This window comes from Drosophila serrata, unplaced genomic scaffold (assembly GCF_035046125.1).
Source record: "Drosophila serrata isolate PLE 108 unplaced genomic scaffold, ASM3504612v1 contig_275, whole genome shotgun sequence".
Lineage (NCBI taxonomy): Eukaryota > Metazoa > Arthropoda > Insecta > Diptera > Drosophilidae > Drosophila > Drosophila serrata.
Genome location: NW_028257173.1, coordinates 476248 through 764605, shown reverse-complemented (window position 1 = coordinate 764605; position 288358 = coordinate 476248). Strand labels below are relative to the sequence as shown.

The 288358-nt window shown below is 37.1% G+C and overlaps 3 protein-coding genes and 2 long non-coding RNA genes across 12 annotated transcripts in view; all 5 read left to right on the top strand.

The window, feature by feature from the left end:
* LOC147643383 (uncharacterized) overlaps positions 1–14248 on the top strand; it is a 27817-nt gene extending 13569 nt beyond the window's left edge. The window contains exon 2 of the long non-coding RNA XR_015272169.1: positions 5724–14248. This is a non-coding gene — a long non-coding RNA (uncharacterized LOC147643383). The remainder of the gene's footprint in view (positions 1–5723) is intronic.
* Positions 14249–20159: 5911 nt separating this feature from the next.
* On the top strand, positions 20160–119251 carry CadN2 (Cadherin-N2). Of its 3 annotated transcripts, XM_086834923.1 has the most exons (14): positions 20160–20206; positions 33328–34044; positions 85724–85867; positions 90655–90770; positions 92796–92960; positions 95577–95714; positions 98951–99371; positions 99864–100772; positions 104056–106381; positions 106724–106894; positions 108933–109174; positions 115629–115850; positions 115917–116090; positions 117577–119251. In XM_086834923.1, exons 2-14 carry the CDS (start codon positions 33990–33992, stop codon positions 117948–117950), a joined length of 5457 nt encoding a protein of 1818 aa, XP_086691049.1. In that variant the 5' UTR covers positions 20160–20206; positions 33328–33989; the 3' UTR covers positions 117951–119251. The 3 variants fall into 3 exon arrangements, with proteins under 3 accessions (XP_086691049.1, XP_086691051.1, XP_086691050.1); XM_086834924.1 differs by lacking the exons at positions 20160–20206; positions 33328–34044 and adding an exon at positions 75931–77338; XM_086834925.1 differs by lacking the exons at positions 20160–20206; positions 90655–90770 and having other exon boundaries at positions 33687–34044.
* On the top strand, positions 86172–89604 carry LOC110180004 (uncharacterized). The gene has a single exon (XM_086834926.1). The coding sequence runs from the start codon at positions 88968–88970 to the stop codon at positions 89445–89447; it is 480 nt and encodes a 159-aa protein (XP_086691052.1). The 5' UTR covers positions 86172–88967; the 3' UTR covers positions 89448–89604.
* A 15556-nt stretch (positions 119252–134807) lies between the features above and the next one.
* LOC147643382 (uncharacterized) lies at positions 134808–154018 on the top strand. The gene is made up of 3 exons (XR_015272168.1): positions 134808–134940; positions 135416–135860; positions 153955–154018. It is a non-coding gene; the product is annotated as an uncharacterized LOC147643382 (long non-coding RNA).
* Positions 154019–161339: 7321 nt separating this feature from the next.
* CadN (neural cadherin) lies at positions 161340–278396 on the top strand. 6 transcript variants are annotated; one of them, XM_086834919.1, is made up of 22 exons: positions 161340–164108; positions 180049–181798; positions 198644–199094; positions 200081–200297; positions 200512–201297; positions 201817–202050; positions 202111–202302; positions 205647–205837; positions 208709–208898; positions 210571–210753; positions 211915–212101; positions 256277–256420; positions 256556–256671; positions 257500–257664; positions 260382–260519; positions 262600–263923; positions 265432–267733; positions 267837–268007; positions 272259–272497; positions 273848–274060; positions 274237–274407; positions 274806–278396. In XM_086834919.1, the coding sequence occupies exons 2-22, from the start codon at positions 180241–180243 to the stop codon at positions 274925–274927; spliced, it is 9294 nt and encodes a 3097-aa protein (XP_086691045.1). In that variant the 5' UTR covers positions 161340–164108; positions 180049–180240; the 3' UTR covers positions 274928–278396. The 6 variants fall into 6 exon arrangements, with proteins under 6 accessions (XP_086691045.1, XP_086691043.1, XP_086691046.1 ...); XM_086834917.1 differs by lacking the exon at positions 272259–272497 and adding an exon at positions 269171–269412; XM_086834920.1 differs by lacking the exon at positions 205647–205837 and adding an exon at positions 204163–204353.
* The last annotated feature ends 9962 nt before the right edge of the window (positions 278397–288358 follow it).

Below are 288358 nucleotides of genomic sequence, written 5' to 3'. Positions count from 1 at the left end.
GCCTTACATCTTCCCTTGGCAACAATAAAAAGAATGAAATGAGAAATATGCGCCTGTTAACTTGTTCATTACCCTAATGGAGCGTTTTTCCCATGCATTCGCCTCCTTAATATTCCCATTCCCCACTCGCAGGATCCTCGGTATCCCTTTTGGCCTTTTTTTTAACATTGTACCGCCCACTTGAAGGTCGACTTTTCTCGAGATGTTGTCCTTTGGTTCGTTACTCCGGTGTGTCCTTTTTGTCCCATCTTGCGGGGTATAAAAAAATACAACAAGGAAAGCGGAATGACGGCGGCTGTTTACTACGTCCCGCCTTAATAGAGTGAAATTCCGCAGTGTTATATATATTTCATTTAAATGACATTTTAATTAATGTCAACAATTTTGCCATTGCGGCAAGTCAACGCTCTCATTATGTTGTCCCCAGAATTTTGCTCTCGTTTAGCATCTCACTTTCAACATATTTTTTGCTGTCTGGCGCTTTAATGTGATTATTTCTAATTAGATATTTTAATTATGCATAAGTCGTTGAGGGACTTCTCAATGTTCCCCAGAATATACCCTATTTCCCTGTTAAATAATTTTCCCTAAAAAACTCTCTCGTTCGTTGCTTGGTAGCAAAGTCAGCTTTAAAGGAATTTCCGTCACTGAAAAACTGGTCATATTTTATTTAAGAGGCTTAAACCAGCTATTTGAATGACACTTAATTCATAAGCTTCGATCTTTTCAAGTGGCAATTCACAACTCGGAAAGTGCCACAATGGAAAAAAATATAAATAAACCCGAGCAGAAAAAAGTCAGGTACTAATCACAGCTTAATGTCGGTTTTAATCCCAACCAAAGTCACTGCTAACAGTCGAATGTTTTTGCCAAAGCGAAATCTTAAGCTCACCAGAAAAATAAACATACACAAAGGCACTATAAAATTGCACACCAGAGACCCACAAAATCCAAAAGGCCAACGAAACCAAATCCCTTATTGGGGGCAGAGCAAAAAAAGCCAACTTTTAGTTACAATAAATTATATGCAACAGTTTAAAAAAAGGCCGAGCACGAAGCCAAAGAGTTAACGATGTTGTGAGCGGGTCCCTAAGCATTTCTTTGTTGTTTTTTTTTCTCGTTGCCAAATAAAGCACTTGAGGGAATTGCACATAAAACGACTGACAGATGACAGGGGAGGATGGAAAGGATGGTTTGGAATAGAAAAGGGTTAGGAGGGGCGCCGGCCATCATTGGCATGTGGCAAAAAAAATCTTCTCATTTGGGAGATGCCAAACATTTGCAGGGTTATTTATATATATATATATTATATAGTGATATTGTTATATATATATAATTTAAATAAGAGATAATTAAATACTGAGTTGTTTAGAATTTAAATAATATTATTACTAATACCAATTTTCTTTCGGTACTTTAATTTATAATATGTTTATGAAAATATACATTATTTTCTATATGACAATTAAATTGTATAGATGTACAGAAGTATCTATTTCATAAACATTTCTAGACCGGTTATCATATTTTTCTTAAACTTAATAAAAATAGCAACAATAAAAGATATGTTTTTTCTAGGATATCTCTAATACTTCAACTATATAGTGTCCCCTCTCAGTTTTATATTATTTTGGTCCCGATTTTGTTGCCTGGATGCCTTCCACTTGTGAATGCGGCAAACAAATGTGAGACTTTTCAGCGAACACTTGAAGGTGTCTCTGTGTGCGTGCCGGAATCCTTTCCTTCCCCCACGAATCCTTTCTATTTCGGCTGCTGTGTGTGTGTTGGCATGGCAAATAAAATATGGAATTACTTAACGGCCATGTCAGAGCGCACACACACATTGTGTGCGTCTGTCTATTTGCTGGCGGTTGCCTTTGTGCGGGATTTTATTTGTTCTGATGTGATTTGTTTAGCCCGACAGTCCCCATATGTCAGGTTCTCTTTAAACTCTCGTCGAGAGTTTCCTGTTGGCATTCGCCGAAAGGAGGGGATTGCAAGTAAGTGCTACATGTGTCTCTGTGTGTTTGGAGCTTTAAAAGTAATTTTCCCAGTTTGTTCAAATTGTTTTCACGCTGTCCCACGCTGCGTATGATTGATATTTACGCTTCAGCTCCCTATCCGCTTCCCATCAATATTTTTTATTCTATGAATTTAAATCAAAAGCATAAATAAAAACTTTGCATTTCAACTCGAATAAACTTTGAAGCTATCTGCGATTACTTTCGTCGTTGTGTTTGTGCTCATTAAAAGCCAGCGAAAACTTTGGCATTTCCGCGAATAAATTTTTCTATTAAGAGCGATCTTTTTTTTATTTTTGTCTGACCAAATTTTGCACGCCTCATAAAGCAGCGACGTATAAATAAAAAAAGAGAAAAATTCTCATAAGTAGGCGGTACTTTACTGAAGAAGGGTTGCCATTTTGAAGGGAAGAAAACTCATCAGAAATTCAGCATGCGTGGTCTTATGAAAACTTGATGCCTCCCCTGATGACACTCATTGTCTTGAGTGAAAAGTGTGGCAAATGACATGGGCGGGTGGCGACTGAGTCTCAGGAAATTTTTGGCATAACTGACAAAGCTTTTATAAAATTTCACCAGAGCACCCACACACATTTTAGCTGCGCCTTTTGTTCGACATTCCCCCAGCGCCTTTTTTTAAACATTTGTAACACATTTCAACTAAAGCGGCAAATGACTTTTGAGCCGTCATTTCCTCCGGATTTTCCGTTCTCGCCTCGTCAGGTGTCTCCCATGCTGACGTTGTGTCTGTTAAGCATTTCGCTCAGTGCATGAAAAGTTTTCTAATGAAAAATTCAGCTAACGGAGGAGAGGGCCCCAGCCCAAAACTAATGCTCAGTTAAAGTTTTGCTTATGAAAATGCACTTGCCAGCTGAAGCAGTGACCAGATAACTGCAAAATGGTAATGGAAATGGAAATGAAAATGGTGTATTTGAGGATAACTCCCTTGAATTGGATGCGGATGGCTTAAGCTCTAGGAAAACTACCTTGAATTGCGAAATGAAAAGTAATCAAATTCTTGTTGCTAGTTTGCGAGTGTCGTGAAAAGGCTGAGTCAAGTTTTTGCTGAACTTAAAAACTTTTGAATCGTGAAGGTGACATTTTGCAGTAAAAGGTGAACGCGAAATTGTAATAAAGTTGTACTGTTGAATGGAATTGTTGCAACTTATTTAATTAGGGCTCTGGGACTGTGCTTTTCCCCTTATTTTTCGTGGACACTTATAGTGTTTATGAAAAAGTTTGCCTTTAAATAAAGCCTTGGGAAATTGGGGTACTATGGTTTGGTTGTTTAATTTTAACTCAGGTTATAAGATCAAAGTGTATTTTGTATTATATAATGACAAGTAAATAACCTCTTGACTCTAGCGATTCCTCTTTTGGTCCAAAAATTAATTCAATTCCAGTGGAAAGAGGTGGAAATTTCATTAAAGCCCACGCCTCTGCCATCCGCATAATTTATAAAGTGTCGAGCGACTGTGGCATCAACAGGAGGAGCAGAAGGAACAGCAGAAGCAGAAGGAGGAGCAGTTTTCATCCGCCAAACGAGCGTCCAAGGATGCCTGGCTACCGACCAACCAACAAATCCGTCCATTTATCCATTGAAGGTCCGGCTGCGGCCATAACAAGGCGTGACTTACAGCGTACTTGGAGGGCCAGAATGAAGCAATTTTAATTTGCTGCTGCTCTTGGCCGGATAGTAAAACATCAGCAACAGTGGCAACAAGATGAAGATGGAAGCAGGGAAGCAGTCGAGGCTCCTTCCAAAGTTTCCCTGCAGTCAAAATGCAGTGGGTGTGGCCCAAAGTGTGGCGCTTCATAAATAAGAACCGCGGGGGTAGGGGTGGATAGACCAAAGGATGTGGCAAACTTATAGCTCTGTTGGCCAGTGTAAAAGCATATTTTCTGGTTTTAATTGCAATATATTCTTTTAGACAAAATGACTGATGATGTCCCGGGCAAGGAAACTTGCCATGGCTCGCTCTCTCTCCCTCTGCAGACTTTCGTCTTTCTTCGCACAAGCTGCAAAAATATATTGCCATGAAATTTGCAGATGGCACAGGAAACGGAAACCCAGCGGAGACAGGCATGTCTCCACACTGGCAAACTCCGTTTGACTGCTAAATGAACAAGGGAAACTCATTCCATGCTCTTTCCCTTGCAGCTTACCCAGCACTCGAGCCGGAGCCATTTTCCACTTTTCCAAGCTGCGAGGCACTCGGGGCATTGCGGTTGCCGGTCACTGCGGTCCTTGTTGTTATTTTTTAGTCGGTAAACTGTGAAAAGTCGGGGGAAATATAGTTAATATTGTACTTAATATATTATGAAAGACTCTTCCATATATACATTTAATTATTTAATTCGGTAAATTTCAAAATGGTAATAAATGTTTTATGATAATTACACTTACTTGTTAGTAAAAATATATATATCCAAGGCCCATAGTTTCTATTACAGTGTATCTTTTTCGAATCATTTCACCGCCTTGGCGATACAAATGACTCTGAGATACTGTGGAAAATGGGGCAGGGAGCCACGGGAAAGGGCACAAGAGAGGCCTTTGTCTTAGCCATCGCGACCGCCATTTTGATGATGTATAAATGAAGGCCTTTGTGTTTTTTGGACGCAACCAAGGAGAATAACCACTTTCATTTACTCGACATGCACTTCTCCGTCCCCATGGAATAATTAAAACGCTTTGCCCCCCACTCTCTTCATAATCCTTTAACCAGAATTTAAACTTAATTCAGGATAAACTTCCTCAGAGTTTATAAATTTAATATTAATTCACATTTCATATTTTGTATTTATGCCATCGCAGTTCAGCGGTCATTAGTCATGAAAGTTTTCTCCTTTCTCACTCGGTTGGTTATAAATTTCCTAATTTATTTTCCACAGACGTCCAGACGAAAAGTAGATTTTCGCTGGGCTGCAAAAATGGCAAATCGCTGAGGAAACTCATAATTTTTTTTTTTGTTCACTTTCAATCCTTCGAATTGGCCTGCTGTGAAGGCAGCGTAAATTATATTATTGGCAATGCCAACTGCAGGGGCTCCAATAACTACAACAAAGTTCCTGGATAAAGTTTTAGTTGTACTTTTTTTGTTCGATTTTATTTCTGCGCTCTATCAGCCATATTTACACTCCTGCTCAAACTGATGATTAATGAAGCCTTCGAAAGTTGAGTGCAAATTTAATCAAGCGCACAAGCAAATCGAAACATTCGATGAACAAAAAAAAAAATGTAATAATAAAAGGCAAACTTATAATAAGCTTCAAATTGGCACAATATGCCCAGGAAAAAGGGAATAGAAAATAGGGAAAATGAAATTATGCAAAGAGGGGAGGAGATACAAAAACAAAAGAGCATCAGGCTTAGAAAATAAATTATGCAATAAGTACGACTCTAACGCTCTGTGATTTATTATTCGATTTTTGACATCTATTTATTACAGAAGAGTGGAGGCGGCTGCCTGAAGTGGTGATTGATTCTCTCAGGGATAAGTCCTATTATCACAAGACTATTAAAATGGAATTTGCAAGCATAGAAAAACAAGTGCAATTTGCTTTTATTTTAATTGTGCTTGAAATGGTGAAACAATAAGCCAGGGTTTATTTATTCATAGGCATTAGAGCATAAACAAGTAATTGGGTGCATATTATTTCATCATTAACCTTTAAATTATCACTTCTTTTTTTTTGCAGTTGACTGAACTGGCTTTGGATAGGAGTGAAAAACTAAAGTGAGTACACATTAAAAACTAGTTTAAATATGTGCATTAGTAAATGTGTGGTTTAAGTTAAATAAATATTTAAAAATATGACAAATATTAATCTGCTGAATATACTAGAAGCAGACTGTAGAGGGCATACATGGCGTATACGTGATATTTGTTGGTTTAATATTAATATTAAGGAATATTAAGTATACGCCATGTTGGCATTTTATACATCCTTACTTGAAATAAATATTTAAAAATATATAAAATATGAACTAATTAGAGCCTTGAACAACCAAGAATACTAGAACCTAATTTAACTCAAATAAAATTACTTAATTCAAGTAAGTGTCTTCAAATTCCAAGAAACCATAATCTCCATTAGGAAAATCTAGGAATTAACACTCAGTTATCAAGTCCCAAAAGCACTTAATATTTCCTAGAAAGGTTTAATTATTTGGATTTAAGCCAATAAATACTGCCTCGTTTTCCTTAGTTTATGACCAGAAAACCAGCAAATATTTCCTGGAAAAATCCATGCCTTACTTATCTTTATTCAACCCTCTTCAAAGATATTATCATGACCCACTCTCGGTTAGCCAGCCAGTTGAGATATTTTTCATGAAAACCCTTTTTTTAGCTGGCACGTGTTTCAAATTCAACCAAAACCCGTCTCGAGGGTGCTTCAATCCTTAAAGACAACTTCATTCATCATGCTGTCCATTGTATATATAAATTTCATTAAACTTTCTCGAGAAGCATACAATAATCAAGTGGCCGTTTTATGCGTATTTGTTCACTGACGTATTCATGAGTGCCGACTAACGCCATCAATTTGCGAAAATTCATGCCACCTCAAGAAAATATATATATATTTTCACCCCACGGTTTTCCTCAGATGACAGGCGGGCCTAACTTTTTGGGATAGCTGACTTGACCTGAACATTTGACAGGACCAGCACAGGGGACCTGAACCCAATGTCCTGGCAATGTCCTGGTTCGTGGCCCAATTATTATCATAATGCCAAATGAAGATGACAACATTGACAGCAACTTTTAATGATGGCAGCAAACTTGAGGGCCAATTAATCACTGCTGCTCAGTGTCTCCGTTTGAGTGTCACTTAATTTTTTTATGGTCCTCGTACTCGTACTCGTACTCGTACTCAGTACGGACTTAGCGTCAAACGTTTCACGTTCAATTGTTTTATGCCGTCTGCGCTTTGAGGTTACGAGTGGTCTCTATAAAGTGTTTGATACCCAGCACCGCCGACCCTCCCTCGAGCGAATTGTTGTCGAGACTTTGGAGCCACTTTTGAGTGCCTGGCCAGAAAGTTTACTCTGTTGCCGGAGAATGAAACCGTCAATTTGCCGCAAATATACGTATATACAGAGCAAGGGGCGGAAAGGGGGGTCTTTAGCAGAGGGTTGGAGAAAATATACCAACTAGGAGAAGTTTTTAATGGCCATTGAGGCCAGTTTATGCAGCTGCCACTCCCATTTTGCCATCAACTCACCCTTCACCATCATCCAGCGTCTGCCCTAAATCTGACCTCCCTTATGGTTTGCAGCTATTATTAAATTAGTTGCGGGCGATTTGTGGTAATTAGGGTGAAATTTAATGGGTCTTTGAATTTCATTCGAAATTTCACATTCGAATGAACGATTCATACATCTATTCATTCATGATTGTACCTATTATATTATCTATATAATTGTTTATTTGTCTAAATTTTAAAGATTTAAATGTATCTTTATGGAAAATATTATATACCTGTACTGCAACTTTAATTTTCAACGTCGTTGAAGTATTATAAGACATAATTGTATTAAGGGAAGACATTGCTCACTTGTCTTGGCTATCAAAAGCATTCACTTGGGATCTAATTAGGTCGCATCGCTGCATCGATTAACTACGTCTGGGAATTGCCTTAGCTTCTCCTTGCTCCCTTTCCCTTTGCCACTCCATACAAAATTGGGATGGATACATTTCTCTGCATCCAAGAATCCCAGCAGGTGCATAATCCTTTTCCTCGACATCACCTACAGCCGCCGAGGTCGGTTCAGTCTGTTCGTGCATGATGCTGAATCTTATTTGAGGCATCAGCAGCCGTATCATCATCATTTATTTATGCGTGCCACAGCGCTGCATGGATGCATTATGGGTATGACGACATCTGCTGGATTCACGCGGTGTTAATAACACGTCGGCTGGCAGGGGCCGACGTGGCGTATACGTGATGGGTGTGCGTGTGCAGGAACATCAAGTATACGCCATGCTGGCATCTTACACAATGTTACCTGGAAGAACGTCACTGCTAAGCGCATTTAATGGCCAACGCGAACGCTGTCTGCAGTGCCTTGCAAATTGCAATTAATTAATTGAAGTGCCGGTGGTGTTGCATCCAGCCATTAATGTCTGCACAATGCCCTGCTCCTCGCCGTTTAAATGGCTGTCACGTCTGTTACATGGAGCACCACAGGGCCTGGCATCCCACTTGCACCACTTGCACCGTTTGCACCGTGTCCTTAAGCCCTTCTATCTTATTTATGTGTCTTAATAGCGAGTCAGCCTTGCGGCAGCCCACACAAGTTGGGGCATGGTTTCTTAACAGGTTAAGTAGCAGCCGCCTTGGCAAATTGAAAGGCAATTGAAAAATCTAGGTAAAAGGTGGCATCTTCATCACGCGATGCAGTTTACAATTTAAGATAGTTAACTTGGCCTTAATGAGGCCAATTCAGCTCAGCATCTGCCACTGCATCCCAGTTGTAAGTGATAATTCAGAAAATCAATGGGAGAAATCAGGATGTAAAATAAGGATTAATCAGTAATAATGAACGAAAATATATACATGAATTTAATTCATTTTCAGCTTTCATGTTTTCGTGTCGTATTGAATGAGCAAAAAAGTAAAGAATAAAATAATTGAGAAGAAAATGAGCTTAAGAAAGAAAAATTAAGGTAAAAAGAAAATGTATGAATACCAATAATGATTTTATAAATTTTTTCAATCGAAATCAGTGGGCTTGCCAATATTTTCACGCCTTCAGGCTACATTTTTAAAGTCCACATACATGCGTGTTACTTAATTAAGAACAAAAGGAAAATTTCTATAGCTCTGAGTTTCAACTTTATCCAATTTGCTTTATTCACACCCTCTGGGCGTGTTAAGCTGCCCTCAAAAACAATATTTATTGTAATTTGTTTGTAATGATAAAAATAATGGAATGGCTGTCGCGAACGGCATATAAAATAAACCGAACTGGTGAATCAAATTAAAATTGTGCACACATTTAATATTCATTGGAAACATTTTGTAATAACAATAATAATGCCGCGTGTATCATTCGAACCTGATGTCGGAATTGAATGGATATTCGAGGGCATATATATATATATAAATATATATACTATATATGCACACTCCCCGTGTGCACATATAAAATACAAATACGGGATATAGGCGTTTGATATGAAACAACAAACCAAACTGTCGTGGGTGGAATCGCAAACACATCGTGAGCCCCACCAAAAGCCTGGGTAAATTTATTGATGGAATGTGCTGTAGGACCATTAAGGTTAAACGGTTATATTGAACAAATATTAATATGAAAAGGATTTATATTTTGCAATTGCCGGTGGAAATGATTTAGAAGTTTGAGTGAAAAGTTTATAGTCAACATTAAGTGGCCGAACCAAAAGCCATAGCAAATATAAAAATCTATTATTTAAATCTGTTTGGCTTTCCAATATAAATGCAGATACAATTTAAATAGTGAATTGCTCTTTATTATGATTCCATTGACCCGGAATTTAAATTGAATTTAAGTTTAATGTTATTTACAATATAATTCAGCATATTTTCTTTAATAAAATGCATTTAATTATTCAAATAAATCCTAAGTGCAGTGTACACTTATTTTTAACTTTCTTAACATACTTAATTTAATTAATTGAAGCTCAATTAATCTTGCGACTTGTTGTATCAATTTTCCCAATAATTATCTATTGAACCGAAAATCTTAATTTAATCAGATTACTTGCTTTTGTGCTTAAGTAAGTTTTCCACTCATTTGGATGCAACAAACAGGAGCAGCTCATGATTATCCTCTTGAATTCTTGGCAGGCTCTCACACACGGAGTGGACATTTGATTAAATGCCCGTTGCCAGAACATGCTTATAAATACGCATGCATCTATCAGACATAATGAATTCAATTAATTTACTCCTGCCAAAAATGCCACACACATATCGTGTGTGTGTGCCTCGTCCCCAAGTTCATCCTCGATGTCTGAGCATCATTATGATGAGTGATTGTTGCTGCTGGGAGTGTCTGCATGTGTCGAAGATTTTCCTTTTGTCGATTCATGGCTGCACTGAAAATAAAGGTTATTATATTTCCATATAAGATTTTAAACAATATCAATCGGACATGACCATAAAGTCTTTTCAATCTCACCCTAACTTACTTTGTATTTCATTATCATTTCTTGTCCTATGACTATAAATTTTACCCTAACATGTATTGAATATCATAATAAGGTATTTTTTCCCCAGTGTATCTGATTTTTTGTTCTCATCTTTTCATTTGTTCGTCGCACGTTTCTTGCGGTTTTATTAATGTGTGCTAAATGTGCCGTCTACTTATAATATACGATCTAGTCATTCATATATACTTATGCACTCCAGACGCGAATGGCTTATTTTTGTGGACCTCAAGCCCCATGAACTTGAGGTTGCCGCCACACACACATCCCCATTGAGATTCTGGATGATTTGTGTTCCAACAATGATGCCAAGGCCATCTGTATATAAAGAAAAGAGAGTGTATATGTTTATTTATCTCAAGTGCCAGCGATTTTCATGTGATTTTTCTCTCCTATTGTTCAGGGAGGGTCAGGACAATAACCCGATGGCAATTTATTATTTGTTCTACAGGAATTGAGGTCAACTAGGGGTGCGGATATAAAGGATACATAGACAGAGAAATTTTCCAGCTAATTGCCAGCATTGCTAATTCAGGCTGAAAAATCGACCCACCTAAATCATGTCGCTCCGATTGATTTTCATTTTGATTTTCAATCGAACCAATCTAATCGAATGCATTCTAAAAGCCAGGCTTTTTTGGAAACCATTTTTGGTTTGCCCATCGCATCCTGAATTTATATTCACAAATCTGCAGCGAGCAACATTTGAAAAGCCAATTTTGTCCGCATCGCATCGCATCGCATTGGTTCGCAATTTTCCTCCTGGAGCCAAACTAATACATAATTAGTTCAATTTCCGCTCTTGTCGCTGACAGCGAGGCATTTTCAAATTTTCCCCGAACACTGCAGTGCATCCGTTTGCTCTGCATCTCTTTCTCACTTCCTGGAAAATTCAACTGATGCTGCATTTTGTTGAAAATGTTCAATAAATTGGGTAAATTCATTCAATTAAAAGTGTGTGGTCAATGCCCCTTCGACATTTATGGGCAACGTTTATATTTCTAGTGTCCTTAAAATGCGTATTTAATACAAAGCATTCGCATTGTAACTCAAAAGTTTTTTGCACAAAAGAAAAATATGCCAAAAAACCAATAAACATAATGCGTATATTTGCCACTTAATGAATTTTTGGCGAGCATAAAAACTAAAAACAAAGAAACAAAAAATGTTATAAAAAGCCGAAAGAGGGGAGAGATGGGAAATGGGAAACCTGTGTCCCATGTTTTCGGCGTCTTCATTTCTTGGCAACTTTCAGGCAACCAAGTGGCAAATAAAATATCGCCAGGACATCTTGAGGACCTTCGTGGCGCAGAGCTGCAAAATTTTTCGCTTCTGTCTGCCAAGTAAAATGTAATTGTAATTTTTAATTTTAAGTGCTCTGCCAAACGAAAGAAGGAAAAAAATATATATACAACAAAAATAATAGAATGCGGGAAAATGTTGGGTGCGCCAGCATTACAAATGTTAATTGCGCAACACATAACTCATCGCGTGGTAAAGGGAGTGGAAAACGGTGGAAAGCGGCGGCATTTTCCTATCTGCATGGCTGCTCGGAATTTCTTTTATTAAGTTAAAATTTGTTTTCCAAGCCGGTTGATATGCTGCAGGTGAATGTGAATGTTAATGCTGTGGAAATTTGTTAACAACGAAGATGAAATTACAAGTCCAGACAAATTTATTAATGCAAAGGAATTCTTTAAACATATACTCAATTTTTAAAAATCTTGCTTAATAAACTTAAACTTCTTTTAAATATTAAACAAGCTTTTAAGAAAGATGTAGAAGCTTTAAAATTAAGTATATTTTTTTGTCTGTGCACCTGCTATTGAATGGAAACGATATCTCTTGAAGGCAACTGCGTGCAAAGGGCTCTCAATTGTCTGCGCGCAATATAAACTCTCCGTTTCCTGTGTCCATAAGCCCCCATCCCTTTTCACTTCTTGTATGACCCCTGCACTTATGTCTTTTGTGCGATACTTATGGCAGGCAGTGTAACTGATAAAAGCGGGGGTGGTGTTGTCCATCGGCTGCTTGCACTTGCTGCAGGACAAAGCATAAATTCGGCATATAACGGCGCCCACATGGAAACCATGCTGTGTTTTCACAGTTTCCCTAGGTCCCATTGAAAACTCCTTCGTGACTTATTTAACCCATGTTTTTTAAGAAAAAAATAGTTATTGTGGAAAATTGTAATCAAAAAGAGATTAATTCCTTAAATAACTTGATTAATTTTTGTAGTTAGAAAGTTATAAAAGTTTACTTATATTTATATAAATACAAATACTTTAAATATAAAACGTTTCCTTAAGACAAATCTTGGATTCCAAAAGTATCAGAAAATTATAATTATTCTATATAATACATGTTAATAATTAATCCTTATATACATTTCTCTTCCCTGAATTTTAATAATTTAGAGGAATAAACATTTATTTCAGTTCTCAAATCAATTGAATGATTTCTTTTCACTATATTTACCCATTAAAGCTCTTGTTAAAACCTCAAATTGTTTGCTGACACAAGGGTTAACCTACACGGTACTTCCCCTTACCCATCTTAACCCTTCGCATTCGTTCATTGTCCAGTGTTCACATCGCGTTTCCCCCAGCAACTGCAATTGTTTTCTATGGTGCCTGCATCGATGTTACGGCCATGACTTGGAGCGCCCAGTTATCTTAGCCGTTTGCCCCGGTATTTTCCCGGCATTTTCCCCCGCTTATTTTCCCCGCCGCCGCCTCTTCTCCTGTGGCCCACCTCGAAAGCATTGTCGGTTTTAATTCCCGCCCGCTCACAGTGGAAAATGGCTCCGATTTTAATCAGCTCGATATCGTTGATTGCCGGCCAGTTGCAGTGGCAGTGGTGTATGCTTTTGGTTTCCTATTTTTTTTTTGTGCCGGCCACTTGCAGTTGATTATCGCACACGGACTGGGGCGCAGTTTCCGAAATGCGAAGTGCTTTATGACCATCTCATTAATAATCACCGTGAATGGTCAGTTATGGCGGCTTAGAGGCTTTAAGATGGCTGCCAATCTGCATAACGGAAACATAATACAAATCTTTAATTAGCCAACTATATAAATCCCAGGTAAAAGCATAGAATATTTTCAAGAGTACGTAAACAATTTTTCGTGTTTTTCAGGCATTGTTTTTATTTGCTTTAAAATCATAAAACCAATTTTGGGCTGCAACGACAAGCTGTAAGCGCCTTTGAAATCACAGCAGTGACAATATTCCATGGAAATATAATGCAAAAGCAAACACACAGGAACAGGAACGAAAAACGTGAGCAAACAGATAACAAATTAAAAATCTGGAATGTTTGTTTACATTGTGCGGCCGGAACTTTGTGAATTGTGAATGGCAAAAGGATGATGGGGCATATGCGCGGGGAATACTTTGTTGGTTACATAATTATTTCGGTTTGGCCTCTGGCGGATGTGGTCGCTTAACTGTATTTGGTCGCCATGACTTTCCCCGGGAATGGGGCGGGAAAACTGGAAAATGCATTTGATGTGGAATTTATTCCGCCCCACCTCCCACCCCTGAGAACCACACATCCGCCCCCCGTTTTTGGTAGCTGCGAAAAATTCAATAAAAGAGCCCCCCTCGGCCCATGGTATGGTCAATTTTTCTAGCTAATGATTTGGTTTCCGGTCTGGCGACTGTACGCGTGACCCACTGCGGTTTTTCGCTTACTGTATGTGCACACACACACTACGGAGTGTGTGTGTTAAATTTATGGCTTGCCAAGTGGTTAATTGTGAACGCGAATTCGCGGCTTTGACGCTGAAATGTGGATATGTGCGGGTGGCTTAAAAGTGAAATGGGTTGTGATTGAAAAGAGCACTGTAGCAGAAGGACTCTAAATCCTAGGACAAAACCACAGAAATGGGGTTGTCTAGATTTTAGTTTTTTTACTTTTATTTTATTTTTACAGAATTTTAGGTGAATTGGGTAACCAACTGAAATATATTTTGAGTTTTATAGCAATTTTTAGAGTGACTGTAAAAATTATGAGAAATACGGAAAAGAAAATCTGAAATAGTTACCTTGCCAAGTTTCCTTAAAGGAAGTTTCTTTTCTTTTATATAAAGAATATGTTTAAAAAAAATAATATAATAAACATACTATATACATTGTACAAATTTCAAATGTTTATGTTGTAATTTATCTTAAAATAAAATATCCAAAAAATGTTTATATAAAAAGCATCAAGCCACATTGACATATTTAGAGCTAAGCCTTAAGTTTATTCTTTTTTTTATTTATACAAATAAGGAAATATTAAAATTATGAAATAAATAAATAAATAAAATTAAGGAAACTCCAGTTTTAATCCTTTTAAACTTATTCGAAGTTTATGAAACAAACTAAATTACCTCAAACCAATACTGCATCTTCAAATTTAAATTAAATTTCGAACTTTACCCAAATGTATTAAACAATTTAAACTTCCCCTTGGAGAATTCGAAATACTTTAACTCTAGGTCATAACTAAAATCCACAACTAATGAGCTCAGGCGGAACACGCTGCTTTGCATACATTTCCGAACTTAGCTATCATTTCACCCCCGAGCTGTGGGTTTAGATATTTGCCTCTCCAGAAATTATTGTGAAACGGGGAATGGACTCTGCGTGTTATTTAGTGTCTGTGTGTGTAGAACAAATATTTCGGTTCGATAGTGAAATGCCACCTAATGAGAAATCCCATTAAAGTACAAATTTAATCCTCCAACTAATTTCAGAAGCACGCCGAGAGCAACACGCACATATTCAGTTTCCCCATTGGCAGCTAACCAACAAATCGCCACTGGCAATGGCTGATAGTTACTGTCGGAGATTTAGTTTCCGGCTTACAACTAACTAACTTAGACACTGATCAAAAATCTTTTTAGAAGATTGAGTTATTAAAATTAATAGTCCATTTTATGAAGTCCAGGCATAAGGGTTCCCTAAGCTAGCCCCTCATTTATACTTTCAGAATAAATCAAATGTAAGTTTTACTTAAAGTGTTTCAAAATAACCTAAACAAAAATTAAATTACAAAATATATTATTAATCTTTCCTAATTAATATTCCACTTATATTGTAATTTTTAAAACTTAATTTTGGTAATAGAATGTGACACATTTTTTAAACTGCACACAACCAAAACCAAAATTTAAGTGATCAAAAAATATGCACAGGCGATTGAATCAATTAAAAGTTTGCCACAGAGCTGTAGAGTGCATGTGGCAAGGATTTGAAGGAATCGTTGGATGTTTTTGGGGACGACGGAAGAGACCAAGAGAGTTTTTGCCAAATTTACCCAAAAAATTAACAACAAATCTATCTGAGGGAAGAGGGAAACGAACTTCAACTTCCACTTGTGTGATAGGTAAAGTGCACAACTTGTGGCAAATATTTTGAGCGTATTTTATTGACCAATATGTGTTGCAGTTCTGCAAGTGGGCCAAGACCAAAGGGGAGTTGTATGGGAAATGGGTGAAAATCCTACGGTGGGTGGCCAGTCAATTGATGTGGCTCTTGGTGATACGGCAAACTTTGCTGGGGCAAGTTTCCTTGTGGCACTGACTGACTTCAAAACGCTTCAAGTGCAGGAAATTGGCATTTTTTAATTGCTCTACAGAGTTGGCCAAGTTATTTAGTCTTTTGACAGTATAAGTTCTATGATTAATCTAGAGCTTAAGCGAGTTATGAATCCAGTTGCTCTTTTGGAATTATTTTGAAAATGTTGCAATGTTGCTTTTACACTAAGGAAAAAACTAACATTAACTTGGAGTAAGTTAGTTTTTACATAATTCTTTAATTATGGACGTTATACTTGTTATAAATATAATTGATGATTTAACGATAAAACTTTATATGAACGAGTTTTTCCCCATGGGGAAGCCATTCAAATTGATTGGGAACCGAGGCTCACATGTAAATAAAATCAAAGACAGTGCACAGTGTCAGCTTAAATGTAATTGTTTGGAATTTTAATGAAATTGAAAGACTCCATGCTGATGCAGCTGCAACATAAAATAAGAAGTAATTGGCATGTAATAAAAAATGGCTAAGAAAACCGAGAAAAACTTGGCTATGGAAGGCAGCATGGGTTGGGAGAGAGTGGGGAGAGTGAGTGAGTGGCAAGTGGAAAATGGGAAAACTCTACATGAGCGGGCGGTGCTTGAATCTATTTGCACTAAGTGTTCGTTAGAAAATGTTTGCATAGCAGCACTCAACGTCATTCAAAACACATGTAGAACCGTCTTCGAGACTTTCGAGTGGGGTTTCTTGGGCATGGAAATTGGGTGGGAAATCGGGTGGGAAATGCGGAAAATTGACGGGAGGGTGTGTATGAGTGTGTGAGTGAACAGAGTTGAGGCCGTGACTGACTGAAGGAAATCAAAGAAAATCAATAAAGGGCAAATTGTCGTAGGAAAACAGAAATGTGCATCATTTTCACTTTATGCAAATTGCGAAATGTGTGATGAAGTCGACGGGCTCCTCTACTTTCTCGCCATTTCATCCCTTTTTGCAATCTTCATGAATGGATACAAATACTGTGTGTGTGTGCCGCACACACACTTCTCCTCCTCCTCCTGTGCTTGTCATGTGTAAATGCAATGGCTGACAAAAGGCATTTGCATATTTAATGTTATTACGTTATTTTGCATGGCACACAAAAATTTATGTTTGCATGCGACAAAACTCTCAGACATTCTCATGGCCCCACACACTCGTCGCATTCGGAATGCGCATATTCGTTATATTTCCCACAAATTTTCGTAATAATTCCGTTACAACTTTTTGGAAAGCCAAGCCCCCCTTTATAGTAGAAGTACCATGTTGCTCGTACTTGTTCGCCACCGTCATCACCATAAATAACACAATTATTGTGTGCTGCCAGTTTGAATTTACGCCCATTTCGAGGCTTCTCTCTAGTGGAGTAAATATTGAAAATTCACAGCAGTAAAAGTAAAGAAAAAAACATTGAGCAGTCGGAGGAGAAATGAAAATGCCATTAAAAACACGTTTCAGATTACAATAGTTGTTGAATCTTCCTTTCCTTGCCCCGAAGTCATCAACGCAGACTTGGATAACTATGAATGCCATCATCGGATGAAAGTGTAATTCAATAAAATAAGAACCATTTTTATTCACTACTTTGGTTTGTTTATTCTTAGGAAAATATAAAACTATAATGACTGGGAGTCTTTCGTGGGAAAATCAGAAAAGCTCATTTTATTTTATTTACTTTCGTGGCATTAATTTGGACTCTATATTTTAGCAAGTCAATGATTTTAGTAAGTTAAAGGAAGTGATTGTGGTCCGAAAAGATATCTAGATTAAAATGTATTTAAATTAAATATTTTCCTTATTTTTTTTTAATTAAAAAAACTTACATGAATTTTAATAGTCTTGCAAGGTATTGTCATTTTAGTCAGAAGCTTGCAAAACATTGAAGGAGTCATTTCCGACCCTATAAATCATATATATTCTTGATCAGCATCAACAGCTGAATCGATTTAGCCTATTCCGGTAGAAAAATAAATTTTAAAAATATTTTCAAAATTTTATAAGGGGTTACTTCGTTAAAATTGTAAAAAAAATTAACAAAATTTAAAATTTTCTAAATTTAAAAACTCGGATTGCAGATTTGTTAACCTTGTAAAAACTTGCACAGCAAAGCTTTCCGAACTAAAATCAATGAATTTTTAGCTTAGTTATGATATTTGAAAAATTGTTATTTTCATAAAAATGTAGCACATAAAAATATGGATTTAACATACCTAAAATACACATTTGTTATGCTTCATTTCTTGTTATATTTAAGGACTTGTAATGATTTTAAATTATGTTTTTGAAGTACACAAATTTCCGCATATTAAAGACTCCTTGGTTATTAATAATTTAGTGTAGCATACTTTTCAGGGCAGTTTCATAAAAAATTTTTGCACATGAAATATATATATAATCTCCGCAGAGTCAGCATTTATGATTTTAAATTCCGTATCATCATGATCAATGCTCAAGACTTAATGTAGTTACACACAACCATAATAGCCATACACACGCACACACACACCCACACACATGCACCCAGGCATGCCTCAAAGGAATCAAAGGACAAGGCAAAAGGCAGCCGAAAGTGTGACTTCAGTCACTTGACTTTGCCAGCGAGCCAGGAAACCAAAGGGCAAGTCAGCAGAGCAAAGCGATGCGATGGAATCCTGGCCTACAACGGCCAGGATGTGCGAAACAAGGATACGTTTGGAGCGACCAAAGAGTGTGCGAGGGTGCCGGATGTGGATGTGGATGTGGATGCGGATGGAGATGGGAATGGGAGTGGAAGGTTTGGATGTGGTGCTGTGGATAACGGGTGTCACTGTGGGGCATAGCATCTTCTGGCCGACAATCATGGCAACCGCAAATCATCATAGATATTTCGAAAATTTCATTACATTGTTCGGCTCTGCAGAGCAACTTGCTAAAGGTGGCGGGAGGTCTTTCGTCCTTTTGCTCCCCAGCGAACCAGTGACCCGCCCTAGCTTCTCTCGTTATTTGCCACTACACAGGGAGAAAAATGATAATAAATTAAATGAGTTATAGTATTATAGTTAAGGGAAATGTAACTATAATATTTAGTATTGGTCAAGTAGGGAAGGCCATTCGACTTTCATAAATATTTACAGACAAAATGGTATATCTAAATCATAGTTAATCTTCAAAATATTTATTTTATCAGTCATACTATTTATAACATTTATTTAAATATTCTCCAAAGCCAAAAATTTTTATCTTTTTCTTTAAAATTATTTTTAATACCATTTTTTATATAAAATCTTTTTTAAAAGTATCTTAAAGTTTGTATCTCTGAGTGCATGATGTGTGCACTTGGCTGAATGTTATCTACCATGCCAAATGATGTCAATGAATGGATAGATGAGGTGTGCTTGTATATGTCTGTGTGTGTTATATAACTCTACACATATACATACACCTACACACACACCACACCCACACCCACATGTACAACCACATATACAACAGTTAATGACGGCTCTGGAAATTCCCAGGCAGGAAAAGCCCAAGTCCCCAACAGAGTCGCCTTTCATTTCCACATTTCTTCTCCTCTTCCTGCCCCCCTTGAACCTCTAGCAATTTTTTGTCGTTTTCGTTGTTTGTTTTTTTCCGGATCCCCTTACCCCTCGCTCCCCCTGGCCTTGTACAGCCTCCCAAAAAAACCCCCATCCCCATCCCCATTCCCCTTTCCGCTTGTACAAACCATTCTCGTCTATTGTCTCATTGTCTGTGCGCTCATGTATGATTTTTTATTATAAATAAGCTTGTAGGCATGTGTCAGCTAGCTGGGGAAAAAAGCTCTGGGTGCCAACTAAACTCTGGCCGTAATCTGAAATGGTAACGCAGCAACAACGACGACAACAACAAGAGCAACAACAATGTCTGGCAATCATGTTGTAACTGCCAGGAAAAGTAACAACAACAACAAAAAGATGGTATGACTAAAACGAGAAAATGTGTTGTGACATTAAAATTTAAGATTCCGAGGAAACATTGAAGGGAATTTCATTAGATGAATGCTAAAGAAAATTGGCTTTAAAAAAGGGAAGCTGTCGAAAGGAAAGAAAACATAAATGAATAAAGGTGATATTAATAATGACAGCTGCAAATGTATGTATTTTAATAAATAAGAGAATGGGTAAATAAAAAATTTAACAAAATAATTGGTATTCTAAGAAAATATTAAGAAGGGAAGCTTGTTTCGAGTTTACTTTGTAATGAAAGAAAACAAATTTTATGTTTCATATTAAAATCTAAGCTTAAGCTTATTGTTTGATTCTTATTTAGAAATTCTTGCTTATATTATATTAATTTAATATTCTTATAGGATTAAAACAAGCAATTTTTCCATTTGTTTTTGCAGATCCTTTGCTCATCGAATAGAAATGCTTTGAACACACAGATACAACGGTAAGTAAAACTCATAATGCTAATAAAAAAAAGAGAACAACTCGCTAAATAATGCCCATTCAGGCAAATGTAAATGGCAAGTACTTTTTATAATTTATTTATGAACATTTCTTGCTGCCGTTTTTACTGTTACAACAAATCGTTGTTTTTCCCTCAAGCAATTCAAATTGAGCACCCATAAATACCTTGAGCAATTGCCATTGGCCTGGCCTGGCCTGGCTGATTGTTATCTCAGCGCAAATCTGGGCAATTTAATAAAAAATAAAGACGCAATCCAAAATACAATCGCACACATATATACACTCACACATGCTGCATTTGTCTATCGGAACCAATTTGGTTTTACTTAAAAATTTTCCAAGAAGGAAGAGCGAATGCGAAAACCTCAACCTTTCACATCCATACAATTTGTATTTCTAAATCGCAAACAAATCGAAAGCCGCAGACGGTGTGTAGATGTTTGTATATCGCTGGATGAATATCTCAATTGCAAAAGGAGCCGAAGGAAAGCCAAGGCAGGGTAAAAAAGGGATGAGAACAAGGATGCGACCAAGGAGAGAAGGTGGAGTTGGAGTTCGGGGAAAGGAAAAGAATACACATTGCCGGGGGCTTATTTGCCGATTGTGCGGCAATGCAACACTTTTTACTCAATCCTCGGGCTTAAATGAATAATGGCAAGTCCCGCCACCTTTGGTTCTCCTCAATTCCTGTGCACTAAAAAAAACTTTGAGTTTTATATAAATTACTAAACTGTTCAGGTACTTTGTTATTAAATATTCAAAGAGAAATGTTAAGCAAAGTATATATTATGAAAATATGAGCATTTGTATAAATTCTTTTACTTTATATCATAGATGTTTTGAATAAATTTACCAAAAAATTTCTTGTAGTGCATACTCGCCTGCCTGCGACCAAGCCAATTTCAATTCCCTTTCGCAAGCCGGTAGAGAAATCCCACTCGAATCCTTCCTGGAAACTGTGGCTGCGTCATTTCCATCAGTTGATTGCCATTATGTTGTTAAGGTGAAAAGCGCAGTGACATTGTTGTTGTTGTTGTTGTTGTTATTGGTATTGTTGGTATTGGCAGTGTGGCAGCAATATTGTGACACTTGCAACAGTAGCAAACAACAACACCAACAACAAACAAAAGTGCAATGAATTGTGGCACCTTTGCCTGTTATTGTTCTGCTGTTGAGTGGAAAATGAGTTTACACTTAAGTAAATCACTTTTACGCTTTCATATTGACAAATGAAATTATCCCCGGGCAGGAGCAGGAGTAGCAGGAGCAGCAGGAGAAGTAGCACCAGAAGCCCCACAGAAGGGGAAAGTACAACTTTCCCCCTGAAGGCTGGCCTGTCTCACGTACCACATTGCGTATACGCAATATCTGCAAACCAGAACAACCGACTTGTGCTTGTGCATTGTTAACTTGTTTATTAGTGCGGCCTGCGTTGGACATCCCTTTTTCTTTCGACCTGATTCGAAATAAACCGAACGGTGATAAAGAAAATTTGATTTCGTATTGGGAAAATCCAAACCTCAGGATTGAGGTGGTGCCGCAAAAGGTCAAGGGTTGTGCACGAAGCATACTCAATTTGCTGGCTAATTTAATATGCAGGCTGCAGGAAAAACCTACAGAAAAAAAGTAAAAATAAGGGCATACCGAACACATTCAGTTCTCGTAATTGGATTTTGCAAAGTTATTGTCTACAGTCCGCCCCTTTTCTTTTCCGGCCTTTTTCTTCTGGTACTCGCTGCATTTGAAATATCGAAAAAGTTTTTTCCTGTATAGGAAAAAGGGTTTGAAGTTCGGAGTCCGTAGTCCGGTGTCCATAGTCCGCAGTCCTGAATCCTGAGTATGAGATATGCATGCTAAGTCATGGCTGACCAAGCATACAAAAGTTTTAAATGACTTTTGCTTACTCTTCGTACCACACACACACACACACACACATCTCTTATATATATTGTATAAAACAATAACTTTTCGCCTGTAAGTTTAGTTTAATTAAAGCTAAAAAAAAAGAAATACAACAAAATTATAAGGAGAAAGAAAATTGTCAACCCGGGCAAGTTTCGGATTGCATTTTGCGACTTGTCAACGCAACTATTTCAATTTCTATGCCATTGCACGTTCGCCACGGACAACTTTTTGAATTCTTCACTTCCTGCATTGCCCTTCGCTCTCCCTTTTTTTCTTCCTGTGTATGTGTGTTGGGAATATGTTAAACTTTTGGACAAGCTTAAAGCAGGTCAAAAAGTTACTCCTGTATGCTGTCCGTCGCTTTTGCCCGGCCAATTATTTAGTTAATTTAACTGATTTATACGCATTTTGCATTTTGGGTAAATTTTTGATAAAACAAAACTTTGACATTTTCTTTTTTTTTAGGAGATTTCGAATAGAAGTAGAAGGAATAGAGGTGGCTGCTTGTGAAAACCATATCTCGTTTCAAAGCCAAACTCTTTCCATACTTTGCATAACTTGTCATCTGCAGAAAATTACATTCACGTCAACACGACGACAATTTCCCCACCAAAAGTAATTTTCTTTTTTGTTTGCGAAACTTATTTTGTACATACCATGGAGGCACACACGGAAAATTCTTTGAGCATTTCCATCAGTCGCCTATCACTATGCGTTGGAAAACTCGTTGACTTTTCCAGCGTTGTCAGATTCTTCTTTTTATTTTTTTTTTAAATGCCGCCGGTATGCCCTAGTGTTTGCCTTCAACAAACTCATTAAAAAAATTTGAAAAAAAATTTTGCGACATTTTCTTGTTCTTAAAGACATAATTTAGGGAACTTATGGCCTCAAGCATTAGCTATATTAATTTGTGTTTATATAAGCAAATAAAGGAAATGAATTAAGAGCTTAAATGTAATTTTTAAATTCATTTTAAAATATATTTATGATTATGATTCCCGATTACGTTGCTAAGCTTTCGTTAGAGTATTTCCAACTTGCTTTTCTATCCTCGAAATTCTGTTTTAACCACACACACATGCATAATATTTTGTAATGAAAATGTGCAAAGTGCAGGCATAAGTTGCAAGTTTTTCCCAGCCCAACTCAAGTCCCTCCAGCTCCCTCCCCCCACATTTTTCCCATCCCTTAGTCATCGCTTTGAACCTGCACCTTCCTGCTGTAACTCAAAACTGTTTGTTGGCAGCTTGATACCGTGTTGTGCCAGTATGTATATTTATTTTCCGCTATCAGCTGCTTCCTGTTGCTAAGTTTTTGCCAACCAACTTGTGTGTAAAGTAGGTTAACAACTAAAAACGATGCAAATGGGAAATTTAATGCCACATAACCGGGGGAAATTGTTGAAAAAAGAAAAATCAATTCAATTTCGCAGAGCACACATTATGCTGATGTCCATTGTAATCACTTCGGTGCTTCTCCCAAGAGCCACACAATACACACAACTCCCACAACAATGCCAAGTGATAGTAAAAATCAAATGTTATAGACATACAGAGAAGGAGCAAGGAGTTGAATACTGAGGGGGAGTCAAGTCAGGGCCAAAACAATCTGGCTAACACAAAAGTCAATATGCGCCTGGCTGCTGCATTTCTCAAGTTGGATAATATTGCGGTAAGCTTTGCATGGGGGAAAATGTGGAACAACAAGCGGAGAAGAAGCAAATGCACTCGAAAAATATATTATTAATATGCATAAATTGTAAAGAACTTGTTAAGGATGCCAAGGGAAACTGTGAGAATTTGGTAGCAAAATCAAGGGAATATATAGCATATCTCACACGAAGAAGAGAGTTAAGAAAACATTATATATTTCCAAAGTCTAGAAAACATATTCTCCCAGTGCTCCCCTGCTATCCTTTTTCCCCAAGTGTAAATAAGTAAGAGGTGGCTTGGAACATCCTGCAGCGTCTTATTTTTTTTAGACTAGTGTTGCCCTCTTTTCACTGTTAATCGGCTGCAAAAACAAAATGTACTCGAGTGGCAAAAGTTCTCAGCAATGCCAGGCAGCCAACTGTGAATTCAAAAAGGAGCCAGCCGACAGAAGGAAAAGAAGCCGTAAAAGGAGCAGGATCTGCTGGCAAAACAGTTGCTCCTGGCTGGGGAAGATGTCTAATGCGGTTGCCACACATCAGTTGCCAGTTGTTGCTGCAAATTGTGGCCAAAGAGTGCCTAATAGCAATTCAATTTGTTTTTTTTTTTTTAACTCTGAGCTCCAAAGTGGCAACAGCCTGAAGCTCGAAGCGGACTGCATAGAGTCTTTGAACTTAAAACAATTTGCAATTGAATTAAAACTTTGAATATGAGTTTTTAAAGCAATAATCATTTAATTAAATAATTTGATAATAAAACTTAATGGATAAAATTCGAAATTTAAATTGATTGACTTAAAGTAAATGTTAAATATTTTACCAAAGTTGAACGCAGACAAACAAAATTCCATTTAAACCATGGGAATTTTAAAAAAAATTCGTCTTCTGTTAACCAAAAATATCAATTTACGATTTTTTGAGAATATTTCAGAGTGATTTGTTCTCATTTCCCTTTCCCCCAAATTATTCAAATTTTCTGATTTGTTCCGAAATTTATGAAGATTGCTTTAATCGAAATTACTGCCGGAATATTCTCGTTTTCAAGAGCAGCTCTTGGGAATATTTTAAAAGTGTTTCACCTGCATTGCAAATCCTCTTAGCTCAGGCAACTGCTGAGCTGTTGTGGTATAAACCGATGGAAGATGGGATAAATGAGCGAAAAGCTATTAGGACTTGCCGTAAATTCAACAGTTTATTGGCTCCTTTACCGAAAGTGCAGCCAAAATATTTTACTCTCCTTAATTGAAAATGCACTTGGTGTGGGTGGTACCTAGAAACAACCAAGAATCTAGAAGCATCAGAGTAATACCACCCGATTCCACCCAGAGCTCGTCTGTCTAGAGTATTTCTAATGAGCACTTTACAATTACATACCTCTTGAGTACGTTCGTTGGGTGACGTGGGAGTTCTTTTTCATTTCGCTTTCCTTCTCATCGGAGGAGCAGGAAAAGTTTAGCACATATACACTGTGCTCCACTTTTATTTTTCCCAATGTCCTTTTAATCAAAAGGCAACTTGACTGGGGCCATCAACAAAGTCATCCCATCGAAAAGGACTTTCGCAAGTAGCATTCAACATTGAGAATTGAACAGCAATTGACTTGCCGGAGGAATTGCGAGTCCTGTTGGACTCCTACTGGACTCCTGCTAAATTTACCTTTGTCGAGGGCCCCTCAAGATGCACTCATTTAATTGAGTGACCCAAAAATGAACGAGCTGCATGTTTAATTTCTCACTCTTGTGCCTCTCGAGCACTGATTGAGAACCCAAGCCCAACCAGGCGATTGCTCTTTAAATATTTAAAGTACTTCTTCTGTGAAAAGGACATAAGTGGTGACTGTCAGGAGTCACCAAAGGCACTTAAGTGGCAAGAGAAGGAGAGTGGGAGTTGCTTTGAAAGCCTTTGGAAAATTAGTTTTGAAACTAGAAAATAAAATAGTCATTTAAACTAAATAAAACACAGAGCTAATTGAAGTATAAATTGTGCAAAGTTTATTACAATTAAAGGATAAAAAATAAATCACTTTTTGTAGGCTCTAATTTTAAACCAATATTTCAGCTTTGGTGTCCTGAATTCATAGAATATTTTCAAAATAATTTTATGTCATCACAATTAATTGGCGTGTCTACATTTAAAAATAAATAAATAAATTGGCTTTACTTTGGAGGCACACATTTTAATAAATATGTTTTATATAAAACCCTTTTAAAAATTAATTTAATTTTGTTACTGTTGAAACCAATTAGGTAGGTAGGTAGGTTTCAGTGGTGAGGCCCACTGCTGGGGCCTCCAATTAGAGCTAAGCTCCTTTTTGTTCCACACCCTCTGTTTTTCTTGTTGTTATTCACTATCAGTACCATCCTGAGTCAGCAAGGAAGCCTTGGATCGCTGAAACTTTCAGCTTTCCTATGCTTCTCAGTGACTCCATCTGGTAGGCACCGAAGTGGCGAAACCTGATGTGGTTTAGCGCTGGGCAGAAGCAGAGCAGATGTTCCGGTGTCTCTTGCTCTGTAGGTTGCTTACAGCTTCTACAGATTGCGTTGTATGCCAGTCCCATCTTTATTGCATGCGAACCGATCGCCCAATGTCCCGTGGTGAGTGCCGTGAACCTACTGATATCCCGCTTGCTGTTGGATAGCAGTTCCCTGGTTCGCTTCCTATCGTACCTCGGCCAACATTCCCTTGACCTTCTGTGATCGCTCTTCCTTTGCCATTCTTTACTGGCTATCTGTCTAAAGTGGTCATGGATCCTTGTCTGGATCGCGTTTAGGGAGATCGGTAACTCGAAGTCAGAGCTTAGCCCCGCCGAGCCTGCACGGGCTAGTTCGTCTGCCTTCTCATTACCTGGGATCTCGTTGTGTCCCGGTACCCATGTCACTTGTACCGTGTTTTTGTCGGCAAGTCTATTAAGGGCCTTCTTGCATTCTGCCACTAGTCTTGAATTTGTTTTTACTGCAGATAGGGATTTTATAGCCGCTTGGCTATCCGAGTAGATTCGAACTCTTTTGCCCCTGAGTTCCTGCCTTAAGGAAAGTTCGACTGCTTCCCTTATGGCTAGTAACTCAGCCTGAAAGACCGTCGCTGAGTTAGAGAGATTGAAAGCCTTTTCAATTCCCCAGTTTTCAGCGAAGATCCCAGCCCCTACGCCGCAGCTCATTTTTGAGCCATCGGTGTAGAGGGACACCTCGTTCTCCACTACTACTCTGCCCCTACTCCAGTCGTCCCTTGATGGGTATGATGTCGAGAATGCGTTCCCGAAATTCATTTCCGCGAATTACCAATTACTAGTTCATTAAATTAAACATGCTATTAGTTGTGATTTCCCTAACAAAACACAGGTCGTGTTTAAATTTTCTCGATAATATTTCCGTGAAACAAAAATATATCAAACTCTTGTATATTCCAATATGTGCGATATGGCTTTAACCTTGGAAGCATCCACCCGGAAATCTCGCTGAGCAAGCAACCGAAGGACATCATACAGTTGGCACTCTGGCTAATTTCAGTTGCTTCCCGTGGCTAATATCAACATGGAGTTTTCGGCAAACAAGGCGATGTTGCATGTTGCCAGCGAATTAATAAACCAGAAGTACATGACCACCCAGGAGGCACTTCATCCAAGGGGAGTGGCGTCCGAGTCCCAAGGGCAGCCGCGCTAATGCGTGTACATAAAACCAAACTGTGATTTTCCGTCTCTCCACGGTTTCCTCTGCTCTTTTTGTTTTTGATACATCATGAATTTATGCGGCTCGCAGGTTAATGATATGGATAAAAAGAGATGGAGGAAAATTTCGATTAAGAGGGAAAGCCGTATCACAAAGTGCTTCTGCTAATTATGCGCATGTCAAGGGGAGAGGGTCATGATCCTGCCGCATTAGTTGTATTATTCTAATTAGGCAACGGACAAATTAATCGTGTAGCAAAAAAAAGGAGAGAGAAACAGAAACCCAATGAAGTGCGGGAAATACTCGTTGCGAGGAGTGTAGCAAAGAAAAGCACTTTGGAAAATGGTCAGACATTAACACCACCAGCTGGTTTCCTTCTCTCCTTCTCTTTCAGGTAATCGCCTGCAGTTTTTTTTCCCCAACACATTTCTTAGCGATTATTGCGGTTTTATTTGACCCTTAATGCTCGATTCTTGCTGCCCATGGAATGGCCATCGCTTCAATAACAATCAACCAGCAATATCCCTTTTTCCCATTGCAACCACTTAATTTTTAATAACCAGTAGTTAAATTGTTGGAAACAGAATGCATGGTGGCACTTTCACTCCATTCCGGGGCCATTACTGCTCGAGTCAACATGCAATCAATTTGATGTATTGAGACTCGGCCTGAGTGTTAAATAATGTCATGTAATTAATAAGAGGGAAGAAAACTCCCTTTTAAATGAAGCCAATTAACAATATTTGTATATCCTTAAAGGATATTAAATTTGCAGTCAAAAGTCTGCTTCATTTTCTTGTTTACAATCTGAAAGTTCTATTAGAAATGGTTTACTTAAACCTCTCTTTAATCCAAAATAATATGTATTATCTAAACATTTAAAGACAATATAAGATAAAGAGTAAATAAAATAAATCTTGACATAGTCCTTGGTAAAAACATAATTTATTCCGGTCAATGACTAGTCCTTGCTTAAGCTTGTCCGTGTGTATCTTGAGATACAAGTACCAGGACATAAATCAAATCAAATGGAAGGTTATCACGTTGATCACGTAATTGATTATATAAGCTGTGTGTGTGTGTGTGTGCGATGGGGACCAAAAAAGAGAGAGGGGAAAATGCCCGTTCTTGTTCCACCAAGTGATTTCGCAATTAACAAGGAAAAGTTAGCTGTCATTGGTGGTTCGGGGAGTATGGGGAAGAACACGCAATCCCCCAGCACGTGGGCATAAAAAGTCCGGATCCGGGAAGCGGGAACCGGGATTCGGAACTTGGAACTCCCGGACTTGGGTCCGGTCCGGTTGAATTCCCTTTCGGACTGGCCAGAGTTTGCCATTGTTGATGCTGCCGCTGTACTGGGACGTGACAATAAAGCGCCGAACCGTTAAACTATTGTGCGCCATAAGGATTAATGTCATTTACATAATTTGCCCGTGTGTAAGTGTGTGTGTGTGTGTGTGGTTGGAGGTGGGGTTTGGAGAGAGGGAAAAACCCACTCATTTCGGCATTTCAGCGTTTTCAGAGTTTTGGCCACTCGCACGAACAGCTGCTGCAACATGATTGAACTTTCAATTTGCTGAACCGTTCTGATCGGACTGTTGGCCTGGTTATCCTGGCTTAGAATGGATTGTGCACTAAGAAAAATAAGACCAGTTCTTTGATAGCAATATTTTCTATATAATTTTAAATGCATTTAAATTCAGTCTGTAAATCCTTATTGCTTGTAAGGCGTAACATAGCTCATATAACTAAATAGTTTATAAAGATTCAAAGCAAATATCATGTATTTAAATATCATGCTTAAATTAAAAATAAGCTTATCTCTTAGTTCAAAGTTTCCCAATTTACCTCAGTGCAATCATTGCCATACCAAAATGTTTTGTCAAATTTTAGCTAAAATTCCCCCATGAACGTATAGTTAGCTCTGTGTGTGTTTCTCTTTTTTGGTAGATTTGTTTAATTCGTTGTGTACTCGATGAGTTTTCCCCCTTCGTAATCAGACTCTACACCTGCTTTCCTCGCATATATATCCTCCATACCTCATGTTCATAATTATCTTTTGACTTGTGTTCGCCCAATGGGGGCGGTATCAGGACAATGGTTGGAGAATTTTCGACAATTACGAGGCCACCGCAGTGAGCATGAGTCGCATAATCGCAGAGTTGTCTATCATTCGCATGCAACTCGAGTTGGAAAATCGTTGGGGCGTTGTTCGTGGAAATTGGTGAAATCGTAAAAACTCTGCCAAGCCCATGCCACCCCCCTTGACACTGTCAAGCCACAATGGAGTCCTCTAGCAAACGCATGCCGCTGGGTTCGTTAGGATTTTCGAGGAAGAGAGTTGCATTCACCACCACGATTCTGACATATCTCAGTGACGACAATTGCATGGGAAATTGGATTAAGCACATACCAGAAAGAATCTGTGAATCATCTTCATATGGGTTACGGTATGATTTGAATATAAAACCTGGAATGTAAATAATCAAAATATTCTTTAAACATTTTATTGAAAATGAAAGTGTTTGGTTTAGCATTTTATCGATTTTTAGTTAATGATAATGTGGTAATTATATAAATGTAGTCTTATCAGGCTATTACAAATTAAAAGAGATATCAGACGCTCTTTTTTATTTATTACAAAAAAACCTTAAATATTTATTATAGCATTGTTCTTATCACATTTTTAAGTGCTTTCAAATTTTTTTTTTAAAATATTCTCTAACCAATTTTATAAATTTTTGTTGCGTTTAAATATAATGATGACATCCACGGTTAGCTCCTAAAAATCCATTTGCAATGTGCTAAGGAGACAGTGACTATTGCATTGGTCTCTGGCAGATTCCCAGAGCTGGAACCCCATCCGACCAGAAAGGGAAACAACCAGCACCACAATCATAAAGAATCATGGAGAGAAATTGTTGAACATAGTCGTCATATCTAGCCATAACTCATGCTTTGTGTGTGGCTCCCTGTTCCTTAAATCCCGTCTGGTCTTCAGCCACGCCTCCCTCGTCCTTGTGTCCGTCTCCTCCTCTTTAATCTGAACTCGCATTTGGATTTTGGTTGCGGGTTTAGTTTCGGGTTTGTGGAGCTGGTTCCGTTGACGTGACGTGACACTGGAGTTTTTGGTTTTGGCTTGGCCAATGACAATGACACCGTCATGTCTTTGGCAGCAGCATGAGATGCTGTTCCACCATTGTCTAGTCGGGTTCTTTTTTTTGTCGATTCGTGATAAAACTATACATATATACTACATATATGGATATATGTATGTGTGTGCCCCGCACTGTACGTGGAATGTTAAGAGCGCGTGCCATGGCTTACACGTGTCGTTGGTCATGTCAATTGTCCGAATGAAGTGCAAGTTTGTCCCATGTGAAAATTTGAGACACTCACCATCCGGTGATATGGGTAGTGATTTGAGTTCTGGCATTGATTTTCAAACTGTTGATGAGCTCCATCGAAAAGCTGTAGATGAGCTCAAAGCTAACGCTGTCAGACACTGAGGGAAATAAGATAATAAAGTTTAATGTAAAAATTATTTAAATTTCTTTACATATTATTTATTACAATAGAGTGAAAATAAATTTAAACTTCCTTTAATAGTTTATAGAAGTTTTTATCTACCTTCTCATAGTTCTTTTCACTGTAATCATCCACAAGTTTCGATTACATATTGCTGGTAGCAAAATTCATCAAACTTTCGCTGGCTGGCTGCTTAAATAGTGCTTCCCACTAATTAGGTGACTAAATAGATCCTGGGATGATGACACGCCAATAGGGTCACTGACGATGGTAATCAGGATGATGCAGCAGCTGCTTCTGGGAAATTGAGCGCCACGGCGGCGAACACGTTGAACATTAATAACTTGTGATTTATGGCAGGAGATTAACTTTAACCCACTGCGACCCCTGCTGCTCTTGCTTGCAAAGAATGGTGTTAAATTGGTCTCCGTTCGATGAAAGTTTTCCTATGGAAAGTGTGTGTGTTTGTGTGGGTGAGTGGAGAAGGAAAGTTTCCGCGTCTAATTTGGAAGGATGTGCAAAGTATTTGATAAATGGTCTGTATGATTGCCGAATAAATTTGCGTAAAGTAAGAGCGAAGCGTTAAGGCGGATTCATGAATTAAAATAGTCGACAAACTGGGGGAAATTAAAGGGAGTGCGAAGGTTTCTAAGGTACTTGAGAAGATCATTTACTTGCTTAAAACTAGGCATATAAATTGTGCAAAAAAACCTCATACTTTCTTTACAAATTTAAGGAATGTTGGCTACTATTAACCAGGAATAAGAAAACACTCTTCAAGGGACAAACACTTGGCATAATCACCGACAACATTTGCATCTATTCCGAAACATAATGACAATGTCGGTCCCCGACCCTTTACTGATTTCTAAACTGTCTTTTGTTGTGTCAAGCACAAAAAGATGAAAAAAAGAAGAGGAAAAATTCTGGAAAAATGCTAGGGGAAAAAAAGGGAGGAAAAACAGAGGAGCGTGCATGGAGTGCAAGATAAGTCTCTCGGCTTTATCCATGCCCCTCTCGCACTCTGCTCATTGTGGCAACGGCACAATGCACAATTTTTACGCGCTCTACTTCATAAATTAAATAGCAGTCGCTCTCGGTGTGTGTGCTTGTTGTGTCTCTCTGTGTGTTTGTGTGTCTCTCTATGTGAGTGGGCCTCACACGCATTGTCTTGTGCGGTTGTTAGAAAACAAAACGTCAAGAAAAGTAATTCATGGCACAAAAGCCACGGGCCGCGAAACAGAAAAAACGAGACGAGACTAGACTGAATTTCCAAATGCAATGTGACAAAGTTTCCAGCGAATCATTACCGACCAGCCACCCATCATTATCCCAGTATTCGAACATTGTCATTTCGACGAGAGCAACGCACTTTAGCTGGTTTGAAGTTTAAAGTTGCTTGAATTTTGGGGAAAAAGATAGCGAATGGCCTAAGTACCAAGCAACCGGAAGTACAGCACGTTTAACATAAAATGTAGCATACTCTCTAGGGTTGAAGTAACCACGAAGTAGGACTACTAGAGTTTATGTTTGATAAATGATTTGCCTTGTATATATTTACTCATAAATTTTACAATAATCACGAAATATGTTTACCAAAGTTATTTAGAAATAAAAAATCCTCAAGGCAACATTATTGCTTAAACATTTTTTAGGTCGTTAAAATTTCATTCTTAAATTGATGACATCATTTGCGGCAAAGGTGCAATGTTTGTGTCCATAAAGTAAAACCAAAATGACAGCAATAAATGCGAAATAAGCTCTGGCATTTTTTTTAAATTGGTCTGACTCTCCGGTATGCTGTGAGCAAATTTGCCAGCTTTATTTAATTTATTAATTATGCCCCGGCTTCTGTTTAACTCATTTTGTTCTTTTGCCAGTTTGCCCGTTTGCAAATATGCACACAACAAATTAAACGTGCAGCGTAAAAAATGCGTCACCCAATTATTCAATTTCACATTTTATATACATTTTCTCTTTATTTTTTTTAGCTCTCGCTTTTATTGCATTTTTAATCGCACTTAATATTTCAGTTTGTCGCGCCGCGTGTCATTGGTGGAATTTTTATTATTTTCTTCTGTTCAATATTTATTATGATAATTATTTGTGCAGGGACTCGCCTTTGACTGGTTTTATAATTAATCAATGGAATTGAGGGGAGAAAATGTAAATAACAAAGAAAAGTGTGGTCTTAATAAGCCACATTCCTGGTGCGTATTCATCCTTTTCATGTGTTTAACTTTGACAAGGATTTAACTTTTGAGTAAGGCAATAATAAGCAACTGATAAATACTTGTTTCTGTGAACGTCAACAAGAAAATCTAATCTTCTGTATTTTCTGCATACCCTTTTCAGAACTATAGCAACCATTTGAGCCGGATTCAATGGGAGATGCAAAATCGTAATAATTGCCAAATCCAGTTAAAAATTGTCCTCTAGCCAGAAGCAAGCACAAAACTGCAAACAAAAATAACTTAAAGTCCAGACGAAAAACCCAGAGCCAGAAACAAAACACAGACAGAGACCAAAAATTGCCACAGAATATTGCAAGGAACTGAGAGAATAAAAGAGATAGGAAGTGCAAAACTGACAGAGAAAGAGATACGATAACTAAGGACACAGTCAGGATAATATTCAAACGGGGTCAGTCATTTACTGCACGATTGCCAGCCTCCCCAACCAACGAACCGAAAGTTTAATTGCCTGTTTTCGAAAAAAGAAAATAAAAAACAAAAAAACCAAAGAAGAAAAGTAACAGAACAATCAGCACCGAATGCAACAATTAAAATCAAAAAGTTTCGGACAAGATGCTGCTGCCTACGCCGTGGCGACAACAAATCCCAACTGCTGAGCGCATCCATCGACAACTTTTGCGAGCCTAAGATCCTGCCGAATCCTTCGTGGGCCAAGGGAAAGTCCAAGGAAAAAGTCCAAAGGAAACAACGAGATACGGAGGAGGAAAAGCACGCTGGCGAGTGGAGTGGCGGGGCTTTTTAAATCGTCTGCTTCTAATTTGAATGGACTCAGCCGCATTCGACATTCAAATGCATATTTGGAAACTTTTGTTAATTGGTAAGTGCCAGTTCGTGTTATTTTATGCCTGATGCAGATGAGAAACTTGGCCAGTCTCTGGGTAATAAGAAAACTTATTTTTTAAATCATGCAGCTATGTTAAGGTACACTTGAAGTAAAGGAAGAGTAAAGAAGCCTTATATTTTAAATTAAAATAAAATCTATCATGATACCCAGTTAAAAAATTAAAGAAACTAGTGGTACATTTTACATTTTCTAAAAAATTTTAAATGAAAAGTCATAATATAGTTCCATGCTTTTTAGAAAATTATTTCAAGTGCATTCTCCTATGGGTAATGCGAATATTTGAATGCTGATTTCAAACTTTCAACGCATTACGCTTCTTGAATGAGGGCAGCGGAAATAAAGAATCCCTAAAAATATTTCATAACGTTGCAAAAATACTCTATTTAAATATGGGCCAACTTCAAGCTTAACTGTGTACAAATAAAACAGCCCGAAAAATGAGTTCACCCCTCGAAAGGGTTCCCAAATTTACAACTGCCTTTCAGTGAGGGTGCGGCATATAAAAAAATTACCCAGAAAGATAGCCAACTCTTTGAATAAAGGGTTAAAAGTTGCGGCTCTTACATATATACCATTTTTTCTTGGCTATTTCCTCACTTTTCTGTTGCGGGAGGGAGAGTTCTTTCCCTGGGAGTGGAATAATTTTTTTTCTGTTCTTGAGGATTTCAGCAAGGCTGTCTTAAATAGTACTTTCACCTACTTTCTTCCGAGTTAAAGTTGTTGAGGGCTAACCCTCGGGAATAGACTCAGCTCCATGCTGAAGCTGAGAGCTTTTTAATTATGAACCGGCATCTCTGAGGGGTTTGAGTCTGCGGGCGTTTAGTTAATTTGTATTTTTCAAGTTTATTAGAAAACACAAGTTGATGCCGGGAAAGTCGTAGCAGATGCTTACTTGCGTGCAGTTTTTCCAATTAAAAAACAATTAAGCTGCGTTATATGGGGTGGTTTCTGTATTTCCTAAATATGAAAATAAGGAATATATAACATTTCAGAGCCAAGACAGAAACATCACCTTTTCAATTCGGAAATTAATCCGATGCACTTGGCAGAAAGTTCTAGTTGCAATTGATACGACATATTAACAGGCAATCAACTTTGATTAATATCGAGCACAAAGCGACTGCCACACGATTGGAGTTCAATTTCAATTTGTGGCCCGCATCCTTCTGCAAGTGCAACTTCATCTTTTTTCCCCCTTTTAGCCTCTGGAGATTTCGTTCACTTTGACATGGCATCTTGGGGCACTTAATAAAGTTATTTATCTAGACCAGACTCCGAGACCAAGGAGTCGTCGTCGCATGTGCGCTGAGGTGATTGATGGCATCGATAAGTTTTTATAAAGCAGCAGACATCCTTCTAAATTCTCCTTTTTTAGTTTTCTTTTCTTATCTCTTTCGATAAGCTTTTGACATCTCTGCAGTTACTCTAAATTGCGCATACTTAAGATCTGCATACACTGGCAGGTTAAGAAAAAAATATGCTAATCTTCCTGCAGCTCATTTCAAGGCATAATTACGCCCTCTCCAACGATTTCGACCCCAATTAAAAGTCAACTGCACTTCAGACTCACTTAAGGCTCAACCGAGAACTGACCACACACACAGCTGAAGCCTAGGGAAAGGGTTTATTATTCGGTGGCGAAAATAAAAGTAAAACGGCTAAAACTTTGTGCGCCAAATACTTAATGAGTGGCTCATAAAAATTCCCATATATATGCAAGTGAAGTTCCTGCAATTTCCTCCCTCTCTCTCTGTGTGGCCGAAAAACACAAATGTCAGACGCAAACAGAAACCTCAACAATTAAACTTTGGCCGAGTCCTGCAAACTGGCAGACCAAACGGTTTTATAATGTATGAGGGTTTTTCTGGCAATTGCCAAAACAAAATCACTGCAAATTGCACAAACAACTCTGTAACGGAGTCACTCAAGTGAGCAACTGGCCAAGATCTCGCTAGAGAGGGGAGCCTTTGTGGCCCAGACGCGTGGTTAACTTGGCTAACAAGTTTTCACAAGAAACTTGAGTTCAAAGTTTTTGGTCAGGAAAAATATGAGAAAACAAAAAATAATAAACTCCAACTGATATCAAATTTACTCTGGCATAGTTTTTGAAATTAAACAGGAAGTAAAACAAAACTCTACAGATATGGATTTATAGCAAGACTGAACGAAGGATGCTGGAGAATACATTACGGCTGAAAAGCTTTTTTCCATAAAACTCTTCGAAAATGTTTATAGTTATGAGGTTGCAGCTTATCCAGTATAAGTATAAAATGTTAATATAAATTTGTAACATCCGTTGCTCACCGATTAAGTTTATGGATGAATATAAGACTACCTTAGTGCTATAAGTTTTTTACATAAATGGTATTTATGGTAACCTCCCGTTTACAATTTTAAAATACTTAATTGTTAAATGCTTTTAGGTTTCTATAAATACTAAAAATCTTTTTTTGGGGAATTTTTAACTGTGGTTCTTACTTATACAACTGATAAAAAGCTTTCCCATCCGTATTAGACATTTTCTAAATATGAAAGTCCCTTCTAACAAAAGGATATTTTACCCGAAAACCTATCACAAATTACTTCAATAATAGAGGGATATTTCATTTGTAAAATGTTGCACAAATTTACATCGAAAATAAGTTAACCAGTATTTATGGCTAAATATTCCTTTTCCCATAAAAAATGTATCCTTGCAATACATTTTTCACATTTTAAAAACTGTTATACACAAACCCTTTAAGAGAGCCAACTTAAGTCAAGCGAAGTTAAGAGAACCTCCAATTGAAATGTGATGGCTAAATATTAAATGCATTTACCGAGTAATGCGACACCTCCCCAAACCACAACATAAAATTTTCGACAATTTCAAGATGAAGACGCCTTAACTCAATTGTAAATGGATACCATTCCTACACATTCCACTTAAACAGCATTATTCAATTTAGACGTCACAAATGTCAACCGTAATAGAGACAAACTCAAAAGGCAAGAAACTCGCCTGGAACTGCGGTAATAATACAAACAAATTAGAAATTACGATGCGACGAAGATGACTTCTTTGGGGCGTGAAAGGGGAGCAAGGCGAAAGGCGACAGGCAACGAGTAAGCCAGGCCAACTAACCCGCAAGCCATTCAGAGTGTTAGCACCGAAGATAAGAGCAACTACAAGCACATCCAGGGAAAATGGGGAAGGAACTACTACTACGAGTACAAACTAGAGAAGGGGGAGCCAGCTTAAAAGTATAATTTGTAGGTTGTTGCAGTCTGTTGCAAAGCCACAAACACAAAACGCACACACATGTCTATGGGGATACACAGGGTTGAAAAATTACTATTAAAGAAGATTAATTATACTAGAAGGTATATCTAAGCTTATGATTAAATATGTATTTGATGGATTTATTAGTTTTAAATTTAATAAATTGGTATTTAAAGGAATGCCACATTTAGAACATTTAAACTTACTTAATACTTTCAAGGAATAATGTTTCATAACTTTCTTTAGAGTGACTTTAAGCGATATCTATTGGTATCTCACTAAATCTTAAGATTAGGATCAATTTTAAATACTATATTCCAGAAATTTTAAGTTCAGTTCGAATAAAATTAGATTTATAAACGTTTTTATTAACGAGGAAAAATATTATTTAACATTTTTAGTATGTAAATATTTCAGAAATTGATATAGCATTCTATGCAAGAAGGATACCTTCTATTATACCTTTCTACATAGCAATAGGAAGAAGGTATTTTATTTATAATTTAATTCTACATAGAACCAAAAAGCCAAAGTAGATCGTAATGGAAATATCTTTGTATTTATCACAGTGTACCCACAAGAGTCTAGGGTTTTTATTATTGTGGCTTCATTTGCAATGCACAAAGGCAAGCGGTTTAGAGAGCGGTTCACATAAGAGTGAGTAAGAGAGACGGAGGCCAAATGCGTGGCAAGTTAGCGACCACATCTAAAATGAAAAATCTCAAGCACACACGCACACTCACACATATACACACACACACTCGCAAGTTACACATGCCAGCAAAATATTAGGAAAAACAGGCGGGTTACGATCCCGAAAAGGGACAACACTTGTGGCTTTTCGACTCCCACACATACACACACTCGCAGTCGTTGCGGGTGTTAAAATAGCCACAGCCACAATTTGTGTTGTCACGAAGTAAATGTTGACACTTGACATAGACAAATACACAACACACACACGCATATCCTTACACATAGATACGGACACACACACACGGGGAAAGAGGGAAAGTGAAAAAAGAGTTGCTAGCTAACCCGTTAGGAGTTTGTTTTATGCTTCCGCACACTTGACATTACACTGCCATTGCACATCCGTACCCTTGCCCCACTATTTCAACCATTTTTCCACCACCCACACTTTTTCACCCCACTTTTCTTTCTCTTTTTGCCCATCTTTCTCTCTCTATTTTCCTTTTTTTTTTGTATAGGGTATAGGGTTATATGGAAAAGGGCAATGAAAACAAGACGAAAAGTAATGTAATTAATTTGGACAGTTTTTATTGGGTTATATTTAATTGCTTCCCTTCCAAACTAAACTCCTTGCCTTGGATATGGGATAAAGAAAAATTTAAGAAGAATTTAATTCTCTTATATATATATATAATTTTGTTATTTTATTTTATATATAGAACATATTATAACATGTATTTAATGCAGGCTTATTGAAATCAGTACAAATAATAATTTAAATCGTTAAGTTCTTTAAAATATACATTTAATTAATCATAGTTTACAGATTATAAGTAAAAGAAATCATAAGTTTAGTGACATAAAACTTCTCTTAAAACTGTCACGTAAAAGTTTTTGGGGAAAAGAGCAACCCTTTTTATTGCTTTTAGAAATGTATACCCCTTTTTTTTGCATATTGAAGAACCTAAATCCTGCTCGAGAGTATATCCCCGTTGACTTTCCCCATTCTCTCCTCACATTTGTTTATTTGGATAAGGACCTTCGACGAGGCGCCACCCAACGCTTTATTGTCGTTCGTGCCTTTATTCAATTTTACTTTGACTGCTAAGCTCCCTCGCAGCACCCTCTACCCCTGATGGCTCTGCGAGGCGTTTAGTTGCCACTACTTGGGTGGGGCATGGCCCACCCACTTTATACCCCCTAACAACTCCCATTCCCCCCAGTAAACACCCCCCCCCCCCCCCCCGAAATAAAAACCCCTCTCATACTCACACCCGGCGGCGTCCTGTTCGTGACACTCTCTGATAGCAAATTATTACAGTCTGATGAGTTCGTCCTCCTGATGAATGAATGCCGAGCCAATAAATTGTGCTCTGGGCCAAAGATACTGGACCCATTTTTGTTTTTTCTTTCCTTTTTTGAGGGGCGGGCGGGTGTAGGAGTGGGAATCTTGTTAGATCGAAGTATGGGGTCACATCAATTTGTTTGCTTTATTTAAGTTTTCTGTTTTGATAAAAATTGTTTGCATACTTTGGCAAGAGTCAGCTGCCTTGTCTCTCATATTCGATTGTTTGTCCATGCATTATGGCCTCTTGAGATTTTTGGGAGACAATATTTTTACAGGACTCTGAATTCAAAGTCCCCCCCTCCGGCAAAACTTTTCTATTCTCGCACGGAACTTAATTAAAACTGTCTTTAAGTTTCGGATTCAACCACGTGCATAACTCAGGTCCAAAGTCAAGCTAAAACCGAGCACCACAAGGAGAGAAGAGAAGGGAAGTGAAAGCCCTTGGTTGTGCCGAAATATTTTCAAAGAAATTAATTTCGCCGCGGGAAGGCGCACACACACACACACACACACAAGGCACATACCTGTGTATCCTTATTGGCCATATAATGCGGTAAGTGGGCAAGGCAAATGCATTCCACCGGCTGAAAGCTACAGTCCCGACCACAATCCTTGCGAAATAAACTACCTTGCGGTTCAAAGTTGATGCCCGGAAACTTTGGCGAATGCCGCCCGTCCGCAAGTTAATTAAAGTGCTTAATATCCAGCTGTGGAATCCCTGCACTTGGCAGTTTATCTTTTCGCTTGTTGATTTTTCACCCATCAAATTGTTTTACTCAACTCTTAAGCTTTTCTTTAACTTAAAAAATAAATACATTTACGATTTGATTAGATTAGAGTAACCTACAGGGGGCTCTTAAATTATTTTCATGAAAGTTTTTACAGAGATTTATTATAATTATACCATGACAAGGTATTACATTTTACTCAAAAACAAATCGAAGGAGTCATTTCCGACCCTATAAATCATATATATTCTTGATCAGCATGAACAGGTGAATCCATCTAGATTTGTCTGGCTAAAATTTAATTTTTTCAAAATTAAAAAAAAAATTAGGTGTTAAATCGTCAAAATTTGCATCTCGAAAATAGTCAAAATTTTAAATTCCTTAAAATTATAAATTTTGAATGCAGATTTATTAACCTAATAAAAACTAGCACAAAACAGCTTTTCAAATCAAAATTAATGCTTTTTTGGCTGAGTTATAACTTTTTAACATTTTGATTTGTCGAAAAAATTGTCATATAAAAATATAGACTAAAATACATATTTTAAACTTAAATTATTTAAGCTTCTTTCGATTTCCGTTTTGATACTTAAAATTAATTGCAATCTAGAAGGTTATACAAACTTTGCGTTTCCAAAATTATCTTCCTTTCTTATTTTAAATTAAATAAATACTATAAATAAATAGCTAAAATTTATTATAATGTTTTTTCCATTACTGATTTTATTTTTAATAAATACTATTCTTGATATTAATTGTACTAGTTTAATAAGCATAAAATTGCTTAATCATTAGTTGTTAAAGAGACTTCTTTCTTCATTGGCGGACTGTCAATTCATGAATTAATTATATTACGTATACGCAACGTTGCAAGCGGGCTAGACAAAAACTTTTATTAAAAAGATTTTATAAAAGTTTCTTTACAAAAATATAGATTACTTAGTTTTATGTCATCACTATTGATAAGGAGATTTATTTCTCCATTCAGATTTTCTGCCGCCTGTCAATTGATGAATTAATTCGATTACGTATACGCCACGTTGCCGGGGTGCTAGACGAAAATTTCAAAATTCACGACAAAAGGCATATTTTGTGGTAGCATTAAATTGAAATGAATTGACTTGCCGAAAATGAGGAGAAAGTGTAGCCGGCAAACAAGGCGCAAATAAAAACTTTAATGCGACAATTTGCAGCTGCCACAAAGACGCCGAGAACAAGAGAGTCATGAGAATCATGACAATCATGAGAATCGACTTGCGAAAAGCTGGGAAAACGTTATGGGGGACAGAGAAAAGTTGCATTTGTTGGGGAAGCGAGGCGGAAGCAAAAGTTGCCGGCAACTTGCTGACTCCTCTGAATGGAAATGAAGTTGGAAAAGCGGCAAGAGAACCAGAGATTTGCTGGAATAACCCATAATGATTGCAAGAGTTTTTGATTGTGACAAGGCGCACAAGGAATATCTATATGTAGATAAATATATATATAGTCGACTTCGGAGACCCTTAAACGATGATAAATGTCCAAGCAGGCGACACGAATTTGTCAGGACCCCGAAAATAGTTTCTGATTAAGATCTCGGCCTTTTATTTCTGACTGGCTGCGTGCAAAGGCATAGAAATTGTGAATTAACTGGCTTTTTCGGATGGCAACATTTGTCTTTGATATCAAAATAGCCAAGGGCCAAGAGTGTTAAAATTAAATAAATATTTATGCATGGCCCCAAATCAAAATCGGCAAATGGCAAGTAGCAGCTGTCAAAGCATCTGTGAAAGATTTTATTACCCTCGACATCTGATTTCTAGGACATTCTCTAAGCTCTCTTACCTGGCTGGTTGGCTGTCATTTGCGGCGGATGTGGCAGGTGACTTCCTCTGGCTGGACCTCATCCTGTCTTCTCCATCTTGGCCATCTTTTTCATTGTTTGCTGTAACCTTTTGTCTGTGAGCTGGGTGTTTTTTGTTGGCTCATTTACTCATGCACAGTAAAAAATATAACTTAAGCATGATTCCACTGCAAACATATTTGTATTGACAATATAATAAGATTTATTTAACAAATAATTAAATGACACTAATATGAAGTGGAAAGACTATATTTTCCTTAAAATTTTCCGATCGTTCCTATGGCAGCTATACATATATAAAATATATAAATATAATATAATATATAAGTATATAGTATCATATATATATATATACATATAGTCTACCGATTCCCCATGCCCCTACTTATGTACTAGTAAAATGATATAGAAGAATAACTCCATAGTTTCATTGAAGTTGCTTAAATTTGTTCCAAAACAAATCTCGCACATCTGTACATATGATTCCCAACTTGTTCTAACATCCCCGGAACGAAGTGACTGCTGCCAACCAGGTCTCAGAAAAGTGTTGTGTTACAAAAGTTGCAAGTCATTGTTTATTAGTGTTCAAAGTTACTTACTTGTCATATATACTTACTGCTCAGAGTTACTTAATGTTCACTGATAATTACTGATCATATTTACTTACTGGCCATAGATACTTACTGCTCAGAGTTATTTAATGTTCATTGATACTTGCTGTTCATAGTTAATCATCATAACTTATGATTCCCAACTTGTTCTAACATCCCCGGAACGAAGTGACTTCTGCCGGCCAAGTCTCAGACATGTGTTGTGTTACAAAAGTTTCTAGTCATTGTTTATTAGTGTCCTAAGTTAGTAACTGCTTATAGATAAATGTAAATAAAAAGATATATTAGAAATAACATCTTTTAAAATCACAATATCTGCTCTTTTTGTTGAAAGTTTTTCCCAAAGTGCCTCGCTTCTACCTCATTTTCTCGATGGCTTTTCCTACTTCCCTACTGGCCCTAGAGTTATTTAAGCTGGCACTTATTTAATTTTCATGTAAAGTTGATGGTTGCGTTAAAAGTTTACCCCCGTGCCTTTTGTTTAGCGAAAGTTAAAGTTAAACTGTCTTCTGCTCGCAAGGCAAACAATTTTGCAGCGTATTAGAAATTCCGGCATCCAAAGTTGCTGGTGTTTCTGGCAGCGGCTTCCTTTGACACAAGTCGGTGCTCCTTTGTGCTGCTCCACCGCTCCATACCCCGAGGGAAGTTTCCTCCACATCTCCAGTTCCTTCATTTACTTGCGGTTACCCAACCTTAAGGGCCAAGTTTTCCATTCTGCTAGCATAATTGAATTTTTTTTTTTATTTTTTTGGGAGGTCAACAAGTTGTTCAGTTGTTAAGGAATGCGAAAATTATTGAAAGAGATTATGAGATTACAGGTGATACAATTTCAATTGAATTTAATTTTGTAACGAGCATGATAATTATTTTCGAAATACCATCTTTCCTCTTTTTGGAAAGACATCTTCAAACTACTTCTGTCTAAATGTCAGTAAAATATATGCAACATTTCAAGCTCACCCACATCAAGCCGATAAATTTCGTTGTCAGAAGAATGCAAAACAAAAACATTTTATCAGTTTGCTGGTTAATTTAGCACTGCCTGGGGAACATTCTCATTGAATATTTATGCACACACTATGCGTGTCCATCAAAATATTAGCATAATCATTTTGTAACAGACATGCCTGTGCAGTTTTCACTCATGTAAAATATGAATTTTGATTTTAATTATCCACGATGCATATTTGCAGAGGGCCTTGGTCCAGAGAGATAGAGAGAGAGTTGCGGGCCTGATTATGCGTCTAATATGATATTTTTCGATCATAGATAGTGGAATTTGAGGGACGCGGCTTGTGCCAATTTATGCACCTCATTATTCTGCCCATAGTTTAGTAGAAAAAAGTGCAAAAGGCAGGCCATTTGTCACGTTCCTCCTGTGTGCGGCCTTATCAAGGCCATCGTCGTCGTCGTCTTTGGTTGCTAACGAGTGTCAGCTGCGGCGGTGAAATCTTTGAAATTCATGTTTCAGTTTCAGTATGCAAACGATGTCACAAAGCGCGCCGGCTGCCAAGATATTTGCCTTGACGGGCGTGCGTCGTCGTTGAAATGGTGAAATCCTTTGCCACTGGCAAATCGAATTTCATCTCTGACGTATTCCGCTTAAAGCTGATGACGAAATGGCTAAATTGTGACCGAGCTTCCTTGGGTTCAGTGCACTCGCACAGATGGACGGCGGGTAAATGTCCCTGAGAGGCGAGTCCTTTATTTCAATTTACTGTTGCATAAAACGCGAAGCAGTTAAATGCCTTGAAATATACAATACCAATTTGTCAGAGTGAGCGACTGTGTGTGTGTGTTGGACGAGACAAATAAACAACAATTCATTTGTAAAGGAAAAGGATAGATGTGCGAGCAGCGAAAGTGCACTTGGAAAATTAAACCCCATTTGAAAACATTTATTCAAGGAGTTTAAGAGGTATTAAATATTTAATTTACTGACTTATTTGAGTTGAAAATATCTGTGAAGGTACCTTAAATTCTGTTTAATCATATTAGATCTTTTAAAGATAATATTTTCGATGATTAAAGTTCCTAGGGGTTATTTTTCTTGGTGCCTAATGAATGTGAGAAAAGGACATTCATACAACACACTCACTCATGCAGTTAGTGTCCCATTTTGCAGATCCTTGCAACCCTAGACCCGTGCATTTTGTGTCCTACTGTACTCTCGCCATCACTCATATGTATGTGGCATGATGCCATTGGCATTTATCTTCGTTACAAACTGGGCATTGTTCAAATTTATTTGTGTGGCTCCTCTCAGCATCATCTTTTGTGGTTTCGATGAAATAGATGCCCAGACAGGGCCAGTTAATGCCTTGCACAGTTGGCTAACTTTCAGACATTTACATTTGCGTATTGACCACATCTTGGGTCAGTTCATAAAAGTGACTCTCGTCCCCACATTGTTATTAACATTCGAGTGACAAGTGCATGTCAGAAGGTTTCTCCATAAAAGGTTTCTACCATTTCCTATCATATTTCCCCGGTTTTCACTAGGCAAAGTTAATTGAAATTTAGAGCTCTCGAAATTAACTTTTCAATTATGCTTTGGCAATCGAATTCCTAGCAAAGTCCGTGCCCATGGCTGCTTTTAATGTTTGCCAGTGGACAGAGCACTGGCGAGTTTATAGCATGTTAAATGTGCTTTATGTTGCCAGTAATCGTTGACAGTGTTGTCGCTGCTCTGTACTTGTGACACTGCAAGAAAATTATAGTAAAAACATTCGAGATATATACAAAACTTAAGCGGAAGAAATGTATCAGTTGATTAGTAATTCATCTATTAGGAATTGTTTGTTAATAACTTGTTGTTAGTCATTTGAAAATAACTTAGACAAAGTATATGTTTTATTTCTTTGCAAATGATAAAGATAACACATATGTATATTATCTCCTTTGAATTTTTATAAAATAAATAATTTATAAATAGAGTAAAACGCATAGTAATAAATAAATTTTTAATTCGAATTTCGGCTTAGTGCACTCCAAGTGATCGCACCCAAACCCATTACCATCCGAGCTGGTTTCTGTGTATTCGGTGCTGTTCTGTTCTGTTCTGTCCTCTTGTTGGTGGACAGCATGTTGACAACAATAACAACGAGTGCATACATGCCTCGTTGCAGAAATTATAGACATAAAAGCTATGTGCCTGCATCCTCCTCGGCCTGAAACTCAGCCTCCCCACACATGCAGCTAAAATATCGCTCTACTCGGCCAGAGTTGACATGACAGTAACTTCAGATGCCATGGCCACGACTATAGGGAAAACCAAGGGGCAACATCACAAACTGTTGCACTGACTTTCCTGCTTCCAGAATGACATTCATAGGTGGCTCAGGCCGGCGGAAAGGGTTGCATTTTTGGGGAGGGAGGGAAAAAACTGCATTTATGCATGTGACGTGCTGCTCGCCTCGACACGCCAGTAATTTGGCACAGAAAACTAGAAAAAAAGAGGAAAAATTTCGGGGGGTAAGCCGGAAGCCGGTTGCATCGGAATTTTTGCTGCCATTGGCAGCCGCACAACACAGTCAAAGAAAGGAAAAAAAGGGGACAATTTAGCTGCAAAATGCAACTGACGTTTTGAATGCAACAGCAAGTTGCTGTCAAAATGGTTACTCCATCTACCCCAGGGATTTGAGTCATTAAAGGAACTGGGGCTCCGAAACCTGGTCATCTTCGAATTGGTCATTAAAAGCCAATTAAGTCATAGTTCTCTGTCTTTGAATTGGGTTCCCTAGACGATTTGGATGAAACCAATGGGGAATATAACTTTGAAATTGAAGAAGAGATGGATTTTTACCTAAAAGTTACGGAAAATACTTCAAACTTTATCTTTAGACGAATTTGAAATCAACAAAGTAAATGTATGTAAAGATTTCGTATTCAAAACCATTCCACTTTCCCTTTTCCCGATGTCAAGAATTTTTTCTCGAAAAGATTAAAGCACTTGCAAAAATCGTGGCCCCTTGGAAAAAGGGAAGGTGCCACTCCACTTGCAGAATCTCATCCTGCCAAGCACTTGAAGTGGACTGCATCAATGCAGGACATGTAAATCGAGCAACACACATATAAATTTCTGCACTTTTTGGGGTCAAACGGGATAATGCCGATGGGCGTGGCAGCTGGCTGTAATGCACATGTGCCAGTAATTTACATGCCTGTCTATTTGCCGGCGCTTGGAGGTCGCTGCCTGTCAGGACACTGGTGAGAAAGATGGATAGATGGATGTGGATGTGGGTATGGTGGGGCAAAAAAAAAGTACCAAAAATAGAGATAGAAAGCAGGAGAGTGAAAGAAAGAGAGAGTGCGGCAGGAAAAAATTGGACATGTAAAATTCGCCAGAAAGACGCCCATTGCCAATGCAAAGGCAACCTTCAAAACAGTTGCATGCATTTTTCAATTTTAGAATGACGAGGCAATGGTTTATATGCCGCTCCACCGCCCCCTTTTTGGGCCAGTATAACGCCCCTTTATGCCACTCTACCGCCCCCTTTTTTGTTCCTTGCCCTTGCCCTGCTGCTGCATGCATTCGTGGGTTTTTCTGCTGGCTTAAAATTTCACCGCATGACATTCATCATGGAGCAGGACCATTCTGACCCCCAGCTGTGTGGGATGGGTTAAGGCTGCCAGTGCATTTTATACCCGGCATTTAGAAGAGTTACCGGGGTCTGTTAAATTTTTATATATTGATTGGAAAATTCAAGAGGGAAATCTATAAAATATATGCAGAAAATATAAAGGAAATTCTTGGTTTAAATAAATTCTTAAATAAAAAAAATTAATGATCTATGGTAAAGTAAACATTTCAAGGGTAATAAATCATTACTTTAATAGTTTGACGAAGTTTTAATTAATTTAAATACTTTTACAAGGATTTCTTCAATTTAAAACGACATGCCCTTTTAAGTATGCTACATTAATTGTTACAGCACGGGGTACCTTAGAGTCCTGACACTGCATCATGCTGGCTGGCTTTACACTCTTCTGCGGGTACGTGTATGTGTGTGCTTTAGATATTTGGGTTTGTTTTTCTACTTGCAACACTCACACACACACGCTTACAGTCTCTGTGTGAGTGTGTGTGTGTAGCCAAAACAAACATTGCAAAATTTATGTCGTCTCATAAATTTGTAGCATAATTCTGGAACTGCTGGTGCTGGTGGTGCCACTGCAGCCGCCACTCGAAAATGTTTGGCTGCCATTCTGTGCTTTTGGCCAAGAGCAAAACCCAACACGACCCGGATTTGCCTTTTGGACCAACTTGGTTTGGCCTTTGAGCCGTTTGCCTCGCTTCTTTTCTCTGTTTGTTGGTCTAACGAACCGCGTAAATGCAATTTCTGGGTTCTTTTCCTTTTTTGTTTTATTCCTTTTACTTTGTTGCCAGAGAAATCAACTATTTTGTGGATAATATTTAAGGATTTATGGAAAAAGATTGAATAGTCAGCAGAGGAGAAAAAACCCCTGAGGAACATAAAATGTTATTGCAAAATCGAACTTGCTTAAAAATGTATAAATATTCCTTAGTAAAAATCTTAATTAATCCTTTGAGCTATAATAAAAACGAAATTTTGATGCTTTCAAAATTTTATCCATGTGTAAAATAACATCAAGCTGAGCTCCATATTTGTCACTTTCATGAAACACAAATTTTCTCTAAAATCGCATGAATAATTGCCACTCATTTGACGGTGTCAGAAACTGCAACGAGTCTAAAGTTCAATGAATTTTATGAAATATTTAAGAGTCTCCTCCAACCCCCCGGAGTGGGGAGTGTGGGAAATTGCAGTTTGCTAACCTGTCATCAAATGCCAGCTAAAGTTTCTGCATATTTATTGAAGGCACTCGACGGTAAAATTAGGGACGAGCATGGGAACGGCCGTCATCAATTATTTCCGGCAACGGGGAATTTCGGGTCCAACTTAAGTCACTCGGTGTTCAGCGTCGCATAAATCAGATATTAAATTATTTGCAATGCTGGTGGGTTAATGGCAAGAGTCACAGCTTGTGGAGTGTAATGCGCTTAGGTGGAATTAGGCTAAGACCCGGAGACTTGCTTAGCAGATTGCGCATACGCAGCGTATGCCGGCAGCAGAAGCAGCAGCAGCAGCAGTTAAACGAGTCTTTGGCCATGTCACTCAGGCCAGGACCCTCTGACTAATGCATATGCAAGCATGCGGGGCCAAGGTAAGCCAGGTAAACCTTGTAAGCCAAGGGAGAGCCAAGGAGCCAGGAGCGAGGGACCAAATCTCATGCAAGTGACAGCCAAGAAATGCAAGCGAAATCTGTCCTGGGGCTGTGCAGCAGCAAGTTCATTCGTGAATTAATAATACAAGGAGAGTGATTTCTTTTGCAGAAAGAAATTTGTGGGAAAAAGAAATATGTAGTTATAAAAAAAATCAAGAAATTAAATGATATAACTAATAGGTAGTTATTTAGATTTATCTTATAGTATAAAATAGTGTTAATTTTTCTCACTCTTACTTACTTCCTTGTGACTGCTTAAACCCACCTTAATTACCGGCTCAGACAGTATCCGATTGCGGTGGATGATGGCTTATTATTTTCAAAGCAGCCACCGACAAATTAACTCCCCCAAAAATGTTTCCAAAAATCTGACCGCAACACATTTTTGTGCTACAGTTACCCAAACTTTGGCCTAGAAAATGAACTGAACTCTGGTTTAGTTGTACATTCTATCTTAACACAAAAAAAAAAACTAGAACGGTTGCCCTGGCAATTATTTTTGCGGCTCGCTGGCAAACAAAGGAGACTCTCGCCCACAAATGGAGAAGGACTAGGCCAACTCTGTACTAGAATCACCTTCCATCCAGCTTCCAGCAGCTTCCTTCCTGAGTGACTTGCCTTTCCCGCATAGTTGACTTGCAAAATGACTGAAATTTCTGCAGGCACCCAACCGGGCCCAATTTGTCCTATATGCATGCCAAATGGGTCCCCAGGTTAGACAAGGACATTTTAATAATTCATTGAAATCATCAACGAAAACTAAAGCATTTTAATGCTCGCTTTTTTTTGTTAAGCTGCCTTTCCTTATTGAATTTGCATTTTATCTATTTGAGGTTGGGTCCCCAGCATTAATTCCCAGATTTCAAAATTACAAATCCAAAAAAAGGCAATATGTTCTGACAAATGTTGAGCAATTTGTGGTTGCCTCTTTTTTTTTTGAGGGGGAGAAGGAGGACTTAAGCTTTGTCATTAATTTGGCTTTGAGGTCGCCGGCCTGGTCAGCAGATTTTTAGTAGACCACAAAAAATGGCTTTAAATCCATTTTATGGCCATGGCCATTAAGCGAAATTTGTCTGTCATATATGTATATGTATATGAGCAGGATGTTTACGATGATTCGCATAAGGCAAATGTATGGTAACATTTTTTGGGGGGCGAAACGCTTTTAATTTTATAGCAGACTCATTCGCCTCGAGGTGAAAGTGTAACTATCGGCCATTTAAAACTTTTTTGTTGTTCGTTGGGGGAAGGAAATCACGCATACGCAGGGTTGAACATACATTTTTGGCATTGAGCTGGTAAACTTTTTATTCGGGCAGCACAACTTTGCTCATTTAAATGCTTATTAAATATGCCATGTTTAGTTTTATAAAATGTTTTTTTTTTCTGGATAAAAAAGGGACGAAGGGAATAAAGCTCGAAGCAAAAATACCTTAAGGTAATGAGTTCTTTATTTATAATAATAAACAGAATTACTTTTATTAAAACTACTAAAAATGTTTATATGTTAAAATTAAATAAATTTAGTAAAAGGTAAAAGAAACGGCTCTCTTAATTTCTTAGAATTTGGTAGAAAACAAGATGGGGAAAAAATGCTAAATTCGAGAAACCAAATCATGGAAATAGCTTAGCCAAAAATGCATTAAATTCAATTTGAAAAGCTTCTTAATATTAGTTTTTATTAATTTAACAAATGTGCATACTTTATTTAAAGTTTAGAAAAATTTAATTTTTTTTATTAAGTTTTTGAGAATTTTGACGATGTAACCCCTTATAAAATTATCAAAATTTAAAAAAAAATTACATTTTGCTTTGACATAGCTAGATCAACTCAGCTATTAATACTGATCATGAACATATATGGTTTATAGGGTCGCAAAAGACTTCTTCATTGCTTTTTAAGCTTGAGAATGAATTTATAATATTATCAGCAATAAAATACTATTTGCTCTGAGCAAATTTAAAAATTTCCTTTTATGAAAACTTTTACAAATATTTCTATATTTATAAATAAACATTTTAAATATAGAGTTACAAAGCTATTTAGATATGGAAACGTGTATACATATTCTATAAGTTTTATTTATTTTTCAACTCTGGATAATAATAATTTTTTTGAAAATAGCCCCACATTGCATGATTGATTTCACATAAATTCTGTGCAATTTCGATGGCATTGATATGCAAGAATGGTTTAATCAAACATTCCTAGTTTTCGGATTGTTCTAAAATCTCTCTAAAAAAACAAGAAAGAGAACCAATATGCCATTTAATGGCTAACGGCTGCTGGGGAGGGGAACGAACCCAAAACTACTCGGGCACAGTGGTAAAAATATTATCAAAATAGAAATTGTTGATTTTTCGTTTCGCTGCGCATACTAACGAGTATTAAAAACTTTAACCCACCAGCCAAAGCGACGCATTGCCACGCACATCCACCCACATTAGTGTTAACCCTTGGCAGCCCCATCCCCCTTGACACATTTACCCGCTGCGCATTCGATTTCATTTCGCATTTGTGGCCCTTGTCGCTGTATTTTTTCCTTTCCATTCTTTTTTTTTCGTTCCCCAACTGGCGGCTCTTGTAATTTCCGCTGTGTGTTTTTTACATTTTTTTTTTCTCGTCCTTCTCGTCCTTTTTGTCGTCGTCGTTTCCCCAAAAAGCTGTAACCCTTTTTTTACTTTCGCTCTCTACACGGGGAGCAGCCTTCTCCATAGCCATTAGGTCCTTTGAATGCGACGGTCCTTGTTGTTACCGCCGCCGCCTGCTAAACTGCTAAATGTCGCATAATTATCGTATTTCACTTGGAATTTTTCCCTGGGATTTTTCCGGCCCTCCGTCTATAGATACCTCTCATTATGCCGAATTGTCTGCTCCTGTTTTTTGTAAATCCTCTTTTGAGAATTTCGTTTATTTCTTCCTTTTTTTTTTCATATATCTCTGTGGAAAGTTGCTTTATATTTTGACAACATATTTGGCACATAAAACGAGATGGGTTTTTATTAATTTCGGGAAGCACAAATATTTCTGTTTATATTCACATGCAAGGTAGATGGGTGGATCCTTTGAAGCTAATTAGAAAGGATACCCTTTTGAAGCTTACTGGGGAGGGAAGGGAACCAGGTGAAAAGATATTGCCTTTGGCTTAATCCGCAAATGCAACCCGAATTCTATAGGGACTTTGCTCTCGTTCATAACTTTGATAAATTAGGAAAAGCTCATAATATCTTTTGAGCCATTACAACTTTTAGACGACTCAAATTAATGTTTGAGTATAACAATTAAAATCATTTAAGCCTTTGCGTATACATACATATATATACACACTCGTTCCAAGTGCAATAACCATAAACTATTTGCACAAAACTTTTCTCTTCGCGGGACATCGTTAAAAGGACAACCAAAGTGGAGCTTCAAGTGTCCCCATCTTCCGGCTCTCTCTCTCAAAAGCCGCACAAACTTTTGAAAGTCCTGCACTAATCGTTTGACACAGACACACACACACACACAGAAAAGGATATATAAAGCGGGTAGAATAGTATTCAACTTTTTAGGTGTTGTTCAACACAAAATACAACACAAGTTTTTCCAGCTGGCCGAAAATTATTTTTTGGCTCCCAAAAAAAATGCAGCAAGTAGTATTTCGTTTCCTGTGCTTTTCTTTTTGGCGCAACTCCACTTGAAAAATCCTCGAGGCCACCCCCCTCGCACAACATTTTCTTTCCGTTGTTTATGTGCTGGCATTTTTTACGAGGTTGCCCAGCGCAAGACAACATTTTATTATTTTGTAGCGTTTTATTTCCGCTTACACTTCTTGGTGTTTTTTATGTGGCCCACCACGAGGGGGGCCTAAAACTTTTTTTTTTGAAACAATTTGAAAATGATTGTTTCTTGGCCTGACATGGCTTTTCCTTATACAAAGGCTTTTCCAGGGTCCTCGTTAGCCTAAACGTTTTATTGTTTCATAAATACTTAATATGCGTTGTAATTACTTTTGAGCATCTTATCATCGTTTGTTATCCTCGGTTTATAGTTGGTCCTTTTATGTGCAAACTAAAATTGTGGCCGAATCGTGTGCGGTTTCATTAAAGGGATTCAACGTTCAGCAGGATCCACCAGGATGCGCCCATTCTTCGTTTTTCAACTTTGTGGCAGGCCACAAAACGGTCAGGCATCGAGAGAGAGAGAGTGTGTGCGGAATGCTTTTTGGGGTTGCTTAAGTGTGAATTTAATTAGAATTCAACCGATGGCAGGATTTGTGTGTGGGGCCAAGCGGCCAGACAGCTTTTGAAGTGGGTTAATGTCATTGAAAAGGATACGCAGAAATGCCCAACAATTTGGGATCAAGAAGCTCTGTGGGAGGTGACCATAATGTCTCCATTTCATGGCCAATAAACAAAACTCCATGTGTTGCCAAGTGCGAAAACATTGCAGCCATTTCTATTCGGAGTCGTATAAATAAATACGTAAGACCATACACAGAGGGAAAAAATATTTGTATTTTCTATATTTTAAAAAGATTTTCCAATCATTACCTTAGATATAAATCCCTAGAGTTGTAACTAACTTTACCATACATTAAATATTTATACAATATTTTATAATAAGCCAAGCAAATTCATTCTCAGTGCATTTATGTATACATATAAGCTGGCAGCACATAACATCACACAGTGTCTGCAATAAGCCAACAGACATACAAAAGGCGACAAATGCCAACAAGAAAAGTAAAAAGTGGCCAAATAAAATCCATAAATCGCCAGACAATGCAACAGACATGGCCAAGGAAGCGGAACAGGGCGGGGGGGAATGCGGGTGAAATGTAATAAAAATACGAGTCACAAAGCAAAAGGCCATGATGGCATCCAATGTGCCAAACATGGACTTCATTTCTGCAGTTGCAGCAGGACAAAATAAAAATATATGTATGTATATATAGTATCTAGGAGGGACTGCATCTTGTTGTGGCAATTTTCGGACTTTATGCCATCGTCCATCTCGTTTTTAATAAAATGTGCCAAGCTCAACTCAAGCCAGGTTGCTCCTGCAGGCACGGCTTAGACTCAGAATGGGCTAAGCTCACTCAACTGTAGTTATTGCCATTCTGCTTAGATCCTCGTTCCTCTCTTTTCTAACTAGGACCCAGAGCAATATCAAAAGCTGTCGAATCCTGGCCACAGTCCGGCTATAAGGACAGGACATCGCATGCACCCTCCTCTCCCAGCACTTGACCACATTTGAAAAGAGTTATGAATATTACAGCAAGGTCCCCCAGAAGAATCTTTGTATGGGGGTTCCCCCTCCATCCGAGCGTGTGTGTGTGTGTGTGGTAGAAATTGTTATTTTCCTTATTTATTTCAATTTATGAGATTTTTATATGCGCACTTTTGTGGCTTCAGTTTTCATGCAACTCGGGTCAAGTCGAGTCCCAAGTATATTGCCTTCTAAATAAAGTTTTTATTATATAAAATTTATTTGTTAGTAACAAGAAAAGGCAGGTCGGTAAATTCTCGAAACTGAAAGGAGCCTTTTGATATTAATCTAAATAAAGGCCCTAGAATGTGGCCCAGATACCGCACAAGCTTCTGGACCCACATAGGCTTTCATCTAGTCATATTTATTACTCATAAATTTAGTGGGCTTGATTAAAAACAAATTAACCAATAGTAAGGCAAAGAGAAAAGGTAAAAGGTTGTGGATAAAAGAGTCTTTTGTTGTATAAACTAATAGTACTATATTTTTTGGGAATATTTTAAAGTCATCCACTATTGGTTAGAATATATTTTTAAGAGAAGGAAAGCAGTGTGTGGAACATCACATATTAATTCTTCTCTTATAATTTTTACAAGTTATATTGAAGCTAAATCAATCCATTTTCAAAAAAAAAATAATAATATTTTAGATAATGCATCTGCTAAAGTATAAAATAGTTTAAAAATATAAGTTAAAATATAACATTCATAAATCATTCTTCTAACAATATAAAACTTAAGTCAAGTTAATTTCAATTCCAGTAACTTTTAATGAACTAAAAGCTGCAGTTCCTTCTTTCACTCCAAAGATGAACTAAAAATAAAGCCAAATGCTGTGAGAGATTCCCGAACCTTAGCAAATTATCACATCCATTACTTGGCAGCTCTCTAAAACCATTCGAAGATTAGGAAACCCAACTGCCAGTCCCACTAATTCAATTTCAGGGAACACGCGAAAAAAAAGACAAAAAGGAAAAATGGGTTGGGGAAAAACTCTATATATATGTATATATAGAAAAATAGTTTAAAGCGAGTGCAACTCGGTCACGAACTGCCATAAAAAGCGCAGCGGCAAAAACGACAAAAACGAAGGAAGGTGGCATCCAGAGGAGGGAGGGGCGATTGTAGAGTACTGAGAGTGTGTATTGGAGTTGATATTTGCGCATCAGTGCGCACATTGAACTGTCAATGACAGAAGAGGAAACTGGTAACTGGAAGCTGGTAGCTGGGAGTCGCCAGAAGAATAAGTTTCACGGAAAATGAGAGGAAAATGGGGAAACCTTCGCCATTGCCAATTTATCAATTGCAGTTGGCAATTGACAACGACGAACCCTGACGACGACGACTAATGCAGCCATTGCCGTTTGACCCGAAGGTCTAGTGTTTGAAAAGGGGTGAATGGGAGGGGAGGGGGCTTGGGAAATGTGGAAAATTCAGTGAAAAGTGAGTGGTGAGTGGGGACCATTGGCTCATCATCATGTGCGTGTTAAAAAAGTAATTACATCGCTGAATGCCAACTATAAATAACACAAGCGGAATGGCTAGAACGACACAGTTTTTATTGCAACTTTAATGTGTCATTTTGGGGCATAAATATTCCCACAGAAAAGATACTACGCCCGGTTGTCTGCCTTCTCCTGGAAAAAGGATATCCTCCTGCTCCTACTTCGCCTGCTACTTTTCTCCATCCACATCTCCAGATTCTACTCTTTTCTCAGTCAGCATAAATCAACGTAAATGAATGCTATTTAGTTGATGGCCCAGGCCAGGAAATGCACCGCTTAGCCAAACACACTCAACTGCACACGCACGCTTTTACGAATATGCACTGGGAAAAATAGTATAGGAAAATCTGGAAAATAAAAATAAGTTAAATAATAAATTCAAGAAAATAAGACGGACTTTAGTGGTGAAAAGGATACGTTGAAATACTCTAAAGGAGTTTTTAAACCTAAATATACTTTTAAATTTATCCTTCGAGCTTCAAAGTATTAGCTTTGTAATAATATTAAGTTCCTGAAAGTATATCCCTAAAATTTTCTGATATTTTCTTTGGAATTTCTTAAGTACACCATTTCTCTCAGTGTATTTAAACTCTCACCTCCGTGGGCTGTTTGTGTGAGCAGTCTCTAACTGGTTACAGTTACAAATGCAGTCAGTGGCTGGCATTTTCCACATGCATTTCTCAAATGTGTACGGAAACCGAAGCCAAGTGCAGGCAAAGCACCGAGCAACGTTGCCAACGGAAGAAGGATGGCTCGCAGAGAGTGCGAGAGAGAAAGAGAGAGCGAGAAGTCCTGGGATCTCTTGTGTACGTCTGTGTTTGGCACTTCCGTTTGATATTAGCCCGCTCTTCGGTCTCTCCTCTGCGGCGAATTTAGTCAACATCCACAAACATTGGCGAAAACTGAACACCGAATCTCCGAACGGGGGGGTAATGCATTTCTGCGGTTTTCGCCCAGACATGGGACGAAAGGATTCTGCCTGCGTCTCAACTTGCTCAAGATGTTTCGTCCTGCCAGCCAAAATGGAACTGGCTGAGAGGCATATTCAGCATAGTTCGTGGCAGAGCGCAGCTCTATGGCCATAAATCCAGTGCGGAAATGTATCAGGCCCAAAAACAGCTTTAGCCAGACATTGCCAGGATGGCCAAAATGATGCTGCTCGAAGCCAATGGTAACGCCTCAGGACTCTCAGTTATCTGTGCATGCCAGGCATTAGTTTTGCATTAAGTTTTGGCCAAAACTCTTGAGGCAAATGCTCTCGAATCGAAAACGCCTAATTGAAGCAGAGGTGGAACTTCCAAAATGGAAATTTAATAAAATGTTAGGAAATTGAAAGTTTCACATAATATTAATCGAAGAAATATGACAACAATTATAGAAATATTGAAAAGGGTTGCTTAACAATTATATTTATATATACTTTTTCATATAGTAATTATTATATATTATTTATCACATATTAACTATATTATATTAATTATCAAATATATATTCCCTGGTACTGAGGCTTATCAAGTTTTGCTCGGAAAAAAAATTTGTATTATATATTTTTAGCGATTACATTAATTATAATATTTTAATTGGCTTTTCTATACTTTTTTTTCACAGGTAAGTAAACTGAAATCATCAAACTGCCAGCACACTGTCGTAAGTAAACATTAAACCATAAATATAATCAAATATAAAGCTTTTTTTGTCATTAAACAATATAGTTTTTGCATTCAAAATATTATGTTTCTTCAAAAATAAACAAAGCAAAGTAAGAGCCTTTGGCATGTGCGATGGCATTCCGCTTTCAGCCAGATTTTTCACCTGGCAATGGCCAGAATATGGGGATAATGCCTTTGACAAGGACACTCTGGTGTGGTGTGGGTGGGGCGTTGACAACATTGTTTTATTAAATATACAAAGTAATGGCCACAGTCACCCACGCGGAAAGGGTAGTATGTGAAAAAATATAAATAAAAAAGAATGTGCAGACATGGGACACACTCTGACTCCGGAACGGCTTAAATCATTTTCCAACTTTCCACCATTATTTTTTGGTTCGTTTTCTTTTCCACACACACACATCCGTATAAATATGCTTCGGAAGGCATGAGGCACATTTTCCAAGCCAGCCTATAAAAGAATGTCAACTACAGCATTTATTGAAATATCTTCAAACTTTCTGATCATTATTCAATGGGTCCAGGTTAAAAATCAGTAATTAAAATAACTTTTTTTTGGGTTTTTTAGTATTTATGTTGTTCTTAAGGCAAGTTACAGGAAATGTTAAGCAAAGGCGCATAACAGCAAAAGAGAAGTTCCATTGTAATGGAAGCTAACAGTTAAGTTTAACAGTGAGTTTGAGAGAGATAGAAACCAGACTGCAAGCCGCTTTAACATGCATTAATGTTAGGAGTTTAAGAGAGTTATTCTGTTAAAGCAAGTTCCTAGTTTTAATATTAGTGTGTTTGAAGTCTTTTGTTTTTAATGTTAAAGAAACGTAAGTTTTTAGATATAAATACTTTACATTTACTAAAAATAAATACTCTTAAATGATAAAAGAATCTGATTATTAAGTAACCACTTTATATTTACTTAAAGAAAAACAGGAAAAATGTTAAAGAAAACAGATTTTGTACTATTCTCTCTATTTAGAAGATTTTTATTCAATGAATGAAAAATGTTAAAGAAAACAGATTTTGTACTATTCTCTCTCTTTAGAATATTTTTATTCAATGAATTTATTCTTATTCACTCTGAAAGGAAAATAATATAAAATGTATTTATTATTATTCAATTTGTTCATATATACACAATGAAAACCATCTTTTGTTAAATAATATTTGAAAAATAGCTCACTATAAACCCTTTCCAATTTTGTTGCCTACTTTTCCGGGCTCCTTAGGGAAGCCATCTTTTCAGACTTGTTGAGTTAACAGAGCCTTTGTTTGGTTAGCCCCACTGTTAACAGCTAACATAAACCGGCTGAAGAGTAAATTTCCCTCATTTGACCAGAAGCCGGTTAACATTCAACCTACTAACCTACTGAGCACACGCTCTCTCTCTTTCTCTCTCTCTCTCGGCAAACGCTTGTTATCATCACATTAGGAAAATGTCCCCTCTACGGTTAGCAGTAAGTGCCACTGTAAGTGCTACCGTACAGAGGACGCCACTGTAGAGCACAGCATCCCGAGACGGGAACAGAAACCGAATCTCCTCAAATCGTTTCAGTACATTTTCAGTTGTTGACGGCGCTGAGCGCGTTTTCCGGCATCCGAGTGGCCGCGTGTTGTATGTGTGCGTGTGCGTGTGCATTTTCCGAGCGAGCAGAGCAGAGTTGTGTATGTGAAAAGCTTGAAAAATTACACCCAAAATGTAAAAGTTTGGTGACGGCAAGGGGGAAGGAGGAGAGCACGACAACAACAACATAATGAGGAGATAAATTATTTTAATGTGATATGATAGCCGAGAATTTATTCGCGACACTGATAACACACCAATTTCCAAGGGCCATCGTTTTTAGTCGAAATAAATAAATAATGCAAGGAATTAAATTGAAATATATCCGACTGTGTGTGTGTGCGTGAGTGTGTGTGTGAGCCATTTAAGGTCCCGTTTATCATGCGTGCAAAGAGGCCTCAATTAATATAAATAAATTCGATGAAACCGCCCTCGATCCGATCCATGATTAATGGAATATGTAATCAATTAACTGCAAAAATGGTTAACGAATGGCGTCAAACTATTTCTGGAATTTACACGCAAAGTGCAAATTAATTAAGCAATGGCAAAAAAAATAGTGTGAAAAGTTTTGTAAAGGAATTTGCACAACCTTTGCGGTGCTGCGATGTGAATTAAATTTTACGCATAAATAGGAATTCAATCAAATGTACTAAATTATAAACAAGTAATTAAAAATTCCAGCCACAGGCACTAAAAAATTCATAAATAAAATCGTAAGAGTTTTTCAGCCAAATGAAATGAAAAGAAAATGCATTAAAACTAGATAGATTTGAAATTACTTGGAAACTGGAATAAATGCATAAAAACTGCATGAATATTTAAAGTTACTTGGAAAAAGTACTTCATAAGTGATTAGTTTAAATTTAGTTCAAATTATAATAAAATACTACTAAAAAATTTGTAGAGAGCTAATGTTTGTCTGTACAAAGCCAATTTAAATTCCATATACATGTTGTGCACATTTTACTATTATAAATAACCCCGATTAAACCTTCGAAAATGAGTGAGTGACCCATCAAAAAAAGCAGACTATCAATCGCCTTGCATAATGAACTCCTTAAAATAAACATATTAACCTTCGAGGGGGCAAAAAGGCAAACACATCTAAACGATTGCACTCGAGTAAATAAAAGGCAAATGGCGCGCAAAACGCAAACAATTATTACGGAAAATGCAGCAACAATGTCGTACAGTTTCCACACACCGCTAAGCGGCTTAAGTGCCACCAATGTTGTGCACACAAAGCCCTCCAAAAGAAATAATAATAAAAGGAAAACCCATCAAAAACATGATTAATCTCAATTTATGACATCAACAACGGCTGAAAATCAGAGTGCGGGGAAAAGAATCCACTCGCTAAGCGCTAACGATCAAACTAGTCGGGCAATCAATCAATTTATCAATCAACACTATGAAGGAGCTTCTTCCTCGTTCAGCCTAAGCCATAATTGACATTTATGGCTGATGGGTTTAAGCCCAACTAACAAACTAACAACTACCAACTAACAACTGACCAACTAACCCTAAAAGCACACATAAATATATGAGGCTGGGACAACAATGATTTATGCAGCAGCATAATTAGTATCCTGCCTGAATATAACCCATATCCAGAGTCCATCTCCCATCATTATTATTATCCTGTTGCCCTAATCCCATGGCGTATAGTATGCGACTTAATAAAATAATAATATTCCAGGTCCCTAAAATTATGCTTTTCCTAATTAGTTGCATAAATCAAGCTATAATCGGGATGACTCCCCTACCATATCCATTTCCTGCTCTTTGCTAATTGATTTGAGCTCTAAAGGACACGATTTTTGCATTTATCTGGTTAATTAAACGACATTACATATGCCAAGTTTATTTCGCAATAAACTCCACTACAGGGAGCAAAATCTCGGTTGTTTCACACCTCGCTTTTCCACTCGACGAGTCTCTCAGTGCCACCTGAACTTTCACTTCCGCTTCAAAGGATTCGTTGTGTGTGCAAGTGAAATGTTTGCCGCTCTTAATTTATCATCTGGGGTTCATTTGCCGTAAGTGAGTCTTGTGTGTCTGGCTGTGGTGTCATTATTTTTTGTGGCCTTCTTTGGGTTGAGGTTGATGTCGAGCTTTACATGCCATCACATAAAAAGCGATGCCTGGCATTATGATTAGGGTACGTGTGTCAGCATTGTCTGGATAATGGATACCAAAACGGGAGTCGGAGTATATACTCCGATATATACAAATATATATGTATAAATGTTAAGCCAGGTTAAGAAAGCAATTGTGCGGGGCAAATGTTGTCTTCAGCAAAATCATACAGTAATCCAAAGCGAACAGCAATAAATCCCTGCCAATCTCAGCGAGGGTCCTTGAAATCGCTCAAATTGCTACATTTGCTGAAGTTGTTCAACGAAAAAATAGTTGGTAATCATTTTGATGATAAATTAAAGTGATGCATGAACTAAAAAGAAAATATATACTATCCTTTCTATATCATTTTTATTTACACTTGCATTGTTTAGAGTATATAAAAGTGTCTAGACTGTATGTATCCTAGACTTAAGTTTAAGAGCTTTCCATTTTTATTTCGCCCCCTCAAATTTATGTACCCCGAGTGAGTGGCAATAAAATAAAATTGTTATATTTGTGCGACAGATAAAATAGTTGCAACTCTCACCGCTGTGCCAACAATTGGCCATATATCCTGGGGGGGATCCTGGCGCCGCACCATTACCCAAGCCAAAAGCCGCGGGTCTGCAATTCCGCCAAAATGTCCCAATATATGTATATATATATACTATGGAGAGAGAGGAAAAGAGGAATGTGTATACATGAGGGTGTGGTGAGGAAAAGGCAGCCATGTGAGCAATTTGAGGCCCTGGGCCTGCCAAGGATAGAGGTTCCGCCGACTCGGAGTCAGGGGAAATCGAATCAGGGACCCGCAGCTCACAGCCAGATAAGCAGCAGTGATTTATTGCATCTAATTGCTCACGAGCGATCCGCGAACGTGCCCCAATAACATTTTCGAGGGGGATTCACACCTCGGCAGATTGGCGAAAATGCCCCCAAATGGCCGCGGTATCCATTGGCAAACATCCTGCGGTCGGCGGTTCCTGCCAATCAATTTAAACTGGAGTGGCCGCGCTTCATTAAAACCAGTTTCAATGGACATTTGGCACAGACCAATATCGCCATATCGCCGATATCCGTTTGTCAAATTTCAAAAAACGGCGGCGTTAGCAAATATATAAGCGAAAACTGACAAACGAGAGCTAAGTAAATACCAAATTTGTCTATGCCAAAGTTTCCATTAGACAATAAAATATTTAAATTAGTTGGAAGAAATGTTTGACTCGAATTATCTTTTTAATGAATCTTTGCAATTTTTTCTATAAATGTTTTTGTGTATATATTTCTTCGTATTTTTAATGCATATATAATAAGAAAATTTCAAAACAAATGAAGGATTTTAAATAATATAAAACAGGAAAGAAACAGCTGGAGAAATTGTTTATTTTTTTATAACCTTTCAGGTTATTGTTATTTTAATCAGAAGCTTGTAAAACATTGAAGGAGTCATTTCCGACCCCATAAGTCATATATATTCTTGATCAATATGAAAAACTGAATCAATTTAGCTACCTAAGGTAAAAATTAATTTTTTTTTTTTTAATTTGGATAATTTTATAAAGGGTAAAATAAAAGGAAAAAATGTAAAAAACTTTAATTTTTTTAGTTTTTAATCTGAGTATGTAGATTTATTAACCTAATAAAAACTAACATAAGACAGCTTTCCGATTTGAAATTAATGCCGTTTTGGCCTACTTATGAATTTTTTAAACTTTGGTTTGTCGTTAAAATTGAAATGCCAAAACATTTATAAATATTGATTTAGAAAATGGGAAAATTTTAGGATTAGTTATGATCTGCAATGTTACAAAAGCTTCGGATTCCCGAACTTTGTTTCCTTTTTTGTTAAAAAAAATAAAATACTAATATTAAAAAAATAAAATTCAGTGTAACCCAAAATTAAAACAGTATGCCTCAGTTCAAATAAATAAATCCCTTATTTTCTTATGCTTTTTAACTTTAAGAAACCAAGAAAATCTCACGAACTTTCTCTTAAGTAGCTAACAACAAAGGAAACTATTAACAATCACCTCAAAAATAAGTTTTTAAGTTAAAAGCTTCGAACTAAGCCGTAATGCGAACAAAGAGCAACATTTCGGAGAAAATATTCATGCAATTTTAAACGAAGGCAGCACAAAAAAAAAAAAATATATATATATATATATAAGGCACAAAATGAGTAGGCAACCTCGAAAGTATCTCCTTTTTGGTATTGCCGCCATCAAGGGACCTAAAAAAATAAAAGAACTTGAAAGAAGAGTCCGCTGAGAGCCGTCGAGTTCGGTCGAAAAAAAGGAAAAAATATGGCTCGAATCGTGCAATTTGAATGCACCAAGCAGCAGCTTCAACTCCTCAACAATGGAAACGAAATAACCCAAATTCTTGTTTCATTAAATTTCTATTAGACACACATGGTGTGAGGTTTTCTTTACACTCCGGAGACAAGCTAATTTATTCAGAAATGTTTGCGTGGCGCAAATAAACGAAGCGACGACTACATGACAACAGTTTAATGAAATTCACCGTGGTGGCACCAGTAGCAAGAGAGCAGCCTAATTAAATAACCACGCCCACTTCGAGCACACTTCAAGCGTTACATTTACCAGGCCACGCCCCCCTACCTTTTCCACGCCCACAGTCCCACCCCTCCTGGGTTTTTCCACCCAGAGAATGGATAACTTTATAACTCGGGGTAACTTATTTTTTGCCACTCGAACGCTTTGCTTTGGCTTCGAGCACCTGTCAGGCGAAAAAAAGTACAAAATTACTACTTGAATTTTGAAATTTTTCAGCGCATATTGGGAAGTGACCATAATATGAGATTAGTTTAGAGTAAAAAATGGGGCTTTAAACTGTATTAAAGTACTTAAAAATGTAATGTAAATTAGGTCATGAATGGAAGAACATTTTAGTTTAAGTTCTTTGTGCATCACTTGATATTTAAAAAATCATATTCAACATTTAAAACTATACTTAAAATACAAAGTTCTTGCTGATAATTTAATTATACATACAGATAGAAAAATAAATATTAAACCTTTTCAAAGTAACTTAACTAAATCATAACTTGAACCCCAACTTCATATTTTCTATAATCCTCCTGCCAATCAAAAATCTTCCTGTCTGTTACCATTAGCAACCTTTTCACTTTACCAAATTTTTAATTAACTCACTTACTCACCACAAAAACCCGAGAAGCAAATGAAAAAACACCAAGCCAAAACCAGATCAGTTCAGTTCAGATTTAAAGCTATTCAAATAGCAATTGTTACATTGAAACTAACAAAAATATCAAACTTTAAGATTTTAAAAGTTGCTTAACTTTTCGTTGTTGGGGAAACTTTGTCGCTGAACTTTACTCAAACAGCTATGGCAAATATTACATGAAAAAAGCAAACAAAAAAAAATGCAACAATAAGGAAGGGGACTGAAAGTTTTTCGGTGTAACCCACGCAGAAATTGCTTACTTTGTTTTCCGGTGAACCCAAAAATAAAGTTGCTAAAATAAAATTTAATTTCCACATTTTACTCGTTGTCGTCCTTGCAATACAAAGAGAGAAAGAGGGAGAAAGAATAATGGAAAGCGACAGAGAGAACTGGGTCAATAAAATGCAAGTAATGCATAAATTTGTTACGGAACGTCCAAACTGGCACTCTCTACGCTGTGTGAAAACCGGGAAAAGCTTGCAACAAACCAGGCTATGCCCCCAAGGAAAACGGGCGGCATTAAAATAAATAAAAATTAATTGGTATGTTACCAGCCCGAGGGGAGCAAGGGTTCACGGGTTCACAGGTTATTCAGTGCAGTCCAGGACCCCACCTGGACACAGCTGAGTTGACTCAGGCCCTCCCCTGGAATGTGGGCTATGCATATGCACAGGTGAGGGGGCGTGGCAAACAGATATGTACACACATGAGAGCCTGCAAGTGAAAAGCTACAGCTCAAGTTTATTAACACGGTAAATAACGAAAATATTACACGAAAATAAAGCGAGGCAAACAAGTCCTTTTTTCCCACACTCAAAGGAATATTTTTCCCCTTTCCACAATAATCCTCAAGACCGCTCAGAGGGGCAAATAAAACGTGACGGGCTTTGTTATGTTTCATAAGCAAAGTAAAACGTGATGAGATTTCATCGAATTTCATAGGCCGAAATGTTAATTGAGTGAAAGCCAGTGGGGAAAAGTGCCTTTCCTAAGAAGTGTAGCAGAGTGTATCATATAGGTATTCAGAGACTTAAGGGTGCTTAGGCATTGCCATAAGAAAGGTATCTATAAATAGAATTGATTTAATGACAGCAACTCATTATGAAATATTCCAGAAAATTCAAGAGGATTGATATCAGTTAAAAATATAACCCTACTATCATAGAATTTCAATTACTTAACAGATTTATTCTTAAAATCACAATAAGTATATAAGAATTTTGTATCTATAACCAAACCAAATAACTCCTATTTATTTTTATTTATTTTCCCAAAACCTAGACCCAAAATGCAATCAATTACACTACATATTTTCCATCCATCCTTTTCTCCTGGCCTTTAAGTTTGTGCACAAACCCGTTGAACTTTGACCAACTTCTTACCAATAATCTGGTGTACTTATGGGCCCAGTTAGACAAAGTTCTCTGTTCCACAAAACTTAGAGCTTGCTTTAAACCTGCTAAGAATGAAATTTTCCAACTTATGACTTTGCAACTTTACCAAACACACACACAACACACACAGAGTGAAAGCCTTGAGGCAATCTCAAATTGTGCACAGAACTCGTTCATCAAATCATTTTATGGTAACTACGAACCAGATTTTTTGTTATTCTAGGTAAGGTAAAAAGGGGAGTAAAAGTGAAATGCATCCCCGGGAAATATCAGGAAAACGGGAAAATGCAACGGCAACAAGAGACCAGTTGCAGCTCATTTTTTTCCGGCACAAGTTGGGAAAAGTGGGTGGAAAAGGGGGGGAAATGGGTCACACGGCTGAGTGCATTTTTGGCGCGTCAAAGATGTCGATGTGCAGGCAGATTTCCACCGACTTGACAGGCAAAAGGAAATGCGAAAAAGGTTTCCTTCGGCAAATACGGAGAAAATTGTGGCGGCGTTGGCCGTGTTTAGGCGTGCCTGCCTATGAAATATGCTAATGATCATCTTGAGACATGTTCAAATTATTGTCACAGCTCCGGGGTCTCTCCCTTTAAAACTGCAAACTTTGCTGGGGTTTTTCCCATTTTTATTTGTTTTTTTTTTTCTATGGAAGTTGGAGAAGAAAAACTGTGGCGGGAGAACCGGAAGAGGACCCCAGACGCAGCTCTCTGCTAATTAAGTCAACTTTATTACTGGCTTCATTTATATTTTTCACCATTTCATCTTCAATCTTTTCTTTTTATTATTATGTTTTTTTATTCCATTGTTGACGGTTGCCGTTGGCAATGTTTCGCCACTTTTGTCTCGCTGCGCAAATTGCTGCCAAATTAATTCTTATAAATTTAATTAGCTCTGCATTCTGGATAAATTGTCCTCTGGCAATTAGATATACTCACAGACTAACAAAGGATGTATAAATTAGTCTGGTTTGAGTTTAAACAATTTCAATAAATACTATTTGGCATTAGTAATTTCCACTAGTTTCATATAACAACTACATGTGACACTTCACTAACTGGTACCTTTCCAGATCTTTTATTTCTCGCTTTAACTGCGACTATTTTTACGCTGTCACTGTGTTGTTCTTCAGTGGCTAACTAAGGCGCAAGAGCGGAATGGACTTTTCCCACATAGACACATACACGTCCTCCGGGGGAAGAGCCATAGCAATAGCAGGAGAAAAAAGGAATGCAACAGGAATAAACTGGGAGAAATTCGCATAGAAAACAGGATATTTGGATTTAAAAACATGTTATAAACAAACCATTTAAATGATTTAAGAAAAGATATACTTTAGACATTTCTAATTCTAAAAGTAGAATAAATTCCTTGGAAATTGTGGCAGCAACTAGCTAATTTCTCTTAGTGTTTGCTTTTCCAAGCAGGGAACCGAGTTTCCCCCGAACTGTAAGCGGCGAATGTGTGATTGTAGCCAATGCAAGGACGAGAACCCTGGATCCTGCATTAGTTTCCCGCACGGTTCAGTGCTTCAAACTTAATCCTTGCTCTGTTGGCGCCTGTTTTTCCCTGCAGCCCGCTTTTCCGGGACCTTTTCCTCCTCCGCCGAGTATCTCTCTCTCTCTGTGTGTGTGGATCGTTAGTGTATAATTTTAAAGTTGGATTAAGCAAAGGAGCAGGACCTGGGAGCAACAAGGATGCTGTGGCAAAATCAGGTCAACTGTATGTGTCACTTTTACAGCTTATTATGGCAAACGAAATGGTCCCGCCCCCCATGCCCTGAACTATCTGTTTGTCACCCTGCAGCCTTTTATGGAGCTACATTATCGCATAATGTAATCATTGGCCCAAATGATGGCATGTCCTCAAGACAAATTCTTTGTTATATTAGCCTTGGCAGGCCGCACTGAAAGCACGTCCTTGTAGTCCTTGCTCTGGACTCCATAAAACGAGGCAAAAGGAACGGCAAGCGATGGTGACTGCGAGTCCAATAAAATAATAAAAGTAAGTTTAGTTAAAAGCAATGAAAATAACAACACCTCCGTGGCAACAGCTTGTATCTCTGGGCTATAAAAGTGCCATTAATTGGCTTTTGCTTAGTGGAAAGTTCTGTGGAAAATAAGTGGAAAATAAGAGCAAAGTAAGCGGAATTTATTCTGCCATCTTTAATGCACTTAAACTGCAGTGGATTAATTTTCAATCGATTTGCGGATCCACCAACTGGATGCGAAGCCTCGGCTGCTGGCAAAGTTTTCCTCTCTCACTTAAAAACTGAAACAATGAAAATCATTCTCGGCTCAGATGGTTGTGGGAAATTTAGCGGGAAATAAAAAGAGGAAAATGGCAAGTGAAACTAATGAGTTTCCGCTACAGTTTAAGTGATTTGCGGTCAGTCTTAGTTGCTGCTGTACCTTCGCTTAGTTCTGTGATTCGTGCTCTTCAAAGCACTTCTTCCTTTGCGCCACTTTATCTCGCTCTCAAGTGTCCAATAATGCAGTTTTATGAGTTCTCAGTCCTTTATTTATTTACATACTTTTGACAACCTCTTTGCCCCGTTTTCCTTTTTTGTTCTGTTTTGTCTCCTGGAGAATTATTTTTGTAGATTTCTTTTTAGGAAGGAAAAGCGCAGAAATTTGCATATTTATGGGACAGTTTTGTAAAGCGAAAATCGAGGCAAATAAATCTGCGGGCCATAATGCAGGAGGAGGTGAAGGAAGGTCCGGTCGTAAAAAGCCCTTCTGGCAAAAGTGAGAGCCAAAGAGTTACAACCACCACTTGTATCTGGCTTATTGATCTCTTTTCCGCTCTGATATCTGCGAAATATATTAAAAAATTTGTTTACATTTTTGCGACGGCAATTTGATGCTTCCTCTCAGATTATGCTGAAAGTGTGTGTGTGTGTGTGCCAAGAAATTTATTGTGTTTTTCACAATCCTTTTGTGGCTCCGGCAACTTTTTAATGATCCAAATGCTCGATTGCCCGGGTAACAAACAGCAATTTGTCAGAGCAATATAATGTGAAACTTTTGTTCCACAATAATTGATTTACTTGGAGAGTAAGCAACCCCCCTTTGCTGATTTCCACCATTTTCCCGGCTCATGTCGTCAATCAATTGACGTTGCCAGAGCACAGCACTCATACGCCACGTGGTCCCAGCTCCAATCCCAGCTAAAGCGCTGATATAACGAGCAAACAACAGCAAACTCGCAATGGCATCGGCATTACATGCTCTGCTGCAGATAACGGGAAATCAGGAGAGTATATGGGTGGGTGTGTGAGAGAGAGTGTGTGTGTGCCTGAGTGTGTTTGTGAACGCATTAGGGGCGTGGCGCCGGGCGCCTTGATTGATGTCACTTTAGCTGTCGAGCCAACTCGCGATGCCATCGATGATGATGGAAGTCCCCGAGTTCAAGCTGAAGGAGTACAACGATCCCCAAATTGAGTGATGGCTTACCAAAATTGCCATGAGTGGCCAATAAAGAGTTTTACACTTAGTTCTTAAAGTTCTAAATATTACTATAATTTGCTTAATTAGGAAAATATGTCAACAATGAATCTGACAGGAAAGAAGTTTCAAGAGGTATATATTTATAACCCATTGTGAAAGCTAAGATTGATACCAAGAAATAAATTCTAAAGACAATTCCCTTTATATTCTGGGAATATATTATATATAGTTTTTGTATTCTTTCCTTTATAAGAATATAATCAATATACTACACAATAATGTAAAATTGCAACACATACTTTTATTCTATCTTCCCCATCCTCAATTACCAGTATACGATATTTAAAAATATTCTTTAACCAATTTCACATGTAAATTAGAATCTAAATTTGTTGTAAACAATTTCCATTACTTTATTTGGATGAATACGCACTTCCCTTAACTTATTTTCCGCTTGATTACCCCTCCATCACTGTGACATTTCTAAGTAGAAAATAATAATTCCACATGAGACTCCGCGCCATTTAGATGGGTTCCGGAGTCAAGGAGGTTCGTTGCCTCGTCGCTTCCTTGTGAGAGAGATCCTGTGTGGTATACTATACAAAAGTTTTTTCGGGACGTGACAAAGGGCTGCGAATCGAGGGCGTAGCTGGTGGAGGCGTCGTCTTTAGCAATGGCGGCCGCAAAAATGGCAGCCAGAAATAATGACGCTTATATTTATGAAATTTATGCGTGACACCCACTTGAATGCGAAAGCGAGAATGAGCTTGTCTTTGCTCTGGCAGAGTGTCTTTGACGCTTATCAGCAGGCCAACAAGGAGCCAAGGAGCATGAACTCCCCTTTCTAATATTGCGCTTTTGTCATTTTTAATCTTAATAAAAGAAAGTTTTTTTCGGACAAAAGTGCCGGGCGAGGCAGTTTTATTGCGCCCATTGCCGACAAGTCGCAGAAAATTGCGGCAACTAACCGAAAGTCGTGAGAACAAAATGTTTATGTCACATGACAGAATGCCCCTGTCCTGGCATCCTGGCACATCCTTGTATCCTTAGAAGGGGCGCGTCATTATTATCAATGCAGGACTGGTGGTTCGCCGGGGTGTGTGCGTGTGTTTTGTGAACGACAAAACTTTCGGGGCAAACTTCGTATGAAATAAAATCAAAATATCATAAACACTTGAGCCGAGGGCGCGCGTCTGGTCGGACCAGATATATATTTATTTATTTTTATGCCCGACGACAAATGCCATTAGATAAATAATACCAAATAGAATTGCCTTCCTTTGGGGAAACAGAAGAAAAAAGTTTACTTTTCCCGTCATTTCAAGTTTTTTCAGCAAAAGAAAAGCAAATAAATAGACCCAATAAATGGCTAAAAAAAATTGATGAGGTTTTTCATTGAAACTTGTGTCCGACCCGTTGGCCTTGAAAGTTTTAAAAAAATCATTTGATATTCCCATAGAAAGAAAATACAATTTAAACAACAAAAAATATACCACCAATTAGAGATTTGTGCAGAGTTTACTTTCGATTTGCTGACACCAAAATTGTTTTCTAATATATAGCACCGCACACTCAAAGAGTTATTGGCATGCTTTTTTAATCCATTTTCAATTTGGTTCATGTATATGCATAAATTTCATTGCCGCCGTCAATCTAATCCTGTTGCCAAAAAAAAAGAAGGAAAATGCAGATGCCACAGAATGTGCGAGAAGGCGGATATAAAATAAAGTGAATGGGATAGTATATACACTGCAATTTTTATTGACTGTCGCAACGAAAATGAAACTGCAAAAAAGAAAAAAAAAAAATGCCAGCGAAATCAAATAAACATTCCGCATAAAATAAATTCTGGGACATATCAAAGAGCGTCAACCAAAAGCGAGTCTGAGCAAATACAATACAATTTTCATGTGCGAAGGGTGGCAATGGAATGGATTTTTTTTTTTTGGATGGAGAGTGGCAGCGATTGCTGCAGCAAATGCTGAAAATCAAATAAATCAAATGCTCGTAAATAAATCATTTGAATTTATTTTCATTTGGCCAAAAACGAAATGTTGACAAAATAAAAGCACGATAAATACTCCACGCCCAGCAAACACGTCGCATTCCACCGAGAGGAAATACATGTATATATACATTTATATATATATATATATATACCAGGCAGGAGCAACAAGAGTCCTAGTGACTGACATCGGACAGGCGGTTGAAAGAAGGAGCCACTGCTGAGGGTTGGGTTGGGGGTGGGTGTTGCGTCGTGTCCCCTGCCGAAGGGACCTCGAGATCCTGAATCCCGTGAGCCTGTCACGAGCCAGCGAAAGCTAAAATGTTATTTTCTCACTTACAGCTTTGCAGCTGGTGTCCTGGCTGCTGCTCCTCCAGTGTCCTGTTTCTGTTTGTATGTGACTTCCACTTGCGGTTAGTTATTTGGTCGTTGGCAAACCGTCTCTCAACAGCCCAGCATTTGTGTGTTTCCGCCCCATCCCCAAACCCCCTTACACATAAATACATTTCTATTTTATTTTATTAGTGAATGTGCCGCAATCGCCGTCTGTCGATTGTTGGACTGTACAATATATCCATGACAACCCTGACACGTCTGCCGCAGTGGAGTATCTCTATAATAAGGCGATTATGGGTCACTGTGGCAACCTGAAGAGGTATAATATTTTGTGACTTAAATGGGTCAGATTTGAGCTTAAATGGAATTAAATTTCTTGGAAATACAAATAACGAAAAGGCATTGAAAATGTCTAGAATGGTTGTGCTTAAATAAGGCAAGGAATTTATGAAACTGTCTAGTAAATCTAGTTATAACATACCTTGTAATTAATTGAATTACATGAAGTTTGTATGTTTTAAAAAATATTACATTTTAATAATATAATTTTATTCAGAAACTTAAATCACAGTGAAGGAATCATTTCCGACGCTATGAATCATTATAATATTTAAAAAAAAAAAACATTTTAAAGGAAGGATATTCAAAAGAGTTTGTGATTTTTATAAATTTTACCGAAAAATTTCCAGTCAAAAAATCTTTTATTTCTTTTATTATAACCGAGAATATATAAGTAAATAACATGGTTTCACCATTTATTTTCCTTCCTCTCACTAAAATCTGTTGTTGGTCTGATCTCAAATCAAAGAGTCAAGTATTCGTTAGTCAAAACTCATTTAATATCGACTTTTGGGAAAAGTTTTAGTCAAATTAACAAGGTAAGCTCTTGGCTCCAGAGCCAAATTGCAGCTTTCAGCAGGATAGTCTGACGCAAGGTGCTCCTCCTGCTCCTTTGGCAATCCTTTAAGCCCGAGAATTGCTTATGCCAAATGCCTGGGCTGAGAACAATTTCAACAAGAGTTTCTGCTCCAGAATCGGCTTCCTGTTCCTTCCCTGCGGTCGGATGTCTTGGGCTCTGCAGCTCTACATTCCAAATGAATGCTGAGCTGCGCTGCAAATTACTTCTGGCTGAAAAGTTTCCCTTAGCCCAGCCATCCTGTAATTAATTACATTTTATTTAAGTTCCCGGTGGCCGGAGGACGACGATTGATTATTTTGTGTGCGCATATTTGGCGCTTCATTTGTTTGCCAGCCCGCAGAACTTAAGTTGGAGTTCCACTTCTAGCGGTAATCCGATGCCAAAAAGCTGCAGACTTACAAGCACGGCACGTACTTTCCATCTATCCTTCCAACAATGTCTCGCTAATTGAATTGTTAAGCGCATTTGATGCGTTTGCTAAGTTGCTGTTAGGATGCAATTTTGTAGAGGATTTCGCTGGGAGCGTACACACAAACATTTCGCGCTGAACGCTGAGTGGGATAGCTGCTTGTCTGCAACAGGCAATCTGTTGGGTTTTTCCGGAAATGCGGGTTATAATTGTTACCCCCACCCCCTCTCCACGAACACTGTGGGGAAAATTGTGTTCATATAAAGTATTAGTACAGAGAAATCCATAGAATAAGCTAACAGTCTTAGGTCTTAAGCTCTTCAGGTATCCTTAAGTACGGATTAGTGGTTTCTTCCTCCTCAAAAGTAGCTTCAGTTTATTAAGTAATATATTAATTTCAGATTTTTTTAATAAATCACATTTTATGGTTCTTCTTTCTTTTGCTTAGTGCATTTACTTTACCGACTCCTGCCGCCTTTATTCACTTTGTTGTTCTGCAACTGTGAACAGCATCAACAACACAATAAGGACATACATATGTTGCCTGCTTGTTCTGGCTTCTCTGTTTTTACAACTTCAAGTTTTTTCATGTTTTTTCCATATACATTTACTTGTTTTTTTTTTTCTTCCGCTTTTATAGCTTTTTATTTTTTATTATTCCTGGAATTTTTTTTCTCTTTTTGGTTTGGTTTGCCAGATGTTGGCTTTGGCGGACTATGTGGGTCACTCACTTTTTGCGTTGTTAACTCATTTGAATTGCACGTCAACAATTGTGAAAACAAAGCGAAAACTTTTGCCATTTGTTCGGGCAACAACAAACAGCATTCGACAACAGCAATAAAAGCAGGGAAAAATTGTTAGCCAGATGACAGAGAAAGAGAGGGGTTTGTTAGCCAGAATGCACGAGTGCTTAGGGACTTGAGGCTTATCTGCTAATTCCTTAGATCATCCGCAAAACAGAAAATAGATATATTTAATTGTCTAGAAAAGTTTAAGGCAAGTGGGAGAAACAAATGCACTTCTGTTTGGGGCTTCGAAATAATTTAATTGTTTTACTTACGTATACGTAATATTACGTATACGCAATTTTATAAACAATCTAGTCTTCTGGATTTAGCAAACTTTTTTGTAGACTCTTTATCTTTTTTTCCCGGACTTTAGTATGTCTCACTTAACTCAAGTTCAGCTGTCAGGCATTTTAGCCAAGTCCGCAGGTGGCCAAGTACTTGTGCCATAAATAAACGAGTTGATTTCCTGTGGCTCTCATAAACTTGTCATTTTTGTTCCATTCGCTGGCTATCACATTTCTTTCGTTGCTACTCGCGCTGCCGCTTTTCTTGCAAGTGAACTTGGCTAATTTACTTGGCTTATTTCCCTCCACCCTGGCAAGTTTATATTCATTAAACTTCCGCCACATTTTGCGCTTTATATTTTGGCGCTTTCAAATGTCGGACCGGGACACTCGACTGAAGGAGGGGGATTCCCCCTTCCATCCTTGCGGTTAGTTCTGGCCGGAAAGTTTATGCTTTTGTATTTCCGCCGGAGCTGGGCAACAGTTTTTCCCACTTCCTGTTCACTTTTTTTTGTTTGCTTTTTTCCAGGACTTCATCTTGTGCCGGAAAAGTGCAATTTCAAAATTTGTGCTGCATTGAGGCTTTCTTTCTTTCATTTTTTTATTCCGGGTTCTTTGGCCCGGCTCAAAGTAAAGTTAAGAAATGAGCATGTTTAACTTTTTGGCAGGCAAAAGAACCGGCAGACAGACTGACTGAAAAACAGGAAAAAATTCTTGTTTGCCGACTTAAATTTCGTTTCTCTGGCTCCGAGTTACTCCAGTGCAAGGCAGCAGCTGCCGTTTGAGCAGAAGCTTGCATAAATTTGCATAAATTGCGTAAAGGAGGATTATGGAGCTGGCAAAATGACTTAAAGCTGGCAAGCCTGACGCTAATTTCCCTGACCTCAATTCGACTTCGTTCTCCTCCCACCCTCTGGGAAGCACTGCGATGAAAATTGACTTGTTATTGAGATGAGATTTATTTTTTGTGTTACTAGTAATTCAATTGAGGGATTAATATTAAAACAAGAGAAAGCAACTAGCCTTAGGAAGATGAAGATTATATATCATTGCAGTTTGGAAATGAATTATGGGATGGAATTGGAAAACGATCATCAAGATTTTTTTTAAAAGATGACAATGACATTCTAACGTCAATTTCAATCAGCAAATTCAAACTTTAAATTTTCACAACTTAGCCAAAAATGAATCAATTGAATTTAAAAAACCATTCATATACTAGTTTTTATTAGGTTTATAAATCTGCATACTAAATTTAAAATTTAATTTAAATTTAATTCAATTTAAATTTTTTCCAATTTTTTAAATAAATTTTAATGATGTAAACCCTTATAAAATGTTCAAAATTTTGAAAAAATTAAAATTGATTCAAACGGAGCTAGTTCAACTCCTTTTTTCATGCTGGTCAAGAAAATATGTGATTTATGGGGTCGGAAATGACTCCTTCACAAAATTATAGCTTCTGACTAAACTTAGGGTTTTAATTTATACAACTTAAATTGTTGAATTATTAGACTTTTTAAGTAATTTCTAGTTGAACAATTTTACTTATTAATAATTCATTAAAATATAGAATAAAATATTAATATGTAGCTAAAAGAACAGTCATTAAATAGTTTTATTAAAAACTAGTTAATGAAAGCGCACCTACTTAACAATAGTTTTCTATATATTTATACCTACTTTGCAGTCTGACAAACAAAATAACAAAAATGTTAAATTCATAGCATTTTCCCCAGTGACCTTCCACAATTTTTATTCATATTTAAGCACACCAGTTGGCTGGCAATTGATTTGGCCAGCTTGCCGCTGTCGGCTTACGGGTTTATGACAAAACCACCAATAACCCATCAAAGTCCAGAGCAGGCCATTTGTATGCGGCACTCAGCGCCAGAGCGAAGCAATTGAGTCACTAATTACTTTGCCTCGGCTTTAATCGTTCCAAGCTCGCTCCTCCTTACGGCCAGCTGTCCATTAAAAGTCTCTTCCCAAGTGGGCCAAATTGTTAAGGAACATTTTTTGGGGCAGGGGGGAGAGATTGGGAGGGGAGAGTCGAGGCTTTGCCATTACCCCCTTATAGCATAAACAATTAAATATTTAGGAGCTTGTCCACGCCCCAGGATAAAGGTCAAGGCTGTGGCCAGGACTGAAAAACCTCCCCCCGGCGGACTTTGCTCGGTTTTAGCCGCGTTAATTGGCCCGCCTTGGACGGCCTTTTGTTTGGCCTGGGCCCAGGGACCAGGGACCAGGCTCAAGTTAGCTAATGGCCAACACGATGGCCAACTGTTTGAGCAACGTTTGAGAATTTCCAAGGCAAGTTTAGCATCTAATTGCTAAGATTTCGGCGCTGCTACCTTGCCCGGAGCTCACTCAAAACTGGAGCAGAGCCTTGGCAAATGCTTAGCCAACTAAATAACAAATCCCTTCAAGTGCAGCAGTTAATCAGAGGAATATAAACAGTGTTGCGAAGGCAAATGGTAGAGATGTACCATCTGGTTTCTAGACTGAAAGAAAATACTCAAATTTATTTGATGTATTAATGATCCAATTAATATAATTCATTTCCTGTTCAAACCTATACCTGTGTCAATCACTCAGAGATGTTTCTGACACACACAAGATAATGCTATCAAAACCATCAACTCTGTTTCGATAACTCTATTAATAGTTAACTCCACGTAATCCTGTCAATCATTCAAAAGTTCGGCTTTCATATTTTTTGGGAACAAGTAAACTTTATGCGAACAAAACCCAATTAAGTGGCCACAAAACCGACCAAAAATGGCGAGAAATGCTTGCTTAGAGTTTTCGACATTGTCATAAGTTTTTAATAGCTGCAGATTACGATGGTGAATGGGGATAATGGTAAATGGGTGTGTGTATTTTGGGCGACATTGTTGCTGACATAAATAAAGGCAAAATTTATAATTACCATGCCACAAACTGGCACAAGGACGTAATTATAAATATTTTAATTACCAAAACTTCGACGCAAAAAAAAAACAGTCAAACTCAAAGAGAAACTGAAAGTGTATTTACCTAATTATGCGTTCAAGGCCGCGAAAAGAACCTTCAATGGTGTAAATATAAAATATTTGTATTATTTTTTGGTGGCTCCAGTGGAAAATTATAGCTCGAGTTCTCCGAAGAAATATTAATGCAACAACAACTACTATGAAAAGCGAGCAGCGTTTTGATTTATGTGAACGCCATAAAAGTGCAGCGTGCAAATTGCAAAAGTACCTCAAAGGCAAAACCGACAGCAACGACCACCGCAGCAGTAGCAGCAGCAGCAGCAACTCATTAAAAATAGTGCAAATCAACAAAGCCAGAAGGTAGACAGCAGCAGGTGGAGCAACTGCAGAGAGAGAGAGTCCGCCAAACTTATCACTTTAATCACTCAACGGAGGCGACGGCGACGGCAACGGCAAAAAGGATATTTGCGGCAAGGTGTCGCGGATTCTTGGTCCTGGCACAAAAAACATCGAGGCAAATTAATTGCTCAGCGCTTTGCGACTTTCAGCAGCTTGTTCACGTACAAAACGCTGAAATTGCTGCTGCAAACTGAAACTGCGTAGTTATGGTCGATCCATTAAAAATCTTTTGGGTTCTGACAAATAGCACCTATTTGGGTAAGTGTGCCTTGGCCATTTTTTGTATACCATTCCCTGTAATCCCGTAATGCGAGTGCGTGTAATGAACTAGCCACTTAGATGTGCATATGATATCTCACCGTCGTTATGCTTATGTAAATGGTCTCGTGAAAATTTCATGAAGTGTAATTTGTGGTATATGCGGAAAAGCAACTGAAAGGAAAGCCCACAGAATCTCACAGCGTCTCTCTTCCGTCTTTCTGCACGTGTGTACGTGAGGGATCCTGGCTAACGACACCTTGGGGGCTGTGGCGTCCCTCCTTTGCTACACTTTAAATATGCATTCATATTTCCCGGTGCTTCTAGCGTAATTCTCTTAATTGATTTCTTGATGTCATAATGAATAAGACAGCCAGGCCCAGGCACTTGAGCATACATACTTACAAAGCTGGAAAAATAATAACAGCAAAGGTAGATTATAGCCATTAAGAAATACATTTAAAACAAATTATATACTATACCAATCACTCAAGTAATTATAAACTTTATAAAATAATTTCAATTGAGATTTATGTAAAAATAGGCAATTAATTCATTGCTTCACATAATTTCTACTAAATTTGTTTATTATTTTAAGTTTTGCTTATTCACCATTTTGTCTTGCTCTTTTCTACTTTATCTAAAAACTTTCTTGTCTAGACGAAAACTTTAAATTAATTCAGAATTAATTAGCGTGACTCTTAATTTGCCTGTTTTGGGTCAAAGCCATAACACCGCCCACATGGCGTATACGCAACGCAACAGAACTGGAACTGATAAAAGCGCAATTTCTACGCGAAGCAGCTTTTTAATTGCGGCTTTCGGTCTTGCAGCACAGCATCCATAGTCACCCCCCCTTAACCCCCCTTAACCCACTCTTGGGTAGCTCGAAAGCAACCCCCTTGCGGCGGATGTAGGTCGTAATTAACACGCCAGTGGACCAGTTGGTTAATGAACAGCGGCGATGAGAGCGATGAAAACGGGGTCCATAAACAAGGTCTCCGCTTCACCTTGTCTTGCCCCAGAACTCATTATGACTGACAAAATATTTGTCAACTCATCAACGCTGTCGAGGACACCAGAGAATACGGACATATTTTTTTAAATCGGTGTAAACCCCATGCACTTAAAAAAAAATAAACAAGAAATATAGCTAATTTCGGGAAGCAGAAATTTTGTTATCCCTGCAATGTAAATTGATCATAATTGAGCCAAAAATACATTTCTTTCCAATCTGAAAACATTTCTTTGCTAGTTTTTATTAGATTAATAAATCTGCATACTCTATTTAACATTTTAAAAAATTAAAATATTTTAGGAAATTTTAGACAATTTTAACGATGTAACCCCTTATAAAATTTTCAAAATTTCGAAAAAATTAAATTGTTGTCAGACATAGCTAGATCGATTCCTTTTTTGATTCTGATCAAGAATATATATGATTTATAGGGTCGGAAATGACTCCTTCACTGCATAACATGATTTTTACTACAAATATAACCCTCTAAGGGTAAAAAATACTGTATATTTTTAAGTTCTTTATTTATTTATTTTATGACAAGAAAGTTTCAACTTGTAAGAAATTAATTTTTTTTTGTAATTTTATTAAAGTAGTATTTCGAATTTTTTTTTATACCATTTAAGCAACACAAAAACAATGATAAATTAATTGGTTTTTATCATAGAATTTATGACATCAAATTTATGTTTAAGGGAATCTAATAAATGCAATTATTAACTCTGTTAAGCATTTACGAAGTTTATATTTTTCCCACAAATTTAAAGTAGTGTTTACTGCTATTTACTATAATTTTAAATAAAATTTTAAAAGACTCCTTCTTCATAAGTCCATTTATAATGAAAGCTGTATTTTTTTTTTTTAAGTTCACTTCCTTTTTTTACCCCGGATTATTTTGTTTTGTTGCTTGACGCTTTGTTTGACACTGGCCGCCGCGCACACTTTTTAATTAGTCGGGCGAAAAGGAAACTCACAGGACTTTTAATGTGCCGGTGGAATGCGCGGCGGAAAAAAACCTCTTCTAAAACATTTCATAAGTTTAATTAACAATTTTTTGTTGGTTAACTCGCACAAAGGCCCGAGGCGGGCGAGTGAAGGCATAAGGTTGAAGTGCAGGTCACTTCCGGCATCGGATGTTGGTAACGATGATCATCAGCATCATCGGGGCTGGCTAATGAATACAAATAATCCGCACACTCGGACCGGACCGGGTTTTAATTGAAATTTCAGCAGAGGACGCAGAGGAGCACAGAGGCGCAGCATCACAAGCCAAAGGCCCCGAAAAAATTCAAGCTGACCATCATCAAAGTTAATGAGCTGCACGCTACTGCGATGCGAGAAAAGAACCAAAAAAAAATGGGAATTGAATACATGACGGACCGGACCCAAAGGGTATTATTTGGATTTCGTCGGGTTCAACGAGTTCATTAAGCGGATTTAATTGTACTCCTTTCAGGGGGATGAGTCAAAGGGTTTCCCCTGTGAGATTTGGTTTTTATGCTAAATCAGCAAAGGCAGAAATTTTAGACTGATTATAATGCGTGACTTCTAAAAAGATAACTAAATCATTTACATTATTTTATTAAAAACTAATAGGAAAGAAGGACATGATTATTTAAACGAAACTCTTAGAGAGCCATTTATATATATTTAATTCTTTTGTATTTATTCTTATATGTTATAATATTTAGTACTTAAATTTTAATTCACATTTAATTTTATTTCGCCAGATTATTTTCCAAACCTTCAAATGGAGCATCATCAAAAGATTAACCACCTTTTTTTTAATTTGTATAGATCAAAGAGCATTAATATTTTATTCATAATATACAGAATACATATGTTTTTTAATAATGATTCGTGTATGAAAAAAAAGTTATAATTTATTTAAATTACCTAATGGACACCATTATTTTTGAAAAGAAAAAAAAATTAATAACTGCAGCAACTGTCAAGTGTCAAAAGCATTTGCTGGCAAGATCAAAGTGCGCAGACCGCAGTCATAAATTAATGGTGAAACTAATTATAAAAGTCACAGGCACACATATACTATACCTCACCTCAATCAATGTGTATGTGTGTGTGAGCCAGAAGTCAAATGGCCTGCCATTATACCCATACTTCCTAACCGACAAATCCACCGAAACAAAACAGAACCCTAGCTTATGAATACATCAACATAATGCTTTCAGGGGGAGAGGGGAGAGAGTGTGTGTAAAAACTGTCAGACAGTTTAAACTTTTGCCACATGACATATCACGCATACGCACTGTTAAAATCACTTCCCCTTCCGCTCATCGACACGCGGCGCATTAAACTAATAATAACTTTCACACGCACAAAAACGGGTGGGATTTTCCACCATCCTCCCACCACATCGATCCCTGTCAATATTTGTTTTACTCTGCGTAACCAACAAACTTTTTTGCATATTACACAGAAAACTAAAAGCGAGAACTTAATCCAAAATACATGAGTAAACACAACATGAGATTATCATAAACTTGCTGAAAATTTATTGCGAAATGAATTCTGTGTATGTGTGTGTGTGAGTGTGGGCACTAAGCCCCGTTGAACGCCTTGAGGATTAAATTATTGCCACAAAAACATTTCGGTTATTTATTCTCACTTTATTTTGTATGTAATTTCCACTCTAGCGCATATTTATCTATTTATTTGTTTGTTTTTGTCGTCAAACGCTTCGCCCTCAAAACTAATTAGCAAATTAAAACTTGTAATTTATTTATTTGTGGCACAACTTTGAAGGCATTTGCGTAACTAGATTTTCTGGCAAACAAAATTTATGCCACGGGGGCGAAGAGAACAGCCTGAGGTGTCTAATAAGACAATTTAGGTTTTCTTTGTTAGACAAATAATTTTGCACCTTTGAAGTTGAACTCTGAAAACTTTTAAAGTAATTAAGTAACGATTTAATGAGTTTATTTTATGACATTCCTTGTGCGAACAGGAGGTAGAATAGGTAATTTAAAATAAATGTGTGTCAAGGTTTAAATAAAATTGATTATAAGCTATAATAACTTAAAATATGAAAGGAAGAGTAGTATAACGTAAATATTACATTACAACCTAGAATAACTTTACAATAAATTTAATATTCCGAATTCTAAGAATTCATAGCAGATGTGAATTCCTTTGGAAATAAATTTTAAAATTTATGACTGCATTTGTTGACTATTAAAATTTGAAAGCCCTAATTTAAGTGCCAGCATATTTTCCTCTTCAGTCAATCGATACATTTTATCTATCAAATATTAGATATTATGACTGGTAAAACAGAAGCGTCCGAAAACTGTCACCCAATCTGGGGGGATAAGCCAAAGCCAGTGACAGCATGGGAAACCCATGAAAACCCATGGAAAAACCCTCACAGATTCCAGTTGTCAAAGGGAAAGCTCCAACAGTATTCCCGCAGTTTTTCCCCTATTTTCCCCAACCCAAACATCCTGTCAGTCTTAATGTGATGCGCTTTGTTGCCTTTTGGAAAATGTTTCTTCCTCTGCTTTTAACTAAAAAAAAAAAGGAAAAGGGGGAGGAAAAACACAAACTACTTTGACTATCTCTGGCGAGTGTAGGGTGCACGGTGCAGGGTGTCTGTCTATGTTTACCATGGCTGATTTGAACAGCTCTGACATTTGACGCCACTTTGCACACATTTTTCCCTTACCATTCCTTCCTTTTTTTTATTATTTATTTTGCTTTTCTAAACAAAAAATATAAAAAGAGAGAAAAAGAACAACAAAAAACGAATTCTAAAGCAGCATATAAAATAGAGAAATGTTTACGGGGGGTCTGCAAAAAAAAGGAGAAAAAGAAAAGAAATGAGAAGAGAAAAAAAAAGCAGTTCCAGCCGTCAGTCATTCATGGACTGACATATGGCTTATGGGTGGGCGTTGGGGCTGAAGGGGGCGTGGTCGGGCTTGTTAGTGTGCCAGTTCTGCGGCCATAAATAGCTGACGGCTCCTCACCTGGAACAGCCACTGGCCTTCACTCCCCTCTCCCTCTCCCCGGGCCATGAGCCGCCTCTTACCTGCACGTTAATAGTTTAAAGTGAGCCCTTTTGACTGGGTTGGAAAATCAAGAGGAGGGCCTGGAAAAGCCAGCAGCGAAGTTCACTTTGACGCTCAATTTAACACCAACAAAAAAATAAAAGCAGGCAGCCCACTTTAACCAAGTTAAGCAGTGAGTTTTTGGCTTTTACAAAGGGGTAAGGCAAAGGGGTTAAGGATATATATATATAAGAAGAATATTTGAGATTCACAGATTGAGGAATATATATTGTAATATTAAGATTGATTTCTAAAGTATATGATATTATTTTTAATATATTGTGATTTAGATTCTTATAAAGTTTATGCTAGAATTTAAAGGGGTTACCAGTTGATTTTTATACATTTTGATTACCGTAAAAAATTCCTATATAAACTAAAAACAACTATCATTACTTAAGCCAAAACTCTTTCATTTTCAATCATCTCTAAGAACAGTCTAAGCGAAATCCAATTCAGTTTGATTTCACTTTCCCAACTTTCATTTTCATCTTTGTTTACCAAGTCAGTATTACACCGTACATATTCCCATTCCAGTTTACCTAACCATAATGCCAGAGTGCCAAAAAATTAAGTCAAGATAGCTGAGAGTAAGGCAACACAATCCAAAAAACAAAAAAAAAAAAAACAAGGAAGTAAAACACAGGGAAATGCAATTTCAACTGCCAGCGATGTTTGCTCACCGTCCAAAATGTGTATGAGGTGTGTGTATAAGGGTGTGTAGAGTATTTGTATTTATTCAGTATATTGTACACACACTCGCACACACACATGGTGAAGGTACTTGGTACTTGGAGAATCCTGTGAGTAGGTTTTCCTAAACGCTTTTCCCTTCTTCTGGGGTCTTATTTATACGAGATTTCCGCTTGAGCTGCTGCTACCTTCGGAAACGAGTGGCCTATGTGTGTGTGTGCGAGAGTGTGTGTATTTATTTTTGCTCATTTCTCATTTTCTTTCATTTTGGCTCATTTTCTTTCATTTTCTGAGCCAAAAGAAGGACCATATTACGTGCTAGACTTACCTCCAAACTAAATAAAGCAAAGAGCTAAATTCTAAATTAGATTCTATTTGTCTTACCCTCCCTCTTCAAACACACACTCAGTTTTTGTGTGTAAAAGGACTCCGTTCATTCATTTTTTCATCTCATTTTTTAGCTGAAAGGGTTCTCAAATTTGACTTGAGCATGTTCGTGTTGCATTCAAGTGAATGTGTGATGTGTGAGCAGCAGTTGAAGTGCTGAAATTTAAGTGGCTTTTCCATAAACACTGCCCAGAAGTACTTTTGCTCTTCACCCCGCAAAAACAGGGGGCGAGTGAGCATTGCTTTTCATATATTTAATTAGTTTTTCAAACATCACTGTGCGATGTTCATGCCAGCAACTTTTTGCTAAAATTCAATCAAGTTTCTTACAAAGCAAACAAAACCGATGTTTGGTCCCAAATAGATTAAACAGTTTACCAGTTTCTTCACTGCACTCTTGTTAGACTTTTGCCCAGTAAAACATCAAAAGTTTGCTCAACACTTTCGCTTGGCTCCCACATATTGTATTTCCCATTTATGTCATCTGCCAACAACCAAGATGTGCAAAAAGCAAAAAGTAGCCAACGGACAACAAACGCATCCCATATATTGGGCTTTGACATGGCCATCTTTTGTTTATATTATGGCTAAATAAATTGCACGCTTAAGAAATACTACTACAGACATATTTGCATTCGTTAAATTAAATTTTAAAACATGCTTTGAAAGAGATTAAAGCACTAAAGGGACGAGAGTCCATTTACAAAAATGCTTTTGCAGGCGAAAGGATTTTGCCTCTTTCAATGAATATTACGTATACGCACCGAGCGCCTTCTGGCAATATTAATTCTCCCGTCACTCACTCCCCATTCGGCTTTCGGCTCTTTTATGATGTGTGACTGCCAGGTTCGGTTACTTTGCAAAAGAATATTTATTTTTGGTTGAGAATATATGTACTTTTATCAAGCACATATACATATTAATGCCAAAGTTTTGGCAGGCTTTTTGTGTCTGTTTTGTAGTACAAAATTTGTGAAAACAGATTATTGCTTCCGTCATGTGGGAAATGCTATAAAAACGAAGACGAAGGACCTTTTAAGTCATCCCCAGGCTCTTGGGAAAATTGAACGTTTTAAAACACTTTGTTAGTTACACTGACAAAAGGACGACGGACTCGTAAAAATATTCAGGCAGCCAAATGGAATGTAACTTAATTATTTAGGGAAAACTTAAGAGTCCCCGAAAAGGTTCCGAATGCTTATGGCAGGACTTTGAGGGGATTTCATATTTGAAGGGGAAAACAATTGTCAAGTTTACCCGACTTGTGCAGTAGTTTTGGTAAACTTTCTCTCGAGGGGAATTTACAAAAATCCACGCTTATTTGTGAAGTGCAATTCCGGTGTTCGCCCTGAGCTGAGCTGCTCGAATAAAACTCATTAACGCACGTTCCCTCCGAAAAACTAAACTACACAACTATTCAGAAAGTTTTGTTTGGCAAGACATTAGCAGGAAATAAGCAAATAAAGCGAGGCAAACAAACGTCCCTGCAACTGCAGGAAAAACCTTCAATTCGCTGTGCACTTTGGTAAAAACTTATTTCGCTTTCAACTGGCATCAAGGGAAGGAATAAAGTTTTCACTTTGAGTGGATTGTTTTGTGATTTTTGTTCGCTTTTAGTTTGGCAGCTTACACTTATGCGTTGAGAAAATAGTTGGGCATCTTTTTGGGCGAAGGCTTTGTCAGCATGTTAACAAATTACTTAGGATGACAATTAACGGAAGTAAAAGCCCTAAAATAATATTAGATTTGATATTTATAATTATTCTTTACCGAAATATACTCAAGACAAAATTTATTTACAAGTTCTAGACTGTTATTTTATTAACTTCACTTTAATATACTTTATTAAAAGCCTGTAAAGTTGTGTTTCAATATTATATCTTGCTGCATTATTTATATTTTAAGTTGTCTAAAATGTAATATATTTTTTATTAAGAAACTGAATATTTTTTCCAAGTAATACTAATATATAGCAATGGGTATATGTGGGGTATTTCACTCTTTATGCCTGCCACGTTTTGGGCATAAACCGACAAGTTTACGACTTCCTCGAGCGCCAAAGGAGGCACGCACACAATTTGTCAATCAATAAATTTGCGATAATTAATGCTGCTTATTGGCATTTCATACACTATAAACGCACCGCACCGAGCAATCTATATATAAGTATAAACAGTATATATATCATGGCTTTTCTTCTTTCTTTTTTCTCATTTGCAGTTACAAAATTTGTACGCATTGGTATCGCCGACAAAAACGATTCACCGCCATATTTCGATAGATTTCTGTACGAGACTGAAATCGATGAAAATGCCGATTTGCAGAGCACAGTCCTCACTGTCAACGCCAAGGATCACAATGAGTGTGAGTAAAACCCAAAACCCAAGGGGCAGACATAAGCCATAAACCATAAGCCCTCTCCCCGTATCCAATTTTATGTGATTTTCCCTTTGTCTTAAATTAGATTTCCACTCGGGCCAAGAAAATCTATCGTACTTAATCGTTCGAGCAAAAGAATATATATTGCATAAGTTGGCAATTGATTTAATTAAGTGTGTCTTTAATTGCAATTGTCTGGATGCTGTGTGCTCATGTCATGGGCAATGATTTGCATTTGAAAGATATTAGGCTGCAGACAGCTGCTTCAGGGCAAGATTTTCACGAGTCAGAGAGTTTCACAAAACATATTTGCAAAGGCTTGCAAAGCAATTAAGCATGTGCTTCGAATAATATATTAAAATAGCAGCAATACTTTACCAAATTTATCAATAATAATTAAACTTTTTAAGCATAGAAAACTTTATAAATGAAATAATAAGAATAATATGTTTACAGCTATTATTATTCTTACATAGATGTATGAATTGAAATAGAATTGATTCTCTGAACTGTGAAATCTTTTGACAAATATGTCATCAAAATATATTTATGTGCTGACGACATTTGAATAGAAAAGTAATCAAATATACAAAAATAATTAGAGCACAGATAAAAAGCTGATTATACAATGATAACCAGAAGCAGGAATTGATTTACCTTTACTCAAATCGAACTGTCATTCCTTCAAACTTATAAATGGTAGCAATAACAAAGTCATCCATAAACAATTGCTTACATGATATTTTGCTAAATCATGCGGCAGTTACATTTGCAGTCAGTTTGAGTCATGAATCCAATGACTTCCTTCCATAAAGCACCCAAAAAATTATACGAAAATGTACATATAGGATGCCATAAACATTTGGAAAAAACCAATTTGGCAATTTCCCGCATGGGGCCACAAATTTATGCATAAATATTAAAGCGCCGCTTTGAGAATATATTTTTCCAGCCCACGCTCTCAGGCTCATAATAAACATTTACAGCATTTATTTATTTTAATGCTGCGCAGCCATTGTCAAATATTATTAGACACTGGCCATGTACCGCAAATATTTGCGAAATATTAACAAATAAAGGCTCATTGAAGGCAAAGATACACAGCCTACACACAGAAGATACAGCTCGGAGTCATGCATAAATCCATAAAATACAAAGACAAACACAAATGAGGGGCAAGTGAGCATCTAATATGCGTATTTGTATATTTCTCTATTGATTCCCATGCGGAAATTATTATTGTTAATACAACAGCGAACTGTGGGGGAGTGAGTGAAGTTCTGAGACTGTGGCAGATACGATTTGCAGCACGAAAAACATTCAAAATCTCATTGAGAGCGTTTAACAACTTTTTCCCCACCGAAGGGAGACGCGCCAAGCTTGCGGGCAGAACTTTGTCTTTCCTTGGATCTGCTTCCACGACAGGAACAGCAACAGCAACAGCAACAGCTCGCAAAGGACATTTCAGCAAAAGGATGTCTGAATCCTTGTTGACGCCGACGCGACGACAGCGAAAAAAGCATTAACCCGAATTGGAAAAAGGGAACAGTCCTGGCAACACAATAACACAGTGCCACACAACAAGTATTTGTATGGAACCAATATTGTAGAGTTTTGATTTCATTAAAACACATGACATGAGGCTGAGTTAAATTCTAAATATATAAAATATAATATAAGTTCGTCTTTCCATGAAAATTATAGCAAAGACCATGCTTTTATAAAAATTGATTCAGATATTTATGTAGCTAAAAAATAATATTTTTAAGCCTTGAGCCTGTTTATGCATTTTAAAGAAAAAAAGTAATGGTAAATGTTGGCCTTGTTTCTATTCTGTTGTAGACCAGTGTAGGTCCTTTAAGGGGAAAAAAGAAAACAACGCCGACAAACGGAAGAATAAATGTGCACACGAAAAATTGAGAACTACTCGGCGAAGGGAAAAGCTTTTCCTTCTGCGGAATGGAATATGAATTGAAGGCTCCGCGTAAAAGAAAACAGGGTCAGGAGAAATCTTTTATGTGATTTCTTGCGTTGCCATGGTTTGCCTCTACTTTTCAAATACGAATATCGAATGGAGCTGTAAAACTTTTGTGCCATTCCGTGCCACATTCGAAATTTATGAGCGAAGAGATTATTTATTTGAGTGTGCGCAAGCGGTTGCCACATGTGTTGGCCAAATGTTGTCACATTCGAGCCAGTTCGAAGAACTTCTCCCACTCAAAAGCAAACGATGCTCATTTATTTTTTCCAAGACATCCCTTTAAAAACACATTTTTAAAGCCGCACAAGCTTAGGTGCTCTTCCGAAAAAAAATAACAAGAAACACTTCCACAAAAACACTTAGCTGCCACCCTCAACCTTCAAGGAAAGTAAAATAAAAAAAACCTACACACGCGAAAGCCTAGGAAGATCAAAACAAGAGCAGAAAGCAGTGAATGCTTTTCCTCCACTTTTTAAAATGACTTTTCATGCTAAATAAGTACACACAGCAGACACAACATTAGAGGAAGGACCTTGGAGATTTTTACTGCCTCGGTCTTGGTTCCGGCTGTTCCCATGTGTGCCCGAGTCCCTCGTGCCTGTATATTAATTTATTATCATTATCAGTGATTTAAAAATGGCGTCATGACATCGTAAATTGTAAACGTCATTGTGTAAGGCTGGGGACTACTTAACACGACTCGCCTGAGCTACTCCTAATGCCCCTGTTTTTGTTATTGTCTAGCATTATAAAACATTATAAAAAAAAAAGTAGAAAAGAAAAACAAGCACAAGTAGATGTTTAAACTAGAGAATATCTTATAGGTTTTCCTCAAGCGATGAGCAGTAAATTTGATTGTGAAAAAATCTTAAAACATAAATTGCTTGTGCGAGGGGTGTTGCTGAAATTGTAGATACTTTTGACTTTATTAACAATATGTAAATATATAAATATATAACTAAAGCAGGCTGACAATTGTTAAACTTCAATAGAGGAAACTCTCCTCTCCCTCAGTTCATTTTATTAACTCGAAGTGAACAGATCACATGTTCGTCAAATAATAATTCCAAATTTAAAAAGAAGAAATCTAAAAACATCTTAGTCATGTATAAAGTATCCCGCAAGCGATCTAATTCCTTGAGAAATGTTATCCAGGAGGATATCATCCCTTCGAAGCGACTGCGTCAGGATTGCTCTACAAAAATTACAGGAAATAATCCCATATCCACAAAGACTGGAAATAATAAGAAAATTGAAAAAGATGTAATGCGTTTGATTCCCAGCGATTTTATGGAAGGATTACCAGTACTTTTGGACTCAGATTCCAGTGATTTGGATACAGAAACTCAGACAACACATTGCAATACTGATAAGACAATTACCAAGGATAATCAAAATATGTTTTCCTATCAACAATTGAAAAATATGTGCTTTGACTTGATGGAACAAACTGAAGATCGTCTCCGAGAAGAATATGAAGTGCAGCTGACCAAGTCTATGGCTGAGCAATATGATACTTTCATCAAATTCACCCAAGATCAAATGTACCGGGAGTTGGGGTACAATCCAAGTTATTTATCATAGATACATAGATAATTATCTTCAATTTTTGTGAATGCCCAAGAAGGAGAAAATAATGCTCCAGCAGAAACTTATAACTGCGTCTAAATTTGTTCTTTAATTTGCGTTTCGTTACGAGAGTTTATAAAGAAATAATTAAATGAAAATGTTGCATGCAAAATTACTCTTTTATATTTAGATATCTAGTAAATATTTATAACTTTTCAAGCAGATCTCAGGGAGATTCTCTAATTGTGCAGAAAGCTGTTAAGGCCACAAACAGCAAAAGCCAAATGTGGCCAAGTTATAATGCCTCAAAACTCGAGCTTCCCGACTTCCTGTTCTGCCAACTTTTAACACATAACATCCAGCATCCAACCCTCCTCATCTCTGGCTAGCCGAGCAGGTTAAGCGATTTACGCGTCGCTAATTTACGCTAATGTTTGCCTTTCACGTTTCCGCATAAATTCACAGACAATGTGGCAACATCAGTCCCTGGTTTCCCTCCGCATTTTCCCGCATTTTCTTCGCTCACGCGCAGCTCCACTCCCCTGGTTTTTCCCCAGGTTTCCATCAGACGTGTCCCTGCTGTCACATGTGAGAGCATTTTCATATTCCGCCAGAGAAGACAACACTTTCGCAGGCTGTTTAAACATGAAATAAGTAAATTATATGGCGTCTTGTTGTTGCTGACATTCCCTTAAAACATCAGGGGCGTGTCCTTTCGCCTTTCTCCTGTGGGTGCAAAATGTTTTTAATGAACTTAATTATTTCAGCTGCCTGCGTTTTTCCTCCTTGACTTTAGCTCTTTGTTTTTGATCTCGGCAAAGCTCTTTTTCTTCATTCTTTGAAGAAAATTTATCTGTAGTGTATATATTCTTTCTTAAGTCATTTAAATAAATTAAAATTACTACGAACTTAAAGTTGAAATAGAACTACAATAAAGACAATTAGAAATAAACGATACAGATTTAAATCTAATTTACATATATGTATAGAAATTATATATAAAATATCCGTTAATGATAAGCAAAGAAGACTCCTTTATTTAATTTAAAACTCTTTTCAGCTTTCTTTTGACATCTTAATAGAATCCAATCGAATTAATTTCCATTACGTATACGCCAAGTGGGCGCCATGCCCTCGATAAACGAGCTTAATTAACCCTGTGCGCTGACGCATTAAATTTAATCTTTTTAACGCCAATTTTTTCCACGTTTTATCCTTGCAGCGACGAATATTCGATACCAGATCACAGGCGGTAACATAGGCAATGCCTTTGCCGTACAGAACACAACCGGTGTCATTTACGTGGCAAGTCCACTCGACTACGAAACGCGGCCAAGGGTAAGTAGTTGACTGCACTGGAAAATGTCTACACAACTGCTGACAGGGTCTCGGGCTCACCCACTACCCAGCACTGAAAGAAATAATCTAAATTAACAATAAATTAATTCTTAAACATGAAAGGAAAATAAAGAACACCGAAGTATAGGAGCCCTTGCGGTCTCTTTGTAATTTCAGTATTAAATAGGAACTCGATTATAACAAAGCCTTATAATATTTGAATTCTTTAAATCAATATTTATATGACATATTTTTATATATATAACTTTTATAATCTCATAACTAAGAAAAAAATATAATTTAATTTTAATTTAGAAAGCTTTCCTATGTTAGTTTTTAATAGGATAACAATTCTGCATATTCAATTTAAAATGTTAAAAAATTACACTTTTTGTCAATTTTTGAATATTTTAACGATGTAACCTCTTATAACATTTTTAAATATTTCGAAAAATTTTAATTTTTGTCAGACATAGCTAGATCAATTCTTTTTTTTGATGCTGATCAACAATATATTGGATTTATAGGGTCGGAAATGACTCTTCATATCTTTTAAGGCTTCTTCCCAAAATAATAATACCCTGCAATTAGTAACAATACAAAATTACTACGACTTTAATTCCTTTTTCTTTATATAGTGTAAAGAAAGTTCTTAAAAATATTTGTATTTGTACCGATAGTAACTCAGTCTGACTGTATATATATTTTTTATTTTAATTTCCATTTACATGATTTTTTTCTGCCAGTACAGACACTTGTCTACAAGTTGATGCACATTTTTCTTAGTCTTATTTTTGCTTCTAGGGTCTAACTTTGCGTTGCATGCATAATTTATATATTTTTCTGCCTTGGTAAAGAACAACAACAAAGACAGAAACACAAAAAAAATATAAAATAAAAATGTAAAACTATGCAAAAACTTTTTTGGGGAAAAGGAAAGGGAGTCAAACTTTCAACAAGGCAGGACGAGGAGTTAAAAAAAAATTAATCCGAAAAAGGGAAAATTCGCTTACACGCCGAAAGCATTTCCATTCCAAAGAGCCGGAGGGTTCGTGGGGATATATAGACAGCTACAGCTGTCGTTACATTTCCCAATGCGCATTTTTAACGTGATTGCTAACGCACCCATTCGGCACTGGGGAAAATAATTAACTAAAAGATTTTGTTTTTAATTTTTCACTAAGAATTTGAGTTTGCTTCTTAATAGAATTTTTATGAATGTATAAGAAATGAATGTATGAGAAACTGAATTAATAGATAAATTTATTCAACTGATTATCAGTTATTTAAAAAGTTTGCTCTTCAAAATTTCTTCAAACATTCTTTCAACATTAAGAGCTTATTTGGATATGGCATCTCCATTGAAATGTATTCCTCTGTGGATATGAGACACATGTACATGTATGGATAGATCCTGTTCCCCCATATCCTGCCTAGCGTACTCATCACCTCTACGCAACTTGTTTCTGGCACCCCCACAGGACTGGAAATCCGTGTAGCTGTCAATGCCCAGCCATGCAACAAGCTCTACTAGTGCCACAACCAAAACAACAAGCCGCACAGTGCCCCGAACATGTGTTGCCAATTTCGTATTTGGTTCTACTCTTTTTTGTTCCCTTACTTTTTTATTTGGTTTTGTTACTTTGTTTTGTTCAACCCGTGGAAAAAAAAAAGTTACCATGCCCGTTCATGCGATTTTAGCTTTTGTTGTTCGAATTGCGACTCCGAGAGTTAGCATCAGGCGCATCAAGCACGTCAAGCCGAAATAAACCTCTACACAATTCCCTGAAAATTCTCTTCTGGAAAATTTTCATAAATGTAGTTTTGTGTTTTGGAAATACTGTTGAGGCTTGTTTAGGGGGTTTTCAATTCACTTATCTGCATGAGCATTATTAGTTTTGGTGAGTTGCAAACAATAAAGTATGTTTGTGAAAGGTTTGAGTGCCTTAAAAGACTTGTAATGTACTTTTTAGGAAAATATTCAATATTTCTCTAATTGTTTTCTTGTTTTATATTATTTTATAGTATGAACTTCGGCTAGAGGCGACGAGAAATCGCAAAAACAACTACACCACCGTTGTGATCAACGTTCGCGATGTCAACGATAATCCACCGGTTTTCGATCGTCAAACATATCGCACACAAATCACTGAGGAAGACGATCGCAATCTGCCCAAACGTATTCTGCAGGTAAGTGACTACCTCCTCAATAAATATTCACCTCAAAATGGCTTCCTTTTCATCTTAAAAATACAAGAAAATTAAATAAAGCCTCAGTCTTCACTTTTGGTGGTCGAACGAGATCCGATTAAAAGTGTTGCCTACTTTCCAGAGCAACTTTTATCGGCCTCGCACAATTTAAATATTGACACTAGCAGCACCACGAACAGTTCAGATAATTTCAATACAATACACACAATATACGCAATTTGCATAAAAAGCCAAAAAAGTGAAACAATAAAAAAGAATGGCAAGCCGAAGGCAAACAGCAGGCTGGGAAACTCTAGTGGCAAACGGATAGCATCCCCACGAAATGTGATTGGGAAAGCGGAGAAATGCGGATAACCGGGCCTGGCAAAAAGGGAAAACTTCTCTCCGTTCTCGCGTATAACAATTCAGCCGTAAATACAAATAAATACTCATTCATTAATAATAACGTGATAGTTGCGCAATGCCACTGCACACACACACATAAATACATACATCAACTTTATGTATCCGCATTCATATATGCACACACACATAAGAATAACACTCAGGCCGTGTGTATATATCTCTGTACAAGCGACTTTTATTCAAGCAATAATTTACCAGCATAAAGTACAGAGTTCAGGGGAAAACAAACTTTATGGCTATATCAAAATTTGAATACTCTGCATTAACGGAAATGACAATTATTTAGTAAATGTTTTGTTAACCGGAAAAACTGATGAAAGCAAAAGCAAATGAAGCTAGAGATATTTTCACAAAAAATAGCTAATATATCCCATTATACATAATATCTGAAATCCCTCGAGATATTTCTTAAGTCAATTGAGTTTCAATTCATGCAAAGAGCATGCAATTTCTGCCAACTTTTGCTGGCTTGCACTTTAACATTAAATACAAATTAAAATTGCACAGCTCAACGAGCGTATCCTTAAAAACAAGGCGATTTTTTAATTACACATTTATGCCGTGGCAAAATGCTACAGGGGACACACATTGTCCTGGCTGCCCGCATAATTGACGATATATATATATATATATCTTTGAATAAAATTCGTTTGCCGTCGCCGACACCTTTTGGACCCAAATTGATTCCTGTGCAATGCAAATATTTTTATGTAAAGCGTTGCACTTGCCTGGAATATATGGTAAAGGCATTTCAATTATAACCATGAATGGGGAGAGCTCTGTGGGCGGGACTTCTGTGTAAGGACAATGGAACGATGCCACTCGAAGGCTCGTTTCCGCCCCTGAAGCGGGGCGGGGCGAGGCAATAATAATGGGCACAATGATGGCACGTAGACAACTCTTTTGTCATATCAAATTGTGTTGAACATTTAACGTAAATTGTCGCATTGTGAATGTGCGGGAAATGGTTGGGGGAATACGGGGCGGCGGGCGGAATGGCAGGCACTTAACACGTGACGATGATTTAATGGACCAAGGACCCAAAGGATATTGCTACAAGTTTGCCTGTAATTGTCAGCTGAAACCCGCTTTTTTCCCTCTCGCATTACAATAGAAAATGGGTTGCACACATGCAGGACTCATGCATAACTTGCTTTGTTTTAACACTCTGATAACTCCACTTGGCCAGAGTGAAAAGGATGCTCAGTTTCAAAAAGGGAACTGAACTGAACAAGGCAATTATTCCCTTTAAGTTACATTATTCCCTTTTTATCTGCATTGGCAACAAAATTTGCATATTGCATTTTACTCACTAACATATTTCTCAAGTATTTAGCCGCTTGTTAAAAAAGGATTACGAGTACTTGAAGTGCATTTACACACTCTATTATAATTCGCAATACTTTCTGATGTAAATATAAGTGTCGAATGCCTCAATTTAGAGTAAAATATTTTCAAGTCTCTGCGGATTAAAATTGCTCAATTGTTTCACATTTATTCGATTTTATTCCTCTCTCGTTCAGCCCAATCAAACTCAATGACCATTTTGCCTATGATCAAATATTCCAAGAAAATACTTCTAAATGCTGATTTCATTTACTAACCGCAAGGCCGAGAAACGAACAAAATAAAAATAAAACAATAAAACAAAAAAAAAAAAAGAAAAACCCCAAATCCGATTGAATAATTACATAAATCTCTGTAATATTAGCATTTCGTTCTCCATTCAGTTTTTTTTTTTGTCCGCCTGACAATATTTTGTGGCGTCCATTGAGGGGAAGCAAAAAATAAAATGGGCAAAAAATAGGAGAGCAAAAAAAATAAATCGAAGCATAAATTTACAAGCAATCTGGGCTGGCAAAGGCCACGCCCACTGTCCAGATTTTTTTGCAACCTTCCCCCCATCGACCCCTCTCTGGTTTTCCCCATTTCAACATTCACGTTGCCCTTTTATTGGACATTTAAAGCATTTGGCTCATTTGCATATTTGATTTATAGCCTCCAATATCGTAAGCAGCGTCCAGCGAGGGCACGAAAAATCGCTTAACCCCCCGTCGATTTGGGTAGCACCTGAAAATGATTTCGATTCTGATTCTGATTCTGATTTCGATTCTTTCTCTCTCTCTATATATGTATATCCGATATAATGCACTTTTTTGTGACCAAACCGCATTTCGTTCTCTTTTTCAGGTTACCGCCACCGATGGCGATGTAGATAGACCAATAAATATTGTATATTTCCTGACTGGCCAAGGCATCGACCCTGATAATCCTGCGAATAGTAAATTTGATATAAATCGCACAACGGGCGATATTTTTGTACTCAAGGTAAGTGTTTTGTTGAGCATTGTTTTGAGTATTTAAGAATGTTTTTAAGAATGTATTATTTATTTATTATAACCTTAAGTTGATCAGCTTATTAAATGTTTACAGGGTGATATTACCCTTAACAGATTCCAATTTCGAGTTCCCCTTCGTAAAACGGGCGTAATGAAAGCCAGTTAAAAAATTGTCCCCACTCTCTTTGACTTTCCCCTAACAGCAATGCACAAAAAAAGAAGGAAATAAAAAAAGGAAAATAAGTTTTTCCGTTTGTGTTCCAGCTGGGGGTATTTTCATAAGCCCCTCGGGGGGTATTTGCAGCCAGAGGGACTCGGCTTTGGGCCGTCACAATTGAGCCACAGTTTATGCTCGTACAATGGCGCAGTTTATATTGTGTGACGAGTGAACAGTTAAAAAATGAGAGGGTCACTGCCTTTTTGGACGTTGAGTATGGGTTGGCCCCATGGCTACCCTGAATTTATGCGGGTCGGGTGACCTTGCCAAGGCTGTGTGTGTCCAAGTGCTGGTTTTGAATAAATAACCTAAAGTCCACCAAGAACGTCATAATTTTTATTGGCATCAAAAAAGCCGCCTGCACCTACTTAATATTTGCATAAAAAAAGCAAGAAAAACGATTTTAAGAGTAAAAGTTTTTTTTTTGGGATTTAGAAAATGTAAAATTGAATAAATTGTTCATAGGAAAATTAATGGCAATAAACTGAGAATGGAAAACATTAAATTTTTACTATAGTACCCAGGAGAACAATTTAGTTAAAGGGATCTATAAAAATGAAAAGGTTTAGAGTTTAAAATATATTTTTAGAAGATAATGAAATCAATACATAAAATGTTTTTTATCTAAAATATTTTCAATTTCAAATATTATTTATAGTACTGCACAAGTATAAGGTACAACATAGTTTCCCTTTACCATGCAGCAACAAAATACCCTACAAAAAAACGTTAAGAGACTTGACACCTCTTTTAATATTTTTCAACAGCATCACTTGTTTCATAAACGGAAACGCTTGAAAACGTGTTCAATATTTAACACTTTTTGTCGGCTTCTGATTGCTGTCATTCCCTCGACTTTTGTAAATTGTAAAAGCTTTCGGCGCGACTCGGTGGCGTATGATTAATTTAAAACTGTGTCAAACCGCACACTGTGGACACTGGGTGGGTGGATGGTGGGGCAACAAACAAAAAATAATGACATTTAGATGCAACAAAAAAGGAATGCCACCGTTGGTTGTCAGCTACATAGACTCCAATTAATTTCACACAGAGTCCATAAAAACAAACGGGTCAAAGAGGGCATCAGCGAACGAGTGGCTAGCAGTGCTGCTTCCTCTGGATTACATAAAAAAAAGGTATCTTATCATCAATTTAAAATGGATAAGATTAATTAATTAACTAATAGGAGGGAGTGTTTTTAAATGGAAAAGAGTTGGGTGGAAAGGAAACCCTCTCCTAATGTTGAGAAACTATAAGGTTTTTAGTTCATAAATGTATATTTGTGATGTGGAATTTATTGTCTTTACAAATTCCAAAGTAATATGTTTTATTTATCATTTATGATATCAAATATCAAAATATATAGTTGAAAACTAGTTCCAGTTCGTAAATAGTTGCCACCACTGCTGGACACACAGAGCTAGATGGACCTCCCACTCTGCAGTTTGCATAAAATGTTCAAATGTTGCTGCTGGCGGTTGGTTTGCTTTATTTGTTTTATTGTTGGCGGATAGGGTTGTTTCCCCCACGATACGATAGGGATAAAGTGGGTTGAATGGAAGGGGGATAAATGGGCGGCATTGGGGCATGTGGGCGTGGCAGCGACAGCATGTGGCATTTGTGGTTTTGACGCTCTACAACCGACCACATGTAAATGACGTTCGTCGTTCGTTATTGGAGCGCGGTTTCCTCGCATAAAATTGAGTGTAAAATCAGGCAGGAAAATGGTTGGTTGAGTGTGGGTTGGAAAAAAAGGAAAAAGTTAGGCTTTGGGCTTCTTGCCAGCTGACTGACGGCATTTAAATTGTAATTGCAGTCGCATTGCGTGTCACGTGGCCGGAATATCTATATATATATATATATTTTTGCAACCCGGCTTTAATTGAGCGAACCGGGCTTAAAGGGTATTTGCTATGACAGCTGATTGATCTGCAAACGAATCATTAATCTGGTTTGGTTTGAACAACATAAAGCGAATAAATGAAGTCTATACAGAAAAATGCAAATAAATGCGTTGTTGATAAGTAAAAGTATATTTTTATAACGTTTTCAATGAATTGTATTTATAAAAGTCTTTTAAGAGAGAAGTATAAGCCGAAATTTTAACCAGATTAAAATAGAATACAGAACAATATATAGGAATATTATTTAAAGCTTTCTTCGACTTAACCTTGATCAATAATTTATTCCATCAGTACTTACACTTGTATATTTCTTGACAGTTTGTTTTGGCTCAACCAGTTGAAGGCTTCTTGAGTACAAATACACAGGACTAAGCTTTCATTTACTTCAATAAGACTACAGAATTAATTCATCGTAAAAGCAAATCGTACTCTAGACCACAAATACTGGCAAAACGGAATACGTATCTGTATTAGCTGAGCAAGCAATGTTTAAGGGTAATTTGAATAGGGGACAAAGCCAAACTCCGTCCAATACCAAATTGTTGACATATTTAGAGGCGAACACAAATAAAACGAATCGAAACGAAAGGAAACGAACACTGGAGGACATTTCAATCGAATGGATGGCTTTTATTTTGTCATTGGCAATGCAATTTCGTGTGGATAACTCATTTAATGAGAAATAGAAATCTAATAACGCCTCGTGTGTAAGCCAGCCACCGAGCCACCGCAATGCCATCAAAGCCAGGTTGGTGAACACAAAACACACAAACCAATGGCTGACGACGACCCAAGGGTTTCAAGAGGATTCTGCTCGGTTACAGTTTACCGAAGGGCATAAAATAATTTGCAAACAAACAAACAGCTGCCAATGGCTTATCCACACTCGAAAAAATAACAGACATTGGTAATAAGAAAATATAAATGGTATTTCTAAATAGATAATAAGATAACATAAAAGTGCAACTTTCTTAAAGCTTCCTATATCCTTCCTTACTTCTATGGTCAGAAAAATACCCTCTCGAAATTGGAATCTATTTCATTCTCTCTGATTTATTAAGTAGCAATAGATTATAATTTCGAGTGTTCTTTCCATTTCCACAGCCCCTGGATCGAGATCAACCCAATGGCAGGCCACAGTGGCGCTTCACCGTATTCGCCCAGGATGAGGGTGGCGAGGGTCTAGTTGGCTATGCCGACATTCAGGTTAACCTGAAGGACATCAACGACAATGCCCCGCAGTTTCCGCAGGGCATCTACTTTGGCAATGTCACTGAAAATGGTACCGCCGGCAGTCCCGTGATGACCATGGCCGCCGTGGACTATGATGATCCCAACGAGAGCACCAATGCCAAGTTAATCTATTCGATTGAGAAGAACGTCATCGAGGAGGAGACGGGGGCACCCATCTTTGAAATCGAACCAGAGACGGGGCTAATCAAAACGGCAGTCTGCTGTCTGGACAGGGAGCGAACCCCTGACTACTCCATCCAGGTGGTGGCCATGGATGGTGGCGGCCTGAAGGGTGAGTATCATGAATATCTCGACCAAAGGTTCAATCAGCCAGATTGTTTGTCTAACTGCGAACCCCTCGAGTGGGCGTTAATATTGATACGCAGAAATTTTGAGAGCCTTGCCGTGATTTGGCCAGTCCATTGCTCCTAAAATATATTCGGAGAATTCGGACACCTTGGAATGATTTTTTGTAAAATATATATAAATCGAATATCGATTACCAGTGCAATTAGCTCAATGACCAAATATTGATTTCTTTACTGTGAATATTCAAGTTCAATCAACTGGATTACTTGTCTTGGGCAGACCTTGAGTGGGTTTAATAATAATTGCCAGATAATTGAGACCCTTAAGGTTACTTGTCTGTCTGTCTCTCTGTGTTTTATTTATTGTTCTAAAGATAAACTCTCATAAATTTCCCCTAATTTCTCCCACTGCATTTCCCTGTAATAGACGCCATGCTGATGCACTGTTCTGTTCTGTTTATTCACCAATTTTGCAGGCACTGGCACTGCCTCGATTCGCGTCAAGGACCTCAACGACATGCCGCCGCAGTTCACCAAGGACGAGTGGTTCACGGAGGTGGACGAGACAAATGGCACTTACATCCCGGAGACGCCCATCCTGACGGTGACTGTTCAGGACGAGGATGAAACCAACACGTTCCAGTACAAAGTGGTGGCGAATAGTGGCTTCGGGGCGGATAAGTTTGCGATGGTACGGAATGCGGATGGCACTGGTTCGCTGAAAATCATTCAACCATTGGACTATGAGGATCCCCTGCAGAGTAGTGGCTTTCGGTTTCGCATTCAGGTGAACGATAAGGGTGAGGATGGGCCGAGTGGTAGTGATAAGTATCACGTGGCGTACTCCTGGGTGGTGGTCAAGCTGCGAGACATCAACGACAATGTGCCCAAGTTCGATCGCGAGCACATCGAAGTCTCCATCTACGAGGACACGAAAGTGGGTACAGTTCTGGAGCAATTTCGAGCCACGGATGCTGACCAGGGTGGTCATTCGAAGGTTACCTACAAGATAGTTCGATCCACAAATCGGCGAAGGCAATTCGCAATTAGCGACAAGGGAGCTGTCAGCATACAAAGACCCCTGGACAGGGAAACCCTTGATCGACATCACATCCAAATCCTGGCCATAGACGATGGCCACCCTGCGCGAACTGCAACTGCAACTTTGACTGTGATAGTCAAGGATGTGAACGATAATGCGCCGACCTTTGCCCAGGATTATAGACCCACACTACCGGAAAATGTTTCGGGTAGGAAAATCGTGGAAGTGGCTGCCAAGGATGCCGATGATCGACAGAGAGGCAATGGAGGACCCTTTACATTCCGTTTGGATCCCTTGGCCAGTGATGAAATCAGAGCCGGCTTCAAAGTGGAATATGACCGCAGTAAGTTTGTATTTGTTTATAAAATGGAAGGGTATTATCATTTTAGTCATAAGCTTCTAAAACTGTGCAGGAGTCGTTTCCGACCCTATAAAGTATACATATTCTTGATCAGCATTAATAGCTGAATCGATCTAGGCACGTCCAAAGGAAAATTTTTTTAAATTTTTTAAAATTTTATAAGGGGTTAAAATTTCCAAAAACTGACAAAAATATGTTTTTTTTTTTGTTATTTTGTAAACTTAGTATGCAGATTTGTTAACCTGCAAAATCCAACACAGAACTGTTTTCCGAATTGAAATTAATGCATTTTTAGCAAAGTTATGATCAAATACTATTTACACTAGTGCGTATACGTAATTTTTTTCTTGGCACTGCTATAAGTGCTATAAATAAAATTTAAAGAAAAGTCCACAGTCAAAGCCAAATTGCAAGAAAATGCATTTAATGCCCCTCTTCCGATCTGAATTTAGAACAAAAAATAGCAATGCATTGTTATTTATACCAAATTCAAAAAATTACGTATACGCACTGGATAAAAAATGTTTTTGTTTCCAGTCAGAAGCTTTTAACGCGGTGAAGGAGTCATTTCTGACCCTATAAATCATATATATTCTTGATCGCATAATCAAATGAGTCGAACCAACCATGTCGACTAGATAATAAAATTTAGAAATTTTTTCATGAAAAGATAAGGGGTTACATCATTAAAATTAAAAAAATTGGCAAAAACTTTAATTTTGTGTGTATGCAGATTTATTGACCTAAGAAAAATCAACATAGGAGTGCTTTTAGAATTAAAATGAATGCCTTTTTGGCTGAGTTATGAGTTTTTTTAACTATGAACTAAAACTAACTAAAAAATTGTCATTTTGGAATATTAATAAAAATCGATTTTAAAAATATATAATATATATATATAATATTTTTTAATTTCATTATTATTTATTTCTTATTATATGCAATTGAAAATTTCAAGGGTATATAAACCATGGGCTTTCGAGGAGTTTCCTTGCTTGATTTATTTATTCCTCTAAATAATTTGCGGTAAACACATTTGAAAGATATCTTTCACACCACATTCATTCATGCATTAAATAAAATACTATTAAAAGAAAAACATAAAAGCACTCCCTCCAGCAAAAAAAAATATACCAATGCTAATCGTTATCCCAAACATGTGTCCAAGGGCAGGTCAAATCGCTTTGCATAATTAATCGTGCAAAAAAAAAACGTTAAAACGCTCACTAAGCCGCACATCTGTCATAGAGGCGTAAAAAAAAGCTAATGAAAAATAATCGCCAACACTTTGGAAAATTATAGAATAAAATGTTCAACATATATAATGCATTAGCTTGATTAAAAATGCATTCAATGCGATATGGCAGAGCAATTTATACTAATTACGCATCTCATTTAAGTAATTATGCAAATTAATATGATGCTAGTATCCCAACTAATTTCTTATTTATTTAGGCATTTATACTCAGCATTTGTTTATGGCCGAATAATTAATTTAGCATTTGAAAATCAATTATTTATTTTGATACCCAAATGCCTTTCGGGCCCGATTTCAATCGGGGCTCAGATACGTGACACTCAAACACGTGGCAGGTTGGCAAAGCATAAAAACAAAACAAAACATAATACAAAAAAAAGAAAGGAGCACTGAGTGATAAAAACACATCAATGAGGATGGACCCTAAAACAGAGGGACACACAAATACAAAAGAAAAATTCACCCTGAAATTCAAACTGGCAAAGCAGAAAAACTGGATGAGAAAATTGAAAAACTTGCTGTCAATGCCAGCGACAGCATTCAAGTGACACCTCAAATTTTCTTTCATTTGATCGATTTTATTGGGTTGCTCTCTAAAGTTTTTTCTCATTCTTCCTTTATTTTTTGGTTTTTTGCTCGGGATTTTTGTTTCAAATAACTCAGGACAATGGCAACAAAAAGTGTAGAGCAATTTCCATTTGACAAAAAACAAGAGAGAAGAAGAAAACTGAAATAGAGAGATTAATTTGTCTTTAGGCTGGCTGAAGGCATACTCTTTCAGAGATTTTAAAATAAATACAAACAAATATAGAAACTTAACAATAATATTTATTTAAAAACAATATGGATTAAATGAGCCTTATTTAAAGTATTATAAACATGTATTTCATTCAGGAAACGCGTGCTTTTGTAAAAATAATTTAAGTGCAAACAAAAACATACATAATATAAAACAGTTGAGATAGCCTTTCTTTTATATCGACATCAAAAAATTATACAAGTTTCATTTACGAATCAATGAGAATCCATTCAGCCTTTCCCTAAACTAAGGTTCTGTTTTTCTAAGTTTCATTTTGTAAAAGAATATAAAAGCCTAGAAAACCGAACGTTGATCCATTTTAGTGCGTGTACTCTTTCCTCTGGGGGGAAACCCATGAATGGAAAACACCAAATCGCAATGAAAACAAGAGCCGGGGCAACTGCATCAACTGAGATGATGCCTCCAGGCCGAGTTGTGTCCACATTTCTCTGCTTCTCCCTCCTATGGCACTTTTCTACCAATTTCTCTATCTCGGCCCACAGTTTCCTTAGTTGCCTTTTACAGTGTTTTTTTTTTTTTGGTTACTAACTTTGTGGCACAAACAATGCTGATGATGCTGATTGTCTGAAACATAATTCAATCACCATTACTATGCAAACAGAGTTTGGTTAAGCGTTTGATTTCGCCTTTGATTGTGTGGCAATTGCCTTGAATGAATGAACTGAATGCGCCAGAGGGTTCGGTGTTGGGGGAGTGGGATTGGAATTGGCGCTTCGAAAATGGGGGGTTCGGTTTTGAATTGCAAGTTGTTTGATTTTAGCGTTTTCTGGTTAGCTTTGCCAACTGCAGTGCCAGTGCATTTTGGCCGAATGCAAATTCGCCCGGGAGTCCGATTGGATAGTATTACCAATGCAAAAGCAATCTACCAGTTAAAGTTTTGGTCCGGAAATGAGTTTTTTAAAGCTTAAATAAATTTATTAAATACAGAACAATGAGCTCAATTCCTATGATCACTCGAATCCTTTTTGAATGAAAAGGATCTCCTTTTTCGACCTCTTAGGCAAGGTAAATAAGTGAAAAGTAAAAACAAGGAGTCCTATGCTAAAGATTAAAGTTAAATTAAGAATAATTTCAACATCTTCCTTAAAATATAAAACTAATATTTATTTATTAAATACTAGTAATTCCTCTCACTGAATGTTTTCCCTTGTAATAACTAACACATTCCATTTACATTACCTTTCCAGGAGGTGACAGTGGCAATGGCGTGGCTATTGTCTCATCCCTTCGTCCCTTTGATCGTGAGGTGCAAAAAACCTATGCCATTCCCATCGAAATCAAGGACAATGGAGCTCCAGCGATGACGGGAACTAGCACCTTGACCGTGACCATTGGCGATGTGAATGATAATAAGATGCAACCTGGTAGCAAATCAGTTCTGGTCTACAATTATCAAGGACAGTCACAGGATACTCCGATTGGTAGAGTCTATGTCAATGACCCGGACGATTGGGATGTGCCCGACAAGAAATACTATTGGGAGGTGCAGGAACATCAAAGGTTCAAACTGGACACGGACACAGGAATCCTTACGATGAGAGCTGGAACCCGAAGGGGTCGCTATCAACTCAAGTTCAAGGTCTACGATCGGGAGCATGGCCAAGAAGATATTCCAGCCAACTTGAGTGTTACCGTGCGCGACATAACATCAGAGGCTGTGCAGCAGGCTGGTTCGATGCGACTGGCTCATATTACCGATGAGGATTTTGTGCGAACTTGGAATCCGGTAAAGAATCAAGTGGAACCCTCGAAACTGGAGAGATTTAGGAACAAACTGGCGGAACTATTGTACACGGATCGCGATAATGTGGATGTGTTTAGTGTGCAGCTCAAGGAGGACACTCCCTATCCTTTGACAGATGTTCACTTTGCAGCTCGATCTGCAACCCAACAGCCTTACTTCAAGGCAGTTCGCCTGAATGGTGTAGTGCAAATGCATCGCGAGGAGATCGAACAGGAAGTGGGTCTGAATATCACCATGGTGAATATCAATGAGTGCCTCCAGGAGGGCAAAGGCAAGTGTGGCTCCGGCTCCTGCTCCTCCAAGGTGGAGTTGGGCAAAAAACCCTATACGGTTAGTGTAAATCGAACTGCTTTGGTCGGCGTCCGCCTGGAGATCAGTGCCCAGTGTGTGTGCCGGGCCAGGAATTTCACCAATCAGGATCACAACTGCAGGAGTCATCTTTGCTACAACGGAGGCCGGTGTGTGGAGACCCGAAATGGACCGAAATGTGTGGCCTGTCCGGTGGGTTACAATGGGCCACGATGCCAGCAATCCACGCGCAGCTTTCGAGGCAATGGATGGGCCTGGTATCCGCCACTTCAACTCTGCCAGGAATCGCATCTCAGTTTGGAATTTATTACCCGTGAAGCGGATGGTCTGATCCTATACAACGGACCCATTGTTCCGCCAAAGCCTGGTGAACCCGTAATTAGTGACTTTGTCTCACTGGAACTGGAGCAGGGAAATCCCCGGCTGCTTATCGACTTCGGTTCGGGAACGCTGGAACTAAAAGTCAAGACTAAGAAAACCCTGGATGATGGAGTCTGGCATCGTTTGGACATTTTCTGGGATGCTGAGAATGTACGAATGGTTGTGGACTTTTGTCGCACTGCCTTGGTCTCCGAAATGGAGGATGGCACTCCGCCGGAATTCGATGATAATGCATGCCAGGCTCGCGGACAAATTCCTCCGTTTGCCGAGTCTCTGAATCTGAATCAACCTCTACAACTGGGCGGACTTTACAGGCAGCATTTCGATCAGACTCTCTACAATTGGCAGTATGCCTTCAGCTCAAAGGGTTTCGATGGATGCCTCCGCAATGTTATTCACAATTCGGAGCATTATGACCTGGCGTTCCCAGCTCTGGCCAGAAACAGCTTCCCCGCCTGTCCACAAACCGATGAGGTTTGCCTGAAGACCGAGCACACGGCTCGATGCTGGGAGCATGGCAATTGTGTGGCCAGCCTGGTCCAGGCCAAGTGCCACTGCCAGCCGGGCTGGATGGGTCCGGGCTGTAATGTACCCACCATACCCACAACCTTCAAGGCCCAGAGCTATGTGAAATTCGCCCTGAGCTTTGAACCCGATCGTTTTTCCACCCAACTGCAGCTGAGATTCCGTACGCGGGAGCAGGGTGGCGAGCTCTTCCGGGTGAGTGACCAGCATCATCGGGAATATGCCATCCTGGAGCTGCGACGAGGTCACCTTCAGTTTAGGTATAACCTGAACTCCCTGCGGAATGAGGAGCAGCTCCTCACCTTAACGGCCGTGGCTGTCAACGATGGACAGTGGCACGTGATTCGCATTAGTCGCTATGGATCGGCAGCTCTGATGGAACTTGATGGCGGGGAATCGAGACGGTACAATGAGTCCTTCCACTACACCGGCCACCAATGGTTGACCATTGACAAGCAGGAGGGCGTCTATGCGGGCGGCAAGGCCGAATATACGGGCATCAAGACCTTTGAGGTGCAGGCCGACTTCCAGAGGAGCTGCTTGGACGACATCAGGTGAGAGATTTTAGCCCTCATTTGCAGATTTTAAGGATTTTTAGGAAAGAAAGGATACCCTAAAAGAAAAAAAATGATTACAGGAACTCGTATTTAAAGCAGTATTTCAAGGTTACTTTCCATCTATTTTCATATAAAAAACTTCCAGCTAGATATAGCTTAAATTAAAGAGATGATTATCTTGCCAGCTCAATATTTTTTCCATAAATCGAAGAACTAGAGGTTCTCCTCCACAGTCTGTAGGTAGTTGGACCACAAATCATAGGAGTCAGTGAGGGAGATGTTTCTGCATAAAATATTGATTCCAATTCCTTGAATTTATTTCCTTTTCTCGAACTGCAGGTTGGATGGGAAGCATCTACCCTTGCCGCCCGCCATGAATGGCACCCAATGGGGCCAGGCGACGATGGCCAGGAATGTGGAAAGGAACTGTCCCTCGAACAGGCCCTGCTCCAATGTCATATGCCCGGATCCCTTTGACTGTGTCGACTTGTGGAATGAATACGAGTGCACGTAAGTATCTATTTTCAATTTTACACTTGCTTCTAAGGTTTCTTGTACGTTTGCTGGGTCTTTTGATTAAATTACAAGCCCACACGAAAGGCTGTAATTAACTGTTTTGTAATTGTTAAACTGAACTAAATGAATTATGTCATAACAGCCTTAAATGAATAGTATTATTTCTTGAAAGAGCTTATTATTATTAGTTTTGCAAATGTATAAGATATGCATTTTCATGCATTTAATTTAATTTGAACCCTTTTTGCAATCATTTGGTTAAAAGCAAAACCGCATCCCTTCTGGCATGCATATTTCTGAGAAAAACCAAATACTTTCCTGACATTTTCCAGATGCAGGCACACAGACAAAGCCAAACAGCAAATTGACTCCAAATGCAAAACAAATAATATCAATTGTCATTGCCTGACTCCCGTAGCTCATGCAAACCCAGCCACCACAGAAATAAGTAGAAGATACAGTCAGAAAAAATCAAATAGGGAATGAAAAAATGTATTTAAAAACATATATGTAATTCTTTTATATTAAAACATTGGCTTGGCCTTGACGAAGATTATAATCAGTTCGCAAATTCCACAAAAATATAATATTTTAAGAGATTTGCGAACATTCTTTAAATGTATGTCTTTCTGTTTTTCGTTTATACCTTTATTTTGATACTTTTTCTTAAAAGGTAACAAATTTTTCTTAATTTGTTAGCCATTTTCCACTTCCATATTCCCAAGTATAATTCGTAGAAATATGTTTTGATTTTGCGTTTTCGCAAGTGTTTCCTCTATGAGGCATTCACATTTGCATGTTCCTGGGGAATCTGGGGCACGACTCCTGATCCTCCGGCTTCTGCTCGGCAACACCTCATCGATGATGGGTCGCAGTGGCGGTGGCAGAGCACATTTTCCACATCATTAGTTTTGCGGAGTGACTCCATTTGAGACCCGACGACAGCCAGCAGGCAAGGACACCCAATCTGGCACTGCATCATGTCCTTTCGCCATCCTCCTGCGAAAGAGCCAGGACCAAGGACTACTAAGCACCCCCAGCTGTGAGCTTCTCGCTCCATTTGCTTTCGGGAACAGGAACATCTGGGCCTGCTGCTGCTTCTGCTGCCTTTTAACACGTGTTTGCCCGGCTCGTCTTTGGTCTTTGGTCCTTCCTCTTTACGTTTCTTCATTTTTTTTATTTAAATAAATTTAAATAGTGGCACACGTTTCGCCTTCAGGTGGTGACGTGTCATAAATTATGCTTACTTTAGCCTCAATTTCACTGCCGTCTGTGGGCAGCAGTTAACGCAGTGCCACGCGAGGAATTTGTGTCACTCAGCCGGGACACGAAGATGTTGGACAAGGAGCTGTTCTCAATTGGAATACGAAATGACTTCAATTTAAATGTGTACATTTTCCGTATACCACATGCATATAGTATATACATATACCTTAAAGCTTTAACTTTTCCCTCTGTTAAATTGGATTGGGGATCCGCCCACGTCTAACCAAAAAACTTCACGCCCTTAATGCGCTTCAAAAAACAGGAGGAAAGGCGAAAAACTCATGGGGAATTATTCTATTCCTCGGTTGCAAAACTTTGTGTGAAAATTGAAAAAATAGGAAGCTTGCATTTGCCAAGCAAAAAATATTTCCAAGGAGAGGGACTACACTTTAGATAAAGTTGAAGCTTTTAAAAAAAATTAATTAAATGGGGAATACAAGGAAAAATATTTCCTATATAAATTATATATCTATTTTCTTCTTAACTATTTTTAGGTAAAATTAAATTTTTTTAAATTTATATTTGGAATTTTAAACCATCTCTGCAGCTTTTCACTAAAATAATAACAAAGTGCTTTTGAATATATTGCATTCCATGTTTGGTAAATAAGTTATATTCTTCGATAAGCTTCTTTTTGGATTATTTTCCAGTAGTGTAGCATCCCGCAGTGCCATCATAAATTTTCCCCATCCTAGTAATCTCCTTTTTTTGAATTTGTAATAACTCTCTCTACATCCACCATCCATTTGCGATTGTTTCATTTCAGTTGCAGCGAGGGTCGCATCATGTCCTCGGACACCAAGGGCTGTGTGGATCGCAACGAGTGCCTGGATCTGCCCTGTTTGAATGGAGCAACCTGCATCAATCTGGAGCCCCGCCTACGATATCGATGCATCTGTCCGGAGGGATATTGGGGCGAGAACTGTGAGCTGGTCCAGGAGGGACAGCGCCTAAAGCTGAGCATGGGCGCATTAGGGGCCATATTCGTCTGCCTGATTATCATACTGAGTAAGTACAGACTGAAACACCGGAAGGGAGACACCACTGGGCCATTGTCCATCTGTCACCCACCAAGCGCTAAGCGGCTCCCCAAAAATTTCCCATTCATGTGTGACAATTAAGCGGCTTAAGCAGCAACATTCTTGCCTTCCATTCCCCACGGAGCTTTGCCTCCGCTCTGTTTTTCCCTGTTAATGCAATTTGCTGCGAGGAAAACTCCCCTATGAAAAGCGGAAGCAAAAACCAAAAAAAAAATATACAAAAAATAACGACGACACTGACATCTGTTTGGACAGTCCTCCGTGTGGGTTGCACATACAGAAAAAAAAGAAAAGGAAGGTTAAGGGGTTAACATGGCCAACCCATGCATTTTCAACGGCATAAAGTGGCAACAAATTCTGTATTTCTTGCTTTATTTTTGTAACACTTTTTTTCGCCCAGACAGGGAGGCAATTTGTTAGTTTAGTTAAAAAAATAAAAATAAAGTGAGGGTGGATGGAGAAATATTTGCATAGCGGCTAATTAAGCCAGGAAAAGGGAGAAAACAAAACTGGTTGTTTATAAGTTGTCTGCAGGGGACTTTTGTAGATAAAGGTAGGAAACTTTAAGGAGTATTTAAACATTTAAATGATTATTTAAAAAATAGTTTTCCATTTGAGATTTAAATATTATATTGTATAGCTTAAGCAATAACTTTAAAAGTCTTTTACAAAACTGACTTTCCAGCGTTGCAACCACTTTTACTTGGATCTTTTGAATCTTAATTAAAGAAATCAAATACTTTGAAACCTGAATTCATTTAAAAACAATTTTAGTGAGAAGATATGCTGTAAAACGTAATCCTCTCAAGATATTTTTAGTTGGATGACCATCCATTTCGATGCCAGAGCCAATTAGAACTATTTTATTGCTTGCAAAAGAAATGACAGAAAATGAAATACAATTTCAGCGAAATTCTGGGCACTTAATGGATTTTCCGAACAAGTGTTAAGTGGCTTTTGGCCATTTGGTTATTTTTCCGGCTCGAAACACCCCCCTCTACCCTTGCAGTCCATGCAAATGCGTTTTCTCGCACGCAATGCGCGACAATCTATTTTCATTTCGCCGGCTCGTCTGGGATTTGAAAGGATTTTCAATTAGCGCAACATTTTCCACCACGTTCCAGATTTGTTTTAAATGCCACATTCTCTCTGACTCTATATCTATCTGTGTGAGGCCAGGAGCCTGTTGGCAATTTATTTTTGGCCATATTTAAAAGTGACGCTGATTTATCCGGCCGCCAAAAACCTAGGGAAGGGGCCCAACTTTAATGAGTCCTTGCTGTAAAGCTGCAGCTGGGACAACAACAAAAGGCTGCCGGAACCTTAAGCTAATTAGTCGCTGCTAAGGCAGATAATTACACAGTCGGCTGCGGGCGGCAAAACAATGCCTGGAAGTGGCCATAAAACCGCTAAACCGCAAAATAGGCGCAATAAATAAACGGACAGGCCGCCGTGGAGTACTTTCATCGTTGCCACCATCCGCTTCTTCCTTTTTTATGATGTGAAAATATATCTCAGGAACCGAAACATAAAATCTGACAGCCTCAGTACAGAATCTCGAAGCACTTCCTGCTGTCTTGATACCGAGTAGTTTCAAGGAATTCATGGGTATATAGTAATGAATATAAAACTAGGAAGTTAGATAAGGACAATCAATCAGAATCACATCCCTTAAAGCTCTCAGAAAATGTATTTAATCCTAGTAAAGTATATCCTTCAGCACCAAAAGTAGTAGTTACAATTACCAGGTATCTCATATTCTAGTGACTTCAAAAATCCACTCATTGCTTGTTTTTGTATTCTGTTGATTTACCCCAAAAGTGGTTCTGGCAGGCAGGGGAGGCCGCTGGAAAAACACAAACTAAATAATTATCTAACATTATTTACAGTCAACGCTTTTTCATGTCCTGTCTCTGGTGCTGCTCCTGTGTAATCTGTGAATCGCTGAACTGTAGTTTAGCATAAAGTTTCAAGTGGAGCAACTACAAAGTGCCCCTTGTCTCCTTCCTCGTCCTTCGGTTTCGCTACTCTTGATGAGCTGACCTGGTCAGCAAGTTCAGGACAGCAACAAGATATTACTGGGGGTCCTTGGCTATATAGTTAAGTGCAAACAAAGGCCGTTAAAGAGCTTTCGGTTCTGCTTTTGTTCATCTTACAGGATGTTTTTGCCTTTTGTTTTTGCTTTAGTTTTTATGTAGGTTAGTAGGAGTAGATGCTGCCAGTTGCTGTGTAGTTTTCGGGCTGTTTCTCGTTTTTTTTTCCCTGGTCCTGCGGAGGTAATGTTGATTAAAGGCTGATGAATGAACAGCTTGGCCATGGCCTGCTTAGGAAAATATTTTCCAGTTTATCCTTCGGCTTCGAGCTTTAAAATCGGCTTTGAAAATAACTTTTTTTGAAGAGTGAAAATTGAACTAACAGTTTGGTTAGTCCAATAATTGAATCCTGGGCTTTATCACAGCACGGGACTTTCGGGCACGTATCGAAATAGAAATAGTTGTTATAACTTTTCTGTGAACGAAATTATTAATTTAGCACGTTTTAAGCCTTTGCATGCGAATGCAATTTCATTTTTATATGCTTTTCTATATGCTATATGAAAATACAATTATTTCATGTTCAGAAAAGGTAATTTACTTAATTAAATAGAATCCTTTTTATTGCTGTTTAAAAGCTTTATACATTGGCCAATGAAAAGAGGCTTAACAACTCTTTTGTTTTTTGGGGAATTAAGGAATTTAATTATAAATCCATTAAGCTAAAAGCCAATAGTTAATTAGATTATTAGCCAGAAAATTGATTTCATTTTATAAATACTGTAATACTTGATTTATACATTTAAACCGTTTTATAATTTCACTCAAAAACTTGTAACAATGTGAAGAAGTCTTTTCCGACCTCATAAATCGTATATATTCTTGATCAGCATCAAAAAAGGAATCGATCTAGCTATATCTGGCAAAAATTTAATTTTTTCAAAATTTTCAAAATGTTATAAGGGGTTTCCACCAAAATTTCCGAAATTTTGCAAAATATTGAATGTTTTAAAATCTTATATTAAGTTTGCAGATATATTAACCAAATAAAAACTAGCATGGGACTGCTTTCCGAATGGAAATTAATGCTTTTTTGAGTTTTTTAAACTTTGATTTGTAGAAAAAAAAAGGTCATATAAAAATGTGTATAAATATTACATAGTTTAAGCTTATCTTTGATCGATTTCCAAGACTTCCCTTTAATCATACAAACATAATTGTTTGTCATGTCCAGTGCCTTTTAATTACTTTGGCTTTCCCTTAGTTTACCTTAACGGGAAAACTCGAGTTAGAATCAAACTTTATGAGAGATTTCTCTTCTTCGATTCGTGAAAGTTTTCCCAACAGATTTGGTCTGCTTCGCTTTTAGGACGAATTATCGAAGATTTCTGTTCTGTTTCCTCGACTGTTGGGAGGCACATTAATAGCAAAACTTGTGCGGCAAGATAATTTAGAAAGTTTCTCACTCCTTTCTGCGGCTAGAGACAAATTTAATGCACTTCATGCCATGACCAAGAACTGGCAATGAACTATTTTCGGTTCAATTCGGGGATCTCGTTGGTTTCGGTGTTGGGTTTGAGACCTGCTGCTGTTGCAACTTTCTGCTGTAATTGTTGCATTAAACTTTCCAGCTCTGCAGTCACAGACGCAGGACCTCTCGAACGCAGGATGCGAGGGATAGTGGTCCCGAGTCGCCCACATTGACAGTCATTTGGCAACTAAGCGGATTACAAGTCGGCCAAAAACATTCACATTCCAAATGCACATTTTGAGTCCCTGGCTCTAGTCCTGCGAGTTGTCGTAGCATGAAAACTTGTCAAGTCCTTGTGTCCTTTCTGCGTTTGCCCTTTTACTTTAGTTTGCTTAAGTAGCATAAAGTTATTAATAAGTTTCCCTCCACTCAACCACTGCAACATATTCTCGGAAAATAATCCAACATCTCGGCTTCTGTTTGTCGTGTAAACCAGCAAGTCAGTCAGGCCCCTTTTCCCTTTTCAGAGAAGGGAGAACAGAGCAAAAAAAATACTGTCTTAAAAGGAATATCTGGGAAACTCTCTCTCTCTTGTAGACTTGCATTTTATCATTTGCGCTTCAGTTGACAGCAATATTAACTTGGCTCTGGCACTGCGAGAGGAGGTTAAGCAAACAGCTAAGTAAAAATAATTAAAACTCTGTCTCGTCTCCTCCAAAATGACAAGCCAAGGATGTTTTCCCGGGATTTATTTCCCGCTTTTTTTCGGTTTTTAATGCCCCAGCATTTCTGCTGGGCTAAGCGGATTCATTAGTTGCAATAACTGCCAGCTGACTTTCGCAGCAGAAGAAGCAAAGTTCATTTATAAAGAATCCACAAACATTTCTTCACTGGCTTTTTAAATTCGCCAGTTGATTCCATTTAATTGTTGGTAACTTGATGCGGCCTTGGAAATGTTCTTTTTTTCCTTAATGTTTCCTTAAGCTTATTGATTTTTGTTACAAGGATGTTATCTAGAAATTTCCAAAATATAATTAAATTAAAGCTTACTTCTTACTCGTTGTTTATAGTTAATTTTAATTGTTAAGGTGTTGAATATTTTTTAGAGTACTTATTCGCACTCCTCTAAGGCTTTATAGTCTTAAATTGTTCGCCTCTGCAAAGTGAGTGAAACGGAAAAGGAAAACAGGACAACGGTTTTTCCTACATTTAATTACCTTCATTAAACTTAAATGAAGTTGTTGTTATGGCTCTGACAGTTAACAGACAACGAACATTCTCTCCAGCCCCGCTTTAGGTATTTGTTTCCTGGGTTATTTTGTTGAAAAAAAATAAGCATTCTGTACTTAGCTAGTGAAAAAGAAGATTTTAATATTGTCAAAAAGGACAAGAAATAATGTGGACTATTGTGAGAAGAATTCGAAGAAAGAATGTCCTACAAAAGCTACTGCAATTTAAGCAAACTCTTTAAATCTAGGAAGCTATTAAAATAAAAATATTGAATTGTAGAAGAAATTTTGTCATGTAAATTTAATTTTTTTTCTATGTTTAATATTAAACTAGAATGGAAGCTATGCACATAATTTCGGCGTGCCAATACCCTTGCTTGAAATTCGATCACTAGGAATTAATACAAAATTCATGATATATTATCAAACCTTATTATTATTATCATTATCAAACCTATATACTAGTAAAATTACATACATGAATAACTCCTCAGTTTCATTCAAATAGCTTGCTTTAAATTTGTTCCGAATCTCGCACATCTGTACATATGATTTCCAACTCGTTCTAACATCCCCGGAACGAAGTGACTGCTGCCGGCCGAGTCTCAGACATGTGTTGTGTTCAAAACTTGCAAGTCATTGTTTATTAGTGTTCACAGTGAGTGACTAATCATACATACTTACCGGTGATAAAAAGTTACTGATCATAGTTACTGACTGCCAATAGTTAATTTATGTTCACTGATACTTGCTGATCATAGTTACTTACTGGTCATAGCTACTTACTGATCATAATTACTTGCTGGTCATAGTCACTTAATGTTCATTGATACTTACTGGTCATAGATAATTACTGATTATAGTTCTATAAATCGTCCGATTTTTCCTATGGCAGATATATATATATATACATATATAGTCCACCGATTCGCCATGCTCCGACCTACATATTAGTAAAATTATATAGAAGAATAACTGCATAGTTTTATTGAAATAGCTTAAATTTGTTTCAAAATAAATCTCGCACATCTGTGAGTATGATTCCCAACTGGTTCTAACATCCCCGGAACGAAGTGACTGCTGCCAGCGAAGTCTCAGACATGTGTTGTGTTACAAAAGTTGCAAGTCATTGTTTATTAGTGTTCAAAGTTAGGAAGTGGTCATATATACTTACTGGGTCTTTGATACTTACTACTCATAGATACTTCCTGGTCAAAGTTACTTACTTTTCATTGGTACTTACTGATTAGAGTTAAATACTTATCTTACTTAATTACTGATCATAGTTAATTTATGATCCAATACATTTAACAACCGTTTCTCTAGGAGTTATATTACATAGTATTCCGTTTTTAATAAGACTAAAAAATGAAATTCTATAATAATAAAATGTAGCTTCGAATCAAATTTAATAAAAATATATTAAAATCTGTTAAAATTATAATTTGTATTCTTAACTTTTTTCGATCGGTCCTATGGCTGCTATATGATATAGTCATCCCATCTGGTCCATTCCAACTAATATAAGTTTTATATAAGACTAACTGCAAAGTTTCATTGAGATACCTTTAATACTAAGGAACTAGTTTGGGTAGAAACGGACCCTGCAAGGGTATTATAAAAATCTTAAATAAATTTTCTCACATTCGATAACTTTATTTAATATTTTCTTATTGTCTCTTGTTACAGTTCTCGCCCTAATTTTCGTGCTCTACAGTCGCAAACGCAAGACCACCAAGAAAAAAAAGCGATCCGGCCCTGAAAAGGATGTCCGCGAAACGGTCATCAGCTATGAGGACGAGGGCGGCGGCGAGGATGACATGACGGCCTTTGACATAACGCCACTGCAAATACCAATCAGCGCCCAGGGAGGACCGCCGGACATTGCCGCCTGCAAGATGCCCATAATCTGTGAGTAAACATAGCACGAAAGTGCCTCGGAACTGGCCAAGTAATTGGTCGACTGTTTGCTTTCAGATCCCGTGATGACGCTGCTGCCACCTGGCCAGGAGCTCAATGTGGCCTATCTGATGGAGGAGCGAAAGCAGCGCATCGACAAGGATCCCAATGCGCCGCCCTTCGACGACCTCCGCAATTTCACCTTCGAGGGGAGCGGCAGTATTGCCGAGTCACTGAGCTCACTAGCCTCAGGTGAGATACAATATAGTTTACAAGTAAACATTTTAATTTTTTTTTAACTTAATTTAATACTTTCGATCTGTTTTTTTATACATTTTTATAGATAAGAACATATGGCAAGCTTTTGAGCTTATTTAAACCGAGTTTTTAACACAGAAATCATTATAGATTTGATTGGGAATCAATATTCTTCTACTTTATAAATCAAAGTGAAAAATTTAAAGGAATATTTAATCTCTAAATAAAATGGAAAAGTTTTTAATATTTTATTAAGATGTATTCTTATACCTTTAAAGGGTATTCTGATTTCAGTCAGAAGCTTTCAAAAACCTGAAGAAATCATTTCCGACCCCATAAATCATATATATTCTTCATTAGCATCAACAGCCGAATCGTTCTAGCTATGTCCTGCTAAAATTTAGTTTTTTCAAAATTATGAAAATTCCGAATTCAAATTAATGCATTTTTAGCAAAGTTATGATCAAATACTATTTACACCAGTTCGTATACGTAATTTTTCCTTGTCAGTGCTAAATTTGCTATAATTAATATTTAAGAAAAGTCGTTAGCATGGGAATTTTTGATGCCATCCAGAAGTCAAAATAATTAATGATTGCATTTCAAGCTATGCTTCCTACATAAATTCAGAACAATAGTAGTGTATTTTTACCAAATTCACAAAAATTACGTATACGCACTAGGTAAAAAATGTTTTTGTAGTGTAATAATTTCAGCCAGTTGTATAATAATAATTCCAGTCCAGAATCGTTCCAGCTATGTTCGGTTAAAATTTAATTTTTTCAAAATTTTGGAACTTTTATAAGGGGTTACATCATTAAAATTTTCAAAAATTTACAAAATTATGATTTATTTTATTTATTAACGCAGTATGCAGATTTGTTAACCTACGAAAACCTAACACAGAACAGCTTCCCGAATTGAAATTAATGCTTTTTTAGCAAAGTTATGATCCAATACTATTTACAACAGTGCGTATACGTAATTTTTTTCCATGCCACCGTTAAAAATGCTATAATTAAAATTTAAGAAAAGTCGTTTGCATGGGAATTTTTTTTGTCTTCTTAAATTGAATTTCTTGATTGAATTTCAAGCTATGCTTCCGATATAAATTCAGAACATTTATACCAAAGTCACAAAAATTACGTATACGCACTAGATAAAAAATGTGTTTGTAGTATAATTATTCCAGTCAGAAGATTGTAAGAAGGAGTCATTTCTGACCTTATAAATTATATTTATTCTTTCCGAATTTAAATTAATGCTGTTTTGAATTAGTAATGAAGATTTTTAAAGAAAGCTTGTTCGTAAAATTGGTCCCTTTTTTAAGCTTATTTATAAACCTCCTAATTTCCTTTCTTGCTATTTCCGTTTTCATTTAAAAGGCTTAATTAGTATATATTCCGACATATCTGCTACCAGAAACTGCTTTGAAGAAATTCTCTAACTCGTTTCGCTACTCCCACTTGTCCAATTCCAGGCACTGATGATGAGAATCAAGACTTTAACTATCTGCAGAACTGGGGTCCACGTTTCAATGCTCTGGCCGCCATGTACGTGCACGATAAGGCGAAAGCCAAGCAGCTTCCATCGGATGGAGGCGGAGGCGGTGGACCCGGAGGGTCATCATTATCGCCAACCGGAGGAGGTCACGGCGGAGGTGGAGGTGGACCAGATGGAGCAGCAGCAGCGGCAGCAAGAGGAGCGTCATCGTCCCTAGGCAGTGGCGGCAGTGTCCTGGCAGTGAGTGTTGCAACCGGTAGTGGGGCAGGTCCTGGTGGTGGCGGTGGCAGTATCAGTGCGGGTGTCAGTGGGTTAATGTCCCAGCCCGATGTCGACAAAGTTGTATTATAAAAATAAATAGTTAAGTTGTAGTTAAAATGATGTTTCAGCTGTAAGCACGATGGGGAAAAAAGAAAATGAAAGGAGGAAAATAAGGAGTTTTCCAACCCGAAAACAGGTGTTTTGTGTATTCGTGTGTCTGGTTAGGGTTAATTGTATGTACATGTGGCTAACAGTGAAATTTAAGACTAACAATAAGATTTTAGATGTTTTCTCTCACACATAAGATATAGAGAAGGGGCTTAATTAAAGATTGAGTTCTTGAACATACTTCTCTAAATTTAAAGTATCTCTTTCCGTCGAACTTTGTGCTTCCTGAAACAAAAACTAAATGAAATTCTAAAGAAATTTCCATTCATAAGTGAACTATTTTCCCAAGAAACAATTCTTTCAGTCCCACTTTTCTATTCTCTCATCTTCTTCGACATTTTCTCCATGACTTCCAACTGAACCAACGGATAAATCAAAGAATAATTCCATATAATATATATATATGTTTAAATTAAGCATACTATACATTCGAAAAAAAAGAGTTTATAAAACTTGCTATAAATTAGTTAAAGACCCTGTATAAATACGGCGTTAACTCTGTAGCACGTAAGTTGAGCAAAACTATCCTCAAATTTTCCCCGATTGCCCCCTCAGAAAATGTTGAACGTTTGCAACTTTTGTGCGCCACCGAAAAAAAGGGGAACGTGTCCGATTCCACCAGGTGGCACCAGGAAAAACCTGAAAACCGAGGCTGAAATCTGCCACCGAACCCGCGTGCAGCCACAAAAGTTTGCAGAGAAAGTAGAAAATTTAATAGGAGAAAAAATCATAACTAACTTTGGTGAAATTAAACGAGGGACAAAACAAAAAAAAAAAAAAGGAAAAGAGAACTGTAACATAATTTTGTACATATTAAATACTCGGTAATTCTATCATTAAATTAAAGGCTACTGCAGCGAAAACAAAACTCACAACACAAACACGTGGAAACCAACTAATAGACTAATTAACTACAATTAAATCTACATTTAATTACCGACAACAAAGACCGGAAACAAAATACGAGTGTTGATCAAACCAATTTCAAATTTCCGCATTTACTAGCAACTACACAACCAGTACAGAAAACGAGAATATAATAATAGCATTGTAATATGTATTGAATTATGAGTCATACACGAGAAAATGGTTAATTACATTTACGTTAGTTAATGGACAATTTGTTAGTAGTTAGCATCTAAGTCATATTTTCTAAAAATCAATAAAGCCACAAAAAAATACAAAAAATTATAAATAAAATATAAAAAATACGATTCCATAAAGAGTTAGTTTAAATGTGAACCGTGTGTGTGTCTGTTCATATTTTTTATAACAATTTCTGGATGGAAGCCAATCCGGCAATCCGCTTGTTGACACTGCCTAATGATCCTTGGAGCCGCTCCCATTTCACCCACTTCCGGGCCAGACATTCCGGCATTTGTGCCGTAAACGCGCCGTTAAGTCCCCGGCAAAGGTGTCCGAATGGAAGCCGCCGCCGAGAGGAAGCCACTTTCAGCGCCTCCTGCAGAAGTGAAGCGAAGTTCAACGGAGCGTTTGACAGGGCAACATGCATTGCCTCTTACACAAGCCAGAAGCTGTCAGGGGCAAAAGTGAGGGCCAATTTTAGGCCATAAAAAAACACAAAAAAACCCCCCTCTAAGCCCAGTGACCTTTGCAATTTTTCGGTTCAGGTTGTGGATTTTTTTTTTTTTTTTTTTTTTGTGGGTGAGGCGGGAAAACATTTTTCCGCGCATAATAAATGAAGCGGCTTTGAGCTATCGATATGAAATATGGTCACCAGCCATCAATTTATCCCAGCTAACTCCTCTGGTTATCCCACTTAACTTTACTTTTTAGCAATATAAATTGATGGCTTACAAGGGCTTTTGAAAAATCGTTCTGTAAAAAAGGTAAGTTAGAAATCATGTACTAATCACAAATGTCATTAAACTAAAAGCAAAAAAATTATTAAATAATTTTAAACATTAATATTAAAATCAGTCTAAAGTACCCTTAAAGTATTGAGATTCTCTCAAAATAGAAATTAATACTCTCCCTCAACCTTTGGTATTGTTTTGGCTTTAAACCAACTTATTGGATTTCTCAATAAATACCCAAGAGACACTTAGTTCGCCTCACAAAATCGAAAGCAAGTAATTAAATCGTCTTCCACTTACCACAAATAATAATTGGATTCCCATACCGTTCCTATGCAGTGTTTAGTGCAGTTTCTGGAAACACCTCCTGGCAACGGGCTAATTAGTTGCATTAACACGGAGACTCTAGGGCGTCCGGAATAGCCAGCCCAGGGCCGTACTTTTGCCGCCCACAAATTCACAAATACAAATACTAACCCTTGAACTTTAAATCATAAGAGCTACACTGAAATTAAGCGACTTTCAACTATAATTAAAATATAACTAATTTTCCTCATATTCCCTTTTATAGAGAACAAGCAAAAGGTTCCTGAAAATCATCTAAATCAACTTATAGCAACACTTTATAAATATATATTTGTGTCATCCAAATTTGAATAGATTTTCTACTACCAAGACCTTTATATTCTTAGTGTACCCAGTGAACTCGACAATTGAAAAACATTATGTTGAAGAGTGTGAAGCTGAGTGGCCTGCAGGCACAGAAACAAAAGAAACATATGTAGATTAAAAGGTCTATAAGTTGGGTTTAGTTACTTAGCCAAGAGTTTTAAATAAAGTAGATGTTGTGTTTAAATCAAATCCGCATAAAAATATGAAACTTAAGTTTATTTTTATTTCCCAAATTATTAAATTAATTACTGTACCAAAATACATTAATAAAAAAATGTAAATTTACTGCCATTCACAAAATAAAAATAAAAGACACATTTCAACAAATCTCTTTAACTTGAAAGCTAACCAAAATATCCCTGAATTTATAAAATCCCTTGTTCATTGTAAGCGTTGTATTGCTAATTATTCTTAATCCGTATTTATGTTTATGTTCTTGTGAAAATGTAACGAGGCGGAAATGCAGATGCATTATTTTGTTCAGTTCCAGTTTCCAAATTTTATGCTAATTACCCTGATTTTCGCCGGATTTGTTACATGAACTTGCATATTCCTCGCTGGGCCCAATAAATTATTAAAAATCATGCAATTTGTTTAATTATTTGCACCGTGATTTCTCCGCTATTCTCGTCTAAATATAATTGTGAATTACCTTTTACACAACGCTTGGGCTTTTCATTTGGTCAGGAATTTTCCATTTCCATTCGCTGGCCATTACTTAACGAAAATAGCCAGCAAACATTAGCCGCTGATGTTGTTATTATTTTTAATTGATTTTTGGCTGGACGAAGGCCATGCCATAGAATAAGTGGAATACGTGGCCGAATTGGTAGCGAAAATGCGCTAAATTAAAATTCACTGAAATTCAGAATAAATTAGGCAATTCAACATTAAGCTCAATTATTGGAATTTTTGTTGTGAAAAGGCAATCGAAAGGCTGTCGCTTCCTAGAAGGATTCGAAATGAAAATTTATCTAGAAAAAAAAGGAAAATGTACAAAATTTATAATATATACCTTTATTCTGTGATTAGTAAAATTTTTAGTGGAGTACAATAATCTGAAGAACTGGAAATAAATATATTCTTTACAAGTATATAAATAGATTTATTTATTTCACTTTTCTATAACCGCAATATTTTTTACTAATTTTCGGAGTATTCGATTTTCAAATAACTATACATTTCAACCGACGCTACATCCATTATGTGTGTTTTATATCAGCCACCTTTTGAAAGCGTACTACATTATTTTACGTCTTTTACAGCAGCCGCCTCTTGAAAGCATGAAACATTATTTGGTGTATTTTACAGCGGCACCTCAATAACAGGAAGGATTGAGCGCCATCCAGGTTTCGAACTAAATAAAAAAGCAGTCGGAATTACACTTTCAAAAATTTTATGATTTTTATACACTTAATAAACTCATGTATTAAGGTCGTATAAAAATATCGATACTTTATAGAGCACTTGTTTGAGGTCATTTTGGCGGTATATATAAAACAGAATCAATTGACATTTATAAAAGCCACAAATTGGCAGTTGTTCAAAAATGAATCCACCATGAGTACCTTTTGTTTGTCTGGTACATTAAATACAGAAATGATCCATTTTGTACTACAAATTATCAATTTTAAGGCTTGTTATTGTCCACAACAACAACTCTGATAAACCTCTTTTTAACAACAACAACAACAATGATAAACCACATTTTTACAGCTACCATTTATAATATACAATAAAAAAGGAAAAAAAAACTCAGTTAACAGGCAAATTTGAATTCAAATTCAAATAGACCGCCATGCCAGTTAATCGATAAATTTGAATTCAAATTAAAATAATCGAAAACTTGCCGCCACATACGGTAACTGCCAAATTTGAATTCAAATTCAAATTTATTTCGTCGGTCTGGCAGCACTGAGCTATGTAAAGCGTTGCCGGACCGACTCAATATGAGATGACGAACATAGCATATTTTTGTAACTGCATACTTTTGGGGATCGGGTGTAGCATACCTTTAGGCAGTACAATAAATTTGCACAAAAATGAAATTGCTTGCTGCTGCCTTCTGTTCGCCTGGTATTTCAGATGGATTTCTTAAAAATTACCAAATTGAATGACGTGGCATTGTCCAGAGCAACAACAACAACAACAACAACAACAACAACAACAACAACAACAACAATAAAAACAACAACAACAACAACAACAATAAAAACAACAACAACAACAACAACAACAACAACAACAACAACAACAACAACATAATAGCAGCAACAACAATAATAATAATAATAAACTCTGTACCGATAACACATACTTTCTATTCACAACAACAAAAGGGAAAAATAAAATTACATTTGTTCCGAAAATAAACAAATTTAAGCTTATTTTGCGTGCAACAACAACTTAAACTCTTTGTAAATAAAATTCACTTACAACAACTACAACTTACAATATTCAAAACCCAAAACTCTACATAAAATTATTTAAAAATTTTTAAAATATTAAAATAATTATGCAGATTTATTAATATTTAAAAAGCTAGCACAGAGAAGGTATCCGAATTAAAATTAATTAATTTTTGGCCAAGTTTGATATTTGAAATACTTTTAATTTCGTAAAAAAATTATCGTTAAAAATATCTATTTAAAGTTGATAATTTTAGCTCATTTGATCGCTGCCAAAAATTGCTTATAAATATTTCCGCTTATCAGTTAACTAGTTTTTCCAAAGGTTTAAATATTACACTATTTAAATATTACACCAGTGCGTATACGTAATATTTTGTAAAAAAGGCTTAAGTGCCTGAAAGTGTATAAAAATCGTGTGTATAGGCATTTTGACAAGAACAAAAACAACAGTTATAATTAAGAACTCTGCTAATAGAAAAAAATATTTACCATTTTTAACAACAAAAAGAAATGTCAAAATTTAATCTTTTTTGCCTGCAACAACAACAAAAAATTCTTTGACAACAAAATTCACTCAGAAAAACAACAATTTACAATATACAAATACCAAAATCTTATTAAATTATTAAAAAATTAAAATTGTCAATTACAAAAAATTTTTTTTTGTTAAATATAAAATTAAATATGACTTATTTTCTAACGTTTTAAAAGCTGAGAGAGAAAATGTTTTACAGCTTCTTATAAAAATCTCCTTTATCAGTTAACGAGATTTTTCTTAAGGTTTAAATATTACACCATTTAAATATTACACCAGTGCGTATACGTAATATTTTAGAAAACTGACATAAATGCCTGAAATTGTATAAAAACAGTTTGAATAGGCATTTTTGATGTTTTTTTTTTTCCTAAAACCCGACAAATTACATTAATATTAACGCGCTGGCAGCCGCCGCTAATCAAGTCACTTCATTGAAGAAAACAATTGTTAAATAAACGAGAAAAGAGGCAAGAAGAGGGCCAAGAAAAAGCGATTCTCACGCCCAAATGGGCCGACACATAAAAAATAATAAAAAAGCTCCTCATCGAGTAGTTAGCTCCCCGCGGAGGAGCTGCTCTCCAAGCCACTTGCTGCTAATGCGAAACAAACGCTGGCCCGGAATTCCAAGCAGTACATGGACCACACGTTGCGCAGAACAATCAATCATACAATTAATAATTCAACGTGTCAGGTAGGAGACGGAAAGAGATGCCTGGCAGGGCTGTCAAAACTACCTGGAAACCCGAAAACCCGAAAAAACATCGAAATAAATACGTTTAATCAATGGCAAATTAAATTTAATTAGCGTGGCCCAAAGAATTTCGCCGACTGAAGAATGGAAAAAAAAAAGTAGGAGTCTGACAGCCCCGCGAGGTTTATTTATTTCTAGTTAAATAAATCAATTTAAATTACTAAATTGTCGCCCAGCGTTGACAGGCAGAAAAGTTTATAAAAAAAACATGTTGAAAAAAGGGATTATGTTAAATTTAATGAGCGGAAACTGAATTCTGAATGCTCTATAGTAAATATTTATAAATAAAATATATGATCCAAAGATAATTTATGTTCTAAAGAAATGGCTAAGGTATAAATCTATATAAACAAATTAAAAACACTGTTAATAAGCAAGAATAAGTAAGAAATAATACAATACAAAATATATACTCATTCATTATAAATATTTTAAATATTTGTTAAAGTTTAAAAATCTCCATAGAATATTCTAGTTTAAATCCCAACCACTAAACCCTCTCAAAAAAAGTTTCCAAACAAATCGAATTAACTCTTCTCAGCTCAAACGTCGAAACTGTTGAGTGTTGAAATACATTTTTAATGACAAATGGAAAACGCGTTAATTTTGTGTCAAACAGCGAGGGAAATGGAGAAAGGTAGAAACTGGAAGCTGGCATATGGCCCGATACATTTTTAATTAATGATGTTTTTATTCAACGCACAATTTGTTAATTATTAATATAGACAGACCTAAAAAGCAGTCAGCAAAAAAATATACTGTAGTTAATGTTAATAAGTTAGCAGCTATTTGTTTCGTTTGTTTTTTTGTGAACGTAAAAAATCAATAATGAGCTGCCAACTAGAGGCTGTTCCTAGGGGTCCCATCTCGGTTCTCTTGTGTTCTGGATTAAAGTGTTTTCAGTTTTATGATTTTTGTTAATTTTTTTATGAAACTAGTCGTTGACCTTTGCTAAATGACCGCCGGCTTGCCGTTTGCTTTTGTTGTTTATATTGTGGAAGAGGTTGAGCCTTTAAAACTTTTTAAGTGGATGCACATTTTTATGGTTTTGCCCAAAAGGGTTTCGTGGGGGATTTACAGAAATTTTTATAAAATTTGGTGGCTTTTAAATATTTTTCTAATTTAAATAAGCATCATTCTGTTTTTCATGAAGTTTTTATTTTAATAATTCAAATATGTAATATTCTTTAAAGAAATTTGTGTACTCATTTCATTTTTATACCCTTGCAGGGTATTATAATTTCAGTCAGAAGTTTGCAACGCACTGAAGGAGGCACCTCCGACTATATAAAGTATATATATTCTTGATCAGGATCAATAGCCGAGTCGATCTAGCCATGTCCGTCTGTCCGTCTGTCCGTCAGTCCGTTTCTACGCAAACTAGTCTCTCAGTTTTGAAGCTATATGAATGAAACTTTGTAGTTAGTCTTCTATATACTCTCACTCGTATATATGTCGGAACGGACTATATCATATATCTGCCATAGGAATGATCGGAAAATTTCATCAGTTTTCAACAGAATTTCATCAAATTTGAGATATAGCCATTTTATTATACTCTACAATATTGTGTAAAATTTTATTAATATCGGACTTTTATATCATATAGCTCCCATAGGAACGATCTCGTGAAATTAATACAATTAAAAATTATAACTTTTTCAGTTTTCAACAGATTTTCATGAAAGCAGGTATTACTTCATTGTTTCTTAACAAAAATATATATAATTTATATTGTATGGATTCCTAGTCATAAAATTTCTATCTGCAAGGGTATATCAACTTCGGCGTGCCGAAGTTAGCTTCCTTTCTTTTGTTTCTGTGTAATATTGAGTGAAGAGCATTTTCTCCCGACGTCCTTTATGTTCATTGCGATTCACCATTATGGTTTGTGTCTCTGATATTTCCCCTTGAAAACGAAATGCAAGTAGATCGCGTAATTGGGTACATATGTATGTGTGGTCGGCAATTTATATGTAAAGAAACGAAAAGAGCTCTCTTACGGATTAATATACATATGTGTGGTCTCCAAATTAGATTTAAGCTAACGAAAAGCGCTCTCTCACGGGAAGTTGATCCCGATATATCGATACTCAACTCCTTTAACGATACTCCCTAAGAATACAAGCATCGATATACCAATACCATAATCGTAAATTCACGGCAGCGTAATGGCCACGGAAAATTTGCGGACTAAAAACGTGCGGAAAAAAACCAAGTTAGCTGGTAAAAACTGATCAAATTGTTAATTAAACGCGAGTGAAACAAGTGGAACAACCTATTAATCCAATTGGATAACACCACGGGTGTGTATCAACGAAATCTTATTGGGCAATTAGGATCGAAGGAGTTGGTGCGTTCGGAACTGCATTAATGAAGTACTCAACTCATACATAAGTAAAGTGCAATAACAATTAAACAAAATTAGCAGCTCCGCGGACTTTTAGTGTAGCACAAGTGTTTAATTAGTGCTAAATAAAATGTATCCTTCAATATGTACATACACAACGCCAAAGATCGCCATTAAAATGTTGCAGAGTGCGAGGAAAAGAGAGAGAGAGAGGAGAGAGCGAGAATGCCTGAGTGATGACTCATGACTCCAATTCGCAATTTTCGGTATCTGTCGAGCGGGAGAGAATGAAGGAGACGTGGGAGAGTGAAAGAACGAAATGTGCAAGTGATTTAAAGTCCCGCTATTTTGTGTCTCGCTTTTGTGCGCATCTCCTTCCATCGATCGTTAAAGCTGTTGCATGCGGCGTATGCCGACACAAGGAAAGTAAGAAGGAAGAAAAGCGAAGCAAAGGAAAGCCTTCTTTTCTAATTTTTTTTTCGGTGGTTCAACAAGTGCATATATGCATATATACATGGGTATGTGCATATTTTTAATTTTTTTTGTGGTGCATTTATATGTGATATTGTTGAGCATTTTTTTGAGATTTTTCTAAAGGTGCATATTTTTGTGAAAATTTCTGTAAATGAAGAATTGCAAAAAGGCAGAGGAAAAGCACTTTCTCAGTTCCAAATTCCAGCAACAAATAACAAAGTGAGTGACGATCTCTTTTATTTTTCTTTATTTTATTTCTGTGTAGCAATATTAAGTGAAGAGCATTTTCTACCCACCTCCTTTATGTTCCTTACGATTCACCATTATGGTTTATGTCTCTGATATTTCCCCTTGAAAACGAAATGCAAGTAGATCCCATATTAGATTAATACTATCGAAATGCGCTCTCTCAGGGAAGTTGATCCCGGATTAAAATACATATGGGTGGTCTCCAAATTAGATGTAAACAATTGAAAAGCGCTCTCTTACGGAAAGTTGATCCCGGATTAAGATACACATGCGTAGACTGCAAATTAGATGTAAGCAAACGAAAAGCGCTCTCTCACGGGAAATTGTGGACTGTAAGTCCTAGTGGGTGGAAGTTATTTGTAAATAGCAATGAGAACAAATAAAATCCGTTTAATAATTTTGTTTTTGATATTTATATTTACATTATTTATATTATATTTATATATATTTTATTTTATATTTTATATATATTTTACGGATATATGTATATACTCTTACCCAAATTATTAGCATAAATGCTGAAAAAGTCGTTGCTTATATTAGTATTCGATTCTATAGTTTATTTGCAAGATGCAAGGGTATTTCAACTTCGACTTCCCGAAGTTAGTTTCCTGTCTTGTTGTAAACTAATTTTATACTAAAAAAATAATAAATAAATTTAACTTCTTTATTTGTTAAATATATATTTTAATCTTCTTTATTTGATATCAAACTATTTATTTATTTATCACATTAGCTACATATTTATGTTTTGCTCTACTCTTGGCAACTAAAACTTTTTGTGGGGTTTTAAGCCATAAACACATTTTTAGTTTAGCTAAAACTTTTTTATCTCTTTCTTGATCGGCTCCAATTTTCACTTAACTTGAAATGAAAATTAAAATGGATACTTGCTAATATTTTCACCTAGTTTTGAAAACTTTTGGCCTCCGTCCGCATAGCAGCCATTTGTCTCGCTCAAATGAAGGCTCTACTCTGCACACTCTTCTCCCAATAAAATACTCCTTCCTCTGTTTTAATACCCTTTTAATTTTTTGTTTTTTGTCGGCCAGATGCTTCTAGGTTGACCAAACTTTTGCAACTGACACTTTTATCGGACTCGTGGCCAAAATGCAGGCAAAAGCACTTCAATTTTTGTTGTACGCTTTGTCAAAAAAGTTTTTTGTTTGGAAGCGGATGCGTCAGTTTTAATGAATAACGAACGGAGATGGTGCAGAGGAAGAAACGTTATAAATATTGGTAGAAAATTTTGAGTTAACTTTAAAGATTTTGTTTATAACTTTTTTAAAATGATCTATAATAAGAATGGCAGTTAACTTACGAAGTTTGTATACCCTTGCAGATTGAAATTCGTTCCATAGAAATTAATACAATAAAAATTATATATATTTATGTTTAAAAACAATAAAGTGATGCCTGCTTTCATTTCATTCATCTTAAGATATTATATTTACGGCTTACATTCACCGCTTTGCATTTTCCTCTACTTTTAAAGATCTTTTGTATGGCAGCTATTATATGATATGGAAGTCGGATTTTCATAAAATTAAAAAAAAAAATTCTAGATTAATATATAATGGCTTCTTATCAAATTTCATGAAAATCTGTTGAAAACTGGAGAAGTTATAATTTTTATTGCTTAAAATTTTCCGATCGTTCCTATGGCAGCTATATATACGCATATATTATATAGTCCATCGATTCGCACTGCTCCGACTTATATACTAGTAAAATTAGATACAAGAATAACTCCATAGTTTCATTGAAATAACTTAAATTAGATTTAAAACAAATCTCGCACATCTGTACATATGATTCCCAAATGGTTCTAACATCCCCGGAACGAAGTGACTGCTGCCGGCCGAGTCTCAGACATGTGTTGTGTTACAAAAGTTGCAAGTCATTGTTTGTTTGTGTTCAAAGTGAGTGACTAATCATAAATACTTACTAGTCATAGATAGTTACTGATCATAATTACTTAATGCTCATTGTTAAGTAATGTTCACTGATACTTACTGATTATAATTAATTGCTGATCATAGTTACTTACTGGTCATAGTTAATTACTTATCATAGTTCTATAACTCTTCCGGTTATTCCTATGGCAGCTATACATATATAGTCCACCGATTCGCACTGCTCCGACTTATATACTAGTTAAATTGTATAGAAGATTAACTCCATAGTTTCTTTGAAATAGCTTAAATTTGTTGCAAAACAAATATCGCACATCTGTACATATGATTCTCAACTGGTTCTAACATCCCCGGAACGTAGTGACTTCTGCCGGCCAAGTCTCAGACATGTGTTGTGTTCAAAACTTGCAAGTCATTGTTGTTCACAGTGAGTGACTAATCATACATACATACCGGTGATAAAAAGTTACTGATCATAGTTACTGACTGCCAATAGTTAATTTATGTTCACTAATACTTGCTGATCATAGTTACTTACTGATCATAGCTACTCACTGATCATAGTTACTTGCTGGTCATAGTTACTTAATGTTCATTGAAACTTACTGGTCATAGATAATTACTGATTATAGTTCTATAAATCTTCCGATTGTTCCTATGGCAGCTATATATATTTATATAGTCCACCGATTCGCCATGCTCCGATTTAGATACTAGTTAAATTATAGAGAAGAATAACTCCTTAGTATAATTTAAATAGCTTAAATTTGTTGCAAAACAAATATCGCACATCTGTACATATGATTCTCAACTGGTTCTAACATCCCCGGAACGAAGTGACTTCTGCCGGCCAAGTCTCAGACATGTGTTGTGTTACAAAAGTTGCAAGTCATTGTTTATTAGTGTTCAAAGTTAGTCACTGATCATAGTTACTACTGGTCATAGATACTTACTGTTCAGAGTTAATTACTGCTCATAGTTAAAACTTGATCATAGGTAATTGCTGATCATAGTTACTTACTGTCGAAAGATACTTATTGATCCTCTACTCTTAACAACCGTTTCTCATTTTCCCATTTCCCTTAATTTCTCTCTGTGTTAAAACTGAAGTGGCCTAAACTGAGTGACTGGCTGACGAGAATTCAGAGAGCGAGCCACATTGGATCCCCCTGGTTTTTCGGTTTGAAGCGAAACTGTCCGCAGCACACCTTTACGCACGTCTTTCCAACTAATTTCTGTGCGCTTCTCAACTTTCTCGCCTCGCTTTTAGACCAAGTTTTGTGGGCCCTGGCCCTGCCAGAAGTTTATTAACTGTCCCTCGACGGCCACTCCTCCTCCTCCATCCAGTTGGCTTTCGATTCTCCCCAGCAACCGCGATTCTAAACGGCTCTCATACACATTTCGGTTCGCTTGGGTTTTGGTTGGATACGGAGGGGTCAGTGTGTGTATGGTATGAGAGAGGGGGGTTTTGGCCAAAAGTGATGGAGAGCAGGGGCTTGGGAGCACTTTGAAAAGCGTGGCATTGTGGCAGCGGTCTCTCGTGTTGCTGTTGTTTTGTACTAGTTGCCGCAGCTTATATTCTTGCCACCTGATTTGGTTCATTTTTGAAGCCTGTAAATGCACGAAAAATGTTGTTAAAAGGAGCTTTATTGATTTAAATTTGTTCAGAATATTTTTTCAGAATAAAAAACAATAGAATTTAGATAAATATTAAACAGGCATTAAGTCAAAACTTCTTATTTTATGTCTGTCTGTCTATGAATATTATTATTTATAGGAGATTTTTCATATATTTAATTGAGGTTTTATTTTCATAATTTAATACTTGAAATATATTAATTTAGAGTCTACAAATTCAAGTTTTAAATGCTTAAATTGTATTGCTTTAGTTTTCATTGACATTCTTGCTTTTCTCCTGCCTCTATTCCAGGTGCTCTTAATTCATTTTTCCCAGTTTATGTTGCTTGCATCTTGGCACCCTGAAGTTGTGCTTTTCCCCCACTCTGAATTTTTCACATTTTTTCCATTTTCATCTCTGTCTTTCTTTTCGTTCGAGCGTTAATTCATCATTCGTCTTAATGGGTGTTACCTGTTAAGTGCGTTTATCACGTGCTGCGTTTGGCGGTTTTTATGAGTTTTTTTTCTGCCTCATCTCCCCCCTGACTTGCTTTGGAACTGGTCTTTAAACGAGGCCATAAGCTCATCCTTATTTAAAAAAAAGTCAATATATTTTGATAATTTCAATAAAAAACGTGCAACGTTTAAAAAATTAATTACATTCCAATGGGTTAACCAAAAATTGAGCTGAGTAAGCTGTGGAATTTAGGGGAATATTAAAGCGTTCGTTAAGGATATATGATCCTGGATTAAGAGGAACCTTAAGCTGCCAGTTTTTATGTTTATACTATTATAAATTTAAATTTAAAAATATATGACAACATTTAATAACAAAATACTCAAACAAATCTTCATTTTTAAGCTCACAATAAGCAAATCCCACAATGATTAATGGCTCGGTGCTAAGCCTAATATTTTTAGATGACCATTTCTCATAGCCACATTCCGCTTAAAATGTTCACAGTAATTCAATACCTTTTCGCTTCCATTTTGAGACTTTGGCAAACATTTACACATAATCCGTCATAAAGTGGAAAATCAAGTAACCAAGTGATTAAGTCATGAATGGAAGTGGAGCAGAGGGACAGGGCCAGAGACTGAGGATAGAGTGTATTCAAATAGTATTTGTAACGAAAATCGAATCGAAAATTATTCAATAGGCTTCGCCTTTAGCGTCTCGAGTGGCCATCGGAATCGGAATCGGATTGGATTGAATTGGCTTGGCTGGGATACGAATTGGATTGACTCGATTGGTTTTATTTTATATATATATATATATATATATTTTTTTTTATTTTTTTTCTTTTTGTGCAGACTTTGACTACTCCGTTTGCTCCACAAATGCATTTTAGTTGTTTGCCCACTGGGACGACGTTTTTTCGATGACGACGACAAGATTTACATAAATAAGTGCGCCCCAAAAGCGGGATAAGAAATCGTTGATTTTTCCCTAACCACCACACATAGTTAATCCGAAACCGAATCGAGGTTTTCTTTCTTTTGGATTTTGATTGCCTTTATTATTATTTTTTCTTTTTCGATGGGTGCCGGTGGTGCCCATTTGGACAAACCGCAACGAATTTTCTCACTTTTATCGCATTTTAATTAAAAGCTGCCGAGGCCCTGATATCGACTAAAGGCAAAACTGGATTGAACGAAATCTATATGTACATATATTGGAACGGATCTATAGAATTTGAGAAAATGGGAATCATATCTGAGATATTTATGAACACATAAATATGTCTAATTATTTGGATAGAGGCGCGGATTTCGTATATGTTTAATATTAATAGAAAATTTGTTGAAATGAGAAACTAAACCAGAACAGGAATTTGGTATACGAGTTTTGTTTAAATATTTATTATTTATTTTTTTAGGCGTGGTTTCCCATAAAAATAATGCATTATAGAATATTTAAATATATATAAAATTGTGGGCTTTGTTTTTTGTAAGCAATTAACTCTTAAATAAGTGTAATAATTAATACCATTTAATACAAAAGTATTTAATGGCTTAAGCCAAAATAAATGATTAATATAACCTCTTTCCCACAAGAGCTACTCAAAAACGGTAGTTCATAAGTTTATTTACATTTCAAAGCCTAAAAAAGTAACCTATTTAAATCGATAAGGTAACCCACCTTAAAAGATCCCTTCACCAGGTTAATAACTCACCAAAAATACACATGAATATCTTCAAAAATAGACATTGAACCCATTTTAGGGGCTTTGTTAAAGAACCCATATATTGTTTAGATGGAAGTGCTTCCCAAATTTCAGTTATAAGCCTCACAATTTAGCCGGCTTAAGCATCCGGTGGCAGCTTGTTAGTACGTTCTTAATCATTGCTCACTGGACCCGCTGACCATTTAGCTCTCAACGACTTCCGTTACGCTTGAAAAGAATTCTTATTTATTTGTTTTCATTTCCCTCCCCTGAGCCGCTTTTTATTTTTTACCATTTTTGCGCTTGTTTTGTCAGCGCTTTCAAAGAGATGATTATCTAAGAGCTTTCTGTCTGTGTCTGTCGGTGGCTTTGTCTCTTCGGCTCTCGATATATATATGGCTATATATCCCGCTTTTGTTATGAACCGACATCATCAATATCTCCGCCGTCGATCGCCTTTCATAATTGTCACACATTTTCAACTCGGGAGGAACTGGTTTCCCGATCCGTGACATTCGTTGTCTGTGGGTCACTATTTTTCCCCCCCTTCTATAATTTTCCCCCATTATAAGCGCATTTCCACATATTATCCCCTTTCCCGTTCTGTCATTGTCACTTGCACATTTCGGTGGGATGACAACTTTTTACTCAAGCGTTTTTTAATGGCGCCATTTTCGCCCCATCATGTGGCTAATGACCAACAGCTGACCGCATATTCCAGCAAATGTTTCAAGGTTGCTTACGATAAGAGTAACGGTATCAAGTACGGACTGGGTTCAGCGTGAGAATAAATATATATATATATATGTATACATATATATGGGCAAATGTCAGTTTGATTTATGGGATTATAGCGGTGCAAACAGGTCATCAATATTATGAAATTAATTTAAAATCACTTTACTTAAGACTCCAAAGTTAAATAAGCTAATGAAAATATTTTAAAAATGTCTTTAAAGAGTGCTCACAATTTTAGGTTTAAGTTTTTAAGTTAATTGTTATAGCAAAAACCCATTTTATTATTATAATTATAATTAACAAGTCAAGTTACGATTTTAAAATCATAGTAAACATCCAAACTCATAACCCTTATTATATTTGCAATATTTTATTATGCTATCATATTCTTCATTCATTTATCACCTTATCAAGCAAGAGATCTCTATCGAGAAGCCGGTTGTTCATTCAAAACATAAACAAAACTCGTCGTACGTTCATTTGCCGGCTTTTTTCATTCACTAGAAATGAATTTCTCTCTGGCTCTCTCTTTTTGGCTCTCGATCTGGCTCTTATCTGATCGTACAATCTAACCATTATATATAGCACGTGCATCGGAAAACAAGAATAACAACAAAAATATACTTGCTCTCCCAACCCGACCTCTCTTTCTCTCTCGGAAGAAGCTATAGCTTCCATATACACATACAGTCATGGGAAGACTGCCAGAACAAGAAATCATTTCATAAATCAATGATATAGAAAGTTTTAAAATTAGGTAAATTTTTTTCTGAATATCTATATAAACTGTTTTTTTTTTTTAATTATTATTATTTTAAAAGAATACGAATATTACAAAATTAAGTAGCGTACAGAATAAAGTCTATACGCATTTATATATGCAACCATTATTAGAAAACATGTTTACAAAAACAAACTTTATTAATTAATTATTTGTGTCCCTATCTATATATATTATTGAGGACGAAATGCAGTTTCTATATCTTAAAAGGTACTATTTGTTTGTCCATGACTGTGCACCAAAGCTGGGAATCAGCATCGCAACGGCCGATGATCGCTGCCGGTTTGTTCCCAAGTTCATTCGGTTTTAAACGGTCGCGAGTGAAGCTTCGAAGAGGAAACAACGCGGAAGAAAAGTTATTTTAATTTAAGCGAAGTATAGCGAAAAGAGTGCATTCCGTGTAAAAGAAAGAAAAAGTGCGTTGATGGAGGTGATAAGAAAACGAATAAAGTTACGCAAAATTTGAGATTGAAAAGAATACATATTGCGCATTAATTTAATTTGGCAGCACAGGAGAAAACTAGAGGAAGAATAAAGTGTATAATAAGGAATATAAAATGATGTGAATTAAATTGCTTTAAACTAAATTCCATAGGTTTTTTGAGCGTGGAACATTTTGTTTATAATTATCAATCTGTGTTTTTAAAGAATAATATAAAATTGTTTTTTTTTTTCTTATTAATTTCAATTAAAAATCAATAATTATACTTATTAAAAAGAAGTGAATACAAATTTGTTACGGTGTGACTTCTCCTTTTGCTTACATTAAACTTCCCCCCAGATTGTGGCTCCCTTTAAAGTTATTTTTGGAGCTCTGTGCGTTTTCCTTTCACATTTGGGAATCCCCTTTCCTCCAGTTTTTCCCCCTATCAAGCTGTAACGGTACATTTGCATCTCTTCCATAGCATTTCCGTTGCGTGTGCAAAAATCGAAATAAAAGGAAAAACAACAGCAGAATGCTAAAGTGCAGTGATGTGAAAAAATAGAGAAGGAAAAATATTGTGTATATTTTAAAAATAATCATCCTCAGGGCGGGACCAACAACAACCAAGAAAAATCAACCAAAATAATAACAACAATAACAACACCAAGCACACACACACCCTTTGGTGTGATTTTTTACCCCCTGCTAAAAATGCATTGCATGTGTTTCTAATAATGAAGTGTTTATTTTTGAGCGCCCGCAAGTAAAATGCATTTGAATAGCTCACAAAAGCCACAGGCCGAAATCAAGAGATAAATAAAAATTGGAAAGTGTTTCTATTTTTTACTCATCCGCTCATGCTCATGCTGTATTTTTCTCATCTTGTGAAGAGGCTGCAATTTCGATTGGATTATTTCCCTTGGCGGGTAAGTGTATTTATATCTTATCTGATATCTGCAATATAGCCAGCGAACAAATTGTGATTTATGCATTTATTGTGAAATATTTTCAACGCTTTTGCCCTCATCTCATTCTTTGCGGCATCGAAGCGAAATATCTCCCAATTTAATGGCTCCCATCTCCATGTTTTTCCACTCCGCTCTTTGGGTCTCACTATAATTTAAAAGATTTTCATCCGATAGGCTCTTCTTTGATGTAATTTCAGTAATTTTATTTAATGTTTTAACAAATTGTTTGAGGTTAAATGGCTGCAGGTTACCCTTTGAGTTACTTATTTGAGTGGTAGTGTGAAATTTGAAGATTAAAATGAGGTCAAATGGGATATATGTTGAGATATGTACCAAAAAGTGTACCAAAAATCTTACTGGGAGGGATATAATGAAGATATGAAGGCTGGAATTATTTATTTTAATTAAATATTATTTTTTGGCAAAAATAATCTTGGATTTTCGTATATTTTCAATACAACAAATTTATTTTAAAACTCTTGTGTACGGAACTTATGAGTTATTAAAAATTTGATTTGACTATAAAATTCAAATATAAAAATACCGAAAAAAAATAATTGAAAGAATGTAAATATGTAGTAAAACTTGTTTTCTGACTGGATCCTATAATAAAATTGTAAACTCCAATAAAATATATATTAGTTTAAAAAGCACACATATTTTTGTTACCATTTTAAGATATCATTCCATGCTCATATCTCTGCCAAAATCACCTACCCATCACATTCCTTTATATTTATCACAGCACAAAATTTTGTTCCCAAATAATATTTCACACACATCTACTTTTTCACTCAAAAAGAAGACAGTTTTATCTGTGAAATCAAATCTATTACCATACTCTTAACCGTCCCACTTCCCCCGTTAAATACAAAGTACTTGACGCATTCTTGAAGCTTAGTTAGCCATTTTTTTCTTTTGTCATACGAGAGAATGTCAACCTCTGGGCAACAATAACAAACAACGCCTTGGAGTAAAACTTTTAAACAAAGCCCACAAATCATATTACACATCAGCAGCAGCATCAGCAGCACACAAGTATAACTAGGCTCTGGCACGCCCCGAATGCCCAGCCCCTTTGGAGAAGGGTAAAGTGCATGGAGACAAACCGAAAGCGAAACATCCAAGTAACTATTTTGCACACATAAATCTGACTTATGGCACCCACACACAATGGGGGAGGTGACTCTGAGGGGCGTGGCTGGGCCCTAAAATACACAGATAAAAGTTAAACATCATTGAAAAACATAATGACAAGTTTTATGATAATATTGTTAACCAAATGGCAGGACTAAAATTGTTGTTTCAAAAGAGAGACAGAAGGAAAGAGTTACATTATAAATAAATAACTTTTAATGAGTTTATATAGTTCATAAAAAAGTTAATTTAAATAGATCAGGTATTCAATTCTCAAAAATTTAAATTGAATTTCATAATTTCACTTAATTTTTAATAGTATGTTATTCAAAGTAGTATGTGGTGCAATAGGTAACATTAACTTATCAAATTTAAATATGGTTTAAATTGAATATAATATTATTTTATTGTAAGGGAATTAACTTTTCCACCAGTGTAGTTACCATTCCATTGCGAATGCCTTCCTTGTTGATGATGTGTCTCTGTTAACAGACCGCGAGGGCTTTTCGAAATGAAAAATGCTGATAACTGCAACAAATCACAGACTCGACTCCTCCGACACCGAATCTCTCGGCGTAAATTGCAAGAATGTGAGCTCGTCCATAAAAACATCATTTATAGTGGGTGGGAGGGAGAGTTTTTCTGGTTTAACACCACCCAAAAAAAAAAAAACCTTTTGTCTATGTGCCCTCCACACCCATCCAAAAAGTGGCGCCTAATGATGAATGCAATTGCCGCAATTTGCTTTTACTATTATGACCGGCAAAAAACAGGAAAAGGCTTCCCAGTGGAAAACCAACGAGATAAGAGATGGAAGGATGGTAGGTGGAGACTAGGAAGCTGTAGACTCGTAAAATGAAAAGCGTTTTTCGGTGTTTGCATTTGCCAGTTTAATGCCTTCGCTAGGTAATCGAGGGGGAGGCATTGTGACCTTTTGGCAAGGCGAAAAATCGTGTTTGTTGTTATACACTTGACTTGAATTGGTTATTCTGTGGCTTGATCTGGGCCCAGCAGCCGAGCAGAGTCTCTGGTATATATTTTTGGATTCCTTGGGTCAATAATGGTGGTTAGGTCAGTGAAATGTTTGTGAAAGTGGTCAGAAACATATATATATTTTGTATGGAATCAATAATTTAAGCAAGGCAGTCATTTAAACACATTTCTTAACGTATGGAAAACCTATACAAATTTAAATCTGAAATAGCTTTAAATTTATCACATTTCTTAAACATTTTAAATATTATAATAAACCGCGGATTAAATGTTTTCTTTATGCCTCCCTTAACTTTTTTAATTAAACGATTAATTAAAGCCGTCAATTACTGAAAATTGACCCTGCTCTTTATAGTCAATTATTTTTCCCTTTTCCTTTTTTTCCTTTATATATATATATATCTTTATAATAAATCCCCTGGCAAGGGAATTGCACATTCGAGTACCTTGGATACTTGTTTTTTGGGTTTACTGTCGCTGGAATCGACAGCCAAATAGTACCAGAAAAAATTGTTAACCAAAATGGAATAAGATACAAAATAAAAGCTGGATCTGAAATGCTGAAGCAACTGGAAAACCTGAGAGAGCGGAAGATGATGATGAAGATGCGCGCGAAAAACGTGACGAGCGATTTGTGTGCTGTATTTTATTTATTTTTTTTTTTGTACTCCCCCAGAAAATGGAGCCTGAACAAATGACAGTGAGAAATTTGCGTTCGATAAAAGTTTTTAGCAAAGAAGCAGTTGCATTGAAAAGTTTTTTTTTTCTTGGTCCAGACAGAATGGAATGCAATCCAAGTGTCAAGCAAGTAAGCTGGGAAAATGGGAAAAATGAGGAAAAAATAAGGGCCCGGACAAGACATCTTAAAATTTTGTATTATCGATAGTTTTACAATATTGTCAGTTTGATATTTTTGACATTAATGACAGCGACAAATTCTTTCCTAAAGTTGCTATACAACTTTACACTTGGAAAAAAGTAAAATTAATGATGTTTAAGTATTTTCTTTTCAAGTCAGAACTTTTTTCAATAATATTGACATAGGGTTGTACAATAAATTTGAACTTTGAGAAATCTGTATTAGACACAATCACTAGTTTGCAGATTGTTGTCAAAAGTATCTTATAGATACAAATGAATTAAAACAAAATTATAACCAATAACTTTAAAAGCACTCTATTGCTTTGCTTTGCTAAAAAAGTATTTAATATTATTTAAATATTTTCACTGACATTTGAATTTACTTATATGTATTTATTTAATGTAGAAACTTATTTAGCTCTTGGCGAACTTCAAAGATACTTTAATTCCAAGTGTAACGACCCACAATCGGATGATACGCTGTGCTCTGTCTTCCCGTTTTTCTCTCACTCTTTCTCTGTGTCTCAGTGTCTGGCATTTTGCTAAATTTTTATTTGTTCCCACAGTTTGTCGCTTGGCATAAATACATCGTTAGCGGCAGTTCCAGCTCCTATAGCCTCAGTTCAGCCTCATCTCCAGCTTAGCTTCGCCGCGAGATCTCGGGGCAAAGTTGCAGGAAGCTGCAGACAAAAAAAGAGCTGAACTAGACAAAGGCAATAGCAAAAACCTGAAGCCACTAGTCGCAGTCTTAGACGCTGACTTACTCGTAATAGTAGTTATTGCCTTACATGCACGTTTAATGTTCTTTGGAGGCGGTGCGACAGCCAAACTAAGAAAAATCAGAGTCTAAAGAAAATGAAACGCGTCTGGAAAAGTTATGCAAAATGTTTGATACTCTTTTCGTGGAAAAGCATACATTAAATGAAAATACCATAAAAATTGCATGGAGTACAACTTCTTTATGACTTTCTTTGTCATGAAAAAGTGCAAGACTTTACATAATTTTGTAAACTGATTTTCAAAAGTAAAAACGAAAGGGAATTTTGTATACTTCCTCTTATAATATTCTTATTTAAGGTTATATATTTTTTAGGAATATCTGTGGAGCTGTGCTTATGAGACAGTATCCCCATTACAAGCCCCTATATAGTAGTATGTCGTGCCAAGAAACCCAATGGAATGGCAAGTGAAGTGTCTGTGAAATGGTGCACAAGTGAAAACAACAAATGGGTCGCCTTGTCAGAGAATCTCCAGAGCAGGGCTCACTCACGTTTTTGTTTTTTATTTCGCCGTCGATTAGCTGGCAGTTCATGTCAATGTCTGTCCCACAGTCTTAACCCCCTACAAGGAACATGTGAGGCTTTTTCTGCACAATTGCTCATCACGTTGAGCTCCAGAGCTCCAGAGCTCCAGAGCTGTGGAGCTCTTTGCAGCTCCTCGTAAATGAGAAATTGTCGCCGATTGTCACTTCACATTGCTGGACCCCCTTTTCTCGTTTCCCATTTGCTCTACTTATAAATCAACTGAATTCATAATTTTTGCAGGCAATCTCCTGCCGACTTTAATGAAGTTTTGCCAAAGGGGAGAACGCTGAATGCTGGTCCCCATTTTAGCTCTTGGCCACTCGAAAGAGGATGTAGCTTTATTTATTTATTCGAAACAGCGTTTTTTTCGTTATTTTGCAATGCCTGGTTTTATGCTGAAATGTGTTTTCGAGTTCATTAAAAGAGTTCTGTCGAAGAAGCCGCGAAATGCATTTTGAAAAGCAAGCAGCTCAAGGATGGAAAAATATTTACAGATGAGATGTGACATGTAGTTATGGAATTTATGTAAAATTTGTAGTATTTTTTGAGAGAGAGAACTAAAAGAAGTTTAATATTATGAACTAAACACTACTTATTAAAAAAGATTAATGAAAAAATATATATAGAAACTAGTCAATATTCAAAAGAATAAATATATTTTTATGAAAGCCTATGATAAGATAGCATATTAATTAATTTAAAATCGTTGTTAAGGCTACATTTATACACAATTTTCCTCATCAGTTCCCATTATCCCCAGATATTAATCCCTGTATTTAAATTTCACACATAATTTAGTACAATGCCAGTTATTGGTTGTCAAAGGAACTGATGTGTAAAGCTATGCTTAATTACCTATTGAAAATCACAGCCACACACAAAATTCCCCATTCAATTCTCTCGATATACCCATAGAGCTGTGCATTTATTTGGAAATCTCGACCGGAATATTTCAATAATCCCCACAAGCAACGACTCTATTCATAAACCAGCACCTCCTTGGGCATTCTCTCACAATCGGAGATGCCAAAGTCAATGCCAGAGCTACTAATTTGCCACGACTTATGGAACTTATGGATGGGGGAAGAGGAACTCGGTGGCAGACCTGGGCCCAAACTGATTTGGCTACCACTTAATGCCACATCGAGTCCAAAAGTCACCCCGAGGTGCTGCACGTTCACTCGACTCCCATCTCATTCTCCCGCTCCATGACCAATAAACATATTAAAGACGTGCCACAAAAGCAATTACTTAGGCCAAAAGGGAGGAAGAAGGTATGCAAATAGGACGGCATATATGAGCAGGCTCGACTAGTTTGTCAACCAATTTTAGAGGGAGAAAAACGGCTCGTGAGAATGTTTTTGTGTGCAACGGCTAGAAAAAGATCTCAGTCACGCTCGGGTTTTGGCCCGAAGAGTGCGGTTTTGGCCAAGAGTGGAGAATCCAGTATCCAGCATCCAAGCATCCCATATCCAGAGTCTTGAATCCACCGCAGAGTGTGTGGTGCGGGCGAGCAAAAAAAATCTTGGGGGCAATTACCAGCCCCAGACGCCCAAAACGGGCCAAGGCTAAACGGGTTCACAAGTGTTTGGCCAGAATGCAGTGTGTGACCTTTTATGGCCAAGCCAGCCAAGAGTTAAGAGCACCTCTCGTTTCGGGGGGCAGAAAAAAAAGACTTGGAACATTTTGAAGTTCTCTTCCTCCTGCTCGGTTAGGTTTTGGATTTATGGTCAAAAGATCTCTGACAAGTTTTGTGCCAGGAGAGCACTTTAAAAACACTAAACGGTTTCCAAGGAAGCTCTTTGCAAGAACTTACACTAAAAATTGTGATTGCCATGAACTATAACATGGCTTTAAAATCGATAAAAATGTGTATTGATTGCGCTTTCATATACTCTTTTTTCCTGAGTGCATCCAAGTATTCCCTCTGATTGAAGGCACGCCAAACTATGCCGCACAGATGTACTAGAGTTGAGTGGATTCTGAGCGATCTATGGGATCGGTCGATCGTCTGTTTGACTTCGATCTCATGGTCCTGGCCATTTATTTATTTATTTGTGGCTCTTTTCATGTCGTCAACTTGTTGTGACTTTGTTTGGCATACATAATAACAAGTAACAAGGGGGGAACCGCAGCCACTTCGGGCCACAGCATCCATTGGGGCCAACACAGATCACTGACTGATCATCAATTCGCTGATTCGCCTGGCTAAATGCTTAATGTCGTTACCTGAAAGGTTGTTTGTTGTTCGTTGTTATGTATTCGCCTGATCTTTATTTTGTTTGGCATGTTTTATCTGCATCTTTCATGTTCGCATGTAATTTACTTTTGACTCGCCACGATCATCAGTCTTCTAGCCGGCAATCTGCTTTCTGGCCTTTTCCATCCTCTCTCTCACTATGCGCATTTTCCACTTAATTAGCTTTTGACTTGTCGCTGATTTGATTTGGCTTTGATTTCGCTCTGACTCTTTGAGTTTGAGTGATCTTCCTCGCATTGCCTCCTTCCTTCCTTCCTTCGTCAATTGTTCATGTGAAAAGTAAAACGTGCATTTTCTTAAGTGCTTAAATGGAAATTGAAGTGGAATTAGTTGCCTAACGAGTCCGGCAATTATCTAAGGGCAGCAGAAAGCGATCGATCAATTAGGTATTTAGAGCTAAACTTGTGGATCGAATGAAGAGTGAGGAAGAAGTAGGAATCACAAGTGTCTGAAGTAGCTCAAGAACTTATTGAGTAAGCGCTTCTGGGAAGCGAGTAAAAATAAAACAGATCCAACTAGATCGATGGAGGATGCTTTATAAAAGAACTTGGAAGGGGAAAAATTGTGCGAATATTTATGATGGTACTTATGGCAAAAGGAAAAGCAATTATTTAAGACTAATACTTGAGCCTCTTTAAAGAGTTTAAATCAAATGAATGTATTTGCCATATTACTATAAATAGTTGTCCTTATCCCTATATTTAATATTTTACAATTACTTAACCTTTAAAATAACAAAAGTTTTCGTTATCACATCCCCACCTAACCAGTTAACCCGAAAATGCCGCAATTTAAAGATTTATCTCATCGACCATCGCAGACAAAGACAAATTACTACATTAAGCGATAGCCGATCTAAGAGAAATAACAACAATTAATTCAATTTGCATTTTGTTTAAATAAACAAGCGTGCTCAAAAGAAAAAGAAACAAAATGTGAACGATAACAAAACAAAAAATGAAAACGAAAATGAAATTTTTGCCATGCATATGCAAATGGAGGAGAGCAGAAAAAAACAACAAATTCAAAATACAAATTGAGGCAACAAGAGGGATTGCCATTGGCGGAGGCTATCAAAGCCCCCCAAAACAAAATAGTTGTAGGCATGCGATTTTATTGACCATTTCGGATTCAATTAAGGGTAATTTAATTTCAATAATAACTCGATAGACAAGGGACCACAGTTCCCCAGTGTGGACACAAAAGATACGCCATGTATCTCTGTGTCCAGAGCCGCATCTGTATCTGTTGGATATCAACAGCATTGTGGTTGCTGATGATGGCTTCCAGCCGCAAGCTTTGGATTTTAGAGATTTGGGAAGCGTTGGTGTGTGTGCCTCTAATTTTGGTCGCAGTTACAGTTATGGTTTCGGTACACTGAAACAAATTTTTAATAATATCAAAAATGATGTTTATCAGAATCTTACTACTATCAACATAAACAGTGCGGATGCCACGGACAGAAAGGTCCTGCATTTACAGTCTCCAAGTTAAGAGAACAGATAAAGTGAGAGCGAGAGACTAAGGGCTACCTCTAGAGAAAGTCAAAGAAAGTCAAAGCGAGATAGTAAGAGCTATCTCTAGAGAAAGGTAGAGAACAATAGAGAGAAAGGGATATCTCTAGAGATACCCATAGAGAATTAGACAAACCTAGTGAGAGAGAGAGAGAGAGAGAGGCGGAGCATTTGATTTATAAAAGTACATAGTCTTAACATTATTTTAGAATATACTTAACTTGATTTAACATATTTTTAACATTTCTCTTTGTGTATTTGTTGTAACTGGTTTTCGGGGTCTGATTTGAATGTTGCGTGTCTTGATACTCTTGATGTTGCCTGCACTTCTTCGAGGAAAACGACAATGACTTTATGTACTCTCAAGTTGGGTGATCATATTTAGCTCTTAATGATACAGTTTTTGTCTCATTTTTAATGGAGGAAACATGAATGAGTGATGGGTGAGCAATCTCTTAGAATTAACGGAAATACTGAAGTGAGAAAGTAATTGTAATAAAATTAATTACATACATTTTCTTTTATAGATATTTAAGTGATGATTCATTAGAAAGGAGAAATGTTTAAAAAATTAATGCATAAAAGATTGCTGAAAAAGGTGAAATGCTTGGAATGCAAATGTTGCTTAAAGTACAGATTTAATAAAGAATAAACGTGTTTTATAAATATTATCAATTTAAAGAAAACATTTTGAGAGAGGTAGAAAAAATAAACCCTAAATAATTTGACGGCCTCTGTGATATGGGATCAGGTCACTTTGGGCCCAGTTTTTTTTTTTTTGTTGTGGTCAACAACTGGCTGCCTCTGTTGGATTTTGTATTTTTATTTTGTTTTGGTCGCGTGATGATGACCATATTTTTTTCCCTCTTTTGCCCAAAACAAAATACCAACACGCAAATGAATGTCGTTGTTTTTTTGTTTCACTGCGTTTTGTTCGACATTTTGTTGTGTGTGTTTGTGGTGTGTGTTTTTGGCGCCAGTGCGTGTTGCATGCATTTGAAATGGGGTAAAAAAAATACGTAGCTTATGTGCATCGAACAAAGGAGGATATGATAGGAAAATTATGACAGCAGCACCGGCAGCAGCAGCAGCCGTGAAAATGTTTGGTGGCCGATTGCCAAACAACACACACAGAAACACAGCGCACATTGTATCTATGTTAATTAATTAACAATTAATTAGCTGCACCGACAACGACAAGCGACGGCATCGACCCGACTTCGAACCGAATCGATGACGTCGCTTAATGGTTAATGATGACTTTTTGAAATATCTTCTGTTTCTGGGTTTGGCCCCATTTCTCGATGGGTTAGCGTGCCTAAACGAAATGTTTGGCCAAGAAAAGCCGAAAAGAGGAAAAATGGAAAAGAAGCCGCTACGCCCCATCCACATATTTTATTTATTTATTTCTCGTTTTTAATTTTTTATTTTCCGAACTCATCTCGTGCGGGTGCTGCAAACCTTCTGTGTGTCGTTTTGTTATCGGCCGCGTTTATCAAACGCAAGACAGCTTTTTATTAGACAATCCCCGTTTGTTGGACCCCTTCTTTTTTTTATTTTGGTATCTTTTAGTTTTTGAAGCATATGAAATTGATTAATACACCATGATAAATAATTTCAAACTCTTCTCTGGCTGTTGTTCAATTTCTATTCCATATCTTTGAGCTGCCATTAAGCCCGTGATCTATAGTCGTTCGATAGCTCGGTGTATGTCAGGGTGCAGCCTCCTTCGATAATGACGAATCGAGCGTATCAAAAACAATTTATGTTGAAAGTCGCCTTTGGTAATGGATAAATGTGAACTTTATCTCGGTGGAAAATGATTAAAAAGTTAACAAATTAAAATCGAGAAAAAAGATCTAGGTCTTGAATTAATCCGTGGAAAATACCATGGGAAAATAGAAAGCGTTGAGTCTTGGATTTTATTTTAATATATTAAAGAGGATGTATATGAATCTAAATATATTGATTTGGGTTGATTAAAATTCTAAGAAATAAATATTGAATGGATATTTATATCAGATACTTTATTTATTATGTATCAACCAAGTAAATTCATTTAAAATCTCTGAAAAATCAGACCTTCTTGTACACTAAAGCAAATCCCTCAACAATAAAGTCTTAATTTCCAATATCAATCATTCTAGCAAAAACACAATTAAATTCAACGAAGGGAAACCTCACACGAAAGGGAGTTGAAATTTAATTAAAACCGAAATGGCTTACCAGAAAACCGAGCTAAGGCTTAGACAAAACACAGACAGAGCCTAGCCCGGGCATTTAACAAGTACAAAATCTGCGCATAAATCTGCTAATCTCTGCGCCTTAGCACCTCGAAAACAAATGGTGCAGAGTGAGTGTTTGAGGATGAGTCAGGAATATGGTATGAATGTTCTGGCCAAGCCCAGTCCCAGTCGAGTTGAAAACAACTTCCGGCAGAAAGTGAACTTTCGCCTGGCGAGCAAAACAAAAAGAAAAAGGGTTTATATCTATCCGCAGAAAAGGGTTAACAAACTTCGCGCCCAGGCAATAAAATTCTTCTTCCACTGGGCGAGGCTTTTCCTCCTCCGTTGCCCTTAAATCACCTAAAGCGTAATACAAATTGCTTGCATGTCTGAGCATTTTATGACAATGGCCAACTTCCCCAGACTGTTAATTAATATGTGCGGAATGGGCTTGGATATATCCAAGCCAAGCCTTTTCGGCACAGCTTTTCGAGCATAAATGACTGATTAATAACCAGTAAAAACATATCGCGTTTTATTTGCAAGAGATAAGCATATGTTTATGGGTAATAAATCATAAAGAAAATTAATTAAAAATAATCAAAATCATGCGTAGAAAAATCAGCGCATGAAGAGACTTTCTTTTTGATTAATGGAAAAGGTATCGTAAAAGGTATGTTTTAGGATTCTGTTTTAATATATTCTCACTTAATATACAAACATAATGTGTAACAATTTAAGCGTATCTGAACCCTAGCCTAGACCTCGCATTAATCTTTCAAAACACCAAAGGGAAAAAATACAACAAGAAAGGAAACTAGCTTCAGGAAGTCGAAGATTTATATACCCTTGGAGTTTGCAATTAATTTAAATTAATCAATTATAAATAAGTTTAAAATATTCGCATATGAATGGATATTTATAAAAATAATTATATGGTTTTTTTTTTGAGAAATTAAAATTTAAAAATCTCATAAGATTGCCAAAAATTCATTAATTTTAATACGGAAAGTTTTTCTATGTTAGTTTTTATTCGGATTATATGTCTGCATAAATTTTAAAAAATTTAAAATTTTTGACCAAATTTTGACAATTTTAACGATGTAACCCCTTGTAAAATTTTCAAAATTTTGAAAAATTTAAATTTTTGAGAAACATGCCTAGATCGATTCTCCTGTTGATTCTGATTAAGAATATATATGGTTTATGGGGTCGGAAATGGCTCCTTCACTGTTTTACAAGCTTCTAACTAAAATGGAAATATCCAGAAATGGAATAAAATGGCGAAAAGAAACATATAAAACCACCGTCTTCAAATAAATGATAGGCCATCGATTTCTTTTTTTTCCAACTCATTCGATAAAGAACATTGCAAATGAGAAGTGAGAAATTTAACCGAGAACTAGACCTTAAATTTACCTAAAAATTTCTGCTTTGTAATGGCCCAAAAATCTTGTAAGATTTAAATATAAGTCTTTTAAGCCTCATCAATGATGAAATATTGCAGTGTCCCAGTGAAATGATAAATGATGCAAATGATGCCCAAGGAATCATTTTTTATTTGTATGCTACTTGTTTATGTTTTCTTTTATTTTGTATTTATTTTTGTTCCCGCGAACGGAAGTCAGCCAGGCAAAAGTGCCGACATCATCGTCATCATTATCATAAACAACAAAAGTCACAATAATAATAATAATAATAACAACAAGGAGCAGTTTTTTAAGCAGCTACCTAAAGGGATTGCTAAATAATATTTATACTCATTTTGGGGGAACACTCTTCCATTCGCTCATTGTTTCCTTATTTATTTATACAGAAAAGTTTTTTGTTTATGAGGCCGGCGAGTGCCTCCTTAAGTAGAGCAAACCACTTACATAATGGACCCAGCTGGTGAGAGGCATTCCATTTCCATATGATAAATGATGATGTACGCAAATTTGTTTATGACTGCAGGCATTCTAATTGATGATCATGTGTGTGGTGAGAGTACCAAGTAAATCTTACTCCTCAATTGCAGCTGAGAACTTTTCGGTTTTGGGTTAATCGTTTCAAGTAACAAGTTTTACACATTTCTCTATACTCTCCCAGGGACCGCCCTAACCTATTTCAGTGCCTTTGCTTTCCTTTCCTTGGCCAAGTCGTTAAGGTTTCTTTGCTGTTTTTTATGGCATTGTAAAATCATTGCTAATGACCCAATTCGGTAAGCAAATTAAGCAGCAGGATTTATGCTGATTTACACACGAAAACTCCCCCAGTTCCCATTTCTTAGTACCGAGTTCGCGTTACTCCCCCAGTCAGTTTTAACCTTAAATAGACCCATAAAATAGCCACAAGAACAAGGCATAAAAATGGTCAAGGGGCTTGCACGAGGGAAATAAATCAATATTTAAATTTTATTATCCACGTTCAACGGGGCGTATGTGCCACGTTATCAACATCGTCATCCACACGGACATCAAACGACGATCGCTTGTGCACGGCAATTGTAATTAATTGTTAATGTGCCTACATAAATATATATAATTTGCTTATTTTGTGCAGCAAATATTTGCTTTACCACTAATTTACACACAACACTGACCATGGGGGCCCCGAAAGAGTTAAACCCAAAGGCAATGGGCATTTAATGTGTTTTTTAAATTTATAATGAACGGGGCGAGCCACAAAAGTTAATATACGAAAATTCTCGCAGGGGTTTTTTAAATGATGAAACGGAGGCGGAGATTGAATGGAAAAAAATAATAATTCATGAAATATTTACAATATTATATGATTAATTAATATTTCTTTGGGGAATAAATGATTAACATTTTGATTGAATTGATACACTTTGAGAATATAAATACTGGTTTATATATTGTTGATGATGTTTCATATTTTCTAAATATAAATATGTTAATGACTTATAATGGGTTCAAGTTATTAATAATAGGAAAGGGGTTTTACGTTGGTGTTTGTATAGTATTTATTTTAATAAGAAAATATTTGAGTATTTTGAATATTTTTGCTTTAGCTTTTCCACACTGCTGATTTTTCCAGACTCTGCTGGAATCCTCGTCAATCTGTAGAATTTATTTAAAAAGTACACATCCATCTTTAGTTTTATTGACAAATTACTTTATCAAATGCTGAACAGAGGGAGGGGGAAAAGATGGAAAAATAGTTTTTCCTTTGCTTACACATTGGCAGGGAAAGATAAGGGGAGCCGAGAAGGGGAATTCCCCGACAGAAGCTGGGCGAGAAAAGATAATGATTGTCTTGCTTGGATGGGTGCTCGAGTGTTTTTTTTTTTTTTGGGGGCGGAGTGGAAGTGGGGGGTAAATGGCACTCATACATAATGATTATGGGGCCACTTTTCTCATAAAAATTCAAGCGGCAGCTCTACGATAATGATGCTGATGGGATGGGTTGAGGGAATGGGATGCGAAATGCCACTGATGATGTCAAAACAAGCAACAAATTGGGTTCGACTAGCAAACACTTGTCATGAATTGAATCATTGATATATTCCTTGATTACGCCTGCGGCGATGTACGAAAAATGTTCCACATCATAATCATTATACTTTATTATAGTAAGCTTTTGGCTTTGTTTTATCAGCGGGCAAAGGCAAACAACCCGGAAAAATAATAATAATATACAACCACTCCAATAACAAAGGCAAATATAACCGGGGGAAACTCGGGCTTTTTTCGGAAGCTGCCACGCTGATTTTCCTGACATCTGAGCAAGTCAAGTCTCAAGTTTTTCCTTTGAAATGAGACGCTTGCCACCAAGTCTTCCTGGCTGCTCAATCCTTTCTCGGAATTCACCGACTTATTTAATTAAATACAACTCTCTGGAGGAGATTGGCATAAATTCACTTTAATTTTATTATACTAACTCAAGTGGTTAAATCTAAAGAGACGTGGAGGGAGCGTGGTAATACTGCTGGCAAATTGGATTAAATAAAGTAATCAGTGGGTAAGAGTTCACAGAGGAAGTTTTAATTCTAAGCTGGTTTATTAAAGCGTTATTAGTCTGAAAGTTTTTGGCAAATTCGGCGTTGAAAGTGAGACAAATTAAACGAGGCTATCAAGTATTTAAACTAGAAATAAATAACTAAGTAAAGGCTTAAATTAATTAATTAATATTTAATACTGGTATTACAAACATTTGCTATTAACCACATTGTTTTCAATTTAAATAAGCTATTAGGGAAAACTTTTTTCTATATACATACATAGAATTTAATATTCCAGCATTTGTATTTTCCCCAAACAATAATCTCTAAAATTAAGCCAATAATTTGCAAATATTTTTATTTGGGCAGCGAAAGCCGTGTTTTAGCTTTCACCATTAATTTTAAATTCGTTTCCATTCGCTGGCACTATTGCCTTGACCATTTTATCCCGCAAGTTGACCGCACGGAATTCAATTCAATTTTCAGCCACCGGGCGGACAATGCAATATGTTTATCAGTTTATTGATTTTCGACTGTACAAACAAACAAACAGCAGCAACAACAAACTACCCCTGGGATTGCATTTGGCCAAATGTGTATCCACACGTGAGGAGTTGGGAGGCTGGAGGGACCCCAAGACTGGCCAAGACTCATGTCAAATGGCACAAGATCAAATATCCTGTGGTTAAAGTGCGATTCAGTGATAAATGCGACGCACATGTGACGCAGGGGGAAGCCCGGACAAATAAAGCTGGCGGAAAGGTTACCAAATGGGGTCGTTATAGTGCATACACATCCCGCACCTTCGACTCCTTTTTCGCCCCTCAATATGGTCAGCATATTTTTCTCGGAAAACTTCTTCCTTCCTCCATTAGTTTCCTTTGGCGCAGGAGTTCTAGCTTCGTGTTTGCGGTCGAAATTAAATTGCAATCTTCAACTTCCCTGGCCATTTTCCTTTTTATGGGATTTACGTTGATGCTGCCGCCCCTGCTTTGTTCCCAACTGCGACTACGTGCAAAGTGTCGGTTCAAAACCCTACTTCAAAAACTATAGAAAAAATGTGAACTGTGTGGAGGAGGGGTTAGTTTTTTCAACACTAAATGGATAAATGGAATGGCTGGACTAAGATGGCTTCAGGTTTGATACTCGAGCACTCTCTGTTACCGTTGCGCTTAATGCATTTGATTTGCACTCGGCTGTGTCCCTTCCGCTGTCTGTCATATATTTTCCATCAACTTTTATATCCGCGGATTTGAAGGGTATTTTTCTGTTTTAAAATCAGCATTTTCTGTTTTAAATTTTTCGTTTTTTAATTGTAGAAAACAATACAGAAGCTCATTAAAATTTAATGCAGACTCGTGTTTGGTAAATTAATAGTTTTTAAATAAGTTGCACATTACAAATATACATTTTTTGTTCCTCAAATAAAATTCAACAAATTCCTTTACTCATCATACCATAAATCATAGAACTATATAAAGCATTATTTATCATTTTTGCACTGATACTACACTACAAATCCTATCAGGGAAGAGTATTTTAAAAGTCACTCATCTCCTAGAAAAACTTCCTCTTCCTGTATTCGTTTTGCTTCTCTTCTGTTTTTCATGCAATTTTGTAACTTAACTAGGGTTCATTCATTTAGCAATGTCAACAGTTGGCTGACCAGAGGCGTCGTCTTTGTTCGAATACCCGACTGAATGAGCGAATGCCCGGCTGACTAACTGAGCGATTGAATGAATGAACAAGGGAGATGGTCTCATCCTCAGCAAGTTTGCCATTCAGTTTGGTTTTTGGTTTGGGTTTGGGTTCGTGTCAAGTGTCAAGTGTCGCGGGGAGGCGGAAATCCAAAACCGAGAGACTTCAGTGACTGACTGACCAACAAACTAACTGGCTGAGTGACCGGAATGAATGGAAAAATGGGCGTGCGAAATCTGTGAGGAAAGAAAAATGATACTCACATCCAAACTAACTGGAAAGGAATTGATAAATGATGAGGAGAATGTTGCAGGAGAATCCAAGAAACGGCTGTTCATCAATTGTTCGCAAGACAAAAGGCACAATGCATTCATTAAACATTTACTGGACTGCTGGATACTAATTGCAATTGAGATAAGACTTGGTTCTTATGCAGTAATGGGGCCAAGTTTGTGGTATATCAAATGATTTAAATGGAAAAGGATAATCTTCGTTGTAATTTCTGAAAAATCTAAATGAATTTAGATGGATTGATGTAATTGATCTCAATTATATATATTTATTAATAATTTTATTTATAAAACAATGAACAAGCTTTGATTTATAACTTTAAGTTACAAAAAAAGATTAATAAACCTGAATTTTAAATGTTCAGTAGTATCATCTTGACCTCCATTGTACTCGTAAGCACATCAAGTTCCTCTGATGAACTCCACTTGACTTTGGGCCGCACCCGGGTATGCAATTAATTTCACTTTCAATTTACTTTTAATTTCCCCATTTAACGGCCAATGTGTTGGGCCGGGAGCTGAATGCAAATTAATTTTAATTACCATCATTTAGATAATCAAACGAACTTGACCAGCAAGAAAAAAAAAGGGACCAGAATCCGAGCGAGAAATTAAGCTTTGCTTTACTTTTCCGTCCCCAAAAGTGAACTTTAGGCTTAGCTGAGAATATTAAATTCCAGCAGTTTGTACTAGAAATCAATTAGGGCTTCCTCAATTATTCAGAATCCATTTACTATCGGCAAACTACAACTACTTCCGCTGTGAACTTAACCTTTTTTTGTTTATTTTGTGGGCGAACCCTCCCACATTTGACTAAGCCCCAGAAACTCGTTAAATTATTTGGCAGCAAATTGTTTTTTTATTTTTGTAACCTTCTCCTTTTGTATTGGCAATGTAATTAGAGGCACTCGGCTTTGGCTTTTCAATTTATGCAGAGTAAACAAACGAAATGCAAAGTTTTTGCATCTTCTGGGGGACTCTGAGAGCATTTAAACCCACTTAAATAAATCCCCTGTGCTCCATTGTCTCACTCCCATATAGATCGAATAAAATAAACTCTCGAAAACTTTTTGGCTAATGCCTGGCTTTTCCTCTCTCTTCTTGGAGACCGAGGGAACTTTTTCGCAAGTGCAGAGCAAAACAATAAACGTTTGAGTGGTCGCTCTTGTTTTTCTTTCTATGGGATGGGTTTTTGGCAATCTGCCCGCCAAAAGTTATTAATTATTAATTTACTTGTACCCCTTTGCCATCCCATCTTCTCCGTAGGGAGTGCATAAAAGGTTAGTAAATAGTTTTGCACTGCACTTTGCCATGTATTGAATTTGGCTTTCTCTGTGTATCCTCTTCATGTCCTTGTGTTTGCGGTTCCAGCAACAATTTTATTGCTTGCCAGGATCTCTCCACATTGTTGTTGGTCTCTATGGCGTGTTGGAGTCAATCCTAGTTAATACTGGTTATTGCTATGTTGTCCCACAGCCGAGAGTCCGAGCCTGTCTGCTGTCCTTCCTGTTTGCCATTCTCTATTGACCAGTTGCCTTCCTCCAGCTCTGGCATTTCCACAGTTTTTGGCTTTTGCCCTTTTGGGTTTTAGGTCCTATCAGCGCTGTCCTTGGCATTTAAAAATCGAATGCACTAGCTTTTGACACTGACAAGATTTAATGCAATTCCAATATAGATCAATGCCATTGCAGGAAATAAGATCTAAATATAGGATATTTGATTGAATGCGAGGGCATCATATGGAATAGACTGTTTAATAATATTCTTAACTTATTTGGAGTACTGCTTTATTTTATTTACGATTATTATGTTATTTTCACCCTTCAGATACGAAATTATTGCAAAGCATGGACTACTGCGTATTACATAAATTCTTCTAAAATTATTTAAGGTATTTAAATTTATTTTTTAATCAATCAAAACCATTAGAAAAACATAAAATATGTATTGCCAAAGCGATGCATAATTTTCAGTTGATTACACTTTAAAAAAGAGAATAAATAAAATAAACGACACATTCCTTTATCTGCTGGAAATATGAATTTTAAATCATTTAACAATTAATAGACAAACAATAAGCAATTGCAAAAAGCGAATGTCGATGACCATTGCCCGACGAAATATTATTCAGCGGACAAAAACAGGCGGCAAAAGCATTTCAATTTGTTTATGATCAATGCAAAATTTATTGAGCAATATTGCATGGCTTATGGGCTGCCGCAAAAACTAATTGCAAAAGCCAAAAAAGAACAAACAGTAAATTAAAATTGGTTGATAAAAAATACAAAAAAAAAAAAAACAACGAGGAAGCGGAAGCGGAAGGAGCTCTGTTGTTGCACTCAAAATGAAATGCAGACACATAAATTTCCAACAGACAAAACGCGACGTGGCCATTGTCTGACATTGAAAACAGCAAAAATGCTGAGGAAAGAGAGAATATTCGGTCCAGAAACGTGCTCAAGTGTCGCAGCTCTAATTTATTTCAGGCTTTTTGGTCCACTCCAAATGGGGTTTTTGCATCAGCTGAAACCAAAACCCAAAACAGACGTTCTGGACAATGCTTAATTAGCAGAGTGGACCCAAGCACTTGAAAGTTTCGTATTTTGGGTGGTCCTACGGACCAACCAACGAATGCCATCAAGAACTCATTTCCGGTAGGGAGAAGTGCGAACAAAACTTCCCACAGGATCTCGCCTGCAATTGCAACAAATTTACCATCATTAAATTATTAAATGGAGCGAAAATGAAAAACGCAGAGAAAAGGGGGAAAACATGAATTTAAGAAGAGCAAAAACTTCTTCCTGTCTAATCAAAAGTTGCCAACCCCAAACCGCAGTTTCCATGGTTCACATAGTCACAGTGTTGTCAATGAAATAAACAAGAGGAATAAAGCTGTAAAGATAAATACAAATATAAGTTCATATAGGATCTTTTTGACTAGAAATTTATTGTAATATATATTATAAAGATCAAGTTATCTTTAGATAATTTAATAAAACCTTTGATGTTTCACATTTGTGTCTTTAAAAGTGTAAAGATACTCTTAAGCCACAGGAAACCCATCAGAATGTGCTAGAAATCAGCAAAGGAAACACGTCTTGTTTTTCACAGTCTTTCTGTGTTTTCTCCTTTTCATTTTTCCCCCTCTAATTATGAGTGCTGTGTTGCTGTTGATTAACCTTGCCAGGATTTCTCCACGACAACGCATGAGTGTGTCCCATCTCCATCCCATCATCCATCTGTGAGTCTGCATCTCGCATTTCGTATCTGCATCTGCATGTGGGTGCCCCTACTTTAGTTAGTTCTTCTGCCAGCTCGTTCATTCTAATTGAGTTTATGAGCCCCTGACAGGAGGGGTTGGAACGAAAAACAAAAAAAAGACCAGTAAGTAGTTTCACTAGGCCTCAGGTTTTTGCAGTTCTCCTCTGGTCTTGTCGGTCACATTGATGCATGGCATTTTAATAGAAAGGCAGCAGGAAAATGAAGATTAACTTGTTACTGCAGGGGAGGATTTATGGGTGAGGCTGGAGTGCTGAAAAGGCAGGACTGAAAATTGGTTGACAGTGAAAACAGAACGCCGAAGGCTTAAGGCTCTCTGTTGAGTGCGAAAAGCTGTGGCGAAAACAAGGCCTTATAGTGAGCTTAGAGCAGGATTGCCTTCAACGTGGTTTGCCAACACTAAAGAAGAATACGAGAATATTGGAAGTTTGTACAAAAAAATGGATAACAGGATAAGGATATTTTTTTGTTCTATTTTCCTATCGATAGGTTGCAATTCTAGAGTATTTTACCAGTGCCTTACATTGGTGCTTTGACTTGACTAAGTAATAGTATAACTTACCAGGAAGGTAAAGACGTTCTCTCTCTGTGAAAAAGTGTTGGAATTTAAGTTACTATTTGTTATTAAATACCTCTTTTTATAGTTCTAACGGAAATTCTCATTTAATAGTACATCCTATTCATTTTACACATAAAACTCCCCCCATTTCAATTTCTGTTCACAAACTTTCTGCACAAGTCTGCCAACAGTCTTCAGAGTTTTGGTTCTTCAACAAAACCAATTTGATTACCATTTATATATAATGCGCCATAATGTAATATGATGTGTAAACAATAAGCCTGGCATTAGGATAAATCCTGTTTCCACTTTTCCACCAACACTCCCTCCCGCACCACAACCAAATCGAAGGCGAGGCAAACTTTGACTAAGCCGCAATACAAACTCAAGATGCCGGCCAGAGATGAAAATCAATTTCCACAACTAAAGTGAATTTAGCAAAAAGATGTCCGCAATACGATTCCAATACCGACAGCCAGAGACTTGTCGTTAGGAGTTGAGTTAGAAGGGAAATAGGAAAACACTTCTTCCTGTTCGGTTTCATTTTTCGTCTTATTTTTTTACTTGGTTCTCATATCCTTTTGTTGTATTGGGAAAAGTTTATCGCAGAGCAAAAATCTATTAAGAAAGTTTCGCCGCAACGCAGCAGTTTGGTTATGGTTTTTGTTTTCTTGGCTCGGCTAGAAAAGTGTAAAAGTTGCACTTGGCTTTATGAGTTAGTTGTGCTCTGGATTTGGGTTCGTTTCGTTTTCGGCGGGAGTAAGTGTCGACGATAGCCATGGCATCTTAAATCACTGGCAACTCGGCCAGAAGAAAGGATTCCATTCGGCCTAAAGTTCCTCGTGGTCCCTGTTTCGGCAAAGTTGCCAAATTAGTTTTGCATTGTGCATTGACATAATTTTCCCTGGAGAGCATGTTGTTCACAATTTGTTTTCATCATTTTCCCGCAAGGCATTCGCTGCGCGCTATTGAGTTTTAATTAAGAAAGTTGCCAGAGACAAAAGGCGGTTTGTAATTATAATTTCATTTCCACATTTCAAAGATCCCATTGGCTCTGCTGCTCGGCTCCTTCATCAATGCCAGACACATCAATTTTCGTTATTTGTTATTTGTTAGTGTCGCTTCTAATAGACCCCCAAAAGCAAACACACTCATCCGATGTCTGTGTGGTGTGCCCCTGAAAGTCTGTGAAAAGACTTTTGAGAAATTGTTTAATGCCCTCACAGCGTGGGTAAATATCTGCGCGAAAATCCGGGAAAATATAGGAGTGAAAAAAAGAGATGAAAAAAAAAAAACAAGGAGAGCGGAAAACTTTTGATATTGCATTGCTTTTATTTGGATTTCTTTAAAGTTTCGCTTGCCCTTTTTTATATCCTTTCGCTTCCTGTGCTGAAGCCTCTGCCGATGCGTGTAAACTTTGGCATTTGCGCAAAATTTAACAGACAAGCTTATTCGAAAGGAAGTGAAAACCTTGAACTGAGCTTGGGGTAAAGACAGTTCCACAAATTTTATTACATTTTTATATGTTCTGATAGCGGAAAATAACGACTCATCGGGTGAAATTTTTGCCAATCTTTGTAATTTTGTAAATAAAAGCGAGATTTATGTTTTTACTTTGGCAACAACATTTTTAATTGCCAAGTTATAAGATTTATTTAAAATAATACTGTCTATATGAGGAAACATTTCTTTCCGGAAATATTAATAAAGTTATTAATATATTTCGTTTCCTTATGGTAAAGACTATTTCAATTTTTTAGAGTTTAGTTAGGAATAGACTAAGATGTTTCCTTAAGCCATTTCCTTCGACTATTTGACACTTTGACAGTTAATGAGGGTTGGGCAGCTTATAAAATAATACAAAATAACATATATACTCTACAGTTGAATTTATATAAATAAATTACGAGGTGGGCATTAACGAAATGTGCCATCAAATTGCGACACTTGAGCGAAGAGGCCACCAAAAGTTGTTAGCCAAAGGAGCCGAACCAAACATCCAGCTTACCTTTTGAGGTTCCAAACTCAAACTACCGGTCATGTCTGGGGAAAAACAAGGACGAGAGTGGGAAAGTGGCAGGACATGTACGTGACTCCAAGTTGAGTGTTAAGCCGCAGGAATGGGCAGAGAGAGAGTACTGTGAAGTCAGCAGGATATCGGAATGGTGTTGACCAGTGTTGGCACCATAGTTATTTTGTAAATAAACCTGTAGGCAGACGAAGTTGAATAATTAGTGGAAAAAGTAAGTTAAAAGGAAATTATACAATGGCTTTAACAATTTGAAATTCACTCGTGAATTTATGCTTTATTCTAAAAGCTAAAGAACTAAGTATTCCATAAAATAACATATCGATTAATAATTCGTAATAATAGTATTTGTATTGTGGACTGTATTAGCCTTTAAAGAACACATTCCGAATTTCAAGAATTTAATAGTATTCACTTCTTAAGATTATGCAAATTTTAGCTTGTCCCTTTAAGTTTTTTCTTTAGCTATTTATCACCATCTTGTTATCACTATCCTTTGGCTTTTCCTCGCTCCTTTGAGTGGTCCTTTTCCATTTGTTTGTTCAGTGAGTAGCGTTCAGCTGATGATGGTTCCCGCCTGCTCTTGCTCCTGCTCCTGTTCCTGGGTGTTGAGCAGGGTCCTTAGCGATGAGATACAGGAATACAGGGCACGTCAGTCTGGTCAGAAATGTGTCTCAACTGGTAACAGGGCCCAGACAACACGACCGTAGCAAAAATGCGGGGGATAATGCGGTTGAGAGTTGTTTTTCGCAAAATGAAGATGAATGTTTTAATGCAAAGTTGAAATGCTGATGCCACAAAGCACCATGATAAGTGGGATTGGAGCAAAAGTTGCAAAGACCATGAATAAATTAAATTTATTTTCAGTTAAGAATATTAAAGAAATTTCATATGAATTTGTTAATAAAGTTTGTAAAGTATATAAATGGAAATATACAATTATTTAACGAATTGATTTATATTTATATTTAGAACATTACAAATAACTTCTAAATAGGAAACAATAAATATATAAAGCACCATAATATACTTTACACCAGTCTTAATAAATTTCTCACTAATTTTATGGCTCTGTCTGCACTAAATATAAAACTTTCCCAACTGGTTGACACTTTTTAATACCTCCCTGTGGCACTTCCACCCTCAGTCCTCCCCCTTTGGGACCCTTTAGATATATGTATTTTTTACTCTAGTCTCCCACGCACTCTAATTGCCTTTCCCTTTAGGTGTCATTGAGAGAACATAAATTAGTGACAAATTCATTGATATCGACACATATCGAATGTCGGGGCGTGTCTGGGGCAGGTCCTTTGATGACTAATGAAGCGCTGACAAATGAAACAAATGTCACAACAGCGCACTAAAATGGAATTGTTGCGCCCAACTTACAGTGACATAAAAATGCACTAAAAAAGAAGGGCAAATAGAAGCAGCAGATGGTGACGAAAGACAAACAACTTTTTGCTGCATTGATAATTGAATTCGGGGGTTTTTATTTAGTGCCCCTGCTCCCAGGCTCATAATTATATATTTAAAGCCGCAACCGCACAAAAAGATGCTGGTCTGTGGCCAATAATGTCATCATCATTACAAAACCCGAACCCGGACATGTATCCCCCTTATGGATGAGCGGCATTAGCCTCCTTCCGATAAAGTCAAAATAATAAAAATTAAAAAACAGACCGGAGCGTGTGCGCATGCGTGGACTCTGTGTCATTTTACAATCCCCATTTCCCATCGAAAGGTCAACTGATCCGAACGAAATTGAACCTTTTATAAGGGCGAGGGCGTCTCACTTTTGCCTGCCCATATGCTCATCTTTGTTTTTCGAAAACAATTTCCAGGGGAATAACTCATAAAGCAAACATGTGCCGGCAATGTGCGACCAAATGTTGAGACAGTACGAAAAACAAGAGGGAACAATAGGGGAGGACAGGAGTTGCCACAGACACGGGACAACTTGAGAACCTTTTTATTGGCGCGAGGTGATCCGATACAATCCCATCATATCTTATCGTGCACGCGATGCAATCAAAAATGAAAAGCAATTATATGCCATTGCCGCTTCTCGCCTCGTTTTATGGAATTTTAATGAGCGAAATTATGCCGAGAAAGCGCAAAAAAATATCGATCAAGTGGTCCGAAACAACAATCAAAAGCGAAAAAATCCGATGGGTGATGATGGAGACCAGTCCTTCCTCCTCCGTCAATATAAACACTTTTTGGTTAGATTTTTTTTGCAGCCGCTGTTTGTTGCCATCGCTCTAATAAAAATAACAAAACGCGCCATGAATATGAAATTTGCTGGAAATATTCAGCGAATGCATAGCCTCTAAATATGAATACACAAAATATGAAAAAGCAATTGCTGAAAAAATCGAAAGAAAATGAAAAGTTGATGGATTCCACAGGGCTCTGTTGGGAAAATTGTCGAGAGGCTAAAGTTTTGGGCTTTAAACCCAAAATAAATAAAAAGTCTAGACAGGGATTTAAAAACAGCTAAGCCTTGGGGAAAATTACGGGTGCAATAAAAAATGTGAATCTGGTTGATAAGTAAGGAGATAGAATATTTTTTTCCATTACTAATACTGTTTAAAGTTGGCTAAAAATAAAGGGAATTTAAATTAAATTTTGGGGATGCAAGTGACCTTTACTCTAACGCTTATTCATTAACTAAGCTAGTTCTTTTAGTTTATTACGTTTAACAATTAATTCCCCGAACTTGATTCACAAAACAATTTCACATACAATTTCAATTGAAAATCCGCAGAAATCAAGTTTAACCCTCATTTAGTTGGCAACTTTTAACGTAAATCTCGTGTAAGGGATCCTAACCACTGAGAATTTTCACTTTTCCGCTCACCTGGGCCACCTGTCAACAAAATCAGCATCACCATCATCATCATCATCATCTTCACTTTCCCAGGCCATCTACTCATTGGCTTTTTCTGCTAGTCGTTTTAAATCCGACTCTCCTGGTTAATTAATTAGCCTTCTTTTTGAATTTGAAATTTAAACTGGCCCTAACCTGGCTCTAGACCCAGAATTCCCCAGAATTTTCCCGCCCATTTTTGCCCTTTTTCTCAACTGTTTTCCCTACCCACTCTCCCTCCCCTCGCTGGTTGCTTAATTACAGAATTTGGTGGGACTGCCTAATCCGTGGCTTCCTTTGCTCCCCGTTAAATTGCATTCACCAAAAATGTCTGCAGAATTTTGCACCCCCTCTCGAGTGCTCTCTCTCACTCTCTATTCTCTATCCTGCTCTTTTGGGTAGGGGCTGTGTTCCGTTTCCGTTTCGTTACCATTTCGTTTCGCTTGAACATGATATTTCAGAGGTTCCCACTCAGAGTTCCGTTTGCTGGCTTCGCGTTCGGTGTGCTTTTCAACTTGAGCTCCGTGGTTCGAGAATTTAATTCCTATTGGAAACACGCGTAACGGTAACTTAAAGACGCGTGCGTGTGTGTGCGTACTCTCTCTCAGTGTGTGTGCAGTCCTTTCTGGTTGTGTGGGTGTGAGTGTATGTGTTTGTATGAGATGTAAACAACGCAGACTCTCTAAGACCAAAAAGGCAATTTTCGGGGGTTTTTTTTCTTAGGGTTTTCCTCGGTTTTTTTTTTTTGTGTTTCCACAAGACCGTGAGTTTTCTTGCATTTCCCACTTGACGTGTTCCCATTTCGCTGCTCTCCAATGTCTCACCCTTTTCTCCCCCTCTGTTTACTTGATCATATGGCGCGCATTTTGCGTGCTTCCTTCCTTCCCTCTGCTCAAGTTCTCTGTTTTTTCTTGATTATTTTTTTGTTTTCTTGTTTTTTTGCTAACTTCCTGTTGCGTCCTGTTCACTGCTCATGCTAAATTTACCGACTTCGGGGCGTTTATTGTGTGCATAACTGTAGGCTCCTTCGCCATAGAGCAGCAGTATATTTTGCTGGCAAATCATTTTCGTCGTCGTGTGCAGTCAAATGCAAATTGCATTTTATTTTCTCATTCATGCAAAATGAGTATTTATGACCGTTGCCGTGCATTTCTGCAGCACAACTCCATTGCCAGGGACTTGAATAATTCTACTTGACTTTAGTTTTGCGTTGGGTGTGTCGCGAAACTCTGAAGGAAGTGGGCGGGAAATTTCGAAAAATAAATGTGATTGGTTATGGCAGCTGCTGCATTTTAACTTAAAATATTACTCAGCATTTATATTGGTTGCATTTGATTGTATTTAATAATATATAACACCATTAACTCAGAATCAAATAAATTTAAACTGCAATGAATTTTTTACTTTTCTTACCGTACCTTGCTACAGGTGTATTTAAAATTGTAATGAATATATTGATTGATAAACAATTAGTATTTACGTATTCTGTACCCTTAGGAATCACAAAAACAATTTGAATTTTTGCTTTTTAATATTCATTTTCTTTTATTGTTACACTCCACTATAATATCTAATATTTTCCCAAACTTTCCTAGACTCCAAACTCTACTTTGTATAATTTTTCATGAAGTATTAAATAGCTCTTCTCATAATTTGAAACCAGTTTCTTTAATTACTTCAAACTTTGTTTGGTAAAAACCCTCAAAAAGTTTACCAAAAACACTACCCAGCAGCTCATCACTCAAGCATCACTTGACCAAAATTACACCCCTCTTCCACTCCAACATAAAAAAGGATAAAAAGCTTGCACGCAGAGTGTAACGGAAACTCGTGAAAGTACAGGATATTACACAAATACAGATAAAGAGCAACACTTATTTACTACACTTAAAACAAAGATAGATCAAATGCTCTATAAGACAAGATCTTAACTCCTTAAATACAAGGATTATAATTTGGATTATTTCAAAATTTCTTAAGATATTTTTTCTATTTATTACTTACTAATTTAAAACGTTCCAAAGTTTAATGTTTATCAAAAACAGAACCACAAATTCTATTGAATATTTATAACTTTGTACATACAAACCTTTCTTTAATTCCCTAAATTTATTACCAATTTTTTCCAAGTGCAGTAAAGGAGAGGAGCTGGTATAAATTGGCCTAGAGGTTGGCTATAAACGAAACGTAGGAAGTCAGGAAGTTGCAAGTTGCGGTTTCTGGGGGAGATGGAATCTGTAGGCTCACGTTTTTGGTCTGGGATGCAAAACATATGATTTTGGGTAGTTCTCTCTCGGGGAGAGAGTTTTCCCTTTTTCTCTCGCTCCTTGGGAGCAATTTCCTTTCTCTCTTTCCCGTGAATAGTGTTTGTTGAAGCTGGGAGAATTTTCCCTTCGCTCTGCCTTAGTTTTCCTCGCTCTCTGCTTGATTTTCCAACTGCCAAAACGCTTCGCTTCCCCTGTGAGATTCTCGAGCTCTCTGCGCCCACTCACTCTCGCTCAACAGGAGACGACTCTCACTCGCGCTGGCTTCACATGCTTTTTTTGGTGGTGGAAAATTCGGGCAGCTCTCCGGTTTTTGGGCTCAGCGGTTGTGAGGACTTTTCCAATATGCTCTGGGCTCATTGTGTCGATTGAGTTGCTCGTGGCAGGACGACGACGGCGGTGTCTGCAGACTCACAGTATCGGTTCGGTCCGCGCCAAAGGATATACAGGATATACAGACACCAACCGCCCAACACCCCCCTCGAATACATATAGGCGCAGTGAAAAATCCTATATGTGTGCGTGTCTCGCGTCGCGTGTTTGAGTGCATGTGCGTACGAGTGTGTGTTTGTGTGTGTGAAATGGGCACAGCGAAAATAATTTAAATAAATTCGGAAAAGTCCCCCCCAAGCAAGCTTATATTAATTCGATTCAACCATCAAAGCAAGAAATTTAGCAAGTTAATAGCAAAGCAAATACAACTTACGCCCCCACAAAGGTATAAATATATATATAAGAATATATATAAAAGATATATCTAAGTGTGCGTGACAGTGTCGAATGTGCAAAGAAACCGAAGAATAAAACAAAAATCTAACCGGGTTTTAAGTTTAACGCAAAGAACCCAGAGTAAGAGAGTACTATAAGTGTAGTAAATATACAGGCACTGGATGAAAATCAATAATTTGGATTAGTAGCTGAAGTTTACAACAAAAGGCGGAAGGAATTCGCAAGGAAAACACAAAGGAAATCTGAAAAGTAAGAGCATTCTTAAAAAAAGAAAATGTAATATCCATAAGAAGAATTGAGGTTGTGGTAGATATTTAATATAAATTCAAGTCAAATTTATACTTGCTTTCAAAAATACTAACTAAAATTGTTTAAAAATCATGGAAATCTAGGAAAATCTTATGGATGTGTTGAATATCTTTTATATACATTTGTTATTCATATTTTCAAAATTAAATTGACCCCATTTTTTATAGAATTTTTTAAACAATTTCACTTGATTTTGTTTCTATGCTCAAGTGTGTGTGTGTGTGTGTGGAGCATTTGAGGTTAACACACCTTAGACATATACACACACGCCGCACACACACACACACCTACATATACCGGGACATACGCTCACCCATACAGAGAGAAAGAGAGCAGAGCCCCAGCCCGAGAAGCCGCTGCTCCTGTGCGTATGCAGCAGTTTCTTTCTCTGTTTTTTGGGGAGCATGAAAAATCGATCGATTCCCATTTTCCCCCCCCCCTCACCGTCTGGAGCTACAATTATGTTCTGCCCCTTCCAACCCCCTCAGCATAAAATAGCGGCTGCTGCTTAACAGCAAAAATACGAATCGTAGTACTCCAACATAGTTTCCCTTTAGGAAAATTGCCATCAACTCTGCAAAGAGTTCGGCACTTCCCTGGGGGGTTGGTTTTTCCGCCCAACCAGAGAAAGAGAGAGAGAGAGAGAGGAAAACCTCTCCATGCTTTGCAGATTTTTTAGCAAAAGAGAGCTTGATGGAGAGAGAATGGAAAGTTTTCTATATATTTTCCTCTCTTGGATTGCCGCCATGTGGGCTGCACTTGTTCCTCGGCACTTTGCTTTGGCTGCGCCTTTCTTACCGGTTTCCTAGTCTCCGTTTTCATGTTTGCTTTGTCGCGATGGGTAGGAAAAAAAAGGATGGAACACAAGTAATGAAGGGTGAAACCAAAAGAAAGTCCTGCCACTAAGGAGAGAGCTATGAGATACTGTATCTCAAAGATATTGCAGCTAATGTTGTGGCAATTCAAATCGTTTTATGAAATAAATATAATTGTAGTTGAATAAGGAATAGAATAGAATAGAATAGAATAGAATAGAATTTATGAAATAAATATAATTGTAGTTGAATAAGGAATAGAATAATGAAAAACACTTCTACTTCAACAAGTAATTAAAATAAATTTAAAAGAAATAATTTTATAATATTTCTAAAATTAGAAAGTTATAAAGAAAACCATATTTTATAACGAAGCAATTTTTTTAGGTTTATAATTTTACAAAGGAAATAGTATCAATTTGAATAAGCTGAAGTTTTATATTTTTTTTAAACATTATTAATGTATTTTGATTAATCTTTAAAGACCCACTAAAAGATTCTTTAAATCTTTTGCCAACGTCTGCTTTGTCTTAACAATTCGTTCTCACATATTAAGCGCGAAATTGCCTACAAAAAATTATTTTGATTTTATTGAAAAACTAATCACTATAATTTGTCAGGCAATAATAACAGACATAATTTGCAGCCAACAAGCAAACTATAATCTAGCAATTTGCGAGCAATAATGTAATCAGTAAATTGCGTCTACACTTTCGGCGTCCAAACAAAAAACCTGAGACCAAAAGCGGTCCGGAGATGCTACACAAATCGAAAAAAAAACAGCAACAGCAAAAAATAAATAAGAGGAAAAACATAAATATGAGTATAAATCTACGTGCCAGTCAGAAAAATAATAAAACACCGTCTGGTCGAAGAGAGCAAAGTGTGGCTTAGCGATTGAGCCTAAGGAAACCACTGTGGTTGCAAATTGGTTAGAAAATATTCCTAAAATATAACTATAAAATTAAATAAATTAAATTTAAAATAAAGAAATGATTCGAAAAATATTTTAACCATCTAAGAGCTAGTTAACATACGATAGTAAATTTACTAAATGAAGAAATATATTAATAACTAAATCAGATAGCTAATTCTAATAACCAATTTTGAAGCTCCCGAATAAAGTATAAATTTTCATTTATAGATTTTTTTAGACCTAAAATATAATCCCTAATTTCATTGTTAGTATTTTTTAAACTCAAATTTGTCCATTTTGGCCCACTGCTTTTGCCACTTTGCCATTGACAGCGTTGATGTTATCGCCTTGGTTTAAGCCAAAAGCGAAAAAAAAAAATATATATATAAGAAAAACTGAAGACGAAGCGACGGTGACGTTGGCTTTCAACTGTGGGAATTGTGAGAGAGGAGGTGAGGAGAAAAAATATATCTGCTTGCCACCTTAAAAGCCCCAGACAGCCTCAAAGAGTTCTTGGCCAAGTCAATATAATTGACTTATCTGCGCTGCATTGTTCTTGCCTTTTGGGGCCGAGACGAGTTGTTGCCATGGCTTTAGATTTTTTTTTTGTTGTTTTTGTTATTGGCCCCACCGAGTTTCGCTCCCTTCTGCGGTTGTGTTTTTTGAACATAATGAAGCTCGCTGGCCTCGTATTTGACTTATTGCGGTCGAAACCCGCCGCCGCCGTCGAAGATGTTGCACGAAAAAAAATCACAAGAAATTCATTGATCGATGGCGACGGCATCGCGAGAAGCGAAAAAGCACGTGAAATATTGGACTCTCTGGAAGGTGGATATCGGGGAAAATCAGAGGGGGAATGCGGCTGGTCAATAACTATTGAGATTGATTGAGATTGCTTTGCGGTTAAATTGAAAGCAAAGCAGCGGGGGCAACAGAGACTATTTCAGATTATGCAAAATAAAAAACCATAAAATAACACTGAAATTGCGTAAGCCGACTTTGAAATACCTATCAATAAGTATCCAATCAGTATGTATATATATTCTAGACATCCTTTAGTTTATTAACTATTTTATGTAGAAAATAATAGGTATACTTCTGAGCTATCTAGTTTTATGGAGACAACTTCCTTTATGCAAACAATTTTCAATTAATTTTTTTCTGCACTTTTACCGCCACAAAAAAAAGGCTCAAATTATTAATTTCAACCTCAATTTCCTTGCACGGTAAATTTTCCACTCAAGCGACAAGTCAAGGCCCATCAAGAGCAAAAAGTCAAAAGCAATTTATTTGAACCCTAACCCAAAGGAGAACTGACTTCTCAACGCACGTCTCCAGCATTCGATGTAGACAATAATTTGCCCCAATGTCCGTCCGTGTTTACATTCCCTGGGATGCAGCAAAACGAATTGTGAAATTAAGAATTTGAAGCCTTCAATGAATTTGCATGCCAGGCATTCGTGTGTGGCAAATATTTAAACAATTTCTCATTTATTATATTTCCGTTGAAGTATCTCGAATTTTAATTTCAAGATGTTTGCCTCAAGATGGTCAGAACAGGGGCTTACTTGGAGGGATGAGTCTTTGATTTTGGGATAGTTTAATCTTCCTTTGACAATATTAAATATGATTCTTTAAAAGAGTAGGTTAGTGATGTGTACTCCTTATTGTTTTAACTCATCCTTAAATGCTCGTTTCCTATTTAAACCCTGGAAATATGTTTCGTATTATTTTAACTCATCTTTAAATGCTTCTTTGCAAATTTAAACCCAAAACTTATGTCCCTAAAGGCGCCTTGATTTTATGACCCTTTCAGAAAGTTAGCTACCTACGCCTCTGCCTCATAAATCTTCATCGGTTTTGGGTTTTTCTTGCACTTATTTTTGCTCTCGACCCGGGCCAACGCCTTGTGGTCGCTTTGAGACCGGGGCCAGAGATGAAATGCAATGAAATGAAATCTTTATGAATGAAATTTCTGCTTAATGCATTCGTCTCACCCAAATGGCACATGTGAGCAGCATGTGTGTGGCTCATGCAGACGATGGGTATGAAGTAAGTATAAAAAGCAGAGGGTCAGTCCGTCTTGCAACTTGGAAAATATTCCTTTTGCCTCTGTCAAATGTGCATGCCATGTCCATGCCCCGTTTCTTAATTGAGGCCTCTCGGTCTTCTCCTCGACATTTGGCATTTCGTTTCAGTGGCAATGCAGAATATGTCACTTCTAATGGAATTTTCTGTCCGCACAAAATATGCAAACAACTTCCGACCGAGGGCGGCGGAAATTTGTTTAAATGCAACCGAAGGCCTTGTTGTTGCATTATAATGAAAAAAAAAAAAACCAAGCAACCCCTTTTCCCTTTTCCATTTTTGCCATCCATATTTTCCACTGCATTCCGTTGCTAATTGAGGACAATTAAAATTTATTAGCTGGCAAGAGCAATTAAATGCAGACACCCCGTCAGTGACTGAGGGATTTTATTATGTTTTAAAAAAAGATTATAATTCAAATGAGTACGAAAAGTTTCAGTTAGATTACTTCACTAAATTGCTAGAAAAGTTTAAAATGAAATAATGAGCATTTTATATTTATTTATGTGTTTGCAAGTTTACTTTTTTTATACCTTTGCTGGGTATTTTCATTCTTGCCAGAAGCTTGTAGCAATGAGAAGGAGTCATTTCCGACCCTTGAAACCGTTTATCTTCTTGATCAGCATCAACAGGAGAATCTTTCTAGCTATGTTCAGAAAAAAATTAATTTTTGAAAATTTTTGAAAATTTTATAAGGGGTTACATCGTTAAAATGGTCAAAAATTTATCAAAAATTTTAATTTTGTAAAATTATCATTTGAGTATGCAGATTTATTAACATAATGAAAACTAACATAAAACAGCTTTCCGAATTAAAATTAATGATTTTTTGGCTTAGTTATGAGGTTTTTAAATTTTGATTTGTCGAAAAAAGTGGTCATACAAAAATATCGATAAATATTAATTCAAAGACCTCGGTTTCCCGATTTTAGTTTTCTTTCTTGTAATATTTTTTTAAAAGTTGGAAATTTGAGGAGAGTGTACTTAGTTTCCTACAATAATTACCAATTAACTAAAATTGAACCTTTTATTTATTCTCAACGATATGTCCTATGATTGACATTATTACTCTTGAAAAAACAATGAAATCCAAGCTCCTGAATGACACAACTATTGATGTCAAGCTTCCCCCTTGACTGGTTTCAATAAAACTTCCAAAAAACAATGTTCCACCTACATCAAAAATTAGTATTTTGAGGGTACTTGTAATTCTGAAGAGCAGAACAAACCTAATTCTTTGATAACAATAATAATGCTATCCTTAATCATTATCCCATGAAACTTGCTTGTCAGGGCTTATACAAATAATGTATCCGCCGGTTTTGTCGAGTATCTCGGCCACTCTGACATCCTTTAGCTAGCTCCCTGTGGGTTAAGCTTATAACTCTAATAAGCTTACATCAACTCATATTCTGAATAATTGCATTTGCCCTGCCATTGTGGAGAGTCACAGGGGTCAGAGTAGCTTCCAGCTTCCATTCCCGGCTCCCTCATCCACTTGACAATCAATCAATCTTAAGTGGAGAGCTGGCAAAACGAGATCCAGCATCCAGTGGGAGATTTATGGATGGGGGCATTAGCTGCTAATCTGCATACTGTGTCAAATGGCAATGTGCAGCGGGTTTTTTAGTTTATTTTTCTCTCTTTCTGTTGATGTGGCCAAGTGGCACTTGCAACAAATTGGAGATGAAGCCACAGCTGCGGGTGGCAAATAAAAAGCAAGCTTCAAACGGGGTTTTCTAATTTAACCTAAGGGAGAGCATCTTAAATTTTTTGTTTTTTTTTCGCTTTTTATATTTTGCAACTCTTGACGCACTGCAGCAGCAGCACCAGCTTCAGTTTCAGCAACAAAAACAATGGAAAATCAATAGGATTTGCAGCCCCAAGCAAAAATCATAGTCTGTGATCTGATGTCTCGGCTCCGGGTGATTGCCCTCTTTGCCGGTTGCTGCGGTTGTTCTCGGTCCTCTGAATGAATCCATCCTCCTCCTCCTCGTCCTCCGGATTCCCGGACTCTCTCCCGGATACCCGCCCCCGTGTGGCTCTCCACTTCCTCCTTTGACAACAGTTCCGGCATCATGTGTGTGTGTGTATGAGTGTGTGCGTTAGGGATATTTATGTGTGTGCGCTCGCGCATCGCATCCTTTTTATTGCACAAAAGCAGGATACACTGGGGGAAAGCCGGAAGCTATTTAAAATGTGATAAGAAATTTGTTGAAAAAATTTGGTTCTTATTTTATGTGGAATTTTAATATAGAAGGAACACTAATCTTTATAGGAAGATATTTAAAATGAAATTAGAAATTTGTAAACATAATGAAACTTTTATCTTTTATGGAACTTTAATATTGAAGAAATAACTATGGCATATACTAAATATTTTACATTACAAATTATCTTAATTAAGTTTTTTATCTACAAAAAATAGGCATCCTTAATGGCTATATGTAACTTTATAATATAATATTTTTCTCAGTGCCTGAGTGGTATAGAACAGACCTTCCGGGGGGTTGGGCAGCTGAGGGTGGTGACGACAAATGGCAAAAAAAAAGGGGACCAGAGCGGCGTGTGCGGCAATACTTGTGACAAATCTGTAGGAACATAACAACAACAACAAAAAAATGCAGATGTACGAATACGAACATGAGGGGTGATCCATACAGTCCACATACAGGAAGGAGCAGAACGTACGAGCTGCGGTCTGGCGCTATAAAAATGTAAAATTCATTCAGGGAACATCAAGAAGACGGTACGCGACAGCAACAACGTGACTGCGCATAAATACGTGAAGGAACAAAGAGAAAGGATGCAGTCAGAGACAGAGAAAGAGAGAGAGAGTGGGAGAAAGAGAAAGACAGGGAGGGAAAGGAGTCCAAGGAAATCGATGAATTTCTAAGGATAATCATGGGCATGTCTTTGTTTCAATAAAATATGATAGATTCAGCATTCAATAAATTAACTAATATATTTGTAATATTTTAATTCACTTTAAATAGTCCCTAAATTATTGCAAATACAAAAATAATTCAAAAAGGTGTTCCAATTATTCAAATATTTTTTTATGTGATTAATCCATAATCCATAATCCTCTTATTTATTGACATAATTTATTAATTTATCTCTGCGGAAACTAATATTGCTTTAGTTAATTTATATTTTTATATTTTCCACATTGCCTTTTTAATGGTTATTTTAAATATTTACTTTCACCACACTTTTTCCAATCGATTTAATAAATACATAAAATCCGGGCTAACATCTTCCCCTGGGCATTCCACTCGCATCTGGTATTTATTTAGGTGTTCCAAATGCTGAATTTATTCACACTTTTATTGTTTTAACGGATTGAAAACGCTTGCCAATTAATTCTCGTTCCCATTTGGGACATTTATGCGACGGATTGGTTCCCAATTTAATTAGTGTTTGAGGCTTTTGGACCCTAAAATGTGGCACACAGTTGCTGAAAGAAAATAAACGACAGACACAATAATACTCGGGTGCGAACACTGAACCGCGAACTGTAAACAAATGCAAATATTTAACCTTGATGCTACATTTTGCATATTTACAAACACATCTGCAGCGACCCTCCTACATACACAGAGGAAAATAGGAAATATAATAAATATAACTTTTTTAAAGGGTTATAAAAAGAAATATAGAGAATAGAGAGAATTTTAAGATATAAACAGATTTAATAAATCTAAGCCATCTGCTAAGAAATTTATGTAATTATTCCAAAAATATTAAGGAACGACTTCGACATGTTCAACTTAAGAATTTTAAATTAAATATTGAAGTACGTTTATTTTAAATAAACATTTCAAGATCTAGGAAATGTTTATCAAACAATAAAAAATAAATTTTATATATATAAATTTCAGTGCAAATTCAATTATTTTCGAAAGCGTATGCCCAAGTTGAATGGCCTTTTGCCTATGACGGTCACTGTACCGAGGCACCCTCTCACCTTTGAATTGATTTTGTTTCAGTTCTCGCCCCTCATCGATTGCAATTTTTACGTTCTACATTGTTTGTTTTGTATTCTGTTGGGTGTTTTCTTCTTCCTATTTTTGTTCCTCCATTTTTTGCTTCTATTTGTTTTTTGCTTAATTCAATTTTAGTGCATTGCACTTTTTGTGCTGACGCTGACGCCGGAAGTGCAGGCGGAAGGTGATGAAAGGGGTGGAGCAGCGGCAGTTTGAGGTGCGGTACTTCCCCTATTTCTTTTTATTTTTTTTTGTATTTTTTTAGTAGTCAGACAGTCATGGGTTGTAGTTGCCATTTGCTGGCGTTGAGCCAACATTTCTTGCTGCCCGAATGTGTTTTAGTTGCTCATGTTTCGTTGCCTCATAAGTTTTTGGCACATTTCATGCTTAATTCAGTTCCATTGTTGAACATTTCTCGTTAGCTGAAATAATGTCCAAAAGCCTCGTTTCTGGGTTTTATATCACGAACACTTGCGGGAAATATATATTAGAATTGGGTGTATATGTTTGCCATTTTGTTGGAAAAATAAATTTGCAAATATTTCGTTTGATCGGCTTAAAATGTGGCATTGTGGGTGAATTCTTTAAATTATTTTTGTTTTATAATTAAAGCTTAGGCTCTTTGTGGTCAAATTTGTGTGTTATTTTTCTATAAAGTGTTGAATCATTTATTTTATATTTTTTCCTAGGGTTAAGTCACAGTCCTTGCTCTCACTTACTACGTCCATTGCATGCAAAACGCAATGTTAATCCAGGCACACAAAATTGCTTAATCGTCTTTTCCAAATAAAAGTAATCAGCAATTGCCTCGAGACCTGCATTTTTCCCCATTTAATGGTACCATCGAAGAATTCGCTTTGCACACGCAAAATACGGAGTATACCTTTGGAGAGAAGCACACAGAAGCCACCGCAAAAAGCCAGACAAAAGTCTGCAAATTTAATTAAGGCGTTACCTCTATTCAACACCTTGCAGGCGTTCACCAAAGAGAGGAACAAAAAGTTAATTTCTTCCCCGGTGGAATTCCCGGAACGAAGACACCGGGAAAGAAAAGAGAATGGGGTTCGGTTGGAGGTCCTTCCTACATTTAATTGCTTAAAAGCTTCGACCATATTCGGTACGCTCCGAAGAGCCGAAAGCACTTTTGATCAACTAAAATTGTTATTACATGGCAAAGAGGCGGACAAAGGCGAAATTTTTCGTTATTTGTACCTTTCCTCCAGGGAATGCCACTTAATGGCATTATAATGGCCAATTGTTCTGGCCGGCAAAAGGAAACTATTGTAAATAAGGGGAAAATTCGATTTGTATTCGTTGGGAATTAGATTCTGATAGCTTGAGTTATTAGAAAGGGAAAATTGTTTGATGTTATTATTAGCTGGGGTTCTATAAATTCATTCGCATTGGTAGTATCTTATTCTTTTAAAAATCACTATAAAATATTAACATATTTGTATTAAACTTGTAGGAGTATTCAGTATAATATTCTCCTTAAATTTATGCTTATAAATTTTACCAGTGAAGCTGCCTTAACTATGATTAGGCCGCATCTTAAATGTGGCACGCAGCCAGCTTGGCTATCATCATTTTAGACCAACCCATTCCCGCACCTCTAAGATCGCTTACCTGAGTTATCATTATCGCTAAATTCCAGCAGGTTTCTCCCTCTGACCATACCGACCAACCAGTCTTGAGGTCTCTCCTCAAGGGGGCGTGTCACCAAAAGGCTGCCCCTGTGTTAACACGTAATTTGTTGGCCAGACTAAAGGAGGAGGAGAAGAAGGCAGTGAGTATCAGGTTGCTCTTTACCTGGAGTGTGTGTGCCCGCCTCCGGTGTGTGTGTCTGTCTGAGCCTTGCCTTCTCCTGGCTACTGTATGCTTACGCTTCTTGCGTTCGGGCTTCTTTTCTGATATGCAAATATTTGGATCGCATGCATTGTCTTTGTGTGCGCAAAAAAAAAAGAAGAAAAGAAATCCTTTGGCGCATGGCAAAAAAAAAGGGGGAAACCCACATAAATAAGAAAAGAGTGCGTAATGACTTTATTTATGACTCGGACTGAGACAATAGCCCTGGGGAGTTGAGATACCGAACCGAATGCGATATTTGCATGCCAAAGTCATTCTCATCCTTTTGCGAAAGTGTTGACAGGCCATAAATACTCCCAGGACACGCCTTTTTAATGAGTTTCAGCCTTTTGATTTTTTCACGCGAATTTCATCTCGAAATTATACTTTATTTTTCGGACCAGACTGGAGCTCCAATTTAAATAGCAAAATAAGCGAACGAGCCAGCAAGCCAATTAATCATTGTCTGCTCAATTTTTCATTGTCACCAAGGAGGGGGTTGGATTTTTGGCTGGGTTTCCTCCCTATTTCATATTTGATGAAGCACTCTCGTGTCATCCATTCTGTTGCCATTTCAGAGGGACATATAGACCAGATTTTCGGTACCCGCCCAGAGAAACAGAATCCTAAATCCTAAATCCCAAAGCGTGTTCACCCCTCCATTGGCCACTGTCTGGCATTTTATTTCCTCTTAAATTTTTCTACCTGGTATGGGGAGATTTCGGGCCATTGTTGTGTGTGGAGTGCCACGCGTTGGTGCCACAATAATAAAACTCTCCTCGAAACCGAATGCGAGTGTGTGTGTCTCTCTCTCATCGGCTTTGATGAAGTGGACTTGGACATGAGGACATGAGGACATGAGGAGTTCGCCAGTTCCTAATTCCCTTTATCATGTTCCCATTTAGGGCTGGCTTTTGTTTAGTTTTTCACTTGCATAATTTCCTTGGGGTTGCCCGCAGTTCCTGGTAAAATATCAAAATAATTTTTGAATTAAATTTCTTTTTTAGGAATTCATGGAAAAACTAGAAAGGAAGCTAACTTCGGCACACCGAAGTTTATATACCCTTGCAGATTGAAATTCAATCACTAGGAATTCATTTACCTATAAATTTTATATTTATAGTTTTATATAAACCGTTTTGCATTTTCCTCTATTTCTAATCATCGTTTGTATGGCATCTATATGATATAGAATATTCATAAAATTTTAGACAAAATTCAAGTTTAATATATATTGGCTAAATATCAAATTTGATGAAAAACTGTTGAAAACTGGAAAAGTTATAGTTATTTTTCTTTAAATATTCTGATCGTCCCTATGGCAGCTATATATATACATATATAGTCCACCGATTCGCTATGCTCCGACTAATGTACTAGTAAAATTATATTGAAGAGTAACTCCATAGTTTCATTGAAATAGCTTAAATTTGTTGCAAAACAAATCTCGCACATCTGTACATATAAGTCCCAACTTGTTCTAACATCCCCGGAACGAAGTGACTTCTGGCAGCCACGTCTCAGATATGTGTTGTGTTACAAAAGTTGCAAGTCATTGTTTACTAGTGTTCAAAGTGAGTGACTAATCATACATACTTACTGGTTATAGATACTTACTGATCATAGTTACTTACTGGTCATAGATACTTACTGTTCGGAGATACTTAATGTTCATTGAAACTTACTGGTCATAGATAATTACTGATTAAGTTCTATAAATCTTCCGATTGTTCCTATGGCAGCTATATATATACATATATAGTCCACCGATTCGCTATGCTCCGACTAATGTACTAGTAAAATTATATTGAAGAACAACTCCATAGTTTCATTGAAATAGCTTAAATTTGTTGCAAAACAAATCTCGCACATCTGTACATATAATTCCCAACTTGTTCTAACATCCCCGGAACGAAGTGACTTCTGGCAGCCACGTCTCAGATATGTGTTGTGTTACAAAAGTTGCAAGTCATTGTTTACTAGTGTTCAAAGTGAGTGACTAATCATACATACTTACTGGTTATAGATACTTACTGATCATAGTTACTTACTGGTCATAGATACTTACTGTTCGGAGATACTTAATGTTCATTGAAACTTACTGGTCATAGATAATTACTGATTAAGTTCTATAAATCTTCCGATTGTTCCTATGGCAGCTATATATATACATATATAGTCCACCGATCCGCTATGCTCCGACTAATGTACTAGTAAAATTATATTGAAGAATAACTCCATAGTTTCATTGAAATAGCTTAAATTTGTTGCAAAACAAATCTCGCACATCAGTGCATATGATTCCCAACTGGTTTAAACATCCCCGGAACGAAGTGACTTCTGCCAGCGAAGTCTCAGACATGTGTTGTGTTACAAAAGTTGCAAGTCATTGTTTATTAGTTTTCAAAGTGAGTGACTAATCAGTTGTAGATACTTACTGATCATACTTACTTACTAGTCATAGATACTTTCTGTTCAGAGTTATTCGCTGATGGCATTGAATTACTGATCACAGGTATTTACTGGTCGTAGATACTTACTTGCAAACTTCTAACTGTAGTTATAATACCCTGGAAGGGTGTAATGGAAACAAGTTTTTTGGCCTTTTACAAAGTTGGTGTTTAGCTACTAAATGAGTTGTAAATGTTTATCATTGTTATTCAAAATATAAGGGATGTACAAAAGGGGAGAGTGCGAAAGGAACAACCCTCAACTATAAAGAGAGTTTAAAAATGAATTTTTAAATTATTATTAATTATATTTTATGCATAAGTAAATATTTTCTGGGCAAACAAATTTTAATGCAATTATGCTCTTAGAAAATACTATATGCACTCAGGTTTGCCATATTTTCAAATTCCTAAGATTGTTAGCCATCAAAATTCTTCAGTGACCATTAAAATCAATTTAATAACCTTTATTTAAACGACTCAATTCGTAAAATTCAATATTCCCCTGATTGCCACTAACGTAAAATGCCAGAAAAAAAAACAAAAGAACAGGCAACAATAAGTACATAAATTTCCATAAATCGGATGGCAATAAAAGTGAAGTGGAAAGCGTCAAAGAAATCGCCAGTTCAAATATGACGACAACTTTTTGTTTGTGCGGGTGAAGCGAGAGTAAATAAAATATGAAAATGTGAATTTTAATTGCATGCCATTGGGTAATATACCACGAAGGAGAAATCAATAAAGCGCCCCATTGGCAAACAGTCAACAAAAGCGAGTTGGAATGGAGAGGCAAATATATCGATGGCAATTAAAGCTTCATTAGTCAACATTCAGTTGACATTCAATCCAGGGAAATTTTTGGGCAAGCCACAGACAGACCCTAATGTATGCAGTTACTTGGGTTCGGTCTTTTATGAGCTTCGCTACTGAAACTTGTTAAAAACTGTTGCCAGCAGTTAAAAATCTAATAAACAATAAGTCGGCAACGCCTTGAGTTCGAATATATTTCTTTGTCCATTCGAAAATGTATTCACACTCGAGTTCTTTTGGGCTAACACTCTGCAGGTGGTCTCTTGGCGTTGATTTTTAATCGATTTTAAATGACTTTAATGCGGGGACAGCCCGAGGTGATGCTATGCGGGGGCGTTGCCTTAGCTTTATTATTTTTATTTTTTATCTTTTTGGGGACTTTAAATTATTCCTTTGCAATCAAAGTCTTTCGAATGCATTCTGCCTATGTAGAAAGTAGGCCAGATTGATTTCACTAACTGATCTTTATGTCAAAATCAAAGATACATTTCCATCAAGTTCCATAAAAAAAATATCCCTAGAGCAGCTTCCAAATATTTATGCATATCATTTGGCGTCATTCTATTGCGTGCCCTTTGGCTGCCATGACGCATCAATCAATCGAATGCTTGAATAAATAAATATAAAACACACGGAATTCCAGCATCACATATTCATTTATGCCGAAATGTAGAGCTATGCATTGGAGGAGCCCTTTTATTCCAACATATTGTATCGCGTTTTATCTTCGCTTTTAATTAAGTGACACTATGAAAAATACAACAAAATAACGAAGAAAGAAACAAAGTTTTTTGTAGTTTTTATCCGGCAAAACGGAGAAACAAAAAACCAAACTGTGTCTTGATTAATCACAGAGTGGGCCATTTCAAATGAATTTTAACACGCAGAAGCAACCCGAAAGATGCCGCCAATCAAATTAGGGAAGACAAAGGAATGATTTTGTTGGAAGCTGAAATGATCAGAGGAGAAACAAAAATCTATAAAAAATCGTTTGCCAAACAAATTGTAAATGATTTATAAGGCTTACATCCCGAGCTTGTTACCCCCGAAACTATGGGTTTATTAGCGTCAAAAGCGAGTTATGCAAATTGGCCGACATTTCGATAATTTGTTTGGTAGTCAACTCCGTCAACTGATTAGCAGATCGCACAGATATGGCTAAGGTTTTTCGGTTTTTATTATCGTGTCTCCGCTGCCGGGGACATTTTCATAGCTAATTGCAATTAAGATGTCGCTGAAAAGATAACCCAAAGAGGTGAGAAATAAACATATGCTTTGCGGGCATTTTCAAATTAGGAGAGACGTCGTTGAACAATTTTAAATGGGTATTGATTTTTGGGGTACAAATTTGGGAGGACTTAAATAATATGCTGTTCTATTTGATACAAATATTAAAAAGGTTCATTTTATTATGAAATTTATTTGCTTCTATTTAAGTTCAACTAAAGAACCCAATGTATATTACGCTTCCAGATTATTATTTTTACTTTCCAATAGTACAAAATAATTGATCATGCCTACTTAATTTTTAAAGAATACTTCCTGATGTTTCGCATCATTAATAATACTCGTTACACACGTGTAATTCCAATTATTTTTCTTTAGCTGCATTTTCTATATTATTCTCTATGTATGCATCAGGTAATCACCTCGGAATCATTTGTCAACGCATACCAGTCACACCCAATAATAAGTGCAGGCTATATAGTTATAAGATCATTAGCAAACAATATTTTCCCCCTATCCACACCGACAATTGTTGGACCAGAAATCCTCCTCGTTGAGAGCAAACGCGTAAAAAGCAAATAAAAACCATTGTCAACACATTTTGGGATATATTTTTTTCCGAAATGGTCAATAGCCAAAAAGTCGGCGGCGCCTGTGCAGCTGTTATGAAAAACTCGGGAAAAGCAGGGAGAGAAGAGAGAAGACCTTTTCCCCTTGGCTTACCCAACTTTAGGTAGCAAAATTACAGGGTGCGTGCCGTTGTCGGATTAGAGGGTAAAGAGCCTGGGCTGTGGCGTGTTGCACATGGAGTAATTAAAATAATTTTCTCAATGAAATTTCTGTGTGTTTTCAAGGCCAGCCATGTGTGGCACACACATACACCTTTCGGGGGGTGGAATTGTGAGGGAACTTTTGGAATTACGTGGAACCTGGGACAATGCATTTGCCGAGGCGTTATGTAGAGCGTGTCAAGGGAATATCAAAGAGCAACCGAAAATCCCACATCCTGTGCAAAGTCCTTGACTCAAACAGGCTGTGACATTGTGGCCCTTGCAGTTTCCCTCCCCCTCTCTCTGCCTCTGGCTCTCACTCTGGAAATATTTCGAATTATAAATATTTTTGCTAATATCATTAAAAAGTTTTTGCTTTGTGCAACATTCTCAATGTTCTTTGAGCTTCAGCTGGCTGCCGCCTGCCACACGGCAATTAAAAACTCAAAAGTTTACAAATTTCTAAAGCTCAGCTGGGAGAGTGATGATGATGATGATGCAGTCTAAAAATTGTTTTTTACAAACTAACAGTTTTGTGTTTCAGAAGGAAGGTAATTTAAATAGAAGTTTCAGTTAAATGAACAATGATTTACACTTTAGTAAATGCAAATTTGGGAGTTTTTTAGTAATAACCTTCAAGGGCTTAATAAATAATTAAGAGGCTTACTCAAATGTGTAATTTATTCACAGTCACATATCTAGTCAGATATTATCAGTTCAATAAGCCAAGATTTAAATAATTTATTATCCTGTGCAGTCATTACTCCCCATGAACTCTCCTTAGACTCAACTCGACTTTCCTGCATACTTGATTAACCTTTGGCGAAGTGTTATTTATTTACCAGACCAATGAATTATTCACTTTCATTGACCCATAAACTTTGCACAATGCCCGTAAATATTTACCTGAAGCGAGACCTACGACTAACCACAAATCAATTTCAATTTTTCTCCACTTTATTTTCAGTTTACGGCACGAAAATGTATTGATCAAGAGAGAGGAAAAAAAGCAAAAGTCTGGATAAAGGAATTTCACCCATGAATAACTCAGGTCTAAAGTGCAAAACCGACAATTGAAAAGGTTTTCCCCTTGGAGCGAGGAAAAAGAAATCAGAGAAAAGTGTTGCGAGTCAAAGGGATCGAAAAGTGCCCCAGCAAAATGGCGGCACGACGTTGCCTGGACCAGCTCAGGCAACGTTATATAACCAATAGAATTAAACTCTACACCTGCGCGATAATTCTGATATCACTTCAATTAATAGCGGCCGAAGAGCAGACCACATTCGCCGGCCTGTCGGCGGAAAATGCGGCCCGAATGCTGGCCGGAAGTCCTGGCGAGGTGGAGAAGCCATCGCCGCATCACAGTGAAATGTCCTTAGTCCTCCCGCACGATACCTATCCCGGATTTAGCATTAAAAAGTTCAAAACCCATCCAGTGAAGGTGAACGGCAGCTCACATCCTGCCAGTGGAGGCAGTGCCTATCACATGCTAGATAGTGACTATTCCAAGTACTTCACCGTCCTGGACGATGGTGTGGTTATGACCACGGCGGATATATCGCCGCTGGTCAATCGTCCGGTTCAGTTGGTGGTTGTTGAACAATCGCCAAATGCCACCAATACCCACAATCTCCAGTTGTTTGTGATGCATCGCAACGACATGCTCCGGTTCTCGGGTTCCCTGCTCGATGCCAGCGGTGAGGTGAGGGAGAATCATCCGCCGGGAACCAGGGTGAGAGGAGTGCCCCTGATGCAGGCTTTCAGTGGTTCCATTCTCGACGAGGAGTTGGCCAAGCCCAAGAAGGTCCGGTACACCATCATCGATGGCAATGTGGAGGATGCCTTTGCCCTGCAGGAACGCAAAGCCAATCAGAATGTTCAGATTAATGCCAAGTCCCTGGTGATTGATGGTGACGATGAGTCTGGTGTTTGGTTGGTCACAAATCGTCCTTTGGATCGCGAGGAACGTGCCCACTACGATCTCTCCGTGGAGGCCTCGGATGTGGATGGGCTGGATAAAACAGTCTCGAAAATTCAAATCACTGTTCTGGATGAGAATGATAACAGACCCATTTTCAAGTCGCTGGACTACAAGTTCGCCATTGCCGGTCAAAAGGCTGTCAATATGGATAGCAATAACAGCGTGTCATACAAGAGATTTGCCATCCTTGGCAAAGTCGAGGCCACCGATGCCGATGGGGATAAGATTGCCTATAGACTCAAGACTCCTAGTAATGTGGTCATCATTGTGCCGCAAACCGGTGAGATAATGCTGGCAGGTGAGCCCACTTCAAATGAGCTTCTGGTTGAGGTGATAGCCCACGACTTGAGGTATCCCAGTCTGTTGAGTGCCCAGCCAGCCAAGGTTCTTTTGGAATTTTTGGCACCCGAACCAGTTTCATTCATAATGCAACATCTGGAGCATGATGAGATAAATAATCACTCACATCACCGCGAAAAGAGGAGAGTAACGCGAGCTGTACGTCCAACGAAAAGGATAGAATTCACAGAGGCTGATGGAGATACCGAAGGCAAGTCGGTCTTTCAATTGGAAAAGGAAACGGATAAGGAAACGTTCAAGATCAGGGACGATAATCCCTGGGTGACGGTGGAAACAAATGGCGCTGTGCGAGTTAAGAAGAAGTGGGACTACGAGGAGCTGGGCCCGGAGAAGACCATCGATTTTTGGGTCATCATCACCAATATGGGACATAATGGTAAGTGGATAAATTTATATATTATTATATTTATATTCATTAAATTTTATAAAATTTTGCCATTTGGGATACATTTTTTTCGCTCTTTATATTCAGTTTGAAAAAGCAATTAGCGAGCGTTCACCGTATTTATTCAGAGATTTATTGAACCCACCACAAGAGCTATTTAATCTTCCACATTAGCACACAAATTTGTTCAGCTGTTTATGCATAATTATGTGTATCCGAAAAATAAATGCGTCTGCATAATGAGGCCCAGGCAATAACCGCATAATGGAAATTCGGGGAGGAAAATTATGAAAATCAAGGCAGAGGATATGACCAAACCCAGACTAATTGTATACGCTGGAGGGTCAATCAGTGAAATAAAGACCATAATGTCAGTGAGTTTTCCTCAACAATCAGTTGATGTGTGAAAGAGTAATTGCTAAAGATATAAATTTACTCAATTTATGTTAAATTCTATTCGTTTTTTGATTTGCTGACAGTGCATAAAAGAACTCAAAAATGCTAAAATCAATTTTATATTCACATCAATTTTGGTGAAGTAAATTTTCACAATTAAATGTAAATCACAGGAAAATGGCAGGAGGCTTGGACTCTTTTACTTTTTCACTGACCAGTATTTTGCTTCACTGTTTTGTTTTTGCCTTGCAGCATCTTTTGTTGCGATAAAATGGAAAATTGCTTTTCAAATATTTGGTTGACAGGGCAAGCAATTACAGTCGATGTAAAGGAGAGGAAAATGTGCACAGAGAAAAATATTGTAGATAGAGAACTTGTTTGATAAGAATTTCAAGAATTATTTATTATTACTAAAGGTATTTTTAGAGTGTTATAGTTTTGAATTTAAGTTTTTGTGAACTTAAAGAATTTATAGGACATTTGGTATTAATTTTCAAGGTTTACCAAATTAAATACTTTTCTTTGCTGTGTCTTGTCCTTTGTATTTATTGTCAGCCACTGTATTTTAACTATCATTTGAAGCGTGGCTCAATAAACAAATATTGAAGTAAAAACAAACCATTGAGGCATAAACTGCGTAGCAGTAAACCGAATTAGGGGCCACTGAAGTAGATTTCTGAATCCTGAAAAACCCCAAGAACCGCATTTCCCCTTCACCATTTATGCTTTTGACATGAGTCGATCCAAAAGTTGAACCAACTGACAGCTCTCTCTCTCCCATTCAACCCGAATGTCCAAACTGAATGTGTGCATTCAGGACAAGTTCATGAAATGTTGAAAAATATTCACAATCCCATTTCATACGCTCCCACACTTGTTTCATTTAAACTCGCGTCGAGTAGATAGGGGAAGAGGAAACCCTTCTCTGCAGTTTTCCGCATTGTTGGCGCTAATTGTTGCGGTAGAAACTGGTGACATTCGTCCATTTGACACCCTTGCACCCATTTTGGACCCCCTTTCCATTACTTTTCACCCCCTTTTGACCCCACCTCGACTCTCTGTCGACCCCCTTTCGACTGTTCATCTGTCAGTCAATTAACTCTTTCCATAAATGTTGCAACTGCAAACTGTCTCTCATTCGGTACCGCTTCAGATCTTTTTTTTTTGTCTGACTGATTTTCATTTACATTGTTTGCTTTTCCAGGCAATCCTTTGATTGTCCTGACACTAGCAGCATGCTTTTGAAAACTGATTAAAAATGTATAACGTTAAGAGCAAAGGCTTGACGGTGACATGCATTTGAAAAAAACGGATATTCCCTCTGTATCAAAGTTGCTTCTAAAAATATATTTATTAATTCGTTTGTATCTTAAAAACGATACTCTAAAAAAAAATCTAAATAACCATTTGATGACATCTTAAAAAGATTATCATTAACAGGATATGCTTAAGGTACTTGAGCTGAAGGAATATGAGATTTCGTGCACTATAATCTCGACGCTCTCCAAAGGTTCCTGACATCCTTGAGTTAATTTATAGGCATCCAGGGGCGAGGCAGAGGCGGTTCAGGAATATTCAAGGATGCACACATGGGCCAGATAATAGGTAAATGGTAGGGCGGGGGGAAAACTCGGAAAACTCAACTATGTAAAACACTTAACAAAGCGTTGCACCAACGCAAAAGGGAAAGGGACTGAGCAGCAGCACAAGTGAACAAGAAATTTACGACAATATTTTTCATTCATTTAAAATGCTACGCCAATACACAAGAGGAAATTCAAGAGGAGAGGGAGAAGGGTATAAAGAGGAAAAGAGAGGGGGATTTTGAGGAAAAGAGAGGGAGAGAGAGAGCTCTTCCTGGAACATGTGAGACGAACAGAAACAACTGAAACTCGAACACTTTGTTGAGCATGCGCTCTAAAAAGCTGTGAGAATTGCAGAATTTTTGAGATATATTTGCTGAGAGACCGAGAGACCGAGAGAGAGAGAGTGCCTGCATATTGGGATAAACTTATGCTAAGGGTTGGGTTTGGTGAAATGGTTGTTTGTTTAAGGACTCGTGCCGAGTCCAACAGGAAAACGCTCGTAACAATTAGAATGCTTCGCAGCAACTCAAACCCAAAACGAGCCCAAGAAACCAAAATGAGTTCCATAGCCCCCCTGTGGATAACTACGCACGATTTGACATGGATCAAGTGCCAGAAAGAGAGAGGGAGATACATATATATAGTATTATAAGGAGACAAGGCCAGCGTGTGTTTGTTTTACAAATTTCCAAGCGCGCATTGTTTGGCCCAAAAATGTATGCAACCCTTTTTGCATTGGAATAACTCCCTTAGGAAAGAAGGGGCAAAGGGTAGAAACACAAGGCTTTGACATTCCGCCACTCATGCAAAGAGAAGAAGAAAAAAAAACCAAAACAAAAATGTGGTAAAAGGGAAAAAGCATAAAATTTATGCACTGCATGAAAAATGAAAAGTTACATGCAACCAGAAAAAGAAAACATGGCAACAAAATTGGAGTAAGGAAAACCACAATAAACATACAGAGCGAATATGAATAAATAAAAAACGAATGACTTTAGTTTATGCATTTTTTAAATTGTTTTGATTTTGATTCTTTTGTAAAATTTGAAATATTTTCTATAGATTTTCTCTGTACTCCCAAGTTGTTCATACCCTGACATATTATGCCTGATCACAGGTGTAGGTTTTCCTAGGAAAACTTTAAGATATGCTAGTTATGTCTCTATATCCCCCCTTCTCTTTGCAATTGTCAACTTTTATTGCGATAAAAACTTATGTTTGCCTTGCCAAACCTGGTCCCGGCATCTCACATATAAAAACTTTGCTCTACCTCGGGTCATAAAATTCAGCTGACTGGTATAAAACAAAGGCAAAAGATGGGAATCCTGCCGTAGGATTTAAAGCTGAGCTTCGCTGTATGAATTATGAAAATCAAAATTTAAGTTTATGCCATGGAAAACTTCTTGGCACTCTCTCCTCTTCTTTGATGGAATAATCGAGTTAAGACACTCGTAGACACACACACAGCACATGGAGTGTGTAATGTGTGCAGGTAGAAACTTGCTTAATTAAGCATTAATTTCATGTTTTATATGCAAGTCTGGGCTGGTTTCAGTGAGCAGGAGGAAAGCTGGAAAAGCAACTCAAAGGCACTGGAAGCAACTATGCCGTAATGGAAATTATTTAAATTAGGTTTACAGCAAATGCTTGTGACTGTGTAGTGAATCATTTATGCATACGCTTTGTTCCAATTTAATATTAATATAAATTATGAACATTTTACATTAATTACGAGAAGAATGTCATGTGGGAAAGATAGCATACTACGGTGAAATTTTGAGGCATATTGTAATATATCAATTTAAATTAAATTTAAATTATTCACACTATAATATAAATATATTTAAATTCAATATTTAATTGACTCAACACTTTAGTTCCCTTGAAAATAAACTCACAACTCATTTCGAATCCCTTTTGTGCAACAAAATAAATTATCCAAAGACACAAACTTTTGTAAATAGTTTAAAAAGTTCTGTGATCCCCCTCCTCTCTCCCTCACCAATAAAATAAGTAACGAAAATCATTTATGTCACATTTCGTTCAACTTTACATGATCCTGCAGCGCTTGAAAAATTTGTAAACTTCCAACCCACATCTGCGCCATGTTGGCAGCTTCAAAAGTGTTTTGGCCTAAATTCCAAGTGCCGCCAAGGGGGGGCTAGAGGTAGTAAAAAGGTTGAGGGAGGAAAAAAGTTTCGCTACATAAATTTTCTATGGGAAAAATTAGGGCAAGGGACACAGGGCTCAGGATGCAGGATGCAGGATGCTTGGTTAAGATATTTCAATGTGACAGTCGAGCACGATGCGAATATTTAGCAGGTTTCGAGTTAACGCCTCTTCAAATACATGACATTATATTTCCAGGGAAATACATTCAACCTTCCCAGGATGAGGTGGAAAATTATCATTCCAAGGAAACATTTAGACAGTCGATTTGATTGGTTTGTTCCATCTAATTGGAATTTAATTTAAATTGCTCTCTCAACGTCCTTGTGAATTCGTTGAAATTGTTAATTACATTTTAAAAATGTTACACAATGTTACACAACCAATACAGCTTATAGCACTTATTGACAGCATTGAAAATTAATGAAAAATATGACAACAAATATAAATTTATTGATTGCTAAAGCTGAAAAAATATATGGGAAATTTATGTTAAACACGCTGAGCAAAAATAATGTTATACATGACTTTGTTTTTAGTCTAAATACAAGCTTTGTGTCTGTGCAGATATAGCATATAAAAAGAACTGAACAGGAATTTACAGAATAATGATGCAATGTCTGCAATCTCTCAATCAGCTATTGATTCAATATACAAAATATTTTTTCAGCATATTTCTGAAGTGACAAGCACACACAGAGAGTTCAGAGAGTGAAGTGGAATATATTTGTAATTGAATTTCAGCTTAATTGGATCGCTTGTTAGAAGTTTAAATAAAAATGCTGTACAGCTCTGGTCAAAATTTATTCCGTCAATTAACAAGGAGCACTGTTCACCAATGAATTTATAATGCAAAAATAAAGCACGTGCAATAGATAATTCTAGTTATTGGCAAGGGTTCAATGTGCGCTGAACGTTTGGGAATAGGGAAAACTTCAAATTAGAAAATAATCGAAGTTGACAAGTGACAGGAACAGAAACAGGAACAGCGAAATAAATGGCCATGGCCAGAGACAGGAACAGGAATAGATACCGAATCAGAATCTGAATCAAAATCAGAAACTGAAACAGGAACAGACAGGGAACAGGAAAGTCAGGGAGGCAGGCAGGCTGGCAGACAGAGGCCAAAACGCCTAAGGGCAGGACACACAGAAAAGGACATTGCCAAACCCAGAGACAGACATGAGCACGGATACACCGAGGCAGATACAGATACAGATTTCCACCAAGAGATGTGGCAACAAAATGGCGTCTATTGCGACCATGTTGCCATGGCAGCAGACGGATGAGAAAATGGGAAAATTCGGCAGGATGAATGGCGCACTGCGTCCAAATAAGAAAAAAGAGAAAACTCCAAGCGCGGCTTATTTTGTGTGTGTTTTTGTATTTTTAGTTTGTCTTTCAGTTAGTTTTTGGCGACTGCAATGCCGCACACTCGTGCACAGCAACATAATGGCGTCCAAGGGATAAATAATGGCGCCCCATTTGAGCAGTCAAAACAGGAAGAAGAGTCCTTAGCAAACTAAGCGACAAATGGAATAATAAGGAGGAGTAAACAGAGACGGCGACGACGACTGCGAAAAAGCAGAAAAGTAAACAAGCCAAGAAGCAGCCACCCCTTCCGAAAACGACGGATTTATATATATATATATATATTATATAAAGGCAGATATCTTATAGGAAAACTTGGGGAGAAATATCAAAAAAATTTTGCCGAGCTCTGACTTTATTGTTGAACAACTCTGGCGGATTATTTACTCGAATTGATAAAATCAACTTTAAGTTTGTAAAACTTTTGGATTCAATCTCCACCGATTGGCTTAGTTTTCCTCTATCTTTGTTCACTTTTTAAACTATTTCGATAAATTTAAGGGAAAAATGCAGTAAAGAAATTATTGACTGCAGAACTGCAAGTTAATAAAAAAAAAGGAAACGGTGTGCCGAAAGTACTGCTGAAGCAAATTAAATGCTGAAAATTTATTTCAATGCCGTTTCTTGGCCATGGACTCCCATTTTTCCCCCCACTTTCTCTGTCCCACAGGCGGGTTCCTTTCTTTCTTTTTTTTTTGCTCGTTGTATGTGTGTTTTATTTCCAATTTGTTTGCATTGCAATTCCACATACCATTTTTACCAAGTTTGTTCAAACTAACGTCCTTTTGCCGGACTGGACTCAGCTCTCGTTACGTTCTGCGGAAGATGGCAAATGGTTTTCAAAGGGTATGTGGACTTTGGGGTAAAACAACAGTGGGGAAAGAATATTAAAAAATATATATTATATTCGAAAAAGAAACATTGAGAAGAATAACATGATATTTAATTAAAATTTTATCATAATATTCTGGGTTTACTTGGCAAAAAGTAACATGCAGTTCGAGATAAAGTAAATAAAAGAAGTTACAGTAGGGAAAAGCTTAACATTATACTAATGAATCATTAAAACACGACAGGCTTACTTAGTATTAAAAATAGCTAACAATTTAAAATGTTATCCTTTAGGAATACCACTTTTTGGTTTTTGAATTTGTAGTGAAAGAGTATCCCTTAGTCTCTTCTTTGCAAAGGAACTTTACTGAACAGAGTTGACTCGGCACATCCGTTCGGCCAGTTCGCCGCAGTAATAATTCATGATACAAATTGCGTTTATTACAATATACCATAGCTGGGGTGCAAAAGGCGACCCGGATCCGTACACGGAACCCGTAAACACACGAGAACCGGAGAATGCCATGGACTCCATTCTGTTGCTGTGCGTGGAAGGCAACTCGATTTGCATTGCAAAAACGGGTTAACGATATACTGAGAGGGGGCGTAGCACTGCCCCCGAACCCTTTTGCAAGGAGTCGGCAAGTTTGCGAGTACAATTGGTCTGTGGCAATTTCAGCCTGACGCTTTCTTGCGTCAGTTATTTATCACAGTTCACAGTCTGTGATTTGTGTTTTCGTGGGCGTTACAGTCACAGAGTGAACCTCCTCCACACACACACACGCGTCGTGGTCCAATTAGCACACCCAAGAGCGATGAAGTTTCCTAGCCGCAAAATAATAATCGCTGGCTCTTGATGAAAAGTTAACGCACAAAATCTTCACACTTGAGTGGATTTGCCGCCGATGCCGACAAGTGATCCGTGAAAATTTCACATGTCAATGAATTTGATTATGGTCTCTGAGAGAATTAGCCAAACGCATCAGTGTCAAATTCAGGAATAAATTGAAAATATTCATCATGTTTTTCAAACAGGATAGCCCCTGGCAATTGTCACATTATTATGTTGCATAACTTAACAATAAATTGCATTACGATTAATAATTAATTTTCAAGTACGGTTGAGTGACAGTTGCAAATTAAATTACTTGATAAGTTATTTTTTCTATTATTGTTACAGGGATTTAGGACTTAAAAACATGAACTTACAATTTAAATATATTCATAAAATGTAAAAAAAAGCAAAATGTATGCCAGCATAATATAAACAGCTTGATAGACTTACATTTATATATTTATTTAAATATTGATTTCGCGACTAAATTACAATACTTTTAGGAATACCATAACATAGAAAAAGTATTAATTTTATTAAGGATCAAAGATCCTTTTTGAACTTCAGTATCTTGTATGCTTAACTATATAATCTCCTCTATGTAAACAAAAGTAAATCCTACCAATTTCTCTCTGATAGTAAACACAATTTAAAATCGGAAAATAAACTTTCACTGGGCTAAACCAATAAACATTTGCTTGTTCAAGCGAAATAAATAATTTCCCTCTACCCAAATAAATGACAAAGAAATGGTTTGGACTTAAATAAGAGCAAAAAAAAAAACTGAACTGAACTGGAAAACCATATTTAGCACAGTGTTTTTCACTGTTAACAGCTTTGGCCATTCGATGAAAATGAAAACAGAAAAACCAGCGACTATTTTTTAAGTGAGAAAAACACAAATCAAACAGTAGGTGTGCCCAAGGGATGGGTTTTTTATTCTTTTTTCCCCATTTTTGTTGTGCGGCAGGAGTCCTGCGGATTGGCCATGTTCGGTGGCCATTTTGTTTTCACATTGCAAATACAAATTGTTCGCTGAAAATCGAGGTCCTCTAAACTCCCCAGCTGGGCTGCAGCCATAACAAAAACCAGGGGAAAACACCAGGAATTCGTTGAAAAGAGGCGGCGTAAAGGGGGGAAAATACAGTCCTTGCTTGCTTTCCCTTTTTTTTTTACTCTTTTTATATATACTTTACTTCTTCTTTTTTTTTTTTTGGCTGGCACCAATCACACTTTGCATATGCAGCGTTGCGGTATTCACACCAGCATTGCCTGCCTCCATCATGTCCATGGGGCGTCCAGTGCTGAACTCCACTATTCCTGGAATCGGGGGACCATTCCCTTGACCTTTCAGTGTTTACTCATTAAAATGCAAAATGCTCGCACTCGTAGAGGTGCCCCAACTGTCATTCATTTAACGCTCGACATTGTTGATACTCTCTGTTTGTGGTGGTGGTGATGGGAGTCCAATGAATCGAATTGGTTTTCTGTATAATAAGCAGTAGTAAGAAGATTATATAGATTCAGAAAAATAACCTTGAGAGGTTGAGAATAAACTTATTTTGCAAAAGCGTCATAAAAAAAAGTTCACTATAAAAATTATTAAAAGAAAGAAGATGTATTTCAAGTGAGAAATTGGAGGAAAAGAAGCAATGTTCAATCCGAAAACAAATTTAAGTATAAACAATAATTTGTTTCTGTTGAAAATAAAGCTAAAATATTTGTACCTTTACAAACCTTTTCCTGATAAACTAGTGTAAACCATAGGAATTTCCCCTGTCCTTTTTTGGGAGGTCAGTTTGCTGGCCTTTAATGACAACATGGCCAGATGTTTCGTTCTGATCTGGACACTTGCCAGGCCTCCCTTTTCCATCCTTCTGCCCCTTCAATTACTCTTTCCCCTCTGCGTGTGTGTGTGTGTAAATTGATGTGCCATTGTGTGGTCGCAGTTTTATTGAATGGAAAGTGCGTGTCAGTCCAAAGGACAACAATTTACATAGCTTAATGCGGTGAAACATTTAAATATTTTTCGGTATTTGCATTTAATTTGAGCAATTTCCAGTGGCTCGATGTCAGGCACGGCTGGCAGAGATTTCCGATTTCGGTTTTCTCTTTATTTTGCGCATTTTGGTATGCAGGACATGCGAGGCACAAATCACAAGGCAGCGGGAATAAACGTATATGGGCTAAGCTTTACGATTATGATTACAATTTTCATAGCATACTTTTGTGGGCTCTCTGTGCGCTATCTGTGTGAATGCCTCTTTTTCCAGTGTTTCTGTCTGTGTGTGTGGTGAGGGCTACATTATTCCTTATGGCTGTAGCTGCTGCTTATTATTATTGGAAAGTAAGGCTCGTAAAAATGCATATTAAATGCGGTAATGGTTATGGGCAAAACTATAATTTTTCCAGGGCTGAATTTTGCTTGAGGGGGAAAAAATATGTGGTTGAAGCCCTAATGAAGTGGCGTGGAGAGCTTGATTTATGCACCACTTGGGAAATGGCAACAATCAAATCAATGAAATCGAAGGGAGAGTACATTTTTCATGCACTCTATAAAGGGGGAGAGAAAACTGGAGATGTTAAATGGGACTTTGGATCTTTTCAATTTATCTAACAATAATTTTATATTATTATACTGACTTACTCGATATAAATATATCTAAGAAATATTAGAATATGGCCTACATTTTCTAAAAAATCAATTCTCAGAAGTATTCATTTTTGAACTTTATGCGCTTTTATGCTGCCATCTGCATAATTTTATCTCCAATGTCCACAGTTCAGTGCATTTCTATGTCACTCCGTTGGCAGCTGACTGCTAAAAACTAAAGTGAAATTTATGGGGGAAACTTAAAGCCAACTTCTGGTCGGCTGGTTCATCAATCAAAAGCCAAAGTCCTGTGCTTAACTAAAAGCATGGAGAAAAAAGGAAAATAACCAGGAAAAAAAGTAAGAAGAGAAACTAATGTCTCGTGCCATTGCCAGAGGCCTTAAATGACTGACTGCCACCTGAGATGCGGATGGGGGGCAGCTACTCCTCTCCGTTTGAGCCTCCTTCCTCCTGATTGGTATGCAAGAGGGGGCGTGACACCACACGCCCCTGGTTATCTGCGGAGGAGGAGGTGGAGGAGGAGGTACGAGCGGGTCTACATCATGGCTGAAATTGCAATCAAGGCAGCGCAGTTGGCGCAGCACAATCGCCATCAAACTCAATCAAGCTCACGACAGCCCCCGGATAACAACGGATTGGATGAGCAGGAGCTCCGGGACCTGGAACTGGAGCTGGAGCTGGGGAGTAAAACCCGGTGATAAAGCTCCACAAAACTGCGTCTACACGGCAGGCAAGGTGATGCCATAGGAAAATTTCATTAATTTTCGCTTAATGTCCGCCATGTGCGCAATTTCACTTCATTTGCTTGTGTATGCAAAAGACTGTCTAGCTTGGAGTAAAAAATCCGAGCAGACAGGTGGCCTAGAACAGAGGAACGGTGAAAGGATGGCAGGACAATGGATTTTTATCAAGTTTGATTAGCTTTAAGATAGAGCTTGCCTCCACGGGGAAATCTGTAGTGAGAAAAGTTAATTGAAAGTTTAAGTGATTTTCGAGGGTTCTAAGTGAAGTGGGTTGTCACACTGTTTCTGGCTTAAAGAATCTATATAAGTAAATTAAATATTAATAAGTTTATGAGTAATTACAAAGGATTAAGGGAAGTATGATTAAGTATTTCGTTTTTTTTTTAATTATACATCTCCTAAATGATCCAAGAATATTGTCATTACCATCTTATGACTGGTATATATAGTTCCCCATTTCATTTATCCCCACCAATTCCAAGTTTATTGCGTAAACTTTAATTGAGTTGGCACACTTGAGTATATCCCTCTGTCAGCTCTTACTCGCTCCCACAAATTAATTTATTAATGTTGGCAATATTTTCTTGCCCATCCTTCTTCTTTTTGCGCTGAAATTGGCAATTAAAGTGTCTGGGGGCTGGTGTCCCCGCCTAAGCCTGTCAAATGATGTCTCCGCAATGTGTTTAAGTTGCAAGTTTATTTATCAGAAGCACAGTGCGAGCGAAATATGACACCTGATAAAGTGAGCGGTTTTATGGCAAATTGTCAGATGCCAGCAGCGGTGGCAACAGAAGTCATAACATTATCTTTATCTGCAACTGCCAATTTGTTGCCAGATAAACTCGGACCCAACAGCCACCGAAGCCCCGACGAGGACCTCGCACATTTTTCTCTCATTTTTTCGCCTTCTTGCATAGTTTTGCATACGAAAGTAGGCAGTTATCTCCTTCTCCACCGCAGAGGATGCAGCAAGCACCTTGTCCGGGAGTTAACTCATTTACCTGGCTTTTGAATGACTCAATAACTGACATCTCAAATTGAGGGCTTCACGCTGTGGCTGCATCTCTCGGATGCGTGCACTCCTCAGACTGTATCTCTTGGATTGCATATCTAGCATTTGCCATCTGGCTGTGCCTTGACAAATTTTTAAAGCCCACAAACTGTTTTCATTAAGCTGCAAACTAATTTGTGAGCGAGATATTATTTTCATTTAGTGCTGGTGAAGAACTGGTTCCTTAAGAGTTAAGAATTCATTTTGAACACATTTTTAAAACTAAATATCAATTTTAAAATAGAGTTCTTTAACTTCTCTTAACAAGATAAACGGAAACACAAAATAGCAATCTTAATTCATTTCCCTTTGCTTTTCAATTTACCAAAAAAAGTAAAACACAAAACTTACTTCTTAGTTCATTATATCAGAAACTTTTCCCCTGGACTCATTTCCTCAACTCCAAGCCGGGTTTTCCATCAATTTGCTGTTCTTCCAAAAGGAACCCCTTGAGTTTGCTCAAGCTCTCTGATTCGATTATTCCAGCTTCTGTTTCTCTTTCGCCGGATATTTGCCACTTTTCTCCAGTGCAATCATGGCAAAGCGCGCGCAAAAAAGGAACTTCAATCCGAATTAGCTACGATACTCGGAGCCCGCTTCAATCAATACATACATCTTATGTATGTTCAATATTTGGCAATGGCTTTTTCCTACTTTCTTGCTTGGAATCCCCCGGAATCCATTGTTAACAGCTTCATTAAGTCCATGGCAAAGGAATGGCCGTAAAGAAGCAAAGAGCTCGCTCTCTTTCTCAGCAGCGAAAATATTACACCAGCCATAAAAATATTTCAAATGGGATGAGGGGAAAACTGTTCAACATTGTACTTGTATTTCCTGCACGTACCCTTGCCAAACCCAGCTTGCTCCCAAGTTTTTTCCTTCTTTTGCCAGAGGAAAATGAAGAAATTCATTTGAAGAGGGCGTACCTGGAATAAAGTTTCGACTTGACTGCATTTTAATCAAGCCAAGAGCCACGAACCGAACCGAACCGCATTCTGACCCTTCTGATTATGTTGAACATCGTGGGGTGTCAATTGTTTGGGTCTCGGGGTTACGGGAGGAGACAACCAAAAAAGGCACGGTCCCCCAAGCAAGTCATAAAGGTTAACTTGCCGTTAAATTGTGGTGAAAAATCGAGAAGATTTTGCGAGTGGCTGATAACCAAAGAAAGGGAACTATCAGGTTTAATGCTTACTTAATTTGTTGCGGAAATCTGTTCTTAGTTGCTTTATGGCTAGGAAAAGATTAAACTTTAAAGATATTAATAAACCATTCAAATGCAGTTTTAGCTTCTACCAATATTTAAATTTAATTTCCTCAAACGACTTTATTAAGCCTACATTTGGCTTACTAAAATAATAATTATTTCAGCTGTCTACTAATATTTAAACTTTCTTTTGACTTTCACATGTCAAAAGGTCATTGAAAAGTACATTTCCGGAACGTAAACACACAAATTGTGTTTATGTTGGAAGAATAATATCAATGCTGCACGTAGCACAAGTTTCACTTGTCAATTTTCCTAACAAATTCAATTTTTATTCGCGCATCTCACATCCCACAGATTGGTTTGCTTCCGCAAAGGCAATGTGCCCAGAGGACTCTGGGAATCCTAAGGAGGATGGGAAAATATGTGGGTGAAAATACAAGAAAAGCTAAGGAAAAAGGAGGAAGAACTTGAAAAAGTTCAAGCTGGCACCCACTTGAAGAAGGCACCACAGACGATGAGCTACATCCCCTAAAAAATCATCGTCTGAGCCATGATGAGCTGCTGCCCTTTCCCTCTCTTTCGCGTTGACATACCCTTCTCTTTCTAGTTCTCCTCCCAGCATTTTCTTTTCGCTCAGTGCAGCATCTCTCACTTTAGACTCTGCCTTCTACTTAATCCATTGAAACAATAAGCAGCTTTGTTTTCCTATCCACGACGACAGTCTGGCACTTTTCGACTTTTGTTTTGTTTTTTGCTCCACACAAAAATGGAAAGGGATGGAGAGATCCAGGGAATGAAGAGCGAGAGAGAGAGACAGCAAGCAGAGCAGTTTTCAAAAACTTTAACCTCAGGCTACTTTTACTACCATATAAAATATTCATAATTTGTAGAGGGTATTGTCATTAGTTAATTATTGTGAATAATATATTATTAGAAAGAAAGATAGAAGATAAAATATATAAAAGTTGATATTTCAATCTTTACTAATTCTGAAGAAAAAATCCCCTTTTTACATTGCTTTTAAAATAGCTTAGAAAATAAGTTTATTGTCTCTGTTAGAGTATTTGCAACTCTTTAGCTTTATCTTCAACTTGATTTTCCTTTCGTATTTTCTACGATTTTCCCTTCCAACCGTGTTTCCCTTCGTTTTCATTGTTGTCTCAAAGCGCGTCTGAAGTGCAATGCAAACGGGAATGGAGACAAAGCCGTTACAGAATATTTCCCGTCTGCTTTTGGGCGTTGCATTTAGTGCTAACCTCTGTGTGCGATTCTCCCCTGACTCTTGCTCCTTGGGCTCGAAGTTCCCCCTAATCTCGTCCTGCGGATCCCTGCACTGCACTGCATCCCTTTGGCTAGCTTATGACGACAATGGCGCTATGACTCCAAAAAAGGGGGAGTTTTGCGGGTGGAAAATGGCATCCCTTGGCAGTGATTACGAGTATTATAGTAGCTGCATGGTTTTGACTCCTCAAGGATCTCTCCTCAGTCCGCATCGCGTGTGACAGTCACTTAATGTGCATATGTACGGGTATATAGCATTTCTGATAAGAAAAGAGGAAGCCATGAAAGCGGTTTTAGGGGTGTGTGTGTGTGTGTAAAAACGGGGTCGCAGAGTGCCAAGAAGTTTCATTAAATTGAAATGAATGTGCAGGGAGCTAAGTGACGAAGAAGATGGCTCATTATGGCAACATTTTCAGGGAATAAAATACAAGTTGATACATAGGAAATATCCTACAACATTAAATAATATAAATCAGACTTTTATTAAGAAAAGAGTTCATTGAAACTTGTATACAAGCCTTGAACTATGAAGGTGTATATTTTATGCATCAAAGTTAACATTCAAAACCCTATATTCACAGAGTCTTTATTACTGAAACTTTAAGAAATAAATTATGGGGTTAAAATCTATTGTGATATGTTAGCCATTCTCCCTCTCTTTCTTTACTTTAAACGGTTCAACTAAGATTAGTTTTTGCTCATACGAAAAACTTAATCACAAATCACATTTATTCATGCTTGTTGTAGCGCCGAACATAATGAAAATCCTTCTCGCTCTGCGCATTTTAATCCTGCCTTACACACACACACTCACACTCGCATTATTCCTCTGTCAGGCCACAAAAGGCATTTTCCATTTTATTTCCCCCTTTTTCCCGCAGCCATTTTCCAGCAGCCATCGTGGCATTGTCGCCACGGAAATCCGCCATGTTGGCTGCTGCTCCTGCTGCTTTTCTCTGCGCGAAAAACCCAATCCCAGTGCACATTAGTACCGCCTCACACATAGCCATAACAATAAAACTCGCTTCATATTATTTAAATTTCAAGTTATATATATATATATATACATTTATATATAGTAGTATGGCATTATTTCTTTGGCAATTTTTTACCTGCTCCACAGTAGCACAATAAGCCATAGAAAAGCGTTACAATACCAAGCTGGCAGGGAAATAACAAAAGTTGGCAAGAATCAGCAAATAACTCTGCCAACTTACGCCTGGCCCCTGCTCCCTCGGAGTTTTCCAACCGATCCCAGGCATTTTCTTTATGCGCTTCGTTAGGAGCTTTTCCTTTTTTTTCGTTGCAATCTGTTGAGCGAAAATGTTGTTTATTTCCCTCGTATTTTTTTGCCGTGTTGTTTGGAAAACTTTACTGCGTCTTTGTTTCAATTGCAATATTTGCTTACACGGGTTAAGGGTTAGCCTTTCCAACCTGTTTACAATTCACTTTGCTGCTCTTGAGAAATTACACATGCTTCACCCCCCATTTTGGTTCACTTCTTTTTTATCCTCTATTCTTTTTTGTTGTTTTTTACTCGCTCCCCCTTTTTTTATAAGGCGCTCGAATTTCCTTTGTGTGAAAGTTGGGGGTGGCAGGTAAATCGTCTGCTTTATTTGCCAGCTACTTCAGCAGACCATCCACCACCCCTACATTACTCCTTTTTTAAAATAAAAATTAAAGACTTTAGCAAGCTTACAGACTAAATGATACCCAAAGCTATAATTTTTTAACAAATAAAATGTAAACATATTAAATTCCATTACTTTTAAATTATGTTTGCAAATATTAATTATGGTCTTAAATTAAATTCAGATATATAATATATCCCCCACATACCTCGTACTACCACACAGACATCTCTACACCCCTGTAATAAGCGACCGTCAGTTTGGGGGTTCCCCTTCTTGTTTGCCCCAAACCAACAACAACAAACAATATACAAAAAATCCAGCAAAAAAAAAATACAAGAAAGAACACAACAACATGATTGGAATTTTCCGGTGCAGACATTTTTTGCAAAGGGAGCAGAGAAAAAGAAGAAAAGAAAAAAATGCGACCCCTGCATTACTTCTTTACCTTTCTCTTTTCACTGCCTAATATTGATTTTTTACAAGTTTAACCATTTTTTTGTTTTGTGTGTGGGAGAAATTTGTTGTGTGCATGTTTAGTAGAAATTATAAGTTGGGACAGCATTGCTAAAGACCTTTAAAATATTGTAAATTGAGAAAGAGTGAAGCTGAAGGGTGAAGAAATAAACCAATTTCCAAATACTGAATACTAAGAACTAAATCCATAAATATTTAAAAGTATAACTTAACTTTAATCATTAATGCCAGCAGCTAAAAATTTCCTAAAGCTTTTAAGCCTTTTAATACAATTTTGCATATATGTAAAAAGTCCCAAAGTCAGCCAATAATAACATTTACCATAAAGAACTTGTAACAATTTTATCAGCTTTTAAAACAAAAACATTTTGCCCTTGCCTTGAGAATGCTTTTCCGGCTGATTGCACTTTGAAGGTCTTAACTGTAATCCGAGAGCCTTAAATTACAGAAGGGAGCAGGAGTAGGGGATGTGTTACAACCCCTATTCCGACAACTCTACATCCCCTAACCACTATCCATTAGTTGTAATAACAAAAGGCAAAAGTTTTGGCAATCTAAGCAGAGGGCCAACACAAACACAAACAAACCCACTAAGAAAAGCCATATTCTTATGATTTTCTTTGCATTTTTCTTATTTTCAGCTGGCATCAAGTACACGGACAACCAGAGGGTCATAATCCTGGTGAAGGACGTCAACGATGAGCCACCGTACTTCATTAATCGGCCGCTGCCCATGCAGGCGGTGGTGCAATTGAATGCTCCACCCAACACCCCAGTGTTCACTCTCCAAGCCCGTGATCCGGATACAGATCATAATATCCATTACTTTATCGTTCGCGATCGAACTGGCGGACGTTTCGAGGTGGACGAACGTTCAGGTGTGGTGAGGACCCGAGGCACAGATCTCTTCCAGCTGGACATGGAGTATGTCCTGTACGTAAAGGCTGAGGATCAGAATGGCAAGGTCGATGATCGTCGATTCCAGAGCACGCCCGAGGAACGCCTATCGATTGTGGGTGGCAAGCGTGCGCCACAGTTCTATATGCCCAGCTATGAGGCAGAGATACCAGAGAACCAGAAAAAGGATTCAGAGTAAGTCGAAGATAAAGGATAAAGGGATAACGCACACACGAAATAAAGCACTGGGGAAAATTAGGAAAATATATTTCATGATAATGTTGAGATAGGATGTCAATAAAACTATGAAGGCGTCATTACCGACCCTATAAATCATATATATTCTTGATCAGCATCAACAGGCGAGTCGATCTAGCTATGTCCGACAAAACTTTAATTTTTTCAAATTTTGGAAAATTTTATAAGGGTTTACATCGTTAAAAATAAAATATCTTTAATATCTAAAATATCTATAAATATCGATTCAAAAAATAAGAATTTTTAATGCTTAATAAAAATTTTTTTCTAATTTATTCCTATAATTCAATTTCAAACTGCAAGGGTGCATAGTTTCCTTTCTTGTTTAAAATTATAATTAGAAATTTTATTAGGATAAAACACTAGAAACTATTTATATTTTGCTATTTTAGTTAAATGACGGTTACCCCTTTATTTTCATTTTATCATTTTAATATAATTATCAGTCCTTAAACTTTATCCAAAACTCTTTTTAAAATAAAAGCAAAGAAGAAACATTCTCAAAAAGAATGTATTAAATATAGCAATGGTCCGATTGAGCTTTGTGTTCAAGTTTTGCAAATGCAAACAGTCTCAAATCCCAGATGTGAAGCCATAATTCTAAGTCAGCATTTCTGCTACAGTGTATGCAAATTTCGTGGGGCTGCCAATAAAAGTTATGCATAACAATGTGAACCAGACTGTGTGCTACTGTGTGTGTGTGCTTATCCTGCGCAGTCTCCATGTGTGTGTGTGTGCTTGTTGGTCTTCATTGAAATTCTGATGGGAAAACAACTGTCAAAAGGCAGTGGAGCGAGTGACAAGGACATACACATGCAGGGCTTGAAGTGGCCCTTGGATGGACATAAAATATGCAAGCAAATTTTACATTTCCCTGTGCTAACTTTCTTGCTTTTCCCCCTCTCTCTCTTGTGATTTTCCAGCATCATTTCGATAAAGGCCAAGTCCTTTGCAGACCGCGAGATTCGCTACACACTGAAGGCCCAGGGCCAGGGAGCCGGCACCTTTAACATTGGACCCACATCGGGCATCGTCAAGTTGGCCAAGGAGTTGGACTTCGAGGATCTGCGTCAGCCGCATGTCTACTCGCTGATTGTGACAGCCACCGAGGATTCCGGCGGATTCTCCACTTCTGTCGATGTGAGTGAATTCGGGGAAATCCCCGCTGGGATATGTGCAAGCTTATGTATTTCTTCTGTAGCAACAGCTTCTGAAAGCGACAGCTTTGGTTGCCAGTAAATATAGATTTATTTCAACGAATTTAATATAAAGCAAGAGAAATATTTAAAGCTTTGCACATTCCCATTTCTTAAATATTAAACTGCATAAATTAATTTAAAAATCTTTATTCCAGCTAACTATTCGCGTTACGGATGTCAATGACAATGCTCCCAAATTCGAGTTGCCCGATTATCAGGCTCACAATGTGGACGAGGATATTCCATTGGGTACCAGTATACTTCGCGTTAAAGCCATGGATGCTGATTCTGGATCAAATGCTGAAATCGAATATCTTGTATCCGATGACCACTTTGCCGTGGATTCCAATGGCATAATTGTGAACAACAAGCAACTGGATGCGGATAACAATAATGCGTACTATGAGTTCATAGTCACGGCCAAGGATAAAGGTGAGCCGGCCAAGTCAGGAACAGCCACGGTTCGAGTTTACACCAAGAACAAGAACGATGAGGAGCCCAAGTTCTCACAGCAGGTGTACACCCCAAATGTGGATGAGAATGCCGGTCCCAATACCTTGGTAACCACTGTGGTGGCCTCTGATAAGGATGGTGATAATGTGAGATTTGGTTTCGTGGGCGGTGGCACTTCATCCGGCCAGTTTGTCATCGAGGATATCACTGGTGTGATCCGCTTGCATAACAAGGCCATATCCCTGGATCGGGACAAGTACGAACTGAATGTGACAGCCATGGACGATGGATCGTGTTGTGTGAATGGAGATCAAACAATCCACACTTCGACCGCAGTTGTAGTGGTCTTCATCACCGATGTCAACGACAATAAGCCAGTGTTTAAGGACTGTAGTACCTACTACCCCAAGGTGGAGGAGGGAGCTCCCAATGGAAGTCCCGTCATCAAAGTGGTGGCCACCGACGAGGATAAGGGTGTTAATGGACAGGTAAAGAGCCAAAGATTGTATAAAACAGAGTTAGCTTTGTTAGCAAAGGAATACATTTACAAAATCTACCCTAGCCACCACCACCTTTCCTTCTATGTTATTATTAAGTCATGTTGTTGTGCTAACTTAACTAATTTAGATGTACCCACTAGCTATTACCAATAATCGAACCAACCCTTCAAGGCCTTCAAGGCCTCTCTCCTGATTATCCTTTGCCTAATTACTTTCCCCCATCGGTGGTCGGACAGGCAGATTAATTATACGTCATATGTGTTTTGAGGCCAAACCAAACATGATTAACCCACACCTAATTGAATTACCAACTCATGTGAGTGTGTGAAAGAGTGTGAGAGAGAGATTTTCATGACGAGGTTTGGCCATAATTTTCTTTTCGTTCGTGCTCTGCCAAGTTCAATGCACCGTAAAGTGCATGTCGTGTTCGGAGGTCAAACGCCTCTCTGCCTCTAATCGCAATTTGTGTCAATCATTAAACAATTTTCCATGTTCTCTGTGCGACAGGTGAAATACTCGATTGTTCAGCAACCAAATCAGAAGGGAACCAAATTCACGGTGGACGAGGAAACCGGTGAGGTGTCCACCAATAAGGTTTTCGATCGTGAAGGAGATGATGGCAAGTTCGTATCGGTGACTGTTAAGGCCACGGATCAGGGAGACCCTAGCCTAGAGGGAGTCTGCTCCTTTACAGTAGAGATCACAGATGTCAACGACAATCCACCGCTCTTCGATCGTCAGGTATTATTATAATGTAATACTTTATAATGAAATATCTAATAATGTTATGTGTTTCCCTAGAAATATGTGGAGAATGTGAAGCAGGATGCCAGCATTGGCACCAATATCCTGCGTGTCTCTGCCTCCGATGAGGATGCTGACAATAATGGCGCCATTGTGTATAGTCTGACTGCTCCCTTCAATCCCAACGATTTGGAATACTTTGAAATTCAGGCCGAGTCTGGTTGGATTGTCCTCAAGAAGCCGCTTGACGTAAGTGTTTGCTTTTCAAGTTAATTCCCTAAAATGTTTTAAATAACAGTTACCTCCTATTTTGAGTTTGCCAAAATCCTAACTAACCGAGTCTTATTATTTAAATTTTAATGATTTATCAACGAAAACAAAAAAAAGCTCATATGTTTTTACTAACAAATTCAGCGAAAGAAGTCACAAGCCTTAGAGAGTTTAAGCGTCTTGTAATAACTTATATATCTATATAACTTTTCGTTTAGTTTCGTTTCCTTTCAAACTGCACCTTTATTTTGTTTTCTATTTAAATATTTTACAAGACCGCTAAACAGTCTTAGGACAATTTGAATTTGATGTGCAAGCAGTGCAAGTTTTTTGCCACATCCCGCGATATCTGGATTCAGATATTCATACCTTTAACGAATATTTTTATTTGATTCCATCGATTGTTTTGTTTAGTTTATAGTGCGTAAAATTGGCAAAAAAAAAGAAAGTAACCTAAACACGAGCAGAGAATGCCAAGAAAGCGAATTGATTTTTAACATTTTTTGAAACAAATCAAACTAACACAAAATGTGACAAGAAGAAAAAACCCAAAATATCAGGGGTTTGGGCTGCTTAATATTTTTGTTGGTGCCAGGTTTATATAGACTTAAGGATAATGTACATAAAGGAAGCATCTAAAGGTTCCGCCGTTCCGAGAACGATCACGAATATTTTTGAGCATCGTTGTAACCGATTTTTGAAGGTTCTAACCAAATAAATTAGTACAATATAACAATAGTTATAGTTTCCTTATTCCCATAGCTTGATTTTTTAATGTCACTTTTTGATTTTTACCCAAACAAAAAAAAAGAAAACAATACAAAAAGTTCCCTATAAAAAATCCCATAAGCATACCCAAAACAAAATAATTTTTGTCGAGACTATAAAACTTTTTGAAGGTCTCTTGCTGCCAGCTTAAAACATTTTTTGCCTTTAGCTGAAGTTGAAATTGTATTTTTGAAACAATGTTTAACATAAATACATATATTTTTGAAGAACATTTCATTTTGCATGCCCATGAAAAATGTGGCCCAAAGTGTACATTAGGATATGTTAATTAAACTATTTTCCTTTCAACTGCACTTTTACTGTATGATTTTCTCTAATTTCTGTGTATTTGAGAGCTTAGCTGATTGAGGCATTTTAATGTTTTCATTTTTAATTTCCCGTTTATATTTACATATTACAAAATCATGGTACTATCAACGATTTAGGGTTGTTATCCAGTAAGTAAATGCAACCAACTGCGTTAACTGTGTTACTGTGCTAACCCCCTAAAAGATTGTAAATTCACAACAAAAATTAAAATCCTAAAAAACTGTAAGCTAATCTTCAATCTTAACTAACTCCAGGAGCACACTATACTTCATTTTGTATACTATATTTAATAGTTGTGAAGCTCCAATTTTACTTCATCCTAGGATAGCTCCCATGAGAGCCAGAAATAGTCTCGTCAAAAGACCAAACCTTTTATGTGAACCATCCTTCAAACCATGCTATACCATATACTAATCCCTGATCCTATTATATTACATTCTATATATATATTTCGTTGTATATATAATTTGCTTTTTATGTTTCATAAACCTGTAACTACTTTTGAAATACGAAAAATACATAAAAAACATTTAAACAACGATGCCATCAATTACGTAATCGTAACGTAACGTACACCCAATACACAAACCCAAAAACGTAACCAACGCTAACATTTTGGGTTCGGGCCTCGACTACTCCTTGCAATATTAACTTCGCCCGTTCGCTAACATTTTGTAACCGTCGCATCCTTCAAACGAAATTCAATCAATACCTCAATCCCATCCCACAATCAATCAACAGCGCGACCGCTATCGCTTGAGGGTTAGCGCCTCCGATAAGGGCACTCCGCCCTCGGCCGCCGATGTCGATGTAGAGTTAGATGTCGTCGATCGCAATAATAAGCCACCCATTTGGGATAAGAGCATTTATGGCCCCATTCACATACGCGAGAATGTCACAGTGGGCACGGTTGTAACATCGGTTAAGGCAAGGTTTGTATAGCCAACAACAGTCCCCAGTCAACACCTAACACCTAAGACTAAGACTAAGACTTAGACTAAACATAAACTAAATTTTATTCAAAACTAAAACTTAAAAAACGAGTCTAACAGCTGTCAGTCTGCCCTAAAACTAACATAACAGCATTTAGCAATTGGCTAACATTAGAATTTATTTTTAACATACGGTCTTCGCTCGCTGTTACGGATGTCCTTTTTGTGGCGGCATATCGTAAAAGCTTCCCCGAGTTTCACACCAAAACGATAAATGCGATAAATGAATACAAGAAAAACCAATCGAAAATGGAAATGGAAAATTACTGGAAATTCTGGTGTATATTTTGAGGAGAACCATTTCTTTTTTTTTATAAGAGTGGTACTTCGAAATCTTTTGAATTTTGACAAAGCAAAGTCTTTTCTCTCTGTCTTTCTCACACATTACCCATTGGATTTGCTTTTCCCTCCTTTGATCTGTGCAATTTCCCCTTCGAAAGAAAACAAAAGGAAAACTATGCCCCCCTTACAAGTCCCGAAATATTGTGAGGATCGTAATGAAATTTTTGGTGTTGGTTTTCATTTGGTGAATACGCTACTCTAACATTAAAAACCCGCCCAAAAACAAGGTTGCAGTTAATATATAATATATACGTAAGCTCAAAAGAAACAAGGTAACTACACAAAGTGTTCAAAAATGTTAAAAAGCAATTATCGAAATCGAAAAGAAATATAACCGCAGCGAATGCTGTAAAGTATGCTATGAAAATTGTATTTATGAAATGCACAAAGCCCAATATTCATTTCTTTAAATTATTCATTTAGTTGAATATATCTAAAATATTTATTTAAATGCTACAAATAATTATTCAACATATAAATATATCAATATCGTTTATTTTTGAAGGCTAGGGTCGAGACTATATTAAATAATTTGCACTGCATATAAAAATCTATGAAACCTTTTTGTCAACTTTACAAGTTTTTCGTTTAAATATCCAAATTTCCCCTTCAGTTTTAACATTTTCCGTCAAGAGGTGTTGGTTAATCATTTTCATTTTGACTTTTTATCTTTAACGAAACTTATATTTACACTTTTTATTAGAGACTTCTTGAAACCAAATGTTCCCAACTATATATATATTATATATCATTTTGTTTTTTGCCTTTTCCTGAACGATTATCGTATTTACCAACCAATATCGACGCGTCTGTCAATTTTTGCCACGCCTTGCTTGATTTTAAACAAACGATTTTTGTAAATGTCGATCGCGAAATGTATACAAAATACAGCGCGAGACATACAAGTTAGAGGCAATGGCCCAAGACAAGGGCTATCCGCCATTGTCGCGTACTGTCGAAGTACAGATCGATGTGGTCGATCGAGCCAATAATCCGCCCGTCTGGGATCATACCGTCTATGGGCCCATTTATGTCAAGGAAAATATGCCCGTCGGCGGCAAAGTCGTCTCGATCAAAGCCAGGTCTGTTCATTTTTCGTGCAAAAAGTTAACCACAAAAAAAAAAACTACAGCATTTATTCATAAAATGAAATAAATTTCATTCCATTTTGATTAGTTCATTTTTAAGACATATACATTTTAAATCTTTTTAAAGGTGTTTTTTTACTTCTTTTTTTTATCAAATTTTATTGGTTATTGGTGTTGTGTCTTGCCGTTAATTTGTGTGCTCTGAATGTTTACTCTAGATATTCCTTAGATGTTAGCTTGAACTTGAAGAACATTTTCTTCGAATCCTTGGTTAATTTATGTGCTCACCCAACTGCCATTATCGCCTAAATCATCTGTCCCCTAGAATTCCCCAAATCATTTAAAAAAGCACTCCAAACTGCACCAGTGAAATGTACACAATTATATCCCACAACTGCACAACTCTCACATTGTATATTAACCGCACATTTAATTTTGTACTATCTTTATTTTGATAGAATAGTCAAGCTTATCGGGGTTTGAACTCCTTTTTAGGCCATAGAAAACTATGTTTGGCAATTTAATGTAAGAAACTGCTCTAGCACTTAAACTTATTCTGCCAAAATAATATTTTGATGTCACAGACAAAAATCAAAAGTCCTAGTTTATTTCTCCCGAAAGGTAATCCAAGTGTCGTAAAATATAAAAATACAACTTTTCCAGCTCTTTTCCTTTTTGGGACACATAAAAGTACATAAAGTTGCAATGGCTTTGTCGCTAACCTTTGCCGCATGATGAGCTGGGTCAGTTTCAATTACCTGCCACTTAGTGCCAGCCAGAGGCAGAAATGAAATATGTATACATATACAAAAAAAAGTCCCCCCTTTTGCCAGCGAAAAAAATGGAAAGTTTATTTTAAACAAAGTTTTGTTTTTTATAATTGCAATTAAAAAAACTTGAAGCAGAGCACTTAAATGACTTTCGACCCCCGCCAGGACACTCCGCTCCTTGGGATCTCCCCGGGGCAGCGTTTTATCTTCGTGGCAAACCAGCCACATGGCACTGGCATTTTAATTATGCGTCAGTCCGAGTCAGTTTTTATATTATGCCATCCCATTGCATATTTTTTTACCATGCACTTTCCACCACTGCCGCACTAAAAGCAAATGCACTTAAACCGAAAGGCCAAGAACAAAATAAAAACAAACGTAAATAGGTATAAAAAAATATATATAATAAGAAAATAGATCGTGAGAATGCTGCACATACGCACCTGCACATACCTGAGCCTGATTCTCCTCTCGAACCAGAATCTGGTGTATAGAGTTAGTTTAGTGCCCTTAAGTACACCTCCTTTCTGTTCCCCAGCGCAATATTAAGGAAATTACAATCTATTAAACGTGCTTGGGTTCTGCTTTCTGTTTTCTCGCCTGTTTTTTATGTGTTTAAATTATTTGAAATAAAAAGCATTTTCATCCTAAGTTTTACTTTTCCTTTTTGCGTTTTCTCTTTGCAATTATCTGGTCATGTCCCAGCACAGAAATTTGTTAACAATATGTATATATACATTAGACGCCATTAGGAGAGGGTTTAAGTGTTTTGGGGGAGGGTCCTCTGAAGGACTCCTTTTGCCCCAGTGTGCGCGTATATCATAATAATTGTGTTTGCTCTTGAGGCGCCTCGAGTCCTTTGAGGGGCACACAGACACAGAAAGAAACTGGCGCCAAGGTCGAGGGCACCTCATTATAGATACAAATATATATTATAAAAAGATATTTTTTTAGCTAGAAAACTGATAAGCTTACCGGTTTAGTTTTATGATTTTTCGTTTTAGCTACTAGTTTATATATTATAGACTACTCTATTAAGCAAACTGCAAATACAACCAAAACTAGAATAAAATGCGAAATAAGTGCTCAGTGTACAGAAACTGATGTGTAAATCATTTAAATACACCTTATTTTCGGTTTTCCAACACAACGATCCAATGAAATTAAAATCAACTCACATCCAATCACAGAACAACTACAGAACACAAAACAAGAAAAAATATATATATATATATATAAAAAAAAGAGAAACAAAAGAAACCTCCAAGAAAATTTCATGCAATCCACAAATTTCCCAAAACCATTTCCTCCTCCACCACAAAAACCTCTCCCCCCCCATTCCGCAACAATAATTTTTTGTGCTTTTTTGTCCTTGGCAACATTTTGGCGCAGCCCTGACAGTTTTCATTTATCCTTAAGACCAGCTCTTAAGGCGTTCTGTCAGATGCAAGTGTTGTCCAGGCTCAAACGAAATATATATATATCCTGCGAGTATATATATCTATACATATTTTTTGCTCTTTTTTGCGCCTAATTTATTTTTCATTATCATGTGCCGAAACCCATTCCCGACACACTCAAATGGCAATTAGATTTTTTGAGGCCATTTGGTTTATATTCTCGGTTGGTTTTGCCTTCGGTTTTTTTTTTTGTTCTTCGGTTTTCAAACTTTTTTTTTAATTGCACTAAAGACGCTTTAAGAAATTAATTTGTGAACGTGAAATCTTTTAAAGCGCACAAAGTACATCATTTTAAGAGCAAGAATTTAATTCATGCGTCGCCCCCGTTTTGTATTTTGTAATGTCGCATGTGAATTTTTTGGAAACATAGACATATATTTTTGTGTGTGTGAATGTTGTGAGAAAGTCTTGAAGAATTTAAAGGATGAAATTTCCTTTAAATTAAGGCTTTCCTTTTTGTTTTTATTTTACGCAAATAAGCAATTGTTTTTTGACCAAAAAAGTACATCTATAAAATAACCATTTAATTTGTAGAGAAATCATAATTTCATGTAGCCCGTATGTGACTTGAAATCGTATTATTTCGAACTTACTAATATTGTTTATAAACTCTACTTTGGCCTCGACGTCTGCAGTTCGGGTATTGAGGGAAATCCCACAGTCTTCTATCGCCTGATGCCCGGGTCAACGGCCCAAACGAACAAATTTCATACATTTTACTTGCAACAAAGACCGGACAATGGCGACACTTGGGCCGACATAAAAGTGAATCATCCGCTGGACTACGAGAGCATCAAGGAATACAATCTAACCATACGTGTCGAGGTGAGTTTTAGCCTTGGGATAAAAAGAAAAAATCGAAAACTAAACTTGATTCGAATTCAATTTAAAGTTGCAAAATGTTTGCGGAATTCTCAGACGGCAGCCGGGAAAAGTTCTCAAGTTGGTCTTAGGCTCAATTAGACATGTATTTGACTTTTGTATTTGAGAATGACTGCCAAATACGTTTGTAATTATTTGATTTGAAAAGTTTTAATTACTTGCGCGAGCTTCTGCACCCCAAAAAGTTGGGGAAATGCAAATGCGGGCGCCTCGGTTCGTTTCAAATTCATTAGAAACTAACTGATTGACTCTGACTCTCACTCACTTGACTGACTGACTGATTGACTGATTGACTGATTGACAGCTCGCGGCTGAACGGTAATCAATTGCATTCGCAATCAATGTCAAGTTTTAGCAATTCCATTGCAACAGCGTCCTCATTAGTTTGGCTATTCAGCGAAAGGACAACTGCCAGACAAATACTATAACCGTCTGCTGAAATATTAATAGAAATTCCACCAAGCCTAAAATAATGGAGAATTCAATTGCAAAACACCATTTTATTTGCACATTTTGTAGGTAATTTAATACATTGCAAGGTTTCATTTATACATTCGCTACAAATTACCAACTAAAAGCTAATGGACCCCAATGGGCTTATCTCGCCCCATCCATCCGTGAAAAAGAGAAACAAATTTCCAAATGAATTTGGAAAATAGTTTTGCGGTTTCGCTGAAGCCATGAATGTTTAAATATCACCACGTATTAGTGCATATTCATTTTTAATTCACATTTTTCCATCCACTACCGGCATCATGAAAAACATGTCAAATAATAATTTTTTATCAAGCCTGCGGTTGATGCTTCCAAATTTAAAACAATTTAGAAAAATAATTAATTTTTGCAGAAATAAAAAGGATTATTTTTAATATTTATTTATTAAAGAGTGACCTCTATTAGAGACTTACTTCACTCTCTCTCTCTCTCTTCAGACCACATCAGGGTCAATATGAAGTCTAATTAAGACATGTGTTTGCCCAGGAAAATGGGAATGAAAGCAAAATAAATAATTCATTTCGACACTGACGAAACATGTGTTTATATACTCATATTGATTTCATATGCATTGATTAATAACGTAATTCCGAAATGTAAATGCCAAATATTGTGGTGGACAGGAATATTAACAAGTCCAATGCTGGGCAATAAAACAACTAATAAATGGCAAGTTGCCAATGCGATTTGTTCCCCTTGATTGATGACTATTGTTTAATCAATCATATAACAAAAGGGTGAAACCCACATTCCGTTCAAATACTCATCAACACATTCCCTATTTGAGGTAGCCAAAGGAGAAAAAATAAATGTATTTCAAATCATACTATACATACCCGATCAGCGTTAAGTATTTCAAATATTTTTTAATCAACGCCCAGAGTTGAGCTTAACTTTTGCAAATTAATAAACTAATATTTTATTTGAAGCAAACAAAAAAAAAGTGGCCAAGCGAAACTCATTAAACGCACTTTACTGCTTAATTAAAATACAAACAGCAAGAAGTCTGGGCAACGGATAAAAAAAATTATATTAAAAATCAAATAGAGCCCTTTTTTAAACTCAATGTTTTTTAATACCATTTCCCCCCCCCCCATTTCATTTCCCCTTCACTTTGTAGAACAATGGAGCCCAACAATTGGCATCGGAAGCGACCGTTTACATAATGCTCGAGGATGTTAATGATGAAATACCCTTATTCACCGAACGCGAACAGGAAACGGTGCTCGAGGGCGAACCGATTGGCACCAAAGTGACACAGGTGAACGCCATCGACAAGGATGGCACATTCCCAAATAATCAGGTGAGTGTTGTACCGACGACCAGGTGGGGGTGCAGGTGTGTGTGTGTCCCAGTCTCTCTGTGTGTGTGCGGGGGGAATTTGGCGGAAATGCCAGACGATTGCTAGCAAATTAATGGCGCTGACGATGAGGAACCGAACAAAAAATAAAAAAGGATATTCGAAAGCGAGCGCAGACAAGAGGATAATGGTAAAGAGAGACAAAAAAAAGGGCCAGGAAATGGGGTAATATTTTCAACCTTTAAGCGATGAGTTAAAGGGGATCAAGTTAAATATTAAAAACTTAGTAGAAAACCTCTTAAATTTTCAAGGAATCAAAAATCCTGCAAGTATCTGGCAAAGCCCTGAAAGTGGCCTTTTTAAAGCCCTTTTAAATTACCATTATCATCGCCATCTTCATGTTTTTACTCCGTTTTTTTAAGACCCCTTTCCTAAATTTATCTCTCTCTGCTTTCATCGACCCTTTCACGCCTTTGTAATTGTTTTTTTTTTCGCTCTCTCCCTCGCTGACCGCGTCCTTCGTCCTTCGCGATGCCTCCTTTTGAGCCATCAGCTGGCAGCTGGCTAATAAATGTCAAAGAGTTAACATTTCTGCACGCCTTCCAAGTGTGTGCTAAGCCCTCGGTGAAGGTCCTGAAAACATCGCGAGGGGGGAAAGGGAAGAAACTAATGCGAAATGCAGGACGCGTAGGACAACCGCAGGGGTTGTTTTTTGTGATGAAAGGGACTGGAGGCTGCGAGGGATTGGTTGGGGGATTGGATCCTTCAGACGCCCTCGCGATTATAATAATATGGCACTTTGGCGCTGGCCATTCCATGTTTTTTATACTTTTTCTCCAGCCACAATTTGTGTCCTCAAGCCAAGTAATTTGCATGTACGCGCGAAATGTCCGCACTAATTAGCGTTTCCATTTATAGTCCCCGCTTTTCCGCCCAAAGGTTGCGGGATTTGATTATCATTAGCGCTCCGCTTTAATGTCCGAAGCAGTAATTAAATTACTCTTATTTTTTTTATTTTCCTTACTCTCAAATTTAATTTTTAATTTGTCTCCTTTTGAAGTTTCATAAGAGCGAGTGTGTGTATGTGTGTGAGCCATGTTTTAATTAACCAGAAAAACGTCCAGAAATAAAGCAGAGAATCTTGCGTGGTATTTACCCTTGCAGGTCTACTATTACATCGTCGATTCACCGCGGAACGAGGGCAAAGAGTTTTTCGAAATCAACCTGCAAAGCGGCGAAATTTTCACGAAAACCGTGTTCGACAGGGAGAAGAAGGGCGCCTACGCCCTCGAGGTGGAGGCCAGGGATGGAGCCCCATCGGCGCGACCGAATAGCAATGGACCCAATTCAGGTGAGTGAAAAAATATAAGGCATCAGATATATTTATAGGGTTAAAATGGAGGAGAAAAATACAGTGGTAGAGAAACCTACATTTTATTTATAACTACATATTCAAAGTTGCTGCTGAATTACATTTCTCTAATCAGGATTTATATATTTTAATAGATTTTCTAGTAGCTTAAATCAGCATTACTATACGTTCAACTCTATATTTTCCAAACTCTTTGTTTATATAAGAAGTACAAAACTTTTATCGTGTCAAGATTGCAAGTGCATAACATAGTTTAGCCAACAATTTGTTGGGTTCTCGAGTTCGACCAAAATTCGCTACAAATGGCAGCAAATAAATTTGCCTCGCAATTCCCCAAAACCTTAAAACGAATTCGCTTTCCAAATATTGACTAGGAGTGTGTGTGCACACCCAGAGTGGGTGTGTTGCCACGTGGGTGGATATGTCTAGCTGAGTGTGTTTAGTCGAGTGCATTTGGGGCATTTTATTTATGCGGCATGTTGGCCAGGCATTTGCCACATTTGGCGTGGCGGACATCAAAAACATTTTACGTCAGCCTGGACCTCCTGAGTTTGAATTGGTTAAGCTGGTTGGAAAAATATTTGACATAGGTGCAGATTGTTGATGGGACTAGAAACAGATTTGCCAGGATGTTGGCATGGAAGTTGGAAAACTAAAAGCATTTCAACTGGTCTGATTACAAAAGAAATACAATTCATAAAGGGAAAGGGTTTGAAATCAACCTAATTTGAATCATTTTTAGGGACGTTATTGTACAGATTATATCGTGAAAAGTTTGGGTTTCAGAACAACACACTTAAAATGCATAACTCTCAACCCAATAAAGACCAATTTCAGTTTCACAAATCCACTTAAATAAAACCCATCATATAAATGAAATTACTCACACAAAATTGACTAAAAAATTGTTACATTTTCTTTACACTTGGCTTAATGTCATTTCGAAACTTAGCATTCAATTACCAAAATAAATACCAAAAATCCAAAATGAAAATAAACAATTAAGCGGATGCCAGAAATGTCATTTCCTCAAATTTGATTTGTAACTTGTGGCATGTACACAGCATGTCGTGATGTGCTTTTTCATTTGTTAAACATTTCTATGGGTAAAGCCCTTGGCGTCATTGTTATTTGCTGTTCATTAAAAATTGCCCCTGAAATGGCAATCAATTTTTCCCGCTTTTCCACTCTGCCATGCTGGATTTCTATACGCATTCTTGTTGTTGCCACTGTGCTGCGGCTGCGGCAGTCTGTGGAAATGCTTTTCAATTGTTTAATACGTCGCTAAGCCGTACATAAGCTCGTGGCAAATGGAAACGGCGAAAAAATAGACTTGCTCATGGAAAATGATGTGCAAGGAGAGTGAGGCTTGTGGCCATGAAAACGAAAATTAAAAAGTTTTCATGTCGGAAAATTCGGTGGGCATAGGGGCAGCGAGAGGGAGATACATATATGTAAATTACAACAGTTGCTTTACCAACCGGGAGCTTGCAAATATTGATATTCATGTTGAGTGAGAGTGAGAGGGGCGGGGCGGGGCGAAACAGTTGTGGCAAGGATTTTCCGGAGGCTCTGGCAACAGCTTGTGGTTTTCGGAAAAATTTTTACCCGCCAGTACAAACAGGACCCGCTGCTTGGGATCTTGTTTAGAGAAAAGGCAATAAACTATTGTTAAATGCCTGCACCCGTCGATGATTTGTTTTCCGTTTTTTGGTTTCGTTTTCATTTTCATTTTTCGCTTCTGGACTTCTGCTGATGCAATGCAAAAGTTGTTTCGGCTTTTATTTATTGTTTTTAATTGATGTTGCCTTATTTGTTTTTACACCGGCAGCTCCTGCAAGTATATATATATTTGTGTGCTATATATTTGTGGATACTTGCTCGTATTTTCCGGGCGCTATGAAAAATTGGCTTGGCAACCAGGAAAAAGCTGATATTGTAAATCTCTGGCATACTTTTTGCTGGGGATTTTTGTTACTATTTACATATGAAATTCAGTAAAACCCAGTCATCAATAGTTGAGCTTTATTCACCGCATTGATTTGATCCTTGCGAAACCGTACAGATTTATTTGTGAGGCAAGAAGAGGAAAAATATCTGCTGAATTATTTGACAAAAAAAAAATAAAATATGGATATCATGTTTATTTAAGGAAATTAGGAAATCAATGATAAAATCAACCTTTGGTCTGTTATTAAAACTAAAAGAAATTAATATACTTATTTCTCTTTCTTAAACAAATAGTATGGAAAATCTTATTTATTTTTCTTGCAATTTAACTTTAATTTAAAGATTTCTATTCACGGCATTTCTGCCAACCTTTCAGGAAAAAGTTATTTACTTCCCAAGGACTCTGGCTGCTTTTATACTAAGTCAGAGCAATGTGATTTAATATATTTTCTGATCTTCTTGGTGCCCAGGATTTTCATTTGCCGTGGTTTCTGGCCTTTGTTCAATTTCGCTTCAATATTTGTCTGTCACTTTTGCCGCTTCGTATTGGCCTGGCCCTGGTCTCTCCCAGTTTGCATTTGCTTCTCGTATTGTTATATATATATATTCTGTTTTTGTATTTATATTGTAGTACCTTGATGTTTTCGCAATGCTTTGACTGCATTTGTTTGCAAGTTCGTTTTCCTCGATGGCGTTGGAGTTTTTCCTATTGCAACCACTGCGCGGTTCGCCCGGGTTTTCCGTTTGGCATTAGTGCTCTTTCTATTTGGTCTTTATTATTGTTTGGCTTTGAGCATTTCGCCTTTTATGCTGCTGCGACGACCTTGTGACCCATTTAAATGGGAGCACTTTGGCCACAGCTGCGTACCGGCTTGCATTTTCCACATCATTGGCAACCGGGGGGGAGAGAATGCCCCAAAGCGAAAAATCATTTGCCTAAATAACAAACATATCTGTTATCCCACATGCACACAATCGGAAAATGGGTATGGCCCCAAAAATCACGAAAATATAAGTGCACAGGAAGAAAAACAACAACTTGATTGAATTTGATTTAAAAAGAAAATATGACATGGGAAAGTTTAACAATTTTCTGGGGTTTGTAAAAGTTTTCCGAGATTTTGTTTTTCTGCAATCCATAAAGATAAGATTTTTCTGAGTCAATAAAAGTGCATACTTTTCTTTTCTCTGCACACAGTTATCAATGGCTTGTTTTTCTTGTCCCGCTTTTCCTTTGCTTTTCTTTCCGTTTTGCTCTTCTGTTATCTGTGGAACGTGCTCATTTTAGTTATGCATACTTTTAGGCTTAGGAGCAGCCTCTGCACGTACCGCAGCCTTTTGGCTTCCTCATGCATAAATTGCGCCAACGGGGAAAACCAAAACACCAAACAAACAAAACATGACAAATAACGGAAAGTTAAATTTTAAGCATCAATGAATTTGCACAAAAATAAGAAAATCAAGAGAGAAAGAGTTATCCTACCTCAATGAAAATTATGATTTATCCAGGGGCCAAAAATTGAGACACTGCCTGAAGCAAATTAATCCCTTCCTGGGCCACTCGTAAAATTCGCATTAAATAAAATAAGCAGAATTTGCATAACATACTCGAGTGGATGGCCAAGGGCGACCTTAACAATGCCCCAATTGTTACACACATCATAAATTCACAGAGATATAGCCATGGAGCAGCCCAGTCTCAGTTTCAGTTTCAGTCTCCGTCTCAGCATCGTGTCGGCTTATTGGGAAGCATTTTTGATGGCAACACCCTTTCGGGCATAAACGGTTCCCAGCAGTTGTCTAATTTCTGGGGCGGAAGTAAGTGCTCGTAAAAAATGTTTGAGCCCATAAAATTTGGGCCGCACCCCCGTCGAAGATTGCCGCTTCGGCCATAACCATTTCGAGCCAAGAAACAAGCCCGGAAACTATGTTCTAAACGCTTTCTGCGCTCTCGTTTCATATTCGATAATGTTTTCATGTCCTGCCACGCATTCAATTTATGACTTTCTTTCGAAGGTTCCCATACAATTTCTAAATAGTTTGTTTGATTTTTCTTTTCTGGGGCTATTTGTTTTGTTTTCACCGCTTTAAAACTTATAGTTTTGGTCGTTCTCGTTGTCGCACATTGCGCATACGCCGTGATGTCATCGAGCCGAGCAATAAATGGCCGTCGAGTCGTGAATTTCTTTGTCCCGATGGCTCCGGCACTCGACGGGACCATTTATCTTGATTGCCGCACTCCATCATTTATGATCGATGCTCCTTGAGCTCTGTCCCCGCCACCAGTCACTGAACCTTTCGCTTAAAGCCATTAAAAATAGTCTGTGATGACCATCAATATTTGTGCTAAATTGAATCTGTTTGTTAATGATGAAATGTGTGCTTTTTCGCTTTTCCTTGAAAGGTATGCAAAGGGAGCTTAGGAGAGTATAAATATATGAAAGTAAATCATAGTTGTGTGGGAAGAATGCATTAACTTGCATTTATTTATTTATTTCATTTGCATTAATATACTACTTTTAAAGTGTTTTCTATTGGTATATTTCATCAAACCATTTACTTAGTAAATTTTTCTTTTCACTAATATATTCTTAAGGAGTTAAATCACTTGTTGACTTTAGTGAAATTCCTTGAAATCCTTCTGCAATTGCTCTTGGACATGTCTTCATTTGCAACCCCTTTCGAAGCTGGCTACTCCTCCAATTAGATAAAAGACCAAGACAATTCCCAGATGCACTAGGTCTCTCCAGATGGATATGCACTGTTAATATTGGACCAACAACGCCAAACAATTTGTCAAAAGCAAACCAAAAAGAAAAGGAAGAAAACTACGAGATGAAGCGGAAAACAAAGAGAGGGGAAAACCCAAGAGCCAGGGTGGCTGTGCGTGTGTGTGTGAGTGTGAGTGTGGAGAAATCATGAAAAATGGCATTTCCGCATTGCCAACTTCATTTCCGCTTTTCCTTCCGAACGGTCAGAGTGGCAACAAGTCAACAACAAGTTGGCCAAAGTGGCAGCTGCATTTACTACTGAGGACCTGACAACGTCTTGAGAAATGCCCCAGGCGGAGTGAACAAAAAAAAATACAAAAAAAGGGAAAACGCTAAAATAACGTAGGAATTCGGAGGGCAAAGAGCAAAAGGGGCGAAGGAAGCTAAGTAAACGCAAATATGTACTTTCGACCATTAAACAAAGCTGCAGGCACTTGGGCCAATTTCTGCTACGTTTTCTGGTTAGCCCGAGATGATAAACAACTTGCAGATACTTGCAGACATTTTTCTTTAATTTACATAAATCGCCTTAAACACTCCGTTGGCATATTTAAAGACTCGGCGAACAAGGCGAGTCAATTGCGCTTTCTGGAGCAATAAATCTTAGAGATTATTTTAATTTCATGCAAACTATTTCAAGCTGAGCTGCGCCGAGATGCCTGCCAACAACTTTTGCGACTCGACTCGAGAGCGAGTAGCGGCAGCAACAAAAAGATAACAAAAAGTTGCCGAACCAACAAAGCAAAAAAAAAAAATATAAGAGAATTATTAAAAAAAGGTTACGCAGTAACAAGGAGCAAACTCTGGCTGGTGGAAAACGAGGTTAAAATCCACACGCAGAGATGTTATAAAACGAAGTGTGTAACTTCGTTAATTTCTACCGATTCGCTTATCTTTCTCCAAGCTCTCCTGGTCTACAGCTGTTTTTCTCTCTCCCTCTCTCGGAGGATAACATTTCGATGTCCTTTACAGTCCTGGGGAAAATGGAACTTGTCTCTTGAATAACATTCAAGTCGAACTGGAAAAATAACATGACTGTTTATTTCATTGTGTGAAACATAAGTTCCACATTCTCGTGTTTAAAATGTTTTCTAACAGTCATTTGCTTGGCCACATTCTATATATTTAACTACAAACTTATTAGAAAATCATATTCCAAATGTAATGAAGAAGAAAGTTATAAGTATAAAAACCTATTTATATTTATTGAATTAAATTCTAGATTTAAAAACAATACAGCTAAAAGAGGAGAAAGCACTGCCCCTTAAAAAAACATAATTCTGTTATCCTTCGAACTCTGTAAAAATGTTACCTTTCAAAGTCAGAATCTGTTAACATCTCTTAACATTTTCGAAAAGTCCTCTCTCTCTGAATGTTAACCTAAACTCTCAGTTTAGTATGGAACCCATGTTAAGGCCAGTTTTCGAAAAAATCAACCCAACAGTGCCGGCATTTCGGCAGGTCTTTGAACTTGTTCAACCTACACACCCAGCTTCAGATGTGTGCGTGCATACGTACATCTGTGTGAATGGGGAAGGACTCTTAACATCCTGCCACTGCTGTTCATGGCGTTTTTCGAGTGCGCTTCTGAGCATGTTGAGCGGCCATCGAAGCGAATGCAATGAAATGCATCTCATATATAGTATAGAGCAAGGATGCTGCCATCAAAAATGCGAATCTGTTGAATGGGAGTGCCGAGTGCTATTTGATGAGCAATATTAATGCAATTCGCCATGACCTTGGCACTTATCCGCCAAAGAGTTGCATTCAGAGTTCTATATTCGATTGCTTTAGCTTTCAAGAGCCACAAAAAAAACTTTTTAAATTGCATTAATATAATTTGGAAATTATTTCCAAGTCTTTTTTGGATTGTTAAATGAATAACTCCAAATTATAAAGTATTAAATCTTTAAAAGAGAAGCCCTTGAAATACAATGAAACCTCTGGTATAGTGGGCGTGACTCTGGCGCCCACTTGAGCTGATATTTATGGCGTCGCACTTTGGGTCCACTTTTCAATAAACTGCTTAGTCGTAGCTGCTGCAGCAGCAGTTGCAGGCCACAACAGCAGCACCAAAAGCATCGCAGAATCTGCTCCTCCGTTCAGTGATTTATAAGTGCCGCCGGGTTTTACACCCCCTTTATTTGAACCCCCACTCTGCATGCATCTTGTTGCTATCAAAGTGCAAATAAATTACCGGCAGTTGGAAGAAGAACTGCCCATTTGGCATAATGCTAGCCACGAGCCACGAGCCACGACCCACGAGAAAGAATGGGATGGAGGTTCAGTCGACCGCCTAAGCGTTTTCTGATGAGACAGCTCACCGGCGGTGCACTGAACAAAAAAATCGATAAAATGCCCAGGTCAATGGCATGTTATTGCTGTTGTAAAATAGTGAAAAGTTAAAGTTTGCATTTCGTTTCACACACTAAAATGTGCAAGCGAAAGGGAAAAGTATTTTTTGGGACTAACAACTTTCTTTTGCTTGCTAAAAGTTTGCTTTTGTTTTGATAAAATATTTAAAGGCTTTAAAACAAAGAAAGCAATATTTACCAAGTAGTAATTAAATTCATCTTGAGTTGAGGGGAGCTTCTTCAATACAGACTAAATTTTATTGATTTGAACTACTGAAAATAATCGGATTATCACATGGCAAATAAAGAAAATAAATGCTGAGTAAAAGTACATATAAGAGGATTATAACAACTTTATAGAATTAATTGAAAATATTTTATAGATTTAAAATTGAATTCAAGCTAGGAGGAAAGGTTCTCTTTTGATAATTTATAAATACTTTTTATTAATATGACCTATATAAACCAAAGAAGTCTCTTCCTGCTTTGAACAAAGACTTTCTAAGATGCTCTATCTTTTGCATTTATTTTTATACCTTTTAAAGGTATTATAATTTTAGTCAGATAAGACATATAAGGAGTCATTTCCGACCCTATAAATCATATATATTTTTAATCAGCATCAGCTGGGGAATCTATCTAGCCATGTCAGAAGGAAAAAACAAGACACTTAATTTTTTCAAAATGTTATAAGGGGTTGCATCTTTAAAATTTATAAAAAAAATAACAAAACTTATTATCCTAATAAAAACTTACACAGAACAGTTTTCCGAATTGAAATTAAGGCTTTTTTGGCTGATTTATGATCAAATACCATTTACACCAGTGCGTATACGTAATTTTTATTATTTCTTTTAACTGCTAAAAATGCTTTACCTAAAATTTAAAAATTCAGGAAATTTATAAATAAAAATTGTAAGAAATTTGATACAAAATAATATTCAAAATTAATTCTTTTGTGGCTTGGCTTTGATATACACCAGTGCGTATACGTAACTTTTTTTGTTTGGGACTGCTATAAATGATTTAACAAAAATTAAATAAATTCTGACCATTTTTAAATTAAAATTGTAAGAAATTTGATACAACAAAATTCAACATTAATGTTGTTTTGGCTGAGGTATGATCAAATACTATTTACACCAGTGCGTATACGTAATTTTTTTGTCTTAGTACTGCCATAAATGCTTTAACTAAAATTAAAAACGGCAGGGTACTTATTAATTATAATTTTAAGAAATTTTATAAAAGGTATAATTAAAATTTAATGCTTTTTTGGCTAATCTGTGATTTACACCAGTGCGTATACGTATATTTTTTTTGTAGTACTGCTATGTATGCCATAATTGAAATATTCAAAGGCGGGATAAAATAATTTTAGTAAGAAGGTTAAAAAACATAGAAGGAGTCATTTCCGACCCCACAAATCATATATATTCTTGATCAGAATCAATAGCAGAATTGATCTAGGCATGATTTAAATTAAATATGCAGATTTGGTAACCTAATAAAAGCTAGCATAGAGCATATTTCCGATTGGAAATTAAATCATTTTTGGCTTAGTTATGAATGATTTTCAGTTACTTCGGTTTCCCTAAATTAGTTTCCTTTCTTGATTCTTAATATTTTCGGCAACAATTATCACACTTGATTGCGTTTGAATCAATTTCCATGTTGTAACCTGACGCCACGTTTAATTAACATTCTACAAGGGCAAGAAATTGTTTCAATTGCCACAAGAATTCTCAGGTATTTTGAAGATGGGCATCTTGACTAGTTTGCTGGACAAAATGCTTGAATTCTTGTGGCAATCTTTGTGGCCTGATGGCCATTAACATGGCCTTGTCATTCACTTTCATTCAGTGTGACGTCGTCGTTGTTGTCGTTGCTGACACGTGTCAAAAGTCAGCTACAAAAATTTGCCACGCCCACGCAGACAACTTTAATTGTTTACGGAAAAAACAAGTCCAATGTATTTTACCTTCAAGTTGCTATAGAAATGAAAATTTGTCGTAGCAAAGAGTGTTTCGTCCTCGTTTTGGGTGAAATTTTCTCGGGAGATTAACGTCATCCAAGCTGCTTGGCACCTTTTTTGGGCCAAAATGATTAATGACAGCAATTGTGGGGTAAAATTCGGGTGCCGAAAGTATTTTCTTCTTCACTTCGTGTCCGGCTGTGGGCAGCAGTTTTTCTCTTTTGATGGAAATCTACTTGTTGGCGCCAAAGCTTTTCAGCCAATCGAGAAAACTTGCACCACTGATTTATTTCCTAATTTCGTAGCATTAATGATTATCCAGAGCATGATGATTACGTCTTTGCATAAATAAATTATATATATATTCAAGGGGGACATTGTTGAATATATGTATATTGTATCCTCAACTACAAGTATTGAGGAAGTGTGGAAAAAAGTCTTCCTGTGAAATGTCAGAGTCAGATGCGTGAAAGGAAATATCTGGCAAATTAGTGGCCCACAAAACGGGCCCAAAATCTTCAGGTAGCGCGTTGTTAACTCTTCCGTGCATATTGCACTATTGAAAGCAGCAGCAGGAGAGATGCATATAACCGCCAGGAGGGAGATCGGCGAAGGACGAGAAACGAATGCCGTTTGTCGTTTGTCGGCATTTGTCACGTGCAGTGACAGGTCGTGGGGGCTGTGGGCCGGATGTGGGCGTGGCCGACTGTCGGTTTGTTTGGGAATTTGTGTGCAGCGTTTGATTGAAAGGCGTTGCGATTGTGGCACCGCCACGTTGCAAATGCCTAACCCCGAAAAGCATTGGGTGAAATGAAAAAAAAAAAAAAACCAACGAGCGAATCGTAAAGCTGCAAAGAAAAATGTATATATATTTCATTGAATTAGGGGGCATTCCAGAGCATTCTGCACAACGGCTCTCAATCAGGCAGGCAGTCAGTCAATCAACCAGTCAGTCACTCATGCATTCAATTATCCAATTCAATTCATTTGAACACGCGTGCACTCGAAATTATTGCGCAAACGGGTTTTGTTCAAACATCCTGATGAGGAGTCCGAAATTGAAGTGTACACACAGCCGGAAAAGTCGCAATGAAAATGGCTTTTCACCGCTAAACCTGCTTGAAATGTGTCAACAATATATATTCTGGGAAATTTTCATTTAAATTTTTAGGGTATTAAGGTAAGGGAATGCTTTTAGCTACAGGTATTGTTTTTTCAGTGTTTAAAGATTTTTCTGTTTGTTCACTGCAAGTGTAAGCTTATAAAAACAAATTAGATAGCCCTTTACAGTTTTCAACAGCAAATCCAATTGAAAACGTAAATGTCTATCAAACTTAAACGCCAATTAAATATTCATTAGTTTAGCAAAGTGCCAAAAACCCAACGGCAGCATTCATGGAAATTTAATTATGATACATAAACATGCATACACGCAAATAAATGTATGTACATACATTCATGTAATAAGGGTAATTAAAAGCAGCCAGCACCGCAAACTAAATGCAAAATTCCTGTAGAAAACTAAAACACAAATGTGAAAAACGAGTTAGAAATTACTCTTCAAAATTCTAGCAATTTAAATAACCTAACTAAGTTGCTTAGTTTGGCTTTGAGCCATACAAAATGCACTTCACATACAGCCAAAAAAAGGGAACCAGGTCAGCAACAAATATTGCGTATACGCCACCTGCGCCTAACGTGTTTAATTCATTTTTGTATCGAACTTGTAAAAATAAAAAGTTTCGATAAAACATGAAAGGTTTAAAAATGTATAAAACAATCTGGGTTTTAGGTTACTTTGACTCGAAATAAAATGTGGTCAGATTGTAAATTTCGTGTTGCCTTTTTAAAGTCTTTTTGTTGCAGAATCGCTTCATATTTCTTAACAAAATCAAAAACTTTCCAAATCTCACATGTGTGGCATGTGAAGTTTTTCCGCACTTCCGTACCATGGCTTTTTGCATTTTCCGCCCTCAGGCTGTCGACGCTGAGCCAAAACGCATAAAGTGTCAACTTTATCATGAGACCGCAGCCAAGTTGCACTCCCTCGGTTGCCTTTTACTTTTCCCACATTTCCACCTTTTCCGTTCAGGGGAAAATATTACCGGAGCGTGCACATTTCGCACATTTATCGGAACTGACCAAAGACTGTGGCCCTTTTCCTGCTGCTGGAAAATCTTTCAGGCTAACAATGTGCGTGCCATAAACTGCCAAAATGTGTGGTAACTATGCCTTGAACGATAGTAGAGAAAAGTAAATTGTACAAAATATTGCACTTAATAATGCTCATGGATAAAGAAAATTCCCATACAAATATTGACTAAATTTCACCCATGGTTAGGCCTTGTATTATTCGCTCACAAGAAACCCAATTTGCTTGTCATTCAACAGCAACAACTGAAAAAAGTGTCAATGTAAAATCTAACAATTTAATTAAAAACTTTACGGCAACATGTCGCTCGATTTCCCACCCTGCAAAAAAAAAAAACAAGAAAAAATACTTCATAACTTCTGTGGCTGACAATTGTGGCCAACGAAGGCGGTGGGGGGAGGGGAGCTGGAAAAGAAGGAAATAGGGAAAAGTGGAAAATATTTTCATGTAACCAATAAAAGCATAAAGTAGACCAAGTTCTGGAGCAATGGGAGATGGGAAATGGCAATGGTGATGGAGATGAAGCTGCCCGTTGATATATTGTCATAAACGTTGACGAAAGGCAAACATAGGAATCACAAGCTGGAAAATCATCATCATGAAAGCAAAACAAAAAGGCGCCCAGACAGACAGACAGACAGACAGACACACAGTCGCAGCTGCTGCTGCTGACAGTGGGAAATCACATGAAAACAACATGTCGCTGACATGTCGAGGGGGATGTGGTGGGAAAATCGGTGGGTGAACGGATAAATTCCGCCCACTTTCGGAGACTTGAAAAAGTTTTCAAACACTCGATACGGCTTCATAACACACACACACACACACAAAAAAAAAAAACAAACAAAAAATAAAAAAGACTACACAAACTTTTCACATATTTTACTTACAATTAAATGCAATTGTTACAACCGGAGAAGAAAGGGGGCGTGGCTGTGGGTAATAATTTATGATTCCTCATCGAGCGCAGAGCGCGTAAATTATGAAAATCCACTTAAACTTGCGCCGGGGAAAAACCGCGGAGGAAAACTCGAGAAGATTGAGGCAAGGCAAGTCGCCTAACGAAGCAAAACAAAAGTCGCAGCCAGGCTAGACTGTTTTTCCATTTTCTTATTGTTTTTCTTTGTTTTTCTTTTTTTTTTCTGCCACTTTTATAATTGCTGCTTTTTTCCTGCTTCGCTGGCATGTTTTATACCTTGGGCTTTACTCGTGCGGCATAAGCAGATTTCGATGCTAAGAGTATTAATATTTCATCTGACTGATTTTAAATTCAATTCAATTTTCTGTTTAAATTAATAAGAATTATTAGGATTAATTTGTATAGATTTCTACAATAAAACATTATTTTAAACCCTTAATCCATTCAGATTTATGATTCCATATGGTGACAAAACCTTCCTGTTTTGTAATTTCCCTCTTTATGCGACTTTTATGCAAATTTGCCCCTGCTCATTTAAAAAGAAATACAAACAAAGTGGAAAAATACAATGAACCGGAGAACATAATGAAAATACTTTACTGTCTTCTCCTCGTTGTTGTTTTGTTTTTGTTTTTTGTTATTACCCCTAATTAGTTATGAAAATGTCCTCTTAATTGCGGCCGTAATTAACTCTAATGAATTTTAATTGTTTCATCATCACCATGATGCAAATATAATTAAATCAAAGGCAACTGAAAATATGTCGAGCAATTGTTTGCTGTCATGTTGGTTGATTGTTGTCAGACCGTCAGTTTATTTGTTAGCAGCAGTCATCGCATGTGGTTTTTGGCACACACATCAACAGAAGTGTGTGTAATTTCAAAATATGTTACCTGTTCCAGGTGTTCTTGAAGGCTTGTCGAAAGTGTCAATCAGTTGTTTCGTACAGCAAAGATAATTAGCAACTTTTTGGTTTAATTTCGCATTGAAATCGAACATGAAGTCTGCTTAAATGGAAATATGAGCTCTTTTTCCATGGTTGAAAATTCATAAAACTGTCCACATAATTCACAAGTTGAATTCGAGTATCTTGTGAAGAGTAGAAAGATACAATGGCAGACAGAAGCATCGGTGCAGAATTGCAATTACCAATTAGAAGTTTTTGGGGTTTTCTTTTGGCTCGCTTCTGTAGCGGAAACAATTTTATTGCAATTTTTGATTTATTTGCCCCCCCAAGTTGCAGACAAAGAGTAGTAGTAGCAGTAGTTGGAAGCAGAGAAGTTCAAATAAATCAAGGCAGCAAGGCGTAACAATGCTACTTTATTTAGGTTATATTAAGTTGCTTCTTCAACAAGGCTTCAAATTCAGTAATTTACTTACTTATGCAGAATTTAATTAAAGTTTAAGACCTCGTGATTTTCTGAGATTACTAATGCCAGAAGCTGTGACGGCTCACAAACTTGCAAAATTATTAATATTAACTAATTTAAGCGGGTATGCCAAGAGCACCCCCGAAACATGTCGCATTGTTGTCAACGCAAATTTCCGTGTTGCATGCAACAAGGCAGAAGAAATTCCATTCCCCCTTGGTCCCTGGCCCCTGAATCCTGGTTCAACTTGTACTCCTTTCAGCAGCTCAACGCTTTTGACTTTTAATATGCAAGCAACCCGAAAACCCTCATGCTTTTCCACCTCCTCTCCTCTCAGTTTTCCCTTTTTTTTTTTTTTTGTTGCTAGTGAAAATTATTTTGTAGGAGCAGTGGCGACGTTGAGTGTTGCTTTGTTTGAAGAGGCACGTCGCACCCTGCTCTACGAATTTATGGTTGGCGTCCTGCAACCCCTTACCGACACAAGTCTTTTATTAAAGTTTTTTGCACATTTCGTTCTTCGCACACAACGAGTATATGATGATTTTGTTGCTTTTTTTTGGGGGCCTCACCCTCACACCCTGGCACCCTGGCAATTTCTCATATGCAACAAAATTTGCATAAAAAATAAAACATCAGCACCCACGCCGAAAAATTGTTGCGTTCGTATATTATTATTTTGTTTTTTTTCTTTTGTTCCCTATCATACCCTTTTTTTTCTTTTTTGCTCCTTTGGGTGGGTCAGGTCGTGTTGTTATTTTTCCAGTTTGGTTACTCTTTTGGCTCCCGCTCATAAAGATATATATGCAAATTCTGTTCCACTTGGCCCACGGCATTCTATGCTCATATGAGTTTTCCCTAATCATGTGCCACTCAGTGGTGGAAAAATGGGCAGGCTGGCGGGGTCAGATTATCCTGGCAAATAGGTAAACAGGTTTTCAGCTTCGAAGGGATGTTACTGTAAAATGTAATTCAAAAAGTTTTCTATAATGCTTTTCAATGGCAATTAATGGGGTTTCAATCTGTCTCAGTTGAAGGGCTACCTTAATCGATATAGAATATTATTTTTAGAAATATACAATGCTGTATTCTATTCGTTTCTCATGGAAATAATTACCCTATGATTGAACCTAAAAGCCGTGCTGAAAAGTCTGGAAATAAATCCCCAATCCGACTGAGTATTAATTTAAAAAGTTTTCCTGCCCCCCTAAGCCTGGCAATACCGATCGCCGTGGTGAAGGCAAACATAAGCTCAGCTTTTGTGGCATCATCATCAATATGTTTACATGTGAGGGCCAGCAGCAGCAGGCAAGACAACAAAAACCAAAAACTTAATAAAAAAAATAAAGGGTAGGGTAGGGTTTAAAAAATGCATTCACTCATGCTTCAAGCTGCAAATTCATTTCAATTTTTCGGCCGTAAAGCTGGTGAAAAAAAACACACGTACACACAAAGGCCGCGAAATTGCAGTGGGCCATGGCCCATCTACCAGTTGGGTCTCAATAAAAAAAGCTTTGTTAGCATAAAATTGAACATGTGTGGACTGTCGAAAAAAATTGAAGAAAAATACAAAAAATTGAGAGAGAGGGACCCCTTTTGTAGGATCCTTTTTTTTGTATGTTTTTAAGGGAGGGGCTCCCTTTGCAGTGCCGCATGGATTATCCCATGGATTATCCTGTGCAGCATGACTGCGTTTTAGTTGCAATTTCTTTGCCGCTCCTTTTCTGCAAAGTTGAAAAGGCAATAAAATGGTCTGCACTCACGTCCAATGTGTCCTGGAAATTGCCCATGGGGGCCAAATCCACGTCCACGTCCATGTCCACGCATTATATATATTTTCTATTTTCCCTTAAGTTCGCCCAAGTTTTCGGCCAACTTTTGTCTCCGGCAAGAACAACTTTCCATTTGACTAATTGAAAGTGTGTGCCCTGCGAAGAAAGGAAAATAATTTTCATAATTTGATTTTCGCCCAAGTTTACGCTCACAACTGTTTGGCGCCTGAGTAAATTTCAAATAAATAAAACAAACAAGCCACCCCAGGAACCCCAACAGAAATACCAACAAAAAAATTGTTCAAAATTAATTAAAAAAGGGCTAATAAAGGGCGGCATTGTCGCGGCATCTCCCCTAATTGAGTTCATCAACAAAAATTTGTTTTCTCCTCGTTTTTAGTGTAATGAGCTTAGGGTTAGGCGCGGCTTAAGAGCAACTTCAATTGTTGATCGCATTTGTGTGTAATCCAATGCGCTTAGTCGCTGTCGGTTTTCCCCACGTGTTCGTGCAACAATGCCGGAAGGTATGCCACATAAATTTTGCGTGGGAATAAAGGTTTCCCTGCCTGCGAGAGTGTGTATGTGTGTGTGTCTGTGTGTACCTGTATGTGGGTGGAAGGATTTAATGCAAAATTTTTAATATGCATACCTTTTTTTATCAAACTTTTCCCTGCAAGGTATTTCTCAATCTCCATAATATATTTTTTTGGCTTTAGTGAAATTTTATTTCGAGTATCGTTTACTGTCAGCTTAATTAACTTTTGGTTATTAACATGGAGGACATTGTTAAGGCATTTTAAGAATGTAGCTCAAGGATTTATATTTTCCATTTCCCTTATATTTACGGCCTTGTTTTTAGGCCTCCTTTGCTTAGTTTATTTATTAATCTACGGGCGAATTTACTTGATAGTTCATTTTTTATGAAACCATATAAATTTCGCTGTAAAATGTATAACAAAAATCTCGCACGTGAGCACCTATAATTCCCAACTAGTTCTCACATCTCCGGAACGAAGTGACGCTAGCCGGTAACTCATAGATTAGTTAAAATTTGCAAGTCATCGTTGTTTACTCAGTGCTATTACAAAAGTGCCTTTGCAAGTTTCGTCGTCTACTGTTGAAGTCTCAACTAACTCATAGGTAACTAAATATTTCTCTGTATTTAAACAATTGATTTCTAATCTTACTGAACTTAACACAAATAGTCATTGAGAGTAACTCTTTAAATAGATAATCTCTGAAATCATTGCAGCTTAACACATTTCATGTAAGATCGTTGAGAATCCTTTTGCTTTTTCGCAAAATTAAATGCATACAATCAGTCGATGACATTCTTAATTTATTTTAGGAATGTATCTGAAGAAGTATAAAAAAAGAGATCAGAGGTAAAAAAGACATAAGAAGTAAATCGCCCCAAATATAAAAGCCCTAAACCTAGGAATATATTATTCTTGAGTTGCGTAAAAGCTTCCTTGAATTTAATTATTCAATTAACATTAACCCAATTTGTTAGACTTAATTTTTATATATCCCTTATATTTAGGACGTTGTTTTCTGATTTGGCTTGTTTATTACATTTCTTAATTTATGGGCGAATTTTACTTAATAGTTAATTTTTCATGAAACCATGTAAATTTCGCTGTAAAATGTATACCAAAAAATCTCGCACGTATGGTCCTATAATTCCCAACTAGTTCTCACATCTCCGTAACGAAGTGGCGGTAGCCTGTAGCTCATAGAATAGTTAAAATTTGCAAGTCATCGTTGTTTACTCAGTGCTATTACAAAAGTGCCTTAGCAAGTGTAATCGTCTACTGTTGAAGTTTCTACTAACTCGTAGGTAACTAAATATATTTCTGTATTCACAGAATTTTTTTTAATCCATTAACCTAAATACAAATATGCAGCTTATTTTGTTTGAGATTCTTGAGAGTCCTTTTATCCCTTTCGTAATATAAATGCATACAATCAGTCGATGAAGCTCTTAAGTCATTTGTAGGAAAGTATTTTAAGGCGTAAAAAACGAGCTATTATTATTATTATTTCAAGTGCGTGATTTAATCTATCAATTAGTGAGTTTTGTTTAGCCTGCGCACCTAAGCACTAAGAATAATTTGCAGCTTTAAAGGGTGACTCTACAATAAATAAACAGGACTTAAGTGCTTCGCTTCGTATAAAAAGTAGACCCAAGGCAAATACACACACTCCCACACACACACACACATGGCCAAATAAACAAATACCAATGGCAGCCGCAAACAAAACGGAAGCAAAGCGAAATCCTGTCTCGCAATGAGCAAACAATGGACGAGTGTGCGGCCAAAAGGGTTCAGGTGGGGTCAGCTGCGGTTAAATAAATGTTGGTGGTGGGGTGAGAGGGTTGAAGAGGTGACTCCCATTCGGTCGGGGGCATCCCCGGCATGTTGGTGTCAAAACAACAAATTGTTTTATAATGCTTGGGCCTCTCTTTGCCACCCAGACAAAGGGCACACACCACACACACACACACAATGCCCACTCAAAAGCAAATCCAAAATGGAATAGAAATGGCTGCTGGTCACTCATGTACACACAAAACAAAAAGAGCTTCTTAAAACTATATTTTATATTTTAAATAAAGTTTAAAGTTAAGGAGGAAGGCTAAGAATATATATATTAAAGGTAATTCTCATCATAAGGACTCAAGCACAGCTTCAATTATAAACTAATTTTTCAATTAAAAAGAAAACTGTATACATTTTCTCTTCAGATTACTGAGAATATTTTTCACAGTGTACCCACGAACAATTCGGGCGTGGTCAGCGTGTTGAAGACGGGCATTTCGAAGCCAAAGGGTTTTGCAATCCTTGGCTTATTGTTCGCATTGTCTAATCTTAAATAATTTGCCAGTCAAATGTCACGACAAAGGGATCGAAATTTCACACCCCAGGAATATGGTCTCCTTTTGTTCTCATATTGGAGCTGTGAAAAGTCCGTGGAAATGCCTTCCACAAAGCGCAGCATAAATGATTGCCTCATGCATTGCTCTCTTTTTCTTTTCGGGAATTTCAATTCTTTTTTTTTCGTGTTGTCGACGGAACTTTTCCGCCGCTTTTAGTGCAGAACCTGTCGAACAATTTTCCAGCGAAAAAGGAATTTGTTATTGGCTTTACTTTTTCTATGGATGCGGAAGCACTTCCTTTTGTTTTGTTTTGTTTTTTATACTGGAGTTGAAAGCTGTTGCATATTTACAATAATGAAAACTTTTTTCAATGAAAAGTTGGTTAGCTTTGGCAAGAAACTGAAATCAATATTTTGGTATTTAAAATTGAACTTTAGCTGAGAAGAATAAGATGGAACTTTATGCTAGCTATAGTAGAGTTTTTAAACTTGTAACATTATATGTTACTTATTTTTATCAATTAATTATCTATTATATAGCAAATTTCTTGTTAGCTTCCCTATGGTTTTATTATATTTTAGATATTTCTAATAGACCAAAGAACTTCTTCCATCTCCTTTGTAAAGCTTAAAACTTTGGCATTTTATTGGTATCCGTGGAAAATCATTGAGTTGTCACCTCGGCAGTTGGCAAATTGGCCTGACTAATGCGATTGAACGACCCATAGGTGTGTTGCTCGTGTACTGGGAGTACTGTCTCGGCTCGTAAATTGGCATTCATTTGCATTACCGTAAAAAGTTATTTGCACATGCATGTGTGCACTTGGCCCGGCCGCACGCTCCAACAAATTGCAGCTACTAAAGCGCTAAAACGTGACGACAGATGCCGGTTTAAGCCTGGCTGAAAGCTGGAAAAATACGGGGGGAGGGGAGTAGGGGCTAAGAAAGGCACAAATGCCCCAAGTATAAGGCAAGACACAAGGCTGAGACACGGCATTAGCCTTTCCCTACTCTTATTTCACTTTACTCGAACGCTTATTGGCTTAGTCCGAAATGCAGCTGCAGGAGACTCAATAAATGCCATGGCCATGCATCCATACTTCCCTGTAAGCCGATTTTCCTCGCATTTTTCCACTCCCCCAACCCCAACCCCAAAGGCAGGCGGATTGACAATACTCGATCCGGTTGCCTGATTCGAGGGGATGACAGAGTGATAAGGCTTTTATGCCAAGTTCGTTAGCTTAAGAATACTTGTCGAGGAATATAAATTAGGTTTGCGTATGACTACGAAATTTGACTAACAAAATGTTCTTTCTTTTCTTTGCAGGTATGTTTTTCCATTTTAACTGGAATGATACAATATATCTTGAAAGTATGTACAGATATTTATTTACTATAACATTTATTGGCTTCAACATCAGACTTAAAAAAATGAAACACAATGTAGGCTTCCTTTAAAAATAGTTAAGCGTGCCTTTGTATTTTCGTAGGAATATTTTTCAACATTTCCCTTGAATTGAAGGCAATTCACCATAAATACATATTTATACGGTTTCCTTAAATTTAGGGCCTTGTTTTTAGATTTCCTTTGTTTAGTTTATTTCTTAATCTACGGGCGAATTTTAGTTGATGGTTAATTTTTCATGAAACCATGAAATTTTAACCTAAAATGTTTACCAAAAAATCTCGCACGTGTGCACCTATAATTCCCAACTAGTTCTCACATCTCCGAAACGAAGTGACGGTAGCTGGCAAGCTCATATATTAGTTAAAATGTGCAAGTCATTGTTGTTTACTCCGTGCAATTAATGAAGTGCCTCAGCAAGTGCCTACAATTCAAGTCTCAACTAACTCATAGGTAACTAAATATTTCTCTGTATTTAAAAAGTTGATTTCTAATCTTACTGAACTTCATACAAATAGGCATTGAGAGTTACTCTTTAAATAGATAATCTCTGAAATCATTGCAGCTTATTGCATGTGAGATCGTTGAGAATCCTCTTGTTTATTTCGCAAAATTAAATCCATACAATCAGTCGGTGACATTCTTAATTTATTTTAAGAATGTATCTTAAGAAGTATAAAAAAGAGATCAGAGGTAAAAAAGACATAGGAAGTAAATCGTTCTGAAAATAAAAGCCCTAAACCTAAGAATATATTATTATTGAGTTGGGTAAAAGCTTCCTTGAATTTAATTATTAAATTAACATTAACATTAACAAAATTTAGGGTGATGTTTTCTTATTTGGCTTGTTTATTACATTTCTTAATTTACGGGCGAATTTTACTTAATAGTTAATTTTTCATGAAACCATGTAAATTTCGCTCTAAAATGTATACCAAAAAATCTCGCACGTATGGTCCTATAATTCCCAACTAGTTCTCACATCTCCGTAACGAAGTGACGGTAGCCGGTAGCTCATAGAATAGTTAAAATTTGCAAGTCATCGTTGTTTACTCAGTGCTATTACAAAAGTGCCTTAGCAAGTGTCGTCGTCTACTATTCAAGTATTTTGTAACTCATAGGTAACTAAATATTTCTCTCTATTCAAGCAATTGATTTCTAATCCCATCAAATTGAACACATAAATAGATATACAGTTCCTCTTTAAATAGATAATCTCTGCATTCATTGCAGCTTATTTTAGTTTGAGATTGTTGAGAGTCCTTTTCACAAAATTAAATGCATACAATCAGCCGATGACGGCAGCCATTTCTCTGATATGGAATGTTGGGTGCGGGTGTGAGTTGGGGTGTTGGATGTTACCCTGAACAATGACAGTGCTGCCATTTACAACCTGGCTAAAATAAACGCAAAATGACAGCCAACAAGCTGCACTGACAACAACACCAACAAAAACAATAAGGCCGCGCCGCCAGTCGCGACAACAACAATAACAAGCGTGACGCAAGTTATGCTCAAAGTGGAAGCGCAGTTAAAGTGTCAAAAACACGCGCACACACAAACACTGAAGAAGGGAATGTGTGTGTGTGTGTGAAGTGGAGGGAGTTGGGTGTTGGGTGGAGAGTGCACACACCTGCCGCGAGGCACAAACCACCTGAGTGTTGTGGCCCTTGGTGTGTGTGTGTGTATGTGAGTCAGTTTTATAGATTTTTTTCTCGCTCGTGAAGCATTTTAGACGCGCCATTAATCTCGAACACTCATGGCGACCCTCGCATTGGGCCACGCCCTCCGCCCAGGCAGGCACTTGGAGAAAAGGTTATAATATGCAGCAAACTAAAGATTCTTTATACGATATTTTTAAAAATTGTGAAAGCCTGACTTTCAAGAATTCCTTTTCTAAAGCAAGCTTTGCTTTCTTGGTTTCTCCAATGTGTATTGCTTTTCTCTCAGTGTACTCATGGTCACATTTGTCATAAATATCGAACAAGCAAGTGGTTGCCATAACCTCTCCAACTCCAACTGGCAACTGGCTTTATTTTTATATGACCAAACACACACACACACACAGCAGTGGGTTGTTCAGTGGGCGTGGCAGCGTGTAGCACATGCGATTGATTTAAAATGCACTTGAAATTATGTACGATATATTTGACAAGTGAATTTATTTAAATTTTGCGTTTGTCAGGTGTCCGGGGACGGCCAACGGGGCGTATGAGTGCTTTTAACTTATGCAGAACGATGATGATAACAACAGCATAATTTATGATTTCGAGTGTATTCTGTTGTCTGCTTTTAGGGGTCAACTTATGGTTACGCAGGGTGTGGAGGGTGTGTGTAATGTATTTGCCAATGTGTGTGGGTTTTTGGCCATTGTTTATGGCCACGCACACTTTTTGCTGCAATATGTTGCCCTGGCAAACAATGCGATCGCATGTTGCGGACCAGCTACAGAACAAATTGCGCTACATAAATTATGCGAATGTCAAAAAGTTTTTGGCGATTGAAACACGCCCCCACAAGTGACCCGCCCATGCCATGAGACCAGCTCAAGTAAATTGAATTAAAACCGGAATTGGGTTAATTTGTGGGTGGGGAAAATAAAAATATAAAATAAACTTGGGGAACATATTATGAAATCAGAGCGAGGGGGGGTGTTGAAAATGTACTCTTGTTTTTTATTTAGAAATTAGAAATGAAAACAGGGGAAGAAATTTAGTAAATACACGCTATTTGCTTAGGAAATATATACAAATTCATAACACAATAGGTTATAACTCATATTAAAGTTAAATAATATTCGTTATGTCTTTTGAAATGGATAATACCTTATCAGATAACACTGTTGGATATTATCTAAATTTATTGCGGGTTCTTTTTAACAAAAGCAGTAATTTATTTATTTACAACATAAATACCTTTTTTTTCAAAATTTTTATTTAGGGTTACATTGTCAAAATTGGAAAAAATGATTAACTTTAAATTTTTTTTTAGAAAAACTAACATAGGAAAGCTTTCCGAATTGAAATTAATCAATTTTTGGCTTAGTTAAGATGATTTCCATGATCAAACTCAATGGAATATTAACATCAACTTTCCGTATTAGCCTCTGTTCTCCTTCATGTTTTAATATTCATTTTCGACACAAAAATCAATACAAAACTCTCGTAAATAATAATAGTATGTTTTTCTTCTACACAAATAATATTAATTAATTTTTAGTTACATTTTAGGCAAGATATTCAAGTTTTTGAAAAACCATTAAGATGGCTTTGCAAACTACGTTAAAAGTTCTCCCCTGGCATCTCAACTAGATTTCAGCATAAGGAAGGCAAACATTCATCCAATAAGTGAACTTCGCTCATCCAAATAGTTTCACGCACAGTTTCATTAGCAGTTTTCCAACCAAAAACTTGTGTCATCAAAAATCGCGGCCTTGCTCGCCTGCGTTGATCACCAATTTTTGCGTTCTGCATTTAATAAGCAGAGGAGAGTCACTTCTTCTTTATGATTTTATCATGCATATAAACATTTCACAGCTCGAGTGTTTATGGCAAACTTCTCGTACTCATCTAAACTTGCCAATTCCATCATCAATATCATCATCAGCCACAGGACTAGCAGGAGCAGCATCCTGCAGGAGGATGAGGATGAGAATGAGCGGCAGCAGCCACAGGGCTCTGTGCCTTTGATGGCTGCATTTAAGTGCCCGCCTTTGGTTATAAAACTTTAAAATATGTGCGTATAAAAAGCAAAGCAGATTCTTTGCATCTAACAATGTACGGAAATGCGCGTTTTTGGCAACAGCTGAAGCTAAATTTTCCAAATATTCTGCTCTCAATTTTCGCATTGGCCACCATAATGAGCCATGGTTCTAGACAGCCCCGAATATTTCCAATTTAGTTGGTACCAAAAAAGATGCAAAAAACGAGACAATGTTTCCAAGTGGATGTAAGTGTCTATCGGATGACCAATTCGATAAGCTCTTGGGATAATTAAAATTAGCAGATGGCCAAAGCAGCTAAATAAAATGGAATGTACAATTATGTACAACTAGCTCGTGGTATATTTAAAAAATATAATTTACTATTCTTTCAAATTTAAAGATAAATTTCATTTGTGTAAAGCCCAAAATTTAATTTCAACTTTTTATATGATTTTCTATAACTCTACATAAGTCTTTCGTTAAAATCAAAGTATAGCTTTCATGTTTTGCTTCCTATAAAATGTTTCAGTATAAGTTACAATGTATCCTACTATAAAATTATGACTTTGGCTATAAAATCCTCTGTATAAGATAAATTTCAGTTTTCCTGAAAGTTTTCAGGACTTATATTTATTTTTCGACAAGTGTGTTGGCGAAAAGCTTTCTGTCTTGCAAAATTTATAGATAGAAAAGCTTCTAGGACATTCGTCCCTTATACTTAGAATCCAGTTTGTATAAGTTCAAACTTTAGTATGAAATTTCCCCATCTAGCTTTCGAAGTCAAGCTATTTGCTACTAAATTTGTGAAAGTTTAACGGGACATTTATAAGATATATTTTGCAAAATCCCATCTTTTCTGTACAAAATGTAGGTATGGGTTGGTTATACTTTTCGAAAAATAAGAAACATATTTGGGAGTCTACATAAGTATTTCCCAATTTTTAAAGTTTCTAGGTAACCATAAGTATAAAGTAGTTCATTCTGTTTAATTTCTACTTGTAATATGTTTTTATAGTAAACGTACGTATAACAGTTTGTATCTCTTTAATGTTTGCTCTTTGACAAAGAGAACTTAATTTAATAGGATTTTGGTTTTGTTCTGTTCACTCCCGGTTTTCACCTAGTTCTATTGTTACTCTATTAATTACTTAGCAGCCTTTTACAGTTTTCTTTAATTTTTTCTTTAGTAAAACTACTTAGGCAATAAGTTCAGGAAATATAAGCACCCTCGCACCCTTACTTTGTCATCATTAAGAACTTGTCCCTACTGTTGCAACTTCACAACTTTAGACACAATAGTTAGCGGCTGGGGACTCATTAGTGTTATAGTGAACAGTTTAACAAATAATTAATGCTGCTAAAACAATTACAAGTTGCTTATAAGCCCAAGTTGTTTAAGTAACCCAATTATCGTAGAGCACAAAGAGACTTTGTGAGTCACTGTAATGAGTGGACAAGGTCAAGGACTAAATGGAATTGTTGATTTTGGATGGCTGCCAAAGGAGGACTTTGCTCGTCACTATTTGCTAAACAAATCGCTTAAGACCCCGGCGAAACAACACCCAAAATGCAAACATACATTTGTCAGTCAATTTTCAATTGGCTTTTGATCCTTTGAGCTGGCACGTAAATTTATTTGCCTTTGCTGGGCAATCAGAATGGGAATCAGTATTCGAACTCGAATCTGAATCCCGAATCACAATCAAATCACATTGCCAGTTACAACAACGAAACTGAGCCCAAACACATGCACCTGCACAATGAGAAATCGCCGGATTTGCACAGGTGTATTTGTGCGAAAAAAGCCCCCCGAATATAATGCAGTCAATTGAGTTTTCATTTCAGCGAAAATGGATCAACGAGGCATTGCACTGGTGCAGGCAACAAATCAGCGACTGCCGGCGATTTATTAGTTTGCAAATCGAATTTTAAGGATCCATGTACACAGCCAGGTGTTTGTGCTTTTGAAATATGCCACTCCGACAGGCTGCCAGGGCTCTGGCTAAAATAAACGCATTTCGAGCTAATATTTTAATCAGCTGCATTCATTTATCATTCAGTCGCAGGCCGCAATAAAATGCAAACCATTGGTGTGTACATTTTTAGCAAGGCCAGGCCTTTGAATCGCAATAAAATGTGCTGTAATTAAATATTAAATTTGCATTAAAAATCACCGAGTCATGAGGCAACGCTCACTCTATGCATAATGCAATTTCTGTGCTCATTTCAATTATGCGCCTGCCAATCGGAATTGAAACCCTTTGGGGGGTCCACTCAGCCCCCTTTTTAATTGCGATTCGAGGCAGCGACTTAAAGGAGAGGAAATGGCCATTATTAATTACATTTTATACATTTTATGCGATTTATTATTATGCGCATTATGAAATTGTTTGATTTATGTCTACGGGAGGCGCACTAGAAACCCTGACCCTCTGAATAACTTATTGTTGAACTCTTTCCTTAAACAATAAATCAAGAAAATCCCGTGCTATTTGTTTCATTTGAAGGCTTTGTTTTTACTTATTTTTTTCTGTCGTCTGGGCAGCTGTCAGGCATTCCCACAGGATATTCAAGTATGTGGATACATTATGACATTCTCTTTCAAAAAGGATAAATTGCTTTTGGCGAAAAGAAGTCGAGCGTGAGACATTCCCCCGGGAAAGTGCAATATCTCTTAAAGCGGTTGAATAGTTAACAAGGAATACAACACGTGAAGGGAAACTTTATTTTCCGAGGGAAAACAAAACAGATGCGGAGGTGTGCAGGACGAAAGTTTTCTTAATTTTCAATTAAGCAAAGCAAACAATAATTTAGATGCCAAATGAAAAAGTGTCGCGGAGATTTCTTCCTGCAGTTTCTCAGTTTCCTGTCTGCTGTCTGCTGTCTGAGCAATTAATTTGCTGGAAAAAGGCGGACAGAAATCAGCTGAAAGCATGCAAAAAGTAACACGACAGAAAGCAATTGCAAGAAAATCTCTTTGCTTTATTTACCGCTTAAATTGTGAGAAAACAAGGGTTTATCCGTAATATAGAATAAAGTTTACATAATTTTAAAACATTTTTAACTATTTAGAATCTTTAGAACTTATTTATTATCTATACAAAATATCGTTAAGCATTATGTAGGTTTTCCTGACCAAGCCTGCTTCTTTTAGTTATGTAAAGCAACTTGTTTTCCTTTAACAGGGTATCTTAATGTTGAAACCCGCAATCTTCCGACTTTTCTTTAGTTTTCTTATATATTTTTTGGTGCCTTCCTTCAGCTGAATACGCATAAATTCGCATCCGGCGACAAGATGGCGCAGCGTGCCATGAGTTTCGGCTGCAATACCTCGTTTCACTTAAAGCGTTGAAATTGTCAACGCTGCACTTTGTCGGACAGAGACAGCTAGCTAGCTAGCTCTATTGCCGTCTCAGTCTGTGTTTGGCAACATGGCGTATGCAGCACTTCCGCTGAGCGAAAAAAGCGGAACGGAAATGTGCAAATGAGTGCGCCTTGAATATCTTAAGCAGGCCATGGATCCACCAAGTTCCCATTCCCAAAAATCCCCCCTTCTCGCTGTCATTTCAATTATTGTTTTGTGTTGCTTTTGCTTTTGTTTTTGTGCCCTCCTCTTTTTCGTTTCGAAAAGATGACAAGCTGGGCAGAAATTACGATTTAGCCTTCTACAGTTGACATTTTTTTTTTAGTATTATTTTGCTTTATTGGAAAACTATATACAGACAGAGGGAGAGAAAGAGAGAGTGCAAAATGGAGCACCAAAAGTGGCAGAAAAAGGCCAACCAGTGCTGAAAAATGATAGAAAACAGATGGAGAGGAACAAAATAGGCCTTAATTTATTAGTAATTGTAATGAGTGTGCTTAAAAAATCTATATATATTTTACCAATATATAGTGACATTTTCTGTAATAAAGTTTCACGTCAACAATCAATCCTATCAAAAACAATTCAACAATTAAATCGGATCTATCGATGGCTGCCTTAACCCAAATTGGATTAAAGCGCCTGTTGGCCGCAAAACCAATTCCCACTGAGCTATTTCAATTTGTTACATTTACCAACGGCAAACAGCAATCGGCCTTTAACCCTTTGCCTCCACACATTTAGCATCAATTACCATCGCGTTCTGGGGAAAAACAATCTTCTCCTCTTCGGGGTCTCTGGACAGCATTAATTAGATTTCATTTTCGGGTACGATGTGAAAAACAATACATCAATACGGCCTTGGTCCAAACAACAAATGTAACGATACTGGAAATTAACAATGGACAAGGTTAGGCAATCAAAATTTCGACAGATCAGGTTATCACAGGCCCAAAATGAGATATCCCAAGGGTCACCGGAAATCCTTCTAAATGGAGGGGGGGAACATGGCAGCTGAGAAGCACTTTAAAAATTCCATTATTCGAGATTACCAATGTGAATTTTAGCCACAAACTCCATTTCTCCTTTCACTTCGTTAGTTTTTCATCGAATCGCATTGAAGTCAAGTTGCACTCGTCCAGTTAGTGTGGCGAAAATCTTGTTAGAGAGGAAATGTGGGGGAAAGTCTGTCCAACTTTGACCGCAGAAAACGCGTTTCCATTTCCGACTTTTGTGATGAATGACAGCAACGAGTGTGTGCATCATTCATCAGACCGTGGTGGAAATTCAGGCACTTTTCATGTGTGCGCAAGTGTGCGTGTCTGGGCGGTTTGGGAAAATTGAAAAATTCATTACAATTAGTTGGACGCCAGTGGATTGTCCAGACCGAAATGGTTTTTCTTCCCATCAGCTACTTCACTTTCCCATTTGTTCGAATCTTTCTCTCCTCTTGTCTCTTTTTGACCATTTTATGCGATAATTTGACAATTATCACACTCTCGGAAAAGTTGTTTTGTATGTGACAGACACAAACGGGAATGTCAAGTGCAAGCCAGGTCAACGAGGGTCTTAATATTAAGGTGCCACCGAAGGCTGTGTCAAATATATAAATTCGGGTGTTTGGTAGAAATTTATTAAATACCCTATTCGGGAAGTTGTATGGATTTTTAGGTTCTATCATATAATATTACTAAGGTCTATTAATTCCATTTATAGGGCTTTCTTTCTTGCGATTATCCTCCTTAATCTTTAGCTAAGTCTTTACATTATCAGCTCATGCTTAAATACCATTACTAATTATCTCCGTATAACTTTTAAGACCCTCTTCCAAGGGTATCCTCAATTTCATCTGGCTATTATCCGAGCTATGTCTGGCATTGTACCAACGCAATCTGTGCGAAACTTTATTAGCTTGACCAGCTGTCACATGGCGACCTTTATCACATTAAAACAGGCGCAGAAAAATACAACAGAAATGGTAGAAAAATAAAATCTTGTTATCCCGTCAGTGTGAAAAACACTTGCCTACAACCAAAAAAAGAAATCTAGCCCACCTTTCTGCCGCCGCATTTTTCTGTAGACACAGACCCTTTCTTTATCTCTCTTTCTCTAATTGATCAAAGAAGCTGGTCTAAAATGAGAGGCACAAAAAAAAAGAAAACTTCTCAAAACTTGCCTGAACAATTTTCACGCCAACTTAAAGCCGCTTAGAAGTGAACTGAGGAGCGAGCAGACAAACACAGAAGTTCGGAAAGGAATCTTTCTGGTCGAGTGGACTTCTGGGCTCGTACTTCATCATCATCATCATCTGGCCTACCTTCCATCTTTTTGCTATTATTTTATTTAAGTTTTTTTTCGGGGAGAACTTCTCCACTCTGCACTCATTAAGATGCATTGCAATCTGTGTGTGCAATATGCTTTTTACCTGGCCCAATGATGATGATGATGATAATAAACGGGAAAGTTTTTCCACAACTTGAGCTGATTATTATGCGCCGACAAACTTGGAATTGTTAATGCGTGTTAAAGATTTTGCATTAATTATCTGAGAGTGGCGGTGGTGGGAGAAACTTTAATTAAGTCATTATGCAATTGTGCATTGCGCATACGCCGTGTGTGACGGCTACTGTTTACCAAGAATTGTAGCGTGTATGCAAACTAATTAAAACGTGCAAAAGTTGACTTCTGCTGCAGTTTGGTACTTGTTTATTTTTTTGTTTCTTTTTACACAAGCAGCACAAGCTCTTTGAAAAGTCATTTAAGGAGTTTTGAGAACTTTAATAAAATAAAAACGAAATATGAAACATATAAAGATAGCTATGAAGTTTTGATAGTTTCAAATAAAATCGAATTCCACTTTATATTAAAATAAATACCAACCATTTAATACTCCGTGTTTATTGCGAAACTAGAGACTGTTCTAATAAAGTTTATATCTTTTTAGTTATAAGCGCAAACAAAAATAATTTAAGCTCTCAAATTCCGGTATTTAAAGTTTCGTCTAAATAAATAGAAAAATAAAATAATAATATGAAAGCAAATAAACAAACAAATAAAATCTCTAACAAACAAATAGAAAAGCCATAAATGCTGAATACTGAAGCAACCAAATTCCGATTGCCAGAAGAGGAAAACCAAAAACTTTTTCGACAAATGCCATAAAATGCAAGAAAAAAAAAGAAGCTGCAAAACTTCTTTGGCTGCACAATTTTATGGCCTCAACCTTTATCTACATGTATGTATTTGAGTGAGAGTAGAAGTCCATTCCCCGGGGCCTTTGACTCCCGAATTTGCTTTGGAAAAAACTTTGACTCAGGCTGATGATTTAATTGCGAGTGCAGGTGAAGTAAGAAGAAGCACTTTAAGCTCGACGAAGGCTCTCTCCTGTCGTTATCCCTTCCTGCTATAGCTCCTTTTCTCAAACTTACCATCCCTTGGCTTTAGCTCGCATTGTCAACGCTCAGACAATTGAGCTCAAGTGTTGCCACTTGGATTGGAGTCCCCTCAGCACTGGCCTCATAACAAGTATAAATGTCCTGGGGAAGGTCCTGCTGCGACCACAGCGAGGCGCAGCTGGCGGGGGAAATCCGGGAAGCCCTGTCGTTGTGAGGCAAGACAATAAAAGTGCTGGGCCAAAAGTTTTCCCAGATAAGCCCGAGCACGTGTCGCTGAATGTGGCCGAAGCCTTTATGACGTATACGCCGTGTGTTGCCAAGTGGAATCCTGTTTTGCAGTTCATCTGCCTCGATTGGAGTTTACCATATTTTCTTCAGCATTCAGTTAGATGTAGAAGACGGCTTTTCGTGGAAAAGAGCAATACTTTCTAAACTATACTTGAGCTGAATTCAAATTCTCATAATAAACTCACTTTTCACAAGAACACTAAATCTTCAAAATCCAACCAAAGGGAACATTCAAAATTATTTGCTTTGTGCTACAATTTGAACGTATTTATTGATTAACTTAGATCAGACTTGCTTGACTTTAATTCCGTTTCCTTTTGTCTGGGAGCAAACACAAGCTCCATTTACCAAGAGCATTGCTTACTTTTCTCTATTATTACAACTATAATGGTCCGACTGCTTATTGTCCTTGGCTCCGCAGGATCCACAATGCCAGCAGTGTTGATTGTTTGGGGGGCAGCATCATCTTCATTCCCGGGAACATTTTATCGCACAACCACGGACACGTCCTCGGCTCTCGTTTAACTTTTGACCTGCTTGCGGCCTTTGTCTTCCCTCCCAAGTGTTATTTCTATTTCTATCATCTTTTGCTTTTTTCGGCCCCATTGCGTCGCATAATTCACAAAAGTTTATAATCAAAATAGCCTCATCGGAGGGCTGGAGAATGTTCCGCCCCCGACAACTAATTGAGTTGCCAGCGTACGAAATTTGAGCTTGTTTTTTAATTTGTGGATGGAGGAAATTATTATCAGCACTTTGCCAGCTACTTTTATAACCTGGTCACTGGATCACAAATTAGCAAAGAGCTTGGCCCAAGGACACGGCAAGGATTGGGCAGGTACTCGTGGTACCACTACATTCACGTGTATATTTTATTGAACCGACTGTGATTTTACCAGCAGAGTGAGCAGTAAATTCTCTAGGCGTTCACTGATTGCTACACGAACAGTCAGAGGCCGAAAGGACGAGCATTGAGGTCAGCTTGAGCAAACACGCACCCAAAGCCAAATCAAGTCGAGCTGACTTGGCCCAAACTACTGCTGGCCGCAATCCACCTTCCGGAGATTTCTTTTCTGCTGCTCCTGCGTCCTTGCACTATCAGCACAAGTCGATGGGGGGAAAAAATACAAGTCCTGCTTGGCCAGGGATAATGAAATAAGCCACAACAGCACAACGGCTCCTCGAACATATTGAGTGGAAGCTGCACAAACAAATGAACTAAATGTGAACACGTAAGGTAAATAGCGGCTGGCAGAGATTGAGGCTAACACAGAAATTGTGGGAGGAAATAAGAAAAAATGGGAGACATGGGCTTAATTCTGAATTTAATCGGTGGAAGTACACTTGGGACAATGTCAAGAGAGTAAAAATACTAAGACATTGTAGAAGAGAATTCTTAATATATATTAAATATATTTAGATTGAATTAAATTACTTCTAGTTATTGAATATGTTAGTAAAGTTTCTCTAGATTCCACTGTATAAAGATACAACCAGAATTTTTCTCGCATTTTCACAACTGAAATCCGTGAACAAAAGTGCAATTAATCAGTGGGACGTGCCACACCCACATTCATGGTCCGCACGCACACAAAATGTTGATAAAAATGTGCATTGCCACTTGCAACGTGTTGCGAGATTGTTGACTCGCCTTTATTTATACAATTTTTTGTTACCAGTTTTCGGACTTTCTGTTTTTCCCCCTCAACAATGCGGCAACTATTTGTTCATAGTTTTTTTTTATTGTTCTTTGCATCATGGGTATTTGTTAAATGCTTCGAGTTTTTTGCGCAAATTGTTTGAACAAACTGTCACCAAATGACGGCGGCTGGTGATGATGGCTCGCTAAGAGGATGACTTTCGTTGTTATGAGTGTGTCCGGATGGGTCACTTTTAAAGGGAGTGAATACACACATTCAATTCTTGACACATTTTTGAAAGTAATTAAGTCATCTCTCTTTTCAGCGAAGAATTTTTATAAAATGTGTAGAAAGGTCGCAGGGCTTTAAATGATCAATCATTCGGCACTCTCTTCATTTACTATTATTAACTTACCTCCGTTTTTAGCTATAGAAATCTTAAAATTCATTTCCAGGCAATTTTGCTTTTTACGCTTAAAGAATCTTAAATAACAACAAAAAAATATATACAGACTGGTATATATCGAGAGGTTTAAGAGGCAACTTGCACAAACTGAAAACTGCAGCGAGGCATGGCGAGGGGCAGATAAGCTGCATCTTATGCAAATGTAATTAAAATGCAACAGAGAGCGCTGTTTTACAATATTTTATGCCATTTCGCTCGCTATATTTTCCTTCATTTTTTATTTCGTTAGTTTTTTGGTGTTGCTTAGGATGAGAATGGCTTAGCGTCTCCCTCTGTCTCTCTCCCTTGGTGTTCTATCTATCCCTATCTATTCTGGTTGAATGAAAATGAGCGTTGTTTTCTATTTATTTTGAAAGCGATAATTAAAACAAATAAAAGTTAATTAAATTCGGTTTGAAGCGTGAAATGACCTTATGGGGGCACCTGCAGGACTTACTCCGTAACGGCTATTGTCGGAGCTACATAATCAAGTAATACGAAACCCAAAGACTTTACTAATTGGTTCACATAACAAACAGACTTGGTGAGGGGAAAAAAACCGACACACAGGTGAATCAAGAATCGTTCTAACAAAGCCAAAGCTCTCTCGGTCTCCCTGCCACGCTTTAATCTGATTACAAAGCACTTTTTTGCCGTCCTGCCTTATCCTTGCAGCGGGATTTCCCGCTTTCCTGCTTTTCATTGTCATTTTGTCACCTTTGTTGTGATTGTTGCCAACGTCAAACTCAGATTATGCAAGTAAGAGAAATTCTCCACTCCACTTTTGATTTATTCAACGTGACGTCCAGCCAAAAAAAATGAAAGAAAGTTCCTGGTAAATGAAACAAATGTGTGAAAAATAAACTGGATTTGAGCCCAGTTCCTGTCTGTTGGAAATTTAATTTCGCAACACAAAACATACAATTTACCATCACAAAGAAGGTTTTAGTGTCAGGTCCAGACTTCCTGTTTTTGGTGGTTTTGTCAGTTAAATATATTTTGAAGCAAATGAATTTGTTAGAGATATAATTAAAATACATTATTTCGTTGCTTAAATTGGGGAAAAGTATTTAAAGATAGATCAAAGGTTACTACTATTAAATTGAAATCTGTAATATCTAACTGAAATATTATACTTTACTTAGTTGAAGTGAGTAATTGGGTAAAGAAAGGCCTGAAGTCATTTGATGTTGCCTTTAATTAAGGGGTTGATTGGGTGCGATGAAAGGGGATGAAGAAACTCATTAGAAAATTCAATATTCAAGGCACTACCTTGGGAATAAGCACTTCTCTTCGCCTAACTTTCTACAGTATTATTATTTCTAAATAATATTATTTACTTTGTAATCTTGAACCTGCTATAACCTTGCAAATATTTTCTGCTCTTCCTTGCAGGTAAACAAACAAATCGAATTATCTACCCAAACTACTCGTAAAAACTGGCACTCAGGTAAGGTTGGTACTTCGTTTAACCGCATCGAGAACAAACTTTAATTACTTTGACGCTAAAGTTCGATGCAGTTAACTTTATGGGCAATCCCCATGAACTTTAAGCTGCTTATAGGGAGGAACAACAAATGTTGGGAAAGTCTGTGAAAGCCGGAAACTTTCATGTACGCTGGGGTCAATAAAACGCAATGGAGGCAAAAACCTCTCCGATTGCTTGGTGGGAAAAAAGAGAATACCTAAAAATATTCATGACTGTTTGTTAGCCACATGTTCTACAATTCTTCTACCAAGATACCAAATTTGTGTGCTGCAAAACGAATACACACAAACACACACAACAAAATTGTATAGATACCGCACCAAAAATATTGCGCATACGCCATGAGGTACAACACCTGATGCACCATACCAGTCAAGCACTTTGGTTTTCACCAAAAAACAAATATTACTGGCAGCATCGAATGGTCAACGGGAAATCTAAACATCGTCCCACATACATATCTTATATTTCCATTTCCGCGACCAAAGTCAGCCAACGAAATATAAAACCGAAACTGGAAGTGCGACCGAAAATGAAAAGCAAATTTTTCGAAGGCAACTAGCTAACATTTGAACTATCGTTGCCATTGTTTCATTTACACAAATAATTTCATTGCACAAATTCGAATCGAAATGGAAACGGCAATCGGAATATAGAAATATATATATAGCTATCTATACAGTTATAATATCTATAAATCCGTGTGCCCCAGATAAGCCATGCTTCCGTTGCACAAGAATTTTCGTTTTCCACTGGAATTGTTTGCCGTATTCATGCGAATATGAATATTCTTCTATTTGCACTGATTGCATATTTGATTCGGGATATGAATGTGAAAATTTCGAATGCCTATGCCGTAAAAGGACGTCTAAGAGTGTCCTTAAATTTAATTTTGTTTAGTTTCAGGTTTAATATTCCCAAGAGTTGGCCCCGAACATAGTTTTATGCTTAGGTGTCGACCCAACATAAACCGGAAATTGTAGACGCAACAAACATTGTGTAATATGGCACCACCGACCGCATGGGGCATAAACAATATTTGCAGTTGGCTGATGTAGATAGAGGCGATGGCGGAACAACAATGAATTTGCGGCCATAAAAGCCAAAACATTTTGCAGCAGCACTAGCTCCGTAGCACCAGCTGCTAGTTGAAAGTAACAGTGGCCACAGACAGAAGTCTGGAGACGTTTTTATGAACACACACAACACATCTTGCAGCCCGCATTCCGTACATTCCGCATCCTACATCCTTCGATGTCGCTCTCTCTGTTTCCTCCTCCATCGATGGCATCCCCATCCTTTCGTCCTGCCATATTCCATCTCCATTTGAAGCACATTTCAATGGTTTTTATGGCAAGAACATCAATCAAATGGAAAATATTATTGACAAAACATGCGCACGACATTGTTGATGCGATTTCTCACAAAAAAAAGTGAAGCAAATATTAACGTGCACTTAAAGTCGAATTTTTTTGTATACATTTCTAAAGCTTGAAAAATGCAGTAAATTTATTATTACAGTTTTGTCAAAGAAAATATATTAATACAAGGAAATGAGAAGAATATATTCAGATTAGTACAAAACTGCTAACCGAACTGAAATCAATGAATTTTTGGCTGAGTTATGACTGATTTCCCATTCGTTAATTCCCAATAAGTAAATTTTGAAATCTTTTGATATTTTTCGAAAATAAATTAATACGAGTAATTTGTAAGAGTGTATGCACTCGACACACAAATAAAACAGAAACATGTTAAGTAAAATAAGCAATTTGCGGACGTGCCGCCGCAAAACTAGGCAACAATTTAAATTGTATCGCAGCGGAATAGTTTGATAAATTGCTGCAAAAAATTGATTGATGCCGAGGACGCTTCGAGGACGTCTGGAAAAATGCTTTTCCTTTTCCCCGTCTCCCTTGGCACAGAGAGGCGTGGGCCGTGTCACTTGGCAGACAAGTGTCGATAAGTCACGCGTGACTCTGGTCTCGCTCCTCTGGTCTGGCATAAATCAATGTAATTAATTTGAGTTTATCAAACGCTGAAAGTTCGCTCTCTCTCTGATGGCCATTCGAGCAGGATAATTATCTCCATTTGTGTATATAATATAATGTCGGCTGAGGCTTGTGTTATTGGTGTCTGTCATTACCGACAGACATTCGCTGTTGAGTCTCCGTGTCTCGAGAGAAAAGATAAAGAGCCGGCACAGAAACAGAAACACAATCAGATGCTGAAACTGAGACCGTCTGAACAAGGAGCCAGCCACTAATTTTTATTAATAGGATTCTAATTTGTTGGCCACTTTTCTCCATTAGCCCCGCCAACGCCGTCCTTCTGCCTTCTGAGAAGCTCTTTGTGTTGCCTTAAAGAATTTAACTTGACAGAGAACTTAAATTGGTTTATTTTCCAGTCGGTCTCGTCCACCTGTCGCTCTTCAGGGGCGGAATACCTGATGAAAAGTCTTGAATATTCCTGGACAGTTGCGTTGAAAGTTTCTGGCTGCGAGATACAATTTAATGCTTCACTGCGATGCGGTGGAAAACTCATTTACCTCGGTGCCCGAGACTTTTGAATGCGAGGCACGCATTTCGGCCAACTATTTCCACTGGCTTTCTCTACTGGGCTTTCGTAGGGCTTCTCCAAGGAATAGTGGCAGCCAATCAATGGGCATATGGGCTATGATATAGAGGGAACGGGCTAAAATGCCCGACATGTTTACACCGTTCGATTGGCAAGCTGCTGGATGCTATTAAAAGTTTTGCCAAAGTTTCGCACATAATTTAAACTATGACACGGGGCCACAACTTGCCGTCGATGTCCTTTCAGCATGATTAGTCGTCCCTTGGCCCAAAAGGCAGCAGCAGAAGAAGCAGCAGCAGCAGGTGTGCTGGCAAGTTTCCGGTGATATAGCACTTTGTCCACTTGACGTAGTTTAGTGACACTTTAAAGCTTTTTTTTCCCAAAAGACTGAAAGAAAATTAGCTCTTGAATCACAGAACAAGAAAATGTTCTTTCAAAAAGAAGTATTTGGAATATCAAATTACAAAAGGATTTAATAGTTTAGTTAATGTTCAGACTTTATTTCTTGCTACAATTTATTTAAAATTTATTGCATAATTTCTCCCAGTATATTCAATGCACTCCCAGCTGATATCCTAGTAGCTCCATTGACAGTTAGCGAAGTTTTCTCGCAGTCAATTTGCCGTCGAAACTGTGAACTGAGAACTGCGAACCGAGAGCCAAGAACGAATCCCACTCGAGTGGCGACAACTGGTAATTGTGAGGGCTGCCCGCCTGACTAACCCATTTCTGGGCCATTCATTATGCAAAGGCTGCTACTGTTGTCCGCATAAATTCGGCAGGGGCCGAGACCAGCATAAACAAGTCAAGTGCAAGAACGAGCTCTCTAGTTTTTGGTCAGGCCAGAATTATGGCCATTTGGTAATTGTACAATAGTATGGCCAACAACTACAACGGCAATGACAGCTGTTTTCGGGGCTGAAACACGATGCAGCCAAGCGCCTTGTTCGCTTGCATCTTCCCCAGTGTCGTTAAATACGGATGGAAAATCTTTCGTTTATTCCTGTCCAACTTTCACTCCCTCTCACTCTCTATATCCTTTCTTTTTGTTGGCCACAGAAACCACAAACTGCCAGCCCTCAGGAAAACTCATTTGCTTTTTGTCGCCAACATCATCATCTCCACCTCCATCGTTGTGAGGCCGAAAATGTTATTTAGGTCGGGTCTGCTGGTTCAGTATTCACTTTCCTCTTCAAATTTCTTTAAGAATATTTTGGGGTTTTTATTTTTCTTTCAACAATTTATCATCCACCTGGGTCCTAATTATATACATTCCATCTTTTTTTTTATCAATTAATGCCCTGCCAAATTTTGGGTTCATAAATTTGCCAATGTAGGGACGTGACAAAAATTCTTATTGACTTTCTTGGAGGCGGCTGTCAATTGAATTTAATGGCTTTTGGTGGGTGCTGCTGTGTCTGGCATTTAAACTAATTAAAAAGTGCCCTTCACGGAAACTTTTGGGCGGACGTAAATCGAGTATCTTGGCTGTGATAATTGGGGAAAGTGTGAACATGCTGAATACCTCAGTGGATGGGAGAAAAAACCTCAGTAACCACAAACATGACAATCATATACACATCACACAGACGGACACAAAATAACCGAATGAACCGCAGCAACATTGTTACCTCGGCCACGCATATAGTATATTTGCATATATTATTTTTTGTGAAAATCCAGGACCAAGGACCAACAGCAGGGAACAGCTGCCAGTCAGGGGCAGTGAGGGACAGGCAGCTGGAAAACTGACAGACAGCCAGACTGACACAAGAACCGACCGCAATCATAAAAAAATCAGCAGCAGCCAAGCGACAAAATGCATTTGAACAAGTTTTTACGACGCAGTGAGGGGGGTTTAAGAATTGCAATAAAATATTTTTGCAACAATTTAGATTCCACAGTTTCCTCTCGGCGGCATTAGCTTCGGACATGCAGTTAGCTTGTCTTTATAGCCCCGGTCCCATTAAGCGCCATTAATGGCAGCCCCCCTCAGGACACACACACACAGAGGCGGATGGTCAGTGATTTCCTTTCAAAGAAGGATATATCGTACATTGTGTGTTGGCAGTGCAACGGAGGTCGTAAAATAAAATGGCTAAAGGAAAACTGCATCTTGGCCAATTAGTTTTTACCTTGGAAAGAAAAAAGGAAAGGAAATGCTGCCCTTTCCCGAATTTTTATCGGTGAGGCGAACGAGTAAACTTAAACTTGAATTATGGTTACTTGGGTCAAGTAAATTATAGAAAAATCGAAGAACACTTTTAAAGCAGGACTTATCAATCATTTCAATGAAACAAATAATATATATATATATATATATACCTTAAGTAGTGATGCTCTCACCCAAGATCTTATTTAAATAAAATAAAAGTTCGTGAAAATTCGAGAAATAAAAGTTAAGACAAATACAGACCCGCGCGAATGGCCATTATTATTGACTTTAAGCTTCGTAAAAATGTATTTCCAGCCATGTGCCATTGTTTATTTTTCCTTTTGCTATTTAATATCGTTAAAATTCATTCAAGTGCGAAACTTGACGATAAACTTGGCCGCACCATGGAGAAGCGAATCGAATCATGGGGCGGGGCGGGGATGGCATGTGGAAAACTGTTAAGAAAAGCTCCGAGAGAAAAATATGGCGTCTTTGATTTTGACATTGTGCCACATCACGTAGTGCATATACATATATAAATATGTTTGGATGGCGGAACGCCTGAACAAGCGAAAATAGCGCATAAATTTATGACACTCGAAATAAAGGGAGGGGGCGTGGCATGTGGCATGTGGCATTTGTGCAGCTAAGCGTGGCAGCTTTTCGGGGTTGTGGAAAAAAATGTATATGTATATATTGAACACTATTTATTTGGCAGGGGAGCAAGCAATGGCGACACACACTTTCCATGGTCTAAATAAGTGATAAAGTTGACTTTGATTTCGCCACTCGTTCACTCTCTTCGAGTGCAGTTAACCCGAATTGCTTCAATGTCAGCTTTTATGGGCGCACAAAGGACCCAGAATCCTGGGGTTTCCTCCCAGGGATTCAACGGCAGCTGTCCAAACATTGCACACACAATTCGCCATCAAATTCGTTGAATGTCAGAGTGTCTGAGAGAGAGTGTGTGTGTGTGGGAAGGCTCAAAGGCTCAATGGGATGTCTTCCATTTGATTTTTGGGATAGTTGGAGCGAGGGGAAGAGGAATGCAATAAAATTGGTGTTAGATAAATAGATAAAGCATTTCAAGGGGTGTGATTCGCCCCCTAAGCCGATAAGGTTGCCCGGGATAAAAGCTTTCCAAATTGGGTTAACTTTTGAATTTTATTGCGAAATATTTTGTAGGCCACTTTCTCAATAAATTCTATACATATATTTATATTCGCTTATGGCGCTCTTTAAATTCCACACATACATCCCGGCAATGTGCTTAATAAAAGCTCATAAAATTTCATTTATCTGAGCCAGAGAAGAACTCAAAGTCCCTCCTGGCATGCGGAAAAAATCTGCGTCAAAAATATATGAGGCAACATGAAATTTTCATAACTTAAACATCAGCATTCAATATACTATGTATATGTATATATATATATATATTGCATTCACCTACACAAGGCACAGCCAGCAGCATCTGCATATTGAAAAATTGAATTTTTATGTAATAAAGACAAGGGAAAAATTGCTGAGAGGATTTAATGAAAATATTTGCATATATGTATGTAGTGTATTCCGGTCAGACCATATTTGCAATTATGCAGAAAAATTAAAGAGGCAAACAAATAATATTAATGCGAGTTGAATAAATAAAGAACAGCGGATTTTGCGGGGCTTACAACTCCACTTATTAATCATAATTATAGTCTTAAGTTCTGATTTTCCAATTACTTCACAATTAATTGACTTGGCACGAAGATACCATTATTTATAATGACATATCGTGGGTAATTTGCATTGCAATCTCACTGAAAAGGCCCAGGAAAGTAATCATTGCCCTGCAACCCAAAAAACCCAAAAAAAGAAAAATTCATAGTTATAAAATGTCAAAGGAATATGCTCATCTGGCAAATGCAAGGCCTTTAAGCAAAGCATAAATATTAATAATAAGGATGCTGAAAATGATTTGCATTTAATGTCGGTCTTGCTGCAGGATTTTCCACAAGTTTTAATTAAAATGTCGTCACATGGAAACCCAAATACAACTGAGTAGGCAATTAGCAATGTTTTGCCATAAATTAAATTCAAAATTGTGCCCAAACATTTGCTAATTTCAACTGCGGAAGGACTGCGAGTGCAAAGGGTTTGCCATTTTATCACATACACACACTCAACACACACCATGTGTGCCCAGTATGCAAAGCGAGTTGTCAACCTGCAGGAGCAAATGAGCATAATTCTTGCGCACAGATAATTCCCAGTCAAGACAACAAAATTATAAACCGAAACACAAACAAGACTGGGGACAAGGGAAAGTTTTCATCTGTGTTGTCCCACACAGGATAGGATTCCTAAGTAAATTGATAAACAGACACACTTGAATCGAGAAACTGTGAGAAAATTATGTTAGTACCTAAAAGGTCGTTTAATGTATTAGCTATATTTAATTAAATATATAATGTTGATCGTTTTTGGAGCATATATTATATTCCTTTAGGGCATTTCCATTAACAGCAAACTAAATATATTATTATTATCGATCGATCGTTTTTATCGCAGCTATATAATTATATATATATATATACTTTTGCACAAAATTCTAGATTACTATATAATTAAATAACAGATGAAAATTTTCTTACAATTTTCCGATTGTTCCTATGGCAGATATATATAAATATGTATATATATAGTCCACGTATTCGCTATGCTCCGACTTATATACTAGTTAAATAATATAGAAGAATAACCCCATAGTTTCATTGAAATAGCTTAAATTCGTTCCATAATAAAACTCGCGCATCTATGCATATGATTCCCAACTGGTTCTAACATCCGCGGAACGAAGTGACTGCTGCCGGACGAGTCTCAGACATGTGTTGTGTTCAAAAGTTGCAAGTCATTGTTTATTAGTGTTCAAAGTTAGTAACTGCTAATAGATACTTACTACTAATAGATACTTACTGCTCAGAGTTAATTAATGTTCATTGACACTTACTGATCATAGTTAATTTCTGATCATAGCTATTTACTGGTCATAGCTACTTACTGATAATAGTTACTCACCGGTGATAGTTACTTAATGTTCATTGCTACTTACTGGTCATAGGTAATTACTGATTATAGTTCTATAAATCTTCCGATTGTTTCTATAGCAGCTATATATATATATATATACATATATAGTCCACCGATTCGCATGCTTCGACTTATATGCTGGTAAAATAATATACAAGAATAACTTCTTAGTTTCATTGAAATACCTTAAATTTTTTGCAAAAAAAATCTTGCGCATCTGTGAATATGATTCCCAACTGGTTCTAACGTCCCCGGAACGAAGTGACTGCTGCCGGCCGAGTCTCAGACATGTGTTGTGTTCAAAAGTTGCAAGTCATTGTTTATAAGTGTTCAAAGTTAGTAACTCCTAATAGATAGACTGGTTATAGATACTTACTGCTCAGAGTTAATTAATGTTCATTGACACTTACTGATCATAGTTAATTTCTGATCATAGCCATTTACTGGTCATAGCTACTTACTGATAATAGTTACTCACTGGTGATAGTTACTTAATGTTCATTGCTACTTACTGGTCATAGGTAATTACTGATTAGCTACTTACTGATAATAGTTACTCACTGGTGATAGTTACTTAATGTTCATTGCTACTTACTGGTCATAGGTAATTACTGATTATAGTTCTATAAATCTTCCGATTGTTTCTATAGCAGCTATATATATATATATACATATATAGTCCACCGATTCGCATGCTCCGACTTATATGCTAGTAAAATTATATAGAAGAATAACCCCTTAGTTTCATTGAAATAGCTTAAATTTTTTGCAAAACAAATCTTGCGCATCTGTGCATATGATTCCCAACTGGTTCTAACATCCCCGGAACGAAGTGACTGCTGCCGGCCGAGTCTCAGACATGTGTTGTGTTCAAAAGTTGCAAGTCATTGTTTATTAGTGTTCAAAGTTAGTTACTGCTAATAGATACTTACTGCTCAGAGTTAATTAATGTTCATTGATACTTACTGATCATAGTTAATTTCTGATCATAGTTACTTACTGGTCATAGCTACTTACTGATAATAGTTACTCACTGGCCATAGTTACTTAATGTTCATTGATACTTACTGGTTATAGATAATTACTGATTATAGCTCTATAAATCTTCCGATTGTTCCTATGGCAGCTAAATATATATATACATATATAGTCCACCGATTCGCCATTCTCCGACTTACATACTAGTAAAATTATATAGAAGAATAACCCCATAGTTTCATTGAAATAGCTTAAATTTGTTCCAAAATAAATCTCGCGCATCTGTGCATATGATTCCCAACTGGTTCTAACATCCCCGGAACGAAGTGACTTCTGCCGGCCGAGTCTCAGACATGTGTTGTGTTCAAAAGTTGCAAGTCATTGTTTATTAGTGTTCAAAGTTAGTAATTAATCATACATATGTACTTACTGGGCATACTTACTGGAAAAAAAAAATATATAGTATTATTATCTACGAAATATTTTAACAAAAATTTATATCAAAGTTTTAAAAGCTTTGTAGTACTTATTTTTCCTCTCTGTACATTTGTACAAGTTGTATATATGGGCTGTTAAACGGCTCAAGTTTTGTCGCATCCTTGGCACAGCTGCTGCCTGAGATTTGTGTGTTGTCCTCAGGTTTGTCCTGTGGTCCGACGGTCTCTCTGCATTTATTTAATTAAAGCGCACTGGTTTTGTTGTTGTCTGTTGTTATTGGTGCAATTATAAATGATATATGTAATTTACTAGCTGCCTGACATCTCAGCTCTCTGATATGTCTCATTGTCAGTGACTTTGTTTGCACTTTCCTCCGGTCGTGCCATTGTTCTTCGAGTAGTTCTTCCCCGGTCTCTGTGTATTTGCCCAACCTGCCATATTAAATCATCTGTGTACTTTGAGTCAACTCAGGCGGAATGAGGGTCTTTTGTGGGGCAATTTGAAATTCATTTGGAGGAGTTCGAACAATTCCGGCGGCCACAATAGGTGTTGTGCAGCATTACCAGCGGTAATAATGGTTAATTATGTGACTGAGTACATGGGGAACAAGAGGTTTAAATGGGCTGAAAATAATATTCCACTCGAATTCATTTGCCCATCGCATTACCTCGAACTTAGGTCCTGTGATCAAATGGAAAATCCATGAATATCAAATAAATTACATCATCGCACATGCAAATAAAAATCAAATGGAAATCCAAAATATCCTGGCCTGCTTAATATGCGAAACGCGTTTCCCACGCACATGGGAAAATACAAAAAGAAGGAAAACGAGGGTAGGCTCTTAAATAAAAGGCAAACAAAATGTTTGTCGCCTCAATAAGAGGCGTCAAATTGTTGCTCTGTCTGGTGAAAAAGTTTTCCTCATTGTGTCTAGTACGTGATAATTGAGCAGACAAAACGAAGTACCAACTCTCTCCTAGTGTCGAATTGAAAATTGAGGAATTTAACCGAGCGAAATGGTGTTTTTTCTCCTAATAAAAACTCTCCTCCTATATCCGACAGTCACCAAATTCATACGCATTGGTATCGCCGATAAAAACGATAATCCGCCCTATTTCGACAAATCGCTGTATGAGGCCGAAGTGGATGAGAACGAGGACATTCAGCACACAGTGCTCACTGTAACCGCCAAGGATCACGATGAGTGTAAGTAGAGGACTCTCCAGAAATATGCCCAGAAATTCCGCAATTATTATCTTACACACACATTTTTCTCTCTCTCTTCTCGTTTTTCCTGAATTTTTTCCCCAAATATTCTTTTTGCGGTCCTCTCCCTCACAGCCTCACGTATCCGCTATGAAATTACAAGCGGCAACATTGGCGGCGCTTTTGCGGTTAAAAATATGACGGGTGCCATTTATGTAGCTGGCGCTTTAGATTACGAAACTCGACGCAGGGTAAGTAAAAATGAAAAAAAAAGGAAAACCCAACAACAGAAAAAAAAAAATGGTACAGAAAGAAAACCGCGTACACAAAAAATGAAAAATGTAAAGTGGAAACCCGTAGAGGAGTCCTCTGTAATCGACAAACGTTCTTCCACAGCGCAAAAATATATTTATGACATAAGCGTTGCGGGCTTAGTCAACTGTGAGATTTGTTTATGTCATTGGAAAGCTCAGAATACATAAGGGACAACAGGGATTATGATCCAGCAAGGATCCAGGATAAAAATTACAGAATTTTTAAAGCTTGAAACGTAGTCACTTTGCTAGCAGCTTCCCTTCTTCTTGGCCAACTATAAAATTCATTAAGAAACTCGCTGGCAGGTTTCCGTCTCCTTTTGAATTTCAATTTACACGCTCCGCGGGGCTACTTAAATATTTAATAGTTCAAACAAGTTTCTGAACATGCGCTGCGGTCAAGAAGTCAAATACCGAAAGCCAGGGAAGGAAGGGATAGAGAAATCCTGGCGAACCATTAATTGAATTGCAATTCGAACAATTCGAACAATAAAGTCGTGCCATTCTCGTGACTTTAATTGAAATGCGGCTGGGGAAAAGTTTCAGCCAAGGCCTATGCAAATAGTTCATGTAATTTAGAATTTGTAATAAATGCAGAAAGTCAGAAAGTCATGGATAGGAGTGAGTGTAAAAAGATATACTATTGAATAACAGCTAATTAATGATGATGTATTTAATATTGAAAATTTTGGGGAAAATGTAGGAAAAGTATATAGATTACAGATGTTAATGTATATTTAAATTGCAAATTCCCATCCCGTTCAGTATGAGCTGCGCTTGGCCGCTTCCGATAACTTGAAGGAGAACTACACCACTGTGATTATCCATGTCAAGGATGTGAATGATAATCCCCCCGTGTTCGAACGACCCACTTATCGAACCCAGATTACCGAAGAGGACGATCGTAATTTGCCCAAACGCGTCTTGCAGGTCAATGAATGAAAATGAAAATGGATAGAAACTTTAGTTCTGAACTTTTGATTTGTTCTGTTCTGTTTTTAGTAGAGTTTTCATTACGCTGTTATTGTTTGTATATGAGGCACAAAGTCCAAACAACGTTTTATGTTTCCCTAGATTTTATTGCATGTGATGAGTTTTTGTTTTGAAGTTTTCCACCCCATGTCCCACCCCTAAAAAACTCTGCCTGAGCCACAGCATTTTATTGCACAACGAGCCCAAGCACAAATAGAATTTTTTAGAAATTTATAGTGAAATGTTCGCTAAACTATTTATTGGACTCTCTCATGATTTCGGAATTTATCATTTGGATTTTATTTCCCCTTTCTGATGCTCTGGGTATCTATGGCAAATATTTATATTTATTTGCAATTGTCCACATGCCCAGAGTGTTTGCAATTTTTTTGCCTGTCTCCTCAGCCACTCAATAAATTGTTGACATATTAAAGGCATTTACTGCCGTGCAATATTAATGGACTTTGCAATCCCTATTTTTTATGTTTGTGCTACACTTGTTTTTTTCTCTTGAGAATACTTACAATCAAAAAATCCAATACTATACATGTTTTTAAGTATAGCGAATGTAACATAAATATTTAAAGCCATTTGCATGCTTCATTCCCCGCTTTCGTTTGATTTAAGGCTGCTGATGGAAAAAAATGACGAAAAGTAATTGAACAATTAAAAAATGCTGTCCTCTCTAGAGTGGACAAATGTTGTAAAATGCGGGCTCGAAAAAATGTTTAAAATTTATTTACAGAGTACACACACAGCCGCGGAGTCGTTTGTAATTGGCAAAGCATTTAAATTTGCGGTTGCTGGAAAAAGTTTATAGCAATAATATTGATTTATCATTAAGCACGCCACATCGGGAGCTGAAAAAAAACAAACCGTATTTTAATCAGAGGATGACTTGGAAATATGTCGATTATCATGCTTAAAATTACTATGCAGCTTGTAATGCATAATTGAATAAGTCGATTAAATTATTGCATTTTAATGAGTAAACAGCACACGATTGAATATGGAAAATGCAAATTCAGCTGCCGAGTCAAGGCCTAGAGATAGTTCAGTAAAACCATCTAGATAATAGAGACCATCTTGGACATTTGTAAATTATTACGCCGGCTTACAATTTTTTCGTTGAGCCAAAAAAAAACAAAAACATATAGTTTTACGTTACCCTTTCAGTAATTTATGAGCATTTAAAATTTATTGTTTAATTTTGTTTGTTTTCCACTCTCTTTTTGTTTCCTTCCCACCCACATCCACCCACCAATGTTTTGCGTTGGCCATATATTTTATTTAATGTTTGCATAAAGTACGAACTGAAATTGGTAGCCTCGGACAGTTTGAATGAAAATCAAACAACAATCGTCATAAATGTGCGCGATGTCAACGATCTGCCGCCGCAGTTTCCGCAGACGTCCTACGAGCGAACCTTCGACGAGGGAATGACCGACACGCCCTTTACCATCATGCAGGTCGCTATGGCTATATTATTTATCACAACTCAGTCCTGTACATAATACCATATGGCATACGGCATATAGCGAATAAACAAAGCAGCTACCCTCTAGTTAACAATTAATTTAACCCAACAACAACCGAGCGACACAAAATCTCATTCAATTTCATTTCACATGTAAACTTTTGTGTAAAACCAGCCATAACAAAAAGTATATATAATGAATAATAGTCGTTTGTGAGGTGTAATATTCGAATAATTGTGTAAATTAAAACGAGAGTCCATCCTCTAATAATAACTCTATAATGATGTAGGATTTTACTAACAACCCAAATAGTGAAATATTGTATTTCCTGTTTCCCCGTTTCAATCAGTGAATTTTAAATTTAAACAAAATCCCTGCGGCATTTAATTGCCAACGTAAATATTGTGCAGACTTTTCACATTTTATAACACGCAAACACTGTTCAATTTTTCCATTAGCCATTTTCCGTTGTTTCCTACCAAAAGCTGTTAATTAAATTCAATATGCTCTTTAAGTATTAATGCCATACATTTGCACGATTAAGCCCGATCCGCCGCCCAGATTTTCTGCTGTGGTTTATTGTATTTCACTTGTGGCTAACTGGTGGCCCCCCAACTAATTTAATTAAAATAAACGTGGACGAAGCTTAAGGCCAACAAAGGGAATTAAATTCAATCTGTCAGCACTCAAGCTTTGATTTTATTTACATTTTACTAACCGTTAGCAAATATTGTTTTATTTACCACGTCTTTCTGTGTTTTCACTCAATTCTAACAATAATATTTTTTCAATGACCAAACTCAATACCCGTCAGTGTTTGTTAAATAAATCATAATCCATCGAAACTAAAGTTTGGTTTTCTGTTAAGCAGAAAAAAATGTTTAAAATGAATGTAAAAAGCCAAATGGTAATTAAACAGAATAAATACCACTGACTAGTATTAATAGGAATGTGAAAAAATATGCTTAATAAAAACTAACAAAAGTATGAAATAGTTCTTTTTATGTTTACACTTAGTTTTTGTTACAATTCTTTGTCCTTGGTGGTAGTGCATGGCATGTTTGCTTTTTTTTCTCTGTGATTTAATGCTGCATTTTTGTTTGTTTATTTAATTTGATTTTTACTCTTTTTTTTATACTGAAATTCCCGACCGTAAATAATAAATATCTGTATTTATTTGCCGCTGTGGATGAACAGGTTACGGCCACAGATGGCGACAAGGATCGTCCCCAGAACATCGTGTACTTCCTCACGGGCCAAGGCATTGATCCAGATAATCCGGCCAATAGCAAGTTCGACATCAACCGCACCACCGGCGAAATATTCGTATTAAAGGTAAGTCATAGGCGAAAACAATGCCACAATTTAAGCATTAACAAATTGCCAATGGGCGTACCAGTGCGTGCGGAAAAACGCTCCTGTGTTCGTATATAAATAAATAAATAAATGAAATGCGGCATTTTAAAATCCATGCCGGCCAAGGCCGCAGCTGGACAGAAACTGAAAATAATGGCGAAATTTTCGAAATATGCTCTCGCTGATTAAGCCCCATCAATGTGCACTTAAGCCCGCCGCGAATCAATCCCAATCCCAACAAAATGCCAACGTGCGAAAGATTCTACGTGCTCATTATTTACCATTTAAATGGCAGTTGACGGACAGGAGAACAGAATCCCCTCTTACTAGGGCTATTAAATAAATTTAAAATATGTGAGTCGGTAAAGAAATTTTCACCTTCGAAAAGTTACTGATTGCCCTCAAGGTCCTGTGATTTCTTTGAATCATAAAATCAAAGGCAATTGGGAATAAATATTTAAATTGCATACATTTAAGGGATTTTCCATTAAATATTCACTATAAAAGCATCCACAATAACATCGATTCAAGAGTAAATTAAAACTAATTACAAAATCACAATTGAAAATCCCCATGCCGCTTGCGGGTCGAAATTTTCACTTAACTCTCTCACCAACAAACGAAAAATGTTTGTAGACCCAAAAACTCCAAAGCCAAATTAAATGAAATTCCCATGCGTCCGGCTCAAATAAAAATATTATGTGTACATGCATTCGTACTCACATGGAGTGAAAAACATTTTCGGCCGCACAATTTAGCCATTTTTAGTCCATAGACTATCCTCTCTTTCCACGAATATAATTTTATTTTCCGACTTTCCGCTTAAAATGTTAGAGAATGGGGATGAGGACTTGATAAGGGATAACAAACAGCTGTACCATTTTTATGTATTATTATTTTTTGTTGTTTGTTGATGGAAGAGGAACCACGGACCGTGACCCACTCACAACTAATCCCTTAAATTGAATATGTCATAACAATGTTGGCAAATTTGTCATGCAAATTAAAGCGATGACTACGCAGGGGTTGTGTGTATATATATTTTTCATTTATTCTCAACATTAATGGGTACTTTTGGGAGTATTCTGTTAAGAGATGAATTTATTTTTGGGTAACTAAATCAGGTGGGAATATATTATATTCGTACTGTTATATTTAAAGCCACAGGGAAATCAGAATAGTATTTGAAATGAAATGTTTAAAGAACTCTTTATGAAATTAGTTAGAGGCATACATTAAAAAAGTAACTAAAAAATTGAGTAAAAGGCACAAGACTTCAGACATCTATATATATAGCTCTTGGTAATTTCATTTCCTTGCTAGAAACTAACACGAAACTTTGGTTAAAGGTATAAAAGGTGACATTTCGGTTTACTGAGTAACCTTTTGGTGTAATCCATCACTCGCTATAATTCCATATACGATGCCTTTTGTTGTTGTCGCCTCGTATACGATTTTTTACGACAAATCCAATGTCAGCGCCATGAAAATCTCCTCTTGTTGTCAGTCTGCTGTGGCTGTCACATGTCTGCGAGGGTTAAGGGGCACCGGCGGCGGTCCCCTAACAAGGGTTTGGTTTGAGGGCATTATCCAAGGGTTGCCAGCAGCCGCCAACAGATACAAAGTACTGATTAAAATCGTTTTTCTTTTCCCTTTTTTTTTTGCGCTTTTTATTATTTGCATACGTGTGGGGTTAAGGAATAAGGGTGTGGAGGGTGTTAAGGGTGCACAGGTGGGAGCCACACATCACTCAGGCTGCGGTGAATGCATATCAAAGTCACAATCAACATCAGGGACAGGCTTGGGGTTGGGGCTTCCCCGGCTTCCCCTTTTGTACGGAGGCAGGATAATTTCATGGGTTGAAGAGGTATTCCTGCCCCAACCAACAACAATGTTTTTTTTTCTCCTGCCCCCCATCCCAGATGTTAATCGGTTTTGCGTTTATGACAGCTAAAATTACACAATGCCCTCGTGCATATTAACCCATAACAACAGCGTTTTACACTCAAGCCCACTCAGACTCTTTATTATTTTTTCCTACTTTTTTACGCCTTTATAGCCGCTGGATCGCGATCAACCGAACGGTCGACCCCAGTGGCGCTTCACTGTCTTTGCCCAGGACGAGGGCGGCGAGGGTCTCGTGGGATATGCCGACGTCCAGGTCAATCTGAAGGACATCAACGATAATGCCCCCATTTTCCCGCAAGGCGTGTACTTTGGTAATGTGACAGAGAACGGCACCGCCGGCATGGTTGTGATGACCATGACCGCCGTGGACTACGATGATCCCAATGAGGGCTCCAATGCCCGTCTGGTGTACTCCATTGAGAAGAATGTGATTGAGGAGGAGACTGGCTCACCGATTTTCGAAATAGAACCCGATACGGGTGTGATAAAGACCGCCGTCTGTTGCCTGGATCGCGAAAGGACACCAGATTATTCCATACAAGTCGTTGCGATGGATGGCGGGGGGTTAAAGGGGACGGGGACGGCCTCGATAAGAGTGAAGGATATCAACGATATGCCGCCACAATTTACGAAGGATGAATGGTTTACGGAAGTGGACGAAACGGATGGTACTGCTTTGCCGGAAATGCCCATTTTAACGGTGACCGTACACGACGAGGACGAAACGAACAAATTCCAATACAAAGTCATCGATAACAGTGGCTATGGCGCTGATAAGTTCACCATGGTGAGGAATAATGATGGCACAGGCTCCCTGAAAATCGTTCAGCCCCTGGATTACGAGGATCAGCTGCAGAGCAATGGTTTCCGGTTCCGCATTCAAGTCAATGACAAGGGAGAGGACAACGACAATGATAAGTACCATGTGGCCTACTCCTGGGTTGTGGTCAAGCTGAGGGACATCAACGATAATAAGCCCCACTTTGAGAGGGCCAATGTGGAGGTTTCCGTTTTTGAGGACACCAAAGTGGGCACTGAACTCGAAAAGTTCAAGGCCACCGATCCGGATCAGGGAGGCAAGAGCAAAGTGTCCTATTCCATCGATCGCTCCTCGGATCGGCAGCGTCAGTTTGCCATTAATCAGAACGGATCGGTGACCATTCAGCGTTCTTTGGACCGTGAAGTTGTGCCCCGTCATCAGGTCAAGATCCTGGCCATTGACGATGGCTCTCCACCGAAAACCGCCACTGCCACGCTCACTGTCATTGTGCAGGACATCAATGACAATGCTCCCAAGTTCCTGAAGGACTACAGGCCTGTGCTGCCGGAACATGTGCCGCCACGCAAAGTTGTCGAGATTCTGGCCACCGATGATGATGATCGCTCCAAGAGCAATGGTCCGCCCTTCCAGTTCCGTTTGGATCCCAGTGCCGATGATATTATTCGTGCTTCCTTCAAGGTGGAACAGGATCAGAGTGAGTACAATTTTATTATATTATTCCATATACATGAAAAATAAAGACAGAAGCTTAAATAGGTATCGGCTATAGTTTCATTTTAATAACTGAATAACTTTGCATAGTTCATTTAAGAATTGATATTCTATGTTAATTTAATCACAGCTCAGAAAATTCCAAGTAACTTTTGGCTATTTGCCCTTCGATTTGGCAATCTGGTTTCCATACACTAACCAATTACTTGCAAATTGCAACACATACTCAACTCGAAGAGGTTATAGGGATCGAAAAATAGTTGCGAGCTGACCAGAAAACTTTGCTGGAATGGAAAAGTTTGCCCAATATTTGGGTCAAAGCTTAAACAATGCACCAGCAGCGAAACATTTTCATTTTTGCAAACCCTTTTCTGGGCATGTATCGAAATTTTCTTTGCCAAACTATCGAAGGTTGAGAGAGCCAGCCGAGTGTCGCCGACTGCTAACAATAGCATAAAAATGCAATTACCTCGCTCCCTAAAAATAAAAAAGAAAACAGGAAAAAGTAGAGGATACCCCGAAATGAATAGCCAGGAATCTTTGGCCATAGAACGGAAACAGCAGACCGCATCGCACATGAAAATTTAAATAATAAAAGCATGGCACATCTGACACACACACAGCCACACACTCGTCGCCCACCTGGGCGAAAAATAAAATGGCAAATGCACAAGTTTTCAATTAAATTACCCCCAGCCACGGGGAGTCTGCCACAAAATCCCAACTACATACCCGTTTGTATGCATCGCAGTACCCTTCGCATTTTTGGGTGAGGAAAAGCCAAGAAAAGAAGTCGAAAAAGTGCCCGAGCAGCAGGAGCAGCAGCAGCAGTCACAATTTGTGTGGGTGGCAATCCAATTTTGATGCCCCAGCTGGGAAATGGGAGAGAGGCTACAAGTTGGGGCAGCCTGTGACTTTATGCAAACGTTGGAGAGCAGGCTTTCCCAGACTCGTATTTGCATACAATTTGCCTAAAAACACACCATGGAGTGTCTTTAAAAATATATTTCAAATGTGCGTTCTCGCTCTGCTCCTGAGAGATCCTTTCCTCCCCCCTCCCACTCCCATTCCCTGGGGCAGTTGTAGTTTCCATTCCGAGTCCAGACTTAACACTTGTTGGCTCAAAGGCGTAATTACAACAAATGGGCTATTGCAAAAGTTGCATCTGCAATCAGGTGGAAAACGTGCTGGCTAATAAAAGAGCTTAGTTCTTTTGGTTGGTTAGAAGTCTGGGCTTACGGCTAACTGGCAAATGCCTTTGAAGCACCATGTAGCAAGTGGATTTGGGCAGGTCTTTTGGCAGTTACTCGCCGAACAATTTGTAGTTTATTTACCTGTAGACAGATGTTACATATCTGTGATTACCTGGAGACAAAAGAACTAGATGATTTTTGAGCAGAGATTTCCTTAATTTAAATAAAAAGTTAATCAATCAATATAATCACATTTAATTTCTCCTTTTTTTTACTCCTTTTTCATACCATTTCACAGAGGGTGCCAACGGAGATGGCATGGCTGTTATTTCCTCTCTCCGTTCCTTTGATCGCGAGCAACAAAAGGAATATATGATCCCGATTGTGATCAAGGATCATGGCTCACCAGCCATGACAGGCACGAGTACGCTGACCGTCATCATTGGCGATGTCAATGACAACAAAATGCAACCTGGTTCCAAGGATATCTTCGTTTACAATTACCAAGGACAATCGCCAGATACGCCAATTGGTCGTGTATATGTCTACGATTTGGACGATTGGGATCTGCCAGACAAGAAGTTCTACTGGGAGGCCATGGAGCATCCCAGATTCAAATTGGATGAAGACTCTGGCATGGTCACCATGCGAGCAGGAACTCGTGAGGGACGCTACCATCTCCGGTTCAAGGTGTACGATCGCAAGCACACTCAAACAGATATTCCAGCAAATGTCACAGTTACGGTCAGGGAAATACCTCACGAAGCGGTTATTAACTCGGGATCCGTCCGGTTATCGGGAATATCGGATGAGGACTTTATTCGCGTATGGAACTACAGGACGCAGAGCATGAGTCGCTCGAAGATGGATCGTTTCAGGGACAAGCTGGCCGATTTACTCAATACCGAACGAGAGAATGTGGATATATTCAGTGTGCAGTTGAAGAGGAGACATCCTCCACTCACAGATGTAAGATTCTCTGCGCACGGTTCTCCCTACTACAAACCTGTGAGGCTCAATGGCATTGTCCTGATGCATCGCGAGGAGATTGAGAAGGATGTGGGCATTAACATCACCATGGTGGGCATTGATGAGTGTCTGTATGAGAACCAAATGTGCGAAGGCAGCTGCACCAATGCCCTGGAGATCAGTCCTCTTCCCTACATGGTCAATGCCAACAAGACTGCCCTGGTGGGTGTCCGAGTGGACACCATTGCCGACTGTACTTGTGGTGCTCGGAACTTCACCAAGGCTGAATCCTGCAGGACCACACCATGCCACAACGGCGGACGATGCATGGACACTAGATTTGGTCCTCACTGCTCGTGTCCTTTGGGCTACACGGGTCCCAGGTGTCAGCAGACAACGCGCAGCTTCCGCGGTAATGGATGGGCCTGGTATCCGCCCCTCGAAATGTGCGATGAATCCCATTTGAGTCTGGAGTTTATCACCCGAAAGCCCGATGGCTTGATCATCTACAATGGACCGATTGTACCACCGGAGCGAGATGAGATGCTTATATCTGACTTTATTGCTTTGGAATTGGAGCGCGGTTACCCGAGACTTCTCATCGATTTCGGCTCGGGAACTCTGGAGTTGAGAGTGAAGACCAAGAAGACATTGGACGATGGCGAATGGCACAGGATCGATCTGTTCTGGGACACTGAAAACATTCGCATGGTGGTGGACTTTTGTAAATCCGCGGAGATAGCCGAAATGGAGGATGGCACACCGCCGGAATTTGATGATATGTCCTGCCAGGCGAGAGGACAAATCCCACCGTTCAGTGAGTATCTGAATGTGAATGCCCCACTGCAGGTTGGCGGACTCTATCGGGAGCAATTCGATCAGAGCCTGTACTTCTGGCATTACATGCCAACGGCCAAGGGCTTTGATGGTTGCATCCGGAACCTGGTTTACAACTCCAAGCTCTACGATCTGGCCCACCCGGGACTCTCCAGGAACAGCGTAGCAGGATGTCCGCAAACCGAAGAGGTTTGTGCCCAAACCGAGACCACAGCTCGCTGCTGGGAGCATGGCAATTGCGTTGGTTCTCTGTCCGAAGCACGCTGCCACTGCCGCCCAGGATGGACCGGTCCTGCCTGCAATATCCCCACCATTCCGACCACCTTCAAGGCCCAGAGTTATGTCAAGTATGCCCTCAGCTTCGAACCGGATCGGTTTAGTACTCAGGTGCAGCTTAGATTCCGCACGAGAGAGGAGTACGGCGAACTGTTCAGAGTTAGTGACCAGCACAACAGGGAATACGGAATCCTGGAGATCAAGGACGGACACCTGCACTTCCGCTACAATCTGAACTCGCTGCGAACCGAGGAGAAGGATCTTTGGCTGAATGCCATCATGGTCAACGATGGCCAATGGCATGTGGTGCGAGTTAATCGTTACGGCTCAGCTGCTACCCTGGAACTGGACGGAGGCGAGGGTCGGCGATACAACGAAACCTTTGAGTTTGTCGGTCATCAGTGGCTGTTGGTGGACAAACAGGAAGGTGTTTACGCTGGCGGCAAGGCTGAGTACACGGGAGTGAGGACCTTTGAGGTCTATGCCGATTACCAAAAGAGCTGTCTCGATGATATACGGTAAGTGTAACTCTTTATTCATTTTATTCATAAGAAAATAGAGTATTTTTTAATTTCTCATTATCTGTTTATTAATAAATTGTAATATAATTTAATTTCATAGTTTGGAAGGCAAGCACTTGCCTCTGCCACCGGCTATGAATGGCACCCAGTGGGGTCAGGCCACCATGGCCAGGAACCTGGAGAAGGGCTGTCCCTCAAACAAACCCTGTTCGAATGTGATCTGTCCCGATCCCTTCGAGTGCGTGGATCTGTGGAATGTCTACGAGTGCACGTAAGTGTCTACATCTATCATCATCATCCTTTCCCGAAAACCCTTCCCAAAATACATTTGTAGGCCTTAACCCATTGCTTTTCGTTTCTCATCAAACAAAAAGAAAAATTACCAAAACAAGAAAAATTAAAACCATTCAAATAAATTGACCATTCGGACTGTACTTGACTAACCCAACAAAAAAAACACGAAAAAAAGGAAAAAGAGTTTATCCAAAATGTAGACATAAGCCATGTGTGGTGATAAGAAAGCCCCCCGAAAAATCCACAAAGTAAAACCAATACCACATAAAAGGGAACAAGAAAACAAATCACCGGCTTTTGATAAGCAAACAGAGCTAACATTTGATAGGCTTAATCAATTAAGGGCAGAGACCCACACAAAAAAAGAAGGGGAGAGTTGGGCAAAAAGCCTGTTGACCGTCCGTCAAAGGAGGTCCTGCCGATGAATCGCAGTCACACTCCCACATCACACACACACACCCACACACACTTCATTCACACACGCGGCACACACAGTCACCTAGTGATTGGCACTAAACGTTGCGTGACAAATCAATCGGCTTAGGCTTACGTTTCCGATTTCGCTTTGACTTCGGCCCAAAGTCGATCCCGGGACCTGTGATTCGAGATTCGAGATGCGAGGTTCGAGTTTCCCGGCGCAAAGAGCATTTGTCCGGCTTGTAATGGTCTTTGTACATATTCACGCTTTTGTTTCATTACACAAAAACGAACAAGAAATTGTAACTAGCTTGGCACAGGTACAACTACTAGCTTATCTTTGTTAAACACACACATACTTTTCCCCGTAACAGCACAATGGTGGCTTTAAGCTTTATTCCATTTGCCAATAAATCAAGCAAAGTGCTAACAGGTTTTAAATCCTCTTAATTAATCTTCAACTGTTTGTCTGTGAGCAGGGATTGTTAAGTAACTAAGCATTATGATTATTTTAAACTTGTATAATAACTAAACCGAAGCCTTGACATAACCTGGACTTGCCTCGCGAATCTGTAGACATGTAATTCATATACAATTGGAACATCCATTCGATATTTGCCTTTTCGTTTAGCCCACTTTTAGTTGCCATTTTGCTCCCAATTATACTCAAGTAACTTAATCCAACTTAATGGTGACTTATCATACGAATAAAATACGAAATAGTTGCGGCGAAGGACGCATTATGTCGCCCGATTCCAAGGGCTGTATGGATCGCAACGAGTGCCTCGATATGCCCTGCATGAACGGTGCCACTTGTATGAATCTCGAGCCCCGCCTGCGGTATCGATGCATATGTCCCGACGGTTTCTGGGGCGAGAATTGTGAGCTGGTGCAGGAGGGTCAGACCTTGAAGCTCAGCATGGGCGCCCTGGCGGCGATACTGGTCTGCCTCCTGATCATTCTGAGTGAGCATCCAACCAGAGTCCCTCTACATAAGATAGAAAAACATAATGAATTCCCCCCGAATGTGCGGCAACAACTCATAGTGTTAAATTATGCAATTAGTGCTTTAGCGAATGCCTAGCCCTTAGTTGTTGTAACTTTATTCGAACTTTATTAGCTGGTTGCAATCACCCCATCAATTTCATGCGTTTCATTCGTCAAATTCCATTTCATTTTCCCCATCAATCTGGCATTTCCAGTGGCTCTTGGCCAGTGCACTTGCTTTTATTTTCTCATAACCAACCAATCATATCATATTTACCAAATCCAATCATTCGGCATCTAAATCACGACTCACCGAACTCATCTTTAATGAAAGCATATGTATGTGTATATTTGGCACTAGGTTTTTATTGATGCCGCTGTGTCATGTATTCCATTCAAAGGGCATTTCCATATTCATCAACCTATGATTTCATCTCCATACATATTCAATGTTTGTTTTTGGCACATTTTCCGTTCAGCCTTTCACTCAATGTACAAGTTTATAATGTTATTCAATCTGTGTGTATTTCTGTGTGTGTAAATACTATAAATATAATTAAACAAAGGTATGTACCCATATGTAGTGGAATATTTAATTAGTTCTGTGTCTTAAATGAAGAAGCTTAAGCTTCTTGCTGGGGATTTTCCCCGAACTCTGACTCTGTGATACATGCGTTCCATTTAGTGTTTTTTTTTTTGGCCATACTTTTATCAACTCCCCACATTTCACAATGCACTCAGCCAAGACAAAGAACAAGACCTGAAATGCCCTTCAGGTAAGTTAACAAATGTGCAGTCAAAGATACAGGTTGCCCCGTGAGGAGACAGGACCGAGAGGAAGAGCAATTGCAGTTGTTAGCTTTGGCATTTCGAGAAATCACGATGCACTAAATCCACCCCCAAACCGAGCGAATAAAAAACGGAAATACAGACAGGAAGCTCAGACAGCTCAAAGGAGCAGGTTGGAAAGTGGCACTAAGAAGCTGCCAGTTCCATTTTGGGCATTGCCTCGCGAGGATTTACTACGTTTCTCCTTTTTCGACTGCATTTTCTTTTCTTTTTTTTTTGTGTTGCCCCAACTGTTCACGTTAAATGCCGGGTATGTGTGTAAACAGCCAGAAAAACGCCAGTCCCTGGCTTACAGTCCTGACTCCATTTAGAAGCTACCTTTGCTTAACATTTAAAAGTAAATACGTTTGGCTCACAAAAATTGTTTCGTGCCCGAGTCCACTTGGACGAAAACCTAATGACGTAAAATATGGCAAACTTCATAGACGAACGACGAAAAGAAGTGGAAATTTCAGCTAAAATTATCAAGTACCTTACTCACTCACTTCTGATGGGTTTTAACAACGCACTTGGGAGCAATCGAAGGCTGGGATATCCAGCCAAAGGGGAAAACGGGAGATCCTTACGATTCAACTGTCCGACTGGCTCTGATTTAGTGTGAAAGTTTTCTCCTGCTTTTGAGGTATTTACTTTATCCTTCTTCTTTTCAAGTTGTTTGCACTTTTTTTTCGTGCATTCCTGCTGTGAGGATTCAATGGTCAGGCCAAGGCATTTGCCAATAACTGTCAATATATCAAAAGTGCTTCGAATCTGCTTTTGAAATGTATTCATTTTTTTTCTTTTCAAAGACAGTTCTTAAATGATATTAAATTAAGTAATAGACTGAATCCATCTCAATTCCAGTGGTCTTAAGTCAGAGATATTTCCCATTGCTATTTCACACCTCAATTTGCAAAGTCAACAGACATGGCGAAGTTTTTTTATACCCCAACTCAAGGACGAGTGCGAGTGCGTTACCCAAAACTAATCAAAAACAAACTTAAGGACGACGGAGGGAACAAAAAAATAGTCATGAAAAATGCGACAAAATAAAATGAAAACCAACTTAGTCTAAGAATGCAGGATAAAAAACTTTATTCAATTCCGACCAAGAACACAAAAAAATAGTTGCATAATAATCATAAGAGCAAAAAATGAAAAGCAACAAAAATTGTAGAAAACAGCACTTAAGATGCGTGCTAGAAATAGAAAAGTCGATGAAGGGACGTAGAATGTTTGCGCAATGCAAATGCAAAAAGTTTGTCACACGACCGAAACCGAAACTAAAAAGTCACAAAGCGTGAAATAATAACTACAACTAAAAATAGGGGGAAAAAAATGGTAAAGTTGCAACGAACGTTTAAAGGGACTTTTTGACAGTTTTTCACACCATAAGGGGATGAGAGAGGATTGCAAAATATTCCATTCTCATAACTATTTAAACGGAGAAAGCGAAGCAAGATAGCACTGAGGAAATAACTATATCTTAAAGCAAGAGTTTAAGTCTCAAAAATGAATTTTTCTTCCGGTCATAGCTGTTAATGCTGATCAAGAATACATATAAAACATAGGGTCGGAAATAACCCCTTCACAGTGCAATAAGCTTTAGACTGAATTATAATACCCTCAAATGGGTCTTAAAATTTAAATATTTATCTACAATTTTATATATCTTTTTTTTGAAAAAGTAAAGCCCTGCAAGACTATACTACAAATAATAACATTCTCTATTTAAGAAAGCGATTTCCTCAGTGTAAAGAAAACTTTTCAAGAGCAACTCACACATCCAACATTCACCTCCCCGCACACTTGCATGATGAAAACAAATTTTAAACAAATTCTTTTATTTTTTCAACACCCCAATACACCCAACACACACACACATACACACAACAACAACCGTACATCCTACATCCCACTCAAACGAACAACTCGTACAACGCTGCGTATACGTAATGTTACTTTGCGGCACATTACGTATCCGCCATGTGTGCAGGTGTCCGGCGGGCTACAAAAGCTCCGGCAGCACCTGTGTGAACGACAACGAGTGCCTCCAGTTCCCATGCCGCAACGGGGGTCGGTGTCGCGATCATCACCCGCCCAAGAAGTACGAATGCCACTGCCCCATGGGCTTCACCGGCATGCACTGCGAACTGGAGTTATTGGCCTCCGGTGTATTGACGCCATCGCGTGATTTTATAGTCGCCCTGGCGCTCTGCCTGGGCACTCTGATATGTAAGTATACCACAAAATCCCCTCAACCGAAATGGTGGTGGTGTGTGCGAATCCAAGGGCATAACACTTGAGCTTAAGGTTTGAGTAGTTTGTTTAACAAACTGGCTAAGTAAATTCAAAGTTTTGGCCATTTATTGCATGCCACTTTATTGTGAAATTATATGCTTTACTTAATATATTTATAAAAGTATTAGCTAATAAATCGAGCAGTTTTAGTTTAAAATATTTATTATAAATATTCCTTAATTATCAAAGATGACTTACCAAAGATTTATTTTTCAAGTTGAATTAATTTACATTTTAAAGCTGACTTAAAATATTATTTTTAATCCATCTATATTTACCAATTATTTTTCCTTTAAATTACAATTTTCTTATGCCAATTAAAAGTTTAATCAAAAGTCTGTGCTACCCTTAAATATTGATGGCATCGCACGGAAATAAAATTAATTAAGTCTTACAATCAGCCATCTGCAATGACCGGAAACGACGGGATCCCGGCAAGCAAACATGTCAAAAGTAATTTCCGCAAATTACATGACGCAACAAAAGTCGTTCCATAAATTAAAGTTTATTGAATGGTCAGCAGGAAATTTTTGCATATCGATAAGGCCCGCTACAGTGAAAGCAAAGAGCCCATGAAAAATCAGAGTACAAATTAAACTTCCTCTTTTCGAATGGCGAATGCGTATTTGACTAACACAATAATTGCAATTACACGCTGGCCAGATGGCAGAAAAACTTTCGGCAGACGAAGAAGCCGCAGCAAATTACTTAACGTCAACTCGCTTGCGTTGCGGTGGCAATTTCCACGGACTTGGAATTCCCGAAAAACTTTTTCTTTTCCCTTGGAATTTTCTGTTGACTATGCAACAGATGCTGTCTACTTTTCGCAATATGCTGAGAAGCGCGATGGCCAAATTAGAAATGCTACGCGGAGACAGCGTCTGCAACTTGATTTGCCATTTTCCGTTGACCAGAAAACTGGGACAATATTTTCTATATTTGTTTTCATTTCTTATTTCTTTTTCTCTTTGTTTTATTTTTGCCTGATTCTGTTTTTTAATATTTCCATCTATTGTTTTTTTTTTCGTTTCGTTGCTCTGTTCTCCTTTTCGGTTCTACAATTTAATTAAGAATTTTTTTGCAAACTGAGCGAGAATATATATTTCGCGATTCCCTTTTCCAGCTTTGAGGAAGAGAAGTATAACTGAAATTGCTCTGCATGTTAAATTAAGTGTAGCTTAATGCACTTTGTAAACCCAAACGAGTTGTTGTTGACTACTTCAGGATGGGAATATCTTAGCCGAAATCGTATTTTAATATTGCTTAATTTTCAACCATTCGCAGTACTCGTCTTGGTGTTTGTCGTGTACAACCGTCGCCGTGAGGCGCATATCAAATATCCGGGACCCGATGACGATGTGCGCGAGAATATTATCAACTATGACGACGAGGGTGGCGGTGAGGACGATATGACCGCCTTTGACATCACACCGCTGCAGATACCAATTGGAGGGCCAATGCCACCGGAGTTGGCGCCCATGAAAATGCCAATAATGTGTAAGTATTTCCTTTGAAGTGACTGGAATTGGGGCAAGAAGATATAGGGCAATTAGATACAAGACATTTGAGATCTGAAACATTATAGTTGTGGGAATATTAAAGTTATGTTGATTTTAAATATAACCTTTAGGTGATTTTTTTAATTATTTCTTTATTATTTGTTTTATTTTTAGATCCCGTGATGACCTTAATGCCAGGTCAGGAGCCCAACGTGGGCATGTTCATAGAGGAGCATAAAAAGCGCGCCGATGGTGATCCAAATGCTCCTCCCTTCGATGATCTAAGGAACTATGCATACGAGGGTGGCGGCAGCACAGCCGGATCCCTCAGCTCGTTGGCCTCAGGTAAGCCAGGGAAATTTGAAGGTTACGAATAGCATTTGCACCCAATATACTGCAGTTTAGTCACGAATCTAGAACCGAAGCCTGAGAAGCCCCAAAAAGTAGGCTACAATTAGAACGGCACTAATAGCGTGCCAATCTCGTCCTGCTGCTTCTGACTCATCATCTTTTCTGACATTTTCAGGCCAACGGGTCTCAGATACAGCTGAATATTGGGTGTAAATTTAGATGAAAATATAAAAGCATTTATGGTATTTTTGCACGGAGAAAAACTTGTCTTTCCTAAAAGTATTTACTCTTTGAAACTGTCCAAATAAACACGCAATTTTCTCTAAAAGTATAAAGATTATATTCGAAATTAAATATGAATTTTTGTGTGTGTGTTTCTTTATTTATTGCAGGCACTGATGACGAGCAGCAGGAGTACGACTACCTCGGAGCCTGGGGGCCACGCTTCGATAAGTTGGCCAACATGTACGGACCCGAGGCGCCCAATCCGCACAATACCGAGCTAGAATTGTAAGCGGGGAAAGGCCAAGAGTAAGGTGGAACAGAGAGGAGACCGAATCCAAATCCGAGACGGATACCTAGATGAACAAACTAAAACTGTTAGTAGATACAAAGTTGCATTTAAATCGAAATGAAATCCCCACACAAGAGGATAACTCTCACACACACTCAAAGAAAGCGCAACCAAAGAAGCATCGCAATGCTGAAAAGTTGGCAAAACTCTCTACGTAAATGGAAACTAAGAAATAGAAAACTAAAAGGGGAATGGGGAATGGAAATGGAAACGGAAGTGGAAGTGAAAGTGGATATGGATATGGGTATGGAAGTGAAGGAAAATCAAACACATATTATGACACGTAAAATGACATTTGTAAAAATATTTCATCAGCATTTAAATTTAAACAATTACGATAATAAGATTAAGTTATTAAACCAGCATTTTTGCGGGGCAAGTTAAGGAGAAATTAAGAGAAAAGAATGTGGAAATTGTAAGGCGTAGGAGAGAGCATACCAAAGTTTAGTTTAGGAGCGCTTATGAATTTATAACCTTAATTCTCAAACAGAGTTTTGTTGTGCATATTATTTTAAGTTGTAATTATTATTTTTAGGGATTTTTCTGTTTATAAGTGTATGCGGCCTATGTGAGAGTCATATAGCTATTAGGTCACTGGACAAGTTCTCAACGCCCTTAATTTATCTATACCCTAAGTTCATCGTTTCAATTTCGCGTTACTTTCTAAGGATTACAATTAAAAAGAATTAAAATCTTATATAAAGGAATACCCAAAGACTGTTTTCGTTCCATCATAACAAGTATATACATTAAAACACGAACATATATATATATATATATTATATATTAACTTATAAACATTACGAAATTTTTAACTTCAAATCGAACGGCATTTTGCAAGTTGTCGCATTGTGTGTCATTCAATTTCAAATCGAGCACAATCGGCGCCCCCTTTCCAAATGCCAGATGCCAGAGGGAAATCTGAACCGAAGAAAATACTCCTAAAACGATATTCTAAAGGCAGAAAACTTAAGCTAAATCTCCAGGCAAAACAAGTCTAGCCGATGGAATGCTAGCACAGTAAAGTAAAGATTAAAATTAATGGCAAACAAAAAAAAGAAAATTACCTTTAGATGAACTTAGCGCAATTGATATAATTAAAGGGAATGCATGAAGGAAAACAAAGAAAAACAAAATGGTATATATATTAATGATGGAAAAATTAAATAGTATTTTACATTGTATATATTATTAGTTTTAGCACGTATACATAAAATGAAACACCACAATATTAAACCATGTGAAACCCACAAGTCATTTGAACTAGAGTGGAGGATCTAACTGGAGCCGCATTCAAATAAAAATAAAATCCTCCATATACATAAATCCAAATCTAACTGCATTTAAAAACCACTCTTTCCACACGACAAAGCAAGCGTTTTTTTCGCCAATCGATTGATTTTAATCTCTTCACTTTTTGATGGTAGTTTCGAGCCTTAGAAACGGGTCGCTGTTATTGAAAAAAATGAAAATAACAAATGCATATTATTTCAGTTGTTGATTTTATTTGTTGATTCCACGATTTTGTTTGTTGAGCTGTCAGGCAGAAAACAGAATTTTCACAAAAGCAGATTACCGATTACAGAGATTGTAGAGAACCGTAAGTACTTAATAAACAACAACACAAGGATATATATATATATAAATAAAAATATGAAGTCTATCTAAATCATAGAGTTTTCCAGGCAATGTGCCCGCGGACATGATCATATTGAAGTTTCTGTTTCAGTTCCTTAATTTCACAAATTTACACCCAAGACACAAATTCAAATTATTCCTAATACGAAACAAAATGAAAAGTAAAATTAAAGTACTTAACACCTACATGCATATACAAACATAAACAAAAAGAAGCGGGAGAAAATCTAACAAAAACTGCAACAAAAGTTGACTATTGAAAAGTGCAAAGATTTTAACGTAATTGTTAAACCATACAGCGAAATAAATATTTAATGCGAATAAACCCAATAAACTTATCCGCTGTACTTGTTTGAGGAAATTCTTAGAAATTTTAAAAGCACATTACATTAATTGTTAAAACGAACAGCAAATGGTAACCGAAGCCACTTTCAAAATGAATCGCAACTCTGATTTGCCTTCAATTGCACAATGCGCTACAGTGCGTTACGGTAGAGTAAGGCCACAGATCCAGAGACACACAGAACACTGCCAAAAAATTATGGTTTTGTTTCCGCAGAGACTAGAATCGGAAGGTGAATTCAACGAACTGTTTATTTACGGCTTTGGCTTTGGTTTATTTTCCACAAAGCATTTTGAATTTTTCATTTGAACATTTGGCTTTCTTTCTGATGCCTCTGACTATGAATACGTTTTGCATTTATATATGTATAGGTCGAACAGCCAACGGAAAACGAAACATACAACATATACACACAGACTCACACACATTTTAAGGACATTCAGATATACAGCAAAACAAAAGAAGCGATATTTTATATTTATAACAAATAGAACTGCAGAAAAACAGACAGAATAGACAGCAAACAAAAAAAAAACGATAAAACGAAATTAGTAGAATGGCAAGTATATTATATACTCATTTACACATATTTGTTATATATTTTGTAATGTAAGTTAGAAGCATAAACTATATACGGAATAATGCACACAACACACACAACACGCGTACATATATAAAGCGAAATACATATACAACATACAGACAGACGAGGGGACAAACCCATTATGGCGATGCAAGAATCATACTATTTGATAACTATGTATTTATAATGTATGCATTTTTTACCACACCCAAAAACGAAACCAGAAATCCCCCCAAATGAAGAGTAAATCCCATTAAGTCAAATAAAATGGGAAACAGACACCGACACAGACACCAACACGAAACCAAATGCAAAAATCCGATTTGAATGCAGTTTTAGATACATTTGCATATAAGTACATAATTATGTAAAATCACTTTAATATGCAGCAAGCAGAAACGGCAAATGGCAGAACGGAAACTAGTATAAAAGAAAATGAAATTATGAATAAATTACGAGTAATTAAAGTAAAACCAAAAGCATGCTGCAGCAAGTAAACCTAACAAATCAATTGTGCAGTATTCGGTTCTCTTGTCGGTATCGAAAATGATTATTAATTAAGCGAGCGAATGGCGTGGAAAACTTGTAAGCTAATCACGCTCCACTTAAGAGTAATGGGGAAAAATATCTAGTTAAGGAAACCTATACACGAAACAGTCACACAGGACAAGCATTCACACACTGACATATATACACGTACACTCATAGACGTCAACAACTGCAATTATATTAAACGAGAAATTATTATAAAATCAAGAAAACACGAAAAAAGAAAAGTGGACAACCAACAAAACGAAAGAGTAAAAAATAAATAAAGAATCTGTAACGTTATATGAAAAACAAAACATGCAACAAGTGTTTTTATTTACTAAAGGTATTGAAACTTGCAGGTAATTGAAATTTCTTTAAATCTATAATTTTTACTTATATCCTTTCGGGGTATTATGATTTCAATTTGATAACAAACCACTTTCAAAATTTAAATTATTGTTTTTTTGGCAGAGTTATTATCATTTTAAACTTTTATATTCCCAAAAAAAAGTCATATAGAGGTCATATAATAAAGGAAACTAATTTCGAGATGCCAAAATTTATATACCCTTACTGTTTCCAATAAAATCATGGGATCTTATCGGAAATCGTTTATAGCTAAGCTTAAATTTTTGCATTCTTTCAATTAATATTTATGAACATTTTTATACGATAAAATTCTGCATACTCAATTTAAAATATTGTTTTCAAATGCTTGCATTCTTTTATAAATGCCTAAAAGTAAAATTTAAACAAAGTCTATCAAATTCCTATTTTTTACGTCTTCACGGCTGCCATCTACCGGTCAAATGCAAAATAATTAGTGTTTCCGGTCGAACTCCATTATATAGCGAACAATTGAGTCACTCTGTTGTTCTTCATTGCATAATTTCAGGCTGTGTATAATTCGAATATTTTACAAGTGTTCAATTCTAGCATAGTGTTTTAGGCCAACACGACAAAATTATTAATATCAGTTTTTATAGATCTCCGTCGCTATTGCTTTCAGTCCCCATGTTAATTTGACTTTTTAACATTTTTAATTAAGTATGCAGTTTTGCCGCCCTAATAAAAACTAGCCAGGAAAGGTTTCCGAATTGAAATTAAAGAATTTTTGGCTTAGTTATGAGATTTTTAAAATTAGATATGTTTTAAAAAATTGCTTATAAAATATACTTAATAAAGTCTCAAAGAAGGGTGTTATTATTATTTATTTATTATATACATTTTAAATTGAATAACTGAGTATGCAGATTTATTACCATAATAAAACCCAACATAGGACAGCTTTCTGAATTCAAATTAACACTTTTTTTGGCTTAGTTATGAGATCTTGAAATTTGATTTCTATTCAAATTTTCATATAAAATATACATAAATAAAGAGTCAAAGAATGGTATTATAAGTTTAGTCAGAAGCTTGTAAAACTGTGAAGGAGTCATTTCCGACCCCATAAATGATATATATTCTTGATCAGAATCAACAGCTGAATCGATCTAGCTTTGTCTGGTTGAAAAAAAATTTTTGCCAATTTTTCCGATTTTTGCAAAAAACGATAAGGGGTTACATCATTAAAATTGTCAAAATTGTCAAAGTTTTGTTGCCCTAATAAAAACTAGCATAGGAAAGGTTTCCGAATCGAAATTAAAGCATTTTTGGCTTAGTTATGAGATTTTTAAAATTAGACTTATGTTAAAAAATTGCTTATAAAATATACTTAATAAAGACTCAAAGAAGGGTGTTATTATTATTTATTTACTATTTACATTTGTAATTGAATAACTGAGTATGCAGACTTATAACCATAATAAACCCCAACATAGGGCAGCTTTCCGAATTGAAATTGAAGCATTTTTGTTTTAGATATGAGATTTTAAAATTTGATTTCTATTAAAAAATTGCATGTAAAATATACTTAATAAAGACTCAAAGAAGGGTGTTATTATTATTTATTTATTATATACATTTTAAATTGAATAACTGAGTATGCAGATTTATTACCATAATAAAACCCAACATAGAGCAGCTTTCCGAATTTAAATTAACACTTTTTTGGCTTAGTTAAGAGATTTTTAAATTTGATTTCTTTTCAAATTTTCATATGAAATATACATAAATAAAGAGTCAAAGAATGGTATTATAAGTTTAGTCAGAAGCTTGTAAAACTGTGGAGTCATTTCCGACCCCATAAATGATATATATTCTTGATCAGAATCAAAAGCTGAATCGATCTAGCTATGTCTGGTTGAAAAAAAATTTTTGCCAATTTTTCCGATTTTTGCAAAAAACGATATGGGGTTACATCATTAAAATTGTCAAAATTGTCAAAGTTTTGTTGCCCTAATAAAAACTAGCATAGGAAAGGTTATCGAATCGAAATTAAAGCATTTTTGGCTTAGTTATGAGATTTTTAAAATTAGACTTATGTTAAAAAATTGCTTATAAAATATACTTAATAAAGACTCAAAGAAGGGTGTTATTATTATTTATTTACTATTTACATTTGTAATTGAATAACTGAGTATGCAGACTTATAACCATAATAAACCCCAACATAGGGCAGCTTTCCGAATTGAAATTGAAGCATTTTTGTTTTAGATATGAGATTTTAAAATTTTATTTCTATTAAAAAATTGCATGTAAAATATACTTAATAAAGACTCAAAGAAGGGTGTTATTATTATTTTTTTATTATATACATTTTAAATTGAATAACTGAGTATGCAGATTTATTACCATAATAAAACCCAACATAGAGCAGCTTTCCGAATTTAAATTAACACTTTTTTGGCTTAGTTATGAGATTTTTAAATTTGATTTCTTTTCAAATTTTCATATGAAATATACATAAATAAAGAGTCAAAGAATGGTATTATAAGTTTAGTCAGAAGCTTGTAAAACTGTGAAGGAGTAATTTCCGACCCCATAAATGATATATATTCTTGATCAGAATCAACAGCTGAAACGATTTAGCTATGTCTGGTTGAAAAAAAAAGTTTGCCAATTTTTCCGATTTTTGCAAAAAACGATAAGGGGTTACATCATTAAAATTGTCAAAAATTGACAAAAATTGTGATTTTCTAACATTTTAAATTGAGTATGCAGTTTTGTTGCCCTAATAAAAACTAGCATAGAAAAGGTTTCTGAATTGAAATTAAAGCATTTTTGGCTTAGTTATGAGATTTTTAAAATTAGACTTATGTTAAAAAATTGCTTATAAAATATATTTAATAAAGACTCAAAGAAGGGTGTTATTATTTATTTATTATATACATTTTAAATTGAATAACTGAGTATGCAGATTTATTACCATAATAAAACCCAACATAGAGCAGCTTTCCGAATTTAAATTAACACTTTTTTGGCTTAGTTATGAGATTTTTAAAATTAGACTTATGTTAAAAAATTGATTATAAAATATAATTAATAAAGACTCAAAGAAGGGTGTTATTATTATTTATTTACTATTTACATTTGTAATTGAATAACTGAGTATGCAGACTTATAACCATAATAAACCCCAACATAGGGCAGCTTTCCGAATTGAAATTGAAGCATTTTTGTTTTAGATATGAGATTTTAAAATTTGATTTCTATTAAAAAATTGCATGTAAAATATACTTAATAAAGACTCAAAGAAGGGTGTTATTATTATTTATTTATTATATACATTTTAAATTGAATAACTGAGTATGCAGATTTATTACAATAATAAAACCCAACATAGAGCAGCTTTCCGAATTTAAATTAACACTTTTTTGGCTTAGTTATGAGATTTTTAAATTTGATTTCTTTTCAAATTTTCATATGACATATACATAAATAAAGAGTCAAAGAATGTATTATAAGTTTAGTCAGAAGCTCGTAAAACTGTGAAGGAGTCATTTCCGACCCCATAAATGATATATATTCTTGATCAGAATCAACAGCTGAATCGATCAAGCTATGTCTGGTTGAAAAAAATGTTTGCCAATTTTTCCGATTTTTGCAAAAAACGATAAGGGGTTACATCATTAAAATTGTCAAAAATTGGCAAAAATTGTGATTTTCTAACATTTTAAATTGAGTATGCAGTTTTGTTGCCCTAATAAAAACTAGCATAGGAAAGGTTTCCGAATTGAAATTAAAGTATTTTTGGCTTAGTTATGAGATTTTTAAAATTAGACTTATGTTAAAAAATTGCTTATAAAATATACTTAATAAAGACTCAAAGAAGGGTGTTATTATTAATTATTTACTATTTACATTTGTAATTGAATAACTGAGTATGCAGACTTATAACCATAATAAACCCCAACATAGGGCAGCTTTCCGAATTGAAATTAACACTTTTTTGGCTTAGTTATGAGATTTTTAAATTTGATTTCTTTTCAAATTTTCATATGAAATATACATAAATAAAGAGTCAAAGAATGGTATTATAAGTTTAGTCAGAAGCTTGTAAAACTGTGAAGGAGTCATTTCCGACCCCATAAATGATATATATTCTTGATCAGAATCAACAGCTGAAACGATTTAGCTATGTCTGGTTGAAAAAAAATGTTTGCCAATTTTTCCGATTTTTGCAAAAAACGATAAGGGGTTACATCATTAAAATTGTCAAAATTGTCAAAGTTTTGTTGCCCTAATAAAAACTAGCATAGGAAAGGTTTCCGAATCGAAATTAAAGCATTTTTGGCTTAGTTATGAGATTTTTAAAATTAGACTTATGTTAAAAAATTGCTTATAAAATATACTTAATAAAGACTCAAAGAAGGGTGTTATTATTATTTATTTACTATTTACATTTGTAATTGAATAACTGAGTATGCAGACTTATAACCATAATAAACCCCAACATAGGGCAGCTTTCCGAATTGAAATTGAAGCATTTTTGTTTTAGATATGAGATTTTAAAATTTGATTTCTATTAAAAAATTGCATGTAAAATATACTTAATAAAGACTCAAAGAAGGGTGTTATTATTATTTATTTATTATATACATTTTAAATTGAATAACTGAGTATGCAGATTTATTACCATAATAAAACCCAACATAGAGCAGCTTTCCGAATTTAAATTAACACTTTTTTGGCTTAGTTAAGAGATTTTTAAATTTGATTTCTTTTCAAATTTTCATATGAAATATACATAAATAAAGAGTCAAAGAATGGTATTATAAGTTTAGTCAGAAGCTTGTAAAACTGTGAAGGAGTCATTTCCGACCCCATAAATGATATATATTCTTGATCAGAATCAACAGCTGAATCGATCTAGCTATGTCTGGTTGAAAAAAAATTTTTGCCAATTTTTCCGATTTTTGCAAAAAACGATAAGGGGTTACATCATTAAAATTGTCAAAATTGTCAAAGTTTTGTTGCCCTAATAAAAACTAGCATAGGAAAGGTTTCCGAATCGAAATTAAAGCATTTTTGGCTTAGTTATGAGATTTTTAAAATTAGACTTATGTTAAAAAATTGCTTATAAAATATACTTAATAAAGACTCAAAGAAGGGTGTTATTATTATTTATTTACTATTTACATTTGTAATTGAATAACTGAGTATGCAGACTTATAACCATAATAAACCCCAACATAGGGCAGCTTTCCGAATTAAAATTGAAGCATTTTTGTTTTAGATATGAGATTTTAAAATTTGATTTCTATTAAAAAATTGCATGTAAAATATACTTAATAAAGACTCAAAGAAGGGTGTTATTATTATTTATTTATTATATACATTTTAAATTGAATAACTGAGTATGCAGATTTATTACAATAATAAAACCCAACATAGAGCAGCTTTCCGAATTTAAATTAACACTTTTTTGGCTTAGTTATGAGATTTTTAAATTTGATTTCTTTTCAAATTTTCATATGACATATACATAAATAAAGAGTCAAAGAATGTATTATAAGTTTAGTCAGAAGCTTGTAAAACTGTGAAGGAGTCATTTCCGACCCCATAAATGATATATATTCTTGATCAGAATCAACAGCTGAATCGATCAAGCTATGTCTGGTTGAAAAAAAATGTTTGCCAATTTTTCCGATTTTTGCAAAAAACGATAAGGGGTTACATCATTAAAATTGTCAAAATTGTCAAAGTTTTGTTGCCCTAATAAAAACTAGCATAGGAAAGGTTTCCGAATCGAAATTAAAGCATTTTTGGCTTAGTTATGAGATTTTTAAAATTAGACTTATGTTAAAAAATTGCTTATAAAATATACTTAATAAAGACTCAAAGAAGGGTGTTATTATTATTTATTTACTATTTACATTTGTAATTGAATAACTGAGTATGCAGACTTATAACCATAATAAACCCCAACATAGGGCAGCTTTCCGAATTGAAATTGAAGCATTTTTGTTTTAGATATGAGATTTTAAAATTTGATTTCTATTAAAAAATTGCATGTAAAATATACTTAATAAAGACTCAAAGAAGGGTGTTATTATTATTTATTTATTATATACATTTTAAATTGAATAACTGAGTATGCAGATTTATTACCATAATAAAACCCAACATAGAGCAGCTTTCCGAATTTAAATTAACACTTTTTTGGCTTAGTTAAGAGATTTTTAAATTTGATTTCTTTTCAAATTTTCATATGAAATATACATAAATAAAGAGTCAAAGAATGGTATTATAAGTTTAGTCAGAAGCTTGTAAAACTGTGAAGGAGTCATTTCCGACCCCATAAATGATATATATTCTTGATCAGAATCAACAGCTGAATCGATCTAGCTATGTCTGGTTGAAAAAAAATTTTTGCCAATTTTTCCGATTTTTGCAAAAAACGATAAGGGGTTACATCATTAAAATTGTCAAAATTGTCAAAGTTTTGTTGCCCTAATAAAAACTAGCATAGGAAAGGTTTCCGAATCGAAATTAAAGCATTTTTGGCTTAGTTATGAGATTTTTAAAATTAGACTTATGTTAAAAAATTGCTTATAAAATATACTTAATAAAGACTCAAAGAAGGGTGTTATTATTATTTATTTACTATTTACATTTGTAATTGAATAACTGAGTATGCAGACTTATAACCATAATAAACCCCAACATAGGGCAGCTTTCCGAATTGAAATTGAAGCATTTTTGTTTTAGATATGAGATTTTAAAATTTGATTTCTATTAAAAAATTGCATGTAAAATATACTTAATAAAGACTCAAAGAAGGGTGTTATTATTATTTATTTATTATATACATTTTAAATTGAATAACTGAGTATGCAGATTTATTACCATAATAAAACCCAACATAGAGCAGCTTTCCGAATTTAAATTAACACTTTTTTGGCTTAGTTAAGAGATTTTTAAATTTGATTTCTTTTCAAATTTTCATATGAAATATACATAAATAAAGAGTCAAAGAATGGTATTATAAGTTTAGTCAGAAGCTTGTAAAACTGTGAAGGAGTCATTTCCGACCCCATAAATGATATATATTCTTGATCAGAATCAACAGCTGAATCGATCAAGCTATGTCTGGTTGAAAAAAAATGTTTGCCAATTTTTCCGATTTTTGCAAAAAACGATAAGGGGTTACATCATTAAAATTGTCAAAATTGTCAAAGTTTTGTTGCCCTAATAAAAACTAGCATAGGAAAGGTTTCCGAATTGAAATTAAAGCATTTTTGGCTTAGTTATGAGATTTTTAAAATTAGACTTATGTTAAAAAATTGCTTATAAAATATACTTAATAAAGACTTAAAGAAGGGTGTTATTATTATTTATTTACTATTTACATTTGTAATTGAATAACTGAGTATGCAGATTTATAACCATAATAAAACCCAACATAGGGCAGCTTTCCGAATTAAAATTGAAGCATTTTTGTTTTAGATATGAGATTTTAAAATTTTATTTCTATTAAAAAATTGCATGTAAAATATACTTAATAAAGACTCAAAGAAGGGTGTTATTATTATTTATTTATTATATACATTTTAAATTGAATAACTGAGTATGCAGATTTATTACCATAATAAAACCCAACATAGAGCAGCTTTCCGAATTTAAATTAACACTTTTTTGGCTTAGTTATGAGATTTTTAAATTTGATTTCTTTTCAAATTTTCATATGACATATACATAAATAAAGAGTCAAAGAATGTATTATAAGTTTAGTCAGAAGCTTGTAAAACTGTGAAGGAGTCATTTCCGACCCCATAAATGATATATATTCTTGATCAGAATCAACAGCTGAATCGATCTAGCTATGTCTGGTTGAAAAAAAATTTTGCCAATTTTTCCGATTTTTGCAAAAAACGATAAGGGGTTACATCATTAAAATTGTCAAAATTGCCAAAATTTTGTTGCACTAATAAAAACTAGCATAGGAAAGGTTTCCGAATTGAAATTAAAGCATTTTTGGCTTAGTTATGAGATTTTTAAAATTAGACTTATGTTAAAAAATTGCTTATAAAATATACTTAATAAAGACTCAAAGAAGGGTGTTATTATTATTTATTTACTATTTACATTTGTAATTGAATAACTGAGTATGCAGATTTATAACCATAATAAAACCCAACATAGGGCAGCTTTCCGAATTAAAATTGAAGCATTTTTGTTTTAGATATGAGATTTTAAAATTTTATTTCTATTAAAAAATTGCATGTAAAATATACTTAATAAAGACTCAAAGAAGGGTGTTATTATTATTTATTTATTATATACATTTTAAATTGAATAACTGAGTATGCAGATTTATTACCATAATAAAACCCAACATAGAACAGCTTTCCGAATTTAAATTAACACTTTTTTGGCTTAGTTATGAGATTTTTAAATTTGATTTCTTTTCAAATTTTCATATGAAATATACATAAATAAAGAGTCAAAGAATGGTATTATAAGTTTAGTCAGAAGCTTGTAAAACTGTGAAGGAGTCATTTCCGACCCCATAAATGATATATATTCTTGATCAGAATCAACAGCTGAATCGATCTAGCTATGTCTGGTTGAAAAAAAATTTTGCCAATTTTTCCGATTTTTGCAAAAAACGATAAGGGGTTACATCATTAAAATTGTCAAAATTGTCAAAGTTTTGTTGCCCTAATAAAAACTAGCATAGGAAAGGTTTCCGAATTGAAATTAAAGCATTTTTGGCTTAGTTATGAGATTTTTAAAATTAGACTTATGTTAAAAAATTGCTTATAAAATATACTTAATAAAGACTCAAAGAAGGGTGTTATTATTATTTATTTACTATTTACATTTGTAATTGAATAACTGAGTATGCAGATTTATAACCATAATAAAACCCAACATAGGGCAGCTTTCCGAATTAAAATTGAAGCATTTTTGTTTTAGATATGAGATTTTAAAATTTGATTTCTATTAAACAATAACATGTAAAATATACTTAATAAAGACTCAAAGAGGGTGTTATTATTTATTTATTTATTATATACATTTTAAATTGAATAACTGAGTATGCAGATTTATTACCATAATAAAACCCAACATAGAGCAGCTTTCCGAATTTAAATTACCACTTTTTTGGCTTAGTTATGAGATTTTTAAATTTGATTTCTTTTCAAATTTTCATATGACATATACATAAATAAAGAGTCAAAGAATGTATTATAAGTTTAGTCAGAAGCTTGTAAAACTGTGAAGGAGTCATTTCCGACCCCATAAATGATATATATTCTTGATCAGAATCAACAGCTGAATCGATCTAGCTATGTCTGGTTGAAAAAAAAATTTTGCCAATTTTTCCGATTTTTGCAAAAAACGATAAGGGGTTACATCATTAAAATTGTCAAAATTGTCAAAGTTTTGTTGCCCTAATAAAAACTAGCATAGGAAAGGTTTCCGAATTGAAATTAAAGCATTTTTGGCTTAGTTATGAGATTTTTAAAATTAGACTTATGTTAAAAAATTGCTTATAAAATATACTTAATAAAGACTCAAAGAAGGGTGTTATTATTATTTATTTACTATTTACATTTGTAATTGAATAACTGAGTATGCAGACTTATAACCATAATAAAACCCAACATAGGGCAGCTTTCCGAATTAAAATTGAAGCATTTTTGTTTTAGATATGAGATTTTAAAATTTTATTTCTATTAAAAAATTGCATGTAAAATATACTTAATAAAGACTCAAAGAAGGGTGTTATTATTATTTTTTTATTATATACATTTTAAATTGAATAACTGAGTATGCAGATTTATTACCATAATAAAACCCAACATAGAACAGCTTTCCGAATTTAAATTAACACTTTTTTGGCTTAGTTATGAGATTTTTAAATTTGATTTCTTTTCAAATT

What these genes read in the sequence shown, in the direction of transcription:
- CadN2 (XM_086834923.1), top strand. Translation starts at nt 33,990, where the DNA reads ATGGACTCAGCCGCATTCGACATTCAAATGCATATTTGGAAACTTTTG. An exon ending in GCGATATTTTTGTACTCAAG is followed by an intron (nt 95,715 to 98,950) that starts GTAAGTGTTTTG and finishes CCATTTCCACAG; the next exon opens with CCCCTGGATCGAGATCAACC. An exon ending in ACTGAGCTCACTAGCCTCAG is followed by an intron (nt 116,091 to 117,576) that starts GTGAGATACAAT and finishes GTCCAATTCCAG; the next exon opens with GCACTGATGATGAGAATCAA.
- LOC110180004 (XM_086834926.1), top strand. Translation starts at nt 88,968, where the DNA reads ATGTATAAAGTATCCCGCAAGCGATCTAATTCCTTGAGAAATGTTATC.
- CadN (XM_086834917.1), top strand. Translation starts at nt 180,241, where the DNA reads ATGGCGGCACGACGTTGCCTGGACCAGCTCAGGCAACGTTATATAACC. An exon ending in AGCTGTCTCGATGATATACG is followed by an intron (nt 267,734 to 267,836) that starts GTAAGTGTAACT and finishes TTAATTTCATAG; the next exon opens with TTTGGAAGGCAAGCACTTGC. An exon ending in CTGCCTCCTGATCATTCTGA is followed by an intron (nt 269,413 to 273,847) that starts GTGAGCATCCAA and finishes AACCATTCGCAG; the next exon opens with TACTCGTCTTGGTGTTTGTC.